Source organism: Schistocerca cancellata, chromosome 1, assembly GCF_023864275.1.
Source record: "Schistocerca cancellata isolate TAMUIC-IGC-003103 chromosome 1, iqSchCanc2.1, whole genome shotgun sequence".
NCBI lineage: Eukaryota > Metazoa > Arthropoda > Insecta > Orthoptera > Acrididae > Schistocerca > Schistocerca cancellata.
The window spans coordinates 117,846,868-118,135,225 of NC_064626.1; the positions used below are offsets into that span (position 1 = coordinate 117,846,868).

The following is a 288,358-nucleotide window of genomic DNA, read 5'->3' on the forward strand; positions in this document are numbered from 1 at the left end:
TAGTCGCTGGGGGCCATGTCCGACGAGTACGGTGGCTGAGGCAACATAACGGTTCCTTTTTCTTTATATTTATTTATTTATTTATTTTGCCAAAATATCACGAACAAGCATTGAGGTGTGAGCGGGATCATTATTGTAATGCAACTTTCACGAGTGGTTTTATCACAATTCTGGACGTTTTCTTCGGACTGCTTCATGCAGACGGCGTATAACTTCCAGGTAGTATTTCTTCTTGGCCGTACGAAAATAACGAAGCAACTCATGTTGCACTATCCCACTGTAATCAAAGAAAACAGTGAGAAGAGCCTTCACATGTGATCGAACTTGTCGAATATTTTTTCGTTCTTTGCTCTTCAGGCAGATTCCATTGCAACGACAGGGCTTTGATTTCGACGTCATAGCCATATACGCATGTTTCGTCACCTGTTATAACCATCTTTGTAAACCTGGATCATTGTCGACTTCATTCAGAAATTACTGGGCGGCGTCTAAGCAACGATGTTTTTGGTCGATATTCAACCATTTCGGAACAAACTTTGCTGCTACACATTTCGTACTTAAAACATCCGAAAAAAACTGCTTGACATGAGCTACACTAGTGGCCATTAAAATTGCTACACCAAGAAGAAATACAGATGATAAACGGGTATTCATTGCACAAATATATTATACTACAACTGACATGTGATTACATTTTCACGCAATTTGGGTGCATAGATCCGGAGAAATCAGCACCCAGAACAACCACCTCTGGCCGTAATAGCGGTCTCGATACGCCAGGGCATTGAATCAAACAGAGCTTGGGTGGCGTGTACGGACGGGTACAGCTGCCCATGCAGCTTCAACACGATACCACAGTTCATCAAGAGTAGTGACTGGCGTATTGTGACGAGCCAGTTGCTCGGCCACCATTGACCAGACGTTTTCAATTGATGAGAGATCTGGAGAATGTGCTGGCCAGGGCAGCAGTCGAACATTTTCTGTATCTAGAAAGGCCCGTACAGGACCTGCAACATGCCGTCGTGCATTATCCTGCTGAAATGTAGGGTTTCGCAGGGATCGAATGAAGGGTAGAGCGACGGGTCGTAACACATCTGAAATGTAATGTCCACCGTTCAAAGTGCTGCCAATGCGAACAAGAGGTGACAGAGACGTGTAACCTATGGCACCCCATACCATCACGCCGGGTGATACGCCAGTATGGTGATGACGAATACACGCTTCCAATGTGCGTTCACCGCGATGTCGCCAAACACGGATGCGATCATCATGATGCTGTAAACAGAACCTGGATTCATCTGAAAAAATTACGTTTTGCCGTTCGTGCACGGAGGTTCGTCGTTGAGTACACCATCGCAGGCGCTCCTGTCTGTGATGCAGCGTCAAGGGTAATCGAAGCCATGGTCTCCGAGCTCTGAAAGTCCATGCTGCTGCAAACGTCGTCGAACTGTTCTCGAAGATGGTTGTTGTCTTGCAAGCGTACCCATCAGTTGACTCAGGGATCGAGACGTGGCTGCACGATCCGTTACAGCCATGCGGATAAGATGCCGGTCATCTCAACTGCTAGTGATACGAGGCCGTTGGGATCCAGCCCGGCGTTCCGTATTACCGTCCTGAACCCACCGATCCAACATTCTGCTAACAGTCATTCGATCTCGACCAATGCGAGCAGCAATGTGGCGATAAGATAAACCGCAATCGCGATAGGCTACAATCCGACCTTTATCAAAGTCGGAAACATGATGGTACTTATTTCTCCTCCTTACACGAGGCATCACAGCAACGTTTCACCAGGCAACGCCGGTCAACTGCTGTTTGTGTATGAGAAATCGGTTGGAAACTTTCCTCGATACAGCACGTTGTAGGTGTCGCCACCGTCGCCAAACTTGTGTGAATGCTCTGAAAAGCTAATCATTTGCATATCACAGAATCTTCTTACTGTCGGTTAAATTTCGCGTCTGTAGCACGTCATCTCCGTGGTGTAGCAATTTTAATGGCTAGTAGTGTAAATGATACACTATCATCAGAAACGTATCTGATGGTGATTCGGTGGTTTTTCTAGACCCGTTTTCTTTACTTCTTCCACATTGTCGTCAGTAATTGTTGTGCTTGGACGTCCAGGCCGGTCGTCGTCTTGGCGTCCTGTCGACTCTCTTTGAAACGCATAATCTCTTATCTTACCGACAGCAGATGCGCTAAAAGCCACAGCAACATTTCGAATGCAGTGTTGCACTTTATTCCATTTTTTCAAGCAAAAATTAATGCAAATTTTTTGATCCGTCTTTTTCGAAAGTAAAAATTCGCCGACCACTCGAAAACACCTTTTCGACTGTCAATAATAAACCAAACATTCAAAACAGCTGAAAATGAAACATACATCAGGAACATGTGTACCAACAAGAAAAAATAAATTTTTAAAATCAGATGGATAAATTCTACAAAAATAAAAAATTCATTTTACTTTTGGATTATATCTCGTACGTGTAGCATTGTTTAACACTGTAATTCACTAAGAACATCGTTGAGCAGAATAATTCATTGTTGTGCGCATTTCGGATGTGGGTCGGATTACTGAAAGGCAGGACTACTGAGGGCCGGATTGGCGAGACTTTAGAGTACTTTCCGCAGTCTAGTCACAGAGCACGATGAGATCTAAACCAGGAACGATCCTGGCGCTCTCCGAGATGAGGAAATGACTACAGAAAACATAAAATAATTTTACTCTTCAAAAAAGCGAAAAAGTCTAGAAAATTCTGTTGTATCATTTACACCAAGAAAGAATTTTCACTCTGTAGTAGTGTCTGCGATGTTATGAAACTTCCTGACAGATTAAAACTGCCGGATCAGTATTCGCACTCAGGACCTTTCCTTGCGCTGTCCAAGAACTACTCATGACCCGCTCCATATCTTTACTACAATCAAGTGAAGGCCCCAAGTTTGAGTCCCGGTCTAGCGAACAGTTTTAATCTGCCAGTATTTTTCATTAATAGCTAGTTTTAAACTACAAATTTTTCAGAAAACTGCAAACAACTGAAAGCTGATGTACAAAATCGACAGTGACGCACATACTATGAGCTAGTTCAAAACGTGTGTGAATTACTGTTTGAAGAAATATGTCTTACCTTTCAGACGACTATAATTTTTGCGTAAAGCCTTTACCGCAATAGAAACAAGCACGTTTGCGGTATACCAGAACCGCGTTCGACGATCTTTCGGGTAAAACTGAGCAGTCAGCTGACGCCGCGTCTACGGCCAACAATAGCGGCTAGGACGAATAGACAGACGAAAGGCCTGGGGCTCTGTTTCAGCACTGTTCAACAGAGGTTTGCATCTGCCTTATGTTCAGGTCGGCGCAGAAACGCAGTTACGCCGAAGGAAACGTCATCATTTCCCATGAACAGTACGGCAATAAAAAAACGTAATCCATGCAACGGTTGATAAATTCACATTGTTTCTCACTGTGGCCGCTAGAGTTCCCTAATAAACAACGATTTCTGGAAGTGTATGATAATTCTATAATGATTAAAAAGCCTGTACTCCATAATCAAAGTGCGGGGGGGCTGGGGGGGGGGGCGGGAAGGGTAGTATGTGCACTCCCACGCTTTGCTAGCAAATCACTTTCATACCTTCGTAATAAGTGCTGGCATTTGATCAGTTTTTGGGTACACATTTAGTTATAATTTGTTCTCTACGTGCAATTTTCCGAGTTCTTCATCAGTCAAAAATAGCTATGGATATTAAGCTCAGCTTTTTGTGTGAGGCTAAAGAGTTTTGCCTAATAACCAAGGATCCACAAAGGAAAAATGACGCCGTTCAACAATTTTTTGCAGGCTAGCGAGCCCAGTGAGAAGAAATTATTACGCACATCATACAGTTTCGAGCTAACTTGGCCTCTCTTTGTGGCGATATATACATTTAATACAGCGCAGTATGATAGGGGAATCGAGTACGGTCCGATTCCAAATGTCTGCTTTGACCGGTGACGTCGTATTTCGAGTAAAGGTGATCGTTTACTTGAGTTACTGAAACAGTCATACATAATATTTCGTAACAGGGCGATTACACTCTTCAAGATTGTGACAACAAAACATATTAATCTCGAAAACATACGTAAAAAACACACACGAAGTATTTGACTCAGAAAGTAAAATGAAATTCACGGGACAACCGCGGCAATTAGCAGGCTTTTGGATGGACACAAACTTTAAAAAAAACTTTAATGAAGGTAAGATCATTCCACAGCAACCAAAAAATGGAAAAATACGACAAATGGTTCAAATGGCTCGGAGCACTATGGGACTTAACAGCTGTGGTCATCAGTCCCCTAGAACTTAGAACTACTTAAACCTAACTAACCTAATGACATCACACACATCCATGCCCGAGGCAGGATTCGAACCTGCGACCGTAGCAGTTGCGCGGTTCCGGACTGCGCGCCTAGAACCGCGAGACCACCGCGGCCGGCAAAAATACGACAGGGGAATTCATCTAGAGTAAATGGAACGAAAATACACAACTGGAATCGAGTAATTCGCTTGATCTAAAAGCTCAAACGAAGACTGCGATACCAGACACTCCCCACACGAAAACAAGAAGATAATCGAGAAGTTACATAACGAATTCGTCTAGACCAAACCAAACATAAAGAAACAAAAATCGCACAATCGGAAGCGAATTTCTCCCTTGACCTATATAGTATATAGCTCAAAGGAAGACAGTGATACCTAAAACCACAAAGCGAACCGTACGAAGGAATATCGCAGTCTTCTTTGGGTCTATGAACGCATTCATCAATACCGAAAACATAGTCCTGCAATGGAAAAGGGCGAAACAAATATCGAAAACCATCAACGGAAACAAAATACAGTCTTAGATTAAATAACAAATATCGTAGACACGCACTTACCAAGCAAGGTCGACTCCTACCTAATCTAGGTTTAATGTAGGTTGGCCACCAAATGTACTACAAACCAAAGACACACAAACGCATACATACAGATAAACATACAGATAAATACACAGAGAGAGACAGACAGACAGACACACACACACACACACACACACACACACACACAAATATCAATGCCCACAAAAAACATCGTATTTATAATTACTAATAGTTTCAGTTGTAGCAGGAGAAGCACAAATAATATTTTCTAACAGGTCGCATGCATCATTCGCAAAGTAGTCTAATGCCATACAGGGCGTCATGCGTCAAAGGCGACGGGTGGAATCGGACCGTGACCTTGACCCTATGATAGTTATGATGTTTTCCCACTAATATATTTGTGAATCAATTAATCGATCTCATCTGTGTCAAAGATCGAGTGGTACTCTGCAACGCATGTACGTGAAATCATTGACTTCATACCGTTGCACACTAACTCACAACAGCATACACGTGCACTAGGCCTTCATGAAAAGGTAAATGAAGTAACTGGTCGTTCCTCTCCCAAAATATTTCCAACTGAGAAACCTCCTGCTTCACTTTCTTCTCATTAGACATTTGGTTGAAAAGGACCGCACTTTACTATAGGCCGGTCCTGAAACAGCCTACTTTATTCTTCAGGGTAAAAAGAAATTATAAATCATCACTATGTTCCAGAGTGAAACCGAAACTTAAGTGAACCAACCTGGAGTTCCAGCGTCGGAAGTCGTCGCGTTGTGGGAAGTCCTTGCTGACACTGCACTGATACTACAACAGTATCCCCAACTTCGACGTCTGTTCATCAGGAACTTGGAACGTCTTGGAAATTCTCGCTTCGCAGCACCTACTCAAAACTGTAAGACTTCCCGAACTTGGTCCACTGCAACCGCAACTCTTGCAGTTTATCGAGGCCGGGTACTGCGCACTTACACAGAGCAGAAATGTTCGAATACCGGCTAAATGCTATTCATCGTAGTTCTCCAAAAACGTGTTACAATGTCATCGATGCAATGACAGCTTGCGGTGAGTCGATGTACTCCTTTAAAACGGAGTAATTACTGACTATTCCCCACACTGTTCACCAAATACGAGAGGACAGCTGAAACGTTACCCGGCAACGTTCAGTCAGGCCTCCGGAGAGCCAGAGAGATTGTTGCCGCTTCCGTTACGATAATCACACACGTAACCGCAAGCTTCATAAGCATCAATGATAAGGCAGTTTGTGCGAGTTTGTTTGACTGTCTGTAGGGTAATATTGCGCAAGGTGCTTGAGACTTGTTCGGTTTTCAGCCATGAAAGCTTGCGCAAGTATAGTAAAGTGCTCTTACCTTAGCGTGTGTACCGATAATGTGCGGGATTTTGCAAGCAAACTTCAGTTAATGATGCAGTCACCGTAGCGGTATTAACATGAGCAGGGATTTTACCGCTCCGTGCGAAAATGTTTGAAACGTGACTATTTAATATGTTCATAGTATGTGAAGGAAAAATAACTATGTTCGGATATCGAGAAGACATTCTTTTCAAAGTACGACGTCTATGATTTACGAGCACTTTTAAAAGTATTTTCATTTATTGTAGCGAAAAGCAACAATTAAATCCTAAATAAAGTTTTTGGAACTCAAACAGTGTGTAATACGACAAAACTGGATAAACAGATCGTGCAGTGTAGTTTAGCTGCTTCAGATCCAAAATAGTGTTTTATAGGATGCTACCGTATGATCTTAATGTTAATATTTATTGATTATGACTACAGTACCGAGAAAGAATTGGTAGTGAAGGAAAACAGACAAAACAGAAAAAAATTAGAGGAGTGTGGCGAGAATAACAGCAATGTTAAGAATGGAAGATGCAAAGGAGACGGAGTGTTGGGGGAAGGTTACCATTCACCTTCCTACGTGCAAACGCCTCTTAATCTCAGTGCCTCGATTTAAAAGACTGTGCCACGTGACCGAGCAGACCATATTTTATTTGTTCTTCACTACAGTGTGGTTTTGTCAGCAATACTGTCATAGGTGCTTAAGGCGGCTGTATTGGAACTGTTAGGCCGTCACAACAGCTTTATTTCTGTATTATAAAGTTTTTCGCTTCTGTAGGGGCTTTCAAGGTGCGTAGATACATTTCAAGTGTTATTTAGACGCATAGTAGAAATTGGGTTCGCAACATTGCGACTAGCAAGCTTTGCCGGTTTGAAAGACCCACACGCAACTGCAGTGTTTCATTTGCCATCTGATACAGAATAATGTAGGTAATTTGTAGTTAGACACTAGATTTTATGTATGATGTGCATTTCCAACTTATTCTCACACATCTTAATTAATGGAAAACTTTCATTGTCTTATTTATTTCGCTCTTTCAGTACAATACTAAAATTTAAGATTTTACCGTTATTATAAACCTTCCGCCGTATGACCGGCACGGTTCGCCACCCCCCACCCCACCCCCCCTCTGCCCACGGCCGTAGAGCCCGCCGTGGCGCCGAGCAATACGAACTAAAATTGCTAGGACAGTTTATTCGAGTATATGAAAGCAAGTCATTTTTCAGGAGCATTCAATCGGGAGCAAACCATGGGTAGGAAAAGAGATTGCTGCATACATTATACTTTTAACAAAATACAAAACAGCTGATAATGGATTTGCCCAAAAGGGGGTCAAGGGGTATTTCCGTCCTCGCCATGCTCCCATTGTAAAAATCTGTAATCTGTAAACTGAACCCGCATCATACCCTGTTGCAAAACAGAAGGAGCTATAAACTCAGTATCAGTTTGAAGAAAGCTAGAACCTTTAAAGTGTATAGACTAATAGACATAGGCCAATTTGGTTTGCTGCCCAAAACCATTTCCTTATTCAGTGCGAAACTAACATGGTTGGTTGGTTGGTTTGTGGGAGGGGACCAGACAGGGTGGTCATCGGTCCCATCGGATCAGAGAAGATTGGGGTAGGAATTCGGTCGTGCACTTTCAAAGGCATTTGCCTGGAATGATTTAGGGAAATCACGGAAAACCTAAATCAGGATGGCCGGATGCGGGTCCAGTGTGTTAAAGTACTAACCACTGCGCCACCTCGATCGGTAAAATAACATGAATGCTGCACATCATCCTATTAAATGCCCTGATATGAGTGTGCCTTTGCAGTTGACTTGGTCACAGACGACGAACATAGCGTTGTTAAAAAGATAAAATTCTCCCGGAACCAACTACAGGAAGTGAAAAAAGTAAGTACACGCATTTATTAATATGGGATCAGGAGGTGCTAAATTATACATGGGTCGACATCAGTGTGTTAAAGATGTCTGTTGTTGCCTATCTGAAGTCTTCATAGCCCATTCAGCTCTCGTAAAACCTCAGATTTGATGTCAGAATTTCTTCTCTCATCATAGTTTGTTAATCAAAGGTGTTACTAGTTGTAAGAGTTTCGCATATGTTTCTTCATTGATACTGAAATAGTTGTCCTAATCGTCCAGAGATATCTTGAACTCACAAAATAAATTAAACCTTGAAACAATAAGTTTCTCATTTCATTCAACAGTTCTTACACCGCGTATCATGTTTCTTCTATCGCTTTTCTCGTATCACAACGACCAGGCCGACAAAAGCGAGTAAATCGTCACTGTCTGAGCTCCGGATATTCTTGGATTGTGTGAAGGCGAAGGGGATTTCTTTGTACAAAATGCTTGTTCATACACACCTATCGAGCTTACAGGAACGTGTGCGTTCGCCTTTAACTTTAGCCATGACATGTAAGAAAAGTTTTCAGGCTGAAGCCTGAGGTTATCGAAATTCTTTAAAAGTTATCATTCTGTAGCTGGAGGCTGAAGCGGGTGCAGAATCAGCCATTGGTGGCGCTCCAACGTCCCACGGCTGCAGATAAATTCGACTCTATTTGAAATATACACATCAAAAAAAGTTTTGAATCACCTAGGTTCCGAGAGTTCCGAAACCTGTACAGAAAATTGGAATAGAGATCAACATGAACATCATTTCCACCCTTTTTATTGCTCATGAAAACCACACATTGCATGTTGTACCACCAAACAGCAAGACCTTCAGAGGTGGTGATCCACATTGCTGTACACATCCTCTTGCATTGATGCATGCCTGTATTCGTCGTGGCGTACTATCCACAAGTTCATCAAGGCAGTGTTCGTCCAGATTGTCCCACTCCTCAACGGCGATTCGGCGTGGATCCCTCAGAGTGGTTGGTGGGTCACGTCATCCATAAACAGCCCTTCAACCTATCCCAAGCATGTTCGATACGGTTCATGTCTGAAGAACATGCTGGCCACTCTAGTCGAGCGATATCGTTACCTTGAAGTAATTCATTCACAAGAAGTGTACGATGGGGGCGCGAATTGTCGTCCATGAAGACGAATGCCTCGCTAATATGCTGCCTATATGGTTGCACTATCGGTCGAAGGATGGCATTCACGTATCGTACAGCCGTCACATCACCTTCCATGACCACCAGCGGCGTACGTCGGCCGCACATAATGCCACACCAAAACGACAGGGAACCTGCACTCGCTGGACAGTGTGTCTAAGGCTATCAGCCTGAGCGGGTTGCCTCGAAACACGTCTCCGACGATTGTCTGGTTGAAGGCATATGCGACACTCATCGGTGAAGAGAACGTGATGCCAATCCTGAGCGCTCCATTCGGCATGTTGTTCGGCCCATCTGTACCGCGCTGCATGGTGTCGTGATTGCAAAGATGGACCTCGCCATGGACGTCAGGAGTGAAGTTGCGCATCATGCAGCCTATTGCGCACAGTCTGAGCCGTAACACGACGTCCTGTGGCTGCACGAAAAGCATTATTCAACATGGAGGCGTTGCTGTCAGGGTTCCTCCAAGCCACAATCCGTAGGTAGCGGTCATCCACTGCAGTAGCAGCCCTTGGGCGGCCTGAGTGAGGCATGTCATCAACAGTTCCTGTCTCTGTGTATCTCCTCCATGTCCGAACAACATCGCTTTGGTTCATTCCGAGACGCCTGGACACTTCCCTTGTTGAGAGCCCTTCCTGGCACAAATTAACAATGCGGATGTTATCGAACCGCGAAATTGACCGTCTAGGCATGGTTGAACTACAGACAAAACGAGACGTTTTTTGGATCAGACTTCCGGCGGCATCCCACACTTGTAAATAGGTCACACTCCATTTTCTAAATGCTAACCTCGGCGTCTCCTGTGTCCCAAATAAACAGAGATTTCTACGTTTTGATTACCGTAATACGTTTCCTGGAGCTTCTTAACCACCTTCAATTTTTTTATGTGTACAGACTGAAGTGGTGTGCGAAAATTTGTACCAAGGCAGGGAATCAAAGGCGCGTCGCCTGCTTACTAGGGAGATGCATCAGCCACTAAGCCAACTTAGCACAGCAGTTAACACACCTGCACGGATTAGCCTGACATGCCTCTGCCCTTGATCCAAATTTTCACTGCCGCCCAGGTCTACTTTTATACTTCCCCTTAAACACGGAATATCTGTAAGAGACCAGTAAAGTCTCTGAAATTGCGTCATTTAATTTGTGAAACTACCTGCACCTCCATTTACGCTCGATGCTGCGGTGCTATTCCAAAACATGGACAGCCTCGGCAATTCCATTCATGTGTAAGGGGGAATTTAATGTAGACTGGAGCGGCAGTGAGAGTTTGAATGGATAAGGAAGGCATGCTACGGTAGTATGTGCTTTGCCATGGTGGCTTAGTGGTTAACGCAACTGCCCGGTAAATAAGAGACCTGTGTTCGATTCCCGGCGTTTGTATAAATTTTCATTCGCCGGTTCAGTCTACACACATAAAATCATATCTGTGTGAGACCAGTAAAGTCTCTGGAATTGTGTCATTTCATTTGTGTAAGTTTCTTTTAAAAATTAATTTCGTTTGATTTTGAACTCATTCTGGCTTGGTTGGTTGTAACTTTGCTCTGGTTTAGCTTTGGCTGATTTTGTGCATTTACAACTACTAGAGAAACCAAATATATCTACCTGTGAGAATACAACATGAAACTGGCCCTGTTTTATAACCTTTATAAAAGATGTACTAATTTCTTACATACCAAACTTTACTATTAATCTCTTTAATTAAACAAAGTGGTACCTGTTCGTTAATGATCTGCATAAATTTGCTGTTCGTAAAACTGCCCCTGTGCGTAAATAACCGATCCTGAAATGAAAATTTCTTACCTCGTAATGTAATTGCTTGGAAACGCAGTCCTTGCTGCTCTCTGTGCACCAGCCGCAAATTTCTAACTACAGGAACTGAGTGCTTCACTAAGCTCCTGACAGCAAGTTAACTACTTTATACACATCACTGAGTGAGACACTCCTCTAAATAAAAATAACTTTGATCGAGAATGTGGGCATTGCCGCGAGTCCTCTGCTGCGCGCCTGTCTCACTACTGCACTTAACGGTAGAACTCCTGCACTCCTCGCTGCCCAGCAGTGATGCCAAAAACAACACATCTTCCAGCAACAGAGTTACTGTGATCAAAGACTGCAAGCGATATAACAAGCGATTCAAGAGTGTTGCTTAGCATTTGAGACATCCAAAGTACGTACAAATTCCAGAAATGCCAGTAACAAATTCCCAATAGACCTGTTACAGTACCTGCACCTGGGTTTCAGGGTGGCTCACCCATTTACGTTCAACGCTGAGGTGCTATTGCAGAACATGGAGAGCCTCGGAAATTCTGTTCGTGTAAGAGGGAATTTGAAGTAGACTGGGCTGGCAGTGAGAATTTGGATCTACGAGAGGAGGCGTGCAAGGGTAATCTATGCAGTTGTGCCAAGGTGGCTTAGTGGCTAACACAGCTACCTAGTAAGCAGGAGACCCGAGTTCGATTCCTGACCTTGTTACAAATTTTCAGTCACCACTTCAGTCAGTAACAATACAATGATATCTGTATTAGATCAGTAAAGTCTCTGAAATTGTCATTTCACCTTCTAGTTGTACAACATTCGCTGCTGGACGCCACACGCCATGGGAGAAGGTTTGTATCTTGCCTCTGCGGTACCTGGCGTCTACTTGCGGCAACTCAAAAGCAAAGTCCGGTCAGGTGAGCAACATTGAGCTCTGGTCCGCCTGGCACATCCTACCGTGAATGACCCTGGAGGTCATCCGTCTATCCGGCTACGTAGCCTTGCTGCTCGTCTGCCTGGTGGCAGATCACCTCCTTACAAATGGCTACATACTAAAATGCATCATGCAATTCGTATTAAAGTTGTAAAATGAGATAATTGACTACCGAAAATCACTGGTGCTAATATGAATTACATTTCTCGGTATCGATTAATCAACGCAATCTCACGGGACTTTATATTCTGATTTTATATTGGTCACGGGACTGTTTTGGAAAAAATGGGCACGTAACATGAGCTACCTGTTCTGTTGTGACTTGGCAAGACAGCCAAGCCACTATGACCGGTAGCCGAAAGGCACGCGTTTAAGCTCATGCAGGCTGGCGTGAGGTCTGGAACAGTTAAAGGAGTTGAGTCTAGTAAAAATAATAAGTAGCTGCTGGAATACTTAACTTTAATCCATAATTGGTGAACATTGGTCTAACGGTACATGCATCACAAGATAAATAGCAAATGATAATGGCGCCTTGCTAGGTCGTAGCAAATGACGTAGCTGAAGGCTATGCTAACTATCGTCTCGGCAAATGAGAGCGTAATTTGTCAGTGAACTCTCTCTAGCAAAGTCGGCTGTACAACTGGGGCGAGTGCTAGGATGTCTCTCTAGACCTGCCGTGTGGCGGCGCTCGGTCTGCAATCACTGATAGTGGCGACACGCGGGTCCGACGTATACTAGCGGACCGCGGCCGATTTAAAGGCTACCACCTAGCAAGTGTGGTGTCTGGCGGTGACACCACATGTTCCATAGTGCAATAGCCTATGACACACAGGTTCTATCCCAGGCTTCATGGTGTTGGGAGTCATCAGACAACTCGCGGTCACATTTGGTGTTTCTGCAGAGTAAAGTAACCAATAGCCATCACATTGCACAGGCTGTTATCCTTGTGCTACTGCCATTTCTTGAACTGGAAGGTGATCTGCATTTCCAGCACCACACTGCACGTCTACATATGGCTTTTGTGACACAGCACGCTCTTCGTGGTGTACAACTGCGCTGATCAGTAAGACCACCAAATCTCTCACCAGTTGAAACATTATGGGACAACGTGAAATGGGAACTAGTTCTCCTGTGCCTCCAAGAACTTTGATGAATTGCAACAAAGACACAATATGCTTGGGATATTCTACATCGTAGGATGCCATTCGGCACCGTTTATGATCATTTGAATAGGAGAATGTACGCCTGTGTCGCCGCCAAAGGGGCGAGGGAGGTACATTGCGTGTTAATGCGGTTGTTAGGACACCCTTTGCCATGACACGAGTGTGTTTCACTTGGTCTGCATTGTCATCATATCCTCCCACAATGAGGAACTACCTGTCACCTCACTTGTCAATAAACTGACCTTGTTCTTGATTGAGTTGCATTTTTTCTGGTGGTGTATCAATGTTTTTTTTGTGTTCCTTGAAACTTCAATCGCGTTTTAAAACATTAACGAAATTCCCGAGAGAAAAGAAAATTCACGAGAACGTTACTCTTCAGATTCTCCTGGTTGACCGAAAAGTCCACTGGTGTACTGCCGGTTCATAGTCTCCAGTGGGCGCAATATTTCAGCGATCAGATGTGTAACCATCGTCACGTGAGCTGACGAACTGTTCGTCAGCGCACCTGACGATGGGGATCCGTCTGATCGCCGAAATATTGCGCCCACTGGAGACTATGAACCGGCAGTACACCCATGAACTTTCGTTCATGATAACGATTGCTAACATAAGGAGAAACTAAAATCTGGAAGCAGATCTCGGCTGTCGTCGTTCTGAGAAGGGCTGATAATTTACTCAAAATAGTAGCAACCACTAAAAGCTACACTACGGTCGCAGGTTCGAAACCTACCTCGGGCAGGGATGTGCGTGACAGTATACGCCTAATGGAGATGCTAAATATCTCCGCATTGATCGAAATAAACGAAACGTCATTCTCCCGTTTAAAAGAGCAACGCTGATTGGCGAAATATTTCTGACACAAAGAGCCAGAGGAGTGAAGGAAGACAGCGAATGATATACCCTTGCAACTTTTACGAACACGTAACGAGAGCGAGTACGCTCACATGGAGAGCACCTCTGTCGTTAGCGAATCGGAGTGATACTCTATATTGAGTCGCTCGCGATTAAGCGTTGTTCACTGTGTTGGCCACCACACTTATTGTGCGGTATGAACACGGACAGAGTACTAGTTAAACACCTGCAAGCGAATATTGAGTGGCATCGCGGTGGACTGGTTATCTGACCGGTGTACCACGCCAGTAGTTAGACTAGAGGCGGATAGGAGTCAAATGGTTCAAATGGCTCTGAGCACTATGCGACTTAACTTCTGAGGTCATCAGTCGCCTAGAACTAATTAAACCTAAGTAACCTAAGGACATCACACACATCCATGCCCGAGGCAGGATTCGAACCTGCGACCGTAGCGGTCGCTCGGCTCCAGACTGTAGTGCCTAGAACCGCACGGCCACTCCGGCCGGCCGGATAGGAGTCCTTGACTTCATCAAGGCATAAGGAGAGTTTGATTGGCGAAGGTCAATGTATGTTTACGATTAACTGCTGAGTAGGTTTACTTACTTTCTACTCTGGTTGTTGTTATTCCAATTACCGTTCTTAAAGATGCCGCTCAAACGCTTTTTTTACTTCTGTTTTGCACAAAACAGCCCAGTATCTGTCATGTTGCCGACTGGTATCCTTGTTTACATCCGACAATACGTTTATGGCCAAAGATTACATTTTACTTACACGTGAAACAATTTCAGTTCTTTTTAGTCTTACAGAAACTGTAAACAATATATAACTCTGATCATAGCTGAAACCTGTAAGGCAAACGTAGTTGTGACCATAGATGTAATTTCGGATGTAAACAAAGATGTCAGTAGGTACCATGGCGGATCTGGGCTGTTTTGTGCAAAATGGAAGTAAAAAAGTGTTTGTGCCAAATCCATAAGGACAAAAATCGGAATAAGAAGTAGAGTAGAAAGGAAGTACGCCTAAACAGCATTACATTGTAAATCTAGGACTCACGAATTGTAGTAGCTGAACAAAATTGTTATTCTGTTCAGAGCAGGTGCAGCATCCAACTTGCTGTCAACGTTGTAACTACGTATTTACTGAAGACTCAAATACGTATTACGCTAAATGATGATGGATGAAAGTCCGAAGTGCATCTTAGCTTAAATAAAAGTAAATTATATATAGAGTACTGAATTATATTATTTTTCTTTCTTTTCTTATATGTCATCTACATGTAATCTCAATGAGCTATAAACCAAAAACACCGCCAAAAGTAAATCAACGAGTTATTTTGTGACGAGGACAATGTTTTGATACATCGTTAAATATCTGTATGAAACAAAGTAAAAAATACGCTCTTCATGTATCTTCATCCTCTTGTTTCTGGAAGTGGTAGCGTACGGACGTATGCTTAGATCCGTCATACAAGCATTGTTAAAATGTGTATTTAACTGTTTATTTAAAGTATTATAAGAAGTTATTATTTATTCGCGTGGTTATAAGTTCAACTCATATCTGTTCATCATGTCACTCGCCGCCGAGATGATGCTGAATCAAGAGGTTCGGTGCAGACAAGAATAATTAAAGCCGTATCTGGAAGAGCGTTCGTGCATCGACGTTGACACGCTAAAGACTGAACACAATGGAGTTAATGTGACGCTAATGACTCAGACTTGTAGGCACCTACTGAACTTGGTTTACTTATTCTAAAAATATTGTGCTTCGCGTGTTTCAAAAATGGATAAAATGTCTCTGAGCACTATGGGATTTGACGTCTGAGGTCATCAGTCCCCTAGAACTTAGAACTACTTAAACCTAACTAACCTAAGGATGTGGTGTCACCGCCAGACACCACACTTGCTAGGTGGTAGCTTTAAATCGGCCGCGGTCCATTAGTACATGTAGGACCCGCGTGTCGCCACTGTCAGAATTGCAGACCGAGCGCCACCACACGGCAGGTCTAGAGAGACGTACTAACACTCGCCCCAGTTGTACGACGACTTGCTAGCGACTACACTGACGATGCCTTTCTCTCATTTGCCGAGAGATAGTTAGAATAGCCTTCAGCTAAGTCCATGGCTACGACCTAGCAAGGCGCCATTAACCATTTCTAGAGAGAGTCTCACTTGTATCATCAAGAATGCTGTATACAAATGATGGATTAAAGTTAAGTATTCCAGCAGTTACCTACTTTTCTTTATAGCATTCATTACGTATACTGTTTCAGACCTACCGCCCACCTGCGTGAGTTGACGCGTGCATTTCGGCCTCCTATTGCAACACAGTGTTGGCTCTTCTGCCAACACTACATTGGCGACGAGTGTAAAAGTGTTCTTTCTACTTGCTTAACTTACTTGTGTCATGGCTTCGCCACAATCTCCAAATGTACTGTCCGAATTTTGTCGCTTGCAGAATCAGCAGACGCAGGCGTTATTGGATGCCCTTGGACAGCTCGTCCAGGGTCAACGGGCACTGCAAAACGATGCGGCAGCCGCCGCTCACCGCTACCGCAGCCACAACATGCTGTTGCACCCCAGTTTAGGCCATACGAGCCAGACAAGGAAACATGGACGGAGTGGTCGCGCCAATTTGGATTTCATCTCGCCGCTTACAGAATTCAAGGTAATGAGCGGCAGCCGTTTTTGCTTTCGTGTGTAGGTGTGTCCACCTACCGTGTGATAGTGAAATTGTTTCCCCGACGCGACGTAGCAACTCTGTCCTACGAAGAAATTTTGTCTGCTTTAGATGCCTATTTCAAGGAAACAGTCAATGTAGCTGCAAAAAGGTATACGTTCTTTCGTACAAAACGTACGGCCGGTCAAACTAATCGGGAGTGGGTTGCAACTTTGCAAGGCCTTACTAGAGATTGTGCTATTGAGTGTGAATGTGGACTCCCTTATTCAGATACTATGGTGCGTGATGCAATTGCACAGAACGTTTCTGATGTTCGCATAAGGGAACAGATTTTGAAACTAGTCAGTCCCTCCCTTCAACAAGTGATAGACATATTGGATAGGCAAGACACACTTGACTTTGCTCAGGAATCATTTGAAACTTCGCCAGCTGTGTGTCACATTAACCGGCCCGCCGGGCGAGCTGCACGGAACTGTAAACAGCCCTCGCGCACGTCCGCGCAGCCACGTCTCCCGCAAAAGCAAGCAAATGCAGTGCTGAAATCATGCCTGCGGTGTGCAACTAGACATTCGCGTGAGAATTGCCTGTCGCGCCAAGCTATTTGCTTTTTCTGTAATAAAAAAGGACATGTTCAAAGTGTTTGCCAGAAAAAGCTTAGATCGGACACACAACCATTTCAGGCCCTTTGCCTCGCGCCGGAATCGAACCAAGGACACTCAGGCTCGTGAACCTTCGCCCATGGACATTCATGTAATTAATTCCACACCGTCCAGTGCCACTTTCTCTAACAGTGACTGTGTTCGTCCCACAAATCGTGTGGGTCGACGTCGCCGGCAATCTCGTCCGGTCGCAAGTGCTTCTGTACCAGTATCGGTTCAAATTGCGCGAGAAAGTCGCTCTTGTCGTCAGCAGGACAATAAACTTTTTGTAGACTTGGAAATTAATGGCAACATGATCCCGTTCCAGCTCGATACCGGAGCTGCAGTTTCACTACTCAATCACGCCACGTACAAACAACTGGGCGCACCTCCGTTAGGTCTTCCACAGACTATTGTTTCCGACAATGGCCCACAATTCATGTCCGCAGAATTTGTCATTCTGTAAGGCCAATGCTATTCAACATCTGACATCCGCGCCGTTTTCGCCTCAGTCAAACGGTGCCGCTGAACGATTGGTCCGGACTTTCAAGTCACAGATGTTGAAGTTGAAAGAGTCGCATTCTCGGGAGGACGCGTTGTTGCTCTTTTTGTCCTCGTATCGCTCTCAGCCCCGAGATGGTCGCTCGCCGGCTGAGTTGCTCCATGGTCGTCCTCATCGAACCTTGATGTCTTTGCTGCATCCGCCGCATCAGGTTCCTGTGCAGCGGCAGACTCCTGCTTTTGCTCCAGGCGACGTTGTATTCCATCGCAACTATCGCGGTTCACGGCGTTGGCTCGCAGGGCGCATTCTTCGCTGCCTCGGCCGCGCGATGTATTTGGTTTTGGGGGCCTCTGGTGAGGTGCGTCGGCATCTCAATCAGCTGCGCCTCTGTCGTCGCCTGGGTTCTGCCGCTCCCCGTCTGCTTTCAGCGACGGTGCCGTCCGGTCAGCGCCCTGGGAACCCATCTACTGGCTCGCCTCATCCCCAGGTGTTACCGACGATGCCTTCCATTTTGCCCCATGGCGTCGCGCCGCTGCCGCAGCCGCCGCCGGCGCCGCCCGCAGTGGACGCTTCGCTGTAGCCGCCAAGCGCCTCCCTGGGTCACGCGCCGCCGTTCGCTTCCCGTGACCAGCTGTCCTCAGCCATGGAACCCTTGCCCGCTCCGGACCACATGGCGTCATCGCGCGTCGGATACCCCGACGCAATGGCGGTCGACCCTTCGGCCCCTCCTGTCTCTTTACGGGCGCATGCACCGCATGTTGACGAGCACCCTGGACTAGGTTTCCAGGCGTTTCCTAGCTCCCCTCGGACCGAATGGCCGGGTGCGGGTGGCACAGCCTCGCCTGTTAGGCTCCCCACCTCATCGCATACGTCAACATGGGGCCCTCCCCACGGCGGGCGGAAGCCTTATAACACGACCGTTCGCCGATTTGCGGGGGAGGACTGTGGTGTCACCGCCAGACACCACACTTGCTCGGTGGTAGCTTTAAATCGGCCGCGGTCCATTAGTACATGTCGGACCCGCGTGTCGCCACTGTCAGAATTGCAGACCGAGCGCCACCACACGGCAGGTCTAGAGAGACGTACTAGCACTCGCCCCAGTTGTACGACGACTTGCTAGCGACTACACTGACGACGCCTTTCTCTCATTTGCCGAGAGACAGTTAGAATAGCCTTCAGCTAAGTCCTTGGCTACGACCTAGCAAGGCGCCATTAACCATTTCTAGAGAGAGTCTCACTTGTATCATCAAGTATGCTGTATACAAATGATGGATTAAAGTTAAGTATTCCAGCAGTTACCTACTTTTCTTTATAGCATTCATTACGTATCCTGTTTCAGACCTACCGCCTACCTGCGTGAGTTGACGCGTGCATTTCGGCCTCCTATTGCAACACAGTGTTGGCTCTTCTGCCAACACTACAAAGGACATCACACACATCCATGCCCTAGGCAGGATTCGAACCTTCGACCTTAGTGGTGACGCGGTTCCAAGCTGAAGCGCCTAGAACCGCTCGGCCACCACGGCCGGGTCTTCGCGTATTTAAGAACTTGTAGACAGATCGACAATTTCAATTGTTGCGGTGATTATTTGGGACCGCACACTACTGGAAGCAGCACTACGTAATGCAGATTATGTTTATTAATCTAGAATGTAATGATATACAAGATACGTAGATGTTCGTATCAGTTAAAGTTCACCAAAGATTGTGCAGAGATTCATAAATTACTTCAAAATTTTCTCAACTATTCGTTCCAATCAATTTTTGCCAATTATTCAGGCAATTATTAATCCATTTCCACATCCCTATTACATATACATATGGGGTGGAGAAAAATTGTGTAACGAAATTTTAACCCTGGTTAGCCTTGGCATCACGCACTCCGATAGGCCGTGGGATTGACCTGTTGCCTTTCGTCGGTTGACGGGCAGCGCTATGGTTGGCGCGCTACCACCGAGCGTGCGGGCCGCCTTGGATACATCGCGACCTCCGGCAGGCAAAGCATTCGCGGTCGTGCGTTGTCCAGAACATCCGGCAACAGGGCAATCCCGCGGCCAATCGGACTTTTGGCGCCAAGTTTCTGTAGTTTAAGAACTATGCGTTGTCGACCTACACAACATTAGTAATTTTGGTTCCTACTGGCATGGGCTATTCAGGGTTAAAATTTCGTGACACAATTTTTCTCCAATCAGTATACAGTCACGGGCTCAACAGCCGATAAAATGGATAAATTATTGTTGGTATGGCAGGATGCTGAATAGATAATCAATTTAGAATCGCGGCGGCCTGTTAACATCTGGCGCGCCTGAGAACTGGGGCAAGCATCTTTCACTTTCGCTGCCTGGGATTGTAAAATGTATAGAAAACACCGGAAGCGACAATGTGAATAAACTGAAGAGTGAACTGAAGTCTTACTATTCTGCGCAGAAAACGGCAGTTATAATATTCTTCTACGGTCTTGTCCGCGGCATTAAAGGACAGGTACTTGTTATTTCCGGCAAGTGACTTCCTAAAAGCGGTATGACATTGAAAAAAAAAACTGTTCGGCAGGTTGTTCGAGCGAGTTGCTACGAGAACAAAGAGTCAGAGTGGACTTCGAATAGTTCTCACGCCGGATATGGAGAAGGGAGTGTCGCAACGATTGGAAGATTATTCTGAAACAAGTGTGCTGAGAAATGTAGCTCCTCAAGTCAAAACCCAACTTCTAGAGTAATGGTTTTTGCATGAGGTATCACTTTATCCATATCACCTATAGCATGCCCAAGCTTTCAAATCGGAAGACCACCATGCCAGGTTATACAGATCCGCCTACGGATTACAGGCTGCGGCCATGCAGATCCGCTATTTACGGCTTGCAGTTTATTTACGGATGATACGAAATTAATGAATAATCACAATAACCACACGCGAACAGATGCAAATTCTCGAGTGACAATGGAGGAAAACTGCCCGGTTTCGCTTTAGTATCAACATGCGGACAGCTGTTGAGGTTGACATATTCACGGTGCCATATATTTTACCGCGCAAATGAATTGATGTTGTTTATCTCCAATTTCTGAGCGACAAGTATTCCACATTATTGGAGAATCTTACCCTCGCAGAAAGATTGTTTTATTACCGACGAGACACATGTGCTATCTTCTCTTCGTACGACATTACATTTAGTAAATAACTACAAACATATAATCAGCGATAAATTCGTGGAAGATGTCCAGTACCATAGCCTCCCAATTCACAAGTTAATCCCTTAGATTTGTAGCTATGGGGATATTTAAAGGCACTGGTGTAGCCTGCTGATTCACACGTTAATCCCTTAGATTTGTAGCTATGGAGATATTTAAAGGCACTGGAGTAATCGATGCCAAACGACAGCTTGGAAATGCTACAGGGACTTGTGTCTCATGCAGATGATCAATTCCGAATGCAGCCGCCAGCCGTGCTCGCACGAATTCGTGATTCTTTGACGATGGCGTCAGAGTGTCCAGGAATAAGTGGTAATTACAATTAACGCCTCTTGTAGCGTCAACATGCAAGAGCCGACCGCTGTAGCCGAGCGGTTCTCGGCGCTTCAGTCTGGAACAGCGCGACCGCTACGGTCGCAGGTTCGAATCCTGCCTCTGGCATGGATGTGTGTGATGTCCTTAGGTTAATTAGGTTTAAGTAGTTTTAGGTTCTAGGGGACTGATGACCTCAGAAGTCCCATAGTGCTCAGAGCCATTTGAACCATCTGAACCAACATGCAAGAACGCCCCTCCCCCGGTTGTACTAACCTCCAAAAATGTCTCAGTTTAGCCAGTGAGTCCGTAGAGGATAGTATAAGACGCGTACGGTATGAGTGGCTGTGCTTTTCCATCCGAGTTTTGTGGAGATTAAAACAATCCTTTCCTTTGACTGTGTTAGTGAGTCGTCGTGTAGGATTCTTCCTACCTGTTGTGCCTACAAGCTCTCGAAGTTTGTGTTCCACACAGAAGCAGTATCAGCGCCGTCGGATTCTCAGTAAAGTGCAATTCTGCTTCCTATGATTCTAAGCCATGAAGCGGTAAGCTATGTTATTCGGAATAACGTTCGAGAGCGATGTCGTTATGATGTATTTATTTAGTAAACACCGTAAACTGATAATATCGACACAGTTAACAATGATTAACTGAAAACAACAATTTCCGGAGAGCATGGTCTTAAGACAAAACTCGATCGGAAGGTATCCTACAGGCGACTAACGACTACTGCGCTCAGCCTTCTTCTCGTACTTATCACTCGTGATATTTCCTAGCCGTTCGTACATTTTCGTTAGCTTCAACAATATTCATTTATTCATTAAGATCATTGATTTTGACCTTGTAATATGTTGTAAGAAAGTACTTATAACCTTTAGGCTTCTCCTAATATCTGATTGGAAAAAGCGACTTTTATTGGATATATTTATTAAGCAAGATTATCTGCTTCGCGCCAGAATAACGCGCTTTCCCTATGTACCTCGCTGCTGACGTAACGGTCGTTCTCATGTCTACCCACAGCGCCTCCTACTGGCGTGCACTGGCAACGCCACATGGTCCACCGGCTCCTTCAGCCAGCGTAGAAACTGAAATCTTCCTCGCGACTGCGTGCTTTGAGCAGTACCGGTTTAGTTACTTAACGCTACATGATATCTGCAGACGCGATGCAAAATTGCAAAACTGGAAAATAAGGGAAATAAAATGTGGCTTGAACGGAAAGTGTACCTTACAGACAAATGGCTATCGTAGGATACATGTCTAAACAAATATTTGTTTTTGTACGTAGGTAACAGTTGGTTAAAACAGGGTACTTAATAAACAAAGTGGCATATGTAATGAACTATGTGTACCAATCTGTTGAGTTATTAATGACTAATTGTCCAATCTGTCTACTTACAATTGGGAATGGAAAACATACATTTAAAAAATGCCTCATCACAGGAAATAATTTTTTACACTTGTGTCAACTACCCCGTTTTTTCACTAGTTTGTTAAAATCTGTTGAGTTATTAATGACTAATTGTCCAATCTGTCTGCTTACAATTGGGAATGGAAAACATACATTTAAAAAATGCCTCATCACAGGAAATAATTTTTTACACTTGTGTCAACTACCCCGTTTTATCACTAAGGTACAACATCATAATGAAAATTTAAAAACAACAACTCCATTTACAAACCCTGACAATCACTTCATGTACAAAAATCACATTTATATGGTACATCATCATTCTGATTAATACCACCGCTCTGTTCATGAACCCATTCACTTCACCCAGCCTTCTTCAGACATACAATTGGAGAAAAGTTCATTACAATAAATGCAAGCTCTATTATTATCTTCTCCTTACCCTTCTGTCGGTGTGCTATACTCCCATACTTTCCAACTTTCTTCTGCGCAACATTTCTGAATTCAGTAGACCTAGAACTGTTAGAATGTGGCCCCTTTTGAAGTTTCCTTTTGGCGGTCTTCCCCTTTTTCGTAGAAGACTTTAATTCTTCTTTATAAGGTGAACTTGATAGAACAGTTGTCTTTGCTCTTCTTCTATCAAATTTTTGTTCCTTTCTTTCAGTTATCAGCACAGCTTTTATGTCTTTCGGAGAGGCGTGGAAAGCTGAAGGCTTAGGCCTATCCGACTGGGAAGACCCTGGTGTGCTTGGAAAAGATGTTCATCTGTTTAATGGTTTTTTTTATGGCTCTGAGCACTATGGGACTTAATATCTGTGGTCATCAGTCCCCTAGAACTTAGAACTACTTAAACCTAACTAACCTAAGGACATCACACACATCCATGCCCGAGGCAGGATTCGAACCTGCGACCGTAGCAGCCTCACGGTTCCGGACTGAGAGCCTAGAACCGCTAGACCACCGCGGCCGGCCATCTGTTTAATGACTCAGAAGTAGGTTCCGAAGGCGGGACATCACCTTTCTCCAACGGTGGGTCAGTGTCTGTTGTTTCAGCAGGCTAATACATCCAAACAGGGAAAATATCTGCACCCAGTGTGAAGATTCCAGTTTTACAGAATGCATTTACAGCAGTCTCAATAGAAACAGCTTTCATGTATGCTGTCCCATACAGCCCTGCAACTTGATTGATGGTTATCACTCGTCCAGGATGACACTGAAGCCACTTTCGAACCTCTTGAGAGTAATAATTACTCAGTGGGGCCATAAATGCAACATCCAGGGACTGCATTCTGCGGGGTCTAGCAGTTCTAGGCGCTCAGTCCGGAACCGCGCGACTGCTACGGTCGCAGGTTCGAATCCTGCCTCGGGCATGGATGTGTGTGATGTCCTTAGGTTAGTTAGGTTTAAGTAGTTCTAAGTTCTAGGGGAGTGATGACCACAGATGTTAAGTCCCATAGTGCTCAGAGCCACTTTTTTTTTTTTTTTTGCATTCTGTGGGTGCAGTGTGGGGGTGAAAGCATAAAAAATGAACATGGTTTTCTCCAACCATATCAATAAGTTCAATACTCTTTGTGTGTGTTGAGTGACCATCCAAGAGCAGAAGAACAGGTTTCTCTGCAGTTGGTTTAGAAAATTCAACAAATCGTTCAAACCACTTCAGGTATATTTCTTTCTGCATCCATCCGCTAGGGTGATACTCCGCGGTAGATCTGGATGGAGCATTATCCAGCTGCTCAGGCTTGATTCTTTGTCGAGGGAACACAAACATTGTGGGCATATAAATTCCAAAAGCGCTCATACAGGCTACAGCAGTCACTCAGATGCCTCTCTCCACAGAAACCAAACCACCAACTTGACGTTTCCCCTCAAGGCAAGCACCTTTGATTGCTTATTAGGGACTGTTGTTATTCCTGTCTCATCCAGGTTATAGACTCTATCAGCTGTAAAGTTGTACCTATTATAAAGTTCTAATAGCAAACCAAAGAACTGTTTCACCTCTGCACGGTTAAAGCCCTCTGGCAAGAGATGCTGGCTCGGCAGAAAGTATTTCCGGATTCCTCTTCAAAAACGAATAGAACCAGCATTTACCTACCATCTTCATAGTCTTGCTGAAGTTATGCGGCAACTTATTTTTCTCTGCCAGTTCGAAAGCAAGACTCCGCACCTCATCGATGGTCAATCCAAACAATCTGCTTTCCATTAACAGGATATATTCAGCCAGTTCATTTTCCTGCTCCTAATTAAATACAAATTTGTAGCAGCCCAGACCTGAAACAACAACAACAGCAACAACAATAATAACTGCAACAGTTTAATTAATTTCTTCTAAAATAGTAAATAGGCCTACATTTCTTTGTAGCATCCTCTAAACACATTCCACTCTGGGCCTTTCTTACATGTGCTTCCAGAGTACACTGAGGAACCCCGAAGGACTTTGATGCTTTCAAATAGCCCATTGTTTGGGCCAAAACTGCCTCTACAGCTTCTTTCATACTCTCTTGACTCCATGACTGCCTGTCAGTTTTCCTTTTATGGCATAATTTAAGTTAGATCCTGTCAATAATAATAATAGTATTACATTTTTTAATTGAACAAACTAAATAGGCAATTTGAAAATTGCAAACGGCGATTTTTAAATCAGTTCGATAAAACGGGATACTAGCCTGTTTTTTCAAACTTAGTGGCACCTTGTTTTATCCGACAACGCCATGTAAAGAATAAGTTGATTTCAACAGCCCTTGAGCGGGACAAACATTTTGAAACACTCAACGATCTGTAGTGCAGACAACGTTTAAGTTATATCATCCATACTTTACAGTCTTCAAAACAGTGTCTTGCAAATACACTCCTGGAAATGGAAAAACGAACACATTGACACCGGTGTGTCAGACCCACCATACTTGCTCCGGACACTGCGAGAGGGCTGTACAAGCAATGATCACACGCACGGCACAGCGGACACACCAGGAACCGCGGTTTTGGCCGTCGAATGGCGCTAGCTGCGCAGCATTTGTGCACCGCCGCCGTCAGTGTCAGCCAGTTTGCCGTGGCATACGGAGCTCCATCGCAGTCTTTAACACTGGTAGCATGCCGCGACAGCGTGGACGTGAACCGTATGTGCAGTTGACGGACTTTGAGCGAGGGCGTATAGTGGGCATGCGGCAGGCCGGGTGGACGTACCGCCGAATTGCTCAACACGTGGGGCGTGAGGTCTCCACAGTACATCGATGTTGTCGCCAGTGGTCGGCGGAAGGTGCACGTGCCCGTCGACCTGGGACCGGACCGCAGCGACGCACGGATGCACGCCAAGACCGTAGGATCCTACGCAGTGCCGTAGGGGACCGCACCGCCACTTCCCAGCAAATTAGGGACACTGTTGCTCCTGGGGTATCGGCGAGGACCATTCGCAACCGTCTCCATGAAGCTGGGCTACGGTCCCGCACACCGTTAGGCCGTCTTCCGCTCACGCCCCAACATCGTGCAGCCCGCCTCCAGTGGTGTCGCGACAGGCGTGAATGGAGGGACGAATGGAGACGTGTCGTCTTCAGCGATGAGAGTCGCTTCTGCCTTGGTGCCAATGATGGTCGTATGTGTGTTTGGCGCCGTGCAGGTGAGCGCCACAATCAGGACTGCATACGACCGAGGCACACAGGGCCAACACCCGGCATCATGGTGTGGGGAGCGATCTCCTACACTGGCCGTACACCACTGGTGATCGTCGAGGGGACACTGAATAGTGCACGGTACATCCAAACCGTCATCGAACCCATCGTTCTACCATTCCTAGACCGGCAAGGGAACTTGCTGTTCCAACAGGACAATGCACGTCCGCATGTATCCCGTGCCATCCAACGTGCTCTAGAAGGTGTAAGTCAACTACCCTGGCCAGCAAGATCTCCGGATCCGTCCCCAATTGAGCATGTTTGGGACTGGATGAAGCGTCGTCTCACGCGGTCTGCACGTCCAGCACGAACGCTGGTCCAACTGAGGCGCCAGGTGGAAATGGCATGGCAAGCCGGTCCACAGGACTACATCCAGCATCTCTACGATCGTCTCCATGGGAGAATAGCAGCCTGCATTGCTGCGAAAGGTGGATATACACTGTACTAGTGCCGACATTGTGCATGCTCTGTTGCCTGTGTCTATGTGCCTGTGGTTCTGTCAGTGTGATCATGTGATGTATCTGACCCCAGGAATGTGTCAATAACGTTTCCCCTTCCTGGGACAATGAATTCACGGTGTTCTTATTTCAATTTCCAGGAGTGTATAAACGCACAATTCACCGTCGAATATCACAACACAACACTGTAAAAACATATTTTTCTGCCGAGAGAACTCACGGTTGTTTTCAACGGGCCGCAGCTGCTCTAAGAATGAAGGTCATCGAGTGGTGAAGAGGTTACTATCTTTACCTGGAGATGGCAGCACATATCAAACGAGAAACATACGATACCCTGTTTCATTAGACTACCCTGTTTTATCATACTCTCCCCTACAAATATAGAACATTTGAACATTAGGTTTTTTCCTTGACCTGAACAACACAATTGGTGGCACTTTGTTTTAACATGCTGTATAGTATACCATGAAGAGTTCTGAGTGAGAAACCGTGGCCATGATATGCTGTACTCAACGCGGCAGAGGAAAAACAAACAAACAAAATACCTGGCCCACAAGGAGAATATAGGTATAAAATGATGTCAAGTTCTTTTGTCCCAGATAGAAAATATCGGGCCCAAAATTCCTACGTCCGTGTATATAGACTTACACCAGATTTTCACCTGTCCTAATTCTTGTGGTAACATGAAGGCCATCCTAGGCAGATGCTTAGGGACAGCTGGTACTCGAGTGTACTATCTTTGGTGACACCTCACAGTGTGGCTGTCTCTCACATAGAAACATTTTTGCTGTTGGACCTACCTATATTTTGAAATCACAGTACCGAAAACCGTTCACAAGGCCGCTGATGTGTCATTTATAGAAACTGCGAAAGTAAAACGTGCATAATGATCAAGGTTGTTCAATGTACCGCTAAATGGTCGTTATTTTGAAGGTTCTGCACCTCAATCGACAAAAACGGAACGCTTATAGTATCACTTTGTCGTCTGTCTGTCTGCCTGTTTGTCCAACTGTTAACAACCATTTTCTCAGGAACGAGTAGACGAATGAAGGTGAAATTTATGTCACATATATGGTCTACAGTGCCTTTGTGTGTGAACAACATAAGCTTCTAAGTGAATGCAATCAGACGATACGTCCATTTGTGTCACGTAATTTGAGAGTCTCTCATCAGAAGATATAGAAGACGTCTCGTTGGCCTAGAATCATGAAATTTGACAAGGGGCAAAGTTTCACAGTACAACTAAAGCAAAAAATCAGAAAACTGTTAATTTGTAATTATAACACACTAAAAACATTTTTTGGTCATTTGTTATCCGACTACCTGTCTGTCCATCTGTTAAGATCCCTTTTTCTCAGGAACGGATAGACGTTTGAAGTTGAAACTTATGTCGAGGACTAAGGTGTATAGTCCCTTGGTGGTGTAATGAATGTAAGCTTCTAAGTCAATGCAATCAGAAGATAGAGCCATTTATGTCACATTCTTTAATACTCGCAAACTCTCTTATCAAAATCTATACAGTACTTCCCGTTCACCTAGAATCATGAAAATTGGCAAGAAGCAAGGTTTCACAGTATAACTAAAGGGAAAAATCCGACAGTTGTTAATTTGTAATAATTATAACACACGACGAAAAAATTTTAATATTAGTTCTCCGTCTCTCTGTCTCCACCTTCCTCTTAAAACCCCTTTTCCTCAGGAATGGTTGGACGTATCAGTTTCAAATTTATGTAACATACTAAGGTGTACGGTCCCTTGGCGGAGTAAAAATTAACCTAAGACAATGCAATGAAAAGAAACGGCCATTTCTGTCCCATATTTTAATAGTCACAAACTCACTCGTTGAAACCTGTAAGGTACTTCCCGTAGACCTAGAACCATGACATTTGACAAGAGATAGGATTTCACAGTACTACTAAAGGAAAAAATCCGAAATTGTTAATTTTTGATCAGATCCTTCTATTAAAATCTCTTTTTCTCAGGAATCGGTGGACGCTTATTTTGCCTATATCGGTATCGATAACAGGCAAAACTCGTCGAAGTTCGCTATTCCCAGGATTGATGAACTGTCTATACACATAATTACAATATTATGAAAAGATCAGATTGCTACTCACCAACAGCGGAGATGTTGAGTCGGAGACACAACAAAAAGATTACTAAACACGTAAGTTTTTTCTTCTGAAATAGACAATACATACACTCACATTCACGCACAGGCAGCTCACACCAAGACACTTCACCACCGTCTCTGACAACCTCGGTATCCAGAGACAGTGGTCATGTGTGTGTGAGTGAGCTGCTTTTGAGTCAATGTGTGTGTGTGTGTGTGTGTGTGTGTGTGTGTGTGTGTGTGTGTGTATTGTCTTTATCAGAAGAGAAAGCTTACGTGTTTGGTAGCCTTTTTGTTGTGTCTGCGACTCAACATCTCCACTTTTGGTGAGTAGCAATCTGGCCTTTTCATAATGTCATGATATACCGGGTGTTCAAAAAGTCAGTATAAATTTGAAAACTTAATAAACCACGGAATAATGTAGATAGAGAGGTAAAAATTGACACACATGCGTGGAATGATATGGCGTTTTATTAGAACCTAAAAAAAGTTACTGCACATGACAATCGTGTATAAAAGGAGCTGTAATGAGAGAGAGAATCAGATGCGCCAGCAGTCGCAGCATGTTGACGTTACCTGAAAATGCGCTTTTAGTGAAGCTGTATTATCAGAATGTGGAATGTTGGAATGTGCTAGTTCAGCGTTACGATCCTATGGCTATAGGAAGGGGATTCGAACGGGTAAAGGTCCGTTGACAAATGCAGCTGTGGCGAGAATGATTTCGAAGTTCGAAGCCACGGGTTGTTTAGACGATACACCCCGTAGTGGCCGACCGAGCACAAGGCGTAATGCTGCTGAGACAGTTCAGGAAGAAATGGAGACTATAGCGGGTTCGTCTATGGACGGAGAAGTCAGCGCTCGTGCAGTCGCACATCGCAACGGCATTCCATACACTACTGTTTGGTTGGCACTTAGGCGTACCCTCCGATGCCAGCCGTACAAAATCCATCGGCATCACGAACTGTTACCTGACTACTTAGTGAAGCGGAGGGAATTTGCGGTGTGGGCGTTTCAAAAGATGGCGGAATATGACGATTGGTTGAGTAACGTGTTGTGGACCGACGAAGCTCATTTACCGCTCCGAGGGTCTGTCAACGCCCACAACTGCAGAATTTGGGCTACCGAAAATCCTAGAACTGTCGTGGAAACTCCAATGCACGACGGGAAAGTCACGGTATGGGTTGGATTTACCACATCTACCGTTATCGAGCCGTTTTTCTTCGAGAAAATGCTTGCTTCTGGTTTTGTAACTGCTAACGTGACAGGTGAGGGGTACGCCGATATGTTACAGAATCGCATCATCCCCAGCCTGGCTGATAAACACCTGCTGGAACGTACGATGTTTATGCAGGATGGCGCTCCACCTCATACTGCTAGACGCGTGAAAGATCTCTTGCGCGCGTCCTTTGGTGATGATCGTGTGCTCAGCCGCCACTTTCGTCATGCTTGGCCTCCCAGGTCCCCAGACCTCAGTCCGTGCGATTATTGGCTTTGGGGTTACCTGAAGTCGCAAGTGTGTCGTGACCGACCGACATCTCTAGGGATGCTGAAAGTCAACATCCGACGCCAATGCCTCACCATAACTACGAACGTGCTTTACAGTGCTGTTCACAACATTATTCCTCGACTACAGCTATTGTTGAGGGATGATGGTAGACATATTGAGCATTTCCTGTAAAGAACATCATCTTTGCTTTGTCTTACTTTGTTATGCTAATTATTGCTATTCTGATAAGATGAAGCGCCATCTTCCCACGCCCGGGTTCCCGGGTTCGATTCCCGGCGGGGTCAGGGATTTTCTCCGCCTCGTGATGACTGGGTGTTGGGTGTTGTCCTTAGGTTAGTTAGGTTTAAGTAGTTCTAAGTTCTAGGGGATTGATGATCATAGATATTAATCCCCATAGTGCTCAGAGCCATTTTTGAAGCGCCATCTGTCGGACATTTTTTGAACTTTTGTATTTCTTTGCTTCTAATAAAACCCCATGTCATTCCAATAATGTGTGTTAATTTGTACCTCCCTATCTACATTACTCCGTGATTTATTCAGTTTTCAAATATATACTGACTTTTTGATCACCCGGTACAGAATTAAGTTCGTACGGATCCCTCTGTGTAGGAGGCCCAGTCGCACTTGTAGAGATTTTTTTCTTTACCTTTTCGACCCCATATCCAAGTGAAAAGAAGAACAACTGTTCTCGAATTGTTGAGGAAATTATGAGGCAGTAAGAAGAATATTTTCCTCGTTTACGACCCGCACAGGACGAAGGCTGCGAGCGTGCCGTGCTACTTTAAAACGTGGCGTCTTTTGTCGGACAGCGGGGCGTGTTTCGCGGTGGCCGTGCCAGATCTCCGCATTCCTGGGTTGCAACGGCGCAGTTCTGCGCACAGTGGCTGCCGGTGGGGTGGGGGCGGCCTCTCTGAAATAGCTGTGATAGCCCTGGCGCGCTGACAATTCGTTAGCGCCGAGACGGACAATCGAGACTCGAGACTCTGCGGACACAGCACAGCGGAGGCAGTCCCGGGGGCCGCCCCTTCCCACGCCCCCGCCACTGGCAAGCTTCCAGCAGCAGCGGGCAGAGGCGCTGCTGGCGCTCTTCGGCAACCCGGGCCACGGAGAGCGCCTTCGCAGGGTGTAGTCGCCACTTGTAAAACCCAGATCTACGTCTACATCTAAATACAAACTCCGCAAGCCACCGTACGGTGGGTGACGGAGGGTACCCTGTACCACTAGTGGTCATTTCCTTCCCTGTTCCACTCGCAAATACAGAGAATGAAAACCGACTATCTACATGCCTCCGTATGACCCCTAATTTCTCGTACCATATCTCCGAGGTCCTTACGCGCAATATACACTACAATGCTGCACCAAGAACAAATGCAAATGATATATACTCGAACTGCCACGTAAGTATACTTTCACGCAATTTGGGTGCACAGATCCTGAGAAATCAGTACCCAGAACAACCACCTCTGGCCTTAATAACGGCCTTGATACGCCTGGGCATTGAGTCACAGAGCTTGGATGGCGTGTACAGGTACAGCTGCCCATGCAGCTTCAACACGATACCACAGCTCATCAAGAGTAGTGACTGGCGTATTGTGACGAGCCAGTTGCTCGGCCACCATTGACCAGACGTTTTCAATTGGTGAGAGATCTGGAGAATGTGCTGGTCAGGGCAGCAGTCGGAGATTTTCTGTATCCGGAAAGGCCCGTACAGGACCTCCGATTTGCGTTCGTGCATTATCCTGCTGAAATGTATGGTTTCGCAGGGATCGAATGAAGGGTAGAGGCACGGGTCGTAACACATCTGAAATGTAACGTCCACTGTTCAAAGTGCCGTCAATGCGAACAAGAGGTGACCGAGACGTGCAACCAATGGCACCCCATACCATCACGCCGGATGATACGCCAGTATGGCGATGACAAATACACGCTTCCCATGTGCGTTCACCACGATGTCGCCAAACACGGATGCGACCATCGTGATACTCTAAACCGAACCTCGATTCATCCGAAAAAATGACGTTTTGCCAGGTTCGTCGTTGAGTACACCATCGCAGGCGCTCCTCTCTGTGATGTAGCGTCAAGGATAACCGCAGCCATGGTCTCCGAGCTGATAGTCCATGCTGCTGCAAACGTCGTCGAACTGTTCGTGCAGATGGTTGTTGTCTTGCAAACGTCCCCATCTATTGACTCAGGGATCGAGACGTGGCTGCACGATCCGTTACAGCCATGCGGATGAGATGCCTGTCATCTCGACTGCTAGTGATACGCGGCCGTTGGGATCCAGCACGGCGTTCCGTATTACCCTCCTGAACCCACCGATTCCATATTCTGATAACCGTCATTGGATCTCGACCAACGCGAGCAGCAATGTCGCGATACGATAAACCGCAATCGCGATAGGCTACGATCCAACCTTTATCAAAGTCGGAAACGTGATGGTACTTATTTCTGCTCCTTACACGAGGCATCACAACAACATTTCACCAGGAAACGCCGGTCAACTGCTGTTTGTGTATGAGAAATCGGTTGGAAACTTTCCTCATGTCAGCACGTTGTACGTGTCGCCACCGGCGCCAACCTTGTGTGAATGCTCTGAAAAGCTAATCATTTGCATATCACAGCATCTTCTTCCTGACGGTTAAATTTCCCGTCTGTAGCACGTCATCTTCGTGGTGTAGCAATTTTAATGGCCAGTAGTGTATCTTGGCGGCGGTAGAATCGTCACCAGTCAGCTTCAAATGTTGGTTCTCCAAATTTTCTCAGTAGTGTTCCTCAAAAAGAACGTCGGCTTCCCTCCAGAGATTCCCGTATGAGATCCCTAAGCATCTTCGTAATACTTGCATGTGTTCATATCTACCGGTAACAAATCTAGCAGCCCGCGTCCGAATTGCTTCGATGTCTCCCTAACACTCGATCAGCACTTAAGAATAGGTCGCTCTAGCGTCCTGTATGAGGCCTCCTGAACCACACTTTTGCGAAATTTCTGCAATAAATCGAAGTCGACTATTCGCTTCCCCACCACAATCCTCACATGGTTCAAATGACTCTAAGCACTAAGGGACTTAACATCTGAGTTCATCAGTCGGTAATTTTAATGACTATTTCTCCAATCTGTCTACTTACAGTTAGGTATGAAAAACATATATTTAAAAAAATGCTCCGGCCGGTGTGGCCGAGCAGTTCTAGGCACTACAGTCTGGAGCCGCGCGACCGCTACGGTCGCAGGTTCGATTCCTGCCTCGGGCATGGATGTGTTTGATGTCCTTAGGTTGGTTAGATTTAAGTAGTTCTAATTTCTAGGGGAATGATGACCTCAGAAGTTAAGTCCCATAGTGCTCAGAGCCATTTTAAAAAAATGCCTCATCACGGAAAAGAATTTTTACTACGTCGTTTTATCAGACTACTTGGATAAAATATGGTACTACACTATAATGAAAATTTAAAAAAAAATCCATTTACAAACCCTGACAATCACTTCATGTACAAAAATCACATTTAGATGGTTCATCATCATCATCATCATCATCATTATTAATGCGGGTGCGCTGTTGATGAACCCATTCTCTATACTTATAACACTTCACCCAGCGTTCTTCAGATTTAGAATTGGAGGAAAATTCATTGCAATAAACGCAAGCTGTATTATTATCTTCTCCTTCTTCTTCTGACGATGTGCTATACTCCCGTGCCTTCCAACTGTCTTTGCTTTCTTCTGTCCAACATTTCTGACTTCAGTAGGTCCAGAACTGTTAGAATGTGGCCCCTTTTGGGAGTCTTCCCCTTTTTCATAGAAGACTTTAATTCTTCCTTATAAGGTGAACATGTAAGAACAGCTGTCTTTCCTCTTCTTCTATTAGATTTTTGTTCCTTTGTTTCAGCTATCAGTATTGCTTTTATGTCTTTCAGAGGGACATGGAAAGCTGAAGTTGAAGTTGAACGCCTAGCCTATCCAACTGGCAAGACTCTGGTGCGGTTGGAAAAGATGTTTCTCTGTTTCATGAAAAAATGGTTCAAATGGCTCTAAGCACTACCCAACTTAACATATGAGGTCATCAGTCCCCTAGACTTAGAACTAATTAAACCTAAGTAACCTAAGGACATCACACACATCCATGCCCGAGGCAGGATTCGAACCTGCGACCGCAGCAACAGCGTGGCTTCGGACTGAAGCGCCTAGAACCGCTCGGTCACATCGGCCGGGGTCCTCACATGCTCGTTCCATTTCATATGCTTTTTAACGTCACCGCCACATATTTAAACGACGTGACTTTGTCAAGCAGGACACTATTAATGCTGTATCTGAATAATTACGGGTTTCTTCTTCATACTTATCCGCGTTAACTTACGTCTTTCTACATTTAGAGCTATCTGGTATTCATCACACCAACTAGACATTCTGTCTAAATCATTTTGCGTCCTCCTACGGTCCCTCAACTTCGACACCTCACCGTACACCACAGCATCATCAGCAAACAACGGGCAGATTGCTGCCTACCTTGTCCGCCAAATCGTTCATGTATACAGAGAGTAACAGCGTCCCTATCACAATTCCCTGGGGCTCTGAAACGTCCCCTTTGAACAAATTATACAGGACTGTGCTTAAACTGACACACAATATTTTTAGCGCAACGCAATCTGACTATCAAAGATCCCTGCAAAAGAATGGCCCTGAGTAACATTAAACTACACCTTTCAGAAATCACTTACCTCACAAAAATCTTCATTACTCGAACTACTGCAATACAGCGAGCGCCACTACTGCCAGCTAAATAAAAGATTCAAACTACTGAAGGCACTAACTACTGATAGGGATAGTTAGCAAATGAAAGATATTAATAGAGAACAAACAATGTATTTACCTTAATAGTCATAATATATATAGCAGTTCATGACAAATTTCAAAACTCCGCCATCTCTCTCCCCACATCCACCACTGCTGGCGGCTCACCTCCAACTGCGCAACGCTACGCGCTGTTCACATCCAGCTGCCGCTGCCCAACACTACAATGGCAGACAACAATGCAAACTAGCCACAGGCTGCACACAGCACAGCCAGTGATTTTCATACAGAGCGCTACGTAACGTTGCCAATAAGAAAACATAAACAGCCTACTTACAGCTCTCCTGACGATACCCTTGTCTCTGACGAACACTCGCCGTCGAGGACAGCATACTGGGTTCTATAACTTAAGAAATCTTCGAGCCACTCCCAGAAGATGCAAGAAGATCTGCAGCGGATAGGCACTTGGTGCAGGGAGTGGCAACTGACCCTTAACATAGACAAATGTAATGTATTGCGAATACATAGAAAGAAGGATCCTTTATTGTATGATTATATGATAGCGGAACAAACACAGGTAGCAGTTACTTCTGTAAAATATCTGGGAGTATGCGTACGGAACGATTTGAAGTGAAATGATCATATAAAATTAATTGTTGGTAAGGCGCGTGCCATGTTGAGATTCATTGGGAGAGTCCTTAGAAAATGTAGTCCATCAACAAAGGAGGTGGCTTACAAAACATTCGTTCGACCTATACTTGAGTATTGCTCATCAGTGTGGGATCCGTACCAGGTCGGGTTGATGGAGGAGATAGAGAAAATCCAAAGAAGAGCGGCGCGTGTCGTCACAGGGTTATTTGGTAAGCGTGATAGCGTTACGGAGATGTGTAGCAAACTCAAGTGGCAGACTCTGCAGGAGAGGCGCTCTGCATCGCGGTGTAGCTTGCTGTTCAGGTTTCGAGAGGCTGCTTTTTCTGGATGAGGTATCGAATATATTGCTTCCCCCTACTTATACCTCCCGAGGAGATCACGAATGTAAAATTACAGAGATTCGAGCGCGCATGGAGGCTTTCCGGCAGTCGTTCTTCACGCGAACTATACGCGACTGGAACAGGAAAGGGAGGTAATGGCAGTGGCACGCAAAGTGCCCTCCGCCACACACCGTTGGGTGGCTTGCGCAGTATAAATGTAGATGTAGATGTAGATCTGCAAACCTTTTCCACACACTCGGACCTTCAGTCTGCAGTGTGATACCGTGTCAAAGGCTTTCGGGATATCTCGAAATAGGAAATCTGCCTGTTGCCCTTCTTCCACAGGTCTGCCGTATAACGCGTGAAAAAAGGGCAAGCTGCGTTTAGCACGAGCGATGCTTTCTAATACCGTACTGTTTCGTAGACGTAAACTTCTTGGTCTCAAGAAAATTTGTTGTATTTGAACAGAGAATATGTTCAAGGTATTTTGCAGAAAAATGATGTTGGGGATATTGGCCTGTAATTTTGCGGATCATTTCTTTTACTCTTTTTATATACGCGATTCACCTGCACTTGTTTTTGCAGTCGCTTGGGACTTTGCCATGGGCGAGAAATCGTGATAAATGCAAGTTAGGTAAGGGGCCAATGCCCTAGACTATTCATTATAAAACCGAATTCGGATTTCATCCTCTTTCAGTTGTTTCTCTGCGCCTGGGATGGTTGTTACTATATCGTCCATACGGGAGTCTCTTCGATGATCAAACGAGATGTATTTGTACGAGTGTCCTGCCTGGACGAGTTCTTAAAGGCGAAATTTGCGACGTTGGCTTTCGGTTTTCTGTGGTGTCACCGCCAGACACCACACTTGCTAGGTGGTAGCTTTAAATCGGCCGCGGTCCGCTAGTATACGACGGACCCGCGTGTCGCCACTGTCAGTGATGGCAGACCGAGCGCCGCCACACGGCAGGTCTAGAGACACTTCTTAGCACTCGCCCCAGTTGTACAGCCGACTTTGCTAGCGAAGCTACACTGACAAATACGCTCTCATTTGCCGAGACGATAGTTAGCATAGCCTTCAGCTACGTCATTTGCTACGACCTAGCAAGGCGCCATTACCAGTATATTGAGATTGCACTTATGTATCATCAAGACCGATGTTCTCCAATTATGGAATAAAGTTAAGTATTACATCAACTACGTACTTTATTTGCTATATTAACTACTTTACACTGTTCCAGACCTCACGCCAGTCTGCGTGAGCTTAACGCCTTTCGGCATCCTGGCATGGTGACTTGGCTGTCTTGCCAAGTCACAACATTTTCTATCTTCAGCTGCCACCCCAGATTGATCAACGAGCGACTGGATGAAAGCTTTAAACCTGCTTAGCGATTTTAGACAGGATCAGAATAACGCAGGACAGCGGAAAAATATTTTTCAGTAGCTAGTAGCGTCGCTCCTATTAAAGCGATCTATTCTCTTTTTCCAGGAAAACTCAGATGTCAATTAACTTCTTACATGTACACATCTTCAACGCGAATGTAAGTGACTGGAGTTGCAATTATCTGTGACGCCATTTTGGTTTGATGTTTTCTGGTGTGAAATTTTCGTTCGGTAAATCTCTAAGTATAATAAGTCAATTAGTCCATCATCAACTGGTTTGCTCCTGCTCTGCAGTTTGTAGGCTGCATCCAGAATATGAGTAACGGAATTGTGAACAAATTGGGATAATAGTATCGCCGGCCAGGGTGGCCGAGCGGTTCTAGGCACTACAGTCTGGAACGCGCGACCGCTACGGTCGCAGGTTCGAATCCTGCTTCGAGCATGGATGTGTGTGATGTCCTTAGGTTAGTTAGGTTTAAGTAGTTCTAAGTTCTATGGGACTAATGACCTCAGAAGTTAAGTCCCATAGTGCTCACAGCTATTTGAACCATTTGAACGTAGTATCCAACAGAACATGCCAGAGATTCATTCACCTAGTTTTATTCTTACCGAAACGCAGGTTTTCCAGAGTATCCCAAACTTCCTTTACCTTTGCTGTGTTTTCCATGCGTGCACACAGAATTTATCCACGTGCAAAAAAATAGGTGTGCATCATCTATATCCTCCTCTGCATTCGTAGCAGCACCTACAACTACCGCAGAATTTTTCGCGCATTATAGTGAGTTTCATACCAAGCTTCCACATGTTGTCACCATCCTTGTTTCTCAGTTTGTCTACAACTAGAGTAGTGGTTTTGGTTAAACTTACATTTGAAGACATTTTCTGGATGTCGGTAAATCATTTTCTTCAAAAAACCGAGAGTTCAAACGCCGATGAATTTGAAGAAACGCAAATGGAAACAAGTATCATTCACAACGTGGTGACATGATCTTATAAGCTTGTTCATATATTTATCTTCTTATCCGCACAACATATATAGTTCAAATGGTTCTGAGTACTATGGGACTTAACATATAAGGTCATCAGTCCCCTAGAACTTAGAACTACTTAAACATAACTAATCTAAGGCCATCACACACATCCATGCCCTAAGCAGGATTCGAACATGCGACCGTAGCGGTCGTACGGTTCCAGACTGAAGCGCCTAGAACCACTCGGCCACTTCGGCTGGCATATATAGTTTACTGTATACATTTAGGCAACGGCCTTGCCGCAGTGCATACATCGGTCCCTGTCAGACCACCGAAGTTAAGCGCTGTCGGTCGTGGACGGCACTTGGATGGGTGACCATCCGGGCCGCCATGCGATGTTGCCATTTTCCGGGGTGCACTCAGCCTCGTGATGCCAATTGAGGAGCTACTCGACCGTAGCGGCTCCGGTCAAAGAAAACCATCGTAACGACCGGGAGAGCGGTGTGCTGACCACACTCCCCTCCTATCCGCATTCTTATTTGAGGACGACACGGCGGTCGGATGGTCCCGATGGGCCACTTGTGGCCTGAAGACTGAGAAGACGGAGTACATACCTTTACCGTGCTGGGCCCATAATCTGTTAACAGAGCGAAGTTTGTAGTGGTAAAGATAAATAACGATTACATTGTTCATAATACTTGTATTCACAGAAAACGTGTTCACGTGGTACACACAGAAGAGTGACTCAAAGGTAGGCCACACCTCGTAGATTGCAATAACAAAGATGAAGAAAGGAGCCATATTACCAACATAGCAACAAGTATAACGGGCATGAGCAGTAGCAGATGTTAAATGATCGCTACGAAGGACACAGAGATGGTGTGCATTCATGTGATACAGCGTTATCAGCACCTTACACAGTTTGAAATGGGCCTCATCCTAGGTCTCTAGTTAGCTGGCTGGACAAATCGTGTCATATCTATACTTGTGAGGCATAAGGACGTGACCGTGGCCAGATGTTAAACTGCGTACGAATACGAGAGCTGGCATACTCGTCGTCGATGCTCGGCCACGTCGTATCGCCACAAGGGAGGGTCGCCCCCTTTTGCTCCAGACAAATCTTGATCCCTTCACATCTGCGCCTCCCATCCAATTCCCTGCAACATTTTGTGTCATCCCACAACATCGATCAGAGACGAGCAGCAGCCAAACTAGGGATTGGCCGTCCCGTGAGTGTGCTGCCGTTAACACCACAATGCAAACGACAGCACTTGGAACGGTTTCCGACCAATAAGCAGAGATTGCTGACAAACGGCGTTGTATTATGTTCAACAATGAATCGCGGGTCTGCAGTACTCCGGGTGTTCATTGGCGGTGAGTATGGTGGAGCCCTGAGGAGGGGTCCCATTCTTTCAAAGTATTTTAGACACACAGCAATGCTACTCCTGGCCTTACTGTGTGAAGAGCCATTAGTTGTGTCTTCAGGTCACGGCTGGTAGCTATTATGGAAACTCAGACGCCACAATGGTACGTCGCAGACATCCAGCGTCCCCATCTATTATCTCCCCTGAAATACTATCGTTGTGGCATTTTTCAACAGGACAATACTCGTCTCTGTGAACTGTCTGCCAGACGTTGAGGTACTCCTGTGGCCAGTAAGATCCCCTGATTTGTCCCCAGTAGAACATATGTAGGACCAGCGCGGACATCAACTCCATCCCACTGCCAGTCTCCAAGACATCAGTCTCCAATCGCATCAGTGCACGAATCCAGGCCAGAGGGTGCAGTGCGATATTGATAACTAGGCTCATACTACCAACTGGTTTATAAATTTCTCTTTGTTTTATAATCTCTGAAATAACATCGCACGATTTTTTAATCCGATAAGTTTCATTCCGTTTCTTCCTCCGCTTCTGCTTCCCCTTTTGTGTCACGCAGTATATGTAAAACACGAAAACACGAAGAGGTCATACACGAAATATGAGTTGGAATGAGACTAAATGGATAGTCAATTGAAGACTTTGAGATATGAAGTGGAGGAGGTCGATAAGGATCTCATAATGAGGAAAGCAGTGGACTGTGATAAAATACTATCTGAAGCTCTAAAAGTCGTGGAAAATAGAGCGATATCCAGAGTAACCAACCTCATCGACAAGGTGTATGACAACAGCATTTGATCTGAAGATCTAGTTGTAACTACTGTAATCCCTTTACCAAAGAGCTACAACGTCTAAGAACGCAAAGTTCACAGGACAGCTCATTTCGTATGATACCATACTATAGGGTGTTTCACATTGTTTCTACGTTTCAGATCTGAATAACACACAAACTAATCGCAAAATAAAGTTGAACGTCTTACAAAAGATAGAACACTTATTCAAGTTTACTTATGAAGCACTACAATGGACAAATGACGACCATTTGCCGCTTTACAATACTTGAGGCGTTTTCCTCGGTTTGGACACATCTTTCGTAACTGCTGGAGGAAGTCTGGAAATTTCATCGTGAAGCCGATCTTGTAACTGTTGCAAGCTTCTCGGCCGGTCGGAGTACACTCTCAGCTTCAAATAACCCTATAAGTAGAAGTCTGCAACGGTTAAATCAGGCGAGCAAGGTGGCCGTTGGACCAAAGCGCGTTTGGAAATTATGCGGTTACAGAACGATTCACAGAGAACTTGGAGGGTCTTGTTGGATGTGTAGCACGTCACGCCGTTCTTGTTGAAGCCAAGTTTTCGTAACGAACGACGAGGGCCTGCCTGTAAACTGGTACGCGCGCGTTCGATGTTCTCGGGAGTTTGGAGGGTTTTCCGAGGGCCAGTTGACTCTCGATTAGATGCACTAGAGTTGCACGCAAGTTTCTTATGCAGTTAAAGGCTGTTCCACGAGATGGAATCGGATATCGCGGCTGAATCTTGGAATGCATACGAAAGGCACGTTACACGCGCACGACACATCCGTCGTAGCGAAAATAGCACTCCACAGCGAACACGCGATGTTGCTTCGACCAGTATGACTTAACTACCGACCTTTATATGGGATGAAACTTGACACTCCCCGCTACTAACAGACGGGGCCACCGTCGCTGTATCTTGATTTTAGGGCGCACTATTCCAATTTCAAACGGTCAAAAACTGTGAAACACTCTATACAAAAGCATTTTAGAAAAGAAAATTGAAGAAAACAAGGGGCGTTTAAAAATAAAGGAATACAAGTTGCTGGTTGCTGCTCGAGGATGATTAGCCAAATTAACCTATAAGTTAACAAGGATAAGCACTTGTGATGATTGGTAAAAAGGCTTTCGACAGAGTGCGTTAAAGTATCGTTCTGAAGGCCTTATAAGATGTTGGTCTGGCGTTGACAGAAAACGTGTAAACTAAATCTCCACTAGACAGAAAGGGGCGGCAAGGATTGACGATGAAGAATCTGAAGGGACAGGCACTGAAGAGGTGTTCGACAAAGGTGTTGCTTGTCAGCAACGCTTTTCAGTGCTCATGCTTGGAAACTGACAGACAAAGCATTGGAAAAAGTGGATAGCATGTTACTTGGAGCAGAAAAGTAAAGACAATGAAATATGCAAACGATCAAGCAGTAGTGGCAGTCGATTTGACGCTTCATCCGTGTTATGAGGTTGTCCAAGTTCTTCCCAGTGGAGAGGAAGGCAGTGTCATCGGCGTAGAGGCTGAATGATACCTGACGTACAACCGGGATATCATTTACACGAATACTGAATAGTGCGGGAGAGATAACGGAAACCTGTAGTATGCTAGCCACCAAAAGTTTCCTCCCAGAGTTTTTGTCTGCTATTAGAGCGTAGAGTTGCCTCTCTTGAAGATAACTGTCAATCGCTAAAAAAAAAAAATAAAAAATAAAAAAGCTTCAAATGGCTCTGAGCACTATGGGACTTAACTGCTGAGGTCATCTGTCCCCTAGAACTTAGAACTACTTAAACCTAACTAACCTAAGGACATCACACACATCCATGCCCGAAGCAGGATTCGAACCTGCGACCGTAGCGGTCGCGCGGTTTCAGACCGAAGCGCCTAGAACGGATCAGCCACAACGGCCGGCTGTCAATCGTTTTAACATAACAATCTGGTATCGGTGTGACCTGGTGAAGTTAGAGGATGAGATGGTCTCGCCATACTTTATCCTACGCTTTTTCCAGATCTAAAAACAGTCCAATTGCCATTTTGCGTTTATTGAAGTTATCCTGTATAGCCTTAGTAATGCGTAAGAGTGGGAGTTCTGCTGACAAGCGGCTCTGAAAACAAAATTGTTCAGGGCGGATACCTTATGTTGAGTTAGATCGGCGTTACTTCTCTTGAGCAGAATTCTTTCAAATATTTTCCCCAAGGGCGGTAGAAGAAAGAAGTAATTTGCAGGGAGACCCCGAACCGCTCGTACGGGAGACAATATCGAGGCAGAGTTAACAGCTTCAGTAAGAAGCTCTGTTCGTCTTCTGCAGTTGCATCGGTCGTGTGTTCAACGAGTACTGAAAGTGGATTTAATGTTCCAGCCGTGCAAGCTGCCAATTGTTCACAACTTCAACCCAATAATCTGGTAATGCTTAGACAATTTGCTGAATGCACGTTAGCGAAAGTGCACGACGAAGACAATTTCATTGACGATTTGTGGATGTGGAAGGAAGCTCACTTCCACCTCAATGGCTTTGTCAAAAGACAGAATTTTGACTATTGGTCTCAGAAAAATTCATGTCAGCTGCACTTGCGACCGCTGCACGGCAGCAAAGTTACTGTATGGTGCGCCACGTCATAGAGTGGTGTTGTAGGCCCCTACTTGTTTAAAGATGCAGATGGGTGCGCAATCACTGTAACGTCTGCTCGGTACGTTGTCGTGATGGAAACAACAGCTGCAAGGAACTGACTCTAAAGAGTTGGAAGGAAACATTTCTCTAAAAACTAAAATCTTTTAGGTACTTAGTAAGTTTGCTGACAGAAAATTGAAGGTGTATGGAGGGAATTAGAAGGAGAATATGTATCGGTAAAAGAACTTTTGAGAAAGTGAAAGGTCTGTTAACAGGGAAAATAATTCCGACAGAATTAAGGAAAGGATTTGCCAAATACTTTACCTGGTGTGTAGTATTGTACAGCAGGAAATCATATACAGTGAAAAGAACGAGGAAAAATGCTTGAATAGCTCTGAAATGTGATTGCAGAGGAAAATGTTAAATGTGAAAAGAAAACAAGATGAAATAATTGGAATGAGGAAATATTTTGACTGGCACATATAACGAGAATGCGTTGCCTGCAATTAACAGTCATTAAAAGAAAGACTGCAAGGAAGAGAGGGAGGAGGAAGAAGACATCGAATGTTAGATGATATTAAAACAGAATAAAGTTCCTAGCAGATAAAGGAAGAGGCACTGGATAAAGGAATATGGAGAGCGTCCGGGCGATAACTGCCATAAGACAGACATATGAAACAAGAACAACAACAACAGCTACATACTTTTCTGGCATTATCCATACCTGACATCACGCTGTGACAGAAGGGCACCGAAGTCCTTTAAACTAGAAAATATCACGGCCTAATGCTTAATGAGGATTCTCGAACACAATGACCTCCACCAAACTGGTCACGATCGATTACGAAGGTCTTGTGAAACCCAACTCGCACTTTATTTCATATGACACTTTGAAAGCAGTGCGTCTTGCAAGTCAGATATCAAGCGAAATTTGTCACTGGATTCAGGATTTTTTTGGCAGTGAAGGCACAGCATGTTTGTCTTGGACGGAGCGTCATCGAAGAAGCAACTGTAGATGTGCCCCTCGGGAATGTGTTGGCACCCTTGCTGCTCATATATACACTCCTGGAAATTGAAATAAGAACATCGTGAATTCATTGTCCCAGGAAGGGGAAACTTTATTGACACATTCCTGGGGTCAGATACATCACATGATCACACTAACAGAACCACAGGCACATAGACACAGGCAACAGAGCATGCAAAATGTCGGCACTAGTACAGTGTATATCCACCTTTCGCAGCAATGCAGGCTGCTATTCTCCCATGGAGACGATCGTAGAGATGCTGGATGTAGTCCTGTGGAACGGCTTGCCATGCCATTTCCACCTGGCGCCTCAGTTGGACCAGCGTTCGTGCTGGACGTGCAGACCGCGTGAGACGACGCTTCATCCAGTCCCAAACATGCTCAATGGGGGACAGATCCGGAGATCTTGCTGGCCAGGGTAGTTGACTTACACCTTCTAGAGCACGTTGGGTGGCACGGGATACATGCGGACGTGCATTGTCCTGTTGGAACAGCAAGTTCCCTTGCCGGTCTAGGAATGGTAGAACGATGGGTTCGATGACGGTTTGGATGTACCGTGCACTATTCAGTGTCCCCTCGACGATCACCAGTGGTGTACGGCCAGTGTAGGAGATCGCTCCCCACACCATGATGCCGGGTGTTGGCCCTGTGTGCCTCGGTCGTATGCAGTCCTGATTGTGGCGCTCACCTGCACGGCGCCAAACACGCATACGACCATCACTGGCACCAAGGCAGAAGCGACTCTCATCGCTGAAGACGACACGTCTCCATTCGTCCCTCCATTCACGCCTGTCGCGACACCACTGGAGGCGGGCTGCACGATGTTGGGGCGTGAGCGGAAGACGGCCTAACGGTGTGCGGGACCGTAGCCCAGCTTCATGGAGACGGTTGTGAATGGTCCTCGCCGATACCCCAGGAGCAACAGTGTCCCTAATTTGCTGGGAAGTGACGGTGCGGTCCCCTACGGCACTGCGTAGGATCCTACGGTCTTGGCGTGCATCCGTGCGTCGCTGCGGTCCGGTCCCAGGTCGACGGGCACGTGCACCTTCCGCCGACCACTGGCTACAACATCGATGTACTGTGGAGACCTCACGCCCCACGTGTTGAGCAATTCGGCGGTACGTCCACCCGCTCTCCCGCATGCCCATTATACGCCCTCGCTCAAAGTCCGTCAACTGCACATACGGTTCACGTCCACGCTGTCGTGGCATGCTACCAGTGTTAAAGACTGCGATGGAGCTCCGTATGCCACGGCAAACTGGCTAACACTGACGGCGGCGGTGCACAAATGCTGCGCAGCTAGCGCCATTCGACGGCCAACACCGCGGTTCCTGGTGTGTCCGCTGTGCCGTGCGTGTGATCATTGCTTGTACAGCCCTCTCGCAGTGTCCGGAGCAAGTATGGTGGGTCTGACACACCGGTGTCAATGTGTTCTTTTTTCCATTTCCAGGAGTATATATATATATATATATATATATATATATATATATATATATATATATATATATATAATGTGATCAAAAGTATCCGGACACCTGGCTGCAAATGACTTGCAAGTTCGTGGCTCCCTCCATCGGTAATGCTGGAATTCAATATAGTGTTGGCCCACGCTTATCCTTGATGACTGCTTCCTGCTTCTACGTTCAGTCAGGTGCTGGAAGTTTTCTTGAGGAAAAGCAGCCCATTCTTCACGGAGTGCTCAACTGAGGAGAGGTATCGATGTCAGTCGGTGAGGCATAGCACGTAGTCGGCGTTCCAAAACATCTCAGAGGTGTTCTATACGATTCAGGTCAGGACTCTGTGCAGGCCAGTCCATTACGGGGATGTTATTGTCGTGTAACCACTCCTCCACAGGCCCTGCACCATGAACAGCTGCTTGATCGTGTTGAAAGTTGGAATCGCCATCCCTGAATTGCTCTTCAACAGTGGGAAGAGAGATGATGATTAAAACACCAACGTAGGCCTGTGCTGTGATAGTGCCACGCAAAAGAACAAGGAGTGCAAGCTCCCTCCGTGAAAAACACGACCACACCATAACACAACCGCCTCCGAATTTTTCTGTTGGCACTACACACGCTGGCAGATGACGTTCGCCGGGCATTCCCCATACCCACACCCTGTTATCGGATCGCCACATTGTGTACCGCGATTCGTCACTCCACACAACGTTTTTCCAGTGTTCAACTGTCCAATGTTCACGCTCTTTACACCAAGCGAGGCGTTGTTTGGTATTTACCGGCTTGATGTGAGGCTTATGAGCAGCAGCTCGACCATGAAATCCAAGTTTTCTCACCTCTTTCAGTGGATCTTGATGCAGTTTGGAATTTCTGTGTGATGATCTGGCTACATGTCTGCCTATTACACATTACGACCCTCTTCAGCTGTCGGCGGTTTCTCTCAGACAACAGATGAGGTAGGCCTGTACGCTTTTGTGCTCTACGTGTCCCTTCACGTTTCCACTTCACTATCACATCGGCAACAGTGTACCTAGGGATGTTTAGGAGTGTGAAAATCTCGTGTACAGACGTATGACACAAGTGACACACAATCGCTTGACAACTTTCGAAGTCAGTGAGTTCCGCGGACCGCCTCATTCTGCTCTCTCAAGATGTCTCATGACGTCGCTGATACGGAGTACCTGGCCGTAGGTGGCAGCTCAATGCACCCTATATGAAAAACGTATGTTTTTCGGGGTGTCCGCGGGTACTTTTGATCATATATATATATATATATATATATATATATATATATATATATATATATATATATATATGTGTGTGTGTGTGTGTGTGTGTGTGTGTGTGTGTGTGTGTGTGTGTTTTAATGTCCTATCTGTCAATATTTATAGCAATCTCAGACTTTTCGTAGACGGTGCAGTGATCTAGAATGAAATAGGAGGGCGTGCTGCAAAGTAATGACTCCGAGTATTTTATGTGAAAATTCTTAAAGATTTTTACATACAACATACATTACTACACTACTGGCCATTAACACAGCTGCACGACGACGATGAAGTGCTAGAAACGCGAAATTTAACCGACACGAAGAAGATGCTATGATATGCAAAGGATGAGCTTTTAATAGCATTCACACAAGGCTGGCGCCGGTGGCGACACCCAAACGTGCTGACATGAGAAAAGTTCTCAACCGATTTCTCATACACAAACAGCAGTTGACCGGCGTTGCCTGGTGAAACGTTGTTGTGATGCCTCGTGTAAGGAGCTCAAATGCGTACCATCACGTTTCCGACTTTGATAAAGGTCGGATTGTAGCCTATCGCGATTGCGGTTTATCGTATCGCGACATTACTGCTCGCGTTGGTCGAGATCCAATGACGGTTAGCAAAATATGGAATCGGTGGCGGTGCTGGATGCAAGCGGCCTCGTATCACTAGCAGTCGAGATGACAGGCTTCTTATCTGCATAGCTGTAACGGATCGTGCAGCGACGTCTCGATCCCTGAGTCAATAGATGGGGACGTTTGCAAGACAACAACCATCTGCACGAACAGTACGACGATGTTAGCAGCAGCATGGCCTATCAGCTCGGAGACCATGGCTGCGGTTACCCTTGACGCTGCTCCACAGACAGGAGCGCCTGCGATGGCGTACTCAACGACGAACCTGTGTGAACGAATGGCAAAACGTCATTTTTTTCGGGTGAATCCAGGTTCTGTTTACAGCATCATGATCGTCGCATCCGTGTTTGGCGACATCGCGGTAACGCACATTGGAAGCGTGTATTCGTCATCTCCATACTGGCGTATCACCCGGCGTGATGTTATAGGGTGCCATTGGTTACACGTCTCAGTCACCTCTTGTTCGCACTGACGGCACTTTGAACAGTGGACGTTAAATTTCAGATGTGTTACGACCCGTGGCTCTACCCTTCATTCGATCCCTGCGAAACCCTACATTTCAGCAGGATAATGCACGACCGCATGTTGCAGGTCCTGGACTGACCTTTGTGGATGCAGAAAACGTTCGACCGCTGCCCTGGCCAGCACATTATCCAAATATCTCACCAATTGAAAACGTCTGGTCAATGGTGGCCGAGCAACTGGCTCGTCACAATACGTCAGTCACTGCTCTTGATGAACTGTGGTATCGTGTTGAAGCTGCATGGGCAGCTGTACCTGTACACACTATCCAAGCTCTGTTTGACTCAATGCCCAGGCGTATCAAGGCCGTTATTACGGCCAGAGGTGGTTGTTCTGGGTGCTGATTTCTCAGGATCTATGCACTCAAATTACGTGAAAATGTAATCGCTTGTCAGTTCTAGTATAAGATATTTGTCCAATGAATACCCGTTTATCATCTGCATTTCTTCTTGGTGTAGCAATTTTAATGGCCAGCAGTATAACATTCTGCATCTTTATTTTTCGCTTCTATATATTTTCAAACGTCTGCCGCTAGAGGGTTTCAAACTGTAGCTTGTAACTGACGATGTGCAACGTAACTATGCCGGCGCATGAGAACTGTTTGCTGAAATTGAGTTTCGAATTCGGAGAGTTCGTCCACAGAGTACTCTCGGCTTCAGCATGACAATACCAGACATAACACGAGCGCTGCGATATCTACGGGGTGAGGCAAATAAAAGTGGCCCGGACGAGTGGATACGAATGAAAGTAAAGGTATGCGTGTAACCACACCACATGTACGTCCATCACATGATCGACACCGGTCCAGAACGTAGTACGGGCTGTGTCAGTGTGGGTGGAGCAGTGCAAAGGGGAGTGGTACTCACAGTGGAGCAGCGTGTGTTCGTTGTGGAAGGTTTCATGACTCAAAGTCGTCTAGACAGTGTAGTCAGTTGCTTGCTGAGAAGTTTAGTGGTGCCAAAGTGTCAGCAAGGAATGCCATGCAACGCTTAGACCGAAAATGGCGTTACACACGACTTATATTGAAGATGTAAAAAAACATTCGGAAATGTGCGCGCACACCAGGACATGTGGCTGCAGTTCCCCAAAATATGGTTCAGAACCCTACTAAATCAAACCGACTCCTGTCGCAGGAGACCGACGTATCAAGGCGATCATGGGGACAAATACTCCACCCGCAACTACACATGTATCGCTAACGAGTTTCTGTCGTTCACGCATTAAAACCATCAGATGCTCCTCAGCGCCTCCGGTTTTGTAACTGGCTGTTCAATGAGATAACAGTGAATGTCTTGGTCATGGATCTTGTCTTTGTGTCTAAATGAAGTCTGATTTCACCTAAGTGGTTATGTCAGCTCGAGGAATCACAGGTTCTGGACAGCGGAGAATCCGCGTAACTTCCACGGAACACCATTGCATGATCAGAAGGTTGGGGTTTGGTGTGCAGTGTCTGCATGCCGCATTATTGGTCTCACCTTCTTTCATCAGATTCTGTCTTCGGCGCGTTATATGGGCAATATTTTGAAATCATTTGCGACCTATAGTTACTTCCAATATGATGCAACAACTGCCCTTACAGCCGGCCGAAACTTGGAACACATTTATACGATCTTCGCGCCTAACAGAGTTGTTAGAAGGAATAAGTCTGGTCGCTGCCCTAGCTGGCGACCCAGGCCACCTGATCTGTCAGTGGGCGGTTACTTTGTGCAGGGTGTCCTCAAGTCAAAGGTGTATCGCAACAACCGTCGTAGTGTCCAAGAACGCAGCAGAACATTTCAGATGAGACTGCAGCAGCTCCAGCAGTCCAGCTTCGATCCACCTTCAGGAACTAGCTGACCAGGCCCCAAAAGGGTCAAGAGATGAATGGTGCTCAGTTTAACATCTGCTACAGTCAGGTTTGTACTGTATTTCCTTGCCTCTGCTGTGTTTCTTTGTATCCTGGAACTCTCTTCTCTGGAGCCTTTTCGTGTGCCCCACCCCCCTGAAGGGTTGTGTCTATCAGGGATGTATCCGGACTCTTCCTTCTCTGAAGGACAGCATATGACGACATATCGCTCTGATTACAACGGATATGCTGCGAGAAGCTGTCCACCATACCGTGTTACGGATGCAGCGTATTGCTGAGTCAGGAGAAAATACTGAGCACATGTTGTAAATTGTGACAACATCATAATACACTACTGGTCATTAAAATTGCTACACCAAGAAGAAATGCAGATGATAAACGGGTATTAATTGGACAAATATATTATACTACAACTGACATGTGACTACATTTTCACGCAATTTTGGTGCATAGATCCTGAGAAATCAGTACCCAGAACAACCACCTCCGGCCGTAATAACGGCCTTGCTACGCCTGGGCATTGAGTCAAACAGAGCTTGGATGGCGTGTACAGGTAAAGATGCCCATGCACCTTCAACACGATACCACAGTTCATCAAGACTAGTGACGCGTATTGTGACGAACCAGTTGCTCGGCCACCATTGACCTGACGTTTTCAATTGGTGAGAGATCTGGAAAATGTGCTGGCCAGGGCAGCAGTCGAACATTTTCTGTGTCCAGAAAGGCCCGTACAGGACATGCAACATGCGGTCGTGGTTCAAATGGGTCTGAGCACTATGGGACTTAACTTCTGAGGTCATCAGTCCCCTAGAACTTAGAACTACTTAAACCTAACTAACCTAAGGACATCACACACATCCATGCCCGAGGCGGGATTCGAACCCGCGACCGTAGCGGTCGCGCGGTTCCAGACTGTAGCGCCTAGAACCGCTCGGCCACACCGGCCGGCATGCGGTCGTGCACTATCCTGCTGAAATGTAGGGTTTCGCAGGGATAATGTAACGTCCGTTGTTCAAAGGTGACCGAGACATGTAACCAATGGCACCCCATACCATCACGCCGGGTGATACGCCAGTATGGCGATGACGAATACACGCTTCCAATGTGCGCTCACCGCGATGTCGCCAAACACGGATGTGACCATCATGATGCTGTAAACAGAACCTGGATTCATCCAAAAAAAATGACGTTTTGCCATTCGTGCACACAGGTTCGTCGTTGAGTACACCATCGCAGGCGCTCCTGTCTGTGATGCAGCGTCAAGGGTAACCGCAGCCATGGTCTCCGAGCTGATAGTCCATGCTGCTGCAAACGTCGTCGAACTGTTCGTGCAGATGGTTGTTGTCTTGCAAACGTCCCCATCTGTTGACTCAGGGATCGAGACGTGGCTGCACGATCCGTTACAGCCATGCGGATAAGATGCCTGCCATCTCGATTGCTAGTAATACGAGGCCGTTGGGATCCAGCACGGCGTTCCGTATTACCCTCCTGAACCCACCGATTCCATATTCTGCTAACAGTCATTGGATCTCGATCAACGCTAGCAGAAATGTCGCGATACGATAAATCGCAATCGCGATAGGCTACAATCCGACCTTTATCAAAGTCGGAAACGTGATGGTACGCATTTATCCTCCTTACACGAGGCAGCACTACAAAGTTTCACCAGGCAAAGCCGGTCAACTGCTGTTTGTGTATGAGAAATCGGTTGGAAACTTTCCTCGTGTCAGCATGTTGTAGGTGTCGCCACCGGCGCCAACCTTGTGTGAATGCTCTGAAAAGCTAATCATTTGCACATCACAGCATCATCTTCCTGTCGGTTAAATTTCACGTCTGTAGTACGTCATCTTCGTGGTGCAGCAATTTTAATGGCCAGTAGTGTAAACGAGCCAGAACTAACGTTATCATGTGTTTGACTATTCTTCCCCTTTTCCTGCATCCACGCCACTGCTTACAGCAGCATATTTTCACCTCAATGCAGAAAGTGGAACTATTTTCTTTTTTTTTCAGCATAATCCGAGAGCGTGCCGATTAATGAACATACCTACGATGTTTCAGCATCCAGTGACGTTCGTGCCGCGCAAAGCAACCACAGGTGAACGCAGTCGCTGCTCGAAGCATCGACGAAAGAACAATGCCCAGAAGTGTTTCGATACACCGCCGCTTCCACTCTCTTACTTACGACCAAGCACAGTACTGCTCAGCCAAGCCCGTGGTCATCGACAGAGACGACACCGTCGTTTTTCTACAAGGACAGCAGACCAAACATCGAATTATTCAGAAATCTGCATAAAAGTTATTGTCAGTTATACTTTTAGTGGACTTTGTATTAGGGATTGTACAATTTTGGCTTGTCAGTACCAAGTGATACGTCAATGTTCTGTGGCAGTTATATAAAATCATGACATTCCACTGGGATGGATCGTTCAAAGCTAAGTAATTCATCTTTTCTATGTTATAATAAAGTGAATTAATGTTTTACGTGCTATAGTATCCACTTGACCACCTCCCAGAGGAAAAGTAAAGAACTCACCATTGTACTGACGAGTGTCATTTCATCCGGTACAACAAATCCAGAGTTTCATTGTTTCATATTCCCGTGAACAGCAGTGCAATATGTTTTCGTAAGTGATCGGTTATCGCCAAGCGGTTCTAGGCGCTACAATCTGGACCCCGCGCGACCGCTACGGTCGCAGGTTCGAATTCTGCCTCGGGCATGGATGTGTGTGATGTCCTTAGGTTAGTTAGGTTTAAGTAGTTCTAAGTTCTAGGGGACTGATGACCTCAGCAGTTAAGTCCCATAGTGCTCAGAGCCACTTTTTTTTTTTTTTTTTTTTTGATCGGTTATCCGAAAAATTTTTTATCCGGCGTACTTCCGTCCCCAACTGTTTTGTGTTATTTTCAACAAAGACGATTCTTACGTGGTTTAAGTGATGCTTACGTAATTTTTGTAACATAATGCCAATTCAAATTAAACTACGTATTTTTTCTGTGTGTATACCTTTAAACATGTCATTTTACGCAGTGCAAGTGAAGCTTACTTAATTTGACAGATAAATTGTGATCAGCTGCTTTATTTTATTGCCTAGTAAACTACTACGCTGTTGTCGGCACTAGAGAAGAGGGGAGAGAGAGGGAGAGGGAACGGAGTAGACAATCATCGTGGATGGAATATGAGATGAATGCCTTTATGCCTGGAGTGGCAGATGTCGAGAATAGGTGAAGTGTATCGAAACCCTGTTTGAAGCATTTTCCTATTCTGCCAGTGGAATAAATATTCTTCTCCATGACTTTCTGGAGGCGTGGTCTGTCACATCGGGTGTATTCTTTGTCTTCCTACGACTGATTTTATTGTGAGCAGATACAACATCAGACGCAGTTGGGTGCCGACCAGTAGGCTAACATGCAGTTAAATCCCAGACAGACAGCTGTTTCTTCTCCTGTACACTGACAATGCTGTACACTGATTATGACCACTGTCCACCGTGACGTCGGATGCCAACTGGTGGCGCGGTGGACAAATGACGCGGTAACACAAGCATGTAAGCGCAGCAGACACGGACGTGTGGGCTGCAAATGGGAAATCCATTGAGATAAGTGACTTTGACAAAGGGCAGATTGTTACTATGCCGAACCTGTGAACGAGTATGTCGCAAACGGCGAAGCTGCTCGAATTTTCACGTGCTGTTGCCGTGATCATCTACATCTACAATCAGTGAAACTACCACTAGTCGCTAAATGGTTGAACGTCGACGACTCTTCTCAGAATTTGGGGTTCGGAGAGTTACAGGGTGTCCAGAAAAGGACTCCCTGATTTCAAAATGAAATATCTCGAAAACAAAGATCGATAGAGCAATGCAGTAAACGGTATGTTTATTGTGAAAGCTGTAAGAAGTTTATACAGCAGTTTGAAATAATAGTTACAAAAGCTGCTAACAGATGGCGCTGTAATCGCCATACGTAATGCCTAGTATAAATAGTGATCCGAAGCCCAGAGCGATCAGTTCCACTATTGAAACGAGAAAGGAGGTTAGCGTACCGAAGGAAGAGATTAAAACCGTGAACTCCATTGAACAACGCGTTTTTCTGGTGCTAGAGTACCACAGGTTAGAAGAGAGTCCTACGGCAACAAGGCGAAGTTTTCAAGCACGATTTAATGTTCCAAAAGGACCCGATGCAAAAACCATTCGTACGCTCTTCGCAAAATTTCAACGAACAGGCAGCGTAACTGATGATCTAGTGGGGCATGTTGGCCGCAAGCAAGCCGCAGATACGCCTGAAAATATCGCCACAGTTTCTGGAATTATTTCCCGGTGGGGTCAGGGATTTTCTCTGCCTCGTGATGACTGGGTGTTGTATGTTGTCCTTAGGCTAGTTAGGTTTAAGTAATTCTAAGTTCTAGGGGACTGATGACCATAGATGTTAAGTCCCATAGTGCTCAGAGCCATTTCCATTTCTGGAATTATTCAGCGAAATCCAACGTCATCCGTCCGTAGATTTGCATCTGAGACTGGTTTGAAGCGTTCCAGCACGCAGAAAATACTGAGAAAGAGCCTACACATGTTTCCATTCAAAATTCAAACGCACCAGGCCATACCCGTACGAGCTGTGCAACAAAGGGTTGCCTTTGCTAATCAGATGCTCACAATGATTGATAGTGAAGGATTTGATGTTGGCTGCGTTTGGTTTATAGATGAAGCACACTTCCACCTGAATGGATACGTGAATAAGCAGAACTGGCGATTTTCGGGTACCGAAAAGCCATATTGGTGTGAAGCGAAACCCCTGTATTCTCCTAAAGTTACTGAGTGGGCTGCAGTATGCAGCAGAGGCATTATTAGCCCTTTTTTCATTCGAGGAACGGTCACTGGTGCACGTTACGTTGCAATTTTGGAACAATTTGTCGCCACACAGCAAGCGTTAGAGGATCGACCAGGTACTGAATGGTTTATGCAAGATGGAGCCCGACCACATCGGACCGAACAAGTGTTTCGCTTTCTTGAGGAATAATTCGGGAATCGAGTCATTGCTTTGGAATATCTCAAATTTACTGGTGCCGGCATGGATTGGCCTCCATATTCGCCGGATTTGACTCCCTGTGACTTTTTTTGTGGGGCACAGTGAAAGACATGGTCTACCCGAAGCATCCCGCCACGCTGGACGAGCTTGAATCGGCGATCTCTGTGGCATGTGAATCCATTTCGGTTGAGACACTACTAAATGTGATGGCGAATTTCATTCTTCGTTTGCGCCACCTCTGTAGTGCCAATGGTGAACATTTTGAAAATATTGTGATGTGATTGTTTGCAAAGATTGTTTTCATACGATTATTTCACTTGTGTATGCTGATATGAGCTGTACAGCGTACAGCGCCATCTGTTAGCAGCTTTCGTAACTATTATTTCAAACTGCTGTATAAACTTCTTACAGCTTTCACAATAAACATACCGTTTACTGCATTCCTCTATCGATCTTTGTTTTCGAGATATTTAATTTTGAAATCAGGGAGCCCTTTTCTGGACACCCTGTATCTGCTCTGTAAAGTAGGGTAGATGGTGGCCTTTAGCATCTCTGCCGAAAGTGTACAATGCTGGTGCGTACACAAGTGTTTCAGAGCACTCCGTTCATCGTACGCTGTTGAACGTGGAGCTCTGGAGCAGACCACCCCTAGGTGTTCACATGTTGACCCAACAACGTCGTCGGTTACGGCTGCAGTGGGGACGGCACCATCGGAAATCGAACATCGATCAGTGGAAACGTGCGGTCTCTTCGCGTGAATCACATTTTTGCTACACTAATTCGATGGTCGTCTCCACAAAGGCTGTGCAGCGCGTTACGGAAGCAGGCTGGTTGAAGCAGTATTATACTATGGATCAAATGGCTCTGAGCACTATGGGACTTAACTTCTGAGGTCATCAGTCCCCTAGAACTTAGAACTACTTAAACCTAACTAACCTAAGGACATCACACACATCCATGCCCAAGGCAGGATTGGAACCTGCGACCGTAGTGGTCGCGCGGTTCCAAACTGTAGCGCCTAGAGCCGCTCAGCCACACCGGCCGGCAGTATTATACTATGGGAGGCATTCTCCTGCGCTTGCATGGGACCTGTGGTAGTAATCGAAGACACGTTGATAGCTGCGAACCACCTGCATCACTTCATGCTTGATGTCTTTCCCGACAGCGATATCGTCTTTCAGCAATATAATTGTCCTCGTCTTAGAGCCAGAACCGTACTAAAGTGGTTTGAGGAACATTACCGTAAACTCACGCTGATGTCTCGCTGACCACCTTCGTCTGACGTAAAACCTATAGAAACCCATCTTGGTCACTATCGGGCGCAAATCAGCGTCCCATTATTTACGCGAATTACATGACCTTTGCATATATAAATAACGTCACATACTTCCACAAAGCTACTAAAAAACTTTCGAATCCTTGATATACAGAATCAGTGACGTACTTCGTTCCAAAGACGAACAAACAAGCTATCAAGCGGGTTGTCATAATGCTTTGGTTCATCATCGTATACTACAAGTAACCCCCTCCCCGCCCTACAACGGTGCTTCTTGAGAGTACGCTGGACCCACCTCGTATTCCCTGAAGATATGTGACGCCTTGAAACTAATGGAAGTCACCCAGGGAGGTTTTTAACATACTCATGTGGAATGTAACGAACTATGGGAGTGGGAAAGGAGCGCCGATAACTGAGGAGAACTGAGAAGCTTGGACAATTAGTAACAGCTTCTATCTACTTCTACAACTTCATTTCGCAAGGCATGTTACGTTGTGTGTGTTAAGGGTAAGCTGTGTACCTATGTCGCGTCCTCCCTTCTTGTTTTAGTCGGGAATGGTACACAGGAAGAACGATTGTTGACAAGTACTTGTGTTAGCTCGAACCTCCCTAATTTTACCTTCATGGTCTTTTCGTGATATTCGAAGGAGGAAACCATATAATGGTTGGCTCTTCCAGGGACGTGCACACTCAGAATGTTAATAGCGACCTACACCACCATGAAGAAGGCCTCTCTTTGGCGTCTGCCGCTGGAGTTAAATGAACATCTCAGTCGCTCTTTCGCACTCGCTGAATGAACTTATAGGTCAATTATAGCTCGAAAGATCACTCCGTAGGGATTCTTCCTAATAATGTCAGTCTGGTATCCGTCTTTCCTATGATTACTTTTATACGGTCATTGCACTTTACATCATTCATTACGCGTATTCCCATACATTTAATGAATATGACTGCTTTCAGCGGTTGTTCGGCAACGTGTAGTAATCCAGTATCGCGTCGTTTTGTCTGTTTATGACCAGTACGTTAGAGTTATGTCAAGTGTCAACTGACAATCTCTGCAACAGACTTCGGTCCTGTAATGCTCCACTACTCTTTTGGGACCACCCCAAGTTCTCCTTCGTCTAAACATTTTTCGCCGCCAGAAATTATATGCGTTCTCTTCGTTAGATCTTCAATCATAAGGCTGGTGTAACATTCCGTACGCTCGTTTTTCTTCCAGTAGGCGGCGGTACGGAAGTGCATCGAACGCCTTCCAGAAGACAAGCAACCCAGCATTATCAACGGCTTTCAGCGTTTGCTGCACGAACACAGTGAGTTGGGATTCAGAAGATCGTTATTTGCTGAATCCATGTTGATTCCTAAAAGAGAGATTTTCAATCTCTCCAGAAACGAGCATAAGATGTTCTAGAACTCAACAACAGAGCGACGTCACCGATAGAGTACTGTAGGGAGCTGTTGTTGTGAGTGTCTGTTCAAATGGTTCAAATGGCTCTGAGCACTGTGGGACTTAACTTCTGAGGTCATCAGTCCCCTAGAACTTAGAACTACTTAAACCTAACTAACCTAAGGACATCACACACATCCATGCCCGAGGCAGGATTCGAACCTGTGACCGTAGCGGTCGCTTGAGGGTCTGTTAGATGACCCTTCACAAAGATGGGGATGACCGGCGCAATTTCCAGTCACTCGTAACGCGTCACTTCTCAGCGACCTGCAATACACTGCTGCCAGAAGATGAGCATGTTGTTCTGCATACTTTACGTACACTGTCCAGCTACATTAATGTGACCTTTGCCTATGTCCGACATCAACGCGCAGTAACCACTCGCACAAGACACGTGACAGCACTAGCAGTGGAGGATGTATAAAGAGGGTCGGGGGGACGCGGAAAACACCGCAGTCGTTGTCGTAATGCGGAAGCATAACGGTTTAAGCGACGTCCAAAAGGGCATCAAAATGGCTCTGAGCACTATGGGACTTAACTTCTGAGGTCATCAGTCCCCTAGAACTACTTAAACCTAAATAACCTAAGGACATCACACACAACTATGCCCGAGGCAGGATTCGAACCTGCGACCATAGCAGTCGCGCGGTTCCAGACTGTAGCGCCTAGAACCGCTCGGCCGCTCTGGCCGGCAGAAGGGCATCATCATTGGCTTTAGTGCCAAGAGATTAAGCATTTCGGAAACGGCTAAGTTTCTAAACTGTTCATGTGCCGCCGTGATTAACTTATTCCGTGCATGGCAAAATGGCGATATCCAAAACTGGAGCCGAAGCAACTGTGATGGCCATAGATGACGGTGTCATAGACGGCAACGGATATTTGTACGGGTGAGTAGGCATGCACCTGTTGAGCAATTGACTGCCCAGATGAACTAAGGTGCTACCAACTGTTGTGGACTGACAAGACAGCCAGTCCACAGTGACGGGTAACCGAAAGGCACGCGTTTAATTCACGCAGGCTTGCTTAAGTCTGAAACAGGATACGTAATGGATGCTATAAAGAAAAGTACGTAGCTGCTGGAATACTTAACTTTAATCCATCATTTGTATACAGCATTCTTGATGACACAAGTGAGACTCTCTCTAGAAATGGTTAATGGCGCCTTGCTAGGTCGTAGCCATGGACTTAGGTGAAGGCTATTCTAACTATCTCTCGGCAAATGAGAGAAAGGCTTCGTCAGTGTAGTCGCTAGCAAAGTCGTCGTACAACTGGGGCGAATCCTAGTTCGTCTCTCTAGACCTGCCGTGTGGTGGCGCTCGGTCTGCAATTACTGACAGTGGCGACACGCGGGTCCGACATGTACTAATGGACCGTGGCCGATTTAAAGCTACCACCTAGCAAGTGTGGTGTCTGGCGGTGACACCACACCAACAGTGTCTCCTCAACGACCATTCAGTGAACGTTGCTGCGTGTTGGTGTCTCCAGCAGCCGCCTGGTTCATTCACCTATGCTGACTGCTGTTCATCGACGACGAAGGCTGGAAATTTCGCCAATACCGTAACTGGACGTCCACTGAGTGGTGACTGGTGGCGTTTTCAGGTGAATCACGTTTTGTGCTCGATAGGACAGATTTCCGTTCGGGTGTATGGCTCTGCAACTATCATTAGGAGGGCCCAGCCTGGAGGAGGGAGCGTTTTGGTCTGGGAAACGTTTTCGGGCATTCCCTGGGTGAGTTCGTCATTCTGAAAGGGACAATGGATGAACACAAGTATGCATCTGTCCTCGGGGACCATGTGCACCCCTATTCACAGTTTATTTTTTCCTTGGCACGATGTCATCTGCCAGCAGGAAAATACAACGAGTCATGCAGCTCGCAGTGTACGAGCGTGGTTCGAAGAACACCAGGTCGAGTTCACCGTATTATTCCCCAGGGTTCCAAACTCCCCGGATTTAAGCCCAGTTAAGAATCTGTGGGACCACCCCGATGGGGCTGTTCGCGCCATAGATCGTCAACCGAGAAACCTAGTGCAACTAACAACGGCACTGGAGTCGACATGGATCTACATTCCTGTCAGTACCTTCCAGAAACTGACAGACAGTTTTCCCGTACAACCGCTCCGGAGAAGGTGGTTATTCAGGCGGTCATATTAATGTGGGACTGTGTAGACTCGTATAAATACGCATCCAGACCCGGTCGGCCTTCCTGTGTTGAGCGATTGTCGATATTTTTCTGTCTCGCAGTCATTTATTTCGGTATCTAGGATCTTCACGTTCGCGCGTCAACTGAATCGAGGAACAGCAGTGCAATCGGCAAATTAAATATTACACCACTGGCTCAGTAACCTCCCATCTCTGACCAATGACACCATAGTTGATGAAAATCCGTTTCCCAGAAGGTACAGAGAAGGAAAAGCGAAACAAGCAAAAACGGAAGCGCATAGAAGAAGCCAAACACAAAAGGAAATACGAAACAACTAAAGGGAAGTGCACAGAAGAAGTCAAATTTTTGTAAATTATAGATTGCAGCAACCAGTCGTCCTATTTTAAATTTTATTGTGCAGATCTAGATTTCGGCTGGAAGGTAGCCATTCTCAATACACTATTATTTTCACTCAATGTATGTAAGTCCCTGTTGATCGGGCTTCACCCACAGTTCATTGTATACTAAATTCAATTCAATGAACTGTGGGGCTGCGATCACTGTGGGTAACAAAACCGAAACGCAGTATAGCGATTATTATGTCAGATTGTGTTGTCAGTCTGATGGAATCTCAAAGATAATTTGTCTCACTTCCTGACCTACCAGTAACAGCAACACCTCCCGTGAAAAAGGGATGGCTAGAGGACAAATGTAAAGATGTAGAGGCTTATCTCACTAGGGGTAAGATAGATACTGCCTACAGGAAAATTAAAGAGACCTTTGGAGATAAGAGAACCACTTGTATGAACATCAAGAGCTCAGATGGAAACCCAGTTCTAAGCAAAGAAGGGAAAGCAGAAAGGTCGAAGGAGTATATAGAGGGTCTATACAAGGGCGATGTACTTGAGGACAATATTATGGAAATGGAAGAGGATGTAGATGAAGATGAAATGGGAGATACGATACTGCGTGAAGAGTTTGACAGAGCACTGAAAGACCTGCGTCGAAACAAGGCCCCCGGAGTAGACAACATTCCATTGGAACTACTGACGGCCTTGGGAGAGCCAGTCCTGACAAAACTCTACCATCTGGTGAGCAAGATGTATGAAACAGGCGAAATACCCTCAGACTTCAAGAAGAATATAATAATTCCAATCCCAAAGAAAGCAGGTGTTGACAGATGTGAAAATTACCGAACAATCAGTTTAATAAGCCACAGCTGCAAAGTACTGACACGAATTCTTTACAGGCGAATGGAAAAACTAGTAGAAGCCGACCTCGGGGAAGATCAGTTTGGATTCCGTAGAAATACTGGAACACGTGAGGCAATACTGACCTTACGACTTATCTTAGAAGAAAGATTAAGGAAAGGCAAACCTTCGTTTCTAGCATTTGTAGACTTAGAGAAAGCTTTTGACAATGTTGACTGGAATACTCTCTTTCAAATTCTAAAGGTGGCAGGGGTAAAATACAGGGAGCGAAAGGCTATTTACAATTTGTACAGAAACCAGATGGCAGTTATAAGAGTCGAGGGGCATGAAAAGGAAGCAGTGGTTGGGAAGGGAGTGAGACAGGGTTGTAGCCTATCTCCGATGTTATTCAATCTGTATATTGAGCAAGCAGTGAAGGAAACAAAAGAAAAATTTGGAGTAGGAATTAAAATCCATGGAGAAGAAATAAAAACTTTGAGGTTCGCCGATGACATTGTAATTCTGTCAGAGACAGCAAAGGACTTGGAAGAGCAGTTGAACGGAATGGATGGTGTCTTGAAGGGAGGATATAAGATGAACATCAACGGAAGCAAAACGAGGATAATGGAATGTCGTCGAATTAAGTCGGGTGATGTTGAGGGTATTAGATTAGGAAATGAGACACTTAAAGTAGTAAAGGAGTTTTGCTATTTGGGGAGCAAAATAACTGATGATGGTCGAAGTAGAGAGGATATAAAATGTAGACTGGCAATGGGAAGGAAAGCGTTTCTGAGGAAGAGAAATTTGTTAACATCGAGTATAGATTTAAGTGTCAGGAAGTCATTTCTGAAAGTATTTGTATGGAGTGTAGCCATGTATGGAAGTGAAACATGGACGGTAAATAGTTTGGACAAGAAGAGAATAGAAGCTTTTGAAATGTGGTGCTACAGAAGAATGCTGAAGATTAGATGGGTAGATCACGTAACTAATGAGGAGGTATTGAATAGGATTGGGGAGAAGAGAAGTTTGTGGCACAACTTGACCAGAAGAAGGGATCGGTTGGTAGGACATGTTCTGAGGCATCAAGGGATCACCAATTTAGTATTGGAGGGCAGCGTGGAGGGTAAAAATCGTAGGGGGAGACCAAGAGATCAATACACTAAGCAGATTCAGAAGGATGTAGGTTGCAGTAGGTACTGGGAGATGAAGAAGCTTGCACAGGATAGAGTAGCATGGAGAGCTGCATCAAACCAGTCTCTGGACTGAAGACCACAACAACAACAACAACAACCCTGTATTCATCTGACCTAAAGTTTTGTTCCTCCTGCCACCGAACTTCGCTAATTCCCACTATATCTAAGTTTAAACTATCCATTTCCCTTTTTAAATTTTCTAATCTACCTGCCCGATTAAGGGATCTGACATTCCACGCTCCGATCCGTAGAACGCCAGCTTTCTTTCTCCTGATAACGACGTCCTCTTGAGTTGTCCCCGCCCGGAGATCCGAATGGAGGGACTATTTTACCTCCGGAATATTTTACCCAAGAGGATGCCATCATCATTTATCCATACAGTAAAGCTGCATGCCCTCGGGAAAAATTACGGCCGTAGTCTCTCCTTACTTTCAGCCGTTAGCAGTACCAGCACAGCAAGGCCGTTTTAGTTAGTGTTACAAGGCCAGATCAGTCAATCATCCAGACTGTTGCCCCTGCAACTACTGAAAAGGCTGCTGCCCCTCTTCAGGAACAATACGTTTGTCTGGCCTCTCAACAGATACCCCTCCGTTGTGGTTGCACCTACGGTACGGCTATCTGTATCGCTGAGGCACGCAAGCCTCCCCACCAATGGCAAGGTCTATGGTTCATGGGGGGGCCTAAAATATATCTGATGGTATACCTTCTATCACAACAGCCATCTCTCCCATATACTAGTCTTCAGATCATTCTCTTCAGTCCCCATCCCCCACAAATTATCTCTACCTCTTGTGAGCGGAGTTCTTCGCTCATATTCTGCTATTTCCTGACAGCCGCTTCCACTGTCATCTCAGTCTTCTCCTCTTCCTTTTTCCATTCCGCTTATGATAATACTAAACATGGCATCAAATGTGCTAAGCTAATCTGTATCATACTAAGAAGTGCAGTTCAGTGTTATTATTATTGTCGGTATTATTATTGACAGCTATTATTGTTATTGTTATTATTATAGGGAATTTTTTTGTAATATCTTTGGTATGTGTTGTTCCTGATCAGATGTAAGAAAGCTATAAGGCACTAATCAGGTCAGTTTAAATAAACAACCAATAAATGAATAAAATCTTCCACTATTATCACATACAAGGCCGATCCCTATGTTGGCCTCTTTCTGCCAAGAATATACAGGCTGAACCCCAACTCTATTATTTTCTGAGTATTTTGGTATAAGGAACTCGTTGTCTTCGTTGATTCGTTACAGGATAAAAGTATAGTTGTGACTTATTCTGCGAGTCATTGCAGTTACCATTGCTTCTGTGTAAATATCTTTACAACTCTGAAAAAGTATGTAAGATGCTATTACCAAAACGTACTGCACAGAACACAGAGCAAGGCAACAATTTCTAGACGAGAGACGTATAACAGTACCGTGGTGTGATTGCCAGCAGCGCGGTAACAGATCAGCATATGGTCGTTGTGCCTCTTTTCCATTGCATTCAGTGAATGCATACACGAGTTGCATATCCGCCAGCAGCTCATCACCGAAGCTATTGACACAGCTGCGTATCGCCGTTAACGCACAACTAACGCTGCCGGAAAAACAAACATGAAACATAACCGAGAAGCACTGAAATAAAATTGAGGGCGAAGACCAGCAGGTATCGTGAATGAATCGAACAAGCTGTGTGTCCTCCCCTCCCACCCCCCCACCCCCCAAACAAGACGCACACCTGACATTTGTGCATTGGTGCAAATATTTTCAGTGCAATACAGATACAAAGATAAATGTAGGAGTCAAGACGAATTTGCTTCACTAACTGTCCGCTTCGACTAGTAACGTAATGGTAAGACAGCTTGACATCACTTCATTGTGTGCATTATGAAATGCATTTCTTTATAGCGCTATTTGTTGTCATAGTTGTTTTGGTTTAGGAATTATATTTTTATCTCTGCTGTGTATGACAAATAAGGCACTGCCTCCCCTGTTCCGGAAGGTTTTATAATATTCTGTTTCTCTTTTCTCTCTTTTTTTTCTATAATCAGTTTTTTTATTCGTACTCCTAAAAGTGCACCCCACTATACCTGTAGAGAGTTTTTACGGTACTCGATTCGTGTTCTTTCCGATAAATAGTGCGTGATAACCTTTTAGATTCACTACCCGTACATACTAATATTCGTAACCGCGTATCGCAGACTCGACTTGAGCTATATAGCTGAAACTAAAACTTCGATTTACACACACCCTCCTGATTAGACGTGCCTGTTGAAGCATCACTTCTGGGACGGGGAGGTGCCCAAGGCTCGGACCAAATCAGTCCGGCGTATTAATGACGAGGTGTGCTGGCCAGCCTGGATGGCTTTTTAGGTGGTTTCCCACATCGTACTAAGTGAATACCGGTCTGGCACCCATATCCGCCAACTTTCGCTCGTTTTCACCTGAAAAAGGCTACACATATTCCGTCCTGGGGTATCGGGGTGGAGACAGAAACGGCATCCAGTCATCCCTTAAAACTAACCATGCCAAATCCGTTAATAATATTGCCGACCCTGCGCAGGTGCAAGATAAAGGCAAAGACAACGAAGAACAGATTCGATTTACACACATCACTAAAAGTTTTGCATCACCACATTATTTCGACATTGTGTCTGTATATATTAATCTGCTATGTGCCCAGACCACCAAATAAAAAAAATAAACGAACATTTGTATAATGATGAAAATCGTCTGTTTCCCTATGGCGGACTACTGAACAATGTTAATAGGTGGTGGAACTTTCCCCCTTGCTCGGATGCAAGCTTTAATCCGTCGTGCCATGCCATCGGTGACATAATCAAATCAACCCTCATCCAGACTGTCCCACTTCTTAGCGGCGATTCCGTGTAAGTGGCGCAGAGTACGCGGTCATTGTCGGTGTCCGTAAACGGCTCATTTCAATCGATCCCACATATTTTCGGTTTGGTTGCTGTCTGGGGAACACGCAGCGAGCCTAGCATGATGAAAGAGTGTGCTCACGAAAACAGCACGATCAGCGCACGAGTAATCATGAAACAAGACGAAATTGTCTGCAAAATGATGGCAATACCGTCCCACTATTGGTTGCAGAACCTCGTCCCTGTACCATACAGTAGTGCGATTGCCCTCAACAACCACAAGAGCTAAGTAATGCCACACCAAAACATCACTCCACAATCACATTCTTGCACATGGACACAGTGTTGGAGGCGTTCGATATCAGCGGGTTGTCTCCAAACAGGTTGTCAGTGATTATAAGGGTAGGAACAGATGCCAGTTTCGTTCGTAAAGAAACACCCGACGCCAGTCCTGGGGCGTCCATTCTGCATGATTTCTAGACCATCTGTCATGGAATCCGTGGTGCTGCGGTGTAGTGCTTGCCGCAGTCGTCGGCCACGGAAATTCCCATAATGCAATGGTCTCCTAACAGTCTGAAGCGGCACGTGATATCCTGTAGCCTATTCGAACGTCGTATTCAGTTCTGGAGCACTCAGCCCACGGTTCCTTTGACTCAAACGTCGTAGATATCGTTCGTCTCGTGCACCTATCGACTGTGGACGGCCTGTGTAATGTAAGTCATCAATACTGGCTGTTAATTGTAACCGATTCCTTGCCCATAAACACGTAACTTGGGCTCCAGAGCACGCGTCGAGGAAGTTCCCTGGGTAACGCGATGGTGTGAACCCGATCATTGGTAGCGATTTTCCTTCGCACGCTTGTACTGAGCTCCAAATTTTGAACACGGTACACTGACCGATCAGCGTTATTGTGACATTGTACTCCTTGCGCACGTGCGTCTTTTCAGCGGTGCATTGGACTCTGGCTTCAATGACAGTGCGCGACCCCATGGAACAGATCAGGCGGAGGAGCTCTGGGAACGAGAAGGCATTCGGCGAACGGACTGGCAGCACGTCTACATGCACCAGCGACCATCCAGTACGTATCAACGGAACTGGCGCAGGAACGCCAGCATGGGAGCACGTTGCAAAGCGTGCACTGCCGTCCATGATGGTCACACACCCTATTAAGGACCAAGTCCCTGAGCCGTGGTAAAAATTGCTGTTTTGAAGAGCCCGCCGCAGCGCGTTGTGTGAAGCAGTCGCCCTCCGTTCCTGGCGGTGGCGCCGCTGTGGCAATCGCAGCTTTGGTGTCTCCCTCTGGTGGGAAAGGGGAAAGGTTGCCTGTTCAGGTGCATTTAAGGGGCGCTATGAGCTCGCCAGTCGGAGGAGTCTGGGTCAGTCCCTCGTCCCCAGCTTGCTAGTCTGTCTCTCCTCCGCATTTGTTAGGCAGTTAGTGTCTGTCTGTCGTCGGAGTGCTAGTATGTCTGTCGTTTGGATCAAACTTTAAAGACAGAAAAAGAGAGTCTTGCCACTCCGCCAGTAACAGAACTCGGCTAGTGGTCGCCTGGTAGGGGCTGAGTTCCTGCATCTGAGTCTGCGCGTTAGGCCGCCAGTCTGCTCGAATTGCTCGAGCAACGGTCATTGGCGGTTGGATCGGTCGGTTAGACGGTCGCGCACTGAGACACGAGGTGACTTGTCCGCCTTGAGCGTCGGCGCATGTGAGGTCCCCACCTGAGTCCAGTGGGCAGCGCCGTATACAAAGGGGTAGTGGCTTCGCGGTTCACACGAGAGCAACAGGAGCGAAACCACGACATCGGGCTGGCCGGTGCGAGCTGCGACGCCGTGAGACGGTAGATCGGCGCGCCTTCCTGCGTCCGTTGAAGCGGCTGGCAGCAGACGGTTCGGGAGAGCGTTGGGGCTGCTGCGCCAGGTCTTCGTCAGAAATCGCAGTTTATTAGAAGTTAAGTGATTGGAGAATGTTGTTTCATTTACTTGTTAAATTCTACTTGTTTTCTTGGTGAGGTCACCAGCCGCTTTGTTTTGGGGTCGTCCCACCATTCTTCTCCGTTTGCCCACCCGCGGGAAGGTGGTTGTTTGTGAATTGGGTGGTCCGTTTTTCCCTTGTGGAATTGGGGAGGTTTAGAGCAATCTGCTGTTCGGGTTGTTCAGTAATCCCCCTGTCAATATGCCATACGTTAATAGCTGCCTCTGTCGTGTTTGTCGGATTCGGTGTTAACGAATTTATTGCTTAAACGCCGAATTCTTGAAATATGTTTTTATCTTGCCTATCATTTTGCGAGGTGGTATATGTGTAATGTAGAGCATATTGTACATTTTATGTAAGTCTGCATTTTACGGGTTTTATTTAAATATTCATTTTAGGTTATAAGTTTGCCGCTCTTCCACCGTAAAAGTCCTTTAAAAAATGCACTTTCGGTGGCAAATAATTTGAGTGTTGTATCATTTCCATCCCTCTTACGGGGTGTCTAGTTCATGTGTTTGTGTGCGTTGTAAAAAATTATTTTTAGTTTAAAGTAATCTGGTGTGTTGAAGATTTGCAGCCTCTTTCAGAGGTTGTTGTTAGCGGTCGTGACTACGGCCGTGTTGAAAGGGAGCAGGCAAGCTACTCAGCCCGAAGACTCATACTGTTAATATTGTTCTTTCTGCCTCTAAATAAAATTGTAACTTGATACACTCCTGGAAATGGAAAAAAGAACACATTGACACCGGTGTGTCAGAACCACCATACTTGCTCCGGACACTGCGAGAGGGCTGTACAAGCAATGATCACACGCACGGCACAGCGGACACACCAGGAACCGCGGTGTTGGCCGTCGAATGGCGCTAGCTGCGCAGCATTTGTGCACCGCCGCCGTCAGTGTCAGCCAGTTTGCCGTGGCATACGGAGCTCCATCGCAGTCTTTAACACTGGTAGCATGCCGCGACAGTGTGGACGTGAACCGTATGTGCAGTTGACGGACTTTGAGCGAGGGCGTATAGTGGGCATGCGGGAGGCCGGGTGGACGTACCGCCGAATTGCTCAACACGTGGGGCGTGAGGTCTCCACAGTACATCGATGTTGTCGCCAGTGGTCGGCGGAAGGTGCACGTGCCCGTCGACCTGGGACCGGACCGCAGCGACGCACGGATGCACGCCAAGACCGTAGGATCCTACGCAGTGCCGTAGGGGACCGCACCGCCACTTCCCAGCAAATTAGGGACACTGTTGCTCCTGGGGTATCGGCGAGGACCATTCGCAACCGTCTCCATGAAGCTGGGCTACGGTCCCGCACACCGTTAGGCCGTCTTCCGCTCACGCCCCAACATCGTGCAGCCCGCCTCCAGTGGTGTCGCGACAGGCGTGAATGGAGGGACGAATGGAGACGTGTCGTCTTCAGCGATGAGAGTCGCTTCTGCCTTGGTGCCAATGATGGTCGTATGCGTGTTTGGCGCCGTGCAGGTGAGCGCCACAATCAGGACTGCATACGACCGAGGCACACAGGGCCAACACCCGGCATCATGGTGTGGGGAGCGATCTCCTACACTGGCCGTACACCACTGGTGATCGTCGAGGGGACACTGAATAGTGCACGGTACATCCAAACCGTCATCGAACCCATCGTTCTACCATTCCTAGACCGGCAAGGGAACTTGCTGTTCCAACAGGACAATGCACGTCCGCATGTATCCCGTGCCACCCAACGTGCTCTAGAAGGTGTAAGTCAACTACCCTGGCCAGCAAGATCTCCGGATCTGTCCCCCATTGAGCATGTTTGGGACTGGATGAAGCGTCGTCTCACGCGGTCTGCACGTCCAGCACGAACGCTGGTCCAACTGAGGCGCCAGGTGGAAATGGCATGGCAAGCCGTTCCACAGGACTACATCCAGCATCTCTACGATCGTCTCCATGGGAGAATAGCAGCCTGCATTGCTGCGAAAGGTGGATATACACTGTACTAGTGCCGACATTGTGCATGCTCTGTTGCCTGTTTCTATGCGCCTGTGGTTCTGTCAGTGTGATCATGTGATGTATCTGACCCCAGGAATGTGTCAATAAAGTTTCCCCTTCCTGGGACAATGAATTCACGGTGTTCTTATTTCAATTTCCATGAGTGTATTTCGAGGGTGCTTTTCTGCTTGTAATTTTAAATATGTTTTTGAAAAAGCTTTTAGGAATAAAATTCACATTTGTTAAAGATAATTTCATTTTCCATCAGTTACTTCCTGGCAACTATTTCAACGCTCACCTAGTGTGATTAAATGTGTTAATGTTCTTGATGAATCGCTAGTAAATAAAGTAAATTCTTTAAGAAAAGATTTTGAAAGTAAATTCACGGTTCAGTCCCGACGTTTTTAAAGTCCAGACAACCGTCATCATTTGCGGTAACTTCGGAGTAATTATTGTCTTTCAATAAAAGTGTTATTTCCTTTCGCGTCAGTGCATATTTCTTTCACTTATTTTTTGTACAATACTGTAGCACTTCTTTCTACGTGTGGCGCAAGTTTCATGGTAGTTCCAGGTAATTCAAATATTATTACTTTCGTCCTTATGTTTTCTACACGAGTGTAGTAGTAACTCCAATTATTTTTCCCTGTGTATGAAATTCTCGTAATCAAAACTGTCTGTGTTATTCATGTTTCAAAATCTGTCCAATGATATGATGTTGTAGTTGTCATTTTGCTTATATCGTTTGTCCCATGTTCACCACATCAAGCCGCATGCTAGTATAAAAAATTCCTCTCTATCTACATCTACGTGATTACTCTGCTATTCACAATAAAGGCCTGGCAGAGGGTTCAATGAACCACCTTCAAACTGTCTCTACCGTTCCACGCTCGAACGGCGCGCGGGAAAAACGAGCACTTAAATTTTTCTGTGCTAACCCTGATTTGTCTTATTTTATCGTGATCATCATTTCTCCCTAAATAGCTGGGTGCAAACAGAAAGATTTCGCAATCGGAGGAAAAAACCGTTGATTGAAATTTCATTACAAGATCCCGTCGCAACGGAAATCGCCTCTGTTTTAATGATTGCCACTCCAATTCACGTATCATGTCTGTGACACTATCTCCCATATTTAGCGATAATGCAAAACGAGTTGCCCTTCTTTGTATTTTTTCGATGTCATCCGTCAGTCCCACCTGATGCGGATCCCACACCGCGCAGCAATACTCCAGAATAGGGCGGACAAGTGTGGTGTAAGCAGTCTCTTTAGTAGACCTGTTGCACTTTCTAAATGTTCTGCCAATGAATCGCAGTCTTTGGTTTGCTCTACCCACAATATTATCGATGTGATCGTTCCAATTTAGGTTATTTGTAATTGTAATCCGTAAGTATTTAGTTGAATTTACAGCCTTCAGATTTGTGTGACTTAGCGCGTAATCGAAATTTAGCGGATTTCTTTTAGTACTCATGTGAACAGCTTCACACTTTTCTTTATTCAGGGTCAATTGCGATTTTTACGAGGTCAAACGAAATATAATTCAGTGTATAACGAGCACCCGGAGACAACGTGTCTCTTATACCGAAATAGTCAGAGAATATCGCTGAACAACTTCCAAAATATTGTTGGTAGAGATAGAGTTCACCTTGTACACTCTAGAGGCAGGGTAAAAGGGGTCACTGCAACATCAAAAGGATATACGTACAAAACTGCTTTAACAGCCAGCCAACGCACTCAGATCATTACAGGAAACAAGATGTGAAGTTGTGGAATAATACGCCGTTAAATTCAGGAAACTTGCTACAGCTTTACAGCCCGAAAACGTCTGAAAAGCACAGGCGCTGCCAACCTAGTTGCGGAACGGCAGCGGTCGTAGACCTTCGGATGCGGGGGGCCCGCTTTGATGGCTCTAGAATTGGAGAAACTGTGGGGAGCAACGAGTGTAAGGGAAGGTCTCCGAGGAGCTGTCGGTGGCGTGACGGCGGCTAAAGTTAGTCCGCGGGCGCAAGCGGCTGCACGCGCCGGCCGCGTATACCGGGGGCGGCGGGGGCGGCGGCGGCAGTGCGTCTCCAGACAGCGCCTCAGCTCACACCGCCGCCACAGGGCCCCACTCGCCAGCGCCGCCGCCACACTCAACCCTCAACGCGGACGCCATGGTGAGTCAGCGCGGCGCGCTGTCCAAATCCACTTGCTGTTGTATTCAGTCCGTTACGCTGGACCATTCATGGTGAATACAGCGACTACAAACGGCTGTAACTGTTTAATACATAGAGGCACACTGATACGGTTCACAGAGAATATACACTTTCAGACTATCAGATCGGTAGTATCACGACGCTGCGTTCTCATCTTGACCGCCTAGATCTACAGACTTGAGATATTAAGCTTTCCCGACGATTTAACTGTTCGTATTGCTCTGTGGGTGTCCATCCGGGTGGAGTCATGTACGAAACACGATACTTCGACAGAGCAACTTGCCGTCATCTTCAGGTGATAACTTTAAAATGAGCATCTTTTGTACATCGTCCGATGAAGCAAAGACGGCCACTCTACAGGTATCACCTGAAGACGACGGCAAGGTACGCTGCCGAAATATAGCATTTCGTAAATGAGTGCACCCAACTGGACACCTGAGATGGATTTCTCTTAAAGGGACTATAGCAAAGATCTTGTGAACGTGTTCCTCTACCAAAACAGTCACAAGACGGAGAATGCACATGTCGCGTTTCCAATGCGTTCGCGTCGGTAACTGTACATATGTTTCACGTGTGCGGCATGAAATAAAATGTAGCTTGGATGTTCGTGTGACCAAGAGGAGTGACATAGGAAAAGTACAAATTATGTAAAAAAAAATTGCAATTTCTTTTGCATTCCCTGTAACTGCTATCGATGTATTGCTATTACTTTAATAGTTGTAGCCGTCTGTAACCGATACAGAATTTCACCGACAAACTTTCGAGTGGTTGTTCGAGGATACCTTCTGGGAATACTAGAATAAAGGACCCACAGTCTCCAGCTGCGCTGTCGATGTCCACTTGCTGTTGTATTCAATGCGTTATACAGCGCCGTTCAAAATGAATAAAGCGATTACAAACGGCTATAACTTTTTAATGCGTTGCGATACATCGATATGATTTACAGAGTATGTTTACTCCTCAACCGTGGGGTCAGGCGCATCACTATGCTGTGTTCTGCTCTTGGCAGCACCGGATTTGTGATCTTAAGCTTTCGCGACAAATCAATTGTTTCTGTCGTCCTTGCCCTCGCGTGACCAGCAGTACGCAGTCGTTTACGAAACGTCGTCATCTTCAGGTAACAGCTGTAAAATGAGCGTCTTTGGTACATCGCCCAATGTAGCAAAGACAATCATTGTACAGGTATCACCTGAAGATGATGGCAAGGTGCGCTGTCGAAATATCGTGTTTCGTAAACGATTTCACCCGGTCGGACACCCGAGAGCATTAAAAAACCCATGGATTGCTTTTAGTGGGACTATAGCAAAGCTCTTGTGAATCTGCTTCCTTTTCTGAAAACAATTCAAGGATTCAGATCGCTCATTTCTAACTCGCTCGCGTCGATGAATCCAAATATACTTCGGAATGTATGTTGGAAGTGAATTATAGCTTAGGTGTTGCCCATGTGCCCAAGAGAGGTGATATCTAAAACTTACAATTATCTAAAATAACTTTTGAACTCTCTTTTACATGCTCTGTAATTCTTACCGACGTATTGCTATTCATTAAATAGCTACAGCCGTTTGTAGTCGAGACAGAGGCTCTGACGGAACTCCACCTGCAGAGATTGTTTAGGGACGCCTTCTGTATATTTTGGTATCTCCAGTGGCTCATTACAGATTTAGTGCATTTCGTTTGGTTTCTTATCCTAGTTAGCTTCGTATCTCTATTGCACTGAAAATGGTGCACAGCAGTGCACTTGTTGACCATATGCGCTGCGTGTCCTGTTTCCATTCGCTCAAGGTATTAGTCCTCACCTGGATGTGACTATGCTTCGGTCGGCGTATCCTGAGTTTTCATCGTGATTTTGACGAGGAAGTGCTGAACCACTGTACAACAAGTGCGAAACTCTCATGAAAGTATTCACATTGCGACGAGTTTTCCTTAGACACCACTGTACTTGTTTACAGTAACATCCCCGCGTGTTTCCGGTAACAGCCAGAGGAGGCAAAGTGCAGTAATATCTTGGTCGGGTAGTACCGGCTGTTGACAACAGTAGTGTCCTCCTTATCCCTATGACCTCAATTTTTCATTCAGTACTACTCAATGGTGACGATGGTTTTGTTTACCGGCAGTATTATTTGTGCGTTTTCAGTGATACATAGCTTTCCTATCGATAGATTTGCTGATGAAGCGTTGGCCAATGTGAACCTCGTGTACAGGTTCACTGAATGCAATGGAAAAGCCACACGAAGGCGCTATGCTGAGCTGTTTCCGCAACGACGGCAACCACATTGCAGTAGTTTTGCATCTGTACGTAGGAGCCAACGTGAAACTGGATACTTCGGGTTAGAATGGAAGATCCTGGCTGTGTGAATTATGTCAGTAACAAACCGAATAAATCATAATTACATTATTACTCTGTAACGTGCTGCCAGAGACCGTGAGTCCCCTATATCAAAATATTCAGAGAGTATCCCTGAAAAAACTTTTGAAAGTTTGTCGGTGAAGTTCTGGTCGATGCGGTATTCAATTTCAATTGCTCCATGCGTTCGTGAGTCAGTGGAGAATGTGTGGTCTCGTGCATATATTATCTCTGTCACCTAGAAACAAATCTCCAGAAACTTGAAGATTTTGGAGAAATAGTGTGTCCGCCCCGTTCTTCAATCAGTACTACTGTACTGCTGCACCAAGATCGCCGTTGTCTGGATGTTCTTATGTTGTGCTAGGGATTCGTCGTCGTTGGAACAGTGGACTAGAAGGATTGTGGTCTTGTCTCATTTACGATCCGGATATTAATCTCAAGTGATTTGGATAAACGACATTGACCGTAAATCAGGATGCCGCGCTGGGATTTGAGCATAATTTTTAATGAATACGAATCTAGTGTTTTAATCCGTTCGCCACTTCATTTGATACAGTTTGTACAATATTTTGTGCGAAAACGAGTTCTGACTACACGAAATGCTAAATCAGTTTTTACGTCTGCACTGTACACGAGCAAAAATTTGGAGAGTAGGAATTTTGGAGTCGAAGAAACTGTAAGCACCTCAAGTGAGAGTGAACAAAAGGGTGTCTAAAGTTATATGGACAAATGTAGAAAGATGTGAGTGTTATAAAGAATAAGCTGGGAAGGAAGTCTACGAAAAAATTTTAGCAGAAGAGAAACAGGTCTGTCGGGCCTTTGTTAAGACACTAAGTAACAGTTAATCTGGCACTGATCGTAGAGGAGAAAAGAAGCAGGTACAGATAGGGCCTGGAAAATTATGAAACTGACTACCTTAGCTGCTGCAGAGATGAAGATACTGACACAAGTGAGAAAGAGATGGAAGGCAGCACCAGATAACTTGAAAGATTGACTACACTACAGTTTGAGAAATGAGAGACTAATGTTTTCTCTCTTTGGCCACACTGCCTAGGGGAAGTGGATAAGTCTTTTCACAGCCCGCTAGCCTACTGATTGATGAAGAGCGTGGTTCTTCTGCTCTTCACTCCATTATTATTTCGGTGACAAATAAAACGTGGACGGACGTATAAGAGTAGTCACGCAATGGGCTAAGTGTCTTTCACTTGCTCTGTGTATAATGAAAACTCCTGAAGATGCTACCTCACTGCTCATCTCTGACCTGTAGACTAAGGAAGGGCGGTTAGGGGTTTTAGCGTCCCGTCGACGACGAGGTCATTAGGGTCATGGCACAAGCTCGGAATGCCATTCTGAATTCATAGAACCAAGGATAGTCAACACAAAATTCCCACGATGACTTTTGTTAGTCAGTTATATGTTTTTTTTTAATTAGACGATATAAACAAACGTCGTGCCATAACAACGTAGCATCGACAGTCGCGGCTCGCCGGAGATCGAACCCCTGCCCCTAACCAGCTCGGCTCCTGCGCAATCGCCCGTCTGCGCGTGCGAAGCCGCTGTTATTTTCGGGGCGAAACTCTACACTGCGCTTAAACTGTTCTCCATTAACTTTTTTTCTCTGCTGTGAGATAATCAGTAGTCGGTGAAGTTTACAGCAGTTTATTTTTGAACGGCCGTGCCTCAGAGATAGGACGCGCAAGCGCCAATGCGACTTCGCCCTCTTTCACCCGCTAACCAGTTTTATTTCGACTGTAATTGCTTCGTTCTCGTTTCGCGGTCTCCCTTCCCACGCAGAAGAGCGAACTATTGGCCAAAAAAGTATATGATTTATCACGTGTCAAACCTTGTCCGGACTGCTTTATACTGCAGGAGGCAGTTAAATTGTAATAATACTACCTTATTTACAATAAAACGTCACAGTGTCATCCAATCATCATATTTCTGGTACGTTTAGAAACGGATACTAAGCGTCGCAAGCATTGGTGACAAGTCGTCGACACTGCGTGGCCTTAAGTGCCTTTGTTGTAGGAATAATGAAAGGTAGCTGGAAAGGAAATGAGTTAAATTTTCTGCCCAGAGATTCTAATTTAACTTTGCTCTGCTGTCCCCAAACAAGCAAATTCCATTCCTCGCTATTTCTTATTACAGATAACGTCGCCTTACCCTGTCTTTATTCTGAGGAGTTAGTAATTTGTATCTAATGGTTTATGAGCCCAAACGAATAGCAAACGGTCATGAAAGCACACTTGACCTCTTAGCAATAAATAATCCTGAGCTAATATCTAGCTTCAAAACGGATACAGGGACTAGTGAACACAGGGCTGTCGTAGCGAGATTGAATATTGTGACCCCTAAATCCTCCAAAAAATAAACGAAAAACATACCTATTCAAAAAAGCAGATAAAAATTCACTTGACGCCTTCCTGAGAGACAATCTCCATCTTTCCAAATTAACAATATACGTGTAGACAAGACGTGACTTGAATTCAAAGAACTAGTATCGGCAGCATTTGAGAGTTTTATTCCAAGTAAATTAGCAAACGACGGAGCTGATCCTTCTAGATATATAAAACGGATCAGAACACTGTTGCAGAAACAACGAAAAAAAAAACATGCCAAATTTAAACGGACGCAAAATCTCAAAGATTGGCAATCTTCTACAAAAGTTCGAAATTTAGCGCGGACTTCAATGGAAGATGCTTATAATAATTTCCATAACGAAATTTTGTCGCGAAGCCTAGCAGAAAATCCGAAGAGATTCTGGTCGTACACGAAATATGCTAGTGGCAAGAAACAATCAATGCCTTCTCTGGGCGATGAAAATACTATAGACGACAGTGCTGCCAAAGCAGAGTTACTAAACACAACCGTCCGAAATTTCTTCACCAAGGAAGACGACGTAAATATTCCAGAATTCGAATCAAGAACAGCTGCCAGCACGAGTAACGTAGAAGTAGATACCCTCGGAGTAGTGAAGCAAACTAAATCACATAACAAAAGCAAGTCTTCCGATCCAGGCTGTATACCAATTAGGTTCCTTCCATAGTGTGCTGATACAATAGCTCCATACTTAACGATCATATACAACCGTTCGCTCGACGAAAGATCTGTACCCAAAGCCTGGAAAGTTGCACAGGTCACACCAATATTCGAGAGAGGTAGTAGGAGTAATCCACTAAAGTGCAGGCCCGTATCATTAACGTCGATACGCAGCAGGATTTTGGAACATATGTTGTGTTCGAACATTATGAATTACTAAGAAGAGAACGGTCTATTGACACACAGTCAATACGGATTTAGAAAACATTGTTCTTGTGAAACACAACTTGCTCACTACTAGCATAAGTGTTGAGTGCTATTGACAAGGGATTTAAGATACATTCCGTATTTCTGGATTACCAGAAGGCTTTTGACACTGTACCACACAAGCGGCTTGTAGTGAAATTGCGTGCTTATGGAATATCGTCTCAGCTATGTGGCTGGATTCGTGATTTCCTGTCAGAGGGGTCACAGTTCGTAGTAACTGACGGAAAGTCATCGAGTAAAGCAGAAGTGATTTCTGGCGTTCACCAAGGTAGTGTTATAGGCCATCCGCTGTTCCTCACCTATATAAACGATTTACGTGACAATCTGAGGTTGTCTGCAGATGATGCTGTCGTTTATCGACCAATAGAGTCATCTGAAGATAAAAACAAATTACAAACCGATTTAGAAAAGATATCTGTATGGTGCAAAAATAAGCAAGTAATCCTAAATAATGAAAAGTCTGAGGTCATCTAGATGAGTGCTAAAAGGAATTCGTTAAACTTCGGTTGCAGATAAATCAGTGAAATCTAAAGGCCGTAAATTCAACTAAATACCTAGGAATTACAATTACGAACAACTCAAATTGGGAGGAACACATAGAGAGTGTTTTGGCGAAGCTAACCAAAGACTGCGTTTTATTGGCAGGACACTTAGAAAACGTATCATATCTACTAAAGAGGCAGCCTACACAACGCTTGTCCGCCCTTTTTTAGAATACTGCTGCGAGGTGTGGGATCCATACCAGACAGGTTCAAAAATGGTTCAAATGGCTCTGAGCACTATGGGACTTAACATCTATGGTCATCAATCCCCTAGAACTTAGAACTACTGAAACCTAACTAACCTAAGGACATCACACAACACTCAGTCATCACGAGGCAGAGAAAATCCCTGACCCCGCCGGGAATCGAACCCGGGAACCCGGGCGCGGGAAGCGAGAACGCTACCGCACGACCACCAGACAGGATTGACGGAGTTCAAAGAAGGGCAGCACGTTTTGTGTTATCGCCAAATGGGGGAGAGAGTGTCACTGAAATGATACAGGATTTGGGACCGACATCATTAAAACAAAGGCGTTTTTCTTTGCGGCAGAATCTACTCACGAAATTTCAATGGCCAGTTTTCTCCTCCGAATGCGAAAATATTTTGTTGACGCCGTCCTACATAGGGAGAAATGATCATCATAATAAAATAAGGGAAATCATAGCTCGCACGGAAAGATATAGATGTTCGTTGTTTCCTCGCACTATACGAGACTGGAATAATAGAGAATTGTTGTGAAGGTGGTTCTATTAACCCTCTTCCAGGCACTTAATTGTGATCTGCAGACTGTCCATGTAGAATAGATGTAGAAATGGTCTCGATTTTGTTTGACTCTAAGAAGGCGTCCGCCGGCCGGTGTGGCCGAGCGGTTCTAGGCGCTTCAGCCTGGAGCCGCGCGACTGCTACGGTCGCAGGTTCGAATCCTGCCTCGGGCATGGATGTGTGTGATGTCCTTAGGTTAGTTAGGTTTAAGTAGTTCTAAGTTCTAGGGTACTGATGACTTCAGAAGTTAAGTCCCATAGTGCTCAGAGCCATTTGAACCATTTTTAAGAAGTCGTCAAATATTTTGAGGAGAATAATGAACTATTTATTCTATTTAGTATACTCTCCACTTCATATAACTCTATTTAATGCTGCTTACAAATGTTTATAGATTTCAAAGCGCTGAAGGCTTCATCTTGCGAACGTTGTGACCAACAACATACCGCGCAACGGCAACTATATTATGGCTACGTGACATTGCCAGCAAGAGGGCGATCTATGGCATTTTAAAATGCACTCTGTTTGTTAGAGAAGTTTTATTCGCCCAGACAGCAATAAATACATATACAGAAAACTAGTTTCGGCAATTTAAAATGCCATCTTCAGTATCGTATGTCGTCAGGTGTCAATACAGACACAGCATGCAATATCGTGTGAACCAGCTGTATTTTATCAGAAACTTTTGTAAATGTTTACATCACGTATGATTTTGTTATAAGACATATAAAGTTACATTGGTGCGTGAGTTGTTATCAGTCACTGGCACGCCTCAACTAGCCACAGACTTAATGATATGTAACGACAGATGCGTGTGCGAATTACACTACCAGCGTGACATATCAGAAATGATTTTCTCCCAACAGTTTCTGTATTTTAAAAAATCGACAAATTCAGTCCATATAAAGAAGTTCAAGTTGTGTTTATGTCAGAGGAATGCCCTTGAAAAGGACAGGTGCATACGCAAAGCTGCGAATTAAATGAGTCGTGATTGTCCCATTGAAATGTTTCCTCTTTTTGCTGGGATCAAACACTTCGTGGAGCTCAATTGTTGCAGTTGCTGTAGAACAGGAATAACTTAAAAGTCCTGGTATAACAAAGACTGACGGAGTGGGTAGTAACGCACACATTAATTCGTACCACATGTGATTTTAAGCTTCAAAGTCGTTTATTTCTGTGATGAAGTCATTCTTGCAAAAGACAAGTCACTGTACAACTGTACGAAGTTGGCACAGTGTATGCCTTTAAGAATCGATTACTTAATTGCAAATCAGATCGGCCCAGAGGCCACATCGAAACTTTCAGCATGGATGTTATATAAATTTTCTACACCGATGTGATTGTTAAAAATATAAAATAAAGAAATACAATGAATTTTGACAACTATCAGAACAGTAAATGACACTGTATGGATCGCAAAATAAAATGACATTACATAGTATACGAATTTCGTTACAGATCAGCCTCATTCACAATGAAAATAGGTGCATATGTAAATATAACAATACATATTACATTTCAGTGGATTATTCGTAAAATATCGAATATAATTTCTTCGTATCATTTTTCCTGTTTTTAATAAAAACGTACATCATCTGAATAATGTCAGTCTTTCGAAAATGAGCCTGGCAGACAGGATAATGCTTTGCAATTACATAATAAGACTCATATTTTAATCCGATTCTGTTCTTTATTTTCAGATAACATCGTATTTAAAATATATATCAAAGGCAATGATCGTAACTGTATTTTAGCGATTTTAGGAACATAGTACGGTTTCAAACGTTCCTACCAATTACAGTGTCTACTTGGAGCAGAAGGAATACTTTGTACAGGTTTATTTCATCATAATAGTTCTAAAAGTATAGTATTACTAACCTTTCCCACATTTGGCTATGCTCAGGATTGTTGTTGACGTGTTATTAGCTTTACTGTTAATTAATGTGTGAAATCATCTGTTTCTAACAAACTCTAAAGAAGCGGAAAGGTCCTAGCGTTTCACCATTAGCCTCTGAATCACTATAAACGTGAACAGAAATGTGACGCGAACAGATTTCTGTTAGTGCTGGACGGCATAATAGCTTATAAGCAGAGTTTCTTTAATGTAAACTGACTTTTTCTTGTGCTGTCTATACATACGAACTAATACGAAGCAAGACTGCTCTCTCCCGAGTGCTGTGTTCACATTTCAAGGAGACGAACGCAAAGAGACTTTACTCTGAGCGAATCAGGTGCTTAGTCATATTCTCAGCGTCTTGTACAGAGCTATCCTGGCTATTGCTTTACCGCCTGATCACCGTATGTTGTCCCTTTAATCTCTGCTCAGCCTTTAACACACTTACCTGAACAGCTCAACAGATATAAGCATTATCATCATAGCAACATTCTTTTCGTTCCGTGCCATCACACACTCGCCACCTGTAAATAATTTTCTGTACCAGGAACCTAACTTTAAAATTACCTGCCTCACAATAACAAGGAAATACGTCACATCTATAGCTTTGAAAGAAAACTCATGACGGCTCTCGGCTGCCTTTAACAGTAACGAAGACAAGTGAACGCAGAACGAGAATTCTCTCGGATGTTAACGCTAGGCGCGCGTGAGCAAGCGGCATTCCGTTGTGTTCCGTTCGCGCTCGCATGTGTTCGTTCGTGTTCCTCTGGCTGTAGGTCTTTTAGCGAACAATCAAAGGGATTTCACATCCTCTCTGCTTTGGAGCTAGCTGGACATAAATCTTTCGTCTGCTGTCTTGTCTACTTTTGCTGGTCGGTTGATTGTTGGTTGATTTGGAGGAACGGACCAAACAGCGAAGCTATCGGTCCCATCGGATTAGGAAAGGACGGGGAAGGAAGTAGACCTTGCCCTCTCAAAGGAACCATCTTGGCATTTGCCCGAAGCGATTTAGGGAAATCAGGATGACCGGACGCGGGTTTGAACCGTTGTCCTCCGAAATGCAAGACCAGTGTGCTAACCACTGCGCCACCTCGCTCGGTGCTTTTGTTGTTGACATTAGTTGGGTGAGAGTTGAAGAAGTACGAAGAGAATGTAATGTTGTTGACAGAAGAATGTATGAGTAAATATCTCACGTGTTTCTGGGACCTAAGAGTTACAAACTACAAATGCCGAAGGACAATAGGTATGATTGGTAGAAAATTGCCGAAGCAATCACAGGGACGTGACATAGCCGATAAATTCATTAGAAGTTTGTATCGTGCAGGAACGGAGGGAATAAGTACAAGTTTTATAATTATTTTTGTTAATAACTAATTGTACAATAAACTTCCTTGAAAGTAAAGTAAGAATAAGGAGCTACACACATCAACAGAAGTTTTGAAACCCCCCCCCCCTTCTTTATTTCTTAATTCAAGGCACAGAAAACAAAAACTGGCTCTTAGACATACGTGAATATTCATTTCCATTGTGTCAAGAGCAACCAAAAAAACAAACATTCGTGTAAAGACAAAATTGTCTGTTTCCCACGGGGAATTTTTCCACAGCACTCATGAGCAACGTCAGTACGTGGTGGAACGTCCCCTTGCCCTGGTGGAAGCTTGAATCTGTCGTGGCATACAACTGACGAGGTCATCAAGCCAACAGCTCTGGTCCAAATTGTCCCACACTTCAATAGCGATTCTGCGTAAGTCGCGCAGACTCTGGACGTTGTCGACGGTCAAAGACAGTTGCTCTCAATCGATCCCAGACGTGATCGATTGGGTTCATGTCCGGTGAACAGGCAGGACACTCCATTCTGGTGACCCTAGCATGCTGAAGGAACTTGTTCACGACAACAGCACAATGAGCACTCGAGTTACCATCAATTCGGATGAAATTGACACCGACCTGTACCGTAAGGCAGTGGGATTGCCACCAACAACCACGACAGGTGTACGGTGCCCCCACGTTGTACACTCCTGGAAATTGAAATAAGAACACCGTGAATTCATTGTCCCAGGAAGGGGAAACTTTATTGACACATTCCTGGGGTCAGATACATCACATGATCACACTGACAGAACCACAGGCACATAGACACAGGCAACAGAGCATGCACAATGTCGGCACTAGTACAGTGTATATCCACCTTTCGCAGGAATGCAGGCTGCTATTCTCCCATGGAGACGATCGTAGAGATGCTGGATGTAGTCCTGTGGAACGGCTTGCCATGCCATTTCCACCTGGCGCCTCAGTTGGACCAGCGTTCGTGCTGGACGTGCAGACCGCGTGAGACGACGCTTCATCCAGTCCCAAACATGCTCAATGGGGGACAGATCCGGAGATCTTGCTGGCCAGGGTAGTTGACTTACACCTTCTAGAGCACGTTGGGTGGCACGGGATACATGCGGACGTGCATTGTCCTGTTGGAACAGCAAGTTCCCTTGCCGGTCTAGGAATGGTAGAACGATGGGTTCGATGACGGTTTGGATGTACCGTGCACTATTCAGTGTCCCCTCGGCGATCACCAGTGGTGTACGGCCAGTGTAGGAGATCGCTCCCCACACCATGATGCCGGGTGTTGGCCCTGTGTGCCTCGGTCGTATGCAGTCCTGATTGTGGCGCTCACCTGCACGGCGCCAAACACGCATACGACCATCACTGGCACCAAGGCAGAAGCGACTCTCATCGCTGAAGACGACACGTCTCCATTCGTCCCTCCATTCACGCCTGTCGCGACACCACTGGAGGCGGGCTGCACAATGTTGGGGCGTGAGCGGAAGACGGCCTAACGGTGTGCGGGACCGTAGCCCAGCTTCATGGAGACGGTTGCGAATGGTCCTCGCCGATACCCCAGGAGCAACAGTGTGCCTAATTTGCTGGGAAGTGGCAGTGCGGTCCCCTACGGCACTGCGTAGGATCCTACGGTCTTGGCGTGCATCCGTGCGTCGCTGCGGTCCGGTCCCAGATCGACGGGCACGTGCACCTTCCGCCGACCACTGGCGACAACATCGATGTACTGTGGAGACCTCACGCCCCACGTGTTGAGCAATTCGGCGGTACGTCCACCCGGCCTCCCGCATGCCCACTATACGCCCTCGCTCAAAGTCCGTCAACTGCACATGCGGTTCACGTCCACGCTGTCGCGGCATGCTACCAGTGTTAAAGACTGCGATGGAGCTCCGTATGCCACGGCAAACTGGCTGATACTGACGGCGGCGGTGCACAAATGCTGCGCAGCTAGCGCCATTCGACGGCCAACACTGCGGTTCCTGGTGTGTCCGCTGTGCCGTGCGTGTGATCATTGCTTGTACAGCCCTCTCGCAGTGTCCGGAGCAAGTATGGTGGGTCTGACACACCGGTGTCAATGTGTTTTTTTTTTTTTCATTTCCAGGTGTGTACAACCACAGAACATCACTCCACCATCACCTTGCTGCTTATGTGAGACACAGTGTTGGTATGAATGCGATATTAGCGGATTGTGTCCAGACACGTTTTCTGCGATTTTCAGGGTAGGAATAAATTCGAGTTTGTCGATAAACAGTACCCAACTCCAGTTCCGGAGCGTCCACTGTGCATGATTTGTAGCCCATCTGCAACGGGCTCCATGGTGTCTTGGTGTATGAAGATGAGCTCGCCATGGCATCCTGTACGTCTCCGAACGTCGAATTCATTTCTCGAGCGCTCATTTCACGATTCCTTTCACTCAAAAATCGTACATATCGATCATCCTGTGTACGTGTCGAACATAGACGGCCTGTGTGGCGTAAGTCCTAGACACTACCTGTCAAACGGAACCGATTCGACTTCCGCGCCACATGACTTTGACTCCGGTGGACACGGCGAGTAACTATCTCGTTGACTACCCTTCTGCGCCTAACCTTATGATGAGGACCCGTTCAATGTCCACGACTGCTCCTAGTGACATGGTGGACGTTCACTCTATTGTTCCACAGACGTCTCTAAAACGCACCTACTGGTGCCTTGCTTTCAACTGAAATGCTGCAATCCATTCGAGTATGGCATTCTACCTATCGTTAGCGGTCACGGTATCTGTGTGTTTGTTTACTAACAACGTCAGAGGTGACATTTCGACCGGTGCAGGAATAGTGACAACAGCAACAAATGGTTCAAATAACTCTAAGCACTGTGGGACTTAACATCTGAGGTCATCAGTCCCCTAGACGTAGAACTAATTAAACCTAACTAACCTAAGGACATCACACGCATCCATGCCCGAGGCAGGATTCGAACCTGCGACCGTAGCAGCAGCGCGGTTCCGCACTGAAGAGCCTAGAACCGCTCGGCCACAGCGGCCGGCGGACGGGAAATGGAAAGGAAGTCCACTACGGGTAACTCCTCCGAATGAACCCGGGGTTTTGAAGGAGACAGGACACTTCTCGACTTATTGTAGAACATGGGTTCTCAAAATTTTGCTTGTAAGGCTATCCGCGACGCACTTAACCCTTTGTAACGCCTCGCACAGAAGTTTGTTCACAAGAAAATGAGAAAAACATAATTTTTCGATTTTTTTAAATTGGTTACAACAACTCATTGACAAAACAGTCCTGAAGTTTAATAATCCATATATCGTCCTAAGTGGGATAAAATGTTAAATGCTCAGCATGTTCATCCTGCCATGCCCATTTGACGAACAGACTAAGTATTAGTTTTCGCGCTAGTTATACGTAGGTTGGAACTTAAACAGTGGCAACTATTTATTCACAACCGATACAAAAGAGATAAATGTTTGCACCTGTTACTGTCCTTCAAAGAAGTCACCAGCGTTGTGTAGAACCCGTTACCAGCGATGTGGAAAGCGTAGTATACCATTAGCAGAGCCTGTCCTGATGATGGTGCGAATGGAGAGGTCTGCTGCCTGTCCAGTCTCTGTAACAGCTCTGAAGCGAATGCAACGAAGTGGTTCCTTCATCTTCGGAATCAAATCAAAGTCACAAGTACGGTGGATGGTACAGTACTTCCCAGTCCCATCGACCGAACAGAGCAGCCACAGCTTGCGCTGTATGCGCCCGCGCATTGTCATAAAAAATGATGGGTGGGTTGCGCAGAAAGTGTCGCCGCTTCTTTCGCAAAGCTACTCGTTTTTGGAGAATCACCTGCGACCACCATACTCCCCGGACTTAAGTCCTTGTGACTTTGATTTTATTCCGAAGATGAAGGAACCGTTTCATTGCATTCGCTTCAGAACTGTTCCAGAGATTCGACAAGCAGTAGACCGCTCCATTCGCACCATCAACAGAACAGGCTCTGCTAACGGTATACTACGCCTTCCACATCTCTGGCAACGGGGTCTACACAACGCTGGTGACTACTCTGAAGGACAGCAATAGGTGCAAACATGTAACTCTTATGTATCGGTTGTGAATAAATAGTTGCCATTATTTAAGTTCCAACTCTCATATAATCAGCGTTTTTGAGATGTTCGTTCAAGCAAATGTACTAGTTATTTTGTATGTGCACAATTGACAATTGGATAGTCTCCTCGGCAACAATAGGCAATCGTAATATTTGTTTACAAAGTGTCGTTATTTGTATTTGTTTGCATTATTTGGGAAATGTTGTCGTATTTTTATCCGTTTTTTAATCATGCCACGACAACGGAAAGTGGTTAGAAAGATGTGTAGTAAGATGTGCGTGCTTTATTTCATTGTAAGCACGTTAATAGTTCCGACAATAGAAATAAGGTTATGTCCGATGATGCCACATGTTTTGAACATGTGAACTCAACGCAGCAGCTCAAGACGAAATTTATAAGTGTAAATATTAATAATAATAGTGATGAGTGACAAAACACCACTGAATACTTGTTGATTGGCGTTGAATTGTCCAGTGCAATGAAATCTGCACGTGTCTGCAAGAAATGTTGTTCCAACAATCTGCAATTATTCGGTGATTGAAATAGAGTAGGCTGATGTGTAATGTCCTCATGCTAGGACTGTGCTGCCCGAAAACAACATGTTGTGCAGGCAGGATAGTTAGAATTGGAGATTATGCCGAAGTTATTGTATTTAATGGTGGCAACTCAAAATAAAGATCTTGCAGAGAAGGGTTTTCAAGGCTGAACCATTCACTCGAGACATCTTGAAGAGAATTGACAGATACGTACAACTGCAGCCGACAAATCCACTGAGATCTTGCAAAGAACGCAAAATAGAAAAGAAGAAACCAGACGAGAAATCGTGAAGAAAAGGCAGATACTCTGTGCAATTCTGGAGGAGCCTTTTCGTGCAGGGAATGGCAAGGAAAAAGGAAGTTCATCTTCAAACAGCATTTTCTCAGAGTTACCTTTTTCTTTATTCAGCGACATTCTTCTCAGAAACTATAAAAGATAGAGCCATGATTTTTGGCATACCCTTTGCAGTGTGTCTGAGAAACATAGGCACAAGGGAAATTTTAATATCGTTCCTCTATGCCAAGATACAGAATACAGAATTTTTATGCATGTCTTTCAAGTTAAAAAAAATTAAACTTAAAAATTCATTAAGCATCAGTGTATTAAAATTCTTCTGTGGATTTGTTTTCACACATGTTGAGGTTATACTGTAAAATTTACAAAACGATTTGTTGTAAAATTTGTAAGAAAATGGTACCTCTGTGACTCATGGGGGTCATAAAACGTAATAATTCCAAAATAAATTCAAATTTTTCAGTTAAAATTATGAAAAATCGCCCTCAGAGGCGCTTAACTATTGTCAACGTGCAGATGCACTTAACTATTATTAATGTTTGTGCAACATTTCAGTCATATACCTCAAAATTTGTGTATTTGTTGAATGCTTATATTTTGTACACGTATTTCGTTTACGCTTACGGACACGGGCTGACGAACAATACTTAAGATTTGTGCTTGTAAGCGACCTCTCCCTCTCGTGAATTACGTTTGCCCAGCAAGCTTGCAATAGATTCGGGTCTTGTACCCGCCTTCCGCATGACTAGCTTGATATGTAAGTTGTTCCACCATAAATGGCCCCAAACAGTAGCTCCCAGTATCTACAGACGGGACAGTCTACCTCAATATTTCTCCGTTATAGCTCACAGTGCCACAATACGTCAAATTCCTTCCCCTACTTGCAATTAGATTGCCGTTTTCTAGTGTTTATTTAATATTTGTAGTAGTTGTAATAATTGTACAGGTTGGCCCACAGGAAACAACACATGTTCAGCTGGTCACCCTGCTAATATGTAGATGTGCTCGCGCCATTTGCCACATCTAATCGGACCCTCATAGTATACTATCCAGTTCAGTACGGAACGTCGGCCAGTGCAGATGCATGTATAAAGCGTTAATGCTGTCGAATGTGCAACGTGAGGGACCGCCACTTCCGTGTTCCATACAGAAGGACAACATACAGGTGGATAAAACAATGGTGTCAGACGGATTGCGTAATTAATGTGAAGCATAAAGGACCTGAAATGACAGTGTGAACGCCGGAAATTATCGATGAGTTTGTACAGCTCTGCAATCAAGCCCACCGTGATCTATCCTTAGCGATTCCAGGACATTACAAATCCCTGGCACATCTTTGCAGAGGACTGTGAAACAGGATTTCCCCTCCAAGCTGCAATACGTGGCTCAGCAGCTACGACCTGGAAGTAAAGTGAACAGTCGCAATTTATGCACAACATTACTGGACAGAATTGACCACGATGACGCATTTCTGGCAAATCTTGTGATGTCCGATGAGGCAAACTTTCGTCTGAGTGGATTTTTCAAGAAGAAAAACATCAGATTTTACTCGGAAACAAACAGGCAGCTCTTTCATGTAAACGTCCAGGGTAGCCTAAACGACCCCGTCTGGTGTTCAATTGGACAGCCCGATGGAATGGTTGGGCCATATTTTTTAAAGACAACAACGGCCGGCCAATGAGTGTCAGTTCGGAGCACCATGCAGCCATGGTTAATAATTTGTGTATTCGACAGCTGCAGAGTCACTGCTGTCTAAACGCGACATGATGTCAGCATACGGCACGCTATTCAATGGCTACGTTGAGCCGCCATTTTTCACATCGATTACTCTCACGTTTCGGTTCTATCACGTGGTCGGCGGGATCATCTGATCTTTCAGCCCGGGTTTTTTTCTGTGGGTTCATCTCAACATCAAAGGTTTTTCACGGCGACTCCACAATAGTGATGAGCTGAAACCTGCAATCCGGCAATAAATAGAGACGATTCCTCAAGAAATAATTGAGAAGGCCATGAGAGGCTTCCGCGAAAATCTTCAGCAACGCGTGGCCACTGATGGAACCCATTTTTATGAAGTACTTTTTAATAAATAAACTTGTGTTTCACCTTTTAGTAATGAAAATGGGTTGCAGTATGATGCAAATATACGCTAAACTTCATAATAACCAAATGTAAATATACAACTTCCCGTGGCCTACCCTCTAGTAAGCGTAATATTAGTATTGCCGTTGTTATCAGTTCGTAATCAGTAACGTTCTTCCAAAGCCCTTAGATTCATGCAAATGTTGTTTAATTCAGCATCTCCCTTCTATAATTACCATTAGTATTGTTTTTTATTATTATTTATAGTTCTATAATAAAAAGTATTATTTAATTTATGTGTAATGCAAAAGGTTTTGTGTTCGTGACACTACAGAGGACCTCAAAGAGGTAATCTGATCAGACGAAATAAGAAAATAAGTCAAATAAATAATCGCAATCTTTAAAACTCCCGCGTGAATCTAAACTCGTGCAATCCCGTTACGTGCAGACCAAAAAGCTTACAAATAGCCGTACACAATTTGTGTTTACATAGGCGAATTTGTAAATGTATGGACTGGTTTCATTTTCATATACTAAGTAGAACAGAAACCCTAACAATTCAACAGTAGAACTTTGGAGAAACTGAAGAGGAGTTGTTTCGTTACCGCATACAGTATATCCAGAAATAAGAACGAGATGACTGGTCTCAAAATTTTTCCTCATATCTTTTGCTGCAATTAACGTGAAGCTATAGATTTTACACTCGTACACAAATGCATCCGGAAAAAGAATATACGGAATAAAATAAAATCATGCTTTTTAGAAGACACTGTGATTATTACGATAACTTCCAAAATGGCGCAAACCGAAAAAGGAATACAGTAGTGTGTATGACCGTTATGCATCAGATTAGATCAATATCCCAACACTGTGGTTTCGAAGTTCTCAAAATTGCTCGTTGCTGCCACCAAATGGACACGCAGTAAGCCAAATTTCAAACTCTATCGTGGGCTACTCTTATACTTTTTCCATCCTTTCCCAATGTGTTTATTAAGCGTTTAGACGGTGTGTACGACGTACTAATACTATCAGCCAGATAATGTATCCATATCAATGCACTGGTAAAGCAATGAAATGATAATTATAGGACTTACAAGTGACGATTATTATAAGTTTTAAGCAGCCAACCCGTCAATAGTAATCCATAATAACAAAAGGATGTTTCAATAGCATGATTTCTTCTGTACGCATTTCTCTACCAGTGAGTCCACTGATATTTTTGGAACAAAGGAAAGATTGAATGCTAGTTTTACGTCGTGAATTATAGTGAGTAAAAGCCTAAAACCCTTCTGCGATTTTATAAAAAAGAATTACAGTAGTCGGGAGCAGGAGGATGAGATTAGTGTTCAGCGTCCGGTCGACAACGAAGTCATTTGAGACGGAGCACAAGCTCGGTTTGGGAAAGAGAGAGAAAGAAATCGGGGGTGTCCTTTCAGAGGAACCACCTCAGCATTTTCCTGAAGCGATTTAGGGAAGTCACGGAAAACATACATCAGCGAGTCCAGTGTACAATATGAAACTTCCCCTTTGTATGTAAAGAATGACAGTGCTGGAAAAACTGTTACGTTATTTGATTTTCAAACAGCTGAGCAAAACTCAACGTACTCAGACAGTTTTTTCTTTACTTATTCTGATCATCACTAAACTGACACACAATATTTTAGCGCAACGCAATCTGACTTTCAATAATCCCTACAAAAGAACAGCCCTGAGTAACAATAACCTATACCTTTCATGAAAGACTTACCTCACAAGTCTTCGTTGCTCCAACTACTGCAATACAGCGAGCGCCAATACTGCCCGCTAAATAAAAGATTCTAACTACTGAAGGCACTAACTGCTGACAGGCATAGTTAGCAAATGAAAGACTTTGATAGAGAACAAACCATTTTTTTTACCTTAATAGTGTTCAAAAGTCATTATATGTGACATTCAATTAAACAAGTTTCCTTTTTCTGAAGGACATACGCCCAGATTGTCGGCTCATAGTAACCTCTCAAAACTCTGGCATCTCTCTCTCCACATTCACCACTGCCGGCTGTTCACATCCAACTGACCAACGCTACACTAGTGAATATTCCAACAATGAGTCCAACCAGCCATAGACTCCAAGCAGCGCAGTCAGCGATTTTCATACAGAGACTAGGTGGTGTTACCAACATAAAAACCTAAACGGCCTACTTACAAATAGTCCAAAAGCACTCTTCCGTGCAAAAAATATAAAAATAGAGTTTCAAGGTATATGCATACAAAATATTAAAGTGAAAAACTTTATGTGGTGTCACCGCCAGACACCACACTTGCTAGGTGGTAGCCTTTAAATCGGCCGCGGTCCGTTAGTATACGTCGGACCCGCGTGTCGCCACTATCAGTGATTGCAGACCGAGCGCCGCCACACGGCAGGTCTAGAGAGACTTCCTAGCACTTGCCCCAGTTGTACAACCGAATTTGCTAGCGATGGTTCACGGACAAAATACGCTCTCAGTTGCCGAGACGATAGTTAGCATAGCCTTCAGCTACGTCATTTGCTACGACCTAGCAAGGCGCCATTACCAGCTACTATTGAGATTATGAATAATGTACCGTCAAGAGCGACGTTCACCATTTATGGATTAAAGTTAAGTATTCCACCAGCTACGTCCGTTTTTTGCTGAAGTCTAATTTCCTTGACCTGTTCCAGACCTCACGCCAGCCTGCGTGAGCTAAAACGCGTGCCTTTCGGCTTCCTCTAATATCACGGTGTTGGCTCCCCTGTCAACCCACAACACTTTAAACTACTTTATGTAGAAGTCATATAGAATAAAAGGACTGTATTAGAAAGGAGTCTCACAAGGTAGATTAGAAAAACAAGGAATCACTCTCATTTTTCACTCCTGCTGGAACCCTACTGCAAAGTGCAATGCAGTGCACATTTTCCTGTACTATAACGACTGAATAGCGGCCTAGTCCAAATCTGCGAAAAGGCAGCGTCGATCGTACTGACCTCCCTTTTCTGGTCTAAGATAACTCTTTGTCGGAGTACAAACTTACCACTAAGTAATCGTAAGACAGGACAGGATAAAAATAAGCACAGGAAACAAGATACCGCGTGGCAACGTTAGACAGAGGACATGGCACCTGCTCTTCGTATATTGCCAGTCTTGCAAGGAAATGAACCAATCTCCTCACATATTTCGCATATTGCCGAACAACGTGTTATGAAATAATTACGTGGGGTATCTCGTAACTAAGAAAGTATTGATTGCAGTGCGAATAATACGTGACGTTCACCAGAAGTCATCTTGTAGGCCCATCTTCAAGGAGATAGGTATTTAAGTACACCTTCACAATATTCGTAAATGAAATTCGTCAGAAATCTCAATTTGCGGAAATAGCGACGTTCATACTTACAACACTAGTGAAAAAAGACCTTTATTAGTCATTACTATAGCTGTAAACTCCCCAGAAAGAAACTTTCTGGCAGATTAACACTGTGTGTCGGACCGAGACTCGAACTCGGGACCTTTACCTTTCGCGGGCAAGTGCTCTACCAACTGAGCTACCCAAGCACGACTCACGGCCGTCCTCACAGCTTTACTTCTGCCAGTATCTCGTCTCCTACCTTCCAAACTTTACATAAGCTCTTCTGCGAACCTTTCAGAACTAGCACTCCTGAAAGAAAGGATATTGCGGAGACATGGCTTACCCAGAGCCTGGGGGATGTTTCCAGAATGAGATTTTACCTCTGCAGCGGAGTGATAGTTCTGCACGGTTCGCAAGAAAGCTTCTGTAACGTATGGAAGGTAGGAGACGAGGTACTGGCAGAAGTAATGCTCTGAGGACGGGGCGTGAGTCGTGCATGGGTAGCTCAGTTGGTAGAGCACTTGCCCGCGGAAGGTAAAGGTCCCGAGTTCGAGTCTCGGTCCGGCACACAGTTTTAATCTGCCAGAAAGGTTCATATCAGCGCACACTCCGCTGCAGAGTGAAAATAACATTCTGGTAAGACCCCAGAAAGAAGTTTAGTATGCATCAACAAAACGTTTTGATCATTTGTCAAATAATATAATATGTATCATACCTTTAAGTCCAACATTAAAGTAGTTCGTCGCACAACCCTTCGGTCCCATAGGCGAATTTATGTTTTAAAACTGGGAGGTTGTGAAAAAGATGACAAAATTTTAAAAGAATCTAAGCGTAATCGCGTAAGCTGTACTGAAATATAAGAAGTTCGTTAATGTTAACAGTGTGCCATTTAGTGACTTGTGAATGGCCAGGGTGCCTACATCCACTGAAACTGATATGTGTACATATCCTGTAAACTATCTCGTTACACATAATTTCGGCAAAAAAATCTTCCAAATGATCAAATGCACACATAACTAACTCTCCTGGTGCCGCGTGAGGTATCAGATGCTCGGATCCATGGCAGAACGTATAGAATCGCGATAGAACGGAGAGGGGAAATCATTCTCAACAACGATTATGTCCGTTCTAACGGAGCACCTCGTGTTGGTAAAGACTTTGAGAGAGCGTACAACAGAGAGATTGAAATGTAATGCTAGACGCACACATCTCAATCCTTTCGTGGTCTGTATCCAGGCGGCGCCCCTCTGGCATTGTTCCAATCGCATGAATCACACCAATGTTTCGAAACACCGCTCGAACACAATAGACGCAGATACCAGATGGGCTGTTTAACGTCCTCATTAACACAATCCAATGTCGTCGTGATGTTTGTGATGGACTACTATCGCATTTTCAGTTAAGGAACAATCCTTTCTGTAAGTCACATACTTTTTTCTAAAATATGCTAGTTAAAGACATTGATCAGAATATATTTTAACTTGAGTCCTCATTTTTATTTAAGTAAACTACATTTATGGGAATTTACTATCAGTTTGTATATTTTCATATTTCCTATGGATTTTTACTTGTACATGCTGTCATGTATAAGCAGTTGAGAGGATATGAGTTTTACAAAAATAGTGTAAGACAAGAAAGAAGGACTTCTAGTTTAATTTAAGGCCGTCAGGAACAGTGTAGAGAAGGAAAGAAAAAAAGTCGGCACTATTTCTCGAGTAGCAACCAACCTGACATTCGCCTTACACACGTATATGAGAGCTTACTGAAAAGTAAATCTTCCGAATTTCTTATGTAAAAACCCTTAAAGCTTTTTAAATGAATCAAACGGTATTAACATTCTACGTCTTTATTCTTCATTTCTGCATATTTACAGCTTTCTGGCGCTAAAGGGCTCCGAACTATAGCGAGTAATACGCCAGTGTTGTAGCGTAACTAAGTCGGTGCGTGAAAAACATCTTGCTGTAGTTGAGTTTCGAATTCGTCCACACATGGAGCATCTTTTCCTTCATCATGACAGAGCCTGACCACACACGAGCGCTGCGATGTACGCAACTGTCAGACGCCTTCAGTTCTCTGTCATCGATCGTCGTCCATACAGACTCAACTTGGACCCACCGGACTTTCATCTGCTCCCAAAACTTAAAGAACACCTGCGAGGACATGACTTTGAAATAGAGGTGAGGTTGCGGTTCCATCAAGGATGTCAAACCTTCTACAGTGACGCTAACGACAAACTGGCCTCTCGTTGGGTGAAATGCGTTCGTCGGCAGTGTGAGCATTTTGAGAAATAAATATGTAGACATGAAGAACAAAGACGTAGAATCTTAATAAGGTTTGTTTTATTAAAAAAGCTTTTAAGTTTTTTCACAAAGAAGTTCACACCTTCGTAGACAAAAACGGAAATCAGAACGACTTAATGGGCGTAGTTGCGTAGTGGTTAGCGTACCCGCCTACTGAGCAAGAGACCCAGGTTCGAATCCAGACCTGTTACAAATTTTTTGTTCATCATTTCAATCTGCATATATACATCATAGACTGAATAGCGAAGTGAACTCCGTTTCACTCGACCACTCGACAAAAATAGTAGTGGCGTGAAGTTAATTACGACCACTGTCGGAAAACCCTGTCTTTCTCGACTCATACGTACAAAAAATTGATTGTAAATTGTTGTTCATAATAACATTGTAAATCCACGAAAAAATATGAGATACAGAGATAATCTGTGCACCTCAAGCCAAACCAACACTCCACATAATGGGATTAGATTGGTCGGTATAGCTTGCAGTATCATTTCCCACCACTTAGAGGTCATCAGTGTTGGTGGCGGTGGTAATACCGTAATCCTTCCATCTAGAGCGTGCAGTGCGTGCTATACTGGTTTTAAGTTGGAGCAATGAGCTGGCTGCACGAACCATGCCGTGATGATGCAGGTACACCTCCGCCAACCATACGTTTCGTGCGGAAGATTGAAGCGAGTTCCAAAGGTACCACCTTTACCGTTACCATTGCGAGATTTTATCTACACACATTGCAGCCACTTTATTTATATTTCAACCTTAAATTATTGTTATTTTGAAAAGTATCATTCTTTGTAAATGTTGTAGATAAAACAAAAGAAAAGAAAACTGTAAAAAGATAAAAAACGAAAATTGTAAGATGTACGACCTGTTTTAAACATCAGGTAACAGGTCTATAATTGGACAATAAATAAATAAAATAAATTGCAGCCATCGGTAATGGAATCTGTCCCATAAACTCGCCAAATGAACAGAGACACTCTTTGCGATTCGTGCGTGGACAAGACACCAACCTATTGGCCATCCAAAGTGGACAAAACTGAAGTCTCCATTATGCTCCATTAGAAAGAGCACAGCGGACCGGAAGTGAACAAAACAATGATGATAGAGGAGCCTGGCAGGGATAGCGAAAAGGCTTCAATGAACTTAAATGGGAAAGGAAAACCAAAGAGTCGAAGCGCTTAAATAGCTAGATTCTATTATAACAGATGACAATAGGACATGATTAGAAATTCAAGGAACGATAGCAACGAAAGCGATGTTATTATCCCTTGCAGAATATATTGAAATCCAGAAATGTTAGCGGGAATACAAAATTCAAAATACATCTGATTATATTAAGATCGATAGTAATGCATTGATCAGAAGACTAGGTGATGACTGCAAAGGAAGAAAGCTGGTTATTGAGATGGTAAAGGAAAATTTTGAGAAAGATATTTTGGGCAGTCACAGAGGACGAATGCTCGAGAATAAATTTCAAAGAAGCTCATTTTGTGTTATCGTGAAATACAGGAGAGGGCCTCATAGTTACGATAAGCGAGATGAGGGAAGCGGTAAGGTGGAGGGGTACGTAGTCATTAAAAAGACTCGTTTTCCGTTGCGGCGTGGTCTTTTAGCTATATTTCAATCGTCACCATTCTCCTGTTAATGTGAACTTACAGGGTGTTTCAAAATGGATATAAGGGTTTTATGGCTTTGTGGCATTTATTACATTCAACCTACTATTATAAATAATACATCGAGCGAAAGAGCAACTACTTTGCGCGAAGGGAAGAGTAGGGAATGAAACGCTTTTTGAAAATATGTCGCTATTAAGGCAGTTTTTACACTAGATATTAAGGCAGTTTGACACTAGAAGTACGAAAATTTGAATTTGGTTTCTCTGTCAGCAATGTTAAAACACGTACTTCAGCATTTTTGTAAATTCAACCACTAAGGGGGTAAAATAATGGGTTAAAGGTTTTTTGAAAATAAATCATTAATAAAGAATTGCTGAAGTATTTTTAGGCTACATCTATGAAAATTGGTATTTGACTTCTCGATTAGAAATTAAAAAAACACGTGTTTCAGTTTTTTCAGAAATTCAACCCCCTAAGAGTGAAATAGGGGATGAAAACTTTTGTGAAATGATTTCATTATGAAAGTATTTTCACAGCTAAATCTATGAAAGTATGTATTTGGGTTCTCTGTTAAAAGTTAAACAAATGCGTATTTCACTGTTCTTGGAAATTCAGCCTATAAGGGGGTGAAATAGAGGATGAAAATTTTAAGAAAATATTTCGTTACAATAAAAGATATTGAAACCTAAATCTGAGAAAATTGGTATTTCTGTTCTCCGTTAGATGTAAAGAAATATGTGTTAGGGAATCGAAATTTCTATGGAAATATCACCACAGGAACTCAAAAGGCATGGTTAGCATGGACTCTAGCAACCAGAATCGCTTTTTTGGTCAAAAGTACATTCGGAAAACATTATGCCATATGGCCTTAATTAGCGTCAAAGGTTTATAAGGTCTTGTAATTTGTGAACAATATTAAAATTCTATACAGACCATACAATCTACGCGAGCGAAGCAGTGGGTGCTAAGCTAGTATGAGATACTGAAAATCAAATTCTTGTTGCCTCTGCAAGCCTTTAGATAGATAACGTGCAACTGAGACCGCGCATCGTCTTAGCCGCTTAGTGCTGTAGGTACCTTTCTCCCCTCTGAGGTGTGCTGGAGACCTTCTATAGAGTAAGGAATGCAGCAGGAAAGTACTGGCAGTTCGAATACAGCTGGAAACACCTGCTCGGACAGCTCACTTTAGAAGGCTATTTCTCGTAAAAGAAGCGTTTGAGTCCTCACTGGACACACGATTTTTTTCCGACTACAGGCAACCAGGGCACTCCCATCTCCACCACTAACGCCCCTGAGGATGCTGTCCCGCTGCGCAGTGCGTCTTTGGCAGAAGGCGGTGACAGTTCTTTCTGCTGCCCCGTTGCCCAAGCAGTTAATCAGCGCCCGCGACCACAATAGTACACTATGGTTCTTCATTTCGCGCTCCGCCACCGCCGGCGTTGCTGGCACTGCTCTCGCGGTATTTCATTCCGGCCTCGTTCCTCTTGTCGGCCGCCATTAGCAGGGACGTCCTTAGACAATGTGGCAGGCCCGACTAAAATATCGTGACACTCGAGCAACAGAACAGAGTATAGCATTATAAGCACAACGGTAATACCGTGTGACACCGACTCTGGCGTTGACAATGGTCCCAGTTAAGCGAAGAAACAAGTCCATTGGTTTCTTTAGACTTGTCATATCAAGCTAAAGTCGCTGACTGATGATTAGGTCCTGTGAAGATACCAAATTAAGAGAATGTTGATAGCTACCTTCCACCTGTGGTTCCAGATAACCCCAGTTTTTTTCTGTGGGTTAGAAATGGATAAATTAGTGGACCAGACCAGCTGCGCTTGGGTGCTTAACTGTTCGCCAAACAGGAACGTATCGATGCATCCTTGTGAGCACTGTTTTTGTGATCTTGGGAGATAAAAGTGGCCACAGCACACGCTCATGAAGATGCAAGAAAACAAGGTACCACACGGTCACTAAGAGTAATGAATTTTCACCGTAACCTGAACGAGTGAACCCAAGTTATGGTACGAAAAATGCCCCTTAAAACAACAGAGATCCACCTCCAGCCTGAACTACATTTTTTACACAGGGCTCTACCGCGTGTTTGCAATTGAAGTACAGCTACTCACGGAAGTCTAGTCAGGGCTGTAATTATCGTATGGCAGCGAAACTTCGTAGATATTCTAATGCGTTAATGCGAAACCGATTTACGATGGAGAAAAATTAGTTCCAATTTTGGCCACCAGGTGCCAATCTGGCGTTGTGCAGCATCTAGTCTACATCTTCGGTGCTTGTATTAAACAAATTGTGTGTTTGGTGGTTAATAATAAAATCAACATTATGCCTTCCCCACTTCTTTGACTTTTTCTGCCACTGTCTCATTCCTAATCCATTCCATATGGAAAAAGTTCTGTATGTCTTTCTTGCATTCACAACGCCAGATTTTCACCTGGTGGCCAAAGTTGGAACTAACTTTTTTCCAGCATAGATCGGTTCCGCATTAACGCATTTGCGTATCTATCCAGTTTCGCTGTCATACGAAAATTACAGCACACACTGCACCTCTGTGAGTAGCAGCACTTTAGTATAAAAATGGTTCAAATGGCTCTGAGCACTGTGAGACTTAACTTCTGAGGTCATCAGTCCCATAGAACGTAGAACTACTTAAACCTAACTAACCGAAGGACATCAGACACATCCATGCCCGAGGCAGGATTCGAACCTGCGACAGTAGTGGTCACGCGGTTCCAGACTGTAGCGCCTAGAACCGCTCGGCCACTCCGGCCGGCACTTTAGTGTAACCATGTAGTATATCTACAGCTAAGTCCACACTATTTAAACCATTGTGAAGTGCACAGATGAGGGTACTTTTTATTGTTTCTTCCCTTTCCATGAGCATATGGAATGCAGGAAGACAGACTGCTGAATTGCCTCTCTGCGTGCTGATATATCTACAGGAGCAATATGTAGCATGGTGACGAACATATCTGTATTCTTCTCTTAGTATAGATTCTTCAAATTTCGTAAACACGCTTTCGCTGGATAATTAGCATCTGTTTTCAAGACTGTCAGTTCTGGTTTCTTAATATTTCCGTGGTGTTCTCCTGTGTATCAAACAAATCTGTGACAAGTTATGCCGCCCTTCTTTGCATACCTTCAATATGCCTTATTAGTCCTATTTGGTATAGTTTCCACAAAACTGAACAATATTCTAAGATTGGATTCACACGTGATTTGTAAGTAGTTTGTTTGTAGATTGACTACATTTCCCAACCTCTGCCATCTGCCTTACTGTGACTGAGCCCATGTGACCATTCCATTTCATATCCTTATAAATTGCTTTACCCAGTTATTTGTAAGAGGTGGCTGTTTATAGCTGTGAATCATTGATATTGTAGTCACAGGGCACTACCTTTTTATTTTTAGTGGCGTGCATAAATTTAAATTTCTATGCATTTAAAACAACTTGACAAGTTTTGCACCTCTTTGCAATAACATGAAGGTTATAACGAATATTACAGCCTCAATCTTTTAATAGGACTTATGTACCTGCGTGTGCAGATTGTTTGACCATGATACTTGTATCAAAATGCTGTAACTCACTTCATCTTTTTTCTTTCCTTTTTTCTTTTTCTCTCTCTCCGATAGGCTAAATAAGGAGCACATTCCGATCTCAATTCCTTATTTGTTGTTGTCTTCTATTCTTTCAGTGCTCTTTCATCTATTCACTACGTTCTTTCTTTCTGTCTTCTGATTACTTCATACTAGTTTTTTTCACTCTTTTATCTAGGATTGCTTTCATAATTCCACTTTTTTTTCCCTTAACACTTGTCTGCAAGTTGTTTCTTCAGATTTTATATTATTTTTTTCTGTATCCTTTATGGATCCAACTTGTTAACTTCTTAACACACAAATCTGAAGATCTTTTTGGTCTGTGGGAGTCGGCAGCAGAACATCCGTAAACGCACAATGCAGGATAGCATTATTCTTTGGCGGCGCGCACAAGGGACAGATTGTTTATTCTTTGATTATATATAATAGTTCTGTTGTTATTGATTCAATGTTGATATGAGCTTTTCGTTGCGATAAAAAAATAAAATATTATAGCCTGAAACTTCCTGGCAAATTAAAACTGTGTGCCCGACCGAGACTCGGATAGCATTTCGCGGGCAAAGGTCCCGAGTTCGAGTCTCGGTCGGGCACACAGTTTTAATCTGCCAGGAAGTTTCACATCAGCGCACTCTCCGCTGCAGAGTGAAAATCTCATTCTGGATATTATAGCCGAATTACTTCGTGAGTCTTTCTGAAGATTGTAATAAGTAGTAAGGTCAATCTACAGTCTTGCATTCGATATGAATACCCAAAACATACCAGTCCTTTTTTTCTCATTACTTCTGATATATTTTCAATGTTTAGACAGATTTCATCATTACTATTTTATTTCCAATCATCCGTAGTTTTCAGCGGGCTTATTATTTTCCTAATGATTCACCTTTCTAGTATTTCTAGTTTATCTAAATTACAGTTACCTTTTTTACATTGTCTTAGATTTTCTGTATATTTGGCTTTCAGTCAGTTTAACTTATTATAAATGATCTGACGGTTTTAGTAAGCCGAAACAGTTCATTGTGAATTGTATAGTATATGTGAATCAAGACGGACATTTGTAAATAAACTACCAAACATGAACCCCGACTTATTTGCAGACCTTATGTCGCCAAGTAATAGAAAGAGGTTTCTTTACAACGAATGCAGAAGAAAAAGTAGTGTTCATTAGCGGAAAAAAAGTTATTTCATAACACTGACGTCTGTAGCATTAAGTCGGAGTAAGTATTATTAGGCATTTGAAACATAACACGCCATTGCTGTTACACTCTGAAGAATGTGTCTTCCATCGATTACATGCGTGACACATCCTTAGCAAATCCATGCGGCTGGTGTTGTACGAGTTGCTCCGTACCGGTCCACGTGTGGTGTGGTATCGGTTAGCATCACTTCTCATCATCTCAGACGTAAGACGACTGCTGACAGCGTTTGCACAACAAGCTAACCCCTCTGACGCGCAGACAGGCTGACTGCAAAAGGCTCCGCTAAGCGCCAGTGAGTTACGAGCAGCGCCGTGTAACCATTTTGCCACGTGTCTGTCCTCACAGAGGTTCATCCCCCTCTCCCCCTCTTCCGCAGCCTTAACTCCCCTCCTCTCTAAACCGCTGCATAGCGTTTCACCAGCAGCGCTGCTGTGATGGTCGACATGTTCACGAATGAATATCAGCAATACATTGTTCAGCTGTTGCCTAAGTAAGGAAACACACTAGAATATTTTAAGAAGGTGGTGCCCACATCTCGTAAATTTTTGGAAGACCTCGTAATTCATCACCAAGAGCTGCTGATAAAAATCTCTTTTTGTACAACCAGATTCGGTGCAGGGACCCTCATCAGGTGTCCTGTACACTAATGAACAGAAAACGCGAAAAGCATTACCAATTGAACTGTCAACATACCGCTAACAGGTTTACAAGTTAAAAAGACTCACATAATAAGATGTCATATAGTCACATGAACTATTTATAGCAACTTACAAAGAATCAATAACGTCAAATTAATATAAAATCCATGATTCGTCACTGGAAATAAAAGTAGACACTGCTCTCCTTCGTGGTATAACAACAGTTAGCTTACTAAGTTAAGAGAGGAGACACTCTAAATGATGCCGACTGCACGCCTGGTTACTGTTTACAAGTCCAACCAAAGCTGATCGAGAGGTCTGCAGACATCGATAGCTACAGTTCGATTCCGGTGACTGGTATGATAACGATAATATAAGTTCCTTATGTTATGCCCATGACTGAATAGTCCGAAACTAATAAAACCAACCATAAAGGTTTTTTATGCTTAACGTCAAATATTTAACACTTAATTAATTTTTAATCAGAAGTTTGACACTGTTTTATGCGTGGGAGTTGACTGTTTAAGGGATTGGGGGTGGGAGCAGAGTTACGGGTATTAGAACAGTGGTTAAAGAGTTACCAGCTTTTAATCAGCTTGAAATTTAAGATGGTGGCGTTCAGATGAAATAAAGAACAAAATTAATCGAGTAATAACTGCATAAAAAAAGAAATAAGTTACATTAAACTGCGAAAATAAATTACAAAGGGAAGACTTGGTGTGGAGGTAGTACCAACAGACATTACTAGATCGTGGGATAGCGAAAATGGGAGAAGTGTACTGATTCGTGAACGCGATTTTTATTTATGTGCCGTACTAGTTGTTTCTACTTGTGACCTATACCCTAGAAAATGTTGCAGTCTATGTTTGACGGTAATCCCGCATCTTATGCTTGCATTAAAGCCTTCTAACGATCACGTTCCAGTTTCAATTGTTAATCCTTTGTTGTGCCTTTTCTTCCAGTATTCTTCATTGTTTCAACATATTTCTTTTTCCTGTATTCAGACCACTTTGCGGCAGTTTCCTTTTTTCCCCTCCTGCCTTGGAATCCTTCCAGTTTTAAAACTTTCTCCCAAACAATCCAAAAAATAGTCATCTCTTCCCCACAGTTTCTGATATGTTACTATGTTCACCGTTACTTTTTTATTTCGAAAATGCTGAGTTTTTTTGAGGAATTAATATTTTCCGTATAATTCTTCTACCTAATGTTTCTAATTTATCAAGCTTATGACTTAATAATAAATATTCGCTGGTGTACAGGTACTTTGGTTTCCCTAATATATTGTAGACTTAGCTATTCTTATCATTAAAATACACTGTACGTCAATAACACTGTGACACGTGTTGGAGATAGTACCAAAAGAAGTCGCTTGACAGCGGGGCGATCAAATGCTGATTCCTCGAACTGTGACGTCAACTGCTCGAGCCGTTCGAGTCGGACTCGAGCAGAGCGCTGGTCCGCGGCGCAGCTGACGCGCGACTGAGAACCAGCTGTGCGCCTGGAAGGCGGGCCGCGCGCGCAGCAGCGCCGGCGTTTGTTTTGCGTCGGCTGTTTAGTGCGGCCATTACTCGCGGCCCGCTATTCATAGCGCGGCGAGCGTCACAGCCGGTATACACAACGGCAGCGGCCGGCGGGCAGTGGGGCTTCCGCTACTCCTCCGAGCGTCCACTGCTCACTGCTAGAAGCGCGGAAATGCCCGCTAATGGGAGATCACAGCTGACAACTTGAGAGCCGGACCGAGTCTCCTCTCAGCGTGAATCAGCGTAGTTGTAAACACGGAGCAGCAAGGAACGGCCCTGTAATCACAGCACTCTCAAGTCACTTCCAAGCTGGGTTTCGCCGGTCTAGTGTTTTGGTAACCGAAACCTCAACAAGTTGTACACCGTTGTGCCATGATGTAGTGGCAACATCGGCTGTGCAGTGGCAGTGATCGGGTGTTGTGAAGGCGCAGATGGATCTTGCCATTGACATAATGTATTAATAACAGGTCTTATAGTCACAATTACCAAACGTATTACATAAAGAAATATTGATTAAAACGAGCACAGTAATTATAAAGACCATAACTAGTTAGTTATAAATCTATTTTTTCGTCACTGTTAATATTATTTGAATTATATAACATTTGAGAGATAATATAATGAAAAAAACACATGTCTTTCCATAAAGTTTCAACTTATGTTTTCCGTGTCTGTATGGCAAATACCATCCTGCAACGCGTGATGTCGAGAGCACATCCGACGAGTAACTGTACATTAATTTTGCGGTCTGGCAAATTGTGCCTTACTATATTACTGATTGTGAATAACGTCATTCGCATCATTATTTATCGATGTTTGACTTGCGTTTTCCAAACCTGTCCCTCGTCCTTGAAAATTTAATTACAAATACTAAATAGTCAAATAACATATGAAATTCACTACAACTTTATGAAAATGCACGTGGGTATTTTTTCATTATATTACCTTTCAAGTATCATATAAATGCCACTGCTTTCCGGGCGGGAAGGAGAGCCGGTCCCCGGCACGAATCCGCCCGTCGGATTTGTGTCGAGGTCTGCTGAGCCGGCCAGTCTGTGGATGGTTTTTAGGCGGTTTTCCATCTGCCTCGGCAAATGCGGGCTGGTTCCCCTTATTCCGCCTTATGTCGGCGATTGCTGCACAAACAAGTTCTCCCCGTACGCTTACACCACCATTACTCTACCACGCAAACATAGGGGTTACACTCGTCGGGAGTGAGACGTTCCCTGGGGGGTCCACCGGGGGCCGAAACGCACAATAACCCTGGGCTCGGTGTGGGGCGGCGGAGGGGTGAAGTGGACTGCGGTAGTCGTCGTTGGGTTGTGGACCACTGCGGCTGCGGGGGGGGGGGGGGGGGGACGGAGCCTCTCCGTAGTTTCTAGGTCCCCGGTTAACATAACATCATATAAATTAAATAATGTGACCAGTGATGAAAAATATACATTAAAATGTAAGTGGTTCCGAACCGCCGCTTGACCAAAACTTCTTACGAAACGAGCGAATTCGCACTGACACATCAGTTGCATAAAAGACCAGTAAAACTTCTCTTGTGACTTTCTCGGAATTGCCAGAGTAGTGCACCTTACTACTTGCACATTATGTTGTTTTAAGCGTAAGCAATGTGTGCTACGAAACGGAACGCAGCCTTACATTCGCTAAAATGAGTGTTGAAAGCGACGTGCAATGCACCCTCAGACTGGCCGCCGTATGCAAGATTCCACCATTACTGATTACTAATATAAATGTTTGATTCTTTGCCCCATTCATCATCTGATTATTTCCAGTAGACGATGATTACATGCCAGTGTCGCCTAGGCCAGATTCCATGCTAGGGGAAAAAATTACTGGAAGGAGTTTCCTCTTTCTTATATTATAGTCAGTGTGAGCAATGGGGCAAACGAATAGAAAACATGGTAGGTAGAGTTGCTTTGGAAATTGACGGCTCTGAGATTCGACTATATCACGACATTTCGAATAAAAAGAGGGAAGAGAACTGAAATAAAATGACAGATTCAACTATATCATTTGTGGAAAGAAATGAGCAATGTTCCAAGAATACTGTGGAAAGTGTGCCGCATGAGAACGTACTCTTCGACGAGTAATATGGAATAGAATTGCAGAGAGTCAACTCTTTATTCCGTAAATATTGTCAATACAGTATCGTATGAATAAAACGATACTCACAACTCTTTTATCAGCATCAGCTTCGCAGTAGTCAATATTTCCAACTGCAATAACAGCAGTTTTTCAGGACAGACTTACGTCGTAGTAAAGCGAAAGCTTTCTTCACTACCTTGACTCGTAATGGACACTTTCACAGTGAGAGAGAATCGACGCAAATACTCAGATGTTTTCTTCGTACGACCTGAAAGAATCATTTTCAAATGTTTCATTACTATCTTCTCGTCAACGCATCTACATCCATACTCCGCAAGCCACCAGACAGTGTGTGGCGGAGGGTACTTTGAGTACCTCTATCGGTTCTCCCTTCTATTCCAGTCTCGTATTGTTCGCGGATAGAAAGATTGTCGGTAAGCCTCTGTGTGGGCTCTCTCTGACTTTATCCTCATGGTTTCATCGAGAGATATACGTAGGAGGGAGCAATATAATGCATGACTCCTCGGTGAAGGTATGTTCTCGAAACTTCAACAAAAGCCCGTACCAAGCCACTGAGCGTTCTCCTGCAGAGTCTTCCACTGGTGTTTATCTATCATCTCCGTAACGCTTTCGCGATTACTAAATGATCCTGTAACTAAGCGCGCTGCTCTCCGTCGGATCTTCTCTATCTCTTCTATCAACCCTATCTGGTGCGGATCCCATACTGGTGAGCAATATTCAAGCAGTGGGCGAACAAGTGTACTGTAACCTACTTCCTTTGTTTTCGGATTGCATTTCCTGAGGATTCTTCCAATGAATATCAGTCTGGCATCTGCTTTACCGACGATCAGCTTTATATGATCATTCCATTTTAAATCACTCCTAATGCCTACTGCCAGATAATTTATGGAATTAACTGCTTCCAGTTGCTGACTTGCTATATTGTAGCTAAATGATAAAGGATCTTTCTTTCTATGTATTCGCAGCACATTACACTTGTCTACATTGCGATTCAATTGCCACTTCTTGCCCCATGCATCAATTCGTTGCACATCCTCCTGCATTTCAGTACAATTTTCCATTGTTACAGCCTCTCGAGATACCACATCATCATCCGCAAAAAGCTTCGGATGTTATCCACAAGGTCATTTATGTATATTGTGAATAGCAACGGTCCTACGACACTCCCCTGCAGCACACCTGAAATCACTCTTACTTCGAAAGACTTCTCTCCATTGAGAATGACATGCTGCGTTCTGTTATCTAGGAACTCTTCAATCCAATCACACAATTGATCTGATAGTCCATATGCTCTTACTTTGTTCATTAAAACGACTGTGGGGAACTGTATCGAACGCCTTGCGGAAGGTAAGAAACACGGCATCTACCTGGGAACCCGTGTCTATGGCCCTCTGAGTCTCGTGGACGAATAGCGCGAGCTGAGTTTCACACTATCGTCTTTTTCGAAACCCATGCTGATTCCTACAGAGTAGATTTCTAGTCTCCAGAAAAGTCATTATACTCTAACATAATACGTGTTCCTAAAATCTACAAATGATCAACGTTAGCGATATAGGTCTATAGTTCTGCACATCTGTTCGACGTCCCTTCTTGAAAACGGGGATGACCTGTGCCCTTTTCCAATCCTTTGGAACGGTGCGCTCTTCTAGAGAGCTACAGTACACCGCAGCAAGAAGGGGGGCAAGTTCCTTCGCGTACTCTGAGTAAAATCGAACTGGTATCCCATTAGGTCCAGCGGCCTTTCCTCTTTTGAGCGATTTTAATTGTTTCTCTATCCCTCTGTCGTCTATTTCGATATCTACCATTTTGTCATCTGTGCGACAATCTAGAGAGAGAACTACAGCGCAGTCTTCCTCTGTGAAATAGCTTTGGAAAAAGGCATTTAGTATTTCGGCCTTTAGTCTGTCATCCTCTGTTTCAGTACCATTTAGGTCACAGAGTGTCTAGACATTTTGTTTTGATCCACCTACCGCTTTGACGTGGGACCAAAATTTCTTAGGATTTTCTGCCAAGTCAGTACATAGAACTTTCCTTTCGAATTCATTGAATACCTATCGCATAGCCCTCCTCACACTACATTTCGCTTCGCTTCTTTTCTGCGTATGTGCACTTTTGTGTGTATGCTTGTGACGGAGGGAGAAAGGGAGCCGGGGGCGTAGACCTGCGCCGGTGCGCGTTTATGTTTGGTGTGTGACTGCGTGCGTAGATGGGAAGTGGTGAGTGGGGAGAGTTAGAGGGAGTCGGGTGGGAGCTACTACTGAGTGAAGGCCCGTTTTCCCCCCGTGTCGAGAGTTTAGGGAACGTGGCGTAAACACTGTCAGCAGTGCACGAAATTGGAATCGCTCCACGAAATGGTGGCCTACAGAAGTCCAGCAGTAATAGGATCTCAACGATTACAGCGGGCAACCCTACACCGCTACATCGGTTCTTACTGGTCTGCCCATGGCTTCCAGAACATGTTCAACCCTACCGACAATCTATTAGTTTCAGGTAGGCGACAGTCCGTCAAAATTTCATTCATTATTAAATCGATGGTCCCTGCACAGAAAAGATATCTCAAATAAGACAGTCGCAGAGACGACGCTGCCAATAATTTTGCAGGTACTACTCGGAAATACCAAGGTTCTGCCGCAGCCAACAGTGCTACTGTGGAAGCCATTTGGCACGTTCCGCTCAGCATGAGATATGACGCCGCAGCCTCATCCAGTTTCGTTGGAATGCAGTAACGTACGATTGTTGTTTCTGGCAAGGTGCGAGCGCACACAAAATGTAGGATTCCTAATGAACTAGGACGCTGGCGAATAGAGAGTCGTCGTAAACATTAGCGTCCGTCTCGGCCAACGCCAAGGAGCATCGTCCTCCTCTTGGCCGCTCGCAGAGGTGGCTAGGGTTTCATATGTCGCTCGTTCAGTTCTGTAGGGACTGAATTCATTTCGGAATCTGACACAACCACTGAAGCTGAAGCCTCCTGTCGTCTTCTTGAAGGAAGCGCCGCCACACTTACCACCAAAGCAATTTAGCTCTTCAGAAAACAAATTTCGTGTCGCTTTTCATTGCGGTTTGTCCTGGAATTAAGCAACAAAAGTACGAACAAAAAAAGTCTCCTCTGAAGCAATTTCAGCAAGTATTCGTGTATTTGACCCTATGTAACGTAGTGTCTATACAAAAAGGGACAAAATTTGCTGATATGTCGACCAATGGAGATTGTGTGACACTAAAAGCAGAAGCAGGTTGCATTACCCTTCATGGAAAATAAAAAAAGAAGAAAGAAAAGGAAACATAAAAAACGGCTAGGCTGCAACGTTGTAGTCATATAGCATTACGTGTGGTTACAGCTTTCACTAATTTTTGTTAAATAACAATTAAATGGCTTTTAAGAACAAATTAAACGGGTACCAAACCCCATATGTCTGTTTCAAAAATGAAAACGGCAAAATTGGGTTAACAATACTGAAAATTGTTAAATACTAGCAAAATAGTTTTATTAGCTTCTGAATTGTCCTAAACCAAGTCATAAATTGGAATTCTCAGGATTCACCACCAAATGCAAAAGAAATTGAAGAAATAATTAAAACTCTCAAAGACAACAAAGCTAGTGGAGAAGATTCTAATACAGCTGAACTTTTGAAGTGGTCCTTGCCAAATATAGGAAATGAGCTAAATTTCCTCTTTGAAGAAATCTGTAAAACAGAAGAAGTCTCAGAGGACTGGAAAGTTGCCTTGATACATCCACTTCACAAAAAAGGTAATAAAGAGGGTGTAAACAACTACAAAGGAATCTCTTTACTGCCAGTAACGATAAAATGATTTACAAGATTTTATTAAGAAGAACAGAAACGGCACTAGATAGTCATTTAGGTGAATATCAAAGCGGTTTTAGCAAGGGAAGATCATGCACAGACAAATAATTAATGTCAGGTCAGTAATTCGCCACAGCTTACTTAATTCAAAGGACATTGTAGTTATGTTTGTGGATTTCAAAAACACTTTTAATTCTGTTGACAGAGAAATTATAAGTAAAATAATTCGAGAATTTAGCGTAAAGTCTAAACTGGCAAATCTAAACCGAGAAACACTTACAGACACAGTCTGTAAAGTAAAATTTATGGGAAAATTTTCACATCATTTCAAAGTAAAAACATGTGTACGAAAAGGTGACGGCCTATCTCCAATTTTTTATAATAGTGTGTTAGAGGAAAATGTGAGAATTTGGAACGAAAAACTTATTGAGCTCAACGTCTCGCCTATAAGGTTAACAAGAGTCAGCAAAGAGATCGAAAACAACTGTCTTCCATTTACAGATGGTTTTGTTACACGTTCCTAAAATGTGGTATCTGCTATAAAACAAATAAATCTCCTGGAAGGTACAGCCAACAGAACTGGCTTAAGAATTTCTGCAGAAAAAAAAACAAAATTTGTAACAAACGTTAAGGATGTTCCAAAATTCCTGAAAACAGATATTGGCCAAGTAGTGAAGGCAAACAAATTCAAATATCTGTGGGATATAATCCAAGAAAATGCTTCGGAAAAATCTGCAATAGAGGAAAGGTTGCATTAAATGGGTAGAGCGTATAGTATTACCAAAGACCTCTACAATAAAAAGTGCTTGTCCAAAAACTAAAAAATAAGACAATACAGCACAGAAGTGAAGCTAGAATGCCTATATGCTAGCGAATGCCTGGCATTAAACTATAATTTAGACCAATTAGAAGTACTAGAAAGACTAATTATAAGAAAAATATTAGGACCACAAAACGCAGCAGAAGGGTGGATATTACGAAGTAATGCTGAAATTTTCCAAAATATAGAAAATATTTCAAACGTAACAAGAAAAAGAAGACTCATGTTTTTTCAATATTTATTTCGAATGCAAGACAGTAGATTAACTAATAAGATTTTCAAATATTTGTGGGAGAAGAAGTCCACAACAAGCTGAGTCAACGAAGTAAAAAATGATTTAGAAAGAAATAATATAAAAACAGAAGATATAAACAACAGAGAAACCTTTCTTGGAAAAAGTATTGAAAATGGGAGGATTCCAATGAAGGATAGCTAAAAATACTGGTTCAAAATGGTCTGAAGACGGAAGGAACATAATGAACAGATGAAAGCATACTGGAAGAAATGAAAGGAACAAAGAACGAAGAATTGAAACTGGAACGTGGTCTTCAGATGGCCGATTAGCAATAAAAGAAAGAAATGTTTTGTGAAATGATTTGTCGAAAAGTAAGATATAAAATAGAGTAGACAAACATTTGACATGATTTCGAGAATTACTTAAAGGCGTGTCAATTGTTTCTCCAATCTACTTTATTCCTTATCGTTAGGAACATCATTTCACAAAACATTTAACAAATATTTTTTTCAATTTTTTTTATTTTCAGGTTTAAGCATGACATTGTCACCTAATTTGTTTTTCTAGTGTCAACTGTTCACAAAATGTCCTGAATTTAATTTAATTTGAAGGAAACCATTTTGGCACACCATTGTAACGCTTAAAGCGTACAATAGTTAGACATTTGAAAGATAAATTTCTTGGCACTTCATTTGTCTTCCCAGCGTTTCCTATTCTCGAAATGACCTAAGTTTAGTATTTGATTTGAAGGAAGTCATTTTAAAAATCAAACATCATAGCAATGCAACTTTTTGTACGCAAAATAGCTACCCCTTGAAGCAATGAACTTCCTGACACTTTAATTATATATCTATGAGCAAGAGTTCGTGAAATATTTCAAATTTCCCTTACATTGCTAATTAATTTTTAAATACTCTTATTACTTTAGGTTTTCCAAGTTTTCCTTACAGCACATCAGAAGAATTCTGAGGTGATTAACTAACGATTGTCACGTTATCTCGTCCTTGACTTCGAACAGCTGCCCCCGCACCATGTGCCTCACCTCCCCCGCCCTCCCTCCCGCTCCCACTTTGAACGTTCATGACCTCGATGTTGTCGTGAGAATGAGTCTTCACCTACCTTCTGTTCTACACATACGACACTAATAAGCGCTGTACAGAACGGAACATCCTGCATGAAAATTCAATTTTCCTTTCGTAACCTACAACAATACAGTCGTTTAATGGTCATAACTTCATTGCTGTCTCTGTTATTTTTTTGTAAGCATTTCTTAGAGACCTCGGCATCAATGTGGCGTTCAACCCGGTTCAGAATCATTTGAAATCGAAGTTTTTCGCGGCGGCATCCTTGTGTAAAGTCGTCTCTGCATCAAATCGGAATTAAAACTGGAGATTTCGAAGATTATCACCATGTTCCTCATCAGGAGATGACTGTCTGCCAGGAAAGCAGTCTGCTTCCCTCTCTCCTTTCCCCAACCGGGCCGTTATTGAGGGGGAAAGGGAAACGAACACCACCCTCAACACCAGTTGTCACTTAAGAGCTACGATCTTTTGTTGCATTTCTTTGAAGGCGCTCCGCCTCAGGTGCTCATCTCCAGGGATCACACCATCTGTTTGTTACTGTAAATGCGAATCTCTGCTGCTTCTTTTATTACGGCATCGCAGAAGGGGTACTTCTTCTCAAAGCTATCCTGTGCCCTTACGTAAGGCTGATTTCTCAGAATTTCTATACGATACGAAATGTGCTGTCCTTATTCAAAGCAGCGTTCGGATACTGTGCAGAGTGTCTGCCTTACGTAATTTTCCCCACATTCACATGACAAATAGCAACTTCAAGACTCTCGCAAATCTAGACTGACTTTCATTGGACGCAGGTGGAGGTGGAAAACTGGTCTAATATCACACTTACGTAGTGTGCTCCCAATTTTGCTTGACGTCGCTCCAGAGAACGGAAGGAATACTGCTGGTTTTTCTTCTTCCTTTCGCTGCAAGGATTTGCACCTACGTTTACCAGCGAATGCAGCTCTAGGTTGATATGGTCTGTATTCGTTTTTCCTAGACGCATTCTTAAAGCGTTCAATTCATGTTTGAAATGGTCCTGGTCCGAAACTGTCTGCACTCTGTGTAATAAGCTCAGTATAGTATAGAATGCTTTTGGGCTGGATGTTGGAAACTACGGTCATTTAAATAAAGATCAATATGAGTTGCCTTTCTGAACGCAGAATGACCAATCATCTATCTGTCTCCGACCACTAATGTGTAATATTGCGTGATGTTATGGACGCTTGCACGTTTCCTGATAGGTGATAACAGCCAGTGGTGATTCCAGAAAAAAGTATTATCTAACATCAAATGACCCTGAGAACTATGCGACTTAATTTCTGAGGTCATCAGTCGCCTAGAACTTAGAACTAATTAAACCTAACTAACCTAAGGACATCACACACATCCATGCCCGAGGCAGGATTCGAACCTGCGACCGTAGCGGTCGCTCGGTTCCAGACTGTAGCGCCCAGAACCGCTCGGCCACTCCGGCCGGCTATCTAACATCGATGAGATGTTTATTTCAAGGTGCATCTGAAGGTCGGCCGTTCCAAAAATCTATTATGCATGAAATAAAATAAAAATGATCGTTGTAGCGAGAACCTAATTTATTTATAATTGCAAGTCGTTATACAGCTGCGTTCCCAGCGTCCACTGCGATGTAAAGTTAAGAATTATTCAAATCTTATTCAAATTTACAAAGGAGTATGAAACTTTTTATCATCAGTAACTCTTCACACAATGTTCGGAAAACGAAAATTGTTCTTTAAAAAGTGAGGAAAATAATGTTTCCGAATAGGTATGTCGAAGCTAATGTAAATAATATTCACTTGCACAGAAATTGTAAGTAAAACCTATTTTGTAGGATCGTAATATCAACATATTCTTTTATAAATGAAATATTTTTGATAACACCAATTATCAAGACACTAGCAGCTACATATTGAGTAATATGAAACACCTGTAACAAAATGTCGAAAATTTCTGGAATGTAGTGATAACGCATTACGTGTTTGAGAGACGCTAATATCAAGTGTTTTACTTATCCCCTATTGATTTTAATTATTTACTTTATTCTAAAACAGGGGATTTGATGATGAATCTTCATTACTATAGTCTACACGTTGAACATACATATATTGCTTGACTATAGCTCAAAAGAAATGCATTTATTAGTCGCAGTACAGCCGCTGCCAATTTCTTGAGGGAAATCATTGTCGTACATAGGTTGCTTTTGTTTTTGAGGTAATCCCTTTCCTTGATGATTTTGCTATTGGCTTATTTCGTCCCCATGGCTATTTTAAAGCTAACTCTGCTACCTCTGTAATAGTGAAATATTACAGTCACATAATATCTTGCACACATTAGGGTTCAATTTTTTTCCGTTTTGCATACTGGACTCACGTCTGTGACAGTTCATCTCCTTAACATGATGATGATAAAAACCATTATTAAGGGCACCATTAGATGGAGCTTTCTCCTCACAAATGCGTATAACTTAAGGCAATATGTGGTAACAGTTTTTCGCTGTCAGGCAAATAACGCTTGAAAAAAGCACAAGGGGGCGAAATTAGTCAGTACCAAAATCATGAAATAATGTGTTTATGTTAAAGTTGAAGACAGGTTACGCAGGAAAACGACTTCTCTCAAGAGACATGAGATCTCGTGTATCGCATAATTCAGATATAATTAAGAATGGGGAGCTGTTAAAAACCTGGTATCGACTATCGACTACTACACTAACGGAAATTTACCTAATCCTTCCCCTCCGCCGGCCGGAGTGACCGTGCGGTTCTAGGCGCTACAGTCTGGAACTGAGCGACCGCTACGGTCGCAGGTTCGAATCCTGCCTCGGGCATGGATGTGTGTGATGTCCTTAGGTTAGATAGGTTTAAGTAGTTCTAAGTTCTAGGCGACTGATGTTCTCAGAAGTTAAGTCGCATAGTGCTCAGAGTCATTTGAACTAGCCTTCCCCTCCAGATGCATTTCGACATTTCCATAGACAACAGCATCACCTGGAAAGAGCCTCATGGAACTTCCGACGTTTTCATTTATGTATGTTGTAAACATCCACCCAGGTTTAGTCTTTCTGTGGTCTCCCGAAATCACTTAAGGTCGATAAGATTCCTTCCCCGCCCTTCCACAATCCTCAGTGACTTCATTGTCAACGGGACAATCAATAGTCTTCCTACTGGCTGTACCATTTTGATCGCTAAGATTTCCACTGAAGCTCCAAAGATACTGGCATAGGCACGGGTTTTCAAATACAGAGATATGTAAACAGGCAGAATACAGCGCTGCGGCCGGCGACGCCTATATAAGGCAAGAAAGGGTCTGGTGCAGTTGTTAGATCGGTTACTGCTGCTACAATATCAGGTTTACGTGGGTTTAAACTTGAAGTTACAGACGGCGCACGAGCGATGGGACATAGCATCTCCGAGGTAGCGATGAAGTGGAGATTTTCCCGGACGACCATTTCACGAGTGACCGAGAATATCAGGAATCCGGTAAAATACCATATCTCCGACATCCCTACGGCCGGAAAAGATCCTGCAAGAACCTGACCCAGAACGACCAAAGAGAAGAGAGAAGTGCAACGCTTCCGCAAACTGCTGCAGATTACAGTGTTGGGTCATCAACAAGTGTCAGCGCGCGAACAATTCAACGAAACATCATCGATATGGGATTTCGGAGCTGAAGGTCTACTCGTGTACCCTTAATGACTGCACAGCTTAAAGCTTTACGCCTCGCGTGGGCCCGTGAACACCGACATTGGACTGTTGATGACTGGAAACATGTTGGCTGGTCGGACGAGTCTCCTTTCATATTGTATCTAGCGGATGAACGTGTACGGGTATGGAGACAACCTCACGAATCCATGGACTCTGCATGTCAGTAGGGGACTGTTCAAGCTGGTGGACGCTCTGTAATGGTCTGGGGCGTGTCCAGTTGGTGTGATATGGGACCCTGATACGCCTAGTAACGACTCTGACAGGGGACACGTACGTAAGCATCCTGTCTGATCACCTGCATTCATGTCCATTGTGCATTCCGACAGAGTTGCGCAATTCGAGCAGTACAATGCGACACGCCACACGTCCAGAATTACTACATAGTGGCTTCAGGAACACTCGTCTTAAGTTTAAGCATTCCAAGCTCCTCAGACATGAACATTATTAGCTCCTCAGACATGAACATTATTGGGCATATCAGGGATGCCTTGCAACGCGCTGTTCAGAAGAGATCTCCACCACTTCGTACTCTTATGTGTATATGGACAGCCCTGCTATATTCACGGCGGCAATTCCCTCCAGCACTACTTCAAACGTTAGTCGAGTCCATGCCACGTTGTTTTGCGGCACTCCGGCACTTCCGAGGAAGATTAAACATTTGCTGCGTCCAAGGAAAGTCAGTCTAGATTTGCGAGTATCTTGAGTCTACTGTGTGCCATGTGAATGTGGGAAAAATTACGTAAGGTAGACACTCCGTACAGTATCCGAACGCTGCTCTGAATAAGGACAGCACATTTCGTATCGTATAGAAATTCTGAGAAATCATCCTTACGAAAGAGTACAGGACAGCTTTGAGAAGAAGTATCCTCACTGCGATGCCGTAATAAAAGAAGCAGTAGAGATTCGCACGTGTAGTAACAAACAGATGGAGTGATCCCTGGAGATGAGCACTTGAAGCGGAACGTCTTCAAAGATATGCAACAAAAAATCGTAACTCTTAAGTGACAGCTGATGCTGAGGGTTGTGTTCGTTTCCCTTTTCCCCTCAATCACGGCCCGGTGGGGGAAAGGAGAGAGGGAAGCAGACTGCTTTCCTGACAGACAGCATCTCCTGATGAGGAACACGGCGATAATCATCGAAATCTCCGAGGTCTCTGCGGGGGGCCGTATACGTCATTAGGCAGGTGTACCAGTTTGTTTGGCTCTTCAGTGTAGGACTACGTGTAGTCGACCAACTGCGCGGACACTGGGAGTGAAACAGTGGCAGCGCAGCGGCGTGCGAGGCCCCCGCCGGTCTCCAGAGCCGCCGCCCGCCGCTGCCGTTCGCCGCCTGGCCGGTTGCCTGCAGCTGCCGGCCGCCCACGCGGCGTATCGCGGCGCTATCTTTGCGCGGCGCCGCAGATAAAGCAGTGGCTTTACGCGCCAGCCGCCGACTTACATCCCCGGCCCGGCCCGCCGGCGCAAGACGTGTTTGTTCCTCCAGAAATACCCGGAGCGCCAGCGGCGGCCGCGGCGCTCTTGCGAAACAGAAACGCGAGCCCCTGCCGCCCTGCTTCCTCTGAAAGGCAGCGCCCGGGTCGGCACACCCAGCGGGTCGGAAGCCGCGGCTGCGTCCGGTTACGCATCACGGAGGACGCAGTCTGGCACCGACGGAACGGCTGATGCGCTCCTCCACGTGTCCTGTTTACGTCTGTACTCCGCAGGCCACTGTATGTTGTGTCGGTACCTGGAATCTGCCCACTTCATCTATCAGGGTCACCACAAAACAAAAGTGCAACATCTTTTTTTCAAAAATTGTGCTGTTTTCCTACAGGATCCAACCTCATTAATGTGATCACCACCTATCGTCCACATCAAAGTCCAATAATGACTCTTAGATGGTTTTGTGTTAGCAGAAGAGTCAACACCGTGTTAAGAGTGGAGGCCGAAATGCACGCGTTTTAGCTCACGCAGGCTGGCGTGAGGAGGGAAGAGCTATACTGACGTGGGGTCTGGAACATGACAAGGAATGAGAATTCATAAAGCGGACGTAATTAATTTCATACTTAACTTTAATCCATTAATGATGAACGTCGCTCTTGACGGCACATGATTCACAATATTATCTGTTCATAATACGTTCTTGAAGTAATTATAGTAACTGAATATGACGCCTTGCTAGGTCGTAGCAAATGACGTAGCTCAAGGCTATGCTAAACTGTCGTCTCTGCAAATGAGAGCGTATGTAGACAGTGAACCATCGCCAGCAAAGTCGGCTGTACAACTGGGGCGAGTGCTAGGGAGTCTCTCTAGACTAGACCTGCCGTGTGGTGGCGCTCGGTCTGCAATCACTGATAGTGGCGACACGCGGGTCCGACTAACGGACCGCGGCCGATTTAGAGGCTACCATCTAGCAAGTGTGGTGTCTGCCGGTGACACCACAGTTGGCATGTGGCAGCACTAGCAGTGGAGGCGATCTAAAGCGTGCCAGGGGGTCGTGGGAAACAGTGCAATCGTTGTTGAAATGCGGAAACCCGGTGATTTATCTGACGTCCAGAAGGGTACGGTCATTGTCTTTCGAGCCAAGGGTAGAAGCATTTCCGAAACGGATAAGTTTGTAAACTATTCATGTGCTGCATGGAAAAATGGCGCTATCCAAAAACCGGCGCCGAGGCAACCGTAGTGCCTCAAAGGCCACAAATGGTAGGCGTTAACCGTAATGCAAATATGGACTACCATCAGCTGTACAATGGAACGGGGATAATGAAAATTCGTGCCGGACCATGAGTCGAACCCGCATTTCCCGCTTCTCGCGAGTGGTCGCCTTACTATTTTTTTTTAAATCTCGTTTTTTTCGTTATCGTTAGTTGAAGTGGACCTATGGCATACGTTCGAGTTCACTGTAGATGTGTACTATTTTTTAAAAAATCTTGTTTTGTTCGTTATCGTTAGTTGTATTTGTTCGGAGTGGACCCATGCCATCCGTTCAAGTTCACTGTAGATCCGTTCACTCAGTTTTTTTATTACAGAGGGCAGCTAGCCGTCTGACAGAACACGCTGAGTTACCGTGCCGGCTCCATTCGGCTATCCGTGCACGATTCGCGGTCAGACCCAAACTTCCATATGTTGTCAGCCACGTGTCTACAACCTGTACTCGTATATCTATTATGTATATTCCAGCACACGTGACACGTTTTACTTGAAACTCGCTTGCCCGGTGTCGGCGGGTAAATACGACATTGCAGTGCCTGTGTTATTCTGAATTACGATGTAACGTTCCTTTTAACATGCATGCATGTCCAAAGAAACTTGGCATCGTAATTCAGAATAACACAGGCACTGCAGTGTCGTTCAAATGACAGGGGTCATAAACTGTTGCGCAGATGTTTACAGGCGAATAGAAGAGCAACTGCTGAGCAGATGTCTGCCCAGATGAACCAAGGGGCTACCAACACAGTTTCCTCAACGACCGTTCAGCGAACTTTGCTGTACATGGGCCTCCACAGGAGGCGTCTGGTTCACGCATCCGTGCCGACTGCTGTCCATCGGCGACGAAGGCTGGAATTTGCACGCCACTGCCGCAACTGGTCGTCCACTGAACAGCGACAGGTGGCCTTTCGAGAAGAATCACGTTTTATGCTCCGTCGGACAGTCGGAGAGACGCCTGTTGGCGTGCACGGCGTGAAACGTCTGGAAGCAAACACCCTGCAACCAGCAGGGGACGTTATGGTCTGGGCAATGTTTTCGTGGAATTCCCTCGATGATCTCGTCGTTCTGGAAGGCACAGTGGATCATCACACGTGTGCATCTATCCAGGGTACCATGTCCACCCTTACATGCAGTTTTTTTTTCCACAGCACGATGGCATCTTCCAGCAGGGCAATGCAGCATGTCACACAGTGTGTGGTGTACGTGCGTAGTTCGAAGAACACCAGGATGAGTTTATCGCACTCTCTTCGCCACCAGACTCCTCGGATTTAAACCCAGTCGAGAATCCGTAGTGTCACCTCGATCGTGTTGTTTGGGCGACGGATCCTCAACCGAATACTCTTGCGTAGCTGGCCACGGCTTCACATCCCTGTCGGTACGTTCCAGAACCTTACTGAATCTCTTCCTGCGCGCCTAGCGCTGCGAAAGGTGGTTATTCAGGCTTTTGACAGGTGGTCACGTTAACGTAACTGCACAGTGTGCATCTTTACTGTTCACTGAAACAATATTCCCGTTTGTATTCGAATTTAATGCAATTTTTTTTCCGCAAGTCGCTCTGTTGTACCACTCTGTCAAGTTTCGTTACAGATTCATCCAGTAGACATGAAAGCATTGCAGCGGTTCCTACCCCTCCCTAACCGATTAACTAATTAGGATTGTATGTGGAATGTTCTGCCGTGAAACCTTACTGCAACAAACACACTGGCAGTGCAAGCTGTTCTTTGAGAATTGTTCCATGTGGGGTGTTACTGTTTCTGTAGCTCAACAGTAGGATTACGTCAGTTCTTGTAAAGCTCTCTCGAGGTTCCCATGTGTTTCCTTCTCCGCTGTTCGTAGCTTCTAACATCCGTACAGTCAGCTGTGAATGACGGAATGGTAAATGAGAAAGGCTCAAAGCAACTACAATGGAAATGGAAACGAGCGTTTGGCGTCATTGGCGACCCCTTACAGGGCAGGTCCGGCCGCCTTGGTGCAGGTCTTATTACATTCGACGCCACACTGGGCGACCTGCGCGCCGGATGGGGATGAAATGATGATGAAGGCAACAAAACACCCAGTCCCTGAGCGGAGAAAATCCCCAACCCAGCCGGCAATCGAACCCGGGCCCACTGGACGGCAATCCGTCACGCTGACCACTCAGCTATCGGGGCGGACACCAGCTACAATGAACGTCTCGAAATAAGAGCATGCCACCTTATTTTAAGGGAAAAAAGTGTTTAGAGGCAGTCAGACGGCAATACTTGAATCTAAGTTCGTGGAGTCTAATCTTCATTTATTGAGCACCATTTCAAGTTCACAAAAATATCTGCACACTACATCAATAATCATACGAGATCGCATAGAAACTTTTTCCGAGGCACTTTTAATCACTAAATCACTTTTGCGTGGAAATACATCATATACGTGTTGCGTCTCCAAAAACCAGCCCAAGACTGGGTCATAAACGTTTCCCGAAGCTGTCTAATACGAGTAGTTTCACTTAATTTGATTAATATAAAATTTAAACCTCAGTCAATTATATGTTGTCAGTGTGGCAGTTAGTCCTAGACTGAGTGAATGTTAGTCGAAGACTCTGTAGTGAGCTAGCTTCAGTGTTTTGCGCCTGCCTGCACAGGGCACGTTTCTAGTTGGTCGGTTCAATCCGACAATGTCTTACAACATTACTCACAAATTCTAATTAACATTTGAGCCTAATATTGGAGTTATTGAAATCATGGTTATGAAGCTGTCAGTGTGGAGAATGGCAACAGTTTAGTTGAAAGCGTTTATAAACATTTAAACAATTAATATTAATAAACAGAGTTATACATTTGCCACCAACCGTTGTTTATTATAGGATTGTCTATACTCTCCAGCACGACATAGTTACTACTGACACCTTCGTTCTCGCGCTTCGTGACAATCTGTCGTTTTGGGGGATGGAGTGCTACAGAACGTAGATAAATTAACAATAATTTGGCTATGGCTGCAGACATCCTTCATCAGACAGCCTTCCACAGTACCCAGCAAATTAGCAGTTTATCTTATACCACGACACATTCAACAGAATGTTGTAGTCGAATCATATCACGAATAACCTATGCCTACATACAAGACGTTCTAAGATGCATTGCTCCGGAGTTTATTGTGACCATAGCGACTGAGTTTCTGAGTAGCTGTTGTAAATAAACAGTTCAGTAACGTTAGGCATTGTATTACACTATGTGATCAAAAGTATCTGGACACCTGATAGACAAATGACTTACAAGTTCATGGCGGCCACCATCGATAATGCTGGAATTCAATACGGTGTTGGCCCACCCTTAGCCTTGATGACAGCTTCTACTCTCGTAGGCACACGTTCAGTCAGGTGCTGGTAGGTTTCTTGGGGAATGGTAGTCCATTCTTCACGGAGTGCTGCACTGAGGAGAGATAACGATGTTGGGCGGTGAGGCCTGGCACGAAGTCATCGTTCCAAAACATCTCAAAGGTTTTCTATAGGGTTCAGGTCAGGACTCTGTGCAGGCCAGTCCATTACAGGGATGTTATTGTCGTGTAACCACTCCGCCACAGGCCGTGCATTATGAACAGGTGCTCGATCGTGTTGAAAGATGCAATCGCCAACTCTGAATTGCTCTTCAACAGTGAGAAACAAGAAGGTGCTTAAAACATCAATGTAGGCCTATGCTGTGATAGTGCCACGCAAAACAACAGGTGCAAGCTCCCTCCATGAAAATCACCACCACACCATAACACCACAGCCTCCGAATTTTTCTGTTGGCACTACACACGCTTGGCAGATGACGTTCACCGGGCATTCGCCATACCCACACCCTGTTATCGGATCGCCACATTGTGTACTGCGATTCGTCAGTCCACACCACGTTTTTCCAGTGTTGAAGGATGTTTAGGAGTGTGGAAGTCTCGCGTACATACGTATGACACCCAATCACCCGACCATGTTCGAAGTCCGTGAGTTCCGCGGAGCGCCCCTTTTTGCTCTCTCATGATGTCCAATCACTACTGTGGTCGCTGGTATGGAGTGCCTGTCAGTAGGCGGTAGCACAATGCGCCTAATGTGAAAAACATATGTTTTTGGGGGTGTCCGGATATTTTTCACCACATTGTGTATATGGTAACTGGGGTGTCACATTGTAAGTTTCCATTATTTGTTCTGCTACACGTGACAGATTCCAACCATTGTTGGAATTCAGGAGTATGAGGGAGGATTGAACAGTGTTGTCAATAGTCATTCACGTGAGGCAATGTGAACAATTACAAACATTGCACACATTCTGCGTTACATGAGCCTATAGTAAGGTGTAGGTAAGCTCTGTGAAATTCAGTCTCAGAGAAAATTGTGTAACAAATCGAACTGGTCACCAAGCGTTTTACATATAAAAACAGTCAGCAAACATCTCTGATCTATCTGCGAAAGCCTGTTGGTAAATCTGGAGCAAAGGTAATAATAGATTCGTACTTATTTTATTATGTGGATTAGTCTACTACAATTTGGGGTCTTTTATTAGAATCATTTGTGAAGAACAATATTCTCTGTCTCTCCGCCTCTCAGTCTCAGACACACTTTCTCTCTAGTGCGTGCGTCAGGGGGTGGTTCAGGGGTAGACAAAAATATGGAAACACTTTAAATGCGAACATTTTAGGTTAGAGTTTACCGTGACTGTTATTGACATTAAATGAAACACGTTTACTGTTACCAGTCACTGACTGAAACGCGCCGTGGAAATAAATAAACAGTGACTGGTTACAGTAAACTTGTTGTTTCATTTAATATGTACACACCGAAAACACAAAACATTACCATGCTTATTGCAGTGTAAGAAAACCGTTGGCATTCAAGCAGATTCCTGTCATCTCGGAATGGATAATTACAAGTTCTGTATAGTTTTCAAAGGTAATTTGTGCCATTCTTCCTGGTAAAAAGTGGTAAGTTCAGGTAATGATGATGGAGGTGGATAGCGATAACGCACCATTCTTGCAAAATAGACGTAAAGGCTCAATGATATAGAAATCTGGCGTCATCCCGGAATGGATAATTACAAGTTCTGTATACAGGGTGTTTCAAAAATGACCGGTATATTTGAAACGGCAATAAAAACTAAACGAGCAGCGATAGAAATACACAGTTTGTTGCAATATGCTTGGGACAACAGTACATTTTCAGGCGGACAAACTTTCGAAATTACAGTAGTTACAATTTTCAACAACAGATGGCGCTGCAAGTGATGTGAACGATATAGAAGACAACGCAGTCTGTGGGTGCGCCATTCTGTACGTCGTCTTTCTGCTGTAAGCGTGTGCTGTTCACAACTTGCAAGTGTGCTGTAGACAACATGGTTGATTCCTTAGAACAGAGGATTTTTCTGGTGTTGGAATTCCACCGCCTAGAACACAGTGTTGTTGCAACAAGACGAAGTTTTCAACGGAGGTTTAATGTAACCAAAGGACCGAAAAGCGATACAATAAAGGATCTGTTTGAAAAATTTCAACGGACTGGGAACGTGACGGATGAACGTGCTGGAAAGGTAGGGCGACCGCGTACGGCAACCACAGAGGGCAACGCGCAACTAGTGCAGCAGGTGATCCAACAGCGGCCTCGGGTTTCCGTTCGCCGTGTTGCAACTGCGGTCCAAATGACGCCAACGTCCACGTATCGTCTCATGCGCCAGAGTTTACACCTCTATCCATACAAAATTCAAACGCGGCAACCCCTCAGCGCCGCTACCATTGCTGCACGAGAGACATTCGCTAACGATATAGTGCACAGGATTGATGACGGCGATATGCATGTGGGCAGCATTTGGTTTACTGACGAAGCTTATTTTTACCTGGACGGCTTCGTCAATAAACAGAACTGGCGCATATGGGGAACCGAAAAGCCCCATGTTGCAGTCCCATCGTCCCTGCATCCTCAAAAAGTACTGGTCTGGGCCGCCATTTCTTCCAAAGGAATCATTGGCCCATATTTCAGATCCGAAACGATTACTGCATCACGCTATCTGGACATTCTTCGTGAATTTGTGGCGGTACAAACTGCCTTAGACGACACTGCGAACACCTCGTGGTTTATGCAAGATGGTGCCCGGTCACATCGCACGGCCGACGTCTTTAATTTCCTGAATGAATATTTCGATGATCGTGTGATTGCTTTGGGCTATCCGAAACATACAGGAGGCGGCGTGGATTGGCCTCCCTATTCGCCAGACATGAACCCCTGTGACTTCTTTCTGTGGGGACACTTGAAAGACCAGGTGTACCGCCAGAATCCAGAAACAATTGAACAGCTGAAGCAGTACATCTCATCTGCATGTGAAGCCATTCCGCCAGACACGTTGTCAAAGGTTTCGGGTAATTTCATTCAGAGACTACGCCATATTATTGCTACGCATGGTGGATATGTGGAAAATATCGTACTATAGAGTTTCCCAGACCGCAGCGCCATCTGTTGTTGAAAATTGTAACTACTGTAATTTCGAAAGTTTGTCTGCCTGAAAATGTACTGTTGTCCCAAGCATATTGCAACAAACGGTGTATTTCTATCGCTGCTCGTTTAGTTTTTATTGCCGTTTCAAATATACCGGTCATTTTTGAAACACCCTGTAGTTTTCAAAGGTAATTTGTGCCATTCTTCCTGGTAAAAAGTGGTAAGTTCAGGTAATGATGATGGAGGTGGATAGCGATAACGCACCATTCTTTCAAAATTGATGCAAAGGCTCAATGATATAGAAATCTGGCGATTGTGGTGATCAGGGGAGACGCAACAACTCGTCCCGTGCTCTCAGAAGCAGACCTACATGATGTCGTCTTAGCATCATCATTGGGGAACAAACACTCTACTACGTCATGGATCTGATTAGGCAAAATATTCAAATAATCCGCAGCCGCGCGGTCTGGGACGCCTACAACGTGCTGACATGAGGAAAGTTTCCAACCGACTTCCCATACACAAACAGCAGTTTACCGGCGTTGCCTGGTGAAACGTTGTTGTGATGCCTCGTGTAAGGAGGAGAAATGCGTACAATCACTTTGATAAAGGTCGGATTTTAGCCTATGGCGATTGCGTTTTATCGTATCGCGACATTGCTGCTCGCGTTGGTCGAGATCCAATGACTGTTAGCAGGATATGGAATCGTTGGGTTCAGGAGGGTAATACGGAACGCCGTGCTGGATCCCAACGGCCTCGTATCACTAGCAGTCGAGATAACAGGCAACTTATCCGCATGGCTGTAACGGATCGTGCAGCCACGTCTCGATCCCTGAGTCAACAGATGGGACGTTTGCAAGACAACAACCATCCGCACGAACAGTTCGACGACGTTTGCAGCCGCATGGACTATCAGCTCGGAGACCATGGCTGCGGTTACCCTTGACGCTGCATCACAGACAGGAGCGCCTGCGATGGTGTACTCGACGACCAACGTGGGTGCACGAATGGTAAAACGTCATATTTTCGGATGAATCCAGGTTCTGTTTACAGCATCATGATGGTCACATCCGTGTTTGGCGACATCGCGGTGAACGCACATTGGAAGCGTGTATTCGTTATCGCCATACTGGCGTATCACCTGGCGTGATGGTATGGGGTGCCATTGGTTACACGCCTCGGTAACCTCTTGTTCGCATTGACGGCACTTTGAACAGTGGACCTTACATTTCAGATGTGTTACGACCCGTGGCTCTACCCTTCATTCTATCCCTGCGAAACCCTACATTTTAGCAGGATAATGCACGACCACATGTTGCATGTCCTGTACGGGCCTTTCCGGGCACAGAAAATGTTCGATTGCTGCCCTGGGCAGCACATTCTCCAGATCCTTCACCAACTGAAAACGTCTGGTCAATGGTGGCCGAGCAACTGGCTCGTCACAATACGCCAGTCACTACTGTTGATGAACTGTGGTATCGTGTGGAAGCTGCATGGGCAACTGTACCTGTACACGCCATCCAAGCTCTTTTTGACTCAATGCCCAGGCGTATGAAGGCCGCTATTACGGCTAGAGGTGGTTGTTCTGGGTACTGATTTCTCAGGATCTATGCACCCAAATTGCGTGAAAATGTAGTCACATGTCAGTTCTAGTATAATATATTTGTCCAATGAATACCCGTTTATCATTAGCATTTCTTATTGGTGTAGCAATTTTAATGGCCAGTACTCTATGTAACGAAATGCTCACAATTTCCACTAAATAGCGAAACTGGTAAAAACAACCGGACGTATTAACTACAGATTTTGTGAAAATATTTAAGCGACATTCGATAGCCGCGAGAGTTCGAGTGATATGGGAAATAACAGAAAATAAGAACCGATGAAGAATAGAAGGACTGACTTTAACCACCACACTTCGTTATGAGTGAAGCTGTCGCACAGCGTACGCTGTCACCGAATAAAAGATGGCCCAGTTGATGTGCCCTGATAGACCAGAAATAAAATGAGAAATATGGTAACATCAACGCTACCTATTTTGAAACGTTCTTCTGCATGTAGCATAATTCCATATACAAGGTAATTCATCTGCTGCTACCGCTGGGTTTTATGCAGCCCACAACGCCTTCAAATACCATTCACAATAGTTTCACATTCTATTGCTTGTTACATGCAAACTATTAGTCCTACAGCAAAAAATGAACGGAACGTTATTGTAGGAAATGCAATGTTGTTAAATTTAGTACTGGTATAGGTTTTTGCTAGAGACCACGATTTTCGAGTTCTTCAAGAAATAGATCGTGTTCAGGGATCACGCGTTTTTCTTGAATAAATCGAAAACTACGGTGAAAAGGCATCCCAGTACAAAATTTAACTACGTTAAATTTCATACAACAAGGTTCTGTTCATTCTTTTTTATGTAGGACTAATAATTTGTATGGAACAAGCGAAAGAATATGAAAATATTGTGCGTTGTGTCTGAAGGCGTTGCAGGCTGCATAAAACCCAGTGACAGGGGCAGCTGATTATCCTGAATATGGAAATACGATCCAGTGCAGAAGAACGTTTCAAAATAGCTATCGATGATGTTACCATACTTCTCATTTTATATATGATGTTGCGGGTTGCATGAAGCCCAGCGGCAGGGGCAGCTGACCAGCCTGTATATTGTTTCTATCACAACAATAAGAGAATACCATCAGAATTTCCTTTCATTGATTATAACACAAACAGAATAACAAGACAAACATAGGTTCGTCAGTTCGTTTTCTCTTTAAATCGCTGGGATCTCCGATTCGCCAGGTTTAAAACCCTTTCTGGAACAATCTGTAAAGGCAGAAACTGTGCTGTTGTTCGTCGGCTATTTTCGATTGAAATCGGCAGCGCATACGAAAACTGCTTAAATTTACAGCTCGCAGTTTGACCGAAAAATTAAATTCGCTTCGTTTTCCAGAAAGTTATTCAAAGCGATTAATCAACCGAAGCCGGACAACCTACTGAGAACACTCTCAATGGAGTATATGCTCGCCGTATACTGTACACAACTAAGTTTGTCATTTATCAAAGATACTTGTGAGAGCTCGGCATTCATATCACACTGTTCCGTTCACAAAAATTGTGAACTATATTATCGAAATAGTTCTGATGGAAAGAAAGCAAAGCTAGAATTCAACGTCCCGTCGACATCAAGGTCATTAGAGACGAAGCGTGAGGACGGGTAAGAAAATCGACCGTGGCCTGATTTAAGGAACCATCCAATAACTATTCTCAGCTGCTCATGAAGCTAAATCTGGATGAACAGGTGGCTATTTGAACATTCGTTCCACGTTCCAGTGTCACTGCCTTACTCGAACACAGCAGCGCCCTATAAATGTACTCTCGTACGAGGACCGCCCACGTGGAGCCTGCGGTACAGAGACCTACGCACGGACGTACGCCGCGGGGATCGGAACAGGCTGACACTGGCTGAGAGAGAGCTCCGTATTTATAGCCAGCGGTGTTCAATAGTCGTTTCCGGTCGTGCTGCTCTCCTGCTCCTGGAAGCAGCTATGGCTGCTACGACCGCACGTCTCGATGGATCGGCTCTCTGAAGTGGTCGCACTCAAAGGCGTTCCAGTCACTCACACTATCTAAACGCCCAATCGTGCCATAAGCTACCACACGGAAGGCAAAAAAGAAAAACACTCGAAACGTGGAGGCTGAGACATGTTTCTGAAAGACGATTGAAGATGATATCATCCAGGCATTTTTCAGTAAGATGATTTTCGACTACGTTATTTGTAAACTGAAAATCTAAAATCTTTGTCTATGATAAATTTCCAGAAGTCACACACCTTTCTGTGGTCACACGCAACTTATATATTCATATACAGACTGCGTCAAGTAATACATACATTCCTAATGTTTCATTCTCATAAATCTGTTTCCTGCGTAGCACTAAATATTTCTTCATTTCTCGTGGCCACCCATACGTGTTGCGGCGCCTTTTGGAAACTCCTATGGCTATACATTTATTTCTGGATCTGTACATCAGAGTTATAGATATTTTAGAATATTTTAACTCCTACTAGAAGAGCCGCTTTTACTTTTACTGACGTTTCTCAGCGTAATTCCTCTCGTCGACGTCTTAATTCACATTTAGCGCGTCCTTCGCTCTTTCCAAAAATCCTTTGAAGATCGTACAAGGTAAAAGGTCGAATTTTTTTGTTAACTTTTGTCATCATAACGTTCTTCTCTGATATTTGTTATATGGATCATTTGAATACAAGAGTCACGTACACATCACACAATGGGGCGAAATTACGCTGGATTCGCAGCCATCAAACATGCTATACGCCTCGCCACTTTTAAAAAAAAATCTCATTTTAAACTACAAACAACAGCACCAACTTTTAAAAGAACTACAAATTTCGTGAAGATTAAATACGAATGTAGTAGTGCTCTACCGACGAAGCTGACACACGGTCTGTGGCTGACCGCAGGTAAGAACTGAAGCTGATACAGTTCCCGAAATCATTTATCAGTCTCCGGAATTACAGTTGTAACTTTTAAATCCATTCGGCATTAATAGAGGAGTAATTTATTGTGACTGAACAGGCTAATTGTTATTAACATATTTATGACCGGAAACTGACTTTTACGACAGGCCACGACGGCGAAATGTCTGCTTACAATAAAGTTGCGTCAGTGTTTTTGCACGAATTATTCACGCTAACTGCAGAGAAATGCGATATAAATTACAACCCTTTTCAGTGTGCGTTATGCTACGACGCAGTGGAATAAAAAGTTCATCTGTACCGTGGTACAGCTGGTTTTAAAAGGGCGTACAACCGCATTTCTAATCACATCCCATGCTTTTAAGTTAAATAACTTCCATTTTCCTTCTCGAAGGACGTTGGTAGTTGCAAATCACATGTTAATATTACTGACTTTTCTTTCTGAACTGTGGAATAAGGGGCACAGTTATGCACAAATATAAAATAAGGCAAAAGGAAAATACACACATCAAAAAAAGTTTTGCATCACCCTGGTTCGCATAACTCCTGAAGATAGACGTTGACTGTGGATGTTGTATCACACGCACAGTCCTTTTGACTGTTCAGAGATATCACTAAACCCGCCAAAAGATATAAACAACCATGCATGAGCAGCGCCTATTAGACGGAGGGGGTCCGACAGCCGATCAGTTCCAGTCATTCCACCAGGAAGGAGGTACACTGCTTGTCTGTAGTTCAACCATGCCTAGACGGTCAGTGCCACGGTTCGATGTCAGGAAGAGCTCTCAACAAGGGAAGTTTCCAGGCGTCTCGGAGTGAACCAAAGCGATATTGTTCGGACATGGAGGAGAAACAGAGAGAGACAGGAACTGTCGATGACATGCCTCGCTTAGGCCACCCAAGGGCTACTACTGCAGTGGATGACCGATACCTACGGATTATGGCTCGGAGGAACCCTGACAGCAATGCCACCATGTTGAATAATGCTTTTCGTGCAACCAGAGGACATCGTGTTACGACTCAAACTGTGCGCAATAGGCCGCATGTTGCGCAGCTTCACTCCCGACGCCAATGGCAAGGTCCACCTTTGGAACCACGACAGCATGTAGTGCAGTACAGATGGGCCCAACAACATGCCGAATAGACAGCTCAGGATTGGCATCACGTTCTCTTCACCAGTGAGTGTCGCACATCCCTTCAACCAGACAATTGTCGGAGACGTCTTTGGAGGCGACCAGGTCAGGCTTAACGACTTGGGCACACTGTCCACCGAGAGCAGCAAGGTGGAAGTTCCCAGACGTTTTCAGGTGGCATTATGTGGGGCCAACGTACGCAGCTGTTGGTCATGGAATGCGCCGTAATGGCTGTACGATACGTGAATGTCATCCTCCGACCGATAGTGCAACCATATCGGCAGCATATTGGCGAGGCATTCGTCTCCATGGACGACAATTCGCACCCCCATCGTTCACATCTTGTGAATAACTTCCTTCAGGATAACAACATCCCTCGACTAGAGTGGCCAGCATGTTCTCCAGACATGAAACATATCGAACATGCCTGGGATAGATTGAGAAGTGCTGTTTATGGACGACGTGACCCACCAACCACTCTGACGGATCTATGCCGTATCACCGTTGAGGAGTGGGACCAACTGGACCAACAGTGCCTTCATGAACTTGTGGATAGTATGCCACGATGAATACAGGCATGCATCAATGCAAGAGGACGTGCTACTGGGTATTAGAGGTACCAGTGTGTACAGCAATCTGGACCACCACCTCTGACGGTCTCGTTGTATGTGGTACAACATGCAATGTGTCGTTTTCATGAGCAATAAAAAGGACGGAAATGATGATTATGTTGATCTCTATTCCAATTTTCTGCACAGGTTCCGGAAATAACATTTAGTACATGGATGTTTATTTACATGACAAACCCTATTTACAGGGCTATATTTTAATTTGTACTAATGGATTTATGCAGATATTTGTAAAAATGACGACGATACATCATCCCATATTAATGAAATACTGCCGCCTTCTGAAGAAGATAGATTTAAATCTGTCGAAACCTAGGTAAAGATTACTTTATCCATTGCAACTGGTCGGCTGTTTTTAGTCTTATTACTAAGGATATCACACACATCCAGGCCCGAGGCAGGATTCGAACCTCCGAACGTAGCAGTCGCGCGGTTCCAGACTGTAGCGCCTAGCATCGCTCGGCCACCCCGGCCGGCTTATGAAATCAGTGGAATCTTCGCGAAGGTGAGGAGACAACCAATTTTCAGCATGACCAGGTACGACATTCCTGACACACTTTACGGCGCAAGAAGGAAAGGTGAATAGAAAAGGTACAAACACATTCAGTTGCGGTAAGTCTCTTTCTTGTTCGACGACGACGCTAGGATTTTGTGACGCCAAATTCTTACATTATGGCGATTTACTTCACCTGGTAGATGAAACGTCGATTCTTTCGAAAAGATGGGTCATTCGGAAAAAGTGTCCTCTGTTATACGTATACTGGAACAGTGAAATGCAAACTTCGCACTTTCTGTAGTTCTCCCCAGAACGCAACTGCTGCAGTAACTAGAACTTGTAAGGCTTCATATGCAGGCGTTGTTTCAGACCACTCCACACCATTGTTTGAGGGAGTTGAAGTTCCTGGTCTACCCGTCTTGCGAACTTCCGAGGGCTGCCTCTGAACGTATCTCGGATACGCTCGACATTTTCATCGGACGTGTGTGGGCGACCAGTGGTCTTCCCTTTGTATATGCAATCAGCTTCCCAGAGTTTTGTATGCCAGTTGTAAATCTGCTTGCGTAGTGGAGGCTTCTTACTGAATCGACGGCAGAATCCACGGTGGTCTTGAAGAGTGGGTCGCATAAATTCCAGCTCACAAAATGATTTCTCTTGCGGCGTAGTTGCCATGTCGCTACAAACAAACAGTAGCGGAGTTGTGTCAAAACCTGAAAACTTCCTCTAACCTGTGACATAGCGCAATGTGTTTCTTTCATTTATTGTTTGTCTGTAATATGAAATCTATTCTTTCTTTTTGAATCACCAGGTAGAACGGATGGAGAAGATCCAAAGATGACCTGCACTTACCGTCATGAGTTCATTTAATAAGTACGAAAGCGCTACGGAATTCTCAGTGGCCGTCCCTCCAAGTGAGACCTTGTGCACTATGGAGAAATTTGTTGTTGGAATACCGACAGCCTATGTTTGAGAAAGGGACGGACAACATGTTACCTGCCCCCAGACACCTCTAGGAAAATGAATATGAGGGGCAAATCAGAATAAATTGACCCCCATAAGGAGGAGGAAGGACGGACAGCACGTTACCTGCCACCACAATCTCTAGCAAAATCAACATGTGGGAAGAATCGGAATAATTTGATCACACACCATTCGCGAATGGAACAAGAAAGGGGAGAAAAAGGCAGTGAGGCAGTGGTATCTGTAACATCTTTCGTCACTCACCAAAGACGACTTGCGGAATATAAATGTAGACGTAGAAATAATACAATACACGTACATCCTGAGTCATACCCTGTAAACCACTGTGAACGAAATAGCAGATTATACCCCCTGTGCGGAGAGAATGTTTAGATGCCTCTGCGGGCGCTGAAGTTTAAACTTGTCTTCGTGATCCACACGGGAGACATACGTGATAGCTTTAGCATATTCCTAAATCCATTAGTTAATATTGGTGGTTAGAACATTGCAACTAGGTATTCGTGAAATATTTGGCATTCGCCACCCAGGGATTTTAGCGTTTTCGTGTCGCTCCAACGCGGTTGAGGCAAACCCGCCGTCATCCACGCTGCCCGTCTACGTCTACATCTACATCTACATCTATATCCATACTCCGCAAGCCACCTGACGGTGTGTGGCGGAGGGTACCTTGAGTACCTCTATCGGTTCTCCCTTCTATTCCAGTCTCGTATTGTTCGTGGAAAGAAGCATTGTCGCTACGCCTCTCTGTGGGCTCTAATCTCTCTGATTTTATCCTCATGGTCTCTTCGCGAGATATACGTAGGAGGGAGCAATATACTGCTTGATTCCTCGGTGAAGGTATGTTCTCGAAACTTCAACAAAAGCCCGTACCGAGCTACTGAGCGTCTCTCCTGCAGAGTCTTCCACTGGAGTTTATCTGTCATCTCCGTAATGCTTTCGCGATTACTAAATGATCCTGTAACGAAGCGCGCTGCTCTCCGTTGGATCTTCTCTATCTCTTCTATCAACCCTATCTAGTACGGATCCCACACTGGTGAGCAGTATTCAAGCAGTGGGCGAACAAGTGTACTTTAACCTACTTCCTTTGTTTTCGAATTGCATTTCCTTAGGATTCTTCCAATGAATCTCAGTCTGGCATCTGCTTTACCGACGATCAACTTTATATGATCATTCCATTTTATATCACTCCTAATGCGTACTCCCAGATAATTTATGGAATTAACTGCTTCCAGTTGCTGACCTGCTATATTGTAGCTAAATGATAAGGGATCTTTCTTTCTTCCTATGTATTCGCAGCACATTGCACATGTACACATTGAGATTCAATTGCCATTCCCTGCACCATGCGTCAATTCGCTGCAGATCCTCCTGCATTTCAGTACAATTTTCCATTGTTACAACCTCTCGATATACCACAGCATCATCCGCAAAAAGCCTCAGTGAACTTCCGATGTCATCCAGAAGGTCATTTATGTATATTGTGAATAGCAACGGTCCTACGACACTCCCCTGCGGCACACCTGAAATCACTCTTACTTCGGAAGACTTCTCTTCATTGAGAATGACATGCTGCCTTCTGTTATCTAGGAACTCTTCAATCCAATCACACAATTGGTCTGATAGTCCATATGCTCTTCTTACTTTGTTCATTAAACGACTGTGGGGAGCTGTATCGAACGCCTTGCCGAAGTCAAGAAACACGGCATCTACCTGGGAACTCGTGTCTATGGCCCTCTGAGTCTAGTGGACGAATAGCGCGAGCTGGGTTTCACACGATCGTCTTTTTCGAAACCCATGCTGATTCCTACAGAGCAGATTTCTAGTCTCCAGAAAAGTCATTATACTACAACTGATAGACGTTAGAGATATAGGTCTACTGCACATCTGTTCGACGCCCTTTCTTGAAAATGGGGATGACCTGTGCCATTTTCCAATCTTTTGGAACGCTACGCTCTTCTAGAGACCTACGGTACACCGCTGCAAGAAGGGGGGCAAGTTCCTTCGCGTACTCTGTGTAAAGTCGAACTGGTATCCCATCAGGTCCAGCGGCCTTTCCCCTTTTGAGCGATTTTAATTGTTTCTGTATCCCTCTGTCGTCTATTTCGATACCTACCATTTTGTCATCTGTGCGACAATCTAGAGAAGGAACTACAGTGCAGTCTTCCTCTGTGAAACAGCTTTGGAAAAAGACATTTAGTATTTCGGCCTTTAGCCTGTTATCCTCTGTTTCAGTACCATTTTGGTCACAGAGGGTCTAGACATTTTGTTTTGATCCACCTACGGCTTTGACGTAAGACCAAAATTTCTTGGGATTTTTTGCCAAGTCAGTACATAGAACTTTACTTTCTAATTCATTGAACGCCTTTTGCCTTTGTGTAATCTTCTATAACTTCTTCGTATAAGTAATAGGTGTGTTTCCAGAATGAGATTTTCACTCTGCAGCGGAGTGTGCGCTGATATGAAACTTCCTGGCAGATTAAAACTGTGTGCCCGACCGAGACTCGAACTCGGGACCTTTGCCTTTCGCGGGCAAGTGCTCTACCATCTGAGCTACCGAAGCACGACTCACGCCCGCTACTCACAGCTGTACTTCTGCCATTACCTCGTTTCCTACCTTCCAAACTTCACAGAAGCTCTCCTGCGAACCTTGCAGTAAAGTTTGGAAGGTAGGAGACGAGATACTGGCAGAAGTAAAGCTGTGAGTACCGGGCGTGAGTCGTGCTTCGGTAGCTCAGATGGTAGAGCACTTGCCCGCGAAAGGCAAAGGTCCCGAGTTCGAGTCTCGGTCGGGCACACAGTTTTAGTCTGCCAGGATGTTTCAATAGGTGTGTTATTTCTATGTCATATGGATGCCACACAGACATGTGCAATGTTCTTGCATTGGCCTTACGAAGACTTTTGTAAGCAATATCCTTTGTAGACATTATATTTTCCCAGTATCCTGCTAATAAACCGTGATCTTCCACCTGCCTTTCCTGCGAATGAGGCTACATCTACGTTTAAATCTACACGTAGATGTAGTTGAAGATGTAGATTTAGATGTAGTCTCAGTCGCAGGTAAGACAGGTGGCCGATCTCGGTTCATTAGCTGGATACTGGGAAAATATGTCTACGAAGTATATTTCTTACAAAGGTCTTCGTGACCATTGCACTTCATATTCTTACAAACTGTCGTGCTCAAGTACTTGTATGTTCCAATGTGTGTGAAATCTTATGGGACTTAACTGCTAAGGTCATCAGTCCCTAAGCTACTTAACCTAAATTATCCTAAGGAAAAACACACACACCCATGCCCGAGGGAGGACTCGAACCTCCGCCGGGACCGGCAGCACAGTCCATGACGGCAGCGCCCTAGACCGCTCGGCTAATCCCACGCGGCAACTTGTATAAGTTGACCAATTCTAATTGCGAGTCATTGATATTGCAGTCTAGGGTATCACGTTTCTGCGTTTTATGTGCTGCAAAATTTTACATTTCTGAACCTTTATAGCAAACTGATAGTCTTTGCACCAATTTGAAACCGCATTAACATCTAACTCAGGAGTGGCCAACCTTTTCGGCAGGCGGGCCAAAGGGGTATGTTGTCAGTGTTTATTTTGCAAACCAAAACAAGCCAGAAATTTCTTTTTTGATGAAAACAAAAAAGCACTGAGGGAAAAAAAACATTTATGATAAGGGACGGAAAAAAGTGTCCTTTTTGAGGGCGTTGCTACGGCGTATATGCAACTTAGTGCCTCTCTTATATAGGCACCGACGTGTAGGTGAGGGTTTAGTATGGCATTCGCATCTTTCCGACGTTGCGTGCGGTACATTCGGAAACGTGAACCCTGGCGACGTTATTACCAAATGCGTCCAAACAGAACAAACGTGCGTTATTCTTTTCTTGGCTGCCAAAGGACAAACACCGGTAAGCATCTATTGGCGAATGAAGAATGTGTACGGGGCGGCATGTCTGTCGGAAACGACCATTGTGGGATGGTGCACCAAGTTCCGTGCTGGTCGCGGTTCGACACAACGTAGAAGGCCAGCTTCATCCATTACGGACCAACTCAAGTGGAAAACACTCGAGCATCCACTCTACAGCCCTTATCTCTCCCCATGAGATTGTTACGCCTGCGGTCCCTAAAAAAAAAAAGGCCCTGAAGCGTCGACCATTGCGTCGGACGAGGATGTGCAGCAACCAGTGACGAACTTCTTCACACAGCAGGACACGGTGTTTCACCAAACGGGTATCTTCATCCTGGTGCGTCGACGCCATGATTGCCTCAATGCTCGCGACGGTTTTGCCTGAGTGGCATATCGATTCTGGACTGTACGGCCTTCGAACTGAAACTTTTTGATCGCCCATTATATAAAATTGGCGTCTTACATGAATTAAAGGGGAACAATCGCAACCAAGGTTTTCAACCATCGTAACACAAGCAATGAGTGTAGTCTCCTTGTAGAAGGGGTGAGTGCTATGCAGATATAACTGCACATGGTATACCCTAAAACCGAACGACAAGAAAATGGATCAGTGCAGTGTAGTCTAGAAGCCTTTACTGCTGCAGTACATGTCTTGAAGTTCTCTGCCGGTCGCTGTGGCCTAACGGTTCTAAGCGCTTCACTCCGGAACCGCGCTGCTGCTACGGTCGCAGGTTCGAATCCTGCCTCGGGCATGGATGTGTGTGATGTCCTTAGGTTAGTTAGGTTTAAGTAGTTCTAAGTCTAGGGGACTAATGACCTCAGATGTTAAGTCCCATAGTGCTCAGAGCCATTTTGAAGTTCTCTACAACCTTGTCTTCTTTGGTTGAAAATTGTACGTAAAACGGGAATATACCGTACCTCCTGAGAAGAGGTTAATGCGTTATTAATTCTACTAAAGGAAATTCTTTTTCAATAAGCTGCACACGCACTTGGCACTAGCATGAACAAAGAGCACGTATGCGCATGAACAGATAATATGTAGTCTAGGACTGAAAAATAACTTTGAGAGGGAAATAATTACTAAGATATTTTAAATTAATTTCAGTTATTATTCAGAAAGCAGACACGGAATTCATGAACAGCATACACGAATGTCCTCTGATGGACCAGATTCAGGAAAAACAGAACAATAATCCCATATGCTTTACCGGAACAGAAGAAAATCAAAGCGACTGAGATGTGGTGCTACAGAAGAATGAAGAAAATAAGATGGACTGATAAGGAAAGAGGACGTTCTCCGCACAATCGGCCAAGGAACGAAAATAAGGAAAACACTGACAAGTAGGAGGGACAGGATAATGGGACATATGTTAAAGCATCGTGGTACTAGAGGGGACTGTAGAGGGTAGGAACTGTAGGGGAAAACAGAGATTTGAATACATCCAACAAATAATTGAGGACGTAGGTTGCAAGTGCTGCTCTGAGATGAAAACTAGACACAGGAGAGGAAACTGTGGCGGGCAACATCAAACAAGACAGTAGAGGGATGACTCAAAAAATAAAGAAAGAAACTGCTTTATAATCCCCTTAATAGTATTTAGAGAGTGGAAAAACTGACATCAACGCGACCTACCGCTTCGGATAACTCACTGAAACAGATATTGATGCTCGCATATTCAAAGACGCGGTCCGAACAAATTCTTGACCTCCTTCACATACATAAACAATTATGTACCAGCAGCATGTGAGAAATCGCGTAGTACGGAATCACGTCATTGCATCTGAATTAAGCAATGTTCCACCAACAACGCTAGGCGCTGCAGCTTAATCATGCTCATGGCAAGTAATCCACAGAATAAAATTCTGGACTGTACAAATTGTCGGCAGACAGTGTACGACATAAGCAACGTACGGCGCAGACCAGACGAAATTAAAAAAGAAGAACATAACGTCTGTCAGAACACACTATCCAGTGGAACTTGGAAGTCTGCGTCGAGCAGTCTGATTGGCTCAAAAGGCTCTGGCCCCAATGTACTGCCGGAATACACGCTTCTCTCTAGTCAGCCAAAGATCACTCAGAGACGAAAGCATGGACTGTAAGGTGTTTGAGTCATTCTAGTGGTTCGCAACACGCACATTCGTACATAACATCACGGAGGTGAAACTCACGTAGGGCTTCCGGTAGCACAACCTTGGTTCGCTGCCAGGCCACTTGGAGCGCTGCAAGTTTATCAGTGCATCATCTAGCTTTCTTATCGGCTGATTTTTAAGTCTTCCACATTTGTTTTTATTTCGTTCAAACCAGAAGCTGGCTTCATAGCATTGCGTTTCTAATTAGTAATTACTATTTCTTGTGTATGTGTTGAACTCTTTGATTTACATTGCGAATATGTTGCTTGTAAACTGCTTGATTTTTGCTTGCATCAATAATATTGTACGGAATAAATGGTTACGTATTTGTTTTTGTTTCATATAACACAGCCCGCATCTCGTGGTCGTGCCGTAGCGTTCTCGCTTCCCACGCCCGGGTTCCCGGGTTCGATTCCCGGCGGGGTCAGGGATTTTTCTCTGCCTCGTATGGCTGGGTGTTGTGTGCTGTCCTTAGGTTAGTTAGGTTTAAGTAGTTCTAAGTTCTAGGGGACTTATGACCACAGCAGTTGAGTCCCATAGTGCTCTGAACCATTTGAACCATATAACACAGAAACTAGTTTCGTAGCATAGTGTTTTGCGTACATTTGTTTCTGCCTACGAACCTCTGTGTTAATTGCTCGATTTAAATGCGTTGTAAGTGTGTTATTGGTATTCTACTTTATTTTAGTTCGCATTCATTTTTCGTACTTTCTCGCATTTAATGGAGAACTCCATGTTAGCAGCCTTTGACAGGACTGGTATTCAACTTTATTACATCTTGCTGCGGAGTGACTATGTATTTCTGCTTTGATTGGTGTTGTCTTTTGCCAGTGTTTTGTACAATTAGCGACTGAGTAAGTAGTTATTGTGCTAGGTATTATCGTGCAGCAAAAATATTCTCCATCGAAGTGCATATTTGTACATGACACTGTTAGGTATTTAATGATACTGCATTTGGTAAACTGTAGTTGCATATAATTCAGTAGCAAAAAAAATGGTTCAAATGGCTCTGAGTACTATGGGACTTAACATCTGAGGTCATCAGTCCCCCAGAACTTAGAGCTACTTAAACCGAACTAACCTAAGGACATCACACACATCCATGCCCGAGGCAGGATTCGAACCTGCGAGCGTAGCGGTCGCGTGGTTCCAGACTGAAGCGCCTAGAATCGCTCGGCCACTCTGCCCGGCCAATTCACTAGCAGATCCAATGACGAAAGCATCAGAGTGTTTTTTGCTTTTAAATTTTCATGGGATAGCTGTAGTACATTGATTTCTGCTAAAATTTATTGTTTGGAGTATCTGTTAATAAGGTTTCAAAACATTTACGTAACTAATGTAGCACTTTTAGCATTTGCAAAGAAGAATGCCTTAGACTTTAAGACTGCAAACAATACTCATTAGCAAGAAGCAACAGCATTTAAAGCAGAAATACATACCCATTCCGTGGCAAGATGTAATAAATTAAATACCAAATCTGTTAAAAGCTGCTAATATTGAGTTGTCCATTAAATGCGAGAACGTAGTACGGAAAATGGATGTGAACTAAAATAAAATAGGATACGGACAACATACTTACAACGCATTTAAATCGAGCGGTTCACACAGGATTTGTAAGCACGAACAAATGTTGAAACCAGTTCCCATTTTACACGAAAGAAAAACAAATGCGTAATCATTTACTCCATACACTATTAGAGATGCGTGTAAAAACAAAGCAGAATACAAACAACATATTGCAGTAGTAAGAAGAAGTTGCAATCAGGAACATAAATGAAAGGGAAAACAGCTTCCGTGAAATGTCGTGCCAGATTATTAAATTTTGATATGTGCTAAAGCGCAGTTATTCCTAATTGATAATGGCCGCAGATGGAAAGAGCAATATAATAATTTGACCGTCAAAAGAGGGGCACGATATGACATTTACACAATTTTAATTGAGTGGGAACCCCAGCTATGAGAAGTTAACCTTAGTTACTTTTTGTTGGAGTTGTCGAATATATTACCTTACAAAATGGTTCAAATGGCTCCGAGCGCTATGGGACTTAACATCTGAGGTCATCAGTCCCCTAGACTTAGAACTACTTAAACCTAACTAACCTAAGGACATCACTCACATCCACGCCCGTGGCAGGATTCGAACCTGCGAACGTAGCAGCAGCGCGGTTCCGGACTGAAGCGCCTAGAACCGCTCGACTACCACGGCCGGCTTATTACCTAACAAAATCACAGAAATCTTTCCAGGCATTCATTTTACTGCTAGACTATGAGGCCAGCTCACAAAGTAGACCTATAAATGTAATGTCTTCTGAATCCCAAATCTCGAACAGGAAGATGCTCCTGATAAATTGATGGTGAGTAGGGGGGGGGGGGGGAGGGGGCAATACAATAACGACTTTTCTTTCCTCTCAGCTGAGCTATATTTAACAGCAGTTTTTGAACATCGTTAATTTATATGGAATACGATTCATATGATTATAACACATATATTCTGTGCATTATAAAATTCGTGATTTTAAAACTCAGTAAAATTCACTTTTATTGCTTGGTTAAAAACGCAGAATATCCTGAGATTTTATAAAAAACATGAAATTCGCTGACATTTCGCCCACTTTTCTGGGTAAAATGTAATTTCCTGAGAGCTACAGATTTCCAGAAGAATCACCACCCTGTTCGAATTAAAAATACAGATTTTCGCGCCATATTGTCTCGTATTTAAAGTTGGCTGCCAGGGCACTAGGAGCGCTGTTGTCGTTCTCTGTTTCCCTATCGTAACACGGGCGTTGCCCTTCTTGTATTTTTTTGTTTTCTATGCGCAACACGAAAGACGTTTGTAACAGACGGCTCTCGAGGTGATCGACGATGAGCGCCAGCTTTTTGTTGTTTCCCGCGCGCCACGCGACGTCTTCGGAGGCCCGCAGAGCTGCCTCGACGTGTATCAGCCGCGAGGCGTGGGAGAGGCAGCGGCGCCGCCCCGAAACTCGAGCTGCAGGCCTCTCCGCCGGCCGCCGCCACCGAAGCCGCCGCGGAGCCCAAATTTAACCTGGCCGCTGCGCGCTCTGCGCTGTGCGCCGTGCGCCGTGCGCTGTGCAGCGCGGGCTCCCAGCCACGCCCCCGCCGCCCTCCGCAGACGGCGCGGCGCTGCGCGGCAGCACGCCTGTAAACACTCGCCGCCCTACCCCCACCACTCCCGCTCGCGCGATCGCCGCCGCTACAGTGACAATCTTAACTTGCTGAGACAACGTATCTCACTATTTTCATTAGAACAAGAGTAGGGTCGAGTTCAATAAAATACGACCTACATCTAAATCAACACTATGTGATCAAAAGTATCCGGACACCAGGTAGAAAATGTCTTACAAGTTGGTGGAGCCCTCCATCGGTAATGCTGGACTTCAATTTGGCGTTGGCCCACCCTTAGCCTTGATCACAGCTTCCACTCACGCAGGCATACGTTCAATCAGGTTTCTTGGGGAATGGCAGCCCATTCTTCACGGAGTGCTGCACTGAGGAGAGGTATCAATGTCGGTCGGTGAGGCCTGGCACGAAGTCGGCCTTCCAAAACATCTCAAAGGAGTTCTATAGGATTCAGGTCAGGACTCTGTGCAGGTCAGTCCATTACAGGGATGTTATTGTCGTGTGCACCACCACAGGACGTGTTTTCTGAACAGGTGCTCGATTGTGTTGAAAGATGCAACCACCATCCCCGAATTGCTGTGCTGTGATAGTGCCACGCAAAACAACAAGGGATGCCAGCCCCCTCCATGAAAAACACGACCGCACTGTAACGCTATTGCCTCTGATTTTACTGTTGGCACTATAGACGCTGGCAGATGACGTTCGCCGGGCATTCGCCATACCCACACCCTGCCATGAGATCACCACATTGTGTATCGTGATTCGTCACTCCACTCAACGCTTTTCCACAGTTCAATCATCCAATGTTTCAAATGGCTCTGAGCGCTATGGGACTTAACATCTGTGGTCATCAGTCCCCTAGAACTTAGAACTACTTTAACCTAACTAACCTAAGGACAGCACACACATCCATGCCCGAGGCAGGATTCCAACCAGTGACCGTAGCGGTCACGCGGTTCCAGACTGAAGCGCCTAGAACCGCACGGCCACACCGGCCGGCTCATCCAATGTTTACGCTCCTTACACCAAGCGAGGCGTTGTTTGGCATTTACCGGCGTGATGTGTGGCTTATGAGCAGCCGCTCGACCATGAAATCCAAGTTTTCTCACCTCCCACCTAACTGTCATTGTACTTGCAGTGGATCCTGATGCAGTTTGAAATCCCTGTTTGATTTTCTGGATTGATGTCTTCCAATTACACATTACCACCCTCTTCAACTGTCCGCAGTCTCTGTCAGTCAACGGACGATGTCGGCCTGTACGCTTTTGTGCTGTACGTATACCTTCACATTTCCACTTCACTATCACATCGGAAACAGTGGTCCAAGGGATGTTTAAGAGTGTGGAATCTTGCGTACAGACGTATGGCACAAGTGACACCCAGTCACCTGATCACGTTCAAAGTCTGGGAGTTCTGTGTAGCGCTCCATTCTGCCCTCTCATGATGTCTAATGACTCCTGAAGTCGCTGATATGGAGTACCTGGCATCAGGTGGCAGCACAATGCACCTAATATGAAAAACCTATTTCTTTGGATGTCCGGACACTTTTGATCACATAGTGTATACACATACACTATCTGCCCAGAAGTTTCCGGACACCTGATAATAATAGATATGCCCGTCCTTCGCCTTTGCACTAGCGCGAACTCTCCTGACGACACTTACAATGAGGTGTCTGAATGAGTGAATGGCAATCAGTACCTCCCCAAGAGCCAAAACCAGAGACGATGGGGTGTGTCCACCGTTCACCTGCCCACTGGTTTGAGCTCTCCCAAGGACACTTGCAATGAGGTGTCTAAATGTGTGAATGAGAGTCCATTCTTCCCCAAGAGGCAAAGTCAGAGATGATAGTGATGTTCAACCTGGAGCCTCGAGACAAGTAGACATTCTACCACGCCAAGGGACATGGCGCAGTGGTTAGTACCTGGACTTGCGTTCAGGAGGAGACGGTTCAAACCCACGTTCGGCCATCCTGATTTAGGTTTTCTGTGATTTCCCTAAATGGCTTCAGGCCAATGCCGGGATGGTTCCTTTGATAGGGCACTGCCAATTTCCTTCCCCATTCTTCACTGATCCAATGGGACCGATTACCTCGCTGTTTGGTTCTCACACCAGAATCAACCAGTCAGTTACCAAACGTTCTATCTCATCCCAAAGGCGTTCCATTGGGTTTTGGTCGGGACTTTGGGTAGACTAGCTTGTTTAAGGTACTTTACTGTCCACAAAGCTTTGGCTCTCAGACGCTGCTAGATGACAGGTAACACTGCCATGGTGATACAAGCAGTCATTATCTCCGACCTGTTCCTCTACCCGACACAGTACACAATGCTGTAAAATGTATTTGTATCCCTCCGTAAGTAGCGTTTTCTTATAAACAGTTACGAGACCACACCTTAATTACGCAAAACATCCCCAAATTGTAAAACCACCTCGTTTGTACGTCACTGTTGTCGCTACACATGATGGCAAGTCCTTCAGGGATTCACCGAACCCAAACCCTTCCATCGAATTGCCGCAGGGCACAGTGCTACTCATCACTCCAAACAACTCGCTTCCAGACGACCATTTTAAAGCGTGTGCCTCCTTAGCTGAGTGGTCACTGTATTTGTGTGCCATGCATTGGGACCAGGTTCGATTCCCGGCCGGGTCAGAGATTTTCTCCGCTCGGGGACTGGTTGCTGTGTTGATCTCATCATCACTGATGCGCAAGTCCCCCAAACCTGAAAGGATTTGCAACTCGGCGGCCGAACTTTCCCAGGCTGGGCCTCCCTGACGTCAGTGCCATACAATCATTTCATTCTTTCACTTTCAAATATTAACACCACCCCAAGCATTGCTTATCACTGACTATAGGGATGTCAGGAGTTGGGCGACGATCGTATTCCGTTCTTTTTAGCTCCATGCGCACAGACATTGTGCTAACTGGACTGTTGGTAGTAGTATTTCGGAAACCACGAGTCATCCATTTATTTATTATACGTGATTTTTCGCAACCACCCTCCGCAATGCTCGACAGTCTCCGTCCGTCTGTACGTGAGGTCTACCTGGTCTTGGTTTACCTATGGTTGTTACCTCGCGTTTATGTTTCACAGTCACTTCGCGAACAGTCGACTTGGCAGCCGCAGAACGACTGAAATGTCCCCGATGGGTTTGTTACTCAGGTGACATCCGATGGCTACTCCACATTCGAAGTCACTGAACTCTCGTGACTGACACATTCTGCTGTTACTGTTCTCCACTCTCAACATAATATTCGACAATATATATGAAAAGCTGAGATACAACTTCACACGTATAGCAAAAAGTATGACAGCGTTTTGAATGTCTTGTTTAATTTAACTACCTTATTACCTTAGCAAAAATGTTTCACATGAATGAGCAGGCTGCTATGTTTCAGGAGCCAATGGACTTGACGCTGTAGTAACACCGGTTACCTTTAGGTCACCCAAGTTAATCACTGTTGGGCCTAGTTAACACTTCGATGGATGACTGTCCGGGACTGCCAAGCACTGTTGGTGACTGGTGTGTACTCAGCCCTTGTGAGGCAAACTGAGGAACTACTTGATGGAGAACTAGCGACTCCAGTCACGAAAACTGACAACGGCCGGAATAGCAGTGTACTGACCACATGCGCCTCCAAATCCGCATCCACTGACCCCTATCGTCTGAGGATGACACGGCGGTCGGACGGCACCGTTAAGACTTCCGAGGCCTCTTCGGACGGAGCTATATTTTAGGACATGGACATTCCTGAATTTTACTATTGCCAATGTGAATGGCTGTTAGTTACTTTTCATGGTAGATAGTAGGTGGAAGAAATGCTGTAGAAATGCTGAACTGGCTAATTCAGTCTCTTCATTAAGAAGATGACGTGGCGAAATTCTTTTATGTCTGTATTTTTGTGTATGCTCAAGAGGATCCAAGGGCCTACCTCTTTCAACAGGGTGCAATGTATATTTAGAATAATATAGGCTTTCTTTCTTAGATAGTTTTTTCAGTAGAACACTGCCACCCTAAGAAACCATCGCTAAAATCATCAAACGTCACTTGTACAGGATACTGTAATTTTAAATGTGAACAGCCGTCTGAATATGAATCTGTCGGTTCGAAATGTGTGGCGGCACTATTTGTTTCTAATAAATGGCTTCATTGAGAGTAGCTGGTTGCTGTTTTTACTTCATTGTAAAGCTCAACATGTATTTTCAGTCACAGTCTCGCCATGCCAATTTTCGAGAAAACAGCATTCCTCGCTACGTCTAATGGTAGAACAACCTCATTCTACCCTCTATTTTACTTCTTATCGTTCGTCGCATTAACCGCTCATCCAGTGATCCTAAGACATTCTACGCCAACATACAATGGAATAATGTTCCGCACACCATCAGTTGTGGTGGATCTCTACGAATCTTCCTCACACGATATCGTCTGATTTTTATCAGCATTCACTCGCAAATAGAGCGAGGGAAAAACGATTATCTATACGTCTCCGTATGAGCCCTAGTTTCTCGAATCTTATCTTCATGGTCCTAACGCGCAGTGCATGTTAGCGGTAATAGATTCATTCGGCAGTCAGCTTCAAATGCCGGTTCTCTAAATTTTCTCAACAGCGTTTCTCGAAAAGAACGTCGCCTTCCCTCCAGGGATTCCCATGCGAGTTCCCGAAGTATCTCCGTAACACTTAGGTATTGTTCGAACCTACCGGTAACAAATCTAGCAGCCCGCCTCTGAATTTCTTCAATCCGACCTGGTACGGATCTCAAACTCGAGCAGCACTCAAAACGTTCCATATACGTCGCCTTTAAAGGTGAACTACTCTTTCCTAAAATTCTCCAATAAACCGAAATCGACCTTTCCCTTCCATACCAGTGTTCTCATATTCTCGTTCCATTTCATATCATTTTGCAACATTACTCCCAGATATTTAAACTACTTCACTGTGTTATGTAGGACACTTGTAATACTGTATCAGAACATTACGCGTTTGTTCTTCCTAGCCGGCCGATGTGGCCGAGCGGTTCTAGGCGCTTCAGTCCGGAACCGCGCGACAGCTACGGTCGCAGGTTCGAATCCTGCCTCGGGCATGGATGTGTGTGGTGTCCTTAGGTTAGCTAGGTTTAAGTTGTTCTACGTTCTAGGGGACTGATGACCTCAGATATTAAGTCCCATAGCGCTCAGAGCCATTTGAACCATTTGTTCTTCCTACTCATCCGCATTAATTTACATTTTTCCACATTTAGAGCTAACTACCATTCATTATACCAACTAGAAATTTTGTGTAAGTCGTCTTGTATCTTCCTACAGTCACTCAACTTCCATACCTTAATGTGCACCACAGCATAATCAGCAAACAACTGCAGATTGCGGCTGACCTTGTCCGCCAAATCATTTATGTATACAGAGAACAACAGCGGTCCTATCACACTTCCCTGGGGCACACCTGACGAAACCCTTGCTCTGATGAACACTCGCCGTCGATGACAACATACTGTGTTCTATTACTTAAGAAGTCCTCAAGCCACTAACATATCTGTGAACTTACTCCATATGCTCCTACCTTCGTTAACAATCTGCAATGGGGCACCGTGCCAAAAGCTTTCCGGAAATCTAGAAATATGGAATATGCCTGTTGCCCTTCATCCATATTTCGCAGTATATCACGTGAGAAAAGACCAAGCTGAGTTTCGCAAGAGCGGTGCTTTCTAAAACCGTGCTGATTCGTGGACATCAGCTTCTCAGTCTCAGGAAAATTTGTATATTCGAAATGAAAATATGTTCAAGGATTCTACACCAAAAACCGAGGTTAGGGATATTGGTCAGTAATTTTCCGGGTCTGTTCTTTTACCCATCTTATATTCTGGAATCACCTGCGCTTTTTTCCAGTCGCTTGGCACTATATATATAAGAAAATAAATTTGTAGCCATGAAGCTGCTTTCAAAGTACGTCACAGATGCAGAATACAAGTGGAAGAAAGGAAATCAGACATATTTGGGTAATCACGATGAGCAATAATTAGCCAATGTAATTTCCAATGTCTGTTTTCACTCTGAAACAGGGAAGTCCCCTGTGAGCGAGTTTTAAACTAAGCAATGCTTACACTATCTGGCATTTTTTGCGTTTCATGTAACATATTAAGAAATGCACATCCGTGTCGACTGACTGCTAACACACAGTTTCTACCCTCCCACTTTAAGTGCTAATACACAGTCAGCTGCTACACTAGATACACAGGTACAAAGTGTAACAAAAATCTTACTCAAATAGCCGCACCTCTTGTAAAAGTATAAGAACGCCAAAATATTATTCTTTCATATTGCATTATTTCTCGAATGTTATTTTAATTCGTTTGGACCTCTCTGTCAGTAAAATACGAAGTCCCAGAACGAAAATAGTAAATAAGCTAACAGTAACAATACTGAACCACCGAACGAGGTGGCGCAGTGGTTAGACACTGGACTTGCATTCGGGAGGACGACGGTTCAATCCCGCGTCCGGCCATCCTGATTTAGGTTTTCCGTGATTTCCCTAAATCGCTCCAGGCCCTTTCAAAAGGACACGGCTGACTTCCTTCCCCGTCCTTCCCTAATCCGATGAGACCGATGACCTCGCTGTCTGGTCTCCTCCCCCAAACAACCCAACCCAACCAACAATACTGAACTCACAGAAAAATAATTTACTCTCTTTTACACTAATGAGTGTCAAGAAAACAGACTGTCTCCACTTAGCAGAAACGATAGTCGCATTCACCTGAAATAATACACTAAAATATGCAAATCAGGGTGGCAAGATTAGGTAAACAAAAACGAATTCTCTTGATATGATCAATTGTCGTACTTTTAAACTTCATTTTAATGAGTTACAGTGAACTAATTAAGTTCAAGGTATTCCTGTAGAGAATTGAAATTCCTGACTTCATATCTTCTGGAAGCCCTTCGTAAATATATGGTTCGATGTGCTGCATGTTTTTCAAACAGACTTAAAATGTGCTCATGACGTGAAGATCGTTCCCCAGCTTGTGTAAGGTGAAAATGTACTGGTGTTGCTTTCAAGCAGGTTGCGAAATAGGCGTGTATTTCGTTTCTCTAGCATCTACTTGTTGTCAGTTTCCATCGTAACAACAAGTCAAAGTTCTCGTCTATCAGTACGTCCAATAGTTCAGCGCGGACTAATTACTGACGTTCCTGGCAATAATATTTCCTATCAGTTTAAACTACTTCAGTGGCAAATTTTGCTCTGTCTTTCGCACCCTAGTCATACTTCAGGTAGTGCTTAATAATGAAGATTAAAATAACCCCGTATCACATCATGGACAACGATTTCGCACACAATCCAAAAAGAACAATGTAGCTTCACATTTCTCATCGAAAAGTTCCCCACTATGCAGTGTAAGCTCTACGGCGACCTTCCATCTACTCGCCCGCACTAAAGACACGAAAAAACTATTGCTGCTGCCTTGACTCAGAAATTTTGTACTGATAATTTCAAAGTAGCAAGAAGCAAAGATTCGCACTCTGCCAAAGTCATATTAGTTACGTTCAGAGGTTTACCAGTAAATCTCATTAACTTGCAGATTCACTGCTATGTCAGTGTATTTCGACAGTTTGGAAATGAAAGCATCCATAACACCCGCAGAGAAATAAATATCATGTTACACTGTACCACGAACGTATCTAAATCATCCACACTAAGAAGGTACGCGCTTGTTCCATTACGCAAAACGAGGGAAAGAGACACTACCAGAGTATGTTCCAACACGTTAGAAAAAACATATGAAAAGTGATTACAGCGTTCGGGTTAGAAGTGATGACTAAGCGGAGGAGAGTAAACGGAATAATGAAATAACGTCGCCATGGTTTGGATTTCAGAAAAACCACTGTGAGAAAACGAATAGAATACTGTGTTGCTCATTGCGCAAAGTGACTGAGTGTATGTGAATATTATATTTTAACAAATATCGTCTATTTCGGAGTCTGTGAGAAATTATTTCGAATTTGTTCACTATCATGATGTACATTTATTTATAAAATGACTCGCATCTCTCGTCTTTACAATCTGCAAATGTCTTGACAAAGGATAATACAGGTCTTGAATAACATTTGGCCTATTTTATGCCATTCGCCGATGACCACATAACATACTCACAGTGGCGAGAACTGGGTGTCCTCTATTCTACATTCTAGTCTCTCATTAGCGAGGGACAGCAAGAATCTCTTTTTCATTTTCTGTCTACGAATAAACGTTCCTAGCTGCATTTCTAGCTGTTATATTGAAACCGTCAACATTCGCTCTGTTGTTTAGATTCCTCCTGGTCTCAGATTATATTATGTGAACAGTGACGCTCCTTTAAGAACACTCATATGACCTGTTGCACGCCTCTGAATTTATATATAAACTCTGCCCTTTTTATGAATTGCATGTCATAAGTTACTTTTCGCTGTATTACACGTTCGGGTTTCTTAATGCAAACCGGAAAAACATTCGCTTGCATGAAACTGAGCGAAGTATTATTAACGTAATTTTATCTTCATGGTACAGCAGTGAGGGCGTTGCGCATGGGACTCGAGAATATCCACAGATTCTCTGAATTTTCTAATTAGGCTTCATGAGGCATAGGACGCTTTTCTTTGAGGGTGTGCCAGTCCAGCTTTTTCATCATTTCCAGTGATTCCCTCCAGTGAGTCAGACTAACTGGTAATCATCCGCACTGCGTCATTTGCATAAGCTAGATGCCACCTGTCACCCCAACCGATATCCAGGAGGAGGAAAGACTTTAAAATGCCGTTTCGACATAAATGAGATCGTCTGTCTCGAACCACCAGAGTATTATCTCACTGCAATCAGCCACGTAATGCTACAATTGGCTAAATGAGAGCCTTAGCACAATCACAGGAAATGACTTCTAGAAGTGTGTTAGAATTCTGTAATGAATAAAAACTTTGTACTTCAAATTCTGGGGAGAGATGGGGGAGGGAAAGTGCCTCCTTTTTGCCCCCCTTCCTCCAGACACCTCTGATCCCACCACTTTATATAATCAGTCAGCACATCTCATTGCCAATTACTACCCCATATTTTGCATATTTTTTTAGTATTTCATTTTCAGCATATGTATGGAACGTTTTATGGCTTATAGCAGCAGATATGCTTCTTGTACACATTTCAGTATTGTAGGTATGTAATGTAAACTCATTCCTTTAAATCGGTTCCAGAAATCTGCTAAAGTTTTACTGACAATACCAATCTTTCGCCTGCGTATGAAATGCTTTTTAACATGCGGCACTCAAGTACTATACTAATATCTGTTAGAATTATAAAGGATAGTGTATGTGTGTATGTCTGGGATCTCCTTCCAAACCCCTCAATCTATTTCAACCAAAGTTACCCCAGAAACAGCAGGTGTCACAAGTATCAGCACTATGGGGTTTAAACGTCTTAGCTCATATGGGAGCAGAGATACGGGCAAAACGTGTTTCTCCCAGTCCCTGGTATATAGGGTGCCCTGCACAGCAGGTATGTTGTACAGGAACAATATCTACCTGCCAGATCAACTTGGTTTGCAAGGGAGCCTACATGTCAGGGGCAAGAAACGGTTTTCTGGGACCTGGTATGCAGCCTGCCCTGTACAACAGGCATGTTGTACTGGAGTAGTATGGTCTTGCTGTATTGAACTATATTGCAGCGGCTGTCTGTGCCAATCAGCATGGCTGTGGACAGTTTGAGATGGGAAGAGGATATGATGGACAGAGTGAGGTGGAGGAGAAAGTAAACAAAGAGGGGATGAGGGGTGGATGCATAAGCCAGGTGGGAGGTATAGAGGAGTAGTGGGAAGGTGGAAAAGGAGGAGGTGTGGCAGAGATGGGAAGTAGGAGGGGAGGAGGATATTGTTAGAGAGAGGAAGATATGGTCTTAGAGAGGGGATGGAGGAAATAGACAAAGAGAGGGGGAGGAGGTGATGAAAGAGAGTGGGGACAAGGAGACAGGCACAAAGAGGTGAGAGGATGTGAACAGACAGAGGGAGGAATAGATGGACAGAGAGAGTTTGAGGAGGTGATGTGTTCAATATACAGAAATTATGTGTCAAACCCTTATGCTGGCGAAGCTGCTCGGGAAAGGCTAGTAAACAATAAATGTTGTATTCAATAGACGTATAAGTGGCACTCAGCGTGGGGCCTGAATAAATCCGCCACTACATAGCTAGTATTCAGTGTGATGCCTAACTAGCAAAACACATCAAGCTACAGAAACGGTCGTGAACCAAAACATCACGACTACCTACTTAACAGAGAATTGCTCCAACTTCAGAAAGCAGTACAGTAGCGACTGTGCGTGATATGAATTCGACACATCCTTGGTAGGTTTCTTGAGATACGTAACATTAGATGTCTAAGCACAGATCACGAAATTCCTATCAATAGGGGCCTGCTTTTGAGGGCGCTGAGCTGTGGCCATATTGCGTCTTAGATGTTTTCCATCGGATTAAGATCAGGCGAATTTGAAGGTCAAGACATCAACATGACTTCACTATCGGCCCCCTCAAACCGTTGGAGTCCAATTCTGACGCTCAAGTGAAGACATTTATCCTGCTGGAAGATAACATCGCCATCGGGAAATACAGGGCTATTACAAATGATTGAAGCGATTTCATAAATTCACTGTAGCTCCATTCATTGACATATGGCCACGACACACTACAGATACGTAGAAAAACTCATAAATTTTTGTTCGGCTGAAGCCGCACTTCAGGTTTCTGCCGTCAGAGCGCTCGAGAGCGCAGTGAGACAAAATGGCGACAGGAGCCGAGAAAGCGTATGTTGTGCTTGAAATGCACTCACATCAGTCAGTCATAACAGTGTAACGACACTTCAGGACGAAGTTCAATAAAGATCCACCAACTGATAACTCCATTCGGCGATGGTATGCGCAGTTTAAAGCTTCTGGATGCCTCTGTAAGGGGAAATCAACGGGTCGGCCTGCAGTGAGCGAAGAAACGGTTGAACGCGTGCGGGCAAGTTTCACGCGTAGCCCGCGGAAAATTGGCTCATGCCACAACTGAAGACCGACAGCGCCGACTTCATCTTTCAACAGGATGGTGCTCCACCGCACTTCCATCATTATGTTCGGCATTTCTTAAACAGGAGATTGGAAAACCGATGGATCGGTCGTGGTGGAGATCATGATCAGCAATTCATGTCATGGCCTCCACGCTCTCCCGACTTAACCCCATGCGATTTCTTTCTGTGGGGTTATGTGAAAGATTCAGTGTTTAAACCTCCTCTACCAAGAAACGTGCCAGAACTGCGAGCTCGCATCAACGATGCTTTCGAACTAATTGATGGGGACATGCTGCGCCGAGTGTGGGAGGAACTTGATTATCGGCTTGATGTCTGCCGAATCACTAAAGGGGCACATATCGAACTTTTGTGAATGCCTAAAAAAACTTTTTGAGTTTTTGTAAGTGTGTGCAAAGCATAGTGAAAGTATCTCAAATAATAAAGTTATTGTAGAGCTGTGAAATCGCTTCAATCATTTGTAATAACCCTGTACATCAGTCATGAAGGAATGCAAGTAGTCCGCAATAACTTTCACGTAGGTCACTGGTGTCATGATGCCTTTGATTACCACCAAAGATCCCAAGGAGAAGCCAATACGAATGCTCTCCATAGTATGATACTGCTTACATTGCCCTGCTTCCCTGGCCCAGTGAATGATGTTCCGAGCAGCCGTTCTCCTGGATAAAGGCGTACCCGGACGGCAGGATCACCCTGATGTAACAAGAAACGTGGATCATGTCACCAGGTGACATGTTTGCACTGAACGGCGAGTGGATCTCGATGGACCTCTGCTAAATACAACTGTAATTCACAATGTTGTTGGTTCAAAAAGGGAACATGTCGGCGTCACCTGCTACGGAGCCCACATCTTCAACGGTGTGTACATCTTGTACGGTGTGTTCCGGAACGCTTGTGCCTGTACCATCATTATACAGAGTCGTCAGATCTGCCACACGTCGCCGTCTGTGCCACTTTACGGAGCGGCCAGCCTTCAGCCGCATTTTGTGACGAGACATGGGGATCCAACACGCTGTCGCCTATTCATTGTTTCACAGATTTTCAACCACTTTTGATAGATCCTCAGGACAACAGCAGGCGAACAGCCGTTACTGAGATCCTCGTTCCCAAGCGGTGGGTCATCACAATTTGCCCTTCACTGAAGTCGCTTATGTTGGTGGATTTCCTCACTTGCTGCCCTTGTCGTCTCTACAGGGTGAAAAGCATTTAAACCGACAAATTCTGGGAGGTTGTATGGGACATCAAAACAAATATTTTTCCCTAATGTAATTTTTTTCCTATGAGGATTATTTAAACCGGTGGAGGCCGCATTACGCTCTTCAGTTGTTACAGGACGTATTACGATCTTCAGTTGTTAGAGGGCGTATTACGCTCTTCAGTTGTAGGCAACTGCTGTCCACCAGTGTAGTAGTGCATTGTTCTGTTTACTAACGGAGCGATACACCTGGAGTGAGTACACTGACATGGTTGGTGCGTACTACGTAGCGCACCACAACGGACGAGCTGCACAGCGGGTTTATCAACAACAATATCCTAATCGCCGTATCCCGCATCATACGACCTTTGCTGCTGTGTACCAACGTCTGCGTGAGATCGGGTCATTTAGCAGATTGCCTGGACAGGGACGTCGTCGCACGGTAAGAACGCTGCAATTTGAGGAAGCTGTCGTGCAGCATGTGGAGCGGGATCCTTCAATCAGCAACAGTCCTTCAAGAACAGCTGTTACGTCCATTTCACTTACAGCGTGTCCACAACCTGGAACCAGCTGATTATCCTCCCAGAGCTCAGTTTTCGCGGCGGTAGCTGGAACAGTGTGAAATGCATCCTAAATTTCCATCTTCTGTGTTGTTTACCGATGAAGCAACGTTCGGGCGTGATAGAGTCTTCAACATGCACAATTCGCATGTTTGGAGTGAGGATAACCCACATGCCACAGTTACTAGCGCTCATCAAGTGCGGTTCTTCGTTAATGTGTTGGTCGGTGTTGTTGAGGACTGTTTAATTGGGCCGTAGCCGCTACTTAGGCCATTAAATGGCAGGCACTACTGCAATTTTCTCGTCAGAGTATTTCCAGAATTGCTCGAAGACGTCCCGCTCCCTACAAGACAACGCATGTGGTTCCAACATGACGGGGCGCCGGCACATTTTAGTCGTCGTGTGCGTCGATTTCTGGACCGACGGTTCCCAGAAACGTGGACTGGCAGAGGTGGTCCTGTACCATGGCCAGCTCGATCCCCAGATATGTTCCCTCTGGACTTTTTTGTGTGGGGAAAGATGCACAACCTTGTTTACGCAACTCCTGTTGCATCAGAAGAGGATCTGGATGCCCGGATAGTAGCAGCAGGATAGTCCTGGGGGTTTTGCCCGTGTCAGACAGAACATGATCCAACGGTGTAACCTTTGTTTAGGTGTAAATGGAGGCATTTTTGAAAATCTACTGTAACTGAAATTGGGTTGTGTTAATGTGTTGTCTCTTGGTCATAAAAAAATGGAATAGTGTTTGTCGGTTTAATTAATTTGCCACCAGAATCTTCCTCTACCGGTTTAAATACTCCTCATAAGAAAAAATGACATTAGGGAAAATATTTGTTTTGATGTCCCCTACAACCTCCCAGAGTTTGTCGGTTTAAATACTTTTCACCCTGTAGAATGATTCAGCAGTCATCTCTTTTCTCGAGGTGGACTGTTCACAACAAAGTATATGATCAGGTGGACAGCCGCAACTGAGGAACATATTTGGAGAATAAAATCCGCATCAGTTGCTAGTAATTTTTTTAATTCATTCCAAAACCGATTTCGCAGCTTAAAGCTTCATCTTCAGGTGCCACCAAATAATTATGAAAGCATATATGTGTGGTGATCATTGGGGATCACACCCACGTCAAACGACGCACGAGAGCGTAGGACCAGCAACCACAGCGTCCAACGGCACAGCACGACACATCAGCGTATATGTAAATAAGGCTTATCTCTGATGGTATTAGATGCAGTAGTTACTCTGGAATGAAGAGAATAGCTCGCAAGCGACAGAAATGGCGAACAGCATCGAGGCCAATCTCAGGGTCAATGACCGGTGCAAAAACGTGCTCTTCAAAACACGGGTTGTGTCACGCTCCTGGCCCGCGGAAAGATACTTTAACAGGTGACAAAGTCGCGTGACACCTGTTTTCGGTGGCGGGTCGCTCGCGCAGCGGAAGCGGCTATGAATATCCCGTCGCCCCTGCCGCCGGCCCTGCTACACACACGCTGCTTCCTGCCTTCACGTGAGCTGTGACGCGAGTGGCGGCGGGGTCGCGGGATTAGGACTGGCCAGAGTACAACGGTCTCCTATCTGCATTCTTTGCCTAGTGCTCTGCTTTCGACCTCTGATTTGTGCTGGCTTTCTTTTGATCATTTGTTGGTCTATCTTGTCTTAGATATGGTCTTTGTAGGAAAGAATGTTGCAAATATTATTGCAACACATTTGGTAGAACGTATAAGCGCCAGAGGAATGCTAGACAAAAGACATCGTGAAGTACACTACAGATACAAAAACTGAACTAATACTGGCGAGCTTTGGAAATTAAATAAGCATGTAATGAGATCACAAAAGAAGGCACTTCATTGACAGCAGACTCTATAACAGAAATTCTCATATGTTGGTTGGTAACAGATGACGAATCGTGAGAGGTTCGAACATATCAGCATATTCCGCCACATTTGACACCCCTCCCTTTACTTTTCTGACGTCTTACTGTAGTACCTTTAGAGACTCAAACTAGTCTACAATTCTCAAAGGTGTTCTAATTTGCTTGTTTTCGAGGAAATAGAGCGAATCCGCAAATTAAATTCTTATCTGCCTTAATTTCCAAGAAATTAAAGTACTTGCTGGTTTTCGTTTCGGAGGGGTAGATTTAGAGAAAGCTTTTGACAATGTTGACTGGAATACTCTCTTTCAAATTCTAAAGGTGGCAGGGGTAAAATACAGGGAGGGAAAGGCTATTTACGTATTTGTACAGAAACCAGATGGCAGTTATAAGAGTCGAGGGGCATGAAAGGGAGGCAGTGGTTGGGAAGGGAGTGAGACATGGTTGTAGCCTCTCCCCGATGTTATTCAATCTGTATATTGAGCAAGCAGTAAAGGAAACAAAAGAAAAATTCGGAGTACGTATTAAAATCCATGGAGAATAAATAAAAACTTTGAGGTTCGCCGATGACATTGTAATTCTATCAGAGACAGCAAAGAGCAGTTGAACGGAATGGACAGTGTCTTCAAAGGAGGATATAAGATGAACATCAACAAAAGCAAAACGAGGATAATGGAATGTAGTCGAATTAAGTCGGGTGATGCTGAGGGAATTAGGTTAGGAAATGAGACATTTAAAGAAGTAAAGGAGTTTTGCTATTTGGGGAGCAAAATAACTGATGATGGTCGAAGTAGAGAAGATATAAAATGTAGACTGGCAATGGCAAGGAAAGCGTTTCTGAAGAAGAGAAATTTGGTAACATCGAGTATAGATTTAAGGGTCAGGAAGTCGTTTCTAAAAGTATTTGTATGGAGTGTAGCCATGTATGGAAGTGAAACATGGACGATAAATAGTTTGGACAAGAAGAGAATAGAAGCTTTCGAAATGTGGTGCTACAGAAGAATGCTGAAGATTAGATGGGTAGATCACATAACTAATGATGAAGTATTGGATAGAATTGCGGAGAAGAGGAGTTTGTGGCACAACTTGACAAGAAGAAGGGATCGGTTGGTAGGACATGTTCTGAGGCATCAAGGGATCACAAATTTAGCATTGGAGGGCAGCGTGGCGGGTAAAAATCGTAGAGGGAGACCAAGAGATGAATACACTAAGCAGATTCAGAAGGATGTTGGTTGCAATAAGTACTGGGAGATGAAGAAGCTTGCACAGGATAGGGTAGCATGGAGAGCTGCATCAAACCAGTCTCAGGACTGAAGACCACAACAACAACAACGGGGTATATCATTATTGTCAGTGAATCTTCTACTGCGTTCATCCTTTGCTACATACGCTGAAGGAAACTGGTATAGGCATGCGTATTCAGAGATATGTAAACAGGCGGATACGGCGCTGCGGTCGGCAAAGACAACAAGTGTCTGGCGCAGTTGTTAGATCGGTTACTGCTGCTACAATGCAGGTTATTAAGATTTATGTGAGCTGGAACATGCTGTTATAGTTGGCGTACGAACGACCGGACACAGCATCTCAGAGGTGCCGATGAAGTGGTGATTTTCCCGTACGAGCATTTCACGAGTGTACCCTGAATATCAGGAATCCGGCAAAACATCTAATCTCCGACATCGCTGCGGTCGGAAAAAGATCTTGCAAGAACGACGACTGAAGAGAATCGTTCAACATGACAGAAGTGCAGCCCTTCCGCAAATTGCTGCAGACGTCAATGCTTGGCCATCAACAGGTGTCTGCGTGCGAAACATTCAACGAAACATCATCGATATGGGCTTTTGGAGCCGAAGGCCCACGCGTGTACTCTTGACGACTGCACGTCACAAAGCTTTACACCTCGCCTGGGCCCGTCAACACCGACATTGGACTGTTGATGACTGGAAACATGTTGCCTGGTCGGACGAGTCTCGTTTCAAATTGTATCGAGCAGATGGAAGCGTACGGATGAGAAGACAATCTCATGAATCTATGGACACTGTATGTCAGCTGGGGACTATTCAAACTGGTGGAGGCTCTGTAATGGTGTGAGGCGCGTGCAGTTGGAGTGATATGGGACCCCTGATACGTCTAGATACGACTCTGACAGGTAACACGTACAGAAGCATCCTGTTTTATGACCTGCATCCACTCATGTCCACTGTGCATTCCGACGGACTTGGGAAAATTTCAGCTGGACAATGCTACACCCCACACGTCCAGAATTGTTACGGAGTTGTCCCAGGAACACTCTTCTTAGTTTAAAATACTTCCGCTGGCCACCAAACGGCCCAGACATGAACATTAAGGGCATATCTGGGAAGCCTTGGAACGTGCTGTTCAGAAGAGATCTTCAATAATAAATTTAACACAAATATGCTAAATAAACTACCGAATTATGACTTTTATGAAAACAGTCGTCTTTTTATTTCTAATTAAGTATCGCACACAAATATACAGTTTTTATTGCAAATATACACTGAGATAACTAGTCGTGGGATAGAGGGATGCACACATACAGAGGGCGATAATATCGCGTACACAAGGTGTAAAAGAGCAGTACGTTGGCGACCTTGTCGTTTGTACTCATGTGATTCATATGAAAGCGTTTCCGACGAGGTTAATGGCCACACGACGGGATTTAACAGGCTTTGAAAATGGAATGGTAGTTCGAGCTAGACGCAGGGTGCGATTTCGGAAATAGTTAGGGAATTCAATATTCCGAGATCCACGATGTCAAGAGTGTGCCCAGACACTAATTTTCAGGCATTACATCTCACCACCGAGAACAAAGACGCCGATGACCATCACTTAACGACCGAGAGCAGCGGCGTTTGTGTAGAGTTGTCAGTGCTAACAGACAAGCAACACTGCGTGAAATAACCGGATAAGTCAGTGCGCGACGTACAACGAAAATGTTCGTTAGGACAGTGCGACGAAATTTGGCGTAAACGGGCTATGACAGCAGACGAGCGATGTGGCTGCCTTTGCTAGCAGCACGACATGGCCTGCAGCACATCTTGTGGTCTCGTGACCGTATCTGTTGGACCTTAGACGACTGGAGAAACGTGGCCTGGTCAGATGAGTCCCGATTTCAGTTGGTGAGAAACGATGGTAGGGCTCGCGTGTAGTGAAGAATCCACGAAGCCTTGGACCCAAGTTGTCAACAAGCCACTGTGCAAGTTAATAGTGGCTCCATAATGTTGTGGGCTATGTTTACTTGTAATGGACTGGATCCTCTGGATGTTCGGCTAATTGGAGACCATTTACAGTCATTCATTGACTTCATGTTCCCAAAAAAAAAAGATGTAATTTTTATGGATGACAGTGCGCCAAGTCACCGGCCCACACGTATACGCAAATGGTTTGAAAAACATTCTGCACAGTTCGAGCGGATGATTTGGCCACACTTGTCGCTCGACATGAATCGCATCGGACATTTGTGGGACATAATGGAGAGATGAGTTCGTGCACAGAATCCTGCAACGCGAACAGTTTCACAAATATGGACGGCTATTGGGGCAGCATGGCTCAATATTCTAACTACTTTTGAGTCCATGCCACGTCGTGTTGCCGCAATACGCCGGCAAAAGAAGGTCTGACACGATATTAGGAGGTATTCCACGACTTTTGTCACTTGAGTGTAAATTCTTAATTACCGATGTGTTAAAAAGTTTGTTAATAAAGTTTTTTTTAACTAAAGAAAACATAATTTATTTTTGTCATCTTTACATATCTTATTCTTCACATAAATGCACATAGACCAAGAATCTTTGTTTAAAAATTTGTCGCTGCTGGCGGTCGCACCGGGCTGCCCGCGTGGTTGACAAGAACCTGATCAGAGTGCCACTCTGCCTGTCGAGAACTCGGTCTTACTTTTGAATGTTGAAGATGCTCGGAGAAACTTCAAAGTCTATTTTCTCGAGAATTTTTGAGAATTCCATGTAAATGCTTTGTGGGACTGGTATTTGAATTCTGAACCTCACGAACCATAAATATAAAAAAATACGAAAATACGATTGCCATGTGGTCTCATTGTAAGATAAAACATTAATATCAGGCTTTTTCTACTAATGTTTTGAATCATTTCCGAAGTATCATTTTCAGACTCTGCTAAGTCCATTCCAAAGCGGACTCTTAGATTTGTCAGTACATTAACAGCACCACATATTGTTACTCTGTAGATGGGACTGATATAACGTATGGCCGCTTTGTTTTAATGTAAAGGAAATAACTAAAAATTAATACAATTAACAATAAAACAATTATTTAGTAAAGGTTCTATCCTCTTATGTATTTATAAATACAATATCAAATTAAAAATATGATTTTATAAGTTCTATTCTAGTTAAGAAAGGCTCTTTAATTTTAGAGAAAGAAACGGAAGGAAGGTGATATACTTTCGATATGAGGTCATGGGCTTCAATAATTTCGTAATAGAAACCACCGAACTGTTACAGAAAGATTAAATACGGGGACGTAGAGAAAGTTAACATACAGCCTCTACGTCGTTTTCTTCCTCTACAGAAACACTTTTGTAACTTATGTTTAATACATTGATGTAATTGGTTATAATTGAAACTGAAATTAATATTTTCTTTAATTGTGTGAGAACATTAGACTGTGAAGCAGTTTAATATTGGATCTTTCACCAGTTTTAATTGTATGTTGTTTTTTTTTCCTTGTTTTGCAAATTTCGACGAACAATGCGTCAAATGTTTCACAGTCATACGAAGTACTATCGTGTTACCGATAAGCGAAGGAAAACTGCGTCGATGTGCGGATGTTTAGAAATTTCTATTACTTTGAGAGGTTGTGACGAATATTGACTATGTCTAGAAATATACGATTTGACATTTGTAACATTAAAAAATCAGGTCAGTTATGTAAATTTCGCAACTGCGGCTGAGTCACAAACTGTTACATGCGTGAATCCCGCACTCGTAATAGCACAAGATGGCGGCGCGTGTTCGCACACTGCACGCGCAGGCAGACGTGATCTCGGCCGAAGATTCGGCAGAAGATGAATAGGACGGGGCGGCCCAGCTGTTTGGCCTCCGCGGTCGCCGGATTTAGCTGCGGGCGCTTTTTTCCTTGTGGAACGGCACGAATAGTCTAATTTACGAGAGACCGGCAGAATGAGACGATGATGTGGTCGCACGAATCCCAGCCGCGGCCGACGTGCCTCGACTGAGCAGTAGCGGGGGAGTTCAAAACCGAACTTAGTTTTGATTTATTCACTACAAAGAAAGACACGTTTCCATTACTTGAGTCACGTCTGGACATTACGAGCTTTGTAGCCCTTTCAATAATATAATGGGAAAACTATGCAGTTGTGAAGGAGTTTGCTGCTAATAGTTCATTCAATGAGACAAAACTTTCCTATTGGTCACTACATGGTATTTTATACAGTCTGTTTCGAGTTATCTTCGGCATCAGTCCTTAAATTTGCTGTTCAAAATAAGGAATACTGACAGCGATCCAAGAAGAAAACGTCAGTTGTGTCCATTTGACTGCTTGTGAAGCCGATGGTGCTCATTACATTAAAAGATATATGACAAAAACAATGAGAAGGTGCAGTACATAAATGTCGTGTGACTAGGTCCTCCCGTCGGCTAGACCGTTCGCCGGGTGCAAGTCTTTTGATTTGACGCCACTCGACTTGCTCGTCGATGGGGATGAAATGATCATGATTAGGACAACACAACACCCAGTCCCTGAGCGGAGAAAATCTCCGACCCAGCCGGGAATCGAACCCGGTCCCTCAGGATTGACCTCTTGTAGCCCTGACCACTCAGCTACCGGGGCGGACTAGGTGCGGTCCCCAATGTTAAGAGAGGCTACAAAACACCAACCCAATATGGAAGCAGACAAGACTGGTACGTCCTTGAAATTGTCAGTATTAACTTACGCTGTTCACGTTATTAGAATGGTGAACTATTCGTACAAAAACATCCAAGAAAAACTTCATAAACTCGTCGCCTAATTACTTTTGAAAGTTTACATTATGCAAAGGAAGGGTCTTCCTATAGGTGTCCGCAAAGGACGCGTGGAGGACGGGTGAGGGGGTGAGGGAGGCAACAGGGGTCACTTGTACTCATTCCCTCCTGGAATTTAAAAAACAGGGCTTTTTATTCATTACAGAATCCTCATACACCTCCAGAAGTGATTTCCAGTTGTTCTGCTACACCTCTCGTTTAGCCAGTTGTAGAATTAGATGGCTGATCGCAGTGAGATAATACTATGGATTTAGCAGCAGCTGTGTAACTTATGTATGAAATTTTTTCGGTCTCGAACGGATTAAAAACAATAGAGATGTCCATGCTACCAGGGACTCATTAATATAAAACAATCACATCAAATTAGTTGTTAATTTATAGTTGTGGCATGTAACTAAATACTGGCTCAAGCGCCGAGAATATGATTTAGAGGTAATCAACAAAATATGTATAGCAGTTATAAAAAAGAAACATAATAAAAGTTGCGGATCCCGACACAAACACAAAAAGTATACAGATTTCATGTCATATATATATATATATATATATATATATATATATATATATATATATATATATATGTGTGTGTGTGTGTGTGTGTGTGTGTGTGTGTGTGTTTTTCTTCTACGTCATTTGGTTTAAGAACAAAATGATACCTTATTCGAAGAAACTGAAACGTAACATAAATAGCGACACAAGTACCATCATAACCATATTTATTCATTTTACAAAGTTCTCATAAAACAACTTAGTCTCCTCTTTTGCAAATAGGGACATTTTAGCTAAATCCCTTCTCTTTTTTTCAGACAACCTAGGTTCACAGTGTAGTGTTTCCAGTAGCACCTGTTGAACATCACAAGGCACACCGTTCCTCTTTCCTTGAATTCTTCAACTGCATTGAGATTTTACCAAATGTGTAGTACCCCTATCCATTCAGCACTTAGTCCGATCCGCTGTTCGCATGAAATATGCACAGTGGTGAAATTCATATTTTTTCAGCAGCTGACTTATAGTTCGTAAAAATCTCTCTCTTGCGTACCAGTCGATGTGAATGACGATGAGGCTAACGAAATCTTTCGAACTCCACACATACTTAGACTCTTTCGGTTCTCAATGGGAGCAAAATCAAGATCGCAAGACAAGAGTCTCCTTTCACCAGAAATATATGTTCTGTTCCCGTAAAGTAAGGTAAGTAAGGTAAGTAAACGATTCCATGCAAATGGTTAATTATAACCTCATAATCAGAACGATGCTTGTTGTCGATACAAAATTCGTTTCAATAACAAATCAAACGCATTAGAAAAATTTACTTTGATTCCAAACCTTACAATAAATGTTAAAGTGTCAGCAAAGGTCTACCTGGTGCTTGAGAGCTTCTTTAGCTGGAACCCCATTATTGTCTTTTCGAGTATATTCCTTACCCACGCGGCTCAGTTTCTTTCTTTCATTTTGAGCACTACCTACACCTCTCTTCCTCCGTTTTGGCACAGTTTGCCTTTCCTTTTTGCTATACTGTGTATCATTTACAAGTAATGATTACTTCATCAATGCGCTGTTGTTCCAAACAAGCCACAGAGTTACTTCAATTGTCTGCAGCTCACACAAGTGCACACCAAGACACTAACAGAGAGTTGGCACGTGATTCATTATCTGAACGTCGATGTTGGTCTTAGACACGAATGCCATCTCTAGACAGTTGTATACTCTGTTTCCAGCTGTTCTAGCACTTATGTGAGAATATATGGTTTTGGATTTGTCATTTACAGTGGAATTTCACCAATAACTCAAATTTCCCTTTTTTGGTGCTTGATCCGTTATTTACATATATGCCACAATTACTGATAAAGGTAATCACAGACTATATTCTGATACGAAAATATTTTTATTCAGCTAACATGTACATGATCCACGTTGTGGAGATTAATAAATAAGGTTTTTCCTCAATACTCGGCTTATCCTTACCAAGGAAAGTTTCACCCTTGGTGTCACAAGCCAGTACCGTAACGTTCATCTAAAGTATGTGTTTCTTAGCATACACGCAATCCCTACTGTACTGGAGACGGTACACAATGTTCGCTAGCGGTAAGCAGGTTAGCCCTCGTTAAGAACACAGAGTTCTGACATCTGTAAAAACTATTCAGCTGTAAGTTACTTTGTTTGATCACAATTTATTCTTATCCCTTCCGTTTCTAACTAGTTCAACTAAACAGGAAGGAGAAGTGTATTTATCTACGGTGATCGCAAATAGAACCGATCGTTACTCCAAGCGCTACAGGATCCAGTTCCAGACAGCAGGGGCTAGGTATTTTTTTTTTTTTTTTTTAGGAGTCATCTTGCAACAGTTAAAGCAAACGTTCTGCAGCCGTAATGCCGTGTGCGAACAGTGAGTTCATGTCGAGACGAAACAGCTCACCATCAACAGGGAGAAAATAAAAGAAGGCGCGATTCCCGAGAACAATAATAGAACTCTAGAAACCTGGCGCTAGCCACTAGCTTCCAAGACAGAGTGGAAATCTTTCAGTCTGCTGATTACAAAGTGTAAAGAACAATGAAGCCGGATTGTTGACTGGTACCCTACGTACGAGGACTAGGTATGTCAACTTAAGTTATGTAATTTGCCACGACTAGAATGACAAATACGCCCCTATTCCTCTTGTTGGTAATCATTCACTCAGGTGAGCCCGCATCTCGTGGTCGTGCGGTAGCGTTCTCGCTTCCCACGCCCGGGTTCCCGGGTTCGATTCCCGGCGGGGTCAGGGATTTTCTCTGCCTCGTGATGGCTGGGTGTTGTGTGCTGTCCTTAGGTTAGTTAGGTTTAAGTAGTTCTAAGTTCTAGGGGACTGATGACCTTAGATGTTAAGTCCCATAGTGCTCAGAGCCACTCAGGTGACAAAAGTCATGAGATCCTTTTTAACGTCGTGTCGGAGCTTCGTTTATCCGGCGTAGCGCAGAACGCGTCGTGGCATGGACCCAACAAGTAGTTGGAAGTTCCCTGCAGAAATACAGGGTTATTACAAATGATTGAAGCGATTTCACAGCTCTACAATAACTTTATTATTTGAGATATTTTCACAATGCTTTGCACACACATACAAAAACTCAAAAAGTTCTTTTAGGCATCCACAAATATTCGATACGTGCCCCTTTAGTGATTCGGCAGACATCAAGCCGATAATCAAGTTCCTCCCACACTCGGCGCAGCATGTCCCCATCAATGAGTTCGAAAGCATCGTTGATGCGAGCTCGCAGTTCTGGCACGTTTCTTGGTAGAGGAGGTTTAAACACTGAATCTTTCACATAACCCCACAGAAAGAAATCGCATGGGGTTAAGTCGGGAGAGCGTGGAGGCCATGACACGAATTGTTGATCATGATCTCCACCACGACCGATCTATCGGTTTTCCAATCTCCTGTTTAAGAAATGCTTCTGCTTTAGCCTTTTCCGTAAGATTTTCCAAACCGTCAGCTGTGGTACGTTTAGCTCCCTGCTTGCATTATTCGTCGACTTCCGCGGGCTACGCGTGAAACTTGCCCGCACGCGTTCAACCGTTTCTTCGCTCACTGCAGGCCGACCCGTTGATTTCCCCTTACAGAGGCATTCAGAAGCTTTAAACTGCGCATACCATCGCCGAATGCAGTTAGCAGTTGGTGGGTCTTTGTTGAACTTCGTCCTGAAGTGTCGTTGCACTGTTATGGCTGACTGATGTGAGTGCATTTCAAGCACGACATACGCTTTCTCGGCTCCTGTCGCCATTTTGTCTCACTGCGCTCTTGAGCGCTCTGGCGGCAGAAACCTGAAGTGCGGCTTCAGCCGAACAAAACTTTATGAGTTTTTCTACGTATCTGTAGTGTGTCGTGACTATATGTCAATGAATGGAGCTACAGTGAATTTATGAAATCGCTTCAATCATTTGTAATAGCCCTGTAGTGAGCCATGTTGCCTCTATAGCCGTCCATAATAAATTGTGAACGTGTTGCCGGTGCAGGAGTCTGTGAACAAACTGACCTCTCGATTATGTCCCATAAATGTTCAATGGGGTTCATGTCGGGCGGTCTGGGTAACCATATCATTCGTTCGAATTGTCCAGAATGTCTTTCAAACCAATCGAGAACAATTGTGGCCTGGTTACATGGCGCATTTTCATGCACAAAAATTCCATCGTCATTTGGGAACATGACTACCGTGAATGGCTGCAAACGTTCCCTATGCAGCCGAGCATAACCATTTCCACTCAATTGAATGTCCCATGCGTCTACCTTCAGCCACCATTCCGCGTTCAAAGTCCGTTAAATCCCGTCGTGCGGCTGTAATCACGTCGGAAATCTTTTCACATGAATTACCTGAGTACAGTTACGCCAATGCACTGCCCTTTTACACTTTGTGTACGCGATACTACGACCATCTGTATATGAGCATATCGCTATTCTACGTCTTCTGTCATCTCAGTGCGAAATCTAAGCATATGGCACTATTTTCGAAGAATGTAATAGCTTAATCGTAGCTATGAGGGCCACATTTAACTATGAGTAGCTCTTTCCTCCTAATATCTGTACGTCCATTTTTATACAGATGGTTGTGGGACCTCGGCTGTCCATTATGAAAAGTAGAACCAGAACACCTTCAGCCATCCAGATTTCCAGTTGTTATTTTATTTGAGAAACCAGTTTCAGAGCTACATTAGTTCATCTTACGGCCCCTGATCGACGTGTAGGAAGAATCCCACCTCTGGTCCAGTCAAAGTAGGGACCAGCGTTCAGTGAGTGGTATCACGAAGATCTCTTCTTGTCATAGCAATCCCTTCGATCATCACTTGCCAACTATTCGGCAAGTGACGATCGAAGGGATCTCTGGGTCAAAGATCAACGGATACCAGTCACTGGAGTCTGTCACTATTTTGGAGGGACCAGAGGTGTAATTCTTCCTACACGTCGGTCAAGGGGTCTGAAGATTGCGTAATGTGGTGCTGGAACTGGTTGCTCAAATAAAGTAACTGGAAATTTAGATGCCTTATGGATGAAGGTTATTATTATTATCAACAATAATAGCATTGTTATTTATTGAGTAATTAACTTTAACATGATACATGATTTAAACAGCACGTCATTACTATGTCAGTTCTCCAAGAACCTTTTTGCAAACGTTCAGCGCAACTTGTTTCTAGATTTGCCAGCAGAATGAAAGATACAGAATTAAATACGAGGGCTACTTTTTTCCAGCCTCCGATCGATCGCAGCATGGAAATCACAGCGAAAATCAAAAGTGTTTATTGGTACCTATTAGCTATACCTTCCAGCAACTCTCTTCATAGTCGCCCTTCTGAATCGGACATTTGTCGTTGTGTTGTTTCAACTTTCCAATATCCTCGTCACAGAAGCCAGCCGCCTGTGCTTTTTGTCAGTTCTCTACGCTGTTCTGCAGCTCGTTGTCTGTGCCAAAATGCTGTCCCCATAAACAACGGTTCATATGACCGAAGAAATGTAAATCAAAGAGAGCCTGGCTGTACGGTGGATGGTCAGACACTTCCCGTCGAAAACGCTACAAGAACGTCGTTGTTTCACCTGCATTGTGCGGCCGGGCGTTGTCATGAAGAAGGAAACTCGTGACAGTTATTTTATGTGGGCTGCATGAAATTATGAAAAAGCAGACGCTATTCTTCTAAGCATCTCTATATGCTCAGTGTGCGCTCAGAACACAAAAGTACGACGTGAATACGATAGATAGGCATACTAGAGACACACATGTTTATCATCATCATCATCATCATCATCATTTAAGACTGATTATGCCTTTCAGCGTTCAGTCTGGAGCATAGCCCCCCTTATACAGTTCCTCCATGATCCCTTATTCAGTGCTAACATTGGTGCCTCTTCTGATGTTAAACCTATTACTTCAAAATCATTCTTAACCGAATCCAGGTACCTTCTCCTCGGTCTGCCCCGACTCCTCCTACCCTCTACTGCTGAATCCATGAGTCTCTTGGGTAACCTTGCTTCTCCCATGCATGTAACATGACCCCACCATCTAAGCCTGTTCGCCCTGACTGCTTCATCTATAGAGTTCATTCCCAGTTTTTCTTTGGTTTCCTCATTGTGGACACCCTCCTGCCATTGTTCCCATCTGCTAGTACCTGCAATCATCCTAGCTACTCTCATATCCGTAACCTCAACCTTGTTGATAAGGTAACCTGAATCCACCCAGCTTTCGCTCCCATACAACAAAGTTGGTCGAAAGATTGAACGGTGCACAGATAACTTAGTCTTGGTACTGACTTCCTTCTTGCAGAAGAGAGTAGATCGTAGCTGAGCGCTCACTGCATTAGCTTTGCTACACCTCGCTTCCAGTTCTTTCACTATGTTGCCATCCTGTGAGAATATGCATCCTAAGTACTTGAAACCGTCCACCTGTTCTAACTTTCCTATTTGGCACTCAATCCGTTTATATTTCTTTCCCACTGACATTACTTTCATTTTGGAGATGCTAATCTTCATACCATAGTCCTTACATTTCTGATCTAGCTCTGAAATATTACTTTGCAAACTTTCAATCGAATCTGCCATCACAACTAAGTCATCCGTATATGCAAGACTGCTTATTTTGTGTTCACATATCTTAATCTCACCCAGCCAGTCTATTGTTTTCAACATATGATCCATAAATAATATGAACAACAGTGGAGACAGGTTGCAGCCTTGTCTTACCCCTGAAACTACTCTGAACCATGAACTCAATTTACCGTCAACTCTACCTGCTGCCTGACTATCCATGTAAAGACCTTTAATTGCTTGCAAAAGTTTGCCTCCTATTCCATAATCTTGTAGAACAGACAATAACTTCCTCCTAGGAACCCGGTCATATGCCTTTTCTGGATCTATAAAGCATAGATACAATTCCCTGTTCCACTCATAACAGTTCTCCATTATTTGCCGTAAGCTAAAGATCTGGTCCTGACAACCTCTAAGAGGCCTAAACCCACACTGATTTTCATCCAATTGGTCCTCAACTAATACTCGCACTTTCCTTTCAACAATACCTGAGAAGATTTTACCCACAACGCTGATTAAAGAGATACCTCTGTAGTTGTTACAATCTTTTCTGTTTCCATGTTTAAAGATTGGTGTGATTACTGCTTTTGTCCAGTCTGATGGAACCTGTACCGACTCCCAGGCCATTTCAATTATCCTGTGTAGCCATTTAAGACCTGACATTCCACTGTATTTGATGAGTTCCGACTTAATTTCGTCCACCCTAGCTGCTTTATTGCACTGCAATCTATTGACCATTTTTTCCACTTCCTCAAATGTGATCCTTTTTCGATCATCATTCCTATCCCATTCTACCTCGAAATCTGGAACATTACTGATCGCATTTTCACCTACATTGAGCAACTCTTCAAACTATTCCCTCCATCTGCCCAAGGCATCCACATGTTTATAAGACAAACAATTCAGTCATGACTCTCATTCACGATGAAGCACTAGAAGACACATAGCGGGTACAAAGTAACAAAATAAAAAAGATAATAGAATAAATTGGGATGAATAAGAGCCCCTTATGGTTCTGTTTAGTGCTTCATTCACTTTTAAAGATGCTCCCTTCAACCGGATATCGGTTTGTAGTCAAAAAAGCTTCAACGGCCTAAGCTATTAAATCAGCTGATGTATATGGACCACATTAAACTGTATGCTTCTATAAGTTCATAGGTGAAACATCTTCCACAAATAATAAAAGCATTCTCTAAGAACACATCATTTGCCAGAGACAAATGCTCGAAACTGAATACGACGACGGACAAGATCTAAACTACTTGATGTGAGATGGGTGATGGTACCATTACTGAGCTTATGAATACGACGCATGCAATTTCTTAAGCGTCATTTAAACGAGAATTTTAATGCGTATAACATCAAAACAACCCAATATTAAGTTTTTTAACTTTTTGCCATCGTTTAGTTGTCTAATGTGACAGATCACTTCTTTTGACTAATGAAGAAATATGGTGGTACATTTTGTGTGTTCTTGTTCGACAAAAGAGTCATTATTCTAGCCATATGCAACGAAACTTGTAAATCTGATTCTGAAACTGGCATTTAAGGCACATATTGTAGTTAGAGGTTTTTGCAAGATCCGAAGCACATTCACAGCGTGTAAAAAATTGTTTCTTTTAACAATGTCAAACCGTTTTTCGAAGTCGACAAATCGTGAGTGTACTTCCTGATCATATTACTGTTTATTTCCTTTGTGTTTATATGTCAACCATAAATAGGACTCTTCGGAAATTGCTTGCGCAATGAATTGTGAGTTAAGAGTTTTGTTCGCTGTGTGTAGCAGTGAGGTACTTTTGTACTTGGCAAATACGGTAGGATTGCGTTTTTGTTGATGTACTGGGTATACGAGAACTTCCTTTTAGTCTCTAAGTAGTCATACATTTTAAATATTTCTTGCTACAGATTTTCTATAAAAAGTAAATTCTGAGTTTTATAAATTTGCAACTATATGAAATTAGTGATTGTAGTCTTATTTTTTTTATTTTTATCTTGTACTAAGTATCACTTCATCAGTGGGGGTGCCTCTACAATTGGATCAGATGTTTTGATTTTCAGTTTGTTACTTTGATGTATTGGTATTATTATACATGTTATTATTATAACTGTTATAGTAACTATCACTGAAGTACACGCTGTCATTTTGTCAATTGAGTAATGACCCTTTTTAAGGATTACAAGTATTATGTAGTGATTAATTGGTCTGTATCGAGATTCATCTGATCAAAAGACCCCGGGACCTTTGTGGACGTTAATATGGGTGTGTCGACCCTTTGCACTTATAATTACTTGAACTGAACAAGAGACACTTTCGATAAGATTTCTGAATGTCTATGGAGGATTGGCAGCCTATTCTTCCTCAAAAGCCCAAACCAAAGAAGACAGTGATGTTGGACGCTGGGATCTGGAGCGAAGTCAACGTTCTAACTCATCCCAAAAGTTTCCCGTCAGGTTCAGTCGGCGCTGTGGTGAAGCCTATCCATTGCAGGAACATTATTGTCCACAAAACCATTGCCCCACAGATGCTGCTGTGTGGCATGACGCATTCTCATGCTGATATAATCATCGTCTTCGAAATGCTCCTCTGCTTATGTTGTGCACAGTGTTGTAAAATATGTTGATATCCTTCCGTATTCACCGTTCTCGTAAGTGGAATAAAGGGATCATCCCCCAGGAGATACATCCCCTTACCGTAACACAACCTCCTCCGTAATCCACCGTTGATACTACACATGAAAGCAGGTAAAAATTCTCCAGGCGCTGTTCCAGCTGATTGCCACAAGGTACAGGGCTATTCATCACTCCAGATCACTCATTTCCAGTCATCCACTATCCAATGGCGTCTTTTTGGCCCACCTAGAGCGTCGCTTAGCACTGAGTACATAAATGTGTGGCTCATGAGGAGCTGCCCGACCAGTGTATCCCATTCTTTTTAACTTCCTGCCCACAGTCATTGAGCTAACTGGACTTCTGCTAGCACTTTGCAACTCACTCCTTCCGCTGAATTCTGGGGAATTTTTATTTTACAACCTCACTCCACAATGTTCGACAGTCCCTGTCCATTAATGCGCGACGTTTGCAGGTCTACCTGGTCTTGGTTTAACTGTGATTGTTCATTCGCTTTTCCTCTTCATAACCACTTCACCAACAGTCGACTTGGGCAGCTTCAGATGGGTTGAAACGTTTTGTTGCTTAGGTAGACATCCAATGACTAGTCCACGTTCGAAGTCACTGAGCCCGCCTGTCGGACCGATCCTGTGCTTACTGCTTCTCTACTGACAACATAACACTCCCACGCCTGCTTTTATACCGGCAGGTCCGCCTCTCGTTACATCTATCGGTCAGTTCCGCAGAGGGTTGTCCGATTACTTCTGATCAGAAAAGTGTTTGTTGAATAATTCACATCCCGAAATGTTGCACAAGACCTTAATGTGACATGAATGTATGTTGAGCTGGTTGCGGTTGAGTCGCAGAGTGTGAGACACCGCTTTCCTTGTGTTGCAGGAGGACCTCCCGCCAGAGCAGATCGCCGGTGAGTGGGTGTCGCCGCCTGGGTGGAAGCGCAGCGGCGCTCCCTGATGTCCTGCCCCTTGGCTACTCGACTCCCTCTCACGGAGACCGAAGTCCTTGGCCGATTAACACGTCGTGCGCGTCTCTCCAGCAAATACACTCCTGGAAATTGAAATAAGAACACTGTGAATTCATTGTCCCAGGAAGGGGAAACTTTATTGACACATTCCTGGGGTCAGATACATCACATGATCACACTGACAGAACCACAGGCACATAGACACAGGCAACGGAGCATGCACAATGTCGGCACTAGTACAGTGTATATCCACCTTTCGCAGCAATGCAGGCTGCTATTCTCCCATGGAGACGATCGTAGAGATGCTGGATGTAGTCCTGTGGAACGGCTTGCCATGCCATTTCCACCTGGCGCCTCAGTTGGACCAGCGTTCGTGCTGGACGTGCAGACCGCGTGAGACGACGCTTCATCCAGTCCCAAACATGCTCAATGGGGGACAGATCCAGAGATCTTGCTGGCCAGGGTAGTTGACTTACACCTTCTAGAGCACGTTGGGTGGCACGGGATACATGCGGACGTGCATTGTCCTGTTGGAACAGCAAGTTCCCTTGCCGGTCTAGGAATGGTAGAACGATGGGTTCGATGACAGTTTGGATGTACCGTGCACTATTCAGTGTCTCCTCGACGATCACCAGTGGTGTACGGCCAGTGTAGGAGATCGCTCCCCACACCATGATGCCGGGTGTTGGCCCTGTGTGCCTCGGTCGTATGCAGTCCTGATTGTGGCGCTCACCTGCACGGCGCCAAACACGCATACGACCATCATTGGCACCAAGGCAGAAGCGACTCTCATCGCTGAAGACGACACGTCTCCATTCGTCCCTCCATTCACGCCTGTCGCGACACCACTGGAGGCGGGCTGCACGATGTTGGGGCGTGAGCGGAAGACGGCCTAACGGTGTGCGGGACCGTAGCCCAGCTTCATGGAGACGGTTGCGAATGGTCCTCGCCGATACCCCAGGAGCAACAGTGTCCCTAATTTGCTGGGAAGTGGCGGTGCGGTCCCCTACGGCACTGCGTAGGATCCTACGGTCTTGGCGTGCATCCGTGCGTCGCTGCGGTCCGGTCCCAGGTCGACGGGCACGTGCACCTTCCGCCGACCACTGGCGACAACATCGATGTACTGTGGAGACCTCACGCCCCACGTGTTGAGCAATTCGGCGGTACGTCCACCCGGCCTCCCGCATGCCCACTATACGCCCTCGCTCCAAGTCCGTCAACTGCACTTACGGTTCACGTTCACGCTGTCGCGGCATGCTACCAGTGTTAAAGACTGCGATGGAGCTCCGTATGCCACGGCAAACTGGCTGACACTGACGGCGGCGGTGCACAAATGCTGCGCAGCTAGCGCCATTCGACGGCCAACACCGCGGTTCCTGGTGTGTCCGCTGTGCCGTGCGTGTGATCATTGCTTGTACAGCCCTCTCGCAGTGTCCGGAGCAAGTACGGTGGGTCTGACACACCGGTGTCAATGTGTTCTTTTTTCCATTTCCAGGAGTGTATTACAAGTGTGACCTCTGGTATCGCTCTATCAAAACTACACTGAGGAGACAAAAATCATGGGATAGCCGTATGTAGATATACAGATGCCGGTAGTATCGCCTACACAACGTATAAAAGGACAGTGTATTGGCGGAACTGTCATTTGTACTCCGGTGATCCACGTGAAAAGGTTTCCTCCGCCACACACCGTCAGGTGGCTTGCGGAGTATGGACGTAGATGTAGATGTAGATGACTATGGCCGCACGACGGGGATTAACAGACTTTGAACGCCGAATGGCAGTTTCAGTTAGCCACGTAAGTCATTCCATTTCGGAAACAGTTAGCGAATACAGTTTTCCGAGACCTACAGTGTCAACTGTTTGTCGAGAATACCAAATTTCAGGCATTACCCCTTACCAGGCACAACGCAGTGATCGACGGATTCCACTTATCGACCGAGAACACCTGTGTTTGCGTAGAGTTGTCACTGCTAACGGACAAGCAATACTGTGTGAAATAACAGTCGAAATCAATGTGGGCCGTACGACGAACGTATTCGTTAGGTCAATGAAGCGCCATTTGGCGTTAGTGGGCTGTGGCAGTAGACCGTCGACTCGAGTGCCTTTGCTAAACACACGAAATCGCCTGCAGCGTCTTTCCTGGGCTCCTGATCATATCTGCTAGACCCTATACTACTGGAAAACCGTGGACTGGTCAGGTGAGTCCCGATTCCAGTTGGTAAAAGCTGATGGTAGGGTTCGAGTGTGCCGCGGACCCCATGAAGCCATGGACCCGATTTGTCAACAAGACACTGTGCAAGCTGGTGGCGGCTTTGCAATGGTGTTGGCTGTATTTACGACCAATGGACTGGGTCCTCTGAGTCAAATGAATCATTAACTGGAAATCTTTATGTTCAGCTGCCTGGAGATCATCTGCATCCATTCATATACTTCATGTTCCCAAACAACTGTCATATCACCAGCCGACAATTGTTCGCAACTGGTTTGAGGAACATTCTGGACAATTCGACCGAATGATTTGTCCACCCAAATCGCCTGTAGTGCAGCAGCTCGACGTGGCACAGAGTCAACAAGTCATTGGAACGATCCTGCAGAAATATGGAGCCATACTGCCCCTATCGCCCTCAGAACTGCGAAAATGTTGACGCTGCAGGATTTTGTGCATGAACTGACCGCTCGATTATGTCCCATAAATGTTCGATGGGATTCATGCCGGACGATCTGGTTGGCCAAGTCATTCGCTCGAATTGTTCAGAATGTTCTACAAACCAGTCGCGAACCGCTGTGCTCCAGTGACATGGCGCACTGTCATCTGTAAAAATGAAGTCCATGAATGGCTTCAGATGGTTTCCAACTAGCCTAATGTTGTGAATTGGCAGGAGCCAATTCACGGGGTTTGGAGGAAGCCGAAAGGCACGCGTTTAAGCTCACGCTGGCTGGCGAGAGGTCTGGAACAGGTCAGAGAAATAAGACTAGCAAAACAGGAGGTAACTGGTAGAATACTTAACTTTAATCCACAATTGGTGAACATCTCTCTTCACTGTACATGCTTCACAATATAAATAGCAAAGGATATGGCGTCTTGCTAGGTCGTAGCAAATGACGTAGCTGAAGGCTATGCTAACTATCGTCTCGGCAATTGAGAGCGTAATTTGTGAGTGTAGCTTCGCTAGCAAAGTCGGCTGTACAACTGGGACGAGTGCTAGGACGTCTCTCTAGACCTACCGTGTGGTGGCGCTCGGGCTGCAATCACTGACAGTGGCGACACTCGGGTCCGACGTATACTAACGGACCGCGGCCGATTTAAATGGTACCACCTAGCAAGTGTGGTGTCTGGCGGTGACACCACACCTAACATGACCATTTCCAGTCAGTTATCAGTTCAGTCGGACCAGAGGACCAAATCTATTCCATGTAAACACAACACAGACCATGGAGGCACCACGAGTTTGCACATTGCCTTGTTGGCAACTCGGGTCCATGCCCCCGTTTCATCAGCGCCACACTCGAACCCTACCATCAGCACTTACCAACTGAAATCGGGACACATGTCACCAGGCCACGGTTTTCCAATCGTCTAGGGTCCAATCGATATGGTCACGATCCTAGCAAAGGCCCTGCAGATGATGTCGTACTGTTAGCAAAATCCACTCGCTTTGGTCGTCTGTTGCCACAGCCAAATTTCGCTGCACTGTCCTACCGGATACGTTCGCCGTACGTTCCACATTCATTTCTGCGGCTATTTCACGCAATGTTGCCATCTCTTAGCACTGACATCTCTACCTAAACGCCGCTGCTCGTCGGCCACTGAACTGACCGCAGTGAGAGGCAAGACCGGAAATATGGTATTCTTATTTTTACTCTCTTGACATTTTGGATCTCGGAGTATTGAATTTTCTAATGATTTCCGGCACGGAGTGTCTAACTCCAACGACGATTCCGCGCCAAAGTCTATTAATTTCTATCGTGCGGCTATAATGTCGTGGGACACTATTTCACGTGAATCACATGAGTACAAATGACGGCTCCGCCAATGCACTGCTCTTTTATACCTCGTGTAGGCGATTCTGCTACTATCTGTAAATGTGCATATCACCATCCCATGACTTCTGTCAGCTGAGTGTATATGCAGGAGATTGAATCAACAGTAAAGTAACGTTTCAATAAACATTAAGTTCAACAAAAATATGGATTTGCATGGGATGTAGGCTACAGATTTGAATTTTAAAGAGAACAAACGAAGTCAACCGTTTTCATAACTAAATTTTCAGAGCCGTCGGAAAAGAAGCAATGAGTATACTAAGTAACGGGTGTTTTCTAAATGTGAACGTTAGGTAGGAACAAAATAACAGACCAGCACACTAGTAGAGGCAACGGCCTTGCCGCAGTGGATACACCGGTTCCCGTGAGATCACCGAAGTTAAGCGCTGTCGGGCGTGGTCTGCACTTGGAGGGGTGACTATCCAGGCCGCCATGAGCTGTTGCCATTTTTCGGGGTGCACTCAGCCTCGTGATGCCAATTGAGGAGCTACTAGACCGAAAATTAGCGCTTCGGTCAAGAATACCATCACAACGACCGGGAGAGCGATGTGCTGACTCCACGCCCCTCCTATCCGCATCCTCCACTGAGGATGACACGGCGGTCAGATGGTCCCGGTAGGGCACTCATGGCCTGAAGACGGAGTGCAGTGAGCACACTAGTGGAGCTCCAAAACTTTAATTACAGGACGAGGCACACGATATACATTACTGAATAGGACTTGTAATGTACATACAAGGTGGTAATAATAAAGACGTTTAACCTAAATGACTACATAAAATTATATATATCAAACGAATGAAGTACATTGGAGGCACGAATAATGTTAGAAAGCCAGAGACATAGCTGAAGTAAACTTCAGCATTGTTTTCAGGTCTCTCGACTTCCGAATAATTCCCCAACGACATGTCTCCAATTCAGAATAGGTTGTCACGAAATCCCCGAAAACGTATAACAAGTCTTTTTCATTTTGGGTAACCTGTATGTGCATGTGCTACAGTTTACATAAAAGCACTGTGAGACAAAGCGAGCAGTGGATGCACTTAAACGCCGGCCGCGGTGGCTATGCGGTTCTGGCACTGCAGTCCGGAACCGCGGGACTGCTACGGTCGCAGGTTCGAATCCTGCCTCGGGTGTGTGTGATGTCCTTAGGTTAGTTAGGTTTAAGTAGTTCTAAGTTCTAGGGGACTTATGACCTAAGCCGGCCGCGGTGGTCTAGCGGTTCTAGGCTTTCAGTCCGGAACCGCGCGACTGCTACGGTCGCAGGTTCGAATCCTGCCTCGGGCATGGATGTGTGTGATGTCCTTAGGTTAGTTAGGTTTAAGTAGTTCTAAGTTCTAGGGGACTGATGACCACAGATGTTAAGTCCCATAGTGCTCAGAGCCAGCCACTTATGACCTAAGATGTTGAGTCCCATAGCGCTCAGAGCCATTTGAACCATTTTTGGATGCACTTAAACATTCTGAGATGTCTTGACCACAGTTTTATTATTCGAATCACAAACTTGTAGTCAAGACATCTCAGAGTGTTTAAAGCACCGGTGGGCATCCGGCGGCCCTCGGGCTGCATCGGGCCCGCGGTTAGTTTTAATCCAGCCCGCGGAAAAAATTTGAGCATGGCGCTGCAGAATCTTGCAACTGAAGTTTACAAGACAGCTCTTGTAACATGTAAGTAAAGAAACAATGTTCACGACGCGTAAAAAAATGTAAACATCTGATAATGGGTTGAACATAAAGTGAAAGTACTCTCTATGGCGCGTGTTTTGAGGCGTAATTTGTTGGCGAGGCGTATCGGGAGAGACGTGCCATTCAAGTCGCTGTGTTACCCTATAACGAAGTGTCAGGGACGCTATACTTTTGACTTCATGCGCTATTAGCGCTGCTGTAGCATCACGTGACGAGGCGGCCCGCAAGCTGAAGTAAGTACGCGCGTCAACCGAAGTTTGCACGTGCCTGGTTTAGGGTATCTGCACGTATTTCTATTTGTTTATGTGAATAACATCCTTGAACATGCACTATGTGATCAAAAGTATCCGGACACTCCGAAAAACATACGTTTTTCATGGTACGTGCATTATGCCGCCACCTAATGCCAGGTATTCCATATCAGCGACCTCAGTAGTCATTAGACATCGTGAGAGAGCAGAATTGGGTGCTCCGCGGAACTCACGGACTTCGAACGTGGTCATCTGATTGGCTGCCACTTGTGTCATACGTCTGTACGCGAGATTTCCACACTCCTAAACATCCCTAGGTCCGCTGTTTCCGATGGGATAGTGAAGCGCAAACGTGAAGAGACACGTGCAGCACAAAAGCGTACAGGCCGACCTCGTCTGTTGACTGACAGAGACCGCTCACAGTTGAAGAGGGTCGTAATGTGTAATAGGCAGACATCTATCCAGCCCATCACACAGGAATTCCAAACTGCATCAGGATCCACTGCAAGTACTGTGACAGTTAGGCGAGAGATGAGAAAACTTGGATTTCGTGGTCGAGTGACTGCTCGTAAGCCACACATCACGCTGGTAAACGCCAAACGACGCCTCGCTTGGTGTAAGGACCGTAAACATTGGACGATTGAACAGTGGAAAAACGTTATGTGGAGTGACGAATCACGGTGCACAATGTGGCGATCCAATGACAGGGTGTATGTATGGTCAATGCCCGGCGAACGTCATCTGCCAGCTTGTGTAGTGCCAACAGTAAAATTGGTGTGGTCGTCTTTTTCATGCAGGGGCTTGCACCCCTTGTTGTTTTGCGTGACACTATCACAGCACAGGCCTATATTGATGTTTTAAGCACCTTCTTGCTTCCCACTGTCGGAAAGCGATTTCGGGGATGGCGATTGCATCTTTCACCACGATAGAGCACTTGTTCATAATGCACGGCCTGTGGCGGAGTAGTTACACGACAATAACAAACCTGTAATGGACTGGCCTGCATAGGGTCCTGCCCTTAATCCTATAGAACACCTTTGGCGTGTTTTGGAACGCCGACTTTGTGCCAGACCTCACCGACCGATATAAATACCTCTCCTCAGTGCTGCACTCTGTGAGTAATGGGCTGCCATTTGCCAAGAAACCTTCCAGCACCTGATTGACTGTATGCCTGCGAGAGTGGGACTGACGTCAAGGCTAAGGGTGGGCCAGCACCATATTATTCCAGCGTTACCGATAGAGGGCGCCACGAACTTGTAAGTCATTTTCAGGCATGTGTCCGGATACTTTTCATCACGTAGTGTAGTTCTCAGAACCTCATGTTTGCTTTTATTCCCAAACGGCTGTACTGAAAACATTCCTTTCGAATTGCTGGTATGGATACAGAATCAGTGAGCGTTGCGGACAACAGGGATGTCCAACACTGTTATAACTCGGCATTGGCTTCGGACATAGCGCTCGCTATTCGTCCACCGGGCATTTGGGTACAGTAGGCTGATTGACAAATAATTTATAGATCATGGTGCATTGTGGAAGTATTTTACGGTACCTTGTCGATCATCTCCGGTTCAAACTCTTGTAGCGAGATATGTTTATATATTTGTTTATTTATTCAACCTGATCTGAATAGGGCCATCAGACTCTCCCTTAACGTGGGACCAGGGTTTCACACAAACAGTTTATTACATCACTGTTGCCCAAGAAATAAGAATTTTAATATGACAGTGTTAAAATATTTATATTTGGAGTGTCTGAAGTAGCAGTGTGAGTACATTATACTGACTGTGAACTAACAAAGTTAATATTGGCATTACTTGTGCCACTGCAGCTGCAGTCACTAATAGTGATAATAGTAACAATAATAACTGTGGTGTCACCGCCAGACACCATCCTTGCTAGATGGTAGCCTTTAAATCGACCGCGGTCCGTTAGTATACGTCGGACCCGCGTGTCGCCACTATCAGTGATTGCAGACCGAGCGCCGCCACACGGCAGGTCTAGAGACACTTCCTAGCAGTCGCCCCAGTTGTACAGCCGACTTTGCTAGCGATGGTTCACTGACAAATTACGCTCTCATTTGCCGAGACGATAGTTAGCATAGCCTTCAGCTACGTCATTTGCTACGACCTAGCAAGGCGCCATTATCCTTTGCTATTTATCTTGTGATGCAAGTACCGTCAGACCGATGTTAACCAATTCTGGATTAAAGTTAAGTATTCCAGAAGCTGCGTACTTATTCTTACTAGACTCAACTCCTTTAACTGTTCCAGACCTCACGCCAGCCTGCGTGAGCTTAAACGCGTGCCTTTCGGCTTCCTGTCATAGTGGCTTGGCTGTTTTGCCAAGTCACAACAATAACGACAATAATTGTGACGTCAGTAACAATAATGTTATGTAATGTTATAAAAGAAGAGTTCATAGGTCTACAAAATAGATGTTTTTTGATATGGCGAGTTTTCAGAAAAAGGAAATTTAAGGAGGCTGTCTCGGCCGAGAGTACTGGAAAATGAGGAAGATCAGTTTCGAAAGAGGGATGTAGAACGGTAACGTGTACGTACAGGGACAAAGGTAATTTTATTGGTGCTTTAGTAGATGTCGTTACCTGTCTTCTGAAGCTGGTGATGTTATTTAGTTCTCTGATACAATGCGGGAGGTTGTTCCAGAGTCGGGTTTCTGCTACTGAGAAGAACTCCGAGAAGATGGGTGAACGATGGAGTGGAACAGATAGGATTTTGCTCTGATGGGAACGTGTGTTTCTGTCGTGTTGTTCACACAAGAGCGTTAAGGTCAAACAGAGATATGAGGGACAGTATTCGTTGATAAGACGGTAGAGAAAGTAGAGGGTACGGAAATCTCTGCTCTTGTCTGCATGCAGACAGGATAGCTGTGCATATGATTAATAAAACAAGGATAGCATACTCAGACTATTTTTCTGATATAAAGAGGCCTTTACATAAATGTTCCACTGCAGTGAAAGGACTGTGAGATACAATTAATACAGTCATACGGAAACTTCGTCTCTTTGAAAGCCATCTTTGTAAAGGGTATCTAACTGTTGCCGATCGTTTTGGATCCTGCAACTGCCTCCAGATAAAGCTTTACTTCGTAACCACCAAAACAATCTGTGTTTTTGCAACAGAAGGTGTCGATATCCGTGTAACATGGAAAACGAAATGTAATTAATTAGCACTGCACTTTCAGTCGCAATGGATGTTCTGCCTGTCGAAAAGTATTTGGAGGTAACTGATTTACCAAATTCTGTTACCAAAGAACCGGAAATAAAGTGCCACAAATTTATCATGGCAATGTTGTGACTGGCATGCAGGATTATACAGAAGTGCAGTTGTCCTGTGCGTATAGCGTAACGCACAGTATGCCAGCCTCCGAAAAGATGATGGTGTGTCAGACCCCTTTCCAATCTGCTCGGCGGATCAGCGACGTTGTTGGTGCATCGGCCAGCTTGAGCCTGTTTTTTTGGGCTGTTTCCCAGGCTCTTTTAGGCGAATCTTGGGCTGGTCCCCAATTTTCACCTCATAAAATGCAATACGCACCAGTGAAAGTACGTTCACAGGCAGAACAGAGTTCAACAATTCAGAGAAGTGATGCACATAACGTCCCTCAGCTTTTGTTTTTGTTTGTTTGTTTGTTTGTTTTTAACACTAGACCACTTCTTTTGTTATTTACGGGCCTCCATCCCCTTACAGCCCTTCCTTGCTCTCACGAAATGTCCTTTCATCGGTGATGCTTTAGTGCCACTGTATGTATATTTGCATTTCCTCATAATAAAAATACTAGGTAGTATAAAATCTTCTGACCCGAAGGGTTCAGCCCCCTGCTCGTGATATTATACTGTTGTTCTTCCGACTTCATAAAGTAACAAAATTCGTTTAATAGAACATGCCGAACTGAAAGTATTCATGTAGGACTTTGGGTAAAATAAAATGTGTTTCTTCGCTCTTGAAAAGAAAATTCAGTATTTTTGTGGACAAAAGACAAGAAAGTAAAATTATTTGTTTCCTCTAATTAAACAAAAGCAGTCATCTGTAGCTGATAAATTAAATTCCAAATTAACAAAATTTAATCTTTTGTGGGGGTAAGATGGAGATATGTGTCCATATATTTCACTAGGTTATCAGGTTAAAAAGAATTTGTTCCTCTGAGCAGGTGAACTATCTCATATGTAGTACACATTACTAGAGCACAGAAGCACCAGACCAGAGAACTTCACGAGTAACTGATCACCGCGACAACATGAGTGGCATCCGGCCGCGATGTTAAACACAAAAAATTTGGCCAAATCTTGAGTACAGCGATCCGGTACGAGACAGGGTTATCGCAAAGAACAAGAAGATACAGAAATTCCGCTGAAATCCTATTTACATCTGGAGTGATGTTTTCGTGAAAAACGTTTTTGCGCACAACTCTTTCTGTCACGATGAGGATAAAAAGCAAGAAGGTCCCGCTTTTGTCATATAACACAAAAAGCGTCCTCTACTTTCAGCAGCTGAGAGTCTGACATCAAGAGGCTAGTCTCTCAGACATGAGCGTAGATGTCGCAGTTCACAAATGTATTAAAATGTCTGCCCTTTCGCGCCAGTTTGTTGCTGTGGTATTTCCCTTGCAATAATCGCCGCACTAACCGATACTTTTGCGTGCACTACCACTACTGCACGCGCACAGACTTTTTGCCTACGATAGCCTGACGGCGCACTCCATCTACAACGTCCTGCCGAATAGATATGAGCTGCCATCTGACCATTTAATGCACTTGACTGTAAGAACGGTTTGCAAATTGTAACGTTGTTTCTGATTTGAAAATGGCTATAGAGAGGGGAAAACACGTTACCCAAATCAAAACTAGACGTACGAACTTCCAGCATGCTGGAATGATTGCTAGTTAGCGACTTCTGTTAACCAATACAACGAAAAGGCAGCTGAAGTTGCAAAATTCACTTTTTTTTTGTTTACTCGATGACTAGTTTTGGGCCGGGACTCATTTACAAATCACCGTAATAGATAGTCAAAATAATAATTCCGGAAATACAAAAACCATTTGAAAAATATATACATGTTATCAAGTTTAAATGACCATTTAAAGCGCTGTAGCTGTCCATTTGCATCTCATAATACGTACAGGGTGGGGCAAATAGTAGTGGCCCGGAGAGCAGAGTTCCAGGGTACAAAGAAACACAGCAGAGGAAAGGAAATACAGTACTAACCTGACTATAGCAGACACTGGAAGTGACCACCATTCATCTATTGGCACTTTTGGGCCCTGGTCAGCAGGTTGCTGAAGGCGGATCGAAGCTAGACTGCTGTAATTGCTACAATCTCATCCGAAATATTCTGCTACAGTACTTGAAGACTATGAGAGTTGTTGCGATACACCCTAGACTTGAGGACTACCCACACTAAGTAATCGCACACTGACAGATTAGCTGAGCTAGGTGGCCAGCTAGGGCCGCGACCAGACTGGCCTCCGCTAACAACTCTGTCACGCGTGAAGACTGTGTAAATGTGCTCCAAGATTCGGGAGGCTATATGGGCAGTTGCTCCATCCTGTTCGAGGTAACTGTAGGCGTGCGCACCACGGGGTGTGGTTAACTGCACACGTCCACGTCCTATCATATCCACTCGTCCAGGCCACTTTTATTTGCCCCACCCACTATCTGTTTTTGATACGGTTTTGTATTTTCGGGAATACAATTTTGACTATCTGTTGCGATGATTTGAAAATGGGTCCCGGCGAGAAACTAGGCTTCGAATAAATAAAAAGGTGAAATTTGTAACTGTGGTTGCATTTTTGTTGCACTGAAAACTAGACGTATTCGTCTTGATGTATTTACCGCGACCGTTAGTTATAAAAAAGTGTCCAAATGCAGTCTTCAGATCGCTGTCCTTTATCTCCATATCATCGGTTTCGGGCAGCTGCCCATCTTCAGATCTATTACAAAAAATCATTTTTATAATTACAAATGGTTCAAATTACAAATGGTTTAAAATTTAGGTTTAGAGATCAAGATTCTTAAGAAATCAGTTATAATACAAATTTGTGCAACATATCATTTGTCACAGTTACAGAGTAACGTGTTGAATGTGGAACCTAGAGTTCACTGTCATAACTAACCACGCACTAGCCTACTGCGTCTTTATAAAAAATTTCTTGAGAATCTGATCGGTGCATCGTCTACAGCGCAGTAGTAAATCTACGAGCGCCAAATAAGACGAAAAGACGAAAATTTTATTAGTTTCTACATCGCTTTTAAAGTTTAATGATATTAAAGCCCTGATTTTTTGTATGCTATGCTTAGGAACATTTTTATGTATGAATTATTTCTGTCTATCGAGGATACTCCCGAGCGCAACTTGTTCTATGATCGCCAGATGGAAAAAGCAGAAAATATTTTTGAATATTCTAAAGTTCTTTCAAAGCTTTTAATAATAATGTCCTCATCGACGTTTCATTTGTTAAATTTGGGAATATCTTTTATGTATAATACCAGTCCACAGAGAGCACCTTCGAGCGGTACAAACTTTGCACCAGTATGGTTTCCTATAAAATAATTTAATTTCTTTCTTTTATAAAGTCCTTTTAAAAAATTTAATACCCTTAAATTCCACATCAATGCTTTATGCTCTACTAAGGGACATTTCTCATGAATTAGAGCGGCCCACTCTCTACAAATAGAGGGCGCTTTGCAGCGTCCTAGCACTCGTTGCAGGTGATGGAGATCGTAGTCGTTGTCATGCATAATCGTTCTTTGGCTAACACCATGTTGACAGGCCATTTGTCTGGAGCCCGTACCAGGGTTCGATCCAATATTCCGTGTCTGTGCGTACCTGGTGTACGCACAGACCGCCGCCTCCCTGGACATTCGTCTGTCTGAAAAGATCCATGATCACACAGACGCCCAAAAAGGGCTTGAAATGTTGTGTGATGTGGTTAACGCCTGTAAAGGTACTTGTTTTGATGCAGACATGCTGCCTCTCTACCGTTTCCATCTGCTTATCCACGCACAAACACCGCCTCGGCTTGTCCCCGACATGAACACCGGACCATTCTGCTGCTCACAGTACGCTGCGTCAATCGCACAGCCTGTAACACACAAGGAACACGTGGCACTTGGTCAGAGGAACTGTCTTTTGTCAGTGTCATCTGCCGTGGCAACGAAGCGTTTCTGGACACATGTTCATAGGATCTTTTTTCCTTCGTTTCCAGTCAGGAATACGTCTCTGCAGTTCGTCGGTTTTATTAATGTTCACCGGAATCTACTGATCAGGATTGTGCCGATGATATTTTTCCGAAAGTCTGATGATATATCTGTTCACATGGCTGTAAGCACTATGAGACTTAACATCTGAGGTCATCAATCACCTAGACTTAGAACTACTTAAACCCAACTAACCTAAGGACAACATACACATCCATGCCTGAGGCAGGATTCGAACCTCCGACCGTAGCAGCAGCGCGGTTCCGGACTGAAGCGCCTAGAACCGCTCGGCCACAGCGGCCGGCGATATGTCTGTAATCTCATGTATTCTAAACACCAACTGGGATGATCGTTTCGTTGCTATTTTCCCCAGTGGTTTCACAAATTTTGGAAGAATGTTATCTATGTCTTCCTTCTTATTTGACCACATGTGTTCCAAAGTCTGTTATACTCTGACTAAAACTGGATCACTTGTGACGTCTACACTGCCTATAAAAAATTAGTACACCTTTTAGAGGTATCCAATTCACTTAAGATTTATTGCTGCAACAGTGCATATGGAGTACATGAAATGATTATATTTACAGATCAACAGTACGAGCGGTTCAGAGGTATCAGGTATCGTTCCATGCCTAAACAACCATATTAGTACGCGGTGTAGCCCCCACCAGGTGGCAATGCAGGAGCTGACTTTGGCGTCCAGTCGATCGTACAGATCGCGAATACTGTCCTGGGATACGTTATGCACGCCTGCTCGACCTGTTCACCTAGTCAAGCAAGCGTAGTTGGTTGCACGTGCTCGGTTAGAGACACTTCTAATAATCGGTTCGCAAAAGTTCGCGTTGACACCTCTGGGCTCACATGACCTCTGTCTGTACTGTGGTAGCTGTACGATCTGCCACTGCTGCCCTTAAAAGGACTGTACTGGGTGTCGTCTGTGCTGCGTAGACCTCCAGAACCTCGTTTATGGGTGTGGGAATGTTCACGTGACCACCGATACCAGCATCGTTGCGCAACTGTCGCAGCAAGTCAAACTTGAGTATCCATTCGGAAGGCCACAAATTGATCCCTCTCAAGCTTGCTCAGTTGACAGTAGGAAGCACGAGTGTATCTGTGTGGCATAGTTGCCTGCTTCCTTCTCGAGTTTGCACCAACACTGAGGCCTTTGGCTATGAGCGTTCCCTGTTAAAGGGTAGACGCAGACGGAGTACTGGTAGCTACGCTACGATGTACCCTGTTGGCAGACGACGTTGAAATCATTATCATTACATCCACTATCCCCCAGTTGACATTTGGGGTCATGGTATCAAAATCGACGTTATCTTTCCAGATGTACTAATTCTTTTCCGGCAGTGTACGAGGGTGAGTCAAATGAAAACCTTAAATATTATTTATTGTGCAGAATTGGTACAAAGCTGTATCACTTTTCAACATAATCTCCCCCACGCTCAATGCAAGTCCCCAGCGCTTACCAAGTGCATAAATGCCTTTAGAAAAAAATTATTTTGGTAGTCCGCACTACCACTCATGCACCGCGTGGCGTACCTCTTCATCAGAACGGAACTTCTTTCCTCCCATTGCGTCTTTGAGTGGTCCAGACATAAGGAAATCACTTGGGGCAAGGTGTGGTGAGAATGGTGGATGAGGAGGACACTCAAAGTACAGGTCTGTGATTGTTACAACTGTTGTACGGGCAGTGTGGGGCCTCTTGCATTGTCATGTTGCAAAAGGACACCTGCTGACAGCAATCCACGTCACTATGATTTGATTGCAGGCCGCAGATGAGTTTTTAGGATATCTGTGTATGATGCACTGGTGGCAATGGTCCCTCTAGGCATGTAATGCTCAAAAATGACGCTTTTTTCGTCCCAAAAGAGAGTCAGCTTAACCTTCCCTGTTGATGGTTCTGTTCGAAACTTCTTTGGTTTTCGTGATGAGGAATGGCGCCACTCCTTGCTCGCTCTCTTCGTTTCCGGTTGGTGGAAGTGAACCCAGGTTTCGTCCCCAGTAACGATTCTTGCAAGGAAGCCATCACCTTCTCGTTCAAAGCGCCGAAGAAGTTCTTCACAAGCATCAACACGTCGTACTCTCATTTCAGGAATCAGCTGCCTTAGCACCCATCTTGCAGACACTTTGTGAAACTGGAGCACACCATGCACAATGTGGTGTGCTGACCCATGACTAATCTGTAAACATGCTGCAATGTCATTCAGTCTCATTCGGCAGTTTTCCTTCACTATGGCTTCAACTGCTGCAATGTTCTGTGGTGTCACAACTCGTTGTGCCTGACCTGGACGAGGAGCATCTTCCACTGAAGTCACGCCATTTGCGATCTTCCTACTCCATTCGTAGTTTTGCTGCTGCGACAAACATGCATCACCGTACTGAACCTCCACTCGTCGATGAATTTCAATAGGTTTCACACCTTCACTACGCAAAAACCGAATAACAGAACGCTGTTCTTCCCTGGTGCAAGTCGCAAGTGGGGCGGCCATCTTTATACTGCGACAGTATGTGTGCATCTGCACTATGCTGCCACCTACAGTCTATTCTGCACGCTGTTTGTGGTACGCTTACCAACTTACAGGATAACGGCGAAAAATTCCGATTTGTTATTACAAATTTAACGTTTTCATTTGACTCGCCGTCGTATATGTATCGAGGAGACACATCAGGTCGTCACGCCTGATCTAGTGTACCTGTGCTAGCCGACTGTCCATTCGTCCGCCCTCATGGGCTGCAAAAAGACAAGTAACCTTCGGCGGTTGGCGAGCCCGCACTCTCGCCGCATCGGTTTTCGCTCACCGAGTTTTACCGTTAAGTTTTACTGCAAACCCATGGCAGAATAAAGCGTCTACAGCTCCTCAAACTTCTGTTCTCGGAGACTTGTGTACAAACACAGAATCGAAGATACAATGCACAGTTTCTTTGAAAAGTTGTCGGGATAACTAAAGCTTGCTGTGAGAGGAAATCATCTACCATTAACAGTCTGATTTAAGAAGAAGAATGGGGAACATGCGTTCAGGTCCGCCAAATACTATCAATTTCTCCAACGTTATAGATCTCCTTCGCCTTTTATAGTACAGAGGAGCTTACTGTAGCTCAAGTTACGATAAATCGTAATGATGCGGAACAATAGCGTAGTTCACACTATAGTAGTGCCACGACCAGACGTAAACTTGCAGTCGATACTAGACATTTTAATTAAGTGAAGGAAGGAGTAAGGAGGAATGAAGATTGGGTTTAACTTCCCGTGGACATTCAGGTCATTAGAGACGGAGCATAAGCTCTGATTGTGTTAAGGAGGGGGGAAGAAATCAGCCGTGCGCTTTTCAAAGGAACCATTCCGGAATTTGCCTGGAGTGATTTAGGAAAATCAGGGAAAGCCTAAATCTGGATAACCGGATGCGCGTTTGTAGCGCTTTCCTCCCGAATGCAAGTCCAGTATGCTAATCACTGGGCCGCCTCGCTCGTTTTTTTAAAGTGAAAGATGCATGAGAAGAATCATTTTTAGCGTTCATTACGCAGAATGTGTTAAGCTAATGTACAGAGAGGAAAAATAAGCATTTCTGACAGTGGAGTAGATCTTGAGTCCCGAAGTCTTTATCTCGGCCCCTACCCAATGAAAGAATATCGACACTTACACGTCGACACAGTTTCTGCTTTTAGCCGTTAGCAACTTGGAGGATGGGAAATTCATGAAAACCTATATTTTGAAGCGCAGCTGAATAACAGTTTTGTGGTGATGAAAATTTTTGTTGGAACTACACTCATGCTCGTAAATTAAGGATAATTGCAGAATGTAGTGCCACACAACGTGGCACTACACAAAACTGGCGCTAATAGCATACGCACATACGGAACACACACGACACAGATCTGTAAGTCCACGGTATTGGTGACAAGTTGGGAAAACCGTCCCGATACACATGTGCTACAAAACGCCACTGTTTCCTGCGCATGTATCCCGACATCAATATGGGATATGATCACCATGCACAAGTACACATGCCACACAACGGGTTGGCATACTCTGCATCAGGTGGTCGAACAGCTGCTGGGGCATAGCCTCCCATTCTTGCACCAGTGCCTGACGGAGCTCCTGAAGTGCCCTAGGGTTTTGAAGACGTGCAGCGATACCTCGACCGAAAGCATCCCAGACGTACTCGATGGGGTTTAGGTCTGGAGAAAAGGCAGGCCACTCCATTCGCCTGATATCTTCTGTTTCAAGGTACTCCTCCACGATGGCAGCTCGGTGGGGCCGTGCATTTTCATCCATCAGGAGGAAGATGGGACCACTGCACCCCTGAAAAGGCTGACATACTGGTGCAAAATGACGTCCCGATACACCTGACTTGTTACAGTTCCTCTGTCAAAGATATGCAGGGGTGTACGTGCACCGATCATAAATCCACCTCACACCATCAAACTACGACCTCCATACAGGTCCCTTTCAAGAACATTAAGGGGTTGGCATCTGGTTCCTGGGTCACGCCAGATGAAAACCCGGTAATAGTCACAGTTCATACTATACCTGGACTCGTCCGTGAACATAGCTGGGGACCACTGTTCCAATGACCATGTACTGTGTTCTTGACACCAGGCTTTACTGGCTCTACTGTGACCAGGGGTCAGTGGAATGCAGCTTGCAGGTCCCCGGGCGAATAAACCATGTCTGTTCAGTCGTCTGTAGACTGTGTGTCTGGAGACAATCGTTCCAGTGGCTGCTGTAAGGTCCCGAGCAAGGCTACCTGCAGTACTCCGTAGCCGTCTGCGGGTAATGATGATGAGATATCGGTCTTCTTGTGGTGTTGTACACTGTGGACGTCCCATACTGTAGCGCCTGGACACGTTTCCTGTCTGCTGGAATCGTTGCCATAATCTTGAGATCACACTTTGTGTCACACGGAGGCCCGTGCTACGACCTGTTGTGTTTGACCAGCCTCCAGTCGCCCTAGTATTCTACCCCTCATAAAGTCATCGATATGCGTTCTTTGAGTCATTTTCAACACACAGTCACCATTAGCGCCTCTGAAAACGTCTGCACACTTACTCGCTGCACCGTACGCTGACATACACCTACACACCTCTGCGTATGTGGACTGCTGCCGGCGCCACAGTGCGACGACCGCAGGTCCAATGCACCGCATGGTCATACCTCGAGGTGAGTTCAACCCGCAAACCGCCCACCAGAGCGTCGTTTCATCATATATCAGCATTATCCTTAATTTATGAGCATGAGTGTATATTTGTCGCCAGGAAATCGTGAAGTCGAAGATTCGTGGCGCGGTGTTAAACAAAACCCATGGACTTTTTCTCCTTCATGAATGTACCCGTTTCAAGCGCAAGGGCAATGTAAAAGATAACTGCAACTAAATTATTTAAAAGAATTAAAATTCCTGTTGATGGTCCTTGCCACTAATTTCCTCACGGTAACTGTTTTTACGATTACCTACAAATTCTTAGACGTGGGCTATCGTTCCCTCGACAATAAGTATTCGCCATCCTTCCAGATCTGGTGACCAGTGTGAGTTAATCACAATTTTTGCGATATTATAATTGATCTGCCATTTCTGGGTTACTTGGAATTATGATGGTGCACATTACGTTCTGTATGTTATATTTACATGTCATAATTCTCGATGCTGTTGCTAATATTGTGGTAATTCACAAGTTCTGATTGAAATGTACTATTCTACAACACAAGCTACGGAGGAAAACACATGGAATTAATTGTGTACTCGGGACCGATGCTAAATGACACACAAAGTATAATTCTTCACAAAATCTGCATTTTTCTCCTCTTGGGACAGTAGGGATACAACAAGATTAACAACAAAGGCGCCCTATGCAATCTGCACGGCAAACAGAACCAAACGCAGAGCAGTCCTTCCAGACATTCGTTTCCGTGATCGTGCTACATGCCTGCTGGTTAAGACCGTTTCTCTCAAACCTCGATTCACAAACTGTTGACCTTGCTTCAGCAGACAATATGCGCCGTGTATGCAGCTTTTGTAAATTTAGTCACATCTGTCGGCTAGACAGAAATCTACAGCGCTGTTTTGTTGTATACCACTCCTGCATGTAGTCTCCTACGTCATATCCTGTAGGGACACAACGAGGCAGTCATGGGAATACTTGCGTGTGATTGTTCGTGTTCGCATCCATGATTGCCTCCTTGTGTCCACGCTACCTTGCTTTGCTGCCGTCATCCCCTGCCTAACGGATGACAAACCACATTACTTACACCACTTCCTGTTTTGCTTGCAGTGCTGAAGAAGTGCTTTGACGCCTTCGACCGTGAGAAGAATGGCAGCATCTCGACCAACATGGTGGAGGAGATCCTGCGCCTTATGGGGCAGCCCTTCAACAAGAAGATCCTGGCCGAGATGATAGAGGAAGTCGACGCAGACAGTAAGTGCCACATCTTTACTTTCATCGACGGCCCCTAAAGGACTGTTGGCACGTTTCATAAACAATGTTCATGATTTTTTTTTAATTTTATTGTAAGTAGTTTTCATGAAGTTGATCACTAGATTGTGTTACTGCTTTGCACACTTCAAGTTCGACAACAGAGAAATTTTTGTTAAGAGCCGTATGATTCAACAAGTAATGTACATCAGCTTTAATTGATTTGAAAATACGAAGAGTGTCCCTGAAATACTAATTGTGGAGTTACACAGTTGCGGTTGTGGACATCGGAAAAAAACCTGTTACCCATGGGCAGAATCTTAGAAAACGCTTCACAACGACGCACCACTCATTCGTTCCGCAGTGATTTCATTTCAGTTGACTGAACCTAAGTTATTCATTTCTAATCATTTCTAAGGTAAGTTGTTGGTAATCAGTACGTCAGTACTTGGAATAGCCATGTGAAGGGTGAAGTACGGAGCGTCTACAGTCGTCGTCTATGAGGTTCGCACTGCACTCTCATCTCGCGGCAACTATCGACTTTAATGACCATAATATGATGCAGGTCTGTCAGAAATTCCACTTCAACCTTTGGTTCAATCCTTTATCAACACATCGAGTCAAAGACGTTCTGGCTTTGTCTCTACAGGGTATTTTAAAAAAAAATCGTCACTCTGAAGATCTATAATTCGCATTCCTCCATTGTATTTATAGATAAGGCACGATCCATACGAAATTATGTTGTTTATTACCACAATACGGACGTGTGGGGAGATACGAGGGCTGTCCAGAAAGTAAGTTACGATCGGTCGCGAAATGGAAACGACTATGAAAATCCGATAAAGCTTTGCAAAGATGTGTTGGGCAGTGTCTCTAGTATGACTCTAGGTAGAATTGTGTCGCTCTTTTCATTCCTGAGCTTTTAGTGAACGCGGAAAGATGTTATAGAAAATAGTGTCTCCCGCCAAGTACGAGGGCCTGGTGAGAATTTTTCCCTGAAGCTATGCAACCAACATTACATAACTGTCGTGCGGTTTCTTCTTCAAGTCAATTCTCAGCCTCATTCAGCAGGGGCAACGAAGATGTTCCTGCATCGTTTCAATTGGAAATGTTTGGTTACCCACAATACAGCCCGTAACTGTCACCCACTGAGTTTCATCTCTGCTCAAATGAACCGCTGGCTATGAAGACAACATTTTGGCACAGACAACGAGCTTTAGGCCAGCGTAGAGAATTGGCGGAAAGCACTGGCGGCTGCCTTCTATGACGAGGGTATTGGAATTTTGGTACAACGCTACGACGAATGTCTGAGTCAGAACGGCGACTACGTAGAGAAGTAGCTGAAAGGTGTAGCTAACTGTTACAAATGAAACATTTCTGATTTTCACTGTGATTTTCATTTCGCGATCAATCGTAACTTACTTTCTGGACAGCCCTCGTACAAATCCTAGAACCATCATGGACGTGGCGCATCGAGATCGCTTCAGAATCAACGTATGGGCAGGAATTCTCGGTGAGAGACACACAGGGCCATACACTTTACCAGATTGATTAACAGATTTCTGCTCGGTGAATTATTAGCACTGCTGGAGAGCGTTACCCTCGCGGAGAGACAACGACTGTTGTTTATGCATGACGGGGCACCATCTTATTTCCCACGGGTCGTGTGGCAGTACCACGCCGCAACGTTTCATGGGCGATGGATTGGGCGAGGAAGTCCTGTAGCATGACGTCGCCGTTCACCGGTCCTGAATCCGTTGGATTTTGGCTATGGAGCATTATAAAGAACTGGAAACTCGTCGACGGAGCGGGTGAGCAGTGCATGTGACGCAACTCAAATGGAGCCAGATGTATCTGAAGGTTCACTACGAAGAAGGGCTGCAGGATAATTCAGGATGTGTGGTAATCACATGCAGCACTCCCTATAGTGTCTACTTCTACGTAACAGACAGACGGAAATGAGAGGACAAATTGGTTCATGTCTCAATAGGAATTAGTTTCCAGACAGATCATTATAGAAACTTTTCTTCTACATTGAAGCGCAAAAGAAATTGGTATAGACATGCGTATTCAAATAAAGAGATATGTAAGCAGGCAGAATATGGCGATGCGGTCGGCAAGGCATATATAAAACAAGTGTCTGGCGCAGTTATTAGATCGGTTACTGCTGCTACAATCGCAGGTTATCAAGATTTAAGTGAGTTTGAACGTGGTGTTATAATTGGCGCACGAGAGATGGCACACATCATCTCCGAGGTAGCGATGAAATAGGGATTTTTCCAGTACGACCATTTCACGAGTGTACCGTGAAAATCGGGAATCCGATAAAACATCAAATCTCCGACGTCGCTGCGGCCGGAAAAAGATCCTGAAAGAACGGGACCAACGACGACAAGAGAATCGTTCGACGTGACAGAAGTGCAACTCATCCGCAAATTGCTGCAGATTTCAATGCTGTGCCATCAGCAAGTGGCAGTGTATGAACGATTCAGCGAGACATCATCGATATGAGCTTTCGGAGCCGAAGACCGACTCGTATGCCCTTGATGACTGGACGACACAAAGATTTACGCCTCGCCTGTGCCCGTCAGCGCTGACATTGGACTGTTGATGACTGGAAACTTGTTGCCTGGTCGGACGAGTCTCGTTTCAAATTGTATCGAGCGGATGGGCATGTACGGGTATGGAGACAACTTCATGAATCCATGGACCCTGCATGTCAGCAGGGGACTTTGAAGCTGGTGGAGGTTCTGTAATTGTGTGGAGCGTGTGCAGTTGGAGTGATATGGTTCCCTTGATACGTCTAGATACGACTGTGACAGGTGGCACATACGTAAGCATCCTGTCTGATCACGTGCATCCATTCATGGGCATTGTGCATTCCGACGGACTGGGCAATTCCAGCCGGACAATGCGACACCCCACACGTCAATAATTGCTACAGAGTGGCTACAGGAACGCTCTTCCGGGGTTTAACACTTCCGCTGACCACCAAACTCCTCAGACATGAACATTATTGAGTATATCTGGGATGCCTTACAACGTGCTGTTCATATCTCCACTCCCTCGTACTCTTACGGATTTATGGACAGATCTGCAGGATTCATGGTGTCAGTTCCCTCCATCACTACTTCAGACAGTAGTCGAGTCCATGCCACGTCACGTTTCGACACTTCTGCGTGCTCGCGGGGGCCCTATACAACATAAGCAGGTGCAGCAGTTTGTTTGGCTCTTGAGTACAGTTTTACTAATACTACCTCCTATAGGAATATGTGGCACTTTTATTAAACGCCCCTGTGTATGCACTAAATTTTCTTATGAGTAATTCCACAATTGTCACTATAATATCAAGAAACTCTGCTCGGATTTGAGCAGGAAATGTTTGGCCCAATCCTTTGTTACTGTACCATAACGAATCAGAGATTACTGCCAATTTAAATGCTTCCGTCTGCAAACATGACAGAAGTTATAACACTTGTGTGGACAGTTTTTTAAGTCTTTTGTAAATTCGTTGAAACAAGTTGAGCAGAAGCTCTGTAACGTTATTGTTTCCAGACTTCTGTCAAGACAAATTTTACGTGCCCTCAGAGGAGACAGCTAACAAATGGCTCACGCAAGTAAAATATAGCCTGTCGTTTTTCTGAGCGGCGCGTCTGTCTCAGAAGAAACGGAGAACACGCAGTTCACTACCGAGGAGAAGGGCGTTTCTTCTGTGACTGGTAATCAACAACAGTAAATGAAACAGAGTGGTCCATTATTTTCATTTTGTGCAAATAATTAACTGAACTGGAGGAAAAAATTGCCAATGGGGTAGCAGATGCTTCTTTGAAAAGATAACAAAAGAACTAGCTACAAGAGGCGAGACAGCGGCCGTCATACTTAAGTGTCGTCTTTTAGCAAAAATGATAAGAAGTAGCCAGAGCGCGTGTTTCGCTGCGCTCAGCTACGACAAAGGACGTAGCGAGGTGGAATGAAAGCATTCTTTACTGCCGGTAGTATTCCCACTGGAGTCTCCGACCCGTCACCACCACCGCTCACCCCTCCTAGTATACTCATCAATACGCTGCAAAACCGCCACGCTGTCTACACCAACATGACTATGGATGCGAAGAAGATGTATAGCATCTCGAGAACTCTCTACCGGAAAATTTTCGGTGCACCTTGAAAGAGCGCTCCCGCTGTATATTATGCAAACCACTGAGAAGCGCGTGGTACTGGGTATTTTCAATGGATAACATGGATCTTCTCGATCCTATCGTGTATGTAACGCGGGAAAAATTGCTGTTTAAATACCTTTGTGTGTGTGTGTGTGTGTGTGTGTGTGTGTGTGTGTTGTAATTAACCTGATTTTGTTTTCGCGGTCTCTACGGGAGCGATTCGCTGGAGGATGAAGATTGTCTCTGCGTTCTTCACTTAATTCTAGTTCTTGGATTTATGTAAGCAGGCTTTTAAGGGATAACTTGTGTCTGTTGTCAACTGTCGGTCGATTCACATTTTTCAACGTTTCTGAGAGTCTCTCCTGTGAATCAAAGAAAGTATCCGTGACGCCCTTCTTTGCAAACGTTCAGTAACCCCAGTTAGTTCTATTTGGTATGGGTACCATACATAAGGAGCCATCTAAAAGTTTCCGTACAGTCCAGAATCAGACAAAATCTCCGCCAGCATTGAGGCAATCATCGTACCGACTCCTCAAGTTAAAGGTACCCCTTTGCTAGGACACTGTGTCCTGCTGCGTGAAGTAGTCCGTAACTGTCTGATGCACATCCTCGTCCGACAGGAATCTTCGACACTTCAAGGCTTTTTTTAGAATCGAAGGCTTGATAATTGCATGCAGAGAGACCAAGACTATAGGGCGTGTTCTCGAAAGTCTCCCTCTAGCGTTGGCGTAAATTCTACGTTACGATATTTGCGATATGGGGACGTGCGTTATCATGAAGCAAGCAGCACCCCTTGTCTCCATCAGGCATGCTGCCGCATACACATTCATCATTCTCCGATGGATGCCTGCCGTTGTTTGTCCTTTGGCAGCCAAGAAAAGAATAACAGCACGTTGGTCATGTTCGAACGCGTCTGGTAATAACATTACCATAGTGTACGTCCCTATAGCTGAATGGTCAGCGTGACGGATTGCCGTCCTAAGGAGCCCGAGTTCGATTCCCGGCTGGGTCGGAGATTTTCTCCGCTCAGGGACTGGGTGTTGTGTTGTCTTCATCAACATTTCATCCCCATCCGGCTCTCAGGTCGCCCAATGTGGCGTCGAATTTAATAAGACCTGCACCAAGGCGGCCGGACCCGCCCCATAAGGGGCCTCCCGACCAATGACACCAAACGCTCATTTCCATTACCATAGATCACGTTTCTGCATTTACCGCACGCACGTCGGAAAGTCACTAATGTCGTACTAATCCCTTTCCAACATGTCAGTGCCTATATAGCCACACAAGAGTCGCTCTACGTTGCAGGTAAGCTGCAGAAACGCCTTGAAACGGAGCTTTTTTTATCGCCCTTTATACTTAGGCAGTATCCTAAGACGGCATGCACAAGTGATTTGTAAGCATTCCCCTTTGTAGAATGAATGCATTTTCTCAGTGCTCTGTCAGTTAACCGAATGCTGCCACCTGCCCTACCGACGACTGACCCTATGTAATCATTCCATTTCAGATCACTACAAATTGTTATTCCCAGGTATTTGCATAAGTGGACTTATTCTAGCTGTGTATCATTGATATTGCACTAATATGATACTATGTTTTTTTAGTTTTGTGTAGTGCATAATCTTATATTTATGCACATTTAAAGCAAGTTGCCAAACCTTGAACCAATTTGAAATCTTATCAAGATCTCATTGATTATTTCTGCCTCTTTCTTCAGACTTCTTCATTATAGATAACCGCATCATCTGCAGAAAGTCAGAGATTGCTATTAATATTGACTGCAAAGACATTATTGTACAACAATAACGATCACACCACACTTCCATGGACGACTCCTGGCATTGTTTCTACTTCTGTAGATTAATCTGTATCCAAGGTAACATGTTGCGTCCTGCCTACCAATAAACCCTGGACTGAGTCACATAATTTATCTGTTATCCCATATAATCGCACTTAGCTTAATAAACATTGGTGTGGAATCGTGTTAAACGCTTTTCGAAAGTCAAGAAATATTCCATGTACCTCACTTCCTTTATTCATTCATTTTATTATATCATGTAACGAAAGCACTAGTTGGGTTTCACATAATCCAGGCTGGTTGTAACGGAGGACCTCATTACGTTCGAGATACTTCATTATGTTTGAGCACAGAATATGTCTATGATTCTACAACAGATGGATGTCAATAAGACTGGACGATAGTTCTGTGGATCACTTCTGTCACAGTTCTTGTAGGTATGTGTGACCTGTGTTTTTTTCTCTATCAGTGGACAGTGTTTTTTGTCCAAAGGATCTACGATATATTAGGGTTAAAATGGGAGCCAACCCAGCAGCAATTTCTGTACAAAGTCTGACAGGGATCCCATGACGCCTTGTAGGTTTGTTTAATTCAAGCACGTTTAGGTGTTTCTCAACGTCATTGACACTAAATTCGGTATCACTTATCTTTGTAGTGGTGCGAGAAGTGAAACTGGGAAATACATCTGTATCTTCTTTAGTAAAGCTACGTCACAGTTGCTAAATACACTACACAACAGAATTAAGGATCACCTTTTCGAAACCCCGTATTTCCCATGCATTGCAACGTTTAAGTTTGAAACTTGGTTCAAAGGTGCGTAAGACCTTCTTCTGTAATGATGCAAAAGCATGGTGCCTTGCGACGTCACCCTTTGGTCTCGACCACGCTTCAAACACTCGGAAAAAAATCACGGTTAAGAAGATCATGTGACGTATAAGGTGGGTTAATGATGTCACATTGGCATCAAATTTCACCACAATTCTGCCGACTGCGACCTTTCTCGTGTCACTCGCTTAGAAGGTCGTCACCGCTCCTCTTACCCAAATTTCACCCCTTTTTTTGACGCTTCTGCAAAGGAGGTCAAAACCGCGACGACCAGCGTTTAAATCGCGTGGTTTTCTTGTCCAGTGGCCGAAGGAAACGTTCCAGACACACTGCAGAGAGTGACGGGGAGTGGCATAAATGGTGTCTATAAAACCATTCCTTTCCCTGGGACGTTGCTTACACACGTTCCGCGGTAGAAAATGACTATTCGCAGTACTACGAGCGATAGGAAGACGTTCTTCACAGCCTTTGACTTTCAACCCTCCTCTAAGGGCATTTCGGAGCCGTCCTCTAAGGACATTTCGGACCTGCATCGCCACCGGACGTGGTCGCACCCATTTGGAGGAGCACAGTGCGACAGCAGATTTTTCTGTCGCGTACAAGGTGGAACTACAAGGGACAGTCAAAAACCATTCGACGAAATTTGAATGTCATCCGAAACAGCGAAAGTGCTTATACTTTTTCAGCCCTCCAGTTTTGTGTCCTTCTGTGGCGTGATCACAGAGAGATGCTACATTGACTCATGCGTAGCCGGCCGGAGTGGCCGAGCGGTTCTAGGCGCTACAGTCTGGAACCGCGTGACCGCTACGGTCGCAGGTTCGAATCGTGCCTCGGGCGTGGATGTGTGTGATGTCCTTAGGTTAGTTAGGTTTAAGATGTTCTAGGGGACTGATGACCTCATAAGTTAAGTCCCATAGTGCTCAGAGCCATTTGAACTATTTGACTCATGCGTAAATAAACCCCCAATGTCGGCAAAACCCAAAACCCTCGGTGGCACCGTCCCTCTTTCACTAAGAATTTTAAGAATATACCTGTACAGACAGAACCGTGACACAGTCCTAGGCAGTTACAGACCGGCAATCCCTTCGACATTCTCCGATTCAGGACGGCCCACTAACAGATGAAGGTGCAAAACCACAGCGGCGAAGGAGCAGCAGTGTAGCCTAGCTGCAGGCGCTTGATATTCTCGTAATGGGTTCTTTCTGCACAGGTGCGTTTTCAAGCTGCTCGACAAAGGCTGGTGGATGGCACAGAGAGTTTTGCCGAACTGGAGGATTTTAGAAGGACGCTTTGCCATTTTATTCAACTATGTGTCAGTGTCATCACATTTCCCCATCCCCACCCCTGCCAGTGATGACGCCACAGGAGGACGCGAAATAGAAAAGTTGAAAAACCATAAGCACCCTTTGCAGCTTCGGATCACCTTCAAATTCCGTCGAATGGCGTTGACTTGTGCATGTTAGTTCCAACCTGTACCAGAGAGAGAAAAAATTGCGTTTGCGCTGCCCTCCAAAGAGGTCAGATCACGTTTACAAGGTTTACAACTTTGCATCAGCCGTTTGCCGATAGGTGGCGATAACGGTAAGTAGCGGTCGCCACTAACAGATCGAAGATGTCAGGCAGTTAGCTTGGACCTCGGTCAACAAAACCTCATTCAAACATTAGCAGATTTGTGCCTGCATCATAAAGTTGTTCTTGATTGAAAATGTCAGTTTACGAGCCTAATTCTCGTCATTTGCGGCAGGTGTTACTGCTTTGTTTCAATATGAAGAAAGCAGCGGCTGAGTCTCATCGAATGCACTCAAGTACATATGGTAAGGACACTATTAGTGAAATAACGTGTCGTGAGTGGTTTCAACGCTTCAAGAACGGTGATTTTAACGTCTTAGAGCAGCATAGTGGTGGAAGAGAGAATGCTTTGGAAGATGCAGGATTGGAGACATTGCTGAGTGAAGACTCGCGTCAAACTCAAGAAGAATTGGCACGATTAGTGGGAGTGACACAGCAAGCCGTTTCAAAACGTCTCAAGGCTATGGGCGTCAGTCAGAAAGAAGGAACTTGGGAAAGAGACATTGAACGATGTTTGTGCGATTGTGAACAGTTGCTTAAGAGGCAAAAACGGAAGGGTTTTCTGCATCTCCGGGGATGAAAAGTGTGTTCATTACGGTAACCCTAAACGCAAAAAATCATGGGTATACCCCGGCCATGCTTCCACATCGACGACCAATCCGAATATTCACGGCTCCAAGATCATGCTCTGCATTTGGTGGGACCAGCTCGGCGTCGTGTACTTGAGGTCTTAAAACCAAGTGAAACAATCACAGGTGCTCGTTATGTAACGCAATTAATGCGTTTGAGCAGAGCATTAAAAGGCAAACGGCCGCAATACAGCGAGAGGCACGATAGAGTGATTTTGCAGCACGACAACGCTCGACCCCACTTTGAAAAAGAGATAAAAACGTACTTGGAAACGTTAAAATGGGAAGTCCTACCTCACCCGCCGTATTCTCCAAACACTCTTCTTCCGATTTCATGAAGAAGTCACAAATTGGATCGATTCATGGATAGCTTCAAGAGATGAACAATTTTTTGACGAGGGATTCGTACACTGACCGAAAGATCGGAGATGGAAAATACTTTGAATGACACATGTGTAACCAATTTGTTTCATTAAAGCCTTAAATGTTTGGGAAGAAACGGCGGAAGCAAATTTGTACACCTTGTAGTTGAGATGCAGCCACACAATGTCGTTAGAGAAGGATATCAGCAGTGTCAAAGTTTGTGAAGAACGTCTTCCTATTGGTCACTGCACTGCGACTGGCCCTTTTCGACGGCGAAATGTGCGGGAATCGAGGCCCCAGGGGAAGGGATTGTTTTACTGAGATCCTTTATGGCGCTATCTAAGGCCTTTCCGTGTAGATTTTGAGCGGTGATGTGTCTGGAATCTTTTCCTCGGCCGATCATAAGAAAAACCGTGTGATTTCAACGCTGTGTGCCGCGGTACTGACCACTATCGCAGACGCATCAAAAGAAGGGATGAAATTTGGGCAAGAGGGGCTGAGAATACGTTTCCATCGTGTGACACATCCTCAGTGACTTGGAGAGGAATTGTGGTGAATTTTGGTACCAATGTGACATCATTAACCCATTGCACACGTCACATGAACTTCCAGGCTTCGGCCGTTTTTTAGCATATGTCGATACCTTGCAGTTTCGTTGAGCCCTAGGGTGACGTCGCACGGCGCTACGCTTTTGCAGCATTACAGACGAACGTTGTACGTTAGAGCCAAAATTCAAAATTAAGCCTCGCAATGGGTGGGAAATACTGAGTTTCGAAAAAGTGGTTCTTTAAATCTGTTGCGCCGTCTAAATGACACTGTGATGTCTGGGACATCGTCGAATTCGTTTTCACACCGTTTGGTGCTCTAATTGCAAGTTGGAGCATTTGATGGACTACTATAGATTTGAAATTTGGAAATTTGTGGTATGGTCGTATGGGACCACACTGCTGAGGTCATCGGTCGCTAAGCTTACACACTATTTAATCTAACTTAAAATATCTTACGCTAAGGACGACACACACACCCTTGCCCGAGGGAGGACTTTAACCTCCGAGGGGGAACTGTCCGGACCGTGACAAGACGCCTCAGACCACGCGGTTACCCCGCGCGGCTACTGTAGATTGCTAGGATTTTGCGTTAAATTGGATTCGTGTTGTTGAATTTTTCTGGTTTGTTGTGAAGTTATTCTGAACTGCTGATATGTCAAATACGTAATTATTAATTGGACATATCTACAGTGAGCGTGCTGCAAGGTACCAGCAATACAAGAGGTTTTCTTATCCGCCTTTATTCCGGGTTTTTAATGTGCTACTTAGCATACAAAGTGTTTTGGCATCACTCAAATTCAGAAAACTAGTCACACGGTGGATATGTGAAATCGAAAGTTGTGGAACTGGTAACACGAGGGTTATTGGGAAAGAAAGATCCGATTGGTCGCGAAACCTAAACTACAATGAAAATCAAAAATATTTTATTTGCGACAGTTAGCTACACCTTCCAGCTACTTCTCTGCAAAGTGGCCGCTCTGACTGAGTCATATGTCGTGGCATTGTACCAGCTTTCCAATACCCTCGTCATAGAAGGCAACCACGTGTACTTTCTGCAAATACTCTACGTTGATCTGCAGCTTGTTGTCTATGCCGGTTCCTGTGAGAAGAGATGAAAATCAAAGGAGCCAAGTTCGGGGTATATGGTAGACGACCAAACACTTCCCACTGAAAACGCTGTAGGACCGTCCTCATTGTCCTTGCTGTGTGCAGTCAGGAATTGTCATGAAGAGGAATGTATGGCAGTTACATTATGCAGGTTGCATAAAAGCAGGCGAAATCTCTCACAGGCACTCATACTTGTTAGCCGACACTATTTTCTAGGAATGTTTGCGTGCTCACTACACTTTCGGAGCTGAAAAGAGCGACTTGACGCGATCTACGAGGCATACTGGAGACACTGTCCAACATATCCATGCAAAGCTTCATTGCATTTTCAGTGTGGTTACCATTTCTCGAACGACCGGACCGTACTTCCCAAATAGTCCTCGCATTTCTCAGGGGGTTAACCTGACATTTGTTGCAATATTTGCTCTAAAAATGTTCCGAATGTCTCAAGAAACAAAACGCATATGATTCGCCACCTAAAAATCGACAGTCTATGGAGCGTGCTGTTGAATCATACACATACTCGTATGGATGAGAAAAAGCCACCCATCTCTCGCTCCACCAGTGAATGGATGTGAATGCAACTTGAGTATGCGATGTGAAGCACCAACACCAACCCTCTAGGTGAGGTATAATGTGTCCCAAGGCCTTAGGATCAAAATTATATAGACCTTAGAGGATTCTCAGCAGAGTAGACTGTAATATAGAGATGAATAGGTTCAAGATCGTGAGTGAGCAAAGCGTTTTAGGCATTAGTTTCAAACTGCTTTATGGTCCATAGCAATGAACTGCTGACGTACCGACATTGTTAGCGCCTCCTTTAAAAACGATACCCAATTGTCTCTTATGTGTATATGGCGGCAAAATTTCATGTGTCGTAAAGCATGCGTGAGTGGCAGCCAGTACATCCTCCTATTGGCTTAAGTCATTTCTATCAAGTGTAAATAAAAAAACTACATGTTTATTCTTATCATTAGTTTCTTATCCACAAGTTCTCAGTTTATAATCCTCTACGATGTGTACAATTTTGACACTATTGATTTGAGGCACCCTGTAAAATGTTACGTCGTGTACAGTTTTGTTATATTACAGATGTTGTTATGTAAAATGTAATAAGGAGAAACGACAGAATTCCGGTGTTAGCATTGCTGTATTTGTGATAAAAAGAACGACGAAGTTGTAAATTCTCTGTTTTGGTACTGAGATTTTCTTAAATTGTAGTAACAAGCAAATTATCTCAGCTACGTTGCTCTCTCTATCTCAATAAAGAGAGTTTGTTTCATAAAGAGTACAATGAATTCTGTTGTCACTGTAACCGGCATAAAAGACGGGTCTGTTTGTCTGCGATTTATACGGCCAATTTCCTCATTTGCTATTTATGCCGTGTTTGGTCAAGGATATATGCCAACGACCGCTACATGATGTGTTCGATATCACCAGGTTGTTTACAAAGTGTGTCTCCCTCCGCAGAGTCCGGCCGCCTTGAGTTCGACGAGTTCGTGACGCTGGCGGCCAGGTTCATCATAGAGGAGGACGACGAGGTCATGGAGAAGGAGCTCCGCGAGGCCTTCCGTCTCTACGACAAGCAAGGTAAGCTGGCCGCGTTCCCCCTCCTTCACTTCAGTGTCAACACACTGTAACATCGCAGTCATCAAGACACTGTGCAAGCTCATCTTCAACATCCAGATTGGTGCCGATCGACTCACATGAAACCTAGAGATCAAATGGGTATAGTGGCATTCTACTCAAAGAAGGTTGTCCAAATTCCTAGAGATATTCTAGAGGAGGGTTAAGAGTTAATAATTGGTTATAGAGCATGCACAACAATGGTTGTGCACTTTTCAAATCCAATCACCTTTCAAATCCAATCATTGTGTGGAGAAGAGAACACGTTGTATGTCATCCTCGTGCTAAGTAAACAGGTTTTGGACATTTATATTACTTTTAATGGGATGATTATGTTTGGGAGACCCAGTTTCCTCTCGTTGACAACGAACGGACTATGGATCGAAGATCGTTACTTTAACATGCTTCCATACATCTTACCCGTTATCTTTTCTTTCAGTGTGACCATAGGAATCGTAAGATAACTATCCAAACTATTACAAAAACAACCACTTGATGTTACAATTGAAAGAGAGAATAGGAGATATCAGGTTTTTCGTTTTATCTGGTGTTCTCCATGCGCAATAACGACCTGCGGCAGAAAATAGTATAAACATAGACCATCTTATAGATTTCCATAGGTCAGGAGTCTCTCCTTTGAATTCAGTTAGATTAGAAGAACTTTGATAATGTATGCTCTACGAGTAATGAATTTTTGTAATGCCCGACATGTTGTGTTCTCTGAACAATGTGTTCTCTATACTTACATTAAGCTCAGTAATCACTCTCTCTCGACGGTCGTCTTCTTACTGGTGGTAACATACCTCTTTAATTTTTTTGTGTCTCTGCGGTAAGATCACTGATCGCATGACTATTGCGTTCAGCATTTGAAGTTTTCCCTTGTATTGTGAATTAACCCAGCGCTATGTATCTCTAGAAGACTTGCGATTGTTATGAAGCATTGAGCAGATTGACCTCTCTGGATGTCCACGAGGACTGACATGACAACAGAACACCACGACCACTGACGAGCCTCTAGAGTCCGCAGCTCGTGGTCGTGCGGTAGCGTTCTCGCTTCCCACGCCCTGGTTCCCGGGTTCGATTCCCGGCGGGGTCAGGGATTTTCTCTGCCTCTTGATGACTGGGTGTTGTGTGACGTCCTTAGGTTAGTTAGGTTTAAGTAGTTCTAAGTTCTAGGGGACTGATGACCATAGATGTTAAGTCGCATAGTGCTCAGAGCCATTTGAACCTCTAGAGATGTTATATGTAGTATTCGAGATAACAAAATACAGCGTATCATGAGTAGTTTTTCGTCCAGGTATGGTACCTCTGTCTTGCGGTTTTCTTCCTGGCAGTATCGGTTAGTCGGTACCTTCTTCTCACTCTCCCTCTTTCTCCTTTTACCAACTATTCAGTTCGTTTCTGGATGAAACACTACTATCTTAAGATGTGACCTGGCCAATTTTCTTTCCTTTCTTTATGGCGTGTAAGAGGTTTCTGTTCTCCCCAAATATCTTTTTCTTTCCGTTCGTTCTCAATATCATTTTGTACTCTTTTTCTCATTTATTTTCATTCGTAATTTATCGCATTTTGTATTTAAGTCTTCCATAATTTATTAAGCACGTTCTTGAACTCCGCCAACACCACCACGACACCAGAAAAACGTAAACATTCCAGCGTTTTGCCTTCCTCAATCGCTCGCTCGTGTAGTGACACCCATTCCCTCTACACAGATCTCTTCCAGGAAGGCGTTAAGCAGCGCAGGTTAAAGGCAACACACCTGCCTGACTCCTCTTCCTATTCCTGTTCCCTTCGTTACTTCTCCACCAGTTCTGACTGGGTTTTGCTGAAGATATAGCTCATTAATCAATTTTATTCCTCTCCAGTCGATGCCTTGTTTTCTTAGGATAAGCATGAATCCATTCCTCCTCAACTAATAGAAAAACTTCTTGCAAATAACCAAACACAATATAAAATGTCCCTACTCCTTTCGATGTACCCCCCTCCTGGGACTCGTAGTAAGCCTACAGCATCTCTCGTGCCTATCCCCTTAACTGAAACCATAATCCTCTTCTCCGATGGTGCTATTCAACTCCTAGATATCCCTCTAGTCATCATTCTAAATAAAACCTTTCTCACTTGGCGTATCAAACTTAAAGTTCCTTATATTTTTTGTGTTGCTTTTCTTTTTGATTGGTGTTTCCTTGCATCTTCCGAATCGTGTATTCCCACAGCGTAAGTGCGCTAGAAATAAGTTAGAAAACAAGCTCCAGAAACGAACGAGGTGTCTATACTGTTTCCACGCCCTGTACATTGAGTAAGAATGAAACATAATAACGAAAATATATTGTAAATCGTCATATGTAAAAATATAATTACTCCAAAATGACACGCTTTACTCTTTGTTCAATGCACCCTGTGCTTAATATTCGTGATTATTAAAACTGTGTTCTGGAACGCAGAGGAATAGAAATGAACTGATAGTAAACAGTCGCTTTTTTGTCTGTCAGAGAGGCGTGTTTGTATATCTTGAGTCCTGGTACATCACGAAGTTTTAACTTTTCGCAAATATACCATAATGAACTTTACTCTCACTATTCAAGAGCCCAGATAAAGAGGATGTTAAGGTAAAGTGCAGATATTGTGGTCACTGGTACCTTAATATACGCCAAGTTCAAGAGTGTCAGTTTTTTGCCTCGGGCATGGATGTGTGTGCTGTCCTTAGGTTAGTTAGGTTTAAGTAGTTCTAAGTTCTATGAGACTGATGACCTCAGATGTTAAGTCCCATAGTGCTCAGAGCCATTTTTGTTAGTTATTTTTTCTTTGTGCCGAACAGCCTTCCCACAAACTCGTCATAAACTTTGCGATCTGATGTTTTGTGCACGGGTGTAAGTGTACTACTAAAAGGGGCAACACCTGTCAGTATAGACTACCCACTTTGAGTCCATACATTCACGTTTCAGTATCTGACCAGCTGCTGCCCAGGGGAAAACAAGCATTAATGTTCTTGCTACATGTACTTGAAGGTACTAATCAACCTAAAAAGATAATATTCCTAATAGTTATAATTATTCGTTTGCAAGTAAAACAAATACCGGTGTAATGTTTTTCAGTACACTATTAAGCTCCATATACTGCGCAGGGGCTCACAACTGGCTACAGCGGGTGCTAAGTACTAATTTTTGTCGCGACCTGAGCAACAAATGTTTTCGGTTGGCCATGTGTCCCTGACGAAACGATTCGTGCTAGATGTTGCACGCGTCTGCAGGTCTGCTGCAGACATTTGCGCCACACTCCAAAAGCTAACTAGACTGCCAAGCCAACCACTCGACCCAGTTCGTCGCTCTTGTGCCCCCTATTCTTAAAATGGAACAAGAGCCACGTCTTTCTGTCCCTCCACTCCTGCCCCCATCCTCTTACGCTGCTCTCCCTTGTGACTGTTCGCTACTGGGCCTAGCTATACTTGTCCTCGCCTCCGTCACTGGGTCTCTCTTCCATTGCCGGTCAGTCTGTTGAGAACTGACATTGTCGTCTACAAAACAAACGGCCTATCAGGCTTAACCCTTGAGATGATTAATCGTAAATCAATATTTATCAGGGAAGAGAAATCAATCGAAAGACTATTTCACTACCTACTGATAACAGGACGAGGTATGCTTCCTCACTCGCTTGATAATTTTGTTGTGGGCTCTTGAAGACTAACGCTACTTCCGGCTACTTATAACTACGACGAAATACAAGACAGAGATCTCAGAATCAGGGAGGTGCCGGAAATTGTGAAAGTAATACACATGGTGACAATTATTGAACTGTATGAAAAAAAAACGTAAATTAGTTACAAACTGCGGCGTGCACACATTTTATTCAACATATAAACATCACTACAGATATTCGGATTAGGTTATGACATGTTCGATATGCCTGCCATCATTAGCGATGATGTGGAGCAGACGAGTAGCGAAATTCTGCATGACCCGCTGAAGTCTCGGAACATCGATGCTGTCGATGACTTGCTGAATGGCTGTTTTCAGTTCAGAAATGGTTCTGGTGCTATTGCTGTACACCATGTCTTTAATATAGCCCCGAAAAAGGAATCGCATGTGTTCAGATCCGGGGAATATGGCGCAAAATTGCGGCCCGTGCCAGTGGCCTCTGGGTACCCCAGAAACACAATGCGGTTCCCATAAGTGCTCCTCCAGGACTTCAAATACTCTCCCGCTTCGATGGGGTCGAGTACCGTGTTGCATGAACCACATCTTATCGGAATCAGGGTCACTTTGAATAATAGAGATGAAATCATCTTCCAAAACATTCACGTACCGTTCGATAGTCACCGTGCCATCAAGGAATATCGCATCGATCATTCTTGACTGGAAATTGCACACACACCGTCACCCGTTGAGGGTGAAGAGATTTCTCGATCGTGACATGCGCATTCTCAGTCCTCCAAATGCGCCAATTTTGCTTATTGACGAACCTATCGAAATGAAAGTGGGTTTCATCGCTAAACCAAACCATACTGCGCATACTAACTCCAATCGTGCCTCGCAGCCAACCGTGCAGTTTGAATGTCCTAACGCAAGACGTTCAGAAGTTATGACGATTTTATTTCACATAGTTCAATAATTGTCGCCCTGGTCATGTCGCAAACTCACTCACCGAAACCTGTAGGTTAGTTCCAGTGAACCTAGAATCACGAAATTTGGCAAGAGGTAAAGCTTCACTGTACAACTAAAGAGAAAAATCCCAAACTTTTTAATTTGTAATTATATCACACAAAAAAAGTATTTGTCATTTGTTATCCGACATCAAAATTAAAATTAAAGCATTCTTGAATGTCTTAGAATTACTGGGACTAATATCTTGCCAGTATCAATGTCGATAACACGCAAAAATGAAGAAACAGATGGAAGTCCGAGGGTGACAGGTTTGCGCCATAGGGTGGTGAAATAATGATGTCCATCCTAATTTGGCGATGTGTTCCCAGGTTCTGAAACTTGTGTGTCGGAGTGTTGTCGTGTTGGAGCGTTGTGAGGCCGAAAACGGGGCATAGATATACTTGAAAATGTCCTTGAGTTTGTTCGTAGTCTTCATCTATGCCTCTGTATTAAACGTTGACCCTTTTGTCAACGAATACAAGATAAGATCATCATCGCTATCCCAAGAAACTGTCGGTCCTAGTTGATGAACACAAGGAGCTGTCTTCAATATTGGCATCCGCAAGATTCACCGTGTCGGGAGCGGCGGCTGTGACAGGACGTACGGATCGTGACCGATCATGTAGCTCAGTTCCTGTGTTTCCTGATGCTTTAACTCTTACCCATCGCTCTACGCACTCCTATCAACTGTATGATTACCTAACGTTGCACACAAACGCTTGAGGACTGCAGTCCCGGTTTCTCTTTCCGAAATCAAGAATTCAATTACAACAGGTCATTTCTAATGAATATTTTGCGTAGATGCCATTTTGATGGTTTGCTTTTGCTCTGCCGTCTGTCGGAATGTTTCAGCTACGCGGACGTGCGGAAGAAGCATCTAATTTCAAGCACTTAAATGGATGTTTTGCTATATTTATTAACACCTATAAAAAAGGAGCATTATCTCTAGACTGACCCGAGTATTTCGTTATTTCCTCACTGGAGTTTCGGCCCCTTTTTCAGGATGAGCTGCCACAACAGTATCGATTTGAGATTCTCAGACCCAACAGACATATGCTAGTTTATTTCTTTTGAAGTGGTAAACGTGTTTCGAACATTTAGTATAGGAATCTCTGTAGACTTTCACCCGACAAGATGTATCTTACGGCAAATAAAATCTGTCCAGAGATTATGAAGATTTTCAGTGCAAATGTAATTTAAACAATTTCTGCCTAACGGAGAAGGTCCATTCCTGAACGCCCAGCTCTTCTTTTAACGCTGTGTCCAGTTCTACAGACTACCCTACCGCCACTAAAGTTATCTGGTGATCTGTTGCAGGCAACGGCTACATACCCACCACCTGCTTGCGGGAAATCCTGCACGAGCTGGACGAGCAGCTGACGTCGGAGGAACTGGACATCATGATCGAGGAGATCGACTCCGACGGCTCCGGCACCGTCGACTTCGATGGTAAGATCCATTTGCGACTTATTGTCATACGTCCCGCAGCAACAGTCTCAAACATTTAGGAACTGGGTTCTCTTAATCACTGTGGAAGATTTAGTTATTCCCACACACGTTGACAACCGTAGCCAGACAATTCTTATCATCTCCCAAACACAACGTACCAGAAAAATAATTATAAAGACTTAGCTCGGTGTTATTGGGAAAAAGAGATGAAGAAATGTCTACGTAAACGTGTGATTCAAAAAATTTTTATTTCAAGAAAACAGCTCTTCGTACTTCTGTGATATAACGTTAACATGCATGACGAAAATACTGTCCAGAAGCGTGCTAACAATAGGACCAAGAACAGAAGTTAGATGGGAAAATGTTCCGATGTGTATAGTTTGACGGCTACCATAGCACCACGTTGACTCAGATTGAGACAGATAGTATACTATTGGCGGGGACACAGCTAACATGGTCGACAGAAGTTTATAGCGTATGCCGTAACATGACAGGCGCGATCATCCCACCGAAACCTACTACACGTTTCCTTAGGAAACGTTAAGATATAACAGGTGTTTGGTTTAAGCTAGAACAGTGAAAAGTGTGAATGATTTGCGAAATCCATCTATTCGTACAGAACACGTACGAATGTTACTGAGAGGAAACAGTCAACGGTGCGCCGTTGTGAAGATCATAACTAAATGGATGGAATGCTTTTAAATCTGATGTTTTCAAACAGTGCAGATAGTGAATTTGAAAGATATAGAATGTTTCAATCAGGTTCGAAAACATAAATGATTTAGATCACCAGTTTGTATAGATCTATCTTCTGCTCTTGGTCACAAATATTTCCTCCAATCGCATCCATCGATATTTGTCCTATAACTTCCATACCTGCACCTCCTTTTGCATATTCTTTAATTTGCTGTTCCTATATTATCTAGAGAAACACTTGATCCCCCGCTAGTCGAAACGTTCTTTGACTCCTAAGACGTTACAAGTCATTGTACGTGAAGCTTCCCATAACATTAACACGGCAGATAAATAAATTAAATAAGAAGAATTATTCTGATTCAAGATAACTAATGTTAGGGTTCAAGCGACCAAAGAAACGCAGCATAAAGACAGGTATGTAATGAATGATCATGCTAGCATTAAAGTGAACACAAAAATTTCATCTGGTTACGAAACATCAAAATTTCAACCTAGTCAGGGAAATAGAACTGCGGCTCTGTGATTGATTATGTCATATAATGGAAGGATTGTGATGTTAGGCAACGAGCTAGATTAATTTTTGAAGAAGATAATAACCGCATTAATTTTATTGCCGCAAAGTAATTATATACTTGATAAGGCTTGCAAAAGTCTCCTACTTTTCACTGCCCAGGTCCACTAAAAAGACGTGTATCTCTTCTGCTGTTTAACACATAGACCCCTGACCAGCCCATAATACAGGACAACCGTTTCTTTATGTAAGCAGATGATACAGATATCTCCATTCAGGACAAAACTTTCGGAGGGCTGGAAGGGAAGCTAACGGGAGTGCTCGAAAAATTATCCGTTTGTTGCAATAACAATTAAATGGCTCAAATGGCTCTGAGCAATGTGGGACTTAACTTCTGAGGTCATCAGTCCCCTAGAAGTTAGAACTACTCAAACCTAACTAACCTAAGGACATCACACACATCCATGCACGAGGCAGGTTTCGAACCTGCGACCATAGCGGTCGCGCGGTTCCAGACTGTAGCGCCTAGAACCGCTCGGCCACCAGGGCCGGCCAATAATAATCACATAAAACCTAACACTGAAAAAACACAAATCTGTGTTTTCCTTTTGCGTAGCAGAGAGGCAAAGAGAGTAGTTAATATAACGTGGAATGGATATCGCCTCACACTGCGTTAAGCAGAAACATCTACGAGTCAAACATGATCACGTCCTTATCTGTAGCGAACACAGTATGTATCCGGAACAACATATTACGGAGGCTGATGAACAGTAGATTGGGAGCACAACCCTCTGTCCTTCGTAAGTCTGCTGTGTTTTTCCGCTGTGGAGTATGTGGCCCCCGTCTGACGAAACTCTACCCACGCAAAACAAGTAGATGTGCCCTGGAAAGAAACAGGACGTATCACTGCAGGTTGTCTTCGCCTTATCCCTATAAATCAGTTCTAACAGCTTCTCTGTTTATGGGCTCCCCTAGAACAATGGAGAAAAGCTGCACAGATTGAAAAATAAAAACAAACCCAAAGTACAGACATATCCACCAGTCGCTCAATAAAGAGCTTTTTGCAATCAACCAAAGCAAGTCCATTATTACCCAATAAACGAAGTGTAGAATCGTGGAGGAACTTCCCCGATAGGCCCAAGGAATAATCCGAAGGAAGAATTTTATGGAGGTTCCTAACATCCTTATACTGCTTGGAAAAACCTGAGGACGGGCGTAGCCCGCGGCTACATTAGTGCTGATAAGCGCTGTGAATGTGGCGAACTACAAGATCCACCCCACTTGTAAATGTGCAGAAAGTTGGATGAGCCCTGCGCCTTAGACGACTTAGATGCAGCAAGCAATAAATCAATTTCGGCTGCTATTTTCTGAACTAATTTTGGAATTTGATCACCTGCGACCTTGGTGTACACCATTTTCGTTATTACATGACATATAATAGTATTATGTAATATATTTTCATGTGATGGCTCCGTTTTGATAACTATGTTTGTTCCAATTTTGTTTAATAATTTGATTGTTTCTATTGTATGATGTCTTGGGCAGCAATATATAAAAAAATGGAATGGGGATAAGAAATAAAAGATGTAGCCTTAATCATAGTTAACACATGGTTTAGAGTCACGAAAAAAGGTTGTACACGTAGGTCTGGAGACACTGGAAGGTTTCAGATAGATTATATAATGGTAACACAGAGATTTCGAAACCAGGTTTTAAAATGTAACACTTTCCAGGAGTAGATGTGGACTCTGGCCACAATTTATTGGCTATGAACTGTAGATTAAAACTGAAGAAGCTGCAGAAAGGCAGGAATTTAAGGAGATATGACTTGGATAAACTGAAAGAACCAGAGGTTGTAGAGAGTTTCAGAGTGTGCATTAGGGAACGGTTGACAAAAATGGGGGAAAGAAATACAGTAGAAGAAGAATGGGTAGCTTTGAGAGATGAAATAGTGAAGGCAGCAGATGATCAAGACGTTAAAGAGGACGGCTAGTAGAAATCCTTGGGTAACAGAAGAGATATTGAATTTAATTGATGAAAGGAGAAAATATAAAAATGCAGTAAATGAAGCAGGTAAAAAGGAATACAAACGAGATCGACAGGAAATGCAAAATGTCTAAGCAGGAATGGCTAGAAGACAAATAGAAAGATGTAGAGGTATATATCACTAGAGGTAAGATAGATACTGCCTACAGGAAAATTAAAGAGACATTTGGAGAAAAGAGAACCACTTGTATGAATATCAAGAGCTCAGATGGAAACCCAGTTCTAAGCAAAGAAGGGAAAGCAGAAAGGTGGAAGGAGTATATAGACGGTCTATACAAGGGCGATGTACTTGAGGGCAATATCATGGAAACGGAAGAGGATGTAGATGAAGATGAAATGGGAGATATGATACTGCGTTAAGAGTTTGACAGAGCACTGAAAGACCTAAGTCGAAAAAAGGCCCCGGGAGTAGACAACATTCCATTAGAACTACTGACATCGTTGGGAGGGCCAGTCCTGACAGAACTCTACCATCTGGTGAGCAAGATGTATGAGACAGGCGAAATACCCTCCGACTTCAAGAAGAATATAATAATTCCAATCCCAAAGGAAGCAGGTGTTGGCAGATGTGAAAATTACCGAACTATCAGTTTAATAAGTCACCGCTGCAAAATACTAACGTGAATTCTTTACAGACGAACGGAAAAATTGGTAGAAGCCGACCTCGGGGAAGATCAGTTTGGATTCTGTAGAAATTTTAGAACAGGTGAGGCAATACTGACCCTACGGCGTACCTTAGAAGATAGATTAAGGAAAGGCAAACCTACGTTTCTAGCGTTTATAGACATAGAGAACGTTTTTGACAATGTTGACTCGAATAGTCTCTTTCAAAATCTGAAGGTCGCATGGGTAAAATACAGGGAGCAAAAGGCTATCTACAATTTCTGCAGAAACCAGGTGGCAGTTACAAGAGTCGAGGGACAGGAAAGTAAATCAGTAGTTCCGAAGGGAGTGAGATAGTGTTGTAGCCTATTCTCGAAGTTATTCAATCTGCATATTGAGCAAGCAGTAAAGGAAACAAAAGAACAATTTGAAGTAGGAATTAAAATCCATGGGCCAGGTAGGTAATCTGCATATTAAACTACGTCCGTAGACGAACCGTTGTGATGTTCCATGAATAAAACAGGGAACACAACGTGCTCCAGAACGCTTGGCAGCTAGGTGGAGCAGCGATAGCATTTGTAATCCGCTATCTATTGTTGTAACAGTGCTCAGTGCTAAGGCACGAGTCCAGAAGTCGTCTAACAACTAAAATCACAGTTAGTGTTGGTTAGAATTCCGTTAGCTGGAAATGTAATTATTATGAGAGTCGCAGTTGATTACCACCATCTTTAACCCATCACACACGGGGTAAAGGAAGACATTGTTGTTCATATTTGCTTCTGCGCTAAGTTTTATAGAAATGGGAGATATGGGTTCTTATACAAAATAATATCTTCCCCATCATCCGCTAAATGTTGAAAGAGTTAGTAAGTGGAATTTCAAGCGGCCTTGTGTATCTACAGCAGTTGGACCAAAAAAAATGGAAACAACTCGAAAAATGCGTCCTTTAACATAAATGCAGATGGTAGCCATGCCTCCTTGTTGCTGTTGTATTGGACCACATCATGGTATTCCTTGGGCCCCATGGTTACACTACGAGGTCGCATTAGTGACAAGGATTATGTGATCATTTTGGCTGATCACTTCCATCCCATGGGACAATGTTTGTTGCGCAATGGTGAAGCTGTGTTCCAGGAAGGCAGGATCCTGTACACACTGCTCACTTCGTCCAGGACTGTTTTTTTTATCAGGAGGGTCAACTGTTGCATCTGCCGTGGCATCACAGTCACCAGATCTCAGAGTTATTGAGATTTCGTGGTTCACTTTGCAGAGAGGGGTGTGATCGCTATCCACCTCCATCATCGTTAGCTGAATTTGTCATTGTTTCGCGGGAAGAACGGTATACCGTTGAAAACCATACGTGACCTGTATTTACCCATTGCGAAACGACTGGGGGTTGCTTTGAATGCCTACCGTTTTCCTGCAGCGCTTTAGGCATGGTAATGTGTTCCGTTTTTGGTGTTTCTGTATTTTTATCTACCCACTTCATATGTATAATCCGACAGAGTTTTCTTACCACATGTCAGTAAAGTGCAAAAGTCAAATATTATCTGCCTTGTCATATGTGTGAATGCTCGAGGTATCCATCTTGTAGCGATTCAGTATTTGAAGAGCTTTAAAACGTTACTATTGAATTAATTTTGATTAAAGTTAAAGTACTCATTGTAGCTGGCCATCTGTCGCAGCGGAAGTCCTGGAAAACAGCGACTGTGGGTTTTCACTATAAAGTTAAAACAATATTAAATCCAGTATAGTGTTTCAGCTGAATATTTATTACAGTCTCAAAGTAAATAAAAGCATCTTGACAAATCTGAAATAAGTTGTATCATACTTACAATAATGAAGTAAATTATGCTCAAAGTCTTACATGCTTACTGTCCAAATACACACAAAGTACTGACTCCCTATGCCAATATGGCTGTAACTATTTATACTTTCTTAACAATCCCGAACAATCCTCGGCATTGTTTAAATGATTTTCTAGTTGAGTAATAATTAAAATTGACATATAAAAACTGAAAATGCATATATAAACGTATGTTTGCTCCAGAACACAAGTACAATTCTATATTAATTTGTGACCGTTATTTTATTCAAGTATAACTTCTCGAATACGAAATTACAGTAATACATTTTCATATTTTATTAATTACTAGAGGTTACCTTCGTGGAAAATGTTCCCTTCATTTACAGAGCTTCTATACTTTAAGCTAATTTGGGTGCAATAATTAGTTTAGTAACTATAATTTTTTAGACAAATTACATATTTTGTTTACATGTCCGATCCTGAATTAGACTGGAAAATGTTCGTTTTAAGTGGATCTTAATGGGATGTTACGTTTCAGTTTCCAGTGTAGTTCATGGGGCAATTCCATTTTCATTAATAATAGGTGCGTGTAACGGTCACAGTGACTATGATATGTCTCTATTGGATTTTCAACATACAATACACTCACAGATTGCTTCAAAAGCTGAATGTCTTTTATTCAGTTTTCTTCGTCAACAATCTACAGTTCGTCTTGTGACAGTCCCGCAGGGTCGGGCATTACCTCCCACAAAATTATAGCTACCCGCTGTGGCATAAACGTCATTTGATCTTCAAGAACAGCTATTCTCATATAGAATGCTATACACAAATAACAGCTCCAGCTTGCATAGTAGTTGTCAGACTCTACGGAACGCCTACAAGTTATTCCGGAAGTGTCAGTATGGTGTGTAAGCGAGAACTAAATAATTCTGCTTGGTTTTCTTTCCCACACGACTCCTGTTGTGTTGCCGGTTAACCATACCATTACAACGCAGCTTTCTCTGTTTCAGAATTCATGGAGATGATGACCGGTTAAATCTGCCACCGCTGTCCTGCCGAATGCGTCCTGCTAAAAGACATTCTTCCACTTTCATGTTCAGTGCACTCAGTGAAACACTTAACAGTTTTTTACTCGCATCACTCTATGTCTGGATTTTATTCTGTCAAATAATTGTATCAATATTTCACTACTCACAATAAACGTTGTCAAAATTAAATGTATTTCATTTAGTTTTAAAAGCCACAGGGAATGTTGCGAGTTTCACCAATAGTTTCTTTTTAATCCTTATCATAATAAAGTCGCTGAAAGACTTGAGAGACTAAAGCATAGTTGGAGTAAGAGCACTGTTCAAGTGAGAAGTTAAGATGGTGATGACGTAGTCTTACAAGAATAAACCACACGACTATACTAACGTGCATATGAAATACTGAACACTCTTTACGTCACTGAACTCTTAACAGTAATGTGCAGACGTTAGTATTGTGTGTGAAACGTTCCTCGCAATGTTCTCTACTACTTTATTTGTTCTTAGACTGAAAAACGAGTGAGAAAGGGACAACCGTGACATGGAGCTTCTAAGGAATGTGAACTATAAAAACTCACGAATCTCTACATTTAAAGTATGTAGAAGAACACAGACAATAAAACTGAGCCTGAAAAGAGAAAAGTGTAATATCTTTCAAACTGCAATAGACACTACTGACCTGCTAAGAACAGCTCGCAATCAATCTAAAGCGAAAACTAACGACTGTTGAATTTCGCAGGCGATATCATGCACTGTGGCCCGCATGTCTTTCCAGCTTCATAATTATAGACACAGAAAATAAAGAATATACCATAAGGATAAATGAAACACCTGCTAATCATGCTACATCAATGTTGAAACATGTTTGCGTTCTAAATAACAAAGAGAATGAGAATGTAAGAATGAGACTCATCACAATATGAATAAATAATTGTTGGACGTAATGGAAACATCGAAATTATGCCAGTTTTGATGATTGTCCGAATCAGTTCCCTCTCTGTTCAAACAAAAACAAAGAAAAGGGTAAGGTAAGGCATCCTTTTTATACACTGTAGTGAATTATTTTCGTTTCTTTCGGTAATACAGAATTTATATTTGAAAGGAAGGAGCACTTTCTACCACCAGTTTTGCCATACTCTTGGCAGACGGAAAACAGAATCCTGAAGTACACGCACACTGTTTGCTGGGCTAAGCCCTGAACACTGACTCGCTCTTTTTCCAAAATTCTAAGAGCCCTATCAGAAGATGTGGAGGCTGCAGTTAAGCCGACACGAAGATGGCCAACCTGATGGCGCTAACCAGGTATTTTTCGGTAACACTTTCTGACCCCACCCGCTTTAGAAGTGGTATATTATAGAGAACACCGAAGAAGTCCCCATCAAACATTCAACAAAATTATTGGCTAGTGCAAATAAATTGCAAAATGAGATTGAAATTAAACATGTAAAGACACCCTTTGATATTTTTCAGTCATAGATTCTCCCTATCCTACTCACACTTACACGGAATATAAACATTGTAAAACCAACACTTAATTGCACATATATTAATCAAATCACTAAAACCAGACATCACAGTTGACTACTGTTCCTTGATTCCCCTTTCTCCATTATTACTACATATTTTCTCGACACTGACACGTGTGGATGGAAGTTCTCTGTTTCCATTCACTACCAGAGTAACACTGGAATGTTTTTGTTGTACATCAGAGACTGTGAGACAGAATATCCTCATTTTGTTGTGGTGACAGTCACCGCTTCCTATTTCTAGACTCAGATCTTCGTTTCGGCCTTTTAAATTCGTTTAAACACCTCTGAGTCGGCTATTTCTCCAACCATTCCAATGCTGCATATTTTCACCTACATTCGCCCATTTACATTAACAATATCGATACCTCTATGTCTCGTCTATGAAATCGACCGCGTTTTTGATAACCCTCCCAAATATCGCCTACTGTACCTTTTCGAAAAACTAAGAATACATATACTTAAAAGGTAACGCTGGAATGTTCTTGCTGTAAATTAGGGACTGCCAGTCATAAACTACTGTTCCCCCCTAACCTGAAACCCACTCTGTGGGTACAGATACTCTCAGAGATAAGTCATCCTCTAAACAAAAAATATTTTCTACATCCAGCTTATTATCTAAGTGATTGATCTTGTTCATACTCTCCAGTTCAGCTACTGGTCAACAGAAATCTCTTACATCAGGAGACCATCTGTATGCGACTTCTACCACATTCGTGTTGTTGTTGTGGCCTTCAGTCCTGAGACTGGTTTGATGCAGCTCTCCATGCTACCCTATCCTGTGCAAGCTTCTTCATCTCCCAGTACTTACTGCAGCTTACATCCGTCTGAATCTGCTTAGTGTATTCATCTCTTGGTCTCCCTCTACGATTTTTACCCTTCACGTTGCCTTCCAATACTAAATTTGTGATCCCTTGATGCCTCAGAACATGTCCTACTAATCGGCCGCTTCTTTTTGTCAAGTTGTGCCACAAACTCCTCTTCTCTCCAATTCTATTCAATACTTCATCATTAGTTATGTGCTCTACTCATCTAATCTTCAGCATTCTTCTGTAGCACCACATTTCGAAAGCTTCTATTCTCTCCTTGTCCAAACTATTTATCGTCCATGTTTCACTTCCATACATGGCTACACTCCATACAAATGCTTTCAGAAACGTCTTCCTGGCGTACTCGATGTTAACAAATTTCTCTTCTTCAGAAACGCTTTCCTTGCCATTGCCAGTCTACATTTTATATCTTCTCTACTTCGACCATCATCAGTTATTTTGCTCCCCAAATAGCAAAACTCCTTTACTACTTAAAGTGTCTCATTTCCTACTCTAATTCCCTCAGCATCACCCACTTAATTCGACTACATTCCATTATCCTCGTTTTGCTCTTGTTGATGTTCATCTTATACCCTCCTCTCATGACACTGTCCATTCCATTCAACTGCTCTTCCAAGTCCTTTGCTGTCTCTGACAGAATTACAATGTCATCGGCGAACCTAAAAGTTTTTATTTCTTCTCCATGGATTTTAATACATACTCCGAATTTTTCTTTTGTTTCCTTCACTGCTTGCTCAATATACAGATTGAATAACATCGGGGAGAGGCTACAACCATGTCTCACTCCCTTCCCAACCACTGCTTCCCTTTCATGCGCCTAGAATCTTATAACTGCCATCTGGTTTCTGTACAAATTGTAAATAGCTTTTCGCTCCCTGTATTTTACCCCTGCCACCTTTAGAATTTGAAAGAGAGTGTTCCGGTCAACATTGTCAAAAGCTTTCTCTAAGCCTACAAATGCTAGAAACGTAGGTTTGCCTTTCCTTAATATTTCTTCTAAGAAAGTCGTAAGGTCAGTATTACCTCACGTGTTCCAATATTTCTACGGAATCCAAACTGATCTTCCCCGAGATGGGCTTATACCAGTTTTTCCATTCGTCTGTAAAGAATTCGTGTTAGTATTTTGCAGCTGTGACTTATTAAACTGATAGTTCGGTAATTTTCACATCTGTCAACACCTGCTTTCTTTGGGATTGGAATTATTATATTCTTCTTGAAGTCGGAGGGTATTTCGCCTGTCTCACACATCTTGCTCACCCGATGGTAGAGTTTTGTCAGGACTGGCTCTCCCAAGGCCGTCAGTAGTTCTAATGGAATGTTGTCTACTCCCGGGGCCTTGTTTCGACTCAGGTCTTTCACTGCTCTGTCAAACTCTTCACGCAGTATCACATCTCCCATTTCATCTTCATCTACATCCTCTTCCATTTCCATAATATTATCCTCAAATACATCGCCCTTGTATAGACCCTCTATATACTGCCTCCAGCTTTCTGCTTTCACTTCTTTGCTTAGAACTGGGTTTCCATCTGAGCTCTTGATATTCATACAAGTGGTTCTCTTTTCTCCAAAGGTCTCTTTAATTTCCTGTAGGCAGTATCTATCTTACCCCTAGTGAGATAAGCCTCTACACCCTTACATTTGTCCTCTAGCCATCCCTGCTTAGCCATTTTGCACTTCCTGTCGAACTCATTTTTGAGACGTTTGTATTTCTTTTTGCCTGCTTCATTTACTGTATTTTTGTATTTTCTCCTTTCATCAATTAAATTCAGTATCTCTTCTGTTACCCAAGGATTTTTACTAGCCCTCGTCTTTTTACCTACTTGATCCTCTGCTGCCTTCACTACTTCATCCCTCAGAGCTACCCATTCTTCTTCTACTGTACTTCTTTCCCCCATTCCTGTCAATTGTTCCCTTATGCTCTCCCTGAAACTCTGTACAACCTCTGGTTTAGTCGGTTTATCCAGGCTCCATCTCAAATTCCCACCTTTTTGCAGTTTCTTCAGTTTTAATCTACAGTTCATAACCAATAGATTGTGGTCAGAGTCCACATCTGCCCCTGGAAATGTCTTACAATTTAAAACCTGGTTCCTAAATCTCTGTCTTACCATTATATAATCTATCTGATACCTTCCAGTATCTCCAGGCTTCTTCCATGTATACAACTTTCTTTTATGATTCTTGAACCAAGTGTTAGCTATGATTAAGTTGTGCTCTGTGCAAAATTCTACCAGGCAGCTTCCTCTTTCATTTCTTAGCCCCAATCCATAGTCACCTATTACGTTTCCTTCTCTCCCTTCTCCTACTCTCGAATTCCAGTCCCCCATGACTATTAAATTTTCGTCTCCCTTCACTACCGGAATAATTTCTTTTATCTCATCATACATTTCATCAATTTCTTCATCATCTGCAGAGCTAGTTGGCATATAAACTTGTACTGCTGTAGTAGGCGTGGGCTTCGTGTCTGTCTTGGCCACAATAATGCGTTCACTATGCTGTTTGTAGTAGCTTACCCGCACTCCTATTTTTTATTCATTATTAAACCTACTCCTGCATTACCCCTATTTGATTTTGTATTTATATCCCTGTATTCACCTGACCAAAAGTCTTGTTCCTCCTGCCACCGAACTTCACTAATTCCCACTAAATGTTACTTAACCTATCCATTTCTCTTTTTAAATTTTCTATCCTACCTGCCCGATTAAGGTAAGGGATCTGACATTCCACGCTCCGATCCGTAAAACGCCAGTTTTGTTTTTCCTGATAACGACGTCCTCTTGAGTAGTCCCCGACCAGAGATCCGAATGGGGGACTATTTTTACCTCCGGAATATTTTACCCAAGAGGACGCCATCAGCATTTAACCACACAGTAAAGCTGCATGCCCTCGGGAAAAATTACGGCTGTAGTTTCCCCTTGCTTTCAGCTGTTCGCAGTACCAGCACAGCAAGGCCGTTTTGGTTAGTGTGCCAAGGCCAGATCAGTCAATCATCCACACTGTAGCCCCTGCAACTACTGAAACGGCTGCTGCCCCTCTTCAGGAACCACACGTTTGTCTGGCCTCTCAACAGATACCCCTCCGTTGTGGTTGCACCTACGGTACGGCCATCTGTATCGCTGAGGCACGCAAGCCTCCGCACCAACGCAAGCCGAGCGGGGTGGCGCAGTGGTTAGACACTGGACTCGCACTCGGAAGGACGACGGTTCAATCCCGCGTCCGGCCATCCTGATTTAGGTTTTCCGTGATTCCCCTAAATCACTCTAGGCAAATGCCGGGATGGTTCCTCTGAAAAGGCACGGCCGACTTCCTTCCCAATCCTTCCCTAATCCGATGAGACCGATGACCACGCTGTCTGGTCTCCTTCCCCAAACCAACCAACCAACGGCAAGGTCCATGGTTCATTGGGGGGGGGGGGGGGGGGTTCTACCACATATTCTTTAAGAAATTAATTATTTTCTGTACTAGTCCAGAGTACAGACAAAACAGCTTTGAAGTCTCTCATAAAATCTAATAGATGCATATTTCCTCTAGGGTCAAATTTACAAAATACATCTTCAATGCAAAATGTTTCAACGCTGGATTAATAAGAACTGAGAAACATTAAGATGTTTCAGGTGTTCTACACAGTTTCCCCCCTTGAGTTCATACAGCCAAGTGAAACTGTCAGAAAACTCCTTCTTTGGGATGTTGTTCACCTTGGGCATCACACTGGCTTGAATGCCAGTTATATCACCAGAAAACTCCTTCTATGGGATATTGTTCACCTTTTGCATCACACTGGCTTGAATGCCAGCTATATCATCAGAGCGTTAATCCTTCATGGATGTTTATGCACTTTCTCGTTTGCAGTGGGTTCATATTGATAACACGATGGCTCATCATTCTGAAGAATGTCCTAAACACTTGATTTCGAGATATTGCTCCATTGCGACTTGTGGTACAACATTGATACACTATGGTTGCACGTTCACTGCTTAACACTATCTGCTCACAACTGACAAGCCTCATGCACATCTGTTTTATACAGTTCTTAGTTCAAGATGCTACCGTCGTTACTGCGCTAACGTCGCTTACACACCATGAACAAAATCAGTCTCAGAACTTGTTGTTACGGGGTACTATTAGCATACACACTACTAGTAATTACAGGCACATCCCACCTGTGGTTGACGTGAATTTGTATTCTACATATCTGTCTTGCAGTATTGATTTATAGTTTTACGCCAGATCCCGCCGCAGTGCAGTACCGTTAAGCAACAAAAGCAGAGGGTTTGAATGCAGGCCCTAGTTATGTCCATTACACTATTTCAGGGTCGGCAGTACTTGGAGATATTTCCAGTAACCATTCTGCATCAGCTATATTTGTTGCTCAGATGCTTGAGTGGAGCGAAAACAAGACTCATAAATTACACAATGCGTTTTTGTCGGAATTTTTATAGACAAATAAAGAGTGGGACATTGACAAATGAGGTATCAAATTGACCAGCGTGAAGTTTAGTATTGCAAAACATGGATTACTTGCTTGAAAGGAATCAAGAAAATAAAGAAAAAAATTAATTATTGATTTGGGGAAAATTTTTGTTTTAATTTTCGTAGCCTAACGAAGAGTTGGTAGTAGACAAATGAGGCATCAAATTGACTACCGAATGGTGTATATAGCTTTCCTGTAAATGAACATAAAAAGTGTTCTTGTAATGTAGTTCCATAGAATGATGATGTCACATCATGCTAATGATAAGTTTTTTGAAAAGAGCGAAGAATCAAAAAGATTTAAATCTCATAGCAACTACTAATTTCGGCGAAGATTTCATTCTAGGCTCCCTCCAATTATGACAATAAAAGATTTATTTTTTCACACTATACTTTTCTAGATGTCTACACTCAATTTCAGTAGTTGCAGCCGAGCAGCCACAACGTGTACAAAGGACTGAATCTTAAACATTCAGTCAGATGCAAATAAGGTGAGTGTATTCGTGTATTAAATAGCTACAAATCAATTACACAAGAAATACATTTTACATTATTTTTTAATCTTGCTTCTCGGGACATGGTGTGCTATACGACAGATTCTTTTACATCACTGCCTGTGCTCCTGATGTAACTATATAGTGACTCGAGTCAGTTTGCTGCACAATCAAATAGTCGCATAGACCAATGACGGAATCTGTACAGCTCGCTACGTTGCGAACCCAAGACGAAGTTTAAGAAGACAGAGGGAAGTGAACATCGAATAAAAACAAATGAGGAGCGAAATTCCTGCAGCGATTACATAAAAATTATCTATTTACTCTCTATCTTTCAAAATGAGTCTTTTGACGTTCAAAAAGTTTAATTGATTTTAGTGTTGATGTTACTATGCCCCTAAGGGCTACCATTGCTGCACGAGAGACATTCACTAACGATATAGTGCACAGGATTGATGACGGCGATATGCATGTGGGCAGCATTTGGTTTACTGATGAAGCTTGTTTTTACCTGGACGGCTTCGTCAATAAACAGAACTGGCGCATATGGAGAACCGAAAAGCCCCATGTTGCAGTCCCATCGTCCCTGCATCCTCAAAAAGTACTGGTCTGGGCCGCCATTTCTTCCAAAGAAGTCATTGGCCCATTTTTCAGATCCGAAACGATTACTGCATCACGCTATCTGGACATCCTTCGTGAATTTGTGGCGGTACAAACTGCCTTAGACGACACTGCGAACACCTCGTGGTTTATGCAAGATGGTGCCCGACCACATCGCACGGCCGACGTCTTTAATTTCCTGAATGAATATTTCGATGATCGTGTGATTGCTTTGGGCTATCCGAAACATACAGGAGGCGGCGTGGATTGGCCTCCCTATTCGCCAGACATGAACCCCTGTGACTTCTTTCTGTGGGGACACTTGAAAGACCAGGTGTACCGCCAGAATCCAGAAACAATTGAACAGCTGAAGCAGTACATCTCATCTGCATGTGAAGCCATTCCGCCAGACACGTTGTCAAAGGTTTCGGGTAATTTCATTCAGAGACTACGCCATATTATTGCTACGCATGGTGGATATGTGGAAAATATCGTACTATAGTGTTTCCCAGACCGCAGCGCCATCTGTTGTTGACAACTGTAACTACTGTAATTTCGAAAGTTTGTCTGCCTGAAAATGTACTGTTGTCCCAAGCATATTGCAACAAACGGTGTATTTCTATCGCTGCTCGTTTAGTTTTTATTACCGTTTCAAATATACCGGTCATTTTTGAAACACCCTGTATATAAAATGATAGTCACCGGTAAATCATTTACCATGTTGCAAATGGTGGGTTGCACATCACATTCCGCATGGCTAGTGCATCTACGAGGTGCATTCAAGTTCTAAGGTCTCCGATTTTTTTTTTATAATTAACTACTCACCCGAAATCGATGAAACTGGCGTTACTTCTCGACGTAATCGCCCTGCAGACGTACACATTTTTCACAACGCTGACGCCATGATTCCATGGCGGCGGCGAAGGCTTCTTTAGGAGTCTGTTTTGACCACTGGAAAATCGCTGAGGCAATAGCAGCACGGCTGGTGAATGTGCGGCCACTGAGAGGGTCTTTCATTGTTGGAAAAAGCTAAAAGTCACTAGGAGCCAGGTCAGGTGAGTAGGGAGCATGAAGAATCACTTCAAAGTTGTTATCACGAAGAAACTGTTGCGTAACGTTAGCTCGATGTGAGGGTGTGTTGTCTTGGTGAAACAGCACACACGCAGCCCTTCCCGGACGTTTTTGTTGCAGTGCAGGGAGGAATTTGTTCTTCAAAAAATTTTCATAGGATGCACCGGTTACCGTAGTGCCCTTCGGAACGCAATGGGTAAGGATTACGCCCTCGCTGTCCCAGAACATGGACACCATCATTTTTTCAGCACTGGCGGTTACCCGAAATTTATTTGGTGGCGGTGAATCTGTGTGCTTCCATTGAGGTGACTGGTGCTTTGTTTCTGGATTGAAAAATGGCATCCACGTCTCATCCATTGTCACAACCGACGAAAAGAAAGTCCCATTCATGCTGTTGTTGCGCGTCAACATTGCTTGGCAACATGCCACACGGGCAGCCATGTCGTCGTCTGTCAGCATTCTTGGCACCCACCTGGATGCATGCAGGATTGTGTGGACAGAACCCACAGAAATGCCAACTCTGGAGGCGATCTGTTCAACAGTCATTCGGCGATCCCCCAAAACAATTCTCTCCACTTTCTCGATCATGTCGTCAGATCGGCTTGTGCGAGCCCGAGGTTGTTTCGGTTTGTTGTCACAAGATTTTCTGCCTTAATTAAACTGTCGCACCCACGAACGCACTTTCGACACATCCATAACTCCATCACCACATGTCTCCTTCAACTGTCGATGAATTTCAATTGGTTTCACAACACGCAAATTCAGAAAACGAATGATTGCACGCTGTTCAAGTAAGGAAAACGTCGCCATTTTAAGTATTTAAAACAGTTCTCATTCTCGCCGCTGGCGGTAAAATTCCATCTGCCATACAGTGCTGCCATCTCTGGGACGTATTGACAATGAACGCGGCCTCATTTTAAAACAATGCACATGTTTCTATCTCTTTCCAGTCCGGAGAAAAAAAATCGGAGGCCTTAGAACTTGAATGCACCTCGTATTGTGCTCTTGGCATAACTCCTCTACAATGCCCAGCCCATCGTTAACTCTTAAAAGATGACAACGTGTTCCGCACCTGCATAGTTCGCCTAGAGCAGGCAAGCAAGACTACCTACCGGTCTTGTTTAGTTTGTTGATTTGATGTGAACACCATCAGAGTCATGTTCACTCCACATTTATGGTTACGTGACCGGTTTCACTCATGTCTGAAAGTTGTGCCACCATCGATTTGGCCATCTAAAATTGTGATTTTGTTCATGCTTATCTCCACGATCGTTGTCATCATGACTGCCATCCCTCTTTCGATTCTGTGGACTGTGGCTGTGTGATCTAGATCAGTTATTTGATCTATATTGCTCACAATCTATATTGCAGCACAAGATCGCCTGTGTGATAGTTTGTAGGGGCCGAAACTGGTGGGGGGGAAGTATTTTGAGTACTGGTATTCTGGAAGACGAATGACGATTTGTAAGTATCAATTTTTCTTGAAAGAAAGATACCTGCCTACATAATGTTTTGTATCCTTTTCCTGAGAACCAGGGGGAGCCGGCCCCACCCCCTCTTGCCTCCGAGTATGGGCATCCTTGCTGTGACAGCAGTTCTCCGTGCGGGTGGAATGTTGTTTGGCAACATCATGCAGTCACAAGATGTTTTTGACTGCTGTGGGTGCGTGCTCCGTGCTGTTCTTGCATTCTCATGTATTAAATCGATATTGTAGACTACAGGTAAGAATACTTCCAGAACCTCATCTGGTGGGTTCAGTAGTTTCTGACATACGGAACTGACAGCTTGGCTTTCAAAATTCACAATAGGTCATGAGTTGTAATTGTCTAAGCCCAATGCTTAGTTTTATTCACATATTTTTCGATGCACCAGCGAAGACTTCCTTGACATTCACTGTAAGGTTCCACATTAAATGCTTCCTTCTGCAACCTTTCTAGAATGCCTCTTGACCAAGAAGGCAAGTATGTTGAGACGTATCTGCAGTCCCCATGGCCCAGAGAGCAACGTCATTCTGCGTAAATTCACCCAAAAATTTCATCTTTTGTATGTCACTCCACGAGTGAGGTATTATGCCACTTGTTGTGTACATAGTTCCGCATAGTCAGCGTGTACACAACTTTCCCACTAGAGCGCGCCCCGCTAAGCACAACAGCGCTGGCGCAGCGCTCGTCCGTCTCCGCACTACGAGATGGCGCTGCCTTAGAGACGGACCAAATTCTGCTTCCGCCGATCTGCGTATTAATATGTAACGCAGCCAATGTAATGCTAATGTAGAACCTTTTCTCCTTGCGGATCACACTTGTGCAGTGATACCCGAATGCGCGAGGTATTATAACAAGTGTACAGAACTCCGATTAGTCAGTCTGCATTAGTCTGTACCGGTCTACATTTGTCTGCACCAGTCTGTACCAGTCTCCATTAGTCTGTACCAGTCTATAGTCAAGTTTCAGTCTGCACCTAATAAGATTACCATATTCCTGTACATAGCCATGAAGATAAATGTACAGGCACTTTTATCAAGTATCAGAGATATGTGAGAGTAAGATTAACATACCAGGACCAAAGGAACTTCAGATTGTCAATTGTAACCAGCATCCAGAATCAAATGTGTGTGAAAATTAATCAAGTTCAGTTTAAAGTTGGTCACCGTCAGTCTGCTACTCTAAGCGTCCAAGTGGCATTTCTATCGTCTGACTTAACGGCAGAAGATAAACACGCCACGATAAGACCACGAGACATATTGCTGACACTCATCTACTTCGTTAGAGCGACGAGTCAAATAATCTGTTGGTGTGTGTACCGAAGGTCTTACAGTACGCACACCACACTACTACATGACAGTATAAATTTTACAGGGTTGTTTGAGTTCTTTTATGGTGAAAAGACACTACACTGCCAATGTCCAGTCATATTGTGTACGAACTGAATAGGAAATGAGAGGAAAGGTACCTAATCCATAACGTTTTAAGTGATGAATTTCTTGTGTGTCCTGTTATAAGGTGGTTTACCTCAGACTCGCCTCATTTTCTAATCTCTTTGACAACAAAAACTTTCACATCAACTCCCTTTCTGTTCGTTTCAGTTGACTGTAAACAATTTTGCCAATGCATTTGTCAGTGCCCTGCAAACTGCACGATATACTGATTCGATTTATGCTTCTTGTTCTTGTTCCTATTTGGCGAACATATCTTCGACTCTTTGATCTAGTTTATCTTGTTTCTCTCGCATCCAATTGGTTATTTCTTCTTTCATCGACTTCTGGTGACGATTAAACTGCTCTGTTGTTAGGTTCTCCTGTTCAGTGGCGAGACTTTCTAATACTTCGGCATGCATCTTTGAATATTCTCCTTTGACCTATTCTTGTAGCTTATCAGTTTCATTAATTGACAATTAATCTTTGTTTTGAGATATTAATTCTGATTTAGTCTGTTGTTGTGTCTGTAGAACAGTACTCATCGCTATTACGAGCGTTTTGAGCTTTGTTAGTTTCTCGTAACTTTGTTGTAACTTGTTGCTCATGTTCATAATCAGAATTCATTACCAACAATAACTGAAAAATGAAAATTACAAAAAATTGCACAGAATAATAATTAATTTTCAAAATACAGACGCACCCTAATCTACAGTACTTGACGTTTTACATCTACATCTACATACAAACTCCGCACTCCACCATACGGTGCGTGGCGGAGGGTACCTCGTACCACAACTAGCATCTTCTCTCCCTGTTACACTCCCAAACAGAACGAGGGGAAAATGACTGCCTATATGCCTCTGTACGAGACCTAATCTCTCTTATCTTATCTTTCTGGTCTTTCCGCAAAATATAAGTTGGCGGCAGTAAAATTGTACTGCAGTCAGCCTCAAACGCTGGTTCTCTAAATTTCCTCAGTAGCGATTCACGAAAAGAACGCCTCCTTTCCTCCAGAGACTCCCACCCGAGTTCCTGAAGCATTTCCGTAACACTTGCGTGATGATCAATGTGGTGTCACCGCCAGACACCACACTTGCTAGGTGGTAGCTTTAAATCGGCCGCGGTCCATTAGTACATGTCGGACCCGCGTGTCGCCACTGTCAGCGATCGCAGACCGAGCGCCACCACACGGCAGGTCTTGAGAGACTTACTAGCACTCAGCCCCAGTTGTACGACGACTTTGCTAGCGACTACACTGACGAAGCCTTTCTCTCATTTGCCGAGAGATAGAATAGCCTTCAGCTAAGTCCATGGCTACGATCTAGCAAGGCGCCATCAACCATTTGTAGAGAGAGTCTCACTTGTATCATCAAGAATGCTGTACACAAATGATGGATTAAAGTTAAGTATTCCAGCAGCTACGTACTTTTCTTTATAGCATTCATTACGTATCCTGTTTCAGACCTAGCGCCACCTGCGTGAGTTGACGCGTGCATTTTGGCCTCCTCTTGCAACACAGTGTTGGCTCTTCTGCCAACACTACAATCAAACCTACCAGTAACAAATCTAGTAGCCCGCCTCTGAATTGCTTCTACGTCCTCCCTCAATCCGACCTGATAGGGATCCCAAACGTTCGAGCAGTACTCAAGAATAGGTCGTATTAGTGTTTTATAAGCGGCCTCCTTTACAGATGAACCATATCTTCCCAAAATTCTACCAATGAACCGAAGACGACTATCCGCCTTTCCCACAACTGCCATTATATGCTTGTCCCACTTCATATCGCTCTGCAATGTTACGCCCAAATATCTAATCGACGTGACTGTGTCAAGCGCTACACTACTAGTGGAGTATTCAAACATTACGGGATTCTTTTTCCTATTCATCTGCATTAACTTACATTTATCTATATTTAGAGTTAGCTGCCATTATTTACACCAATCACAAATCCTGTCCAAGTCATCTTGTATCCTCCTACAGTCACTCAACGACGACACCTTCCCATACACCACAGCATCATCAGCAAACAGCCGCATATTGCAATCCACCCTATCCAAAAGATCATTTATGTAGATAGAAAACAACAGTGGACCTACCACACTTCCCTGGGGCACTCCAGATGATACCCTCACCTCCGATGAACACTCACCATCGAGGACAACGTACTTGGTTCTATTACTTAAGAAGTCTTCGAGCCACTCACATATTTGGGAACCAATCCCATATTCTCGTACCTTAGTTAGGAGTCTGCAGTGGGGCACCCAGCCAAACGCTTTCCGGAAGTTAAGAAATATGGCATCCGTCTGATACCCTTCATCCATGGTTCGCAAGATATCATGTGAAAGAAGGGCCAGTAGCGTTTCGCAGGAGCGATGCTTTCTAAAGCCGTGCTGATGCATGGACAGCAACTTCTCTGTCTCAAGGAAATTCATTATATTCGAACTGAGAATATGTTCGAGAATCCTGCAACAAACCGATGTTAAGGATATTGGTCTGTAATTTTGAGGATCCGTCGTTCTACCCTTCTTATATACAGGCGTCACCTGCGCTTTTTTCCAGTCGCTCGGGACCTTACGTTGGGCAAGACATTCGCGATAAATGCAGGCTAAGTGAGGAGCCAATGCAGTGGAGTACTCTCTGTAAAACCGATTTGGAATCCCATCAGGACCTGGCGATTTATTTATTTTCAACCCATTCAGCTGCTTCACAACCCCAGGGATGTCTAACACTATGTCCTCTATATGGGAATCTGGACGAGATTCAAACGGCGGTATGTTTGCACGATCCTCCTGCGTGAAACATTTCTCAAATGCTAAATTTAAAATTTCAGCTTTCGTTTTGCTGTCTTCCGTTGCCAGGCCAGACTGATCAGTGAGTGACTGGATGGAAGCCTTCGACCCGCTTACCGATTTTCCGTAAGACCAGAATTTCCTTGGGTTTTCAGCAAGATCTTTTGCTAAGGTATGACGGTGGTTGTATGCTTCGCGCTTCGCTCATTTTACAGCAGCACGAATCTCTACTAACTTTTGCCTGTCCTAATTCTCCCGATCTTCCTTGTACCGCGAGTGCAACTGTCTTTGCTTCCTGAGCATTCTCCGAATTGCGCTGTTAAACCACGGTGGGTCTTCTCCGTCCGTAACCCACTTTTCCGGCACATACTTCTCCAATGCATGATTTACAATGTGTTTAAAATTTGCCCATTATTCTTCCACGTCCATCGTACCGGAAGTAAATGAAGTCGATTCATTTACTAAGTGGGATCCTAACAACTGCTTTCTGCTCTTTCTAGTAAGAATACTCTCCTAGTCTTCTTGACCGACTTTTTAACTTCCGTAACCATAGTCGTAATGACAACATCATGATCACTAATCCCTGTCTCAACACTGACACCGTCGATGAGGTCTGGTCTGTTCGTGGCTACCAGATATAAAATATTTCCATTATGCGTTGGCTGTCGATTTAGCTGCTCAAGACAGTTTTCGGATAATGTGTTCAAAAGTAATTCACACGACGGCTTGTCTGTACCACCTGTAATGAATCCATAGACATCCCAGTCTATACTAGGTAGGTTGAAGTCGCCTCCGACCAATCCGGGTACTTCTGCGATACAGAGTGTAGACTCCCTTTGAATGATTCTAAAACTGTCACGGTGGAACCTGGTGGCCAGTAATAACACCCAACAAATAACTTTATTTCTCCTAGCCCTGTTAAGCGTGTCCAGATAACTTCACAATCACACTCTACATCGACCTCAGTAGACACAATATTTTTGTCAACTGCAATGAAGCACCATCTTCTACGGTGTCTAATCCGTCTTTCCGATCCACGTTCCAACCCTCACTAAATATTTCAGAACTTCCTATCTCAGGGTTCAGCCAGGTCTCAGTCCCGAGAATAATTTGCGCGCCACACGCTTCCTGGAGGGCAGTAAATTCAGGAACTTTATTCCGAACACTCTGAAAATTTACTGCTAATATCTTGATAGCTGAAGTATCTTTACACTGAGCACGTCCTGATTTCCCTGCCTGCACGTCGACTGGTGAGTGTTCATCAGGACGCCTCGCACTACTGCCTAGCCTTAAAAAAAAACCATGTGCACGCCACAAGTACTGTGCTACCCGAGTAGCCACTTCCTTTGTGTAGTGCACCCCTGACCTATCTAGGGGCGTCCTACAATTCCCCACCCAACAGCGCAAGTCTAGAAATCTGCAGCCAAGACCGTCACAGAGTCGACGAAGCCTCTGGTTGAGACCCTCCACTCGGCTCCAAACCAAAGGACCCCGATCCACTCTGGGAACGATGCTGCTAATAGAGATCTCTGTTTGCACCCCGCGTGCGAGGCCAGCAGTCTTCACCAAAGCCGCCAGCCGCCTGTACGAACTGAGGATCGCCCGCATCTCGTGGTCGTGCGGTAGCGTTCTCGCTTCCCACGCCAGGGTTCCCGGGTTCGATTCCCGGCGGGGTCAGGGATTTTCTCTGCCTCGTGATGGCTTGGTGTTGTGTGCTGTCCTTAGGTTAGTTAGGTTTAAGTAGTTCTAAGTTCTAGGGGACTGATGACCGTAGCAGTTAAGTCCCATAGTGCTCAGAGCCAGTTGAACCAGTTGAGTTGAACTGAGGATCACCTCAGAGCCCAAGGGACAGGCATCATTGGTGCCGACGTGAGCAACTACTTGCAGACGACTGCACCCCGTATGCTCGGTAGCCCCAGGTAAGGCTGCCTCCACATCTTGGATGAGGCCCCCCGGCAGACAAACCGAGTGCACGTTGGAATTCTTTCCAGCCCTGTACGCTATTTCCCTAAGGGGCTCCATCACCCGCCTAACGTTGGAGCTCCAAAAACATTATGTGAGAAATCTTCTCACTGTAACCATGTATCATGTAACAGTACCCAATTACAAAATGAAACAAACCATTGACACTTGCTTCGTTAGTCTGAAGTGCAGGGATGTCACCGCCACGTGGACTATTGCTACAATCTAACAACAATGTTGAGATTGTTGTCTTTAAGAAACTTTCAGCGAACTAAAAAAATTGATGCTTCTGCTCTGCGGAAAAAAGAAACTAGCGAGATAAGGAAAATTTTGAATTTTTGTAGATCCAGTGATGGAAGTTTCCATCTCGCTCGTCTGGAAGTTTTTTGCTTCCTTCTGCGCTGCTATATCTCCGTCCGCTCAATGTGGCTGGAATCGAGATTTTATTTTATTTTTTTTTTTTTTTGATGAAGAATAAGACAATGCATCGATTAGTAAGCAACAATAAAGTCCTTTTATTTGGTCGCCAATGTAGCGTCCACGAAACGAACGTAAAAATTTTTCCAGTAATGCAGTTCTATATAAAAATAGTGTAATGTTATGTTATTGATAAATTACTTGCAAAGAAAGGACAATTAGAAAGATTTAAATGTAATGACAAGTACTAACTTTACTGAAGATTGCATACTATGCTATCACAAATTATAACAATGAAAGATGACTTAGTGGACATGCACGTTTTTGGCACTGTAGCTTTCTAGATGTCAACATTCCACGTCAGTAGCTAGACACGGACAGCCACAACACATACGAAACATTGAATCATAACATTCAGTCAAATACATAACTCAGGTATTAAATAGCCACAAATCAATTACACAGGGAATTTTTTATCTTATTTTTTTAACCGTGCTTCAATGGAGGTAGTTCTTTTACGTCAGTGCTCAGATTCCTGTACAATCAAATACTCGTATAGACCAACGGCGGAATCCGTGCAGTTTGCTCCGATGCCAACCAAAGAAGAAGTTCAAGGAGACAGAGAGAAATGAACACGAATAAAAATAAATGAGGAATGAAATTCCGGCAGTAATAAAATACAAACTGTCTGGTAGTGTTCTGTCTTTGTAAATGAGTCTCTCGACTTGAAAAAAAGTTTAATATATTTCAGAGTTGATTTACATCTAGTTTTGTCACAAAATACTTAATTGCTTGAAAGTAATCAGAGTGATTAAAAACTCGTGATTGGTGATTTGAGGGCAAATGACAGCACTGCTAGCTCTGTAAATGAAGTATCGAAAAGTTCATCTTTAAGGCCTAGCTATTTTGCCCATGAAAATTTTATTTGGTGTGATATTTAACTGCCAAAAATAATTCCTTCGCAAAAAGTAATAAATTTAAAATTTTTAAAATTGTCTCCTTCGAATCAGGTACTACATTTAGGTCATTTCGAGAACACCAGACACTAGGAAAACAAATTATGTGTAAACAAGTTTATTTTTTTCAAGGCCTAGCTATTTCGCGCATTAAAAAATACAAGCGTGTGATATTTAACTGTCAAAATGGTTTTATTCGAATAAAGTACTAAATTCAGGACATTTAGTGAATAAGATACTCTAGTAAAGAAAAGGTGTCATTAAGATGCTTTCTGAACAAAATTTGAAGACCATAAAAAACTGAAAAGATCGGTCAAGTGTTTTGTGAAATGACTTTTCTAAAAGTAAGAAATAAACCAGACTGGAGAAACACTTGATGTGCCTTTTAATGATGCAAGTGAGGTACCTGAAATAATTCTCTAATCTGTTTTGTTTCTTAGTTTTAGACGCATCATTTTACAAAATATTTGATTGGTTTCTCTCTTTTTTTAAAAAAAAAATTTTGATCTATTCTCCCCTCCGATCATCACAGGTTTCTCTGAGATTATCGTAGAACTGTCGCACTGGGAGGAGAAAAGTTCTTGTTAACACTTCTCTTGCCGTCGTATCGAGTTTTTTGTAGCTATGGAAACGTAGAGCAATTTTTTTCACTTTGTAGCGCAAAGGTATTCCAGAGATCACTTTCAGCCGATGTTTTATGTGTTACTGCTGAATTTTGGCTTATACACATTTTGTTACTGTTTGTAGAATTTGCCTGTACCTTCGTAAAAATAAATAGGTAAGAAAGTGTATATTGAACTATTCACTTCCTATCTCTCGTTAAAATTGTTTTTTCAGTGGTCATGTACATTGTACAGGTTAACTGAAATCATTTATCCAGAGAAACTGATTAACATGTTTCCACCGTTATTTTTTATATATGTTTAATCCGCAAAATACTTTGAAACGTCCCCTTAGAACAATTGTACACGACTGTGTTTAAACTGACACACAATATTTTTAGCCCAACGCAATCTGACTTTCAAAAATCCCTGCAAAAGAATGTCCCTGACTAACATTAATCTATACCTTTCACAAATCACTTACCTCACCAAAAATCTCCGTTACTCGAACTACTGCAATACAGCGAGCGCCACTACTGCCAGCTAAATAAAAGATTCAAACTACGGAAGGCACTAACTACTGATAGGGATAGTTAGCAAATGAAAGATTTTAATAGAGAACAAACAATGTATTTCCAGTAATATGTTAATGTGTTCCCCTATTTTTGCTCTTCAAATTGTGTTTTTCTGTGTTGTCGTGTGAAATATTGTGACAATAATGGCGTGTGAAAAACGTAACACTAGGCTCCAAAGTAAACTGAGAAATGACAGTGAAGACGAAAGCAGTGTGTTAGCGCCACCGAGTAATGAATTAACTAATGTTCAAAGTAGTAATTTGGTAATTGTACATAGGGAAATGGAGCGGGCTGCAAACAATGGTGTAGACAGTGAAACAATTAGTGAACAGGGAAGCATTATCGATCGATCGGTCGGCAACAGCTTGCCTCAGGAATCCGAAATGACAGGACACAATCTTGCAAATACTGTAGATTCAGGTTTTGCGTCCTCACCCTTTTCTCAAATAAGTCAAGACACATTTTCTGCTTTTCAAACTGCGAATATTGCCGGTTCAAATGTATTGCCGAATAGCACTGAGGAACATGTTTCAGACACCAGTGCATTGTTATTACAATTAATGCAACAAATGGGACAAAAGATTCAAAAGTTAGACACAATGGAACAAAATCTTCAAAAGTTAGAGACAATGGAACAACACAAGAGACAAACACAGCAACAGTTAGACACAATGGAACAAAATCTTCAAAAGTTAGACACAATGGAACAAAAGCTTCAAAAGTTAGACTCAGTGGAACATAAGCTTGAACAAACACGTGAAGATTTGACTACTGAGTTACATAACATTGAATCGAAATGTCAAAAAGTCTGTAATGATGTAAAAACAAAAATTTGTGAGCATTTTCAACCTATTTTTTCGCGACATGAAAATGCATTACAGAATCACGAAGCAGCCATAAAAGAACTCCAAACTATTGTTCATGAAAATCACGACACCTTGCAAGCTAAAATTGCATCTGCCGATACGGTTACGCAACTTGCAAAAACTCAAGAAAACTTAAAGGACACAGTAGATACGATTTCAACACAAATGGACACTCTGAAACTTGGTTCAGAAAAACACACTGAGGAAATAAGTACACTATCGGAGAAAGTAGCCGAACTTTCCGATCAGTTCACTAACTTATCTGCAAAGGTAGATGATGATCTGAATGACACAAGACCTGTAGCCATCACTGACACAGAAGAGTGCGAACAAATTAGGAAATTCAAACAAAATCAGAATCAAATTAATACGCAACACCAAAGAGAAATCCGGGAAGTACAAGATCAGCTGACACAGGTAATACAAGAATTACGTGTTTCAGAGGCCACTCGCGCTCCAATACGGGAAGAGGGACATAGAAATACGGAACAGCCACAAAATAATAACTCAGGGCACTTCGGAAATTATGAAAGAAATTGGCAAGGTACACCGAATTTTGAGATGGAACCGCCGACACGACGTAATGACCGATATGCTACTCGCCGATCCGATGATTTTGACTATAAGCTGTTCATTACTACACGTAAATTCAAAACGTTTAAGAATTCTGCCAACGACATTCATCCACAAGTGTGGCTCCATCAATTCTCTCATTGTTTTCCTCCCAACTGGTCATTGGAGCACAGGTTAGAATTTATGTGTGGCTACTTGGAGAATGAACCAGCTGTAAGAATGCGATCGGTCATTCACGATTGTCACAGTGAAGGAGAATTTTACCATGCGTTACTCTCAGCATATTGGTCTCAAGCCACACAAGACCGAGTAAAACATAGCATCATAATGATGAAACGTTTTGAACAATCTGAATTTTCCAGTCTTGTGAAATATTTTGAAGACATGTTGCGTAAGAATCAATATCTTTCAAACCCATACAGCCCTTCAGAACTCATCCGCATTTGCTTAATGAAATTGCCTGAACATTCAAGAAATATTATTTTGGCAGGGCGCTGCAAAGACGACATTGACGCTTTTCAGGGACTCCTACAAGAATTAGAAATTGACACAGACAGTCGCGGGATGCGAAAACAGGAAAACAATCACTACAGGTCACATCCGTCACAATTCCGTGACGACAGAAACAATAACTGGACACGACAAGTCTATTCTTACAACGGAAATCGTGACCAAAACAGACACCACCCATATGACAACCACTGGCAGAGTAATAATAGTTACAGAGAAAGATCGCATTTCCGCGGTAATGACTATCACAGAGACAATCAGAGAAACAGACAATATGGGAACCAAAATAATTATTATCAAGGGAGACAGAATAACTTTAGATGCAACGGTCCACCGTGCAGTGATAATTCAGGGAGAAATTCTCCACCACTTAACCGACAAGAAAGAAATTACAGGAACTACCGACATGACGACAGACGATATGATCGTAACGACAGACGTGAATTTCATCAGAACTGGCGGGATTCAAACAGAGCAGGGCACTCTCGACAACGTGAATTTGTGGAAGTTAGGTCTCCTAATCCCAATAACGACGCATGCCAACTAAGAGATAGTAGACAATGACTCGCACCGCAGGGAGCCACCTGCGCCAGCTGGCTGAGAGAAAAATAACATAGACGCTAACCGTGAGAAAAATTCCAGCATTCTTTACCGACGTACACTGCATGATAATTGCCTTAAAGTTGAAACTCTGTGTACTAGGAAGAGCAAAGGGCTACACCACATTTCACATGTGAAACCATTTATTGACAGATAATCTGCTTTTTAACTTAGTCTTTGCAATTTTCACTTCACGCTACTTGTACAATTTGTCACACTGAGAAACTGTTAACATGCAACAATGTTTTGAAGTTCAATATCCACTCAAGAACCAAGAGAACTTATTTAAACAGAAATTACGAATGCATTGTTATAGTGAACAGACGACACAGTGTGTGTACATTCTTGCTTGTTAGTTGCACGATTACGTAACGACTATAAGGCTCACATACTTAGAACATTTGCCGGCCGAAGTGGCCGTGCGGTTAAAGGCGCTGCAGTCTGGAACCGCAAGACCGCTACGGTCGCAGGTTCGAATCCTGCCTCGGGCATGGATGTTTGTGATGTCCTTAGGTTAGTTAGGTTTAACTAGTTCTAAGTTCTAGGGGACTAATGACCTCAGCAGTTGAGTCCCATAGTGCTCAGAGCCATTTGAACCATTTTGAACTTAGAACATTTACCAGTACTGCTAATGAGATTTTAATGCAACATTTTGGTTTACTTGAAAATACATTCTGAATTAAAGTACTTTCTGAGAGATACCAGATAACACAGTGGTTAGTTTATGTGACAGCTACACGATTATATCGCGACGTTACTAATGAGTGACAATTTACAATGTTGCTTTTGCGGTGTATCTGTTTTATATCTGCACAGTTTTTCTGAATTCTTCTGGAAAGTAAAACATGTTTAATAGTAACTTTTGTGGTATAGCTACAATGAGACAGCCTTTTCCGTAGCACAACAATACGTTACAGCACAGTAATTTCTTCATCACAACAATAAGCGTAATAACTAAGAAATCTATACGCAAAGCATTTCACTTTTGTTTATCATGAGGTAAGTACATTGACTTCTGCAGAACTTAGCTTTCGGAGGAAAATAACTACGACACTTCCACAGAGATTATCTTACAACAAGATGCACATTTAGCGCTACAGGACACGCATTTCAGTGATTAATTTTGTACTTAAAACATTTATTTTTAAAGATTTTTGAATTACAAAGAAAGTTTTCCGTGATACATTTCATTCCATTGCTGTAATCTGTAACACCTGAGGGTATAATTACATTAATCCTCAAGGGGGTACACGCTTACTTTGTGTACCATGTGTTTGGCAAGCACAAGGAGCCCTAGCTGATATGGTATTTGCTTATACAACTTTACACATCGGTACCACATTTCTCTAACACATAATTACACAGCTATCTGATCATTTAACTGATAGAGACAAACTTTTTAAGTGACAAATGTTTACGTAACTACACAGTTGGATAACTTCACACTTATGAAACTGTATTTTGTCCGTACTGTGTGAACCCTTCATATTTTTCGGAACCATTGTGATACTATGAGAGCTTTGAATGATATATTTGGTATGGGATCACGATTTTTAAAGTACATTTGAGGCAGATGACACTTTTGACATGAGGAGAGAATTTTTTTTAATTATTGGAGGAAGCTACGACGATTTTGAGAGTTGACTGAGGTGTTATGATGTTATTATTACGATGATTATGTGTATTATGCTGTTGCGGTATGTTTATGATCAATAAGCTGATGTTATATGAGGAATTTGATTGTGCTGCGTATTTATTATGATGAAATATTGAAGAGGTGTCGACGAATATATATATATATGTGTGTAATAAGGTAAGGAATAATGAGTAGTGGTTAGGGACTCTGACTTGTGATAAAGGTTGTTGGAAACCAAGAATCGTACTTTAAGAGTTATGAAATGTATGTAAATGCGTGATTGTATCACAGTGCTAGCGAAAACTTTTTGGACAATGTTATATTCATAGGATTTTGTTTCTACACATTTGCAACGCAAATTCTTGACCTGTGAAATATTTTTATATGTCACTGTAGCGGAAACTGCTGTCATAAATATTTCCGTAAGAAAGTTAAGTGACCACCTGCACATAATGCGTCATGGGCACCCAGCTGTGTCAGACGCCTAAAAAAAAAAAGCCATTATTGAGGGCCTTTTCAGAGGCACAGGTAAGAAAAAAGAAAGGGCAGGCCATTGTCCTCGCTATTGACATTTCCTTGTTGAAAGCATACTGTGGAGCTCGTAATTTATGATATTTACTAAAATGCCTAATGAAATGATGAGAAACATTTTACATCTATTGTCTTTGTAGTTGAGAGATTGCTCATTTTGTTTAATATCTGGTTTCCAGCTGTGTTGCAGTATTAGTTTTATAAAATAAACTTAGATGCATTTGCTAATGTGAACACTTTCTGTCAACAGATCTATTAAATAATTATTTTATGATCCACATTCTTCGAAAAAGGAGCTCTTGGAATGGAAAGAACAATAAGAAGGGACTGATGACAATAACTGCATATATAATTTTCTTTTCGAGTACTTGGTAATTTTTTGTAGAATTAGTTTTTGTGGTGCACCACTTTAATTACATAGACATTAAGATGTGAATATACATTTCCCTTATCTGCATTATTGTCTTTAGTGTAATGTTTTTTTGCTTGAGCTGTGTCATGTTTAGATATAAGTTGCTGCTGCTGTTTGCCAGGCATAGTGCTACTAAATTTCACTTTGTATTACTCTGTTAAGCTAGTTTTACTACTGATTTATTTTTCTTGTTGCTACACATTGGCTCATATTAGTTGTAATGTTGCATTCTCTGTTAATTTAGATTTACTGCTGCTGCCAATTTGCATTTTTTTGTCATTGCTGTTTGCGTTAATTGTTTTGTGCTGCTGCATTGCCTCGTCCCTTAGTTTAGCATCTGAGCTCAGTAGATTTAAGTTAGCTTAAGAGGGGGTAGACTATAAGAGAATGAGTTGCGATTAATTGGAAGAAATGCATTGAGAAGTTATACAAAAAAAGTACAGAAAGCAGGTATAGGTAGGATTTTCTTGGAAATAAATGATGAGGTAAGATAATGAAAAATAAATAATGACGTAAGAAAAATGTGAATATATAAATACAGAAAGCATGCTTGGATAGGATTTTTTTGGTGGAAGCAAAGGTTGAAATAAGACGAAAGATCTATGGAATGAAGTTTTGGGATGGACTGCAGTACCAAATGTTACACTGAAAACGAACCCTGTCCTTTCCTTTTGTGTTATCCCACTATGTGTTTGTGTACCCTTGTGTATTTGTTTTTGTCCTGTCTCTGTGTAGTTTCATAGAATTTTTTTTCTTCTAATACTAAGCTATATTCACTATGATGAGGAATACTGTTATCCTCAAATATAATTGGCATTAATAATATGTTATTTACCTTGTAAATATGCTTAGACATTATTTATTCTGTTTTGTTTTAATGCTCATGTGTGAAGTTGATGTTTCGCAAGTTATTCTGATCTTTTATGTTTGTACTCATGTCGTAATTCCTGTAACACTGATGTATATGTTACTTCAATTCTTTTGTAAAGCCCATATTACCACAAATGTTATCTGTATTGTTATGTTCCTCAATGATGTATTTTGTACCTTTGTAATTGTATTCTTATGTTATAAAATTGTAATTGATACCAGTTCATCATATTATTAACTTGTTAGTTACATTTCACTGCACACTTTTCTGTTGGTCATAGTATATGGACAATATGTGAGAAGTTGGGACTGTTAGTGTTTGCATGTGTGTTAATAATTCAGCAAGGGACTGGCTAACAGCATTGCTGGTTCTAAGGACAATTCCAAAAACTTTGTGAGTGCACAAGTGGTGGTTATAGACTTGCTCTATTATCCGCAAGACTCTTCAATGGTGATTGTGCACCTGCACAGTCACAACAGATGGCTGCTGGCCATCTCTACAAGGACTACAGTGGGTCTGCATCTCTGGTGGCCCACCAATACCGTAATCTCTACCAGGACTACAGTGGGTCTACTCTGTGATGACCTACCTACCAATATTCACCAACTTCGACTGACTCTGCGGTTTGTTTGCTCTGTTGTGGCCCATTACCTGTCAGCATGTCAAGAGTCAGCACTGTCTTTCCGTTGGAAGGACAACACTACTTCTTCAAGACTGCATGGAAATCCACTACTTCTGTGTGCAATTTCTTTTACTAACGAGACTTTGTGAAAAAAAGCTGTAATTACTATTATGATGAATGATCAGGACTATCTTTATGGACTGTGAGAAAATTTTAACTTTTGACCAACATTGTATCAATAAGTGTGTGCATTTGATTTCTTTGTTATTGTAATTACGACTATGAAAAATTTTAACAAATATGTATTGCCCACTGCCCAAAACAATTTGTAAATTTTTTTGTGGGGAGCATGGGGGCTATGTAAGTAGGCTGTTTATGTTTTCTTATTGGCAACGTTACGTAGCGCTCTGTATGAAAATCACTGGCTGTGCTGTGTGCAGTCTGTGGATAGTTTGCATTGTTGTCTGCCATTGTAGTGTTGGGCAGCGGCAGCTGGATGTGAACAGCGCGTAGCGTTGCGCAATTGGAGGTGAGCCGCCAGCAGTGGTGGATGTGGGGAGAGAGATGGCGGAGTTTTGAAATTTGTTATACTGGATATTATGAACTGCTATATATATTATGACTATTAAGGTAAATACATTGTTTGTTCTCTATTAAAATCTTTCATTTGCTAACTATCCCTATCAGTAGTTAGTAACTTCCGTAGTTTGAATCTTTTATTTAGCTGGCAGTAGTGGCGCTCGCTGTATTGCAGTAGTTCGAGTAACGAAGATTTTTGGTGAGGTAAGTGATTTGTGAAAGGTACAGGTTAATGTTAGTTAGGGCCATTCCTTTGTAGGGATTTCTGAAAGTCAGATTGTCTTGCGCCAAAAAAATATTGTGTGTCAGTTTAAGCACAGTCTTGTATAAATTGTTCTAAGCGGACGTTTTAACTTCTTTTACTCGTCTTGTACAGTAAAGTTCTATTATATTCTTCACAAGTAGTCACACGCAACCTTCAATAACTATCCGTCGTAATAAAACATAAAACTTTGTATAGAGTTAATAGTTCGATGGATAAAAACAGACTTTTCAATTCGGCAGATGAACACTATCTGGTCCACAATATCAAAAAGGATTTCATTAATCTGATACAATACGTTTCTTCCCTTATTAATAGTGTACAATAACTGTCAGTGACGCAGGCGAGACCATGGGCATCTTCTTCTATAGTCTGGCCGTCGGCTGGCAGTTCTTCCGCGGTAGGCTCAAATTAGACCTTTTACTAAGGAAGTATACGACACTGTCTCCTCTGCTCTCACCAGGTGACATATCATAGACAAAGTAAACACAACTGTGTTGTCTGTTTACCACTTTGGTACTAATACATTAAAGGAATAATTTAAAACCACAGTGCCCGAAAAAATCACAAAACCAAAAAGGAACTGTGCAACATAAACGAAAGTTGATAGGCGTGTTTCTACATCTGAAAGATTATGTCATTTCAGATTTCACGAAAGTTACACAAGAGTGGCGCTAATAACGCAGCTATAAGGTGCAAATCAGGTTTGCTTTAAATACGGGCTGTAACGGTCGTGAGTGTTAGTTAGTGGCCGTGGTAAGATGATTTTAATCAACATTGCCTTTAAGGCGACAAAGACGCCATTTTCAACGCCTCACTGGGTTTGAATAAAGTCGTCTAATAGGGCTACGATAAGCTGAGATTTCCATCTGTGATACTGCAGAAAGACTTAATAAGAATGTAGGTACTGTGCATGATTGCTGGCAGTGGTGGTTAAGAGAAAATGTACAGTTGCAACAAGATTGGGCTCCGGACGGACACATGGCGCTACCGAGAGGGAAGACCGTGGTGTTCGACATATGGCTCTGGCGCATCATACTGCATCTGCAGCAGCAATCTGAACAGCAAAGAATTGTTACTTCAAGGACAGCTCCTAGACAACAAAGTTAGAAAACTAATGCGAAAGCAAAAAGGGCTTCACTGAAAATTTAAACGCAGCCAAAACCTCTCAGACAAACAGAAGCTAAACGATGTCAAAGCTTAAGAAGGGCTATGCGTGAAGCGCTCAGTGAATTCGAAAGTAAAATTCTATGTACCGACTTGACAGAAAATCCTACGACGTTCTGGTCTTACGTTAAATCAGTTAAGTGGATCGACACAGCATATCAACACACTCTGGGATGATAATGGCATTGAAACAGAGGATGACACGCGTAAAGCTGGAATACTAAACATCTTTTTCCAAAGCTGTTTCACAGAGGAAGACCGCACTGCAGTTCCTTCTCTAAATCCTCGCACCAACGAAAAAATGGCTGACATCGAAATAAGTACCCAAGGAATAGAAAAGCAACTGAAATCACTCAACAGAGGAAATTCCACTGGACCTGACGGGATACCAATTCGATTCTACACAGAGAGCGCGAAAGAACTTGCCCCCCTTCTAACAGCCGTGTACCGCAAGTCTCTAGACTGGAACGGAAGGTTCCAAATGGTTGGAAAAGAGTACAGTTTTCAATAAGGGTCGTCGAGCAGATGTGCAAAACTATAGGCCTATATCTCTGACATCGATCTGTTGTAGAATTTTAGAACACGTTTTTTGCTCGCGTATCATGTCATTTCTGGAAACCCAGAATCTACTCTGTAGGAATCACCATGGATTCCGGAAACAGCGATCGTGTGAGACCCAACTCGCTTTGCTTGTTCATGAGACCCAGAAAATATTATATACAGGCTCCAAGGCAGATGCCATTTTCCTTGACTTCCGGAAGGCGTTCGATACAGTTCCGCACTGTCGCCTGATAAACAAAGTAAGAGGCTACGGAATGTCAGACCAGCTGTGTGGCTGGATTGAAGAGTTTTTAGCAAACAGAACGCAGCATGTTGTTCTCAATGGAGAAACGTCTACAGACGTTAAAGTAACCTCTGGCGTGCCACAGGGGAGTGTTATGGGACCATTGCTCTTCACAATATACTTAAGTGACCTAGTAGATAGTGTCGGAAGTTCCATGCGGCTTTTCAGATGATGTTGTAGTATACAGAGAAGTTGCAGCATTAGAAAATTGCAGCGAAATGCAGGAAGATCTGCAGCGGATAAGCACTTGGTGCAGGGAGTGGCAACTGACCCTTAACATAGACAAATGTAATGTATTGTGAATACATAGAAAGAAGGATCCTTTATTGTATGATTATATAATAGCGGAACAAACACTGGTAGCAGTTACTTCTGTACAATATCTGGGAGTATGTGTACGGAACGATTTGAAGTGGAATGATCATATAAAATTAATTGTTGGTAAGGCGGGTGCCAGGTTGAGATTCATTGGGAGAGAAAATGTAGTCCATCAACAAAGGAGGTGGCTTACGAAACACTCGTTCGACCTATACCTGAGTATTGCTGATCAGTGTGGGATCCGTACCATATCGATTTGACAGAGGAGATAGAGAAGATCCAAAGAAGAGCTGCGCGTTTCGTCACAGGGTTATTTGGTAAGCGTGATAGCGTTACGGAGATGTTTAGCAAACTCAAGTGGCAGACTCTGCAAGAGAGGCGCTCTGCATCGCGGTGTAGCTTGCTGTCCAGGTTTCGAGAGGGTGCGTTTCTGGATGAGGTATCGAATATATTGCTTCCCCCTACTTATACCTCCCGAGGAGATCACAAATGTAAAATTAGAGAGATTCGAGCGCGCACGGAGGCTTTCCGGCAGTCGTTCTTCCCGCGAACCATACGCGACTGGAACAGGAAAGGGAGGTAATGACAGTGGCACGTAAAATTCCCTCCGCCCCACACCGTTGTGTGGCTTGCGGAGTATAAATGTAGATGTAGACAGACGCTCTGTAGCGTGCTTTCTGCTGACCCCAAACTGCCGTCATTTGCGCCTTCAGTGGTGTCAAGCGAGTGCCCACTGGACGGCAGCGTGGGTATCTGTTGTGTTTTCTGATGAAAGCTCATTCTGCGTCGGTGCCAGTGATGGCCGAGCATTGCTTAGGAGGCCGGTTGAGGGCCTGCAATCAATCTGTCTGCGTGCTAGACGCCCTGGACTTATACCTGGAGCTATAGTCCGGGGTTCGATTCAGTGTGACAGCAGGAGCACTCTCGTGGTTATCTCACGCACCCTAACTAAAAATTTGTACTTCAGTTTGGTAATTCGATCTACTGAGCTGCCATTAATGGGGGTGTTTTTCAACAGGCTAACGCTCGCCGACATACCGCTGTAGTAACCCTACATGCTTTACATGTTGCCTTGGCCTACTCGATCAGCAGATCTGTTTCCAGTCCAACGCTTATGGGACACTATCGAACAACTCCATCGTCATTCACAAACAGCCTTATCTGTCGCTGTACATTCTCTGACCAAGTGCAACAAGGAAACTGGCATCCGGCACCTGTACGGTACAATGCACCTCTCCACGTTTTCTTCGCGGAAACGGCGTTAGAAGCTATGTATCGATTGTGGAAGAGAGTATTACGAAGGAGACAATGCAAGATGAGTAAAAGATAAGCGCAGAAAATTTTTTTGGCCAAGTTCTAGAATTTTTTTACAGATATCGTAGCCCAACGTGGAACGTACTGAGCCGCCAGTCTGTAATGCGTATTTCAGGGCCACCCCAAATCCCACTCACTGAAGCTGCTACTTGCATCGTCTGGGGATTCCCTGCGCTCAGTTCATCACACGTGAACACACATTGCGGTTACAATAGTCACGGGGTACCCCCTCAATTCGTGTCGGACCTCCTTTTCCCCGCCGAAGTGCAGAAACATGATATGGTATGGACTCAACAAGTCGTTCGAAATCCCTGCAGAAATACTGAGCCACGCAGCCTCTATAGCAGTCCATAATTACGAAAGTGTTGACGGTGCAGGATTTTGTTCGATAGCACTCATGTCAGGCGATCTGGGTGGCCAAATCATTCGCCCGAATTGACCAGAGTGTTCTTCAAATCAGTCGCTAAAAATTGTGGACCGGTGACATCGTGCATTGTCATCCATAAAAATTCCATCGTTTTTTGCGATCACGCTGTCCATAAGGGGCTGTAAGTTGTCTTCAGGTAGCCAAACGTAACCATTTCCACTCAATATCGGTTCAGCTGTGCCAAAACACCCAGTCCATTACATGTATACGCAGTCAGCACCATTATGGAGCCACCGTCATCTTGCACAGTGCTTTGTTGACAACTTGGAGCCATGGATTTTCGAGGTGTCTGCGCCACACTCGACCCCTATCATCAGCTCTTGCCAACTGAAATCGGGACTCATCTCACCAGGCCACGGATCTCCGTATGTCTAGTGTCCAGCCAATATGGTCACGAGCCCAGAAGAGGCACTGCAGGCGAAGTCGTACTGTCAGGAAAGGCACTCCCGTTCATCGTCTGGTGTCATAGCCCATTAACGCTAAATTTCGCCACACTGTAGTAACAGATACGTTCGTCGTACGTCCCACTGATTTCTTCGGCTGTTTCACGCAGTATTGCTTGTCTGTTAGCACTGACAACTCTATGCACAAACTGCTGCTCTTGGTCATTAAGTGAAGGCTGTCGGCAGCTGCGTTGTCCGTGGTGAGAAGTGATGCCTGTAATTTGGTATCCAAGGCACACTCATGACGCTGTGGCTCTAGGAACACTCAATTCCCTAACGATGTCCGAAATGGGATGTCCCATGCGTCTAGCTCCAATTACCATTCCGCTTTCAGATTCTGTTAAGGGGACCACATCGTGGTTCAGGTCGAAAAAAATCGATTTTCGGTTTTCATCATATTTCGATAGATTAATGTTTTATTTAAGTACTCTGAAAAGGATTTTGCTGAAAAAAAATTTTTTGAGCATTTTCCTACCACATGTGTTTATGTGCCACGCCCACTTTTCTGTCACCCACTGTCAATCCACCCAGTGTCAACTCTAAGCCATATTAGCAAAATATAATGTGTAGGCCATGTTCAAAAACGTTTGGGAACAAGGCTGAGAAAACTAAATGTTGATATGAGAGGGAAAAAATTAGAAGATGGAAAATTGTTGACCGGACAGGGTTGGTTAACGAAAACTGAACTTGCAGGTGTACTATTGGCAGGCAATTAGAAGAAATAAAGAAAATCTGGAGGCAATGAAGAGAGATGTTTGGGCCATATTCTTACATAAGTCCTCTACTGATGATAAGCCATGTCACGGATTGTGTCCACCAGGAAAAAATTCGTGGTGCAATTGCAATAGGGCTCAGGCAACTGGAGAGTCTTATTCTCACCAGCATTCTCTTCAGGCCGCTGTTATTACAGCAATTAAACCTATTTTCAGAGATTTGGCTCATCCTGACCTTATAAGGAAATGTCTGCATGGACAGACACAGAACGCAAATAAATGTTTCAACAGCATAATTTGGAACCGCCTTCCTAAAACTGTATTTGTAGGCATGCATACAATGAAACTAGGACTTCATGATGCTGTTATCACATTCAGTTGTGGTAATATTGGAAAGTGTTGGGTACTGAAAAAGCTGGGAATTATTCCTGGTGAAAATATGATCACTGGGCTGCAACATTGCGATAAAATGAGGATAGCCGATGCAGACAGGTCTGTATGTAATATGGCCAAGAAAGCAAGATAAACATCCAGGAAGGTGAAAAAGAAGCTGGAAGACCTACTAGAGGCCAAAGAAGGGCCATCATATGCAGCAGGACAGTTTTAATTAACTATAAAATAGATAAAGTTGATTTTAGTACAGTTGACTCTATTAGCACCATGTAACATACAGTAAAAATATTAAGGTCCTACATGAAATAGTTTTTTTCAGAAATGGGTCAAATACTTGATTAAATTAACATGGGTTAGATAGGCAGGGTGTTGTCATCTTCCCGTTGTGCGGCCATAATTACGTCGGAAACCTTCTCACATCAATCATCTGAGTGCAAGTGATAGCTCTGCCTATGAACTGCTCTTTTATACCTTGTGTATGCGATACTACCGCCATCTGTATACGTGCGTAACGCTATCCAATAACTTTTGTCGTGTCAGTGCAGTATAGCGCAAGCGCCTCCACCACCTCTCTTGCCGCCGTTGGTCTTCCAACATTATGCGCATTGAACTGACAGCTACGATATTACACTTTTTCAGTTATTATGCATGTTTCCAACGCACACGGCTGTTTCGGTCCCTTTCTCTGGGTTACTGATACAAGTCAACGAGTCCTTAGCCAATGATGGAACATCTCCCTTTTTCGCACAACAATAAACTGTTTTTGCCTGTTTCGATAAGAAGCATTGCATATACATTCACGGACGTCTTTTTAACACTATTTTATTATATTTAACTGGATACAAAACACAGTTCTGAAATGCTCTTCTCGAGATCACATGCGAGCTGCTGTGGTAAATTCTGAACACTGTCTCACTTCTATTACAACTGAGTTACCGAAATGTGTGGGTAGTTATCCATACCAGGACACCCGAACTGAAGGCTGCTAATCTCATATGTTTCAAAAGTAACTCAATGACTGAAAAACGTGCAACGCTGATAAACCATTGATACGATTATTACTTAATCACAAGTTTCTCCTAAAGGACAGTTACGTCGCATTTCACAAAAACGTTAATTTGTCATTGTGTCATACAACTTCTCACTTGATATGTTGAGCGCTATACAGTACCCCTTAATCGGGCAGGTAGGTTAGAAAATTTAAAAAGGGAAATGGATAGGTTAAAGTTAGATATAGTGGGAATTAGTGAAGTTCGGTGGCAGCAGGAACAAGACTTCTGGTCAGGTGACTACAGGGTTATAAACACAAAGTCAAATAGGGGTAATGCAGGAGTAGGTTTAATAATGAATAGGAAAATAGGAATGCGGGTAAGCTACTACAAACAGCATAGTGAACGCATTATTGTGGCCAAGATAGATACGAAGCCCACACCTACTACAGTAGTACAAGTTTATATGCCAACTAGCTCTGCAGATGACGTAGAAATTGAAGAAATGTATGATGAAGTAAGGGAGGATATAAGATGAACATCAACAAAAGCAAAACGAGGATAATGGAATGTAGTCGAATTAATTCTGGTGATGTTGAGGGTATTAGATTAGAAAATGAGACACTTAAAGTAGTAAAGGAGTTTTGCTATTTGGGGAGCAAAATAACTGATGATGGTCGAAGTAGAGAGGATATAAAATGTAGACTGGCAATGGCAAGGAAAGCGTTTCTGAAGAAGAGAAATTTGTTAACATCGAGTATAGATTTAAGTGTGAGGAAGTCATTTCTGAAAGTATTTGTATGGAGTGTAGCCATGTATGGAAGTGAAACATGGACGGTAAATAGTTTGAACAAGAAGAGAATAGAAGCTTTTGAAATGTGGTGCTACAGAAGAATGCTGAAGATTAGATGGGTAGATCACATAACTATTGAGGAAGTATTGAATAGGATTGGGGAGAAGAGACGTTTGTGGTACAACTTGACCAGAAGAAGGGATCGGCTGGTTCAAATGGTTCAAATGGCTCTGAGCACTATGGGACTTAACATCTATGGTCATCAGTCCCCGAGAACTTAGAACTACTTAAACCTAACTAACCTAAGAACATAACACAACACCCAGTCATCACGAGGCAGAGAAAATCCCTGACCCCGCCGGGAATCGAACCCGAGAACCCGGGCGTGGGAAGCGATAACGCTACCGCACGACCACGAGCTGCGAACGGATCGGCTGGTAGGAGATGTTCTGAGGCGTCAAGGGATCACCAATTTAGTATTGGAGGGCAGCGTGGAGGTTAAAAATCGTAGGGGGAGACCAAGAGATGAATACACTAAGCAGATTCAGAAGGATGTAGGTTGCAGTAGGTACTGGGAGATGAAGAAGCTTGCACAGGATAGAGTAGCATGGAGAGCTGCATCAAACCAGTCTCGGGACTGAAGACCACAACAACAACAATACAGTACTTCAGAGTGTACTACGTATTACCTTTATTCTTTAAAGTGAGAACGAATGAGCGCGCTGATGCTGGAACGATGACAAAAGTGTGTTTAATTGAGGAGAGAATAGTAGCATAGAGAAGTACAAAACTAAAAATAGGACGAGGACTGGATGAATATTATTTTGGCCCCAAGATAAATAGTGGAGAGTAGTTCTAATGCAATTTCGGTAATAGACTGAAAATAAAGGCTAATCAACACCACTTCATGACATTTGTGAAGTTACAGAAAGGAATAAGATGTTGAATTACTGAGCAGGATAAGAAGTAAATTCAAACAATGTGTAACAGCTGACAGGTTTTTATAAAACCTTAGTCAGCGCAATAAAAATGAGCGACGAAGGTAGAGTCGCTTATGCGAGAACAAGCGTAAAGAAGACTTTCTGCTCTAACAGGTACTTACAAAGAGTGAGAATACTACATAATCATACTGCATAAAAGAAAGGAAAACTCCAAATAAATATTACGTTTATTGGCAAGGCTTCGTAGCTTGGAATCTGGGTTAGGAAGAAGTAATGCTGAGGCGAAAGTGATGAAAAGTTGAAGATTAGAAGAAAGGAGAATAACTAATTGATTATAATCAAAATTCGGAAAGACACAATACATTAAATGAAACAATTTTGCTATCTGAAAAGTATTATTACACGAACTTGCCGAAGCAACGGAGATGTCAGAAGTAGATTTCCTGACGTTAAAAAACTTTGCTGCATAGAAAGATATTAGTTAAGTACTGAGAGCGAACTGACAGAGATATTTCTAGAACTGCTTATTTGTAGCACGGTATTGTATTGAAGTGAGAGTGTGAAAACTGAAAAGATGAAACCTGAAAGAACAGTAAGGATGTTAATAATCAAGTGAATTACTAAAATAAGAAATGTAGACGCTCTGAAAAGAATAAGTGAGAAAAGAAATCTATGGAAAACCGTTCCTAGAATAAGGCAAAGGTTATTTGCACATGTGTAATCTATAAATAATAGTTAACTTGATGTTAGCAGGAGTAGTAGAGAAATAAAATGGAAGGGCCAAACAGAACTTAGAGCGTGTAGAACGAAGTATGGATGGCGGTCTGTGAAGCAACTACGTTGAGATGGAAAGATCAGTAGAAGATAGGAAGACATGGTGAACGGTATCAGATCCCATGAGAGACTGATGGATATCTACAAAAATTGGTTTAATTAATTTTATGATAATCAGCCGTTCATCTGATTTATGATACGTATGCACTGAGGATACATAGCCTTTCCTCGTTTCTTCCTTCATTACGCGGTAGGAATTTTCTGTTCCGGAAATTATCTTGAAGGACCTCACGAGAACCCTGAGAGCAGAATTATTTTCTTAGCAAAAAACATTTGTCTCAGTATGAAAGGTCGTCCACCTTCATACTTGTATGTCCCTCCCTCCTTCCCTCCCTCGCTCTCTCTCTCTCTCTCTCTCTCTCTCTCTCTCTCTCTCTCTCACTCTGTGTGTATGTATGTGTGTGTGTGTGTGTGTGTGTGTGTGTGCAAAGCGAAGCGAAATGGCAGTAGTTGTATCAGTAGCTGTCACCATGCACTGCACTCTGCATGGATTGCAGTACTTCTTTTGTTACTTTAGCATTTTGCTGGATGCAGAATATTCACGCAGTTGCAGTGGCAAGAAGAGGTAAGTTGTCTGTTGCGTGCAGGAACATTGTTGTATTAAATGTTGGAAGAAGTTAGAGAATATTTTTTAATCACAGTCAGATACAAGAGAATCTGATTTTTCATTACTTAGAAGAAGAGTAATAAATTTCTGTTTTTCATCAGAGATGGAGCTTCACACATTTCTGTACGTCTGTCACCAGCAGACTAATAATTACAAATATTAAACTAACCCTTTTTTTCAAGTTTAATGCTATTCTAACTTACTTCCGAGCAGAAGTGAACAGTAGTTGATTATTTAGCTGTTCTTAGTAGTGCTATATATTTTTGTTGCAATAATTTGCTTATTTTACGATCTTTCATCTTGAGTGAGTTTACTTTGTAGTGTAGTTTTCCACAGTAGAAGCCGCTAGTGTCGCTTTATTTACTTGATTCCTCGAGCTTTGCAAACAGTAAATATTCAGTAGACCTCCAGCCACAGATTCTCAGAGTTCAACCTACGGTTTTGTAAGTGTATATTCAATTAGTCAGTAGTACAGTAATTACTTAGTTGTTTGTTTTGAGACTAGTGACCCTTCTAACCAGCGTAGTTATTCGCTCAGTTCGGTCCAGCTATCGCCTACGACATATCTCCAAGGCATCAAGTTTAATTGCTTGCGTGTTTTGATACTTGAGAAGGTTAGAATCGTGCTTTTTGTCAGCTGTAAGTGTAAATTCAGGCAGTCTGTAGCTGTGTTGTCATTTCTTCTGAACAGCTGGCTACATAGTTCGTTGAGGTATCATCATTCCTTGGTTACACGTCAGCAGGGTAACAATTTGCTTATCTGGGTTTCTACCAGTTTTTACTGTTTGCTGTTCAGTTACTGTTGCTAGTAAGCGTTGGATGTGTGCCGTGTGCGGACGCAGGAGGAGCTGGCTACAGTTCGCAAACGGTTGAATGTGGTTTTGGCTGCGATCAGTCACCTTCAGGCTACCGCCTCGGGGTGTAGCGGTGGCGGAGATTCTGGAGCGTCGCATGGGACACCTCAGGTGTCGTTTGTTTCGCCCAGGGGCTCTACTGCCGAGGCACCTCATAGTGTACCCAACACGGTGGTCCTGCAGGATGAGTGGTGGATGGTAACGTGTTCATGTTTTTATTATATCGAAATCAATAATAGATGTATAGTACACGCAAAATGCCGTGGCCACTAGGTAAGTAGTCGGCTGGGGAAGCATAGGGAGAGCGGCAGTGGTGGTCGGAGGGGGGGGGGATGTTTGGTAAATATTAAGTGGAGCCCCTCTATGCCCACACATGCATGGTGACCATTCAAAAAGATCTGTCATCCCTTCTTTGGTTAGCATTTAAGACGAATTCCACAGAAAATGCCGCAACATATTTTCGCCTGGTTTGTTAACCATTTGTAACTTTCAGAGAAGAGTCACAAATGGCGAATCTTGAGTAAAACATATGCATTTCTCTTGTTCCCATGTTAAAATTTGCTTCTTTTGCCAAAATTCAGCGGAGTTTAGACAGTCACACCTTGTTAACATGTTGTGCAGATGCAGTAGTAGGAGAATTCGGAAGCAGTGGTTTATTAAGTTTATTAAGTGAGGAACTGAGGAAAAGTAAGGTCAGCACCTTATGAAAAAGCACATCTCGGTACAAAATAGATATATAATGACTTCACTTATGTTGCTCCAAAACCCATAGTATTTCTCGCTTCACCAGCTATCGATGGCCCTTAAGAAATAGATTCTTTCATCGGAAACGTCTGTAGTTAGTGGAACAACACCATAGATAATTAAGTTTTGTACAATAACCATATTGCCAAATAATGTCCTCATTGTGTGCTATCATTTTCCAAAATCTCATTTCGATATTTCATATTATGAAATATAAGGAGTGTTCTGAATATTTCACTCTGGCTTTATCGCTGGCAGGGTGCGATCGCACATGAATGCGCTAAGTCAGATCAATTTTCTCGAGCCTGGTGACAGGTAGAGACCTCCAACTAAGTGTAAAGAAATATTAAATATGTTAGCTAAATTCCATATGCAGCAGCAGATTATGTAGTATACACCAGATGCAAAATGATAGCGACCCCTATTTCTTCATTGCAAACTTTTCCGAATTTCACGCAGTATCTTACTTCCAAGTTAATATGACAATAGCTATGACCGTTAACGAAATCTTGGTTACATCGTAATGAACCTGACATAAAGCTACAAGAAAACCAAAAATGAAATTTTTTACTGAATAGTTACTGTAAAATCGTTTGAAAAAGTTTGCAGGGCGTGCACGTCGATTCTGTCATCGCCGACCGGCCGAAAGGTGGCAAACGCTTCTCGGCTTCCCCTTCTGAACAAAAGAACGAACTCTCCCAGCTCTTTGGACGAAAACTTGTCACTGCGCATCTGCCACCGTATCCTGCGCGGCCTATACCCGCTACCTCCATCTATTTCAGTTCAAGATCATCGACGGAAAAAGGGGTTTAGTATAATACTGCATTACATTTTATAAACTTACACATACGAATCAGCAAGTAATACAATAGCATTATAATATGGCGTCTATTCAAGTAGAAAACTCCGTCCGAACAGGCCAGGAAGGCCCAACGCTACTGACTGGCCGCCGTGTCATCTTCAACCTACAGGCGTCACTGGATGCGGATATCGAGAGGCATGTGGTCAACACACCGCTCTCCCGACAGTATGTCAGTTTACGAGACCGGAGCCGCTACTTCTCAATCAAGTAGGTCCTCAGTTTGTCTCACAAGGGTGAGTGCACCCCGCTTGCAACAGCGCTCGGCAGACCGTATAGTCAGCCATCAAGTGCTAGCCCAGCCCGACAGCGCTTATCTTGGGTGATCTGACGGGAGCCGTTTCACCACTGCGGCAAGGTCGTTGGCGACTGTTCAAGTAGAGATATACACTATTGAGTCATATTAATGTGACCACATGTCAATGGCCTTAATAACTACCCTTGAAGCGCACGAAGAGCGAGACGTTCTGGAAGAGAATCAGTGAAGGTTCTGGTTGTGGAGCCATGCTGACTCCAATGCCGTGACCACCTGTGCTAGATTTCCCGATTGGGGATTCGTGGTGCGAATAGCCCGATCGAGATACCCCCACAGATTCTCTGGATTTAAATTTTGGGAGCAAACTCGTCCTGGCGATCTTCGAACCACGCACGTACAATGCGAGCTGTGTGACATATTGTACTGTCATTCTGATAGATGTCGTCGTGCCGGGGAAAAATAAACTACATGTGGTGATGGACATGGTCCCCGAGGATAGATGATACTTGTGTTGATTCATTATGCCTTCCAGGATGATGAGAGCACCCAGGGAATGCCATGAAAACATTCCCAACGCTCTCTCCTCTGACCTGGACCCTTTGCTTTCAGACGTTTCATGCCGTACATACCAACGTAATTCATCTAAAAATATGAGACCACCTGTCGCTACGTCTTGGATGCCCATTTGTGGAACAGGCATGCAGATTCCAACCTTCGTTGCCGATGAACAGCAGGCAGAGGTCAATACTCAACAGCCATCGTTGAACAGTCGCTGAGGAGACGCTGAGAGGTTCCATGCCCTCTTTTGCATGTCTCTTCTCATTTTCAACAATTTTATTAATGTTCTATGTCAATGCACGGTAGTAACAGACCGAATAAGGTTATTGTGATGAGAGTATATTCAGTGGTATATGTGAATACTGCTTGACTGCTTGTATCACGAATAAAGTTAGTAATAAAGAAGTAATGAATTAAAACGTCATGCTTCATGTGGCAGTTATACTGGATAGGAAAGCATGGGTATTTGCGCATCGAGGGCTACACTGCTTTTTCTCCTCCACCCCTTCGATGGATACGCTATATGATCAAAAGTATCCGAACACCTGGCTGAAAATGACTTACAAGTTCGAGGCACCCTCCATCGGAAATGCTGGAATTCAATATGGTGTTGGCCCACCCCTAGCCTTGATGATAGCTTCCACTCTCGCAGCCATACATTCAGTCATGTGCTGGAAGGTTTCTTGGTAAATTCCAGCCCATTCTTCACGGAGTGCTGTACTGAGGAGAGGTATTGTTGTCGGTCAGCAAGGTCTGGCACGAAATCGGCGTACCAAAATATCCCAAAGATGTTCTATAGGAATTAGGTCAGAACTCTGTGCAGTCCAGTTCATTACAAGGATGTTATTGTCGTGCCACTCCGCCACAGGCCGTGCATTATGAACAGGTGCTCGATGGTGTTGATACAATCCCCATCCCCGAAGAGCTCTTCAACAGTGAGAATCTACAAGGTGCTTAAAACATCAATGTAGTCCTGTGCTGTGATAGTGCCACGTAAAACAAGGGGTGCTAGCCCCTCCAAAACGTCACGGCCTCCGAATTTTACTGTTGGCACTACACACGCTGGCAGATGACGTTCACCGGGCATTCGCCATACCCACACTCTGCCATCGGGTCGCCACATTGTGTACCATGATTCGTCACTCCACACAACGTTTGTCCACTGTTCAATCGTCCAATATTTACTCTCCTTACAACAAGCGAGGCGTCGTTTGACGTTTACCGGCGTGATGTGTGGCTTATGAGCGGTCGCTCGACCATGGAATCTATGTTTGCTCACCTCCCGCCTAACTGTTATAATACTTGCAGTGGATCCTAATGCAGTGTGGAATTTCTGTGTGATGGTCTGGATAAATGTCTGCCTATTACACATTACGACCCTCTTCAACCGTCGGCAGTCTCTGTCAGTCAACAGAGGTCGGCCTGTACGCTTTTGTGCCGTACGTGTCCCTTCGCGTTTCCACTTTACTATCACATCGGAAACAGTGGACCTAGGGATGTTGAGGAGTGTGGAAATCTCGTGTACAGACGTATAATACAAGTGACATCCAATCACCGAACTACATTCATAGTCCGTAAGTTCCGCAGAGCGCCCCATTCTGCTCTCTCACGATGACTAATGACGCCGGTGTGGAGTATCTGGCAGTAGGTGGCAGCACAATGCACCTAATATGAAAAACGTATGTTTTTGGGGGTGTCTGGATACTTTTCATCACATAGTGTAGGTGGTTCTTGCCACCCCAGCGATGCCTTCCTGATAGTAAGTGATTTGTGTACCAAGATTGGATGAAATCCGTCCAGGAGTTTAGAAGGAGATGTAGAAGAGACGTATCTGCATATACGCGCGAACGACATCCATTTTTATAATATGTTTTTATACTGAAATCAGACTGTCGTTGCCTCAGGAAGCGGTTTGATGGGTTCGGGTGATACGGTGACAGTTTTAGCCATTTATTAATATCGATTCTGTTCGTTCAGTTTCGGTTCGTCAACTACTATTCGCTATCGTGGAACTGCGCTTCTGATTTTCCAACTACGTTGCTGGAGCGATGCGATTTGCCTACTATGAGGAACTGCAGTCTTAGGCTAACATCGTAGTAGAGGCTGAATCACACTTTACGTGCGACTTCTCTATCATTTGAGCCAAGCTACAGTGTATACTGAAGCCAATATAAGACACTGAAAGAAGGCGTATGGAAAGCGGCTCTTTTTTTTCCTTGAGAGTCTGGCGTGTTTGCAGTCAAACACGCGTAAAGAGGCCAGTTTATTTCTGCGAGCAGTCAGCCAGTCTGTTCTCGGAGAGAAACGAAAACACGCCACCCGTCAAAGACGAAGAGGGACGTGCCAACCTCTTTGCCAGGTCTCTGGATACAGCGGTCCTTGTTCCAGCACGGGCGTTTCGGGAATTCGGAGGCGTTTGTTTAGCACAGCAGGAGTTCACACGCGCTCTGCCTCCCACCATTTAATCCCAGCAGCAGGAGATGTTCTCACGTAACAGATAGCTGCGCGGCACTTGAAAGTGTGTTCGTCTGCAGCCAAAGATAACAGAGAAACACTGTGTGCACAATTACCCATGAGAACAAAGGTTAAAAGTTGAAACTTGATACATAGATGTAGAGATGAACTGTAAAAATATTGGTCCTGCCTTGTTCTTAACGTACTCCAATGTTTGCAAAGCAACACCTTGCTGAGAATCTACGAGGGTAGCCTAAAGAAGAAGTAATTTTACAGCAGCCATCTGTTATCCAGTATTGCATGGAGCCAACGACATATATGGGCCCTCTGGCATACGTCACAGCATGTGACTCTATAGGTCTTACACGCTGCAGTGACCGTTTCCAGTGGATACCGAGTTACTAATTGAGACCAGTTTAATACCTCGTAGCTTCACTTTTAAGTAAATTCACGCTCTCGATAACATATGACAAAGTTAACGACTTTAGTGGGTACCTTCTCATTGACGTTCTCGTTTCGCACCTGGCCCTGGGCGTAGATGAGTGTTCGCAATGTATCTCGGATAAGGCAACAAGTGTGACGTTAGAAGTTCGTTGTGGGCCCCGTATTTCCAGTCGGTCCCGCTTTTGCAGCGCGCTCTGTGCCGTCTGTCATGGTGTAGCCGTTACAGACACTGGCTGTCGATGTACTCGTCTCTGGTTCGATATCAGCCTGCTGGAATTATTCGGTTGGTGCATAAGTTCGTAGCGATAATCCATAAATTTAATAAACACAACGGATACACATTATAATTTAGTAATATACAGAGGGGTCCAAAAAATGTATCCACTGTTGAAAAGTCCATAACTAGCAAACTAATTGACGGAGTTGTCTCATTTTTGGTGAAAGTGTAGTTTAAAGTCCAACTTAAGGATATCACTGTAGGTGTTCGAAATGGTCACCATCAACATCCACACACAAACGATGTCGCCGAACTGCAGCACGAACTACTGACTGCAACGTGTTCAGTTGGATATTTGCGCATGAATGTACGATGGATTCTCGAAGTTCATCTAATGTGCGTGGCTTTTGTCGATAAACGACGTCCTTTAGTGTTCCCCACAGGTAAAAGTCAAGAGGAGTTAGGTCTGGGGAACGTGGTGGATACTCCACAGTACCTCTACGGCCTATCCACCTTCCTCGTAGGCAAGTGTTTTATGAAATACGTTGTCCGAAAGTAAGAATGAAAATAGATTAGAGAAACATCAGCCATGTTACCTGTACCGCTATCGGGTCTTTTTGCGAACTGTCATCCTTTCTACCCTTCAACAACGTGTTTATGTAAGATGGCGCTCCTCAACGCATTGCACAGCGAGTGAAGCATCTGCTGCAGAGGCATTTTGGAAATGCAAGAATTACCAGTCATCATTTCCCTACCACCTGCCCGTCCAGATTACCTGATCTTAATCCATGTGACTTCTAGCTGTGGGTTTATCTGAAAGGTGCTGTGCTCAGTAATCCGATTACTAACGTAGTTAAATTGAAGCCCAACGCATTCTGAACGTGACCCTGGGATACGCCGATCTGTTGTGGAACATGCTGTTCCTCGATTACATCTTGTGGCAGAACAGCAAACTGAACATGTCTTGCACCAGTCTCGTGAAATTTAAAAACATATTTCATTGGTGTTTTTAATGCTGATTTTGTCCTCAAGGCAACTACGATCTTGACGTGTTGCTTGGGCTTATCTAACTAACAGTGCACAAGTGTTCTATGCCAAACTTGTGCGGTCATGCACATTGCACACTATGATTGGTTTACCAGTAGTATCCTCCCTCGGGCATGGACGTGTGTGTTTATCCTTAGGATAATTCAGGTTAAGTAGTGTGTAAGCTGAGGGACTGATGACCTTAGCATTTAAGTCCCATAATATTTCACACATTTTTACCAGTAATGTCCAACTCACGCCGTAGCCATCATATTGCTCGTCATATGTCATTTGTAGCCGAAGCTATTTACGTTTTGACGCTTACAGTATCGATAATATTCCGTTAAAATTTGACGTCATTCTGAGTAGTGGATCTTTTCTTTACAGCGTTTTGAAACTGTAACTTTAATTACAGACACCCTGTATGTGGTGTTACTCCCCATCTACATTGTATGTTTGAGCTATAATGCTGATCATTTGCGTATACAAACATGTGGTACACCTCGTGCCGATTTGACGTTTGTTGCATCCCGCCTTCATTGTGTTCAAATTTTAGTCGCTGGCAGTGTACAGGGGTTGGGCAAAAATACGGGAACACAGCGGGAAATGGATACAATAGTGGATATCGGTATGAAGGCAGAGTTCCATGAAAGTAATAGTACAGTGTCTGCAGGATACATGTACCGAATTCACTATGATAGACGCATATAAGACATTAACAGTCCTGACGGTGTAAGTAGGCTGTTTAGGTTTTTATATTGGTAACGCCACGTAGCGCTCTGTATGAAAGTCACTGGCTGTGCTGTGTGCAGTCTGTGGTTGGTTTGCATTGTTGTTTGCTATTGTAGTGTTGGGCAGCTTGGCTGTTAACAGCGCATAGCGTTGCGCAGTTGGAGGTGAGCCGCCAGCAGTGGTGGATGTGGGGAGAGAAATGGCGGAGTTTTGAGGAGTGCGGATGATCTGGACGTGTGTCCATCAGAGACAGTAAATTTGTAAGACTGGATGTCATGAACTGCTATATATTATGACTTTTGAACACTATTAAGGTAAATACAGTGTTTGTTCTCTATCAAAATCTTTCATTTGCTAACTATGCCTATCAGTAGTTAGTGCCTTCAGTAGTTTGAATATTTTATTTAGCTGGAAATAGTGGCGCACGCTGTATTGCAGTAGTTCGATAACGCAGATTTTTGTGAGGTAAGTGATTTGTGAAAGGTATAGTTTAATGTTAGTCAGGGCCATTCTTTTGTAGGGATTATTGAAAGTCAGATTGCGATCCGCTAAAAATATTGTGTGTCAGTTTAAGCTCAATCATTCATAAATTTTTCTAAGGGGACGTTTCAACGGAATTGCAAAGTTCCTTTCATAACACGAGTAACAAAATAAGGTGTTTGCATTTCCTGGATGGAAATTGGTATAAAGGCGCTCAGTGTCTTATTGCATTGTAAGTACTTTTTGCAACCACTGTTCTTCCTAATTACCTCAAAAATTCTCCTCGGCAATGGTTTTATTAGGATTGGTAGTTTTGAAATGAAATTGTCACCCACTCTTCTCGTATAGCTCTTTTAAGCTCACATACGGCGTCCAATTGCCTTCCATTGAGATAAACACGCACTGCAAGTATTCACGAAGATTTTCCACGGGGTTCAAATCGAGCTGTGTGCCAGCCACGGCAAGACAGTGATATCTTTATCTTTATACCACTTCTTGGTTCTACTAGAACCAAATAGTGGTGCATTATCTTGTTGAAACATTAGACTTTCGTCGCCTGGGTCTTCGTGCATTCTGATCAATACTGTTTCTGGCATCTCAGTGTACATGGAGTTCATCCACTGTCCAGCCAAGCAATGCAGGATTTACCTTTAGCGCAGAAGGCTGCCCGAAGCGTAACACTTCAACGATAAAAATTTCTTCTCATTCTTACTTGTAGTTCTGTTCTCAGATTATGCCAATAATATTTAAATCCATCCTGCACATCTAAATTAAACTTCTCCTCCCTGAAGATCTCTTGATCCCATTCTGAAGTCCACGACGCACATTTTTCAGCAAACACCAATCTAGTCTGTTTATGTTAAGGTGTTAATGCGGGTTTCAGAAGTCGTTTCTTGCATGCAAGATGTTTGTCATGCGCCAAAATTTGTCGTACATGTCGGGCAGTAACTGGAAACTGTAAATCAGCAACAAGGTGAGAGAAATAACGGATTGCGGCCCTTGTTTTGGCAGAAGTAGCCCTTTCTATGCCTCAGATAATTTTCTGCTTTGTCCATATTTTCCGTTCTGTCCACATCGTGGGCCGAATGTAACGAAATTATCAACTACTGTACTTGAACAGTAAGCTTTTTCCTTGGCAAATTGACTATCAGAGAGTCGTATTTCCTGGTACGTACCGATTTTTTGCTCTTTTGTCGCATGATAACTGTTTTCCGCGTTGCATTGTCACAATCGTGGTTTATGTACACTAAAGATGGGCAAACTGAAACACGTAACTGTTTCGAAACAAATGAAACAGTGCAATGTAATGTTCCGATACGTTGTTTCGAAACAGTGAAACAGTTTGTGTTTTGTATTCTAATAAACCTACACATTTTATCATCTTGAATGTCTACTGTATAAGTATGTCCATATAAACACAAATGAGGTGCGAGAGCGCTAATCATGTCGCAGAAAGTATGAAACTATCACTTAGGCGACTTGGCAGTTTCGTATTTCCTGCAGCAAATGCGCTGCTTTCGTGTCGTGTGACTTTCATACTTTTCAATTGGCTGAGGACAGCCATAGCTGAAGACAGAAGAACCACCACGAACGGAACTGGAGGTGGGAGCAAACTGCAGAAACACACATTGCGTCAGTATGGGTAATATACCCATACTGATAATTTCCATCTACACAAAGGGAATCATTGTGGATAATAGGCACAGTTACTATAGACTCACAAATAACGCCAAATAATTCGAATAAATAACAAAATATAACAGAAATTTTTTTTGTCTTTCAAGGTGTTTCGAACCGTTACTATAAATTGACCATGCTTCCCAGCCCTTCCCGTACGTCATTACACTATCAGTGATTTGTCAAACAGATTGCTTGCAATTATACCTACATGAAATTTATGTATATGTCTAATAACTGTCACTCTACGCCTTTTTTTATTCAAAATGTTGTAGGCTTACTTGCGTTTCTTAATATGATTACTGTACATAAACAGAGAAGCGTATGTTATAAAAAAAGTGTAATTTAACTGAATGATTTTCACATATTTATTATTTTGAATGTGAAAAGTATGCCTTGTTTTATTGTTTGGTTAGTGTTTATAAAGCAGATGTTACGCCATTTCGAAACAGGACAGTCAGCTAGAAACGAAGCTTTATTTTCGGATATCTTAAGCTTCATGCTATTGCTTGTCAAAAAGATTTCGACACTCATGAAAGAGTTTCATGAATTGATATGTTGTGTTTCAGTACCTGTGTCGAGCCCGAATCTCGTCCGACACAGAGTGGAATGAAACATCACTGTTTCGATACAATTAGTCGGTTCCAGGCACAGGTGGACTGAAACAGTCTTATTTTGAAACAACGATACAGTTTCTGTGTCTGGCTCGAGATCCGAGACAAGGGCGGAATGAAACACCACTGTTTCGAAAAATTGAACCATAGCCGTTCCGAAACACTGAAACAGTTCCAGGTATCAATACACTGTATCGAAACGTAGAAACAGTGGCCAAGTCTAATGTACACAACATTCACTGTCACTAATGATGTATGTTCCCTACCTGCAGTAAACGCACGTACACACCAACACTAACACCCTACAGCGTCGACTGCCTTTATACCGAGTTCCACTCTCTACCACGTCAATCGCTGATGTGCTGTTACACACTGATCAGCCAGAACGTTATGACGACCTACCTAATAGCCGGTATGTCCACCTTTGGCACGGATAACAGCGGCGACGAGTTGTCGCATGGAATCAGTGAGACATCGGTAGGTCGCCGGAGGGAGATGGCACCACATCTGCACTCTCAAGTCACCTGATTCCCGTAAATTCCTGGGAGAGGGGCGATGAGGTCTGGCGGCACGTTCAAGCACATCCCAGATGTGTTCCATCGGGTTCACATTGGGCGAGTTCGGGGACCAGCACATCAAGTGAAACTCGTCACTGTGTTCCTCGAACCACTCCATCATATTCCTGGCCTTGTGACATGGCACATTATCTTGCTGAAAAATGCTGCTGCCATCGGGAAACATGGTCGTCATGAAGGGGTGTATGTGGCCTGCAACTAGTGTACGATACCCCTTGGCCGTCATGGTGCTTTGCACGAGCTCCACTGAACCCATGGAAGACAACTGGAAATTTGTGGTAAGTTCTTATGGGACCAAACTGCTGAGGTCATCGGTCCCTAAGCTTATACACTACTTAATCTGACTTAAGGGCGACACACACACCCATGCCCGAAGGAGGAATCCAATCTCTGGCAGAGGGAACGGCGCGGACCGTGACAAGACGGCCTTAGACCGTGCGGCTACCCCGCGCGGCCGAACGCATGGAGGCCCACTTGAATCTTCCCCAGAGCATAATGGGGCCGCCGCCAGTTTGTCTCCGTCCCGCAGTACAGATGTCAAGGTAGACGACGGATTCGCAACCTCCCATCGGTATTATGAAGAAGGTATCAGGATTCATCAGACGATGCAACTGTCTGCCAATGGTCACGAGCCAATTTCAGTCGTAGTTGCCGATGTCTTGGTGTTAACAGTGGCACATGAATGGGTCGTCGGCTGCGGAGACCCATCGCTATTCCGGCATTCTCGCTCGCCGCGTCAACATGTCTGGACGCCAGAAGGGAAGACGAGGAGAACAAGTTGCCGCAATCGTTAGCCTCCTGGGCCAAGCGCTTGGACTGGACAGCAAGCAGAAGAGGAAGAAACCTTTACAGTGCTTCCGCTGTCTGAAGTTGGGGCACTTCGCCGCGGATTGCACAGGAGTACTCGCGTGTTTGAAGTGTGCGAAGTCGCACCTCACTCGCGACTGTACGAAGCCCAGGGAAGCCGCTGCTGCATGTTGTAATTGCGGCGGTTCCCACGTCGCCAACCACCATGGCTGCAGTTATCACAAGAGCCGTGGCCGCGGGAGGGAGCGGAACACACACCGACGGCGAACCACTGCGCAAGAAGAGGTGACAAGGAATCAAGAAGCGGCTAATTCTCTGCCCGCGCATCACGCCACTGGCACTTCTGCCGGTGCTGGCGCGAGTGGAGGGCTGTGCTGCTGCAATCCCTACAGCATTCACAAGATCGACGATGCTGTCGCCAACGCAGTTGCTGCTCTCAAATCTGCCATGGCAGGTGAGAGGGCTGCACTTCGGGCCGAGGTGGACGAGGTACGCCTCCAGCTCGCGCAGCTTCGCGAGTTGCTGGCCTGTAAGTCTCGCAAGGGGCGAGAAGTTATGACTGACACCATCGCCACGCAGACGGACGCTCTCCCGGCTCCTGCGGTAACGCAGGGCGCTGTGGGGGTGCCCATGGAGGTGGCAAATGAGATGTCTGCCCCATCCTCGAAGGAGGAGGGCCAGCGGAAACAAGATTCCGAACCAGCTCCACCAGTAATACGAGATGACGTGACCGAGGGCATCGAAACGCCCGCCCGCCCTTCCGAGGACAAGGCGGAACCACCGCTGCTGGGAGATGAAGTCACAACTGCTGCGCCCATCCGAGAACAGGACACAGAAGAGGTAGTCCACACGCCGCCAGTAGAGACAGAGATCACTGCGCCAGAACTGCTGAAGATGGTCGCAAAATCATTGCGTGACAAGACGTTTGCGCATCTCAATACCCCGTACCCTTTTACCGCCTCCAATGTTCCTAAACCACCCCTACCTCATAAGCCTTATGATTTCGGGTGGGCAATTGCAAATCTGACCGCCGTCATTCCTAAGAGGGACTTGGACCTTATAAACCGCTTCCCTATTTTTACCGATCATGACTGGCAGCGTATAATCGCTGCAATTCCGAGAGTTAAGCAGAAGAAGAACAAACATTCCTCTTCCTCTCGCCGCTAGTTTCCTAGCACCAATTGTATTTTATCCTGTCGAGCTCAGACAAGTTTTAGTAAACCCTTTTTAATCCCAGCAAATTTTTCCTTTATACTTGTGGAGTAAATGTCAACTGACAACAGACTCCAATATTGTAGACAACCTCAGGGGAGGTTGTCCATACTAGAGAGCTGCTGTTACCCCGCGCGGCCGAACGCATGGAGGCCCACTTGAATCTTCCCCAGAGCATAATGGGGCCGCCGCCAGTTTGTCTCCGTCCCGCAGTACAGATGTCAAGGAAGACGACGGATTCGCAACCTCCCATCGGTATTATGAAGAAGGTATCGGGATTCATCAGACCATGCAACTGTCTGCCAATGGTCACGAGCCAATTTCAGTCGTAGTTGCCGATGTCTTGGTGTTAACAGTGGCACAGGAATGGGTCGTCGGCTGCGGAGACCCATCGCTATTACCGTTCAGTGAACTGTGTATTCACACACACTTCTACTCTGCCCAGCATTAAAGTCTGATGTTAGTTCCACCACAGTTCATCGCCTGTCCTGTTTTACCAGCCTGCGAAGTCCAATATCTGTAATAAGAGGTGGATGTCCTGCCCCACAACGTCTGGACGTGGATTCACCTTGCTTTCGCCTCGTGTTGAAGCGCTCCTCGAACTCCTGGCAAGTCGTGCAGTTTCTGAAATACTCGTGCCGAGCCTCCTGGCCACCACGATCTGCCCTCAGTGAGGCTGAGACGGATCGTGAGCCTTCCCCCATTCTACACTGGGACAGCACGCTCATTAAAACAACCTGCACCGCGCGTATGTCTGACCAGCAGTCATTCCTCACCAGATGCCACTGCTATCACGTGGACGGGTTTGTATTGATAGTAGGTCGGAGGTCGCAATGTTCTGGCTCATCAGTGTATATTGTGCTACTGACATTAAATGCGATACCATTTGACTCCATATGCCGGTGTAATAGATTTCATACTATTGCATATACATTGTGCACAACTGTTCCAATCGTCAATGCTAATCTTCCTGCAAATACACTCCTGGAAATTGAAATAAGAACACCGTGAATTCATTGTCCCAGGAAGGGGAAACTTTATTGACACATTCCTGGGGTCAGATACATCACATGATCACACTGACAGAACCACAGGCACATAGACACAGGCAACAGAGCATGCACAATGTCGGCACTAGTACAGTGTATATCCACCTTTTGCAGCAATGCAGGCTGCTATTCTCCCATGGAGACGATCGTAGAGATGCTGGATGTAGTCCTGTGGAACGGCTTGCCATGCCATTTCCACCTGGCGCCTCAGTTGGACCAGCGTTCGTGCTGGACGTGCAGACCGCGTGAGACGACGCTTCATCCAGTCCCAAACATGCTCAATGGGGGACAGATCCGGTGATCTTGCTGGCCAGGGTAGTTGACTTACACCTTCTAGAGCACGTTGGGTGGCACGGGATACATGCGGACGTGCATTGTCCTGTTGGAACAGCAAGTTCCCTTGCCGGTCTAGGAATGGTAGAACGATGGGTTCGATGACGGCGTGGATGTACCGTGCACTATTCAGTGTCCCCTCGACGATCACCAGTGGTGTACGGCCAGTGTAGGAGATCGCTCCCCACACCATGATGCCGGGTGTTGGCCCTGTGTGCCTCGGTCGTATGCAGTCCTGATTGTAGCGCTCACCTGCACGGCGCCAAACACGCATACGACCATCATTGGCACCAAGGCAGAAGCGACTCTCATCGCTGAAGACGACACGTCTCCATTCGTCCCTCCATTCACGCCTGTCGCGACACCACTGGAGGCGGGCTGCACGATGTTGGGGCGTGAGCGGAAGACGGCCTAACGGTGTGCGGGACCGTAGCCCAGCTTCATGGAGACGGTTGCGAATGGTCCTCGCCGATACCCCAGGAGCAACAGTGTCCCTAATTTGCTGGGAAGTGGCGGTGCGGTCCCCTACGGCACTGCGTAGGATCCTACGGTCTTGGCGTGCATCCGTGCGTCGCTGCGGTCCGGTCCCAGGTCGACGGGCACGTGCACCTTCCGCCGACCACTGGCGACAACATCGATGTACTGTGGAGACCTCACGCCCCACGTGTTGAGCAATTCGGCGGTACGTCCACCTGGCCTCCCGCATGCCCACTATACGCCCTCGCTCAAAGTCCGTCAACTGCACATACGGTTCACGTCCACGCTGTCGCGGCATGCTACCATCGCAGACTGCGATGGAGCTCCGTATGCCACGGCAAACTGGCTGACACTGACGGCGGCGGTGCACAAATGCTGCGCAGCTAGCGCCATTCGACGGCCAACACCGCGGTTCCTGGTGTGTCCGCTGTGCCGTGCGTGTGATCATTGCTTGTACAGCCCTCTCGCAGTGTCCGGAGCAAGTATGGTGGGTCTGACACACCGGTGTCAATGTGTTCTTTTTTCCATTTCCAGGAGTGTATTCATGCCTTGATACTGATCTCCACTACTGTAATTGAAAATAAATGCAGATGTTACCCAAGTCTGCATGTTGCTCTGTTCTATTTGACCACGATCAGCAGTGTCCTTAATACGTTGCAAGCGTCAGTCGCTGTCAGCACAGCGTTCTGTGTAGCTGAAAGCGCATTGTGTCGTAGTTACGTGAATTCGAACGTACGCAAATGGTTGGAGCTCGTATGGTGGGTGCTTCTGTAATAAAGGCACCGGTAAGTGTTTGGGGTTTCAAGAGGCAAGATACCGAAAATTTATACCGCACACAGGGAGAGCGGAAAAATGTCACGCACTAAGTCACAACGCGCACGAAAACGTGTGTTGAGTGATGGTGACGAACTGTCATTGAACAGGACGGTCCCGAGAAATGAGAGGACGACAGCTGCCAAAGTCACTGCAGAACTGAACGTTGCACTCGCGAACCCTGTCACCACCAAAACAACACGAAGGGAGCTCCAGGAACAGTGAATTGCAAGGCGAGCTAGAACTTCCAAGCCATAAATCAGTGATGGAGATGCCCATAACAGGAGAACGTAGTGCTGAAGCCATTAACCTGGGCTGCGGAGTAATGGAAGAAATTCATTTGGTCAGACGAGTCTTGTTTAACACTGTTTAGAAATTCTGGCCGAGTTTACGCCCCAGGAGTGAAACATAGAGGGCTTTCGGTGATGACATGGTTTCTCTTGCAAGGTTGCACTACTGCCAAAAATTATGTCACCATTTTGACTGATCAGGTCCATCCTAGGGTGTAATGTTTCTTCCCCAATGGTGATGCTGTGTTGCAAGAGGACAATGTCCCTATTCTCACAGCCGTCCAGGACTGGTTTGTGATGGCGAGGATGGATTGTCCCATCTCCCGTCGCCACCACAGTTACCATATCTCTATATTATTGAGCCCTTGGAGAGACGGGAGTGTGATCGCTATCCACATAGATCATAGCTTCATGAACGTGCCATTATTTTGAAAGAAGAATGGTATAAGATTCCATTTAGAACCACACAGGACCCGTATTTATTCATCCCGAGACGACTGGAAGCTGTGATGATGATGATGTTTGGTTTGTGGGGCGCTCAACAGCGTGGTTATCAGCGCCCGTACAATTACCCAATCTTTGCTCAGTCCAATTGCGCCACTTTCCTGGATGATGATGAAATGATGAGGACAACACAAACACCCAGTCATCTCGAGGCAGGTGAAAATCCCTGACCCCGCCGGGAATCGAACCCGGGACCCCGAGCTCGGGAAGCGAGAACGCTACCGCGAGACCACGAGCGGCGGACACGACTGGAAGCTGTCCTACACCGTATTATGCCTGGCAATGTGTTGTGATTTTGGTGTTTCCGTATTTTTGTGCACCCGCTGTATATCATACTGACGACCTTCGTGAAAAAGTTGTGGATCGCGTAAGAGAGTGCTGAGCGCTACCTATATCAAGCGATCAGGCCGACGTGTTGCTGCCTCCAGAACTGGGCATTGTCTCGTCGTCGGTAGCAGACCAGTATTCTGGATAAATACGACTAAAGTACACTTTCGGCGCGTTCAAAATTACGCGCTCAAATTTACACATTGTCGTGGCACTTTCCCAGCATTCGTCTCTACCAAATGGCCGCCAGCCAACCAGTTAATCCTCTAAACACTCCGTAATGCAGACAAGGGCTTCTCTGTGCATTCTTATTTAAATCGCTGTCGCTTGGGCGACGAGCTCGCCACGGAGAATTACTAGACTCTCTTAGTGGAAACAATGAGACTACTCAGTGGTGGATAAAGGGAAAGGGGGCACTTGCCCCCACCCCCCCCCCCCCCAGACAGCCGAGAGAGAGAGAGAGAGAGAGAGAGAGAGAGAGAGAGAGAGAGAGAGAAAGAAAAAGAGTGATATAAATGAGACACTGAATCATAGCATCATCACAATGTTTACTTACGGGCAGCATGTAATTGTGAGTTAAAAAAATGCAGAAAGCCTGCAACTAAAGTAACGTAAATGTGACTTGTTCTGTTATCCCTTTTTGTTTCTTTTTTTGTCAGAATTTACGATAAAAGTGCAATAAAACATGACGTTGTTTATCATTTCATGACAGCGTAGCAAACAAATGAACTATCGTACAGGTTTTACTCGTTATGTAAGTAAAGTTAAATATTTTACTTTGTGGAAAATTTTTAAATTTCTAGAGCTGCGTCCAACGTCACACATTCAGATATTTTCGGTAAATATTAGCTCTCTCTTGATCCTTTTCCTAGTTCCTAAGAAATAGTGCTGCCACGTTTCGATTTTCCACCATCGTCAGGCTTTTTACAGTCAGTACATCTACATCTGCATCTACTTCTATACTCTACAAACTACCGTGAGGTGCATGGCAGAGGGTACGTCCCATTACATCAGTTATTAGCGTTTCTTCCGGTTCCATTCAGGTATGGAAAGGGGGAAGAATGATTGTTTGACGCCTCTGTGCATGCAGTAATTATTCTAATGGTATTCTCAGATCCCCGTGTGAGTAATATATAGGGTATTGTAATATATTCCTAGTCGTCATTTAAAGTCGGTACCTGAAACTAATAATTTACGTCTATTTTCAAGAGTCTTCCAGTTCAGTTCCTTCAGTATCCATCTGACAGTCTCTCCCACTGATCAAACCAACTTCCGACAATACGTGCCGTCCTCTGTTTACGTTCAATGTCCCCTGTTAGTCCTATCTAGTAGGGGTCCCACACACTTCAGCAACAATGTAGAACCTGTCGCATAAGTGATTTGCTTCACGAGTGATTCGGAAGCAATCTTCTTTGTAGACTGACTGGACTTCCCCTGTATTCTATCAATAAACCGAAGTCTACCACCTGCTTTACCGACAACTGAGTCTATGTGATCATTCCATTTAATATCCTATCAAGCGTATTTCAGTCACGATGTTGTTGTTGTTGTTGTTGTTGTGGTCTTCAGTCCTGAGACTGGTTTGATGCAGCTCTCCATGCTACTCTATCCTGTGCAAGCTTCTTCATCTCCCAGTACCTACTGCAACCTACATCCTTCAGAATCTGCTTAGTGTATTCATCTCTTGGTCTCCCTCTACGATTTTTACCCTCCACGCTGCCCTCCAATACTAAATTGGTGATCCCTTGATGCCTCAGAACATGTCCTACCAACCGATCCCTTCTTCTGGTCAAGTTGTGCCACAAACTTCTCTTCTCCCCAATCCTATTCAATACTTCCTCATTAGTTATGTGATCTACCCATCTAATCTTCAGCATTCTTCTGTAGCACCACATTTCGAAAGCTTCTATTCTCTTCTTGTCCAAACTGTTTACCGTCCATGTTTCACTTCCATACATGGCTACACTCCATACAAATACTTTCAGAAGTGACTTCCTGACACTTAAATCTATACTCGATGTTAACAAATTTCTCTTCTTCAGAAACGCTTTCCTTGCCATTGCCAGTCTACATTTTATATCCTCTCTACTTCGACCACATCAGTTATTTTGCTCCCCAAATAGCAAAACTCCTTTACTACTTTAAGTGTCTCATTTCCTAATCTAATTCCCTCAGCATCACCCGACTTAATTCGACTACATTCCATTATCCTCGTTTTGCTTTTGTTGATGTTCATCTTATATCCTCCCTTCAAGATACCATCCATTCCGTTCAAGTGCTCTTCCAAGTCCTTTGCTGTCTCTGACAGAATTACAATGTCATCGGCGAACCTCAAAGTTTTTATTTCTTCTCCATGGATTTTAATACCTACTCTGAATTTTTCTTTTGTTTCCTTTACTGCTTGCTCAATATACAGATTGAATAACATCGGGGAGAGGCTACAACCCTGTCTTACTCCCTTCCCAACCGCTGCTTCCCTTTCATGTCCCTCGACTCTTATAACTGCCATCTGGTTTCTGTACAAATTGTAAATAGCCTTTCGCTCCCTGTATTTTACCCCTGCCACCTTTAGAATTTGAAAGAGAGTAGTCCAGTCAACATTGTCAAAAGCTTTCTCTAAGTCTACAAATGCTAGAAACGTAGGTTTGCCTTTCCTTAATCTTTCTTCTGAGATAAGTCGTAAGGTCAGTATTGCCTCACGTGTTCCAGTATTTCTACGAAATCCAAACTGATCTTCCCCGAGGTCGGCTTCTACTAGTTTTTCTATTCGTCTGTAAAGAATTCGTGTTAGTCACGATAAAGCACTTCATTTCTTGTTGAAAGGCGCAGTGAGTAATCCGTAAGGTACCAATATTATAAATGTGAAAGTAACTGTCTATCACCTTTTCACGGCAGAATCATTCATCTGAATTTGATGAAGTTTGGTGTAGAGACAGCCTGCACCCTGAGAGAGAACATAATGTGGTATCAACGTTCAACACCACACTTTTTGTTAGGGGTTGCAGTTATCGGCCGCGGTCCGTACTATTATCGCTGGACCCGCGAGTCTAGACTAGCGCCGCTCCGCGGCTTGTAACAAGTCTCTAAAGTCTATTCACCGAGGGCTGGGACGAAACATAAACAGTGTAATGTGAGCGACTACGATCGATTCCAGAGAAAGCATTCGGTGTTCACGTGATACGTAAGGGTGTGGAAAATCCTTGGCGCACGCTTTGCAGCTGGCGGCGTTCGGCTGGCTGCCGAGCTGCCACGACGGACCGTGACAAACCTGGGCAACAATGTACGAAATAAATTTAACAATAATGTTAAACTGAGTTCATTCTATCGAAGCAGATTTATTTTCATTCGGGTTGCTAACAAAACGCTCCATTCAAACACAATTAATTGTTAATTTTAATAACAACACCAGTAATAATAATGATAAAGGTCGAAACAAGGTTCATTCTGTCGAACTTGAACTGTTTTCATTGTGGTTTATCACAAACAGCTCCTCTCTCTCCTCTATAATGCAGTCTAAGTTCCACATTTGAGTTCCCACTTTTTCTACGACATGGAGGACGCACTTGTTCCTATCCTCTGCAGTCACTGTTCTTACTGCTTCTTGTAGCAGTATTTTAACTTCCGGCATTTTGTAGGTTTTGTTTTTCGCTGCAACATAGCCTTTGATTCTGGCCCACACTAACTCGATGGCATTTAATTCACAGTTTTCCCTGCATTCTTCGCCATTTCATCTATTGCGTATTCGTTGTGCGCTGTTCTGTGATTTTTAACTATATCTAAAAGTTCTTTCTTCAACATACCGTCTTCGAAATATATGTTTTTAGATTTTAGCCACTCTGATATTTCGTACTTATTGGAATTCGCATTGGGAACTTTTTCTTTTCTCCGAGAATGGTACGGAGCGTTATTAAAAACAATAACTGCATTTTCCTGAAGCCGAGGAAGAACATATTGAAACCACTTCTCGAAGGTTTCGGCGCACAGCTCCTCATGATAATCTCCACCTTTCTTGGATTCGAAAGTCCACAAACATGCTTCAACGAATGAGATTTTCACTCTGCAGCGGAGTGTGCACTGATATGAAACTTCCTGGCAGATTAAAACCGTGTGCCGGACCGAGACTCGAACTCGGGACCTTTGCCTTTCGTGGGCAAGTGCTCTACCAACTGAGCTACCCAAGCACGACTCACGGCCCGTCCTCACAGCTGTACTTCTGCCAGTACCTCGTCTCCTACCTTCGAGACGAGGTACTTGCAAAAGTAAAGCTGTGAGGACGGGGCGTGAGTCGTGCTTGGGTAGCTCAGTTGGTAGAACACTTGCCCGCAAAAGGCAAATGTCCCGAGTTTGAGTCTCGGTCCGGCACACAGTTTTAATCTGCCAGGAAATTTCATCCTTCAACGAACTCTGCTTTGCTGCCAATGTGTGCGATAATCAGACGTTTCCCTTTACCTGATGGGCCCTTGCTTCCGGTGGATAATCCGGACAGACACGCTTGTTATGAGGAATTTATAGTGTCCTCTACCTAGACGTAACTGCGGGTATGTCCTGCGTTCATATTCGGGAGGACGACGGTTCAATCCCGTCTCCGGCCATCCTGATTTAGGTTTTCCATGATTTCCCTAAATCGCTTGAGGCAAATGCCGAGATGGTTCCTTTGAAAGGGCACGGCCGATTTCCTTCCCCACCCTTCTCTCACCCGAGCTTGCGCTCCGTCTCTAATTACCTCGTTGTCGACGGGACGTTAAACACTAATCTCCTCCTCCTCCTCCTGCGTTCACCCACGTCCCGTCCAAATAGTAAATGGGCCTGCCTTCACCTCTCAGCCGTTTAATGGTTCGAAGATAACGCTGCCTCCATAAAATGATGTCATCCCTGTCTATTAGCATGCTATCGCGCCCACGCCGGACATATTTGAAATTCATTTCTCTCAATAACTTATAAAATGTAGTTCTCCGATAATTGCCCAGATCTGCATCTTCGTTCACGACTGTAAGCACTTTGTCAATTGTTGGCAATTCGTTATCGAAGTCATCAACACTCTCAGAAAGTTTCTGTCGTAATTTTCCTTTCTTGGGAGACTTCAAAGAGTGTGTGGCCTTGTACTCACTTGTCACACGATGCACTGAAGAACGTCCAACACCTGTAGCTGCAGCTGTTTCCGAAAAAATGCCACTCATCGACTGCTCTGGATGTAACAGTTCTCCGGCCGGTGTGGCCGTGCGGTTCTAGGCGCTTCAGCCTGGAACCGCGTGACCGCTACGGTCGCAGGTTCGAATCCTGCCTGGGGCATGGATGTGTGTGATGTCCTTAGGTTAGCTAGGTTTAAGTAGTTCTAAGTTCTAGGGGACTGATGACCTCAGATGTTAAGTCCCATAGTGCTCAGAGCCATTTTTTTTTTAACAGTTCTGTTTTATACACATTAAGCACCATGTGCTTCTCAGAAGAACTTAATGATTTCTTCTTTGCTCGCTTCTTTGGTGGACTCAGAACTGACACGTCGCCCTCGCTCGCTGTGTGCGTGGATGACATAATGAGGACAGCCGTATGTGATGCTAATGAAATAAGTGAATATATAAAATAAGAAACCATGCGATACTATTAGATGCGCACATAAACTGTGAATGCTCAGCGTGACTAGAAACACATATACTTACTCTAATAGTCAACACCTAGTCTTTCAAGCGTCTTTACAGATGAACTTAAGATATCCTGAAATCCCCGCTGTACAACACCCAATAACGAGCTCACACCTGCAACTGAGACGGCCACACTGACTGAGCCCCGCAGCTGCAATCCGCACAATGCATCGCTCATAAAGGACAAACGGTTGCACCCATCGCATTCGAACAAACTACAAAATTAAATTCAAACCTTTCTGAAACTTTTCACGCTTACACCCCACAAAAAAATTTAAAGGGCAAAAGTTTGTCGCTTACTATATTTCGGATATTGATTTGGTAAAATTTCTGCATCAGACGTGAAATTTTAATTTATTACCCTCTGACCGAATACGCTGAGCTACCGTGCCGGCATCCATCTGAGCCACCGAGGGCACAGAGGATAGTGTGACTGCAGGGATTTATCCCTTGCACGCTCCCCGTGAGACCCACATTCCCAACTTAATGTCGAGACACTACATTCGAACATGTCCGAAAGAACAGATACCATCTTCATATAGTTAAGGCTAACCGCCCGTTGACCTTCTTCTTCTGTGCTGGATGCACACTCATTGCTCGAACTCTTACGGGATTCGGTAAGACCGTCTGCCCTCGCTGGCTCAGATGGATAGAGCGTCTGCCATGTAAGCAGGAGGTCCCGGTTGGGACACACATTTTCAACTGTCCCCGCTGATGTATATCAACGCCTGTCGCCAGCTTAGGGTCTTGATTTAATTTCATTTCAATCTACAAAAATTGCTGTCGCAGAATTTTAGCGATAAAGATACAGAGTATGTTTTGGAAAGTGTTGAAGCGAGCAAAGATGATCTCCCATGTTTTTTAGCTTTGAAGGGAGAGCTACAGATATTGGCAACAAATGAACGAAAATGTGGACAAGTCTCCAGTAGAAGCCAGAGCAACGGCTCTGCCAAATACATACATCAAAAAAAGTTTTGCAGCACCTCGATTCCGAGAGTTCCGGAACCTGTACAGAAAATTGGAACAGAGATCAACATAAAAATCATTTCCGACTTTTTTATTGCTCATGAAAACCACACATTGCATGTAGCGCCACCATATAGCGAGACCTTCAGAGGTGGTGGTCCAGATTGCTGTACACACCTGTGCCTCTAATACCCAGTAGCACGTCCTCTTGTACTGATGCACGTTTGTATTCATCGTGGCATACTATCCATAAGTTCATCAAGGCACTGTTGGTCCAGATCGTCCCACATCTCAACGTCAATTCGGCGTAGATCCCTCTGAGTGGTTGGTGGGTCACGTCGTCCATAAATAGCCCTTTTCAATCTGTCCTGGGCATGTTCGATAGGGTTTATGTCTGAAGAACGTGCTGGCCACTCTAGTCGAGAGATGTCGTTATCCTGAAGGAAGTCATTCACAAGATCTGCATGTCGAAAGCGTGAACTGTCGTCCATGAAGACGAACGCCTCGCCAATATGCTGCTGATATGGTTGCACTATCGGTTGGAGAATGGCATTCACGTATCGTACAGCCGTTACAGCGGCTTCCTTGAGCACCAGCGGCGTACGTCGGCCCCACACAATGCCACCCCAAAACAGCTTGTTGCACTCGGTGGACAGTGTGTCTAAGCGGTTCAGCCTGACCGGGTTGCCCCCAAACATATCTCCGACGATTGTCTGATTGAAGGCATACACGACACCCATCGGTGAAGAGAACGTAATGCCAATCCTGAGCAGTCCAGTCGGCATGTTGTTGGGACCATCTGTACCGCGCTGCATTGTGTCGTAGTTTCAAAGATGGACGTCGCCATGGACGTCGGGAGTGAAGTTACGCATCATGCAGCCTAGTGCGCACAGTTTCAGTAGAAACACGACGTCCTGTGGCTGAGCCAAAATCCTTATTCAACATGGTGGCGTTGCTGGCAGGGTTCATCGGAGCGACAATCCGTAGGTAGCGGTCATCCACTGCAGTAGTAGCCCTTGGGCGGCCTGAGTGAGGCATGTCATCAACAGTTCCTGTATCTCCTCCATTTCCGAACAACATCGCTTTGGTTCACTCCGAGACGCCTGGACACTTCGCTTGTTGAAAACCCTTCCTGGCACAAAGTAACAATGTGGGCGCGATCGAAAATGGTTCAAATGGCTCTGAGCACTATGGGACTCAACATCTTAGGTCATAAGTCCCCTAGAACTTAGAACTACTTAAACCTAACTAACCTAAGGACATCACACACACCCATGCCCGAGGCAGGATTCGAACCTGCGACCGTAGCAGTTCCGCGGGTGGGCGCGATCGAACCGCGGTATTGGCTGTCTAGGCTTGGTTGAACTACAGACAACACGAGCCGTGTACGTCCTTCCTGGTTGAATGACTGGAACTGATCGGCTGTTGGACCCTCCTTCCGTCTAACAGATGTTACTCATGCATGGTTGTTTACATCTTTGGAAGGGTTTAATGACATCTCTGGACAAAATGGCTCTGAGCACTACGGGACTTAACATCTGAGGTCATCATTTCCCTAGAACTTAGAACTACTTAAACCTAACTAACCTAAGGACATCACACACGTCCATGCCCGAGGCAGGATTCGAACCTACGACCGTAGCGGTCACGCGGTTCCAGACTGTAGCGCCTAGAACCGCTCGGCCACTTCGGCCGGCCATCTCTGGACAGTCAAAGGGACTGTCTTCAGGAGTTCTGGGAACTGGCGTGATGCAGATCTTTTTTTGATGTATGTATTAGTCTTAAGTCAGTTCAACACAATCCCTGTAACAACCAGCACTACTGAGAGGTCTTTCTCAACCTTACGCCGTCGGAAAAGTGGGATGGCAGAAGATCGTTTAAATGGACTCTCACTGACGCGTACCCATGATGGTATTGCATCAACGATGAACGCCAAGTGTTGGATATCTTTTGTAGGGAACGCGAAAAGGAAACTGTCATTGCATGATATGTAATGAAGAGTGTGATAAAGCTATGATTGTAATAATATTATTTTTCTAAGAGGTGTGTCGTATGTGACAATGACTGCAATAAAACTTTTATATGTATATTCTGCATCCCCTCCTGTGACCACTGACCAACAATTAGGGTATACGTTAAAACAAAAAAAAAATGCTCTTTCATTCAGCAACATTGCCATACAAAACTTTTCAATGTGTTATATATTTTGAAACAGTTTCAGGCTTGCCAACTTTCTTTTTTCTGTGTGGGCGCACTTCACAGTCTTTATGCTCGTTCCCAGGAAGCTTGTTGATAATGTGCAATTTTCCATCTAAGCGTCCCACGCCACCAAGAGCTGAACGACGTCCTCGTTTCAGTCTTCGTCTTCTTTCGTCACCAGCTAAGTATCTTATAACACTTAGTTTTTTTTTTTAGTGATTCTTGCATAGCAAATACACTAGCTGCTTACGAGTCCTACCTACTACAATCGGAAGTACAGTTTCCGCCACGACTTGAGACTTTTCATTAAAAAAATCGAGCCGGCCGTGGTGGCCAAGCGGTTAAAGGCGCTACGGTCTGGAACCGCCCGGCCACTACGGTCGCAGGTTCGAATCCTGCCTCGGGCATGGATGTGTGTGATGTCCTTAGGTTAGTTAGGTTTAAGTAGTTCTAAGTGATTCTTGCATAGCAAATACACTAGCTGCTTACGAGTCCTACCTACTACAATCGGAAGTACAGTTTCCGCCACGACTTGAGACTTTTCATTAAAAAAATCGAGCCGGCCGTGGTGGCCAAGCGGTTAAAGGCGCTACGGTCTGGAACCGCCCGGCCACTACGGTCGCAGGTTCGAATCCTGCCTCGGGCATGGATGTGTGTGATGTCCTTAGGTTAGTTAGGTTTAAGTAGTTCTAAGTTCTAGGGGACTGATGACCTTAGACGTTTAGTCCCATAGTGCTCAAAGCCATCTGAACCATTAAAAAATCGTAACTGGAAATAAAATGGTCAGATCGTTCAATTCCGCCCATCTTCGACGCATAATCAGTAACCACACCTGATTTCATTACTTCTTCCCTTGCCTTTCTGTTTCTCCTTTCTATTAGTGACACTGAGTTATTTGCTTTTGTAGAGAACATGAGAACAGTTCGTTTATCCTGCCTTGCCAGAACCTTTATTTTATTATTGTCAAGGCATTTTATTTCATGATTCTTTAGACGCAGAACTCCTTTTCTGATTGTACATCGAAAGGTCTTGCGCTTGGCTTGGGTCGTTCCTGTGAAATGCACATTCTATGTCAACGGTTCCTCAGCTAATGCGACAGCTGTAAGGAAACGGCCAGTGTACAAATGATACCGTGATTGCACTGTAGCTTTTCTGATATTAGACAGCAATGGAAGAACCCTCAGAAAAATTCAGTGACAGCTGAAAACCTGTTCGTGTAACAAAAAATAAATATTTTAGAATATTACACCAGTATTGTGTGTGTTTCATTCATAATGCATAAAATATCCTACCAGGAACCGAAGGAACAGTCAGTTAATGTAAGTTAATTAAGTTCTAACAGTCTAAAGGTTCACAACAGAACTTTTCTAAATTTCATCAGGTAATTAGAGTACTAAAATATTTGGCAGAAATAACCACGAAGTCGTTTTACTTGCCTGTTTCAATATTAATTTCGTTTTGGATAATACTGATTCTTCCCCACGGGTAATAATCCTCATTAAAAAAGGACATAGCGCAACAGTGATTGATAATTTATTTTAATTTCAGCTTTCTGTCGTGAAATAGCTGTTTTCATGAAACTGTACAGTAGATGGTTTATCTCACTAGGATGGTCATAAGGCAGTAATAAAGCATCTTCGTCAATCATGTTTACTTCAAAAAGAGGGAAAGTAGATTTACTCATACTTATAAATGCCGAATTAGCTACATGATTTAAAGAGAATTTACTAGATGAACAATGGGACGAAGTTTACTGAGGACTCACATGAGATGAGAGTCAAATATTTCTCAAAAATATTGTTGCAATGCTATGAAATCATTTTTCCTTTAAAACATTCCAAGAGCACTTTACCAACCAAATCTTTGGACTTAGGTATGTGATTTCCAGTTTACACTGCTGCTCATATTAACCAGTGTTTAACTATTCCAGAGTTTAGACATGATGATATTCTCCAAAATGAGTAACGTTACATAATTGCTTAGGATACAGTAGTAAGTAAAAATAACAATTGAATATTACGAAATGAGTGCAGTGATCTTTTTTTCAGACCAACTGCTTTTCTCCTGTCATGATTTGTTATTTGCATAGTTTACAAGTACAGTACCTCCTTTTGGTTGTTAGCATACATCTTGACTTGTACAACAGAATGAGATGTATGGAATGATTTTTCAATGAATTAATAAAAACAATAGCAAAATGTGGAGAGAAAATAACTTAAAACACAGCAATACAAGAAAACCAATCAGGAAAACAACCATTCCTTCCCCAGTCTCTCCTCACCACAGCAAGATTTGTGGCAGCTGTAGTTGACCCAGTGACCTCTGACTAGTTACGGAAATTCACAAAAAATAGTTAATAGTCAACCAGCTGTTTCCTCGAATTATATTTATGCGTTTACATAGAGCCATAAATAAAGAAACATCAAGCACTTTTAAAACAGCACTATCTGCAGTCAAGTGACAGCGTGGATAACAGGAATGGCAGGAACTGATGCATTTCAACAATTCTTCCAAAGCATCAAAACAAAATTTGACTATATCTGCAGAAGACCAGAAACATCCCACAAGCATGACACAGCATAGTTAAAACTACTGTAAGACAAATGCGGTACACTAGTGAACTGAAAAAATTGAAATGCATTGTATGGCTATGACAGGATCACTTCAAAGCAGCAACAGGTCCCAGCTCAAAAGAAATGTTTTACACCAAATATTTTAAAATGGATGTAGAAGAAGTCAAGGAGAAAAGTAATGCTGGCTTCATTGAGGGAGCTCACAAACCGTACAAGGCAGGTATTTCTGTAGCAGCATTACTGAAAGAGTCAGATGAAAGGAAATTGTGCTTGGCTGGGGCATTAACAAGTTTTCATATTACCTCACGAACCAGTAGGCACCTGTAGAATTAATTTTCACAAGAGTGAAAAGCAACAAGTTCTCTGATTTTTATCTTAGTCTGTGCCTGCTCCTCACAAGATGTATTTGAGTCTATATAAACTGAAAAAAGCCTTATCATCAATGTCTTCGACAATCATATCAGAAATACATTGCCATGTTTCTAATAAGTGCTGTTTATCTTCAACATCTAGACGTCCAAGATTTTCAACAGACTTCAGTATACTTTCGATATCACGAAATAATTTATTCTTATAGGAAATTTATATATGTCTGACAAGTTATTTACTAAAATTTCTGTACAAAAACCTGAAACTCTCAACTTTCCATTGAAATGAAATGAGTGTTTGGTAGGATGACCAACTTTTCTAAACGAAAATAAGGGAGATTCTTATATCCTTGACAAAAAATAAGGGAGATTAATACCATGGCAAAATTTCGCCAAAAATCAAAGCAGCATTTGTAAAAGTTGACTATTTAGTTACACATCCCAATTACTTTTACGTATTTTGCAACAGATTCTGCCTCAGTCAGTAGTTTTACATCATTTTTAGCAAATTAAAGAATTCATTACATGAATAAGGAAAATACATGGCAACTTGTAGTTCAGATGTGATTAAGTTTGTGCTACTTCTGTTCTTAGATCAGTCCACTTATTATTCATAAGAGAAAATACTCTCTCAGTGTGAGCATTACTTCCTGGTATACTCATAACAAAACAAACCAGCTTACCCAAGTTTTCAAAATTAACATTATTTGATTTCAAAGTTGCAAAAACCTGTATCCATTTCTGGCTAACATTACCATCTAAAGAGACAGCAAATTTAATTGCATCATTAGAACTACAAAACTCCTCATATAATTAATCATCATTAATTCAATCCAGCTTAAGATATTCTACAACTTCATGCATGTCACTGAATATCAATTCCCTTTTTAGACATAGTGGGATTAAACTCTTTAAACTATTATCTAATTTACTACCTAAGTAAGAATATAAAAAATAATAGAATTAAATGAAGTTGTTCTCACTACTAGATTTCAAATTTAAATCAAGAACAGAGGCTAATAATTTATGAGTACCACTACCAAAAAACCTATCTTCCTTTCTCTGTCTAATTTTACTAATTAGTAAGTTAACAGCTTCATGAGATTCCATAATACTAAGGTCAGAATTCTCCAAACACTTTGCTTTTTGAAAACATTTCCAATATTCACAAAAAACTAATATAAGCTTGAACAATTGTTTCTACTTCTGTATTTTCATTGCAAAAATACTTTTTCAGAACTTTAGGACAGTCTGATTCATCTATGCTTTTAAAATAACTTTTTATAGCCCCCCCCCCAATTTTTTAAAAGCCTTTCTACAGCAGTAGTGAGAGATAACCATCTAATATTCACATGTCGCAAGAATTCAGCCCATTCCACATCAACAAATTTAAAAAATGATTTTAACGTTTCCCTTTGTTTTAACACCAACACTTCAACATCTACATATTGTAAACAGTTATAAGCACGTTTCATTGCATTATGAAGTACATGGTTAAAACAACTTGCTTTAAGGATTTTTTTCATTTTCGATAGTTAATAGTTTCGTGACTGAATTATGCTTGCCATAATTTATATTGGCACCATCAGCACAGTATGACGATATATTACTGAATTCAAATTATTTGATTTCAGTGAGTTTTTTAACAACTCATAGACATCAATTTCACTTTCATCTGCCTGTTCTACGAAATCCAGGAATTTGTTTTGAATTCCACTAAAGGGGCAAAATATCATACGACAATTCCTGTTTAGGTAAATGGAGGCATCTGTTGCTAAAGAAAAAACACGAAACACTTCTTGGGGTCATTTAAAACTTCCAGAAAATGGTTCACACTTCTTGGGGCCAATACAGTCATTATCATCATTTCAGCTTTAGTTCGCCTGCAAGATATTTTCTTTGACACATTAGATTCACTGAACACGTTTTTCGAAAGTTTGATAGCACAGTCCAAGCTCCTATAGCTTAGACTGTGTTGCACTGTCTCGTAGACTAATGAAAGTTCACCAGCAATGGTTTTCACATCTTCATTTGTTAAGCCTTTGCTCAGGTGAGGAGAGATGAAGAACATAGTTATTTTGGATACAGTAGTTACATCATTTGCCTTGTTTTTGTGACCTACAAGCAAATACAAGATGTTAACTTGCTCAGTTCTTTCAATTTGACATCTGTCATTAATTTTCCTACTCGGTTAGTAAAGGACAGATAACACTTTTATAGACCAAGATAGGTTTAAAAATATAAATTCTTGTCCTGTTGAGAATGGGCTTTCTGATCATGATGCTCAGCTAGGTACAGTATATGACATAGCTCCATTCAGTAATTCAAAACTACCCTCCAAAGTTGTGTGTTCAATTAATGACTCAACAATTAGAAATTTCAGAGAAAATCTTCAGCAGCTAGACTGGGATGAGGAGTACAAGGAACCTGATGCTAATTTAAAATATAACTTATTTCATGATACACTTGTAAGAGAATTTGAAAACTGTTTCCCCAAGAAAGTAGTTAAATCTAATTATAAGAAACCATGCAAAAAACCTTGGCTTACTAAAGGAATAAAAATATCTTGTAACCACAAAAGGGAACTGTATATAACAACAAGAAAGAGTAATGACCCAGAAACAGCCAATATTATAAAAACTACTTTGCTACATTAAGAAAGGTTATTAAAAAGTCCAGAAGCATGTGCATCATGTCTGAGATTAATACCTCTGATAACAAAATCAAAACAATTTGGAATATTATTACAAGGGAGACAGGAGAACCAAGAGTACAGGATGACAGCATCACCATCAAAGAGAATGGAAACTTGATAAACAACCAGCCGCAAGTCGAAAACATTTTGAATAATCATTTTTTAAATGTTGTAGAGAAAATAGGATCTAAATGTTCATTAGAAGAAGAGAAGGCAAATAATGGAAGAGGCCTTACCCACACCATTTGATATGATTGATATTCCACCCACCTCTCCTTCTGAAATTAGGAACATAATAAACTCTCTCAAGAATAAAAGTTCACATGGAATTGATGGCATTTCCAGCAGGATAATAAAAGCTTGTTCCCAAGAAATAAGTGGGATTCTTAGCCACATACATAATAGCTCTCTGAAGCAGGGTATTTTCCCAGATAGACTGAAGTATGCCATTGTTAAACCACTGCATAAATAAGGGGATACATCTGATGTCAACAACTACCCCCCAGCCCGCATCTCGTGGTCGTGCGGTAGTGTTCTCGCTTCCCATGCCCGGGTTCCTGGGTTCGATTCCCGGCGGGGTCAGGGATTTTCTCTACCTCGTGATGGCTGGGTGTTGTGTGCTGTCCTTATGTTAGTTAGGTTTAAGTAGTTCTAAGTTCTAGGGGACTGATGACCATAGATGTTAAGTCCCATAGTGCTCAGAGCCATTTGAACCATCTACCCCCCAATCTCTCTTCTGACTGCCTTATCCAAAATTCTTGAAAAACTAATGTATTGTAGAGTAGCTTCACACCTTTGTAAAAATAAAGTTTTAACAAAGTGTCAGTTTGGTTTCCAGAAGCGTTTTTCAACGGAAAATGCTATATATACTTTTACTAATGAAATATTAAATGCTCTTAGTAACCGGAAGTCACCCGTTGGGATTTTTTGTGATCTAACAAAGCCTTTTGATTGTGTAAATCATGGAATACTTCTAGATAAGCTCAAGTACTGCGGTATGAGTGGGACAGTGCTCAAATGGTTTAAATCATACCTAACTGGAAGAGTGCAGAAAGTTGAAATAAACAGTTCACATAATATGCAAAAAACTGGTGATTTCTCAAACTGGGGAACAATCAAGAATGGGGTGCCATAAGGTTCAGTCTTGGGTCCTCTGCTGTTCTTAATATATGTTAATGACTTGCCATTCTATATTCATGAAGATGCAAAGCTGGTACTTTTTGCTGATGATACAAGTTTAGCTATCACATGCAACAGACAAGAATTTACTGGTGAAATTGTAAACGATGTTTTTCAGAAACTCATTAAATGGTTCTCTGCAAATGGGCTCTCATTAAACTTTCACAAAACACAGTATATACAGTTCCACACAGTAAATGGAATGACCCCATTAACAAATATAGACTTCGTTCAGAAATCAGTAGCTAAGGTAGAATATTCAAAATTTCTAGGTGTATGCATTGATGAGGGGTTGAACAGGAAAAAACACACTGAGGATCTGCTGAAACTTTTGAGTATAGCTACTTATGCTATTAGGGTCATTGCAAATTTTGGCGATATACATCTGAGTAAATTAGCTTACCATGCCTATTTTCATTCTCTGCTTTCGTATGGCATCATTTTCTGGGGTAACTCATCATTGAGTAAAAGAGTGTTCATTGCACAAAAGCATGTAATCAGAATAATTGCTGGAGCTCAACCAAGATCATCCTGCAGACACTTATTTAAAGAGCTAGAAATCGTCAATGTAGCCTCACAATATATATATTCACTTATGAAAATTGTTATTAACAATCTGAACAAATTCAAAAGTAATAGCAGTGTACATGGTTACAACACTAGGAGAAAGGATTATCTTCACTACTCAAGGTTTAATCTAACTTTGGCTCAGAAGGGGGTAAATTATGCTGCCACAAAAGTCCTTGATCACTTACCTAATAGCATCAAAAGTCTGACAGATAGCCATATAGCATTTAAAAGGACATTAAAAGAATTTCTTAATGGCAACTCCTTCTACTCATTAGATGAATTTTTGAATATTGTAAGTGGGTAATTTCCCAACCCCCACCCAAAAAAAATTGATATTATTGAGTGTCATGTAACATTTTGTCTAATGTAATATCTTGTATAGACACCTTTTATTAACCTGACATGTTCCACATTATTACGAAGTGTCGTATTCATTATCTGTGGAACAAGTACCAATCTAATCTAATCTAAAACTCACAAAATTGCGGATTACTGATTACTATGCACTGAACAGTAAGATATTATATATATCGACCTTCGACCATAGATGTCGACATTATGTCTATCGAATACCTTTGGAATGATCGACCGACGCTTGGCGGTTAGATGTGACTTTGTTTCTGTGCCAGTGCTTACTGTGAATCGTCGTTAACTTGTTCAAGATTTTATGATGGGCAGCGAAGACGAAACTAAAACGCCACCAAAAAAGAAAACAAAGTATATGGGTACATATCTTACGAAATGGGAAGCTTTATATTTCTGGATTTGATCAGCACGGTCATATGTTTATAAGGCAAATTGCTCAGTTTGCAGATGGGAGTTAAGCATCGCGCATGGCGGCAAGAACAATTCTTTACAGCACATGAATACCTCAGGTACAGTAATAAATTATTAATATATATATATATATATATATATATATATATATATATATATATATATATATATATATATATACAGGGTGAGTCACCTAACATTACCGCTGGATATATTTCGTAAACCACATCAAATACTGACGAATCGATTCTACAGACCGAGCGTGAGGAGAGGGGCTAGTGTAACTGGTTAATACAAACCATAAAAAAATGCACGGAAGTATATTTTTTAACACAAACCTACGTTTCTTTAAATGGAACCCCGTTAGTTTTGTTAGCACATCTGAACATATAAACAAATACGTAATCAGTGCCGTTTGTTGCATTGTAAAATGTTAATTACATCCGGAAATATTGTAACCTAAAGTTGACGCTTGAGTACCACTCCTCCGCTGTTCGATCGTGTGTATCGGAGAGCACCGAATTACGTAGGGATCCAAAGGGAACGGTGATGGACCTTAGGTACAGAAGAGACTGGAACAGCACATTACGTCCACATGCTAACACCTTTTTATTGGTCTTTTTCACTGACGCACATGTACATTACCATGAGGGGTGAGGTACACATACACACGTAGTTTCCGTTTTCAATTACGGAGTGGAATAGAGTGTGTCCCGACATATCAGGCCAATAGATGTTGAATGTGGTGGCCATCATTTGCTGCACACAATTGCAATCTCTGGCGTAATGAATGTCGTACACGCCGCAGTACATCTGGCGTAATGTCGCCGCAGGCTGCCACAATACGTTGTTTCATATCCTCTGGGGTTGTAGGCACATCACGGTACACATTCTCCTTTAACGTACCCCACAGAAAGAAGTCCAGATGTGTAAGATCAGGACAACGGGCTGGCCAATTTATGCGTCCTCCACGTCCTATGAAACGCCCGTCGAACATCCTGTCAAGGGTCAGCCTAGTGTTAATTGCGGAATGTGCAGGTGCACCGTCATGCTGATACCACATACGTCGACGCGTTTCCAGTGGGACATTTTTGAGCAACGTTAGCAGATCATTCCGTAGAAACGCGATGTATGTTGCAGCTGTTTGGGCCCCTGCAATGAAGTGAGGACCAATGAGGTGGTCGCCAATGATTCCGCACCATACATTTACAGTCCAAGGTCGCTGTCGCTCTACCTGTCTGAGCCAGCGAGGATTGTCCACGGACCAATAATGCATGTTCCGTAGATTCACTGCCCCGTGGTTT

General features: G+C 43.8%; 1 protein-coding gene and 1 pseudogene across 1 annotated transcript; both read left to right on the forward strand.

The window, feature by feature from the left end:
• Positions 1 to 71,125: 71,125 nt before the first annotated feature.
• Positions 71,126 to 216,533, forward strand: LOC126152126 (troponin C, isoallergen Bla g 6.0301). Its single transcript, XM_049915990.1, has 6 exons — positions 71,126 to 71,296; positions 171,264 to 171,291; positions 190,808 to 190,951; positions 203,412 to 203,531; positions 209,522 to 209,653; positions 216,327 to 216,533. The coding sequence occupies exons 1-6, from the start codon at positions 71,294 to 71,296 to the stop codon at positions 216,350 to 216,352; spliced, it is 453 nt and encodes a 150-aa protein (XP_049771947.1). The 5' UTR covers positions 71,126 to 71,293; the 3' UTR covers positions 216,353 to 216,533.
• On the forward strand, positions 175,721 to 175,838 carry LOC126100823 (5S ribosomal RNA; annotated as a pseudogene).
• Positions 216,534 to 288,358: the final 71,825 nt, after the last annotated feature.

What these genes read in the sequence shown, in the direction of transcription:
- LOC126152126 (XM_049915990.1), top strand. An exon ending in AGAGGAAGTCGACGCAGACA is followed by an intron (nt 190,952 to 203,411) that starts GTAAGTGCCACA and finishes CTCCCTCCGCAG; the next exon opens with AGTCCGGCCGCCTTGAGTTC. An exon ending in CGGCACCGTCGACTTCGATG is followed by an intron (nt 209,654 to 216,326) that starts GTAAGATCCATT and finishes TCTCTGTTTCAG; the next exon opens with AATTCATGGAGATGATGACC.